At 39.8% G+C, this 288,358-nt stretch overlaps 2 protein-coding genes across 14 annotated transcripts; one reads left to right on the top strand and one right to left on the bottom strand.

Moving 5' to 3' along the window:
* Window positions 1-60,795: 60,795 nt before the first annotated feature.
* CLVS1 (clavesin 1) lies at window positions 60,796-170,445 on the top strand. The gene is made up of 6 exons (XM_075744018.1): window positions 60,796-60,952; window positions 71,539-72,163; window positions 100,456-100,630; window positions 151,465-151,575; window positions 152,691-152,926; window positions 170,085-170,445. Exons 2-6 carry the CDS (start codon window positions 71,775-71,777, stop codon window positions 170,170-170,172), a joined length of 999 nt encoding a protein of 332 aa, XP_075600133.1. The 5' UTR covers window positions 60,796-60,952; window positions 71,539-71,774; the 3' UTR covers window positions 170,173-170,445.
* A 4,828-nt stretch (window positions 170,446-175,273) lies between these two features.
* On the bottom strand, window positions 175,274-287,678 carry ASPH (aspartate beta-hydroxylase). 13 transcript variants are annotated; one of them, XM_075744013.1, is made up of 28 exons: window positions 287,292-287,675; window positions 269,331-269,477; window positions 267,218-267,286; window positions 253,315-253,359; window positions 245,259-245,348; window positions 243,658-243,732; window positions 243,010-243,171; window positions 241,414-241,473; window positions 239,769-239,825; window positions 239,210-239,254; window positions 238,387-238,422; window positions 234,676-234,714; window positions 232,862-232,906; window positions 232,687-232,728; window positions 231,254-231,298; window positions 230,236-230,280; window positions 221,089-221,130; window positions 211,904-211,992; window positions 209,754-209,840; window positions 206,484-206,634; window positions 205,299-205,435; window positions 200,417-200,515; window positions 199,649-199,738; window positions 194,402-194,539; window positions 188,912-189,047; window positions 187,965-188,056; window positions 181,281-181,414; window positions 175,274-175,612 (listed from the first exon to the last, which is right to left on the bottom strand). In XM_075744013.1, the coding sequence occupies exons 1-28, from the start codon at window positions 287,350-287,352 to the stop codon at window positions 175,462-175,464; spliced, it is 2,409 nt and encodes an 802-aa protein (XP_075600128.1). In that variant the 5' UTR covers window positions 287,353-287,675; the 3' UTR covers window positions 175,274-175,461. The 13 variants fall into 13 exon arrangements, with proteins under 13 accessions (XP_075600128.1, XP_075600119.1, XP_075600118.1 ...); XM_075744004.1 differs by lacking the exon at window positions 287,292-287,675 and adding an exon at window positions 272,475-272,650; XM_075744003.1 differs by lacking the exon at window positions 253,315-253,359 and having other exon boundaries at window positions 287,292-287,678.
* Window positions 287,679-288,358: the final 680 nt, after the last annotated feature.

The following is a 288,358-nucleotide window of genomic DNA, read 5'->3' as shown; positions in this document are numbered from 1 at the left end:
TCCATCTCAGTTGATGTTAACCAGCCCTCAGCAGTGTTATTTAAGTATGTGATATCTACATTACTAAATCACTTGCTGTTCCAGAACTAGCTTGTATGGCACTAGTTTAGATAACTTTGCCAATGACTGTATTGCACAGCATGGGCATCTCCCTCTGGAGAACAGAAGTTACCAGCATCCCAAGAAATATAATTTCTTATAAGGCTGAGGTAACTGCAAAATGGATATGGCCATCTACTTTGTGGACAATTTTTGAACTCAGAGGATTCTTGTGGACTAATATGAAATGGAAGACTGTCTACTATTATTTAAAATATTGGTCAACCTGAAACATCCAGTGGAAAGAGATCTAACAGCAGAAATTTAAAGATGTGGGTGAAATCTGTAGTCAGTATTAATTGTATAGAGATGTCCTATGGGAGCAGAGCTTCCACAGCTACATGGTCAAAAGGCTGAGACATGGTACAAAGATGTTACCATCTGTGTTGGTTTTGCGTGGCAAGGTTTTGGTAGTGGGGGGGAGGGGAGCTACAGGGGTGGCTTCTGTGAGAAGCTGCTAGAAGCTTCCCCTGTGTCTGATAGAGCCAATGCCAGCCGGCTCCAAGACGGACCCGCCGCTGGCCAAGGCCAAGCCCATCAGCGCCTCTGTGATAACATATTTAGGAAAGAGAAAAAAAACAGTTAGAGAGCGCTTTTGCAGCCAGAGAGAGGAGTGAGAAGATGTAAGAACATCTGCAGACACCCAGGTCAGTGCAGAAGGAGGGGCAGGAGGTGCTCCAGGTGCCGGAGCAAGATTCCCCTGCAGCCTGTGGTGAAGACCATGGTGAAGCAGGCTGTCCCCCTGCAGCCCATGGAGGGAGAATGAGGGGGTGTAGCGATTCCACCTGCAGCCCATGGAGGACCCCACGCCGGAGCAGGTGGAGCCATCCGAAGGAGGCTGTGGCCCCGTGGGAAGCCTGCGCTGGAGCAAGCTCCTGGCAGGACCTGTGGATCCGTGGAGAGAGGAGCCCACGCCAGAGCAGGTTTGCTGACAGGACTTGTGACCCCGTGGGGGACCCACGCTGGAGCAGTTTGCTCCTGAAGGTCTGCACCCCATGGAAGAGACCGATGCTGGAGCAGTTTGTGAAGGACTGTAGCCCGTGGGAAGGACTCACTTTGGAGGAGTTCGTGTCTCCCATGAGAGGGACCCCACGCTGGAGCAGGGGAACGATGAGTCCTCCCCCTGAGGATGAAGAAGCGGCAGAAACACCACGTGATGAACTGACCGTAACCCCCACTCCCCGTCCCCCTGTGCCGCTGGGGGGGGCGGAGGTTGAAGCCGGGAGTGAAGTTGAGCCCGGGAAGATGGGAGGGGTGGGGGGAGGTGTTTTTAAGATTTGGCTTTATTTCTCATTCCTCTACTCTGTTTTGCTTAGTAATAAATAAGATGAATTCCCTCTCTAAGTTCGGTCTGTTTTGCTCGTGATGATAATTAGAGAATGATCTCTCCCTGTCCTTATCTCGACCCGTAAGTTTTCTTTCATTGTACCTTTTCTCCCCTGTCTAATGAAAGAGGGGAGTGATAGAGCGGCTCTGGTGGGCACCTGGCCCTCAGCCAGGGTCAACCCACCACACCATCAGATGGTGGTGAGTCCTAGGCCTTGAGGGGCAGAGGGAGGTGTCAGTTGGACTTGTAACCACCAAAATTTATTCAAAAGCTTTTACTGTAGTCTAAATCCATGATGAACCCTAGCAACAGTAAGATCCTGGATATTACGCAGACACAGAAATAGTTTTGGACTACTTAACTTTCACTCACTTTTCCTCAGTTTTTCCTATAAAAATTCCATTATTCAAGGTAACTGTTGGCAGACCTGGTGAGTGGAGGTCACAACGGCTGAAAGTGAGTGACAATGCCCTTGTCTGTATAAAATGTGTCACTTATCCCTGTATATGAAAAGAAATACATGGAGCTGGATTTCTCTGATGCCCAATGGTGTTTGAGGCCTTGGTTCTCTGATAGGAATCGAACAAAGAAAACTACATTTTGTAGAAGTGATTTATGTCTGAGACAGAAAAAAATAATGCAGCTTATTGCCATTAGTTTTCTTTTTGCCTGAAATCAGTAGTGCACAATGCTTTTTTTTTTTTTTTTCTGTGATATAAACAGAATCAGTATTTGTCTGATAATGTAAAACATCCTAAAAAAAGAAATTTATCAGTAGCAGGTGACGAGTAAGACTGAGGGCTGCAGAGAATAATGGCTATTATAACCTAAGAAGAAACATATGACATTATTTCTGGATATCCAAGAAAACTGCTAATGTGCAGTAAAACAATTAATAAAATTACTTTTCCATCTGTTATTTAGACCTGCATGAGACTGACCTGCTCGACAAAAGATGTTGCCTGTGAGCTGGTGTTACTAATATAAATGATGGGGCAACCTCATTTTTTGCTGCTAGCTATTTATGCATGTAGTTAGGTTTTACTGTAGTACAAAAGATCTGCAACTCCTTAATATATAGTGATGCATGAGAATTAATTTCTCTGAACACAGAGAAATACAGCATCACTTGTGACTGCACAACTAAAAAAGGTCTCTCTGTATTCTCTTTATGTCCAAAAAAGGTAGAATCCAGCCTCATATATCAGAGTCAAGGATTGACTCCTTGACACGGATTAGTTTATATTAAAGAAATGTAGCACCATGCATCAGAGAACATTAATGAAACCTGACCTCATCAATCACTGGCTCTCAGGGAAGTGTAGCCATATCCATTAGTTACATGAAAATTTAGACCTGAGCATCAGTTTATATAGGGTAATCCTTGCATTGCATCATGTTACATTAGAGAGAAACTCAGTGTGATAAGTTAGCATAATTTGCTCCTGCTAAAATCAACACAACTGTCACTTACCGCTCAGGCAATCCTGTTATACAAACTAATGCCAACAAAAAACTCCAAACCTCAAAACCACAAATAGCTGTCAGTCAGGACGTATTTATGAGTTGCAGCCTTAGATCTCACCAGTATTTCTCATCAGGGAATATCACATAGGCTGACTATGTTTCTGATGGTGCCAATGCAGTGACATGACATGACAATGCCAAAGAATTGAACTTTCTGCATTCAACACCACCCCAGCTCAAATCCATCACTATCATTATGAGAAATGGACTCCGTTGCATTCAGACAGGCATGTCTCATGCCATTTTAAATCCTCAGTCAGCAGGGATGGCACTGGACCCATGGGTCTGCAACCTGCTAGGGCTGCAACTGGAGGATATATAGGATAGCTTAGTGTCTCTAAAACAATATTGCATTTAGTCATTGAAGTCCCACCATTGATGTCTTGCCTGATTTCAGAGGACTTTGACCTGATCATCAGTCCCTTTCTGAAGCAAAGGGTTAACAGAAAAACAATGCGATCTGGTTGTCTTGGGTATAAAAAGTAGTGATGCTGTATATAAAATGTTTCATACAAAAACATATATCAGTCTTGGAAAAGTTCAGGGTTACACATCAAGGAGAAGACTTGGAAAGTTTTATTCCATAGTTTCTCAAGTGGATTATATTTCTGGATAATGGCACTCCCTTTCCAATGCCAGCTGTTTCACAAAACCCCCATTCTCACCAGGAGGGGCAGGGAGGCGGAGGGCCAGGGTGGCAGTCTGCCTTGGGCTCCTTTTGTGAAAGGACCTTGGTTTTTCAGCATAAAGCACATCCTGCCATGTAAATCATGAGCCTCAAGTTTTGCCTTTGGGCCTTCTGGAACATCTTTGTGTCCCTAAGTCAAGTAACTCAGCTTCAATCATCAAGGTACCTCAGAGAAAATGATAATAGGGCATCATTTTATAATTAAGAATGGAAATTCAGTCTCCCAAATGGTCATGAAATTAATCCCTTTTCATCTACCGTCTTCAGAATGAGAAACCTCTTCTAATGCATCTCTTGACAGTAGCAACAAAATCATCATCCATCACTTTGCACCAGGGAAGTCCTTTCATTTGCTTCATCTTCAGTCTGGGAATACTACCTTCCCACGAATGAATGAACACCAGAAAAACGGCCCTTCAGATGCATTGCCTCCTGGGGATATATATCTTTAGATACTGCATTACATTCATATATTAGTATTATATGTATTATCTTTCCCATAAGATGAATAAAGTCTCCACACAGCAGAAATCACCCTGTGTATATTCACTTTATGATCAGAATAAACCTGCTACATTACCTTTAGTGTGGGAATTCTGATTGGCGACCAGGAAACCGCTGGAGGACAGGAAAATCAACTTTATTACACTGCAAAGTAAATGTAATGGAATAAGAAACTGACAGCCCTATGTAGACAAAAAGCTATTGTAACAATCCTGCACAAACAGTAAACATACAATCTATTTTAAATAACCTTGATGTTGTCTCCATATGTTGAGTATGATGATGTAGTGATAAATGATACTGAGACTGGGAATCTTTCAGAGAAACAAAATCAAATATCCTCCAGCAGAAAGATTCTTTGCTTTCATTCAGCAAAAAAAATTTGCCTCATGTTTATATTTGAGGAGGAAAAAGAGCCAACCTACTACTTTACCTAATGTTTGCTTTTGTAATCTAAGAATAATATTAGTAAGGCTTTTGAAAATAAAATATATTACTATTCCCCCAAACAATAGTAGGCAACAGATTACTGTAATTGTAATTGGGTGTCAGATAGTCTTGGAAATATTTTTAAGGCAAAAATAAGGATGAGGCTTAAGGCAATTATGTAAATAAAGGCTGGAAGCATTGCCTAATACAGTACTGTCCATGAAAGGAGCTTAGGCTTAGTTGTATCAAATCATTTCAGTAAAAAGACACCAAGCTGAATCACTTAATTTAGAGGAATTCAGATACAGACATTAGTTCAGATCAAAGAAAATTCCATAGTCGGCCCTCAGTGTTAGCTAAGGGATTTGGCAAGGGATTCTCCTCCCCTCTTGTAAGAGTTAAAAAATTCCTTAGGGCTAGAAAGGAGACACTTGTCTTCATATTGCACCTAGAAACAAGATGCTTCACCATGTGCATTGCACAACGCCACAAGATTTGTTTTACTGGGCACAAAACGTCTGAGAATAAATTTATCTAACTACATCTTTCTTGTTTTGAGCAGAGGCAGGAAAACTCATTCTTACTTAGTACCTGCCATCAAAGAGTTTCAGTTTCATCAATAATTTCAATTTTATGTTGGAGACATTCAACTTCACTCATCATAGAGAAAAGCATGAGCATGTAGGATCACAGAATCACAGAATGGTAGCGGTTGGAACAGGCAGGTGATGGAACAGCTCATTCTGGGGGTCATCGCTAAGAAGCTGGAGGAAAAGAAGGTTATCGGGAGTGGTCAGCATGGATTTACCAAGGGGAAATCATGCCTGACCAGTCTGATAGCCTTCTATGATGTCATGACTGGCTGGGTGGATGAGGGGAGAGCAGTAGATGTTGTCTACCTTGACTTCAGTAAGGCTTTTGACATCATCTCCCATAACATCCTCATAGGTAAGCTTTGGAAGTGTGGGTTAGATGAGTAGGCAGTGAGGTGGATTGAGAACTGGCTGAATGGCAAAACTCAGAGGGTTGTGATAAACAGTGCAGTCTCTAGTTGGAGGCCTGTAGCAAGAGGTGTGCCCCAGGGGTCAGCACTGGGTCCAGTCTTATTCAACATATTCATCAGTGACCTGGACGAGGGGACAGAGCGTACCCTTAGCAAGTTTGCTGATGATACAAATCTGGGAGGAGTGGCTGACACACCAGGAGGCTGCGCTGCCATTCAGCGAGATCTTGACAGGCTAGAGAGTTGAGTGGAGAGGAACCATATGAAATTCAAGAAGGGCAAGTGTAGGGTCCTGCACCCAGGGAGGAGTAACCTCAGGCACCAGTACAGGTTAGGGGTTGACCTGCTGGGAAACAGCTCCGCAGAGAAGGGCCTGGGAGTCCCAATGGACAATGAGTTAGAAGCTGATCACACATCTGGCAGACCTTGCTCATGTCAGCAATAGGGCTTCAGAGCTCAAATGATTGCCTGTAATAGATGGATGAACATGGTCCTGGAGAACACCCGATGACGAAAGATATTGTAATTGGGAGGAATGTTATTGTCATGGTGTAGACCCAGCCGGCTGCTAAGCAACATGCGGCCACTCGCTCACCCCTTCACCCTCCAAGTTGGATGGTGTGATGGGTTGACCCTGGCTGGGGGCCAGGTGCCCACCAGAGCCGCTCTATCATTCGCCTCCTCAGCAAGGCAGGGAGGGGAGAAAGGAAGGTGGAGAAAAACAACCCCAAACTCATGGGTCGAGATAAAGGCAGTTTAATGTAGCTAAAGCAAAAAGCTGCGCACGGAAGCAAAGCAAAAAGCAAAGATTATTCTTTACTTCCCATTAGCAGGCGATGTCCGGCCACTTCCTGGGAAGTAGGGCTTCAGTATGTGCCCCCCTTACTCTGGAAGACAAACGTTGTAAAAGAAACCCAACAAATGCCCCCACCCTGTTCCTCCCCCTATTCTCAGTTTCTTATTGCTGAGCATGACGCCATATGGTATGGAATATCCCTTTGGTCAGTTTGGGTCAGCTGTCCTAGCTGTGTCCCCTCCCAAGATCTTGCCCACCCCCAGCTTGCTGCTGGGGAAAAAGAAATGTTGGAAAGATAGCCTTGATGTGTGCTGCCACTGCTCAGTAGTAGCCAAAACACTGGTGTGTTACCAACAGTTTGCTAGCTACCAATACACAGCACAGCACCATGAGGGCTGCTGTGGGGAGAATTAACCCCATCTCAGCCAGACCCAATACAGATGGGGAGGAGAATCAGAAGAAAAAGGTGTCCTGGTTTCAGCTGAGAGAGTTAATTTTCTTCATAGTAGCTAGTATGGGGCTGTTTTGGATTTGTGCTGGAAACTGTTGATAATAAAGAGATGTTCTTGTTATACAGACCTGTTGTTGTTCAGCAGTGCTCACACAGAGCCAAGGCCTTTTCTGCTTCTCACACCACCCTGCCAGTGGGATGGCTGGGGGTGCACAAGGAGTTGGGAGGGGACACAGACAGGACAGGTGACCCCAACTGACCAAAGGGATATTCCATACCATATGACGTCACGGTCACTTTATAAGGAGCTTGAGGAAGAGGAAGAAGGGGAGTGGCGGCATTCGGAGTGATGGCGTTTGTCTTCCCAAGTAACCGTTACGCATGACAGAGCCCTGCTTTCCTGGAGATGGCTGAACACCTGCCTGCCCATGGGAAGTGGTGAATGAATTCCTTGCTTTGCTTTGCGTGTGTGTGCGGATTTTGCTTTACCTGTTAAACTGTCTTTATATCAACCCACGAGTTTTCTCACTTTAACTTTTCCAGTTCTCTCCCCCATCCTGATTGGGGGGAGTGAGCGAGCAGCTGTGTGATGCTCAGCTACCGGCTGGGGTAAAACCACGACAAAAGGTAAAACTTGTGGGTTAGAATAAGGACAGTTTACTGGGACAGCAAAGGGAGAGGAAAATAACAACAACAGTACTTATAACAGAATATACAAAGCAGGTGATACACAATGCAATTTGCTCACCCAATCAGACACCCAGCCTGTCCCTGAGCTGCCACTCCTTCCCCGCCAGCCCCCTTTATATACTGAGCATGATGGCATATGGTATGGAATACCCCTTTGGCTATTTTAGGTCAGCTGTCCCAGCTGTGTTGCCTCCCTTCTTGTGAAAATTAACTATCCTAGCCAAAAATCAGGACAATTATATTAGGGTGAAAAAGGTGCTTTTATCTCATTCTTCATTGTCTTTCATTAAATATATATTTAATAAGCACATATGCTGAGTGTAATAAAAGAGACTCCAGTGGAGGGATTTCCCACACTTGGAAGAGAAAACCAGCATACGGTCAAATAATATGTCTCTCTAAAATGGGACAAACTTCTTACCGCTCTATGGGAGTTCTGATGCTGGGTCCTTGAGTCTCACTGCTTTGTTAGATAGTTGTAATGAGGTCTGTTGGTCTAAGGGGTGCGATATTCAACTCTTACACCCTCGCAGCTAACCAGAAAGCAAACTGGACATTTGTTTCATCTGTGGCTTACATAGGTAGATAACAGGTTACATTTCACTTTATAGAATCATAGAATGATATAATGGTTTGAATTGGAAGGGACCTCAAAATCTAGTTTCAACCCGCCTGCCATGGGCAGGGACACCCTCCACTAGACCAGGTTGCCCAAAGCCCCCATCCAACCTGACTTTCAGCACTCCTTTACATTAAGGGAAGCTGGTTTCATACATTAGTGGGCAGTTCAGCAGGGATGGATATATCACAGTATGAAGTTGGTGGACTAGGTCCATGGCACCCACAGGTGAAGTGCAGGAATGGGATGGGCTCTCCAAAATCCAGTCTCTCCATCAGCCAGTAATTTTGCACTGGAGTTCAGTATAGATTTGATAGATTGCATTCTTTTTAAAATCAGAAATATAGGCATGAATACCTCCACTCCTGCACAGAAAACTGTCCTCTTGTGTTGAGAAAAGTATTGCCTTTTCAAGGCCTTTAAGCAAGGCATTGCAAGTACCAGCAATAAAACTCAGCTGCATCAGACAGTTCGTGTTGTGGCAATGATCTTTGGTCTCTCTTGCCTAAACATATATTATTAAGTGATTACATGATTGGTAATCTGATATCAAGGAAATTTGTCTTTAAGCTTCTCATTCTGTATGTGAGAAATGGATATTAAGTATCAATGGACCTCTGAAAACCACTAAATCTTAGTTCAATTTACATAAGGAAAATGTAACTCCATGCTTCACTGAGTGTTGGAGAAATTAATGCATCACTGTAGATAGGGAGAGGTCAGCAGTAGCTTTTTATATTCTTTATTCTAGGGAAACATTTCTTCAGACATCACTTTTCATTAAAGATACCTGGCCACATGCATCATTTTGCGAAATGTAGAGTGGGTATAATAAATCACATCACCAGCGGGAGATGCCACCACACATTACACTAAAGAAATGTTACCTCATGATTTTGTTTAATATTAAGGAAAGGTAAATCTTTCACATCACTTAACATCACAGGAACACAGCCTGGCAGTGAGCATCCTGGACTGGGGGAAATATGAATATTTCAAACCCTTAGCTAGCATAACATAAGAATAAAAAGCATGTCATTTTTTAGTTACAAATATGAGTTAAGTAATTTATTATTGTTACCCTCCCTCAATCTAAACAGTTATCTGAGTTACACTCTTAGTTATTCCTACCAGAGGTGTAGCTGATGATGGCATTTCCTAATTCTACCATGTAGTCTTGTCATGCTGATAGGCCACAGGATGAAGCCTTGTTGCCCAGAACACAGGGACAGGGTTTTTTTCAGCTTTCTGTTCCTAACTTCCTTCCTTCTATTCAACAGTTTTAGATTTCTTTCTTTAGAAAGCCTTTATGACCACATGGCCTTCCATGGGCCAGACTGCATGTGGTTGAGATCTTCAGCTCTGGTTTGCAGAATGAGAACACTTGAGTCCACTATGTCGGTTCCTTTGAGAGATACGTGTCTCCAGAGGTCACCAAGGCTTTGTTTGTAATATTAGGAATTTATGGTCTATCAGAAAGATTGAAAGGACTGGGGTTGTTTACCCTAAGGGAAGAAAAAAATCATAGGGGCTAATGATAACAATCTTACAATACGTTAAAGACTCTAGTGAAGATGTGAATAATCTGATGTACATGTCTGCGGTGAACAGGGTATGTAATACATTGACCCTGCAGCAAGAGAAAGTCGATGTTACACTAGGGAAAACTTTCGAGATGTAAAGAGAGTGGCACACAGAAAGAGTCTGTTCATGAGAAAATGTCTCAATAAGTCTTTTAAGAAAAAGCTCATGCTGCCCTGGGGCAGAAGGTTTGAACTACATGACCTCTCAAGTTTTATTTTCTAGTTTTATTTTTCTCTATCTCTAAAGCAAACATCACATAATCTTCAGTAAGTTCAAATTCTTCTTGCACTATACATTTTTAGGCCATTTTTAAATTTTGAAAACTTTTGAAACTGTTGAATGACCAGCAGATTTAAAGTTATCCCATAAACTCTAAACATCTTTTGCCAGTGCACTCAGTACAACTCATGTCTGCACTCGTCATCCACCTTTTTTTTTTTTACAGCTCATACATGAGATGTTGTTTTAAATGTGAAGCTTCCCCATGATAGCAAGGGGATTACAAAGCGATTTCAAATGCCATCCCAGTCGTGGGCTATTCTGAAAGGAAGATTTTATCTCTGGAAAGTTTCATTCTCATTGTTGCACCAGGCAAGCTAGAATTATTTCCTGATATCTCTTCCAGACTTAATATAGTCAAGTGAACAACCAGATCCTAGTCATTTGCAGCTAACCTGCCAGCTAGCCCATGAGAAGGAGACATCAGTGTTACTGTGCTGTGCTCAGCTGTGAAATTGTGGTACTGTGGGTTTTGCAGTTGTTTTTGAGCAAGTTGCCCTTCAGAATTCCTCAATCCACAGAACCCTTGTAGGGACACAGGGTCTGGTGTGACCATAACAATCTTCCCATCCACATAGCGACATTGGCTGTTGGGGTCGACTCGTCCACTATGACCACTAATAGCTCCTTTCAGATAGCGTGCAAGAATGTACCCTTCAAGTGGTTTAGACTTCCGTTGCAATTAGCCATCATCCTCTGGAGTCCACTAAGTTCTTGTGTCAATAAAGTCCTGGGCTCTGTGTAGTGCCCATCTCCATGGCATGAGGCTTGTGAAGATACACCAAGACAGGAGTGGTCACTTACAAGAACACTTGCCAGCACTGAAGATACTGAAACATCTGCAGGCCGTGGAAGTGGCTTTCCTTTCTGTCCACTAATGCAATGGTTTTGCAGTGATAGCAAACCCACAAATACAGCTCTCAAGCAGAAGAATTTAAAAACATTGTTAGTCTGAGTTTTGACCACATCTGTAAAAATCAGCCCTGAAATATACCATTAATGCTGCAGTTTCTTTTAACTTCAAAAGTTTGTAGTACAGATATTCTGTTTGACTGCTTTTAAAATACCTCCAGGCTTTCACTTTAAATAACTACAGGAAACCTCTTGCTCATCTGCTATTTTTATAAGAAGTAAAAGCCATAATATTGGTGTATTAACGCTTGCACCACAGCAAACTACTGTCTAACAGCTGTCAGACTCAGAGCTGCAACAGATCTTTTGATAATGTTTATAATTTACTTGTCTTCCAAGACATTTCCAATGAATGTGGACAAGAATTTGTAACAACTCATTTTTTAATTTTTTTTTCCGTTGTATGTCTATCTAAATTGTCACTGACTTTGCCATTTACAGACTGATTTTTTTTTTCTTGGCAGCAGCAAAATAACAGCAGAACTTGAACATTACTAGTTTTAATATCAATGCATTTACCTTTAACTGTTGGATTTTAGATCAAGGTTGAATTTTGAGGTCTTACCTATACAATAAATATATACGTATTTTTCAAGATATGCATAATTATGCACAAATATTTTTCCATATTTGAGGGATTTTCTGCATACAATTTTTTCTTTCTGTTTTTCTATCCTGGCACCACAAATTACTATTGTTCCAACATCTTGTTGAACAGAAATAAGGAATACTGCATGTTACTAAGAACCTATGAAGGATTTGTACAAGGGGACCTTAGCATTGTTTCATAAATTTGCTTAGAACATTGACATTACAAGGAAAACCACAAGAGAGAGCAGTGCCAAGAAAAAGGACAATGGTAAGGGAGAGACAATATGTCACAGTACGAGATTAAAGAGCCTTTTTTGATGATCCCAGCTTATGGCTCTTGGTTGGATTTACATTTTACAAAGAGGCTTCAACTCTTTCTCACCTCAGTGTTGCCTCTTGGTAAATGTCAGCTAGTCTTTCTGAAACCTGGGGTTATAAAGCACATTGGAAACTGTAGTCAATCATGATAAGACATGGTGTTAGCCCCTCTTGGAAGGACATGTAGGTCACATATTGATAGCATTGTCTCACAGATTAGAAAGATTCCTAAGAGAAACCAAACTAACCACTGTTATTACTAGGAGTAGCAAGATACTGAATACCCTTTTCTTCCGTTTCAGTCTGTGATCATTCTCATAGCAATGAAGTTGTTGTTAAAGTTATGTGAGCAAAAGGAAATCTTCATAAATATGTTCCAAAGTCGTCTTGGCTGCCCTGCAACAATGTACTTCTCTGATACAAAGCAACACATAGTAGTACTCAGCTTTTCAATGATGCAAGGGCATAGGTTTTCATAATATCAAGTGATCTGTGTGGCAGAGCCTTATTTCTATATTTATGATGCTTGATTTTTCTGTTGTGCAGGAATGCATTCATTTGGTGTCACATAAATACAAAAAGCAATGGAATTGATTGGGAACTTCCGTGGTGTGTGAAATTGGATACCTCTGACACAAACCAGTGAATGGGATCCAGTTTTCCTTCTTCTGTTCAAATATAAGCTATGGAATTGTTTTCCAGTGAGATAGCTTTATGAGCCAGTTTGTAAGTTTTCTGATCAGATGTATTCTTTCAAATTGTAAGACTTCCAGTCATTATTTCAAAATGAAATATAACTTCTTCCTAATGTCAAAATTATGTGTGATATTGGAGTTCTGACTGAAGTTTTTTTTCCTGATTTTGTATTTTTTCTATCTATCTTTCTTTTAATTTTTGTCTTCTGACTCCTGCTGAAGGACACATATTATTACCTATGCCTACATTCTGTTTCTAGGTACATGATTTCAAACTGATTAAGGTGATCCTTGGAAAAAGTCTCAGGATTTCCAAGAAACCTGAGGATTTGTCCAGGTCCAGCAGGTTTGCAAGAAAATAGGAGGCTCATGTCACAAGATGAATAGGCCCTATGAAGTTCTGGTTCTTACCCTCATTAAAATCAGCAGAGTAATCTGGGGTTCGTATTAAGGCAATAGTACTAAAAACCTGTCACTTGGTATCTCTGTCCCAATGAGTTGCATTTGAGAGATTTGTCTCGAACATTTACAGATTTTCCCACTCCCAATCGGAGAGTAAGGACAATCTCCCACTAACTTTCAGAGCTGCTTGGAGATAAGTCATGATGTGATATGGTCCCCTGTGGAACAGCTGGAAGAGATGTGGTGACGTGGTGCATTCACATACTGGCTGAAAGTCTGTGACAAATGACAGAGGAAATTCTTCTGGTTTTATACAGGTTGTAGCTTGGCTTTGACTTTCCAGCAACAAACAAACCCAAAGTTCAATCAATGGGTGCTTTGACTGCCCACAGTCAAGAAAGTGGTCACACAAAATGTACGCTGCAGTGATTGCACCTTATGGCCAGTAATGGACGGTTTGGCCAACACCTAAGCCTTTTCCTAAGAGAGACAGACCACAGATATTTCTCAACTCTATTCTTTTGCTTACACCTACTCCTTTGTATACCTTCAATCTCACTATGAAGCTGCTGAGAAGGAATATTCAGTGAAGAAATGTTTGTTTTCCCTATGGTACACTTCAGATCTCAACAGTTATTCAGAAATACCTGATGGCCCACATTCATGGCCACATGGGAGATGGTCATAGATGTCTGTTAATGAGTTTATGATTTCAGATTTAGTTTCCATCTCTTACCTCTCTATCTGCTGTTCATAATAATGAGCTCTGGGACATGATTCACTGGGAGGAGGGGGAGGCCTTAACATTTTTTTGCTCATTCCCACTAACAGAAGTAGTACTGGGACATAATTCTATGTAATCTCAGAGGTGCTTTTGCTGCATCCTTTCAAACCAGCAAATTTTCAAAGCAGATTTTCAAAGATATGGGGAAGTCTTTGTTTGTTTTCTACTCTGAGAGAGACAGAATGGTCTGAAGTCAAAAAGTTTTTACATCACCTCTTTTGGGGACACTTAAAGTAAATCTGAGACCTCTTTGAAGTTATACAAGTGTCTTTCAAAGGAAGAGGTCAAAACCAGCAGAGAGCACAAACATACCACCAAACTATAAATTATACACAACTTTTGCTAAGGCTATACAGGGGGAAACACAGCTTTTAAAAATGGCTTTAATTACTTCTTACTTCAGCTCAGATCACTTGTATCCCTAGAGGGAAGAATGCTTGATATAAAGAGGAGAGCTTATCGTATTTGTAAAGATTCCCATTGTTTGGAGTGATTCAAAAGATGAAAAGAAGCCCAGTGTGAGAAAAACAAGAGATCATGCAGTCTAACACCACCGAAAAGGCTTAGGGAGGTGAAGATGTGATCTCTGGGCATCATGCAATTTCTGAAATAACATCTGTTCCAATTAACCTCTTGTCCCTGAGAGTCTGAGCTCTCCATGAGGTTGAAACACCAGGTAGTTATCAAACTGTCCCTTGGCTCACAGTCTGTGAGGTGCACAGCACCAGCGGCCAGCTTGCTGGGCCCCAGCAAGGTGAGACCCAAGGCTTGTCATCAGTGAAGAAAGACAAGAAGGGGTATGATAGCAACCCCTAAATCAACAAACCTTTCTGAAACATAAATCATCCCAAAACATGCCTTCTTGAAAAGGGCTCAATATGTGTCAGGAGAGCATATTTGAGACAAAGTAAGACTAGAATTAAAAAAAGAATGAACATTCTCCAATGTAGGAGAAAAAGGAGAAAAACAATTGCTGAAATGAATTTTTGGATCCTGAACAGTTTTTGAAATACCAGTTTCAAAAGTGCAAAATCCAAGGAGGAAGAAATGGCAAGTGAGAGATAGCTCTAGATTATTCAGTATTTGAGACAGAAAAGGCATTTAAAGATCACCAGCAAACATAACAGACTGCAAGCATCTGAGAATTAAAAGAGAAAAAACACTCCAATATGCCTAGAAATTCATGTAACAGGTCCTGATCAGCATCAAGGATAACTGATTTATCAAATAGACATCTTCTTACAAGAAGATAGTGAAGGGACATCTAACCCAACCCTAGTACAGGATATATTCCTCTGAAAATCTTTATAGCTGCTCATGTAGTTATTGGGTTAAGCATTGGCCTTTACAAATACAAACTCTTAGTGTGTGCAAATGCTTAATACAAAATATCAAAAAAAAAGGGAATCAGCAGTATCCAGGTGTATGTGGAAAGTTTCATATGAGTTATGAAGATTAGTGCCAAAGAGGCCTTCCAATCTGGTGTGATAATCCTGGAGTTTATAAAATGCTACAGATATTCATTACTTACCTTGTGTAGCACTTTTCAAAACAGAAAATATTTTATTGCTGTTTGCACTGAAGTTAATAGGAGTTAGGATCATATGTATGGGAATAGGATTACACAACCGTGCAGCATCCAACATCTACAGAAACTAGGGCTGTGTCCAGGACATAGGTGTTCATCATAAGTACCAAACTTGGGAAAGCGTAAGTCACTTCAGGATTCGTAACACTTTCCCATTCACAAACTGAGTGCCCTGCACTGGGTGACCATCCTGTGGATACTTTTCTTATGTTCTCCTGCATAAACTTTATGCTTATGTGATTTCTGGTGTTTTGTGAAGACCCAGGGAGTTTCTTTCAGATGCCCATCTCTAGCCCCTCAAGGAAGTGTTACAGATCTTCTGTTAAAGAACATCTTGCCATTACTGGCTATGTTTTTCACCACATCTTTGCTTCCAAACATTGCTTCCAAACAATGTGGTTTGAAAGCATCACCCCCATGATGTTGGCTCTCTGGGTGTTAGGCAAAGCATCCCTCATGTGAGTCTATCAGCTGTATCGCAGTAACTGCAGTAGGAAACCAGGCCTGCTTCTTGCTGAACAACCGTTTTCAGTCATGAGGCTCCTGCCCCAATGTGGTGATCTACTCTGTTTGACAAGGACTCTGTTCAGTGCCCTTGTCGAGTCAGAGAGGAGTTGCCATCCCACTCCATTGACATGTTAGGTGCAGGATTTCACCTCTGCTCTTACCCTGTGGAGATGACTAATGACTTCCAACAGCTCTAAATAACACCTAAGGTGGTAAATCTCCTGTCTCCTTCCGCTTTGCTGCCTGGGATATACAGCTGAGCTGCTGGCTGGGCAAACTTCTCAGTCAGGACATATTAGAATGAGATCTGTGAAACCACAGTTATACAAAGAGAATAATAACATTCTGTTGTGCTGCTGCAGGTACTACTCTTGCTTTAACTGAAATGATAACATCTGCCCTGGGCATGTTCTGAGGCTGAGGATGGCTGCTCATTCAGCCTCTTCCTCCAATTCATGCATCAAGAAAAGAACTTTTCCCCAGACTATGGGGTTACATCTTTCCACAAAGAGCGCTTAAAAAGCTACCTTCACTCAACATTCCTTTATTGCCTTCAGTTCAGTACACACACAACCTTTTTCTGTTGTTTTTTCCAGGAAGAACAGGGGTGATCTTTCTACCTTGTTTGCTACAGGAATCCCAGGAAGAAGAGGATGCACATTTTAAGAACAATAGTAGTTTACCATAAGGACACCTTGCCAAATGATTAAAACAGTCATTGCAAATTCTTCCTTTTCCTGTTTTTAATCACTTTAATTTGATCAGGTCTCAGTATCCATTCTGCTGGTTTAGATGTACTGAATGTTTTGCACCTCATGAGTAGAAGTGCTTGAAATTTCCATTGCAGCAATATATGCTGCTAATGAGTCACAATGAATTGTTCTTGGTGTGTTAATTTACAAATCTTTCTAAAATTTACTACATCCACTTGTAAAGATTTGGTATTGATTGTGTGACTCATTGCTCTGGATGAAAAATTGAATGGACTACGTTAAATTGCTATTATTGCTAATGCTGTTATTTTTACAAGTGCTAGAACCATTGACTCACAATAGGTGATAGCTTATGCACCACACAAAGGTTTCTGGGAACTGATTAGATTCCTCAGGAAACAGTATTTGGAGCCCGACAGAATCTAAGTGGAAAAGGTTTCTGCGCAATGCTGAACTGTGGAAAAAGCCTAAGGCAGATTTTGGCACCCTGACTGACCTTAGATAGCTGCAGAATAAGTAACCAATGCATAAAAGCAGTAAAAGCCAGTGCTCTCAGCAGTTGGTAAGTGTCTTGTGCTTAGCCTGAAGACGTTAGAGTGCCTGAAGCTCAAATCCTACCTACATCTGAGGAGACTTGAACTTGATCATCTCAAATCACTCCCTCCCCCTATTCTTCTTGGTACTCAGTCAAATTGGCAGGGCGTAGTCTGCCCAGAAAGTGATGTTTTCTCCGTTCTTCTCAGCAACAGTGCTGTATTTTGTGTACAATATGTAAATATTCATTGGAGCAGCGCTGCACATCTAGGACTTCTCTTTCCCAGCTAAAAACTCTAACCTCTAGACTGTGGAGTATTTCCAACGGCTCCAGTTCCAGCACAAAGGCTATTTATTTATGTTGTTCAGACTGGAAGGACTTCAACTCAAAGACAGAGAGTCACATTCATGAATGTGTTATACAGTCTGGTGATGAGACCATTTGCTTAGGAGAAAAGAGGTATCAGATATCTGCAGGCAAAAGAGGGAGTTGAAAATAAGTGTCTTTTGCCTTATGATGTCCCAGTGTCTAGTTAACCCACTATCTACTAAACTACTTGGGTAAAAAGGACTTACATGAGCTCTGGCTCTTTCTTCATCATCTCTAAGACCAGATCTGAGAATTCCTATCAATCTTGGTCTGCAAGCATTACTATTACCTTGTGACTGCTGTGGCTTGGGTATGAGTTAGGTGAGTTAGCACTGAATCTTCCCACACGCATTTTTCAGGATTTCTGGGTACGTAAGTACCTCAGCTCTGTACGTTCTGCACCTGAGATGAGTACCTAATCGTTTGGCACTGCAGCACTAGTCACCACAGTACTCAGGCCTTTTGTGGGATCTGTTTGTCACCGCCAAAATTAGGTAGTTCTCTATGTCTAGCAGTGGGAAATATCTTTGGCAGAACCATAGGTGCTAGGCAACTGAGAGGTTTTTTTCAGACTTCAGATCTTAAAGAGGCAGTTACATGCCTATGTCCCTTAGTGGCATTAGCGTATGCTCTTCAAACACAACCAAGGACTGCACAGGATGAGGAAAGTGTCATGATCTAGGTCCCTGTGAAATATATTTTTGAATAGATGTCTGATGCACCCACCTAAGGTCAGAAAGTGTGAATAAAATCACAGCATCTTTTGCTGGGTGGAGAAAAGTCAATCATCTGGAGTGTGAGCAGTCTACAACACAACTATATTAGAGTCTCTCGGTGTGAAAACATAAGGATGATTCAATGGTGTAAGCAAGAATCAGCCCTTAAAAGAAAGTACAAAAAGCAGTCAAAAGTCACAGGAGGGGACAAAGTTCCCAAATGCACCTTAAGAAAGGTATCGTTTTAAGTCTGTTGTATTTCTGCATTTGAGTCACATACTAGGATCTGGATGCCCTTGAGCTATGACGCTGATGATTATTCTTCCTGCTGCTATCAGCACATCCAAGGTCACTTGCTCTGTTTCATCTCAGCTAGGTCAGGAAGGCATTGCTGACTCACCATGCTTCAAGAAAAGATGGGGGGACGTATTGGGGGCAAGTGAAGTCATAGCATCCATTACAGCAGCTCAAACAAGGCCCTTCAGTGAATGGCCAGTGAGTCCTCATGTCATTACCTAAAGCTTTGCCAGATGCCCTGGCAAATTTCTCCAGTCACTCAATGCAGACAACCACCCAGGACAGAGATGGGTGGGTATGCTCAACCCTGCTGTGCCAGTGCAGCAGGACAGTGGTTAGGGCCATGACGGGCAGCTTAATGTGCTGTTGTTTTCTCCTGGGGCCAAACTATGTGTGATGGGTCTATCTTTAGGACTATAGCATTGAGTATGCACTGAGGACAGATCCTACTGCTGAAGGTAATGGCTGTCCAATATGCTGGAAAGAGGATGGCCATTATGGCGCCTCTTGGATGTGATGGGGAGCTTTGTAGCTGGGGTAGCCCAGGAGGTCTGTGAGGGAGATCTGGAGCCCTGTTTTGCAGTGGTCTCAGGCAACACCAGTGCTGTGGTGGGGAGCGCCTTCTTCCCTTCCTTCCTTCCTTTCTCAGCCTCTGGTTGGACACAGAGCACCGAAGACCCCTTCCTGCTTCGGGTCAGATGGGTTACCCAGGTTATTCTATTTTTCCCCATAAAATATCAGTGTAGAACCTTGCACCAGGACCGGTCATGAGCAGCCAGAATATTTTTCACAATTACCTTCAAGTTATTTTAGTTGATGCTAAACTAAGCCTGTGAAAACAAGGGGCTTATGCAATTAAATTATCTCCTGTATGGTAGGATGTTAACTCTCACTGAAGCTTTCCCCATTCATAAGGCTCTTTTTTGAATCTGCTCTTAGTAGCTCTTATTGCATATTTGCACTGCAACTTTTCCTTCACTGATGGCACTAATTTGTCTGTCTTGCCTTTACTCAGCTGCTGACTTTCACAAAGCTTGTGAGAACATCAATATATTTGAGACTTCTACACTTTTCAAAATTGGATTGAAGCTAGTCAGGAGTTGCAAGAGTCTTTAGAAGGGCAAAGGACAGACAGATAGCAGGGACTCATCAGTTTCACTGCCCTAGGAAGAGACAGGCTAAAGGAGAGATATATTTTATTTTTTTTTCCTAGCAGTCCTTAAAGGACTTTGTGATGAAAGGACAGGCCTGGAAGGCTAAGTAGTAAGGAAGGCATCATAAAAAGCAATGGCATTTTTTAGAAAATAGAAGGTGAAAAAATTCCTTCTTTCAATTATCTTCCAACTGATTGGCGATGTGTCATATTTATGCAGGGAAATAGGTCCCTGAAAAAGGTGTTAGCCATGCATGTGAGTGATTTTTATAAATGGCTTCTTCCCTACAGCCTAGGTGATTAACTACATGCCATAAACAGAAGGACATCTTGGATCTCCCAGGGAATGTCTCAAAGAAAGGATGGACCTGGAGACAAGTGGAGCCTGTCTGTGTAAATGGTCCCCATGCTTTAAATATTGACTATTCACTCCTGACTGAGAGCATATGAACACAGAAGATAGATAAATGGTTAAAACTTGGATGTATCAGGTATTTTTTGAAGATTTTTGACCAAATGTTCTGTTTTCAGGTAATTAAGTTACATATTACATGTTTCCCTCTAGTTGTGAAGGGAACAACCAGACTCTTTGGTTTCATTTCCTGCCTGGTAGAGTTCTGGTTGGAGCGCCTTGCTTTAAAGGATGCATTCACATCCCACCACAAGTCTCTGGTTTGGAGCTCTGCAAACAGACCAGCCCTGACGTTCGTTTTTGTTGTGCAGGGAATTTAATCTTAAACCCAGCAGTTTTTCAGATATAGCTTGGTGTCTGTGTGCAGAAGTGAGGATTTTTGCTTGCCCATGCATTCATGTATCCATGCCCAGTGACAGATCAATATAGTCAGAGAAGAATGAAGAAAATAGACATGAATGAAAATGCAATGTTCTCTCATAGTAATTCAATTTGACCTATCCCCAGCTTTCTCCTCTGGGATTTCCAACCCCTTTCAGTGGCCCCAGGACCACAGCTTTGGCTGCCACCTGCCTTTGAACCAATGTTTTGTGAGTGACTGGATTCTGTAGGCATACTCTGATAGCGTCCATAGACGGGAAGGGAAGGGAAGGGAAGGGAAGGGAAGGGAAGGGAAGGGAAGGGAAGGGAAGGGAAGGGAAGGGAAGGGAAGGGAAGGGAAGGGAAGGGAAGGGAAGGGAAGGGAAGGGAAGGGAAGGGAAGGGAAGGGAAGGGAAGGGAAGGGAAGGGAAGGGAAGGGAAGGGAAGGGAAGGGAAGGGAAGGGAAGGGAAGGGAAGGAGAGAGGAGGGGAGAGCTCCTGGGGCTACTCAATTTTTTCTAAACCAGGGGTGACACAAAAAATTCCAAGCTCCTGAATCGGGATGTAACTTGACACTGGGAGGAGACAAAAATAAATACTAGGGTCCTTCCTTCTTTTGTTTCCTGAGGGAGAAAAATGGGCTGGGTAAGCTTAGTAGAGTCCATGATGTCTTCTGACCAGACCCACTGGATCCCAGGGACCAACAGGCCACTGTAGCTGCAGACAAAGGGTTGTCAGCTGTGGCAGCAGTGAACGCTAGTGATTTCACCCAATGGTGGGTCTGGAGTTTAGCCAGGCAGCTGCAATCACACCTCTGTCGGAAATCCTGCCGCCTGCTGCAACTTGCATTACGTATGACCGGTCTCCAGGATTCCTGTCTCCTCCTGAAGCACTCAGACCAACTTCCCTGATTTTTCTGAAATACCTTGCTGAAAGCAGTTAGAAAATGCAATGGAGTTACCTATACTGTATTACCTATGGCTGTTACAGAGCATGGGGTTACCCATACCCCAAAGGGTCAGGTTTCGCTCTGCACCCCATGTCAGGATATCAGTGTCAGACCTGGTAGCGACAGAAAGTGACTGAAGCAGGGTTAGGGTGACCTGCCCTTCATACCAGGCCTCATATTGGTCCCTGATACAAGCAGCTTGCATAACTTCTTATTCTCAGCACAGATCTTTCCAATGAATTAAACAAAAGAGGAATTAGGCCAGTGCTGAGGGCTTCCAAAAATCCCACCTACATACAGCGTTGTCAGGAGCTGACCATCCAGTATGAATTAGAGAAAAAACAGATGACTCGAAATCTTATAGCCTAAATCTTATTAAGATATAACAGTTCACTTTTCCTGTGCAGCTTGAGAAGATAAGGACGGAAGACTGTAGACAGCAAAATATGTCTTTAAGTGTTTCGTACTTCCCTTTGTCAATGCCATTTTAAGAGCTGTAGAGAGAAAGACCCAGGAAAAGCCTAAGGGGACAATCTTGACAGAACTCCAGCTAGTAATTCTTTTAGGCTTTATACTTCAGTCCTGCTCTCCAGTGTTTGTCATAGCTGCACAGAGGCTGGGGAATTATTCCTCTTTGTTCACATTTTCCTTTCCCTGTTTAGACGTATTGATTTTCTCTTCTGCTGTTCTGTGTGGTTGAAACTGCCATTGCACTCTTACCCCAAAATCCCAGCACCTTTGACTTCCACACTTGCCAGACGAGGATTTACGGGCCCACACTGCTGAATCCTGCCAGAGGTTACAGAAACCCTGGAACAGCAGTCGCTGATCTGTAAGGAGCCAGGAAGGTCAAGGGGGAGGGAAGAAAATATTGCAAGCCCTATCTTGTGGGGCTGTAGTTAGGGCTCGGCTGTAGGAGACACGGAGTCTGACCTGCAGGGAGCTGGTGGCTCCTTCTGGGGGGGCTCGCTGTCACACCGACTGCTCCACAATAAACACTCAATAATGCTGCGGCGGCTACTGAGCTGCAACCGCTGCTTGTGACACCACTCATTAGCATCTCCCTCTTACCATCTGCTGATTTTATGGATAGCTTGCCTTTTGCTTTCCACTTAGGTTAGGAGTTTGGGGGCTCTAATTCTTCTTTGGAGCCATTCTCTCTAACACCAGCAGAGACAACAAATATTGATAGCACTTTTGTGGAAGGGCACTCTCTGACTTCCACGGGATCTTTGCCAAAGGACAAACATTACCATTTGACTGTTCATCTTCAGATCTGACCGGGGATCTGAAAGTTAGGAAGAGTTTCGTGCAAAGTCTGACACTAACGCAAAACTCCAGGGTGACTGGTCTGGGACAGACTGCCCTGCCAGGATGGCTCCTTTTCCCTGACAGCTGGAAAGCTGCAGGCAGTAGCAGTGTTGTGTAGTAGCACAGTATTATATATAGCAGGCATAATACAAAATGAATGTTTCTCTTAGAGCAAACGAATGAATCGTAATCCCAGATCCAGAAAATTTGGAGCTGGGGAGCACGCTGTGAAACTGTTAATAAAGAAATATATTGCAAATGCAAACGGCACCATAGCCTTTCTTTAGAATAAAATGTTTGATGAATTTGGGGCTTCATCTGATTTCAGATGCAGAATATATATCACAGTTTATCCTGTAAAAGCAGCTGCTAAGCCTGGCCACATGTATACACAGATGCTGATTTTACAACACATGCAGTGACAGGCACCTGAGAAACTGAGATCAGTGAAAAACTGATAATGTGTTCTTGACACCACAGAGTGTGAAGGGAATTTACAGTGAATAGAGATAGTTAAAGTAAAAATGTAAGTGGATGCAGGGCTCTGAGCTAAAAGCCACAGAATCTGCAGCCCTTTATTCCTCCCCAAGTAGGTAGGTAAGGGAGCAACAATGCAATGCTTGCTGGAGACCTCATTAGGACTAATGGTATTATGATATCAAGCAGAGCTGAAGGATGAACTTCAAAAAAGTCACCAGTGAAGGTGACTAGGAGGCACTTTTGCCTGGAAGTAGAATGAAACCTGAAAATTCAAACCTGTTCTCAGACTAGAAATCCCTAGGTATTTCCTTCTGGAAAGACAGGAAACTGTGGTTTCCAAAATAAAATGTGTTCCCTAGGATCTCAGCAGTTTATCTCTGAGTGAAATAGAGCCAGGCACTCCAGAAACTGGTGACTACAGTCCATGTGACACCTGCCACTTCAGTGTCCACCAGCAGCACCACGGGTGGACAAAAGGCATCCTCGCCTACCCCATCCTTCTGTCAACCCAGCAGGAGACAGGTGGGTTTCAATATGGAGCTGCCAGGCCTCTGTGCCTCCCAGGTCTAGGACTGGGATAGAGGATGGCTATGGGAGCAGGCACCCAAATTAAAGTGTGACTGTGTTTTTTGTGAGGTGGCTACCTAGACTGAATTATTAAGGGAATTGGACTCCTGTGAAGAATGAAAATTACTTTGGACTAAAGGTGATCTAAATGCAGCGCTTTAATTTTAAAGCCTTTGAACTGCAGGAGTAGATTAAGGTCATGTTTGAAAGATTAGATTCTGCTGCCTCAGTTTTGGCTTTGTTTCAAAAGACAGACTCAAGCGCAAATAACTTTCAGCTCTGTGGTCTTGTAAGAAAGACAAGTGTGAGTTCAGACCCATGGTGACCAATTGTGGCACCTGCCGCAGAAGGGATGGACCGGCCGGCTCACCTCCGACCCTGGCAAACAGATAGTCCCTGCCGCCAGTCAGTCCCTAATGTGGGGATGAACTCAGGTTTTTTAATCAGGACGTTGTTCATAAAATGTTAAATACCTCTTCAGGCACAACAAATGCTATCAGCTACAGCATAAGCTGAAATCAACTAAAAGAAGCCAAACCTGCACATGCTCAGTTTACTGAAGAGAGAACAGACAATAGTCCATGTTGTCCCCCTCCAGCCTTTCTCAAGGAGACGACAGAAGGAAATTCGGCTTTCCATACTTGCCTATGGCTCCAGGAAGTCAAACATCATACCTTATGCTTTTGTCATCTTCCATAAATTCAGCAGATTTTTGAGATGGCTGTGTTTGTATGCATTCACTGGTATTTCCTGATGTTGGGACTTTTATATCAATTTTTGTGCTACAGCTAGTGCCATGAACTCATTTTTATTTTTTTAATGATTGAAGATGTTGATTTTTATTCTGTTAAGGAATGAGCTGGCCATTTTTAGCTCGTGCTTTTAATACTTCTGATATGCTCTCCAGGGACAAAGTATCTTGAAGGAAGTTTTTTTGGGGTTACTTAGTCCCTCATTGTGAAGCAAATGTTTTTAGATATGAGTTGCTGTTTTGGTTCAAATCCACTTTAATTTGTTTCAATTTATTTTGGTTTTATTTTACACCTTGATTAACTAGGTTAATTGACTTTGCTCTAACATGTGATAACGCTTATAGATAAACAGCTTTCTCTTAACTATGAAAAAAATCTGGGTGTCTTTCAACCTTCTGGAATATGTGAACTAATGCATTTGATAGCAGGATTGGATTTCAGGTGCTGAGAATTTGCACAGTATACTGCATTTAAAGGGAAGCCATATAGAAACTATTCTTGTTGGGAGCACAGGAGGAGACCTTTCTTGCAGACTCCTGGAAAGCCTGTGGAAGAGAGCAGCTATCTGAAAAAGACAGGAAAATCTCTTTCAAGGCTTTTTAGAGTTTTAAGGCAATTTAAGAAAATATGGCAACCCTTAAGCACACACTAACAAGCTCCAAATGCCACTAGGGAGCATGTTCAAGGGTTAAATGTGTCTTCCCTTACCCTTTGTGGTTGTTTGGCAGAACAGGGTAAGGAAGGAGCTGTGCAAAGGGAAAAAGGTTTTCTCCGCTACAGCAGTGCTTCATGGGAGCGCTCTGCAGGCATCACCTTCTGGACTGAAATGAAAGAGGCCCCCAGCTTGGAAGGAGGTGACAAGGGGGCAATTTCCTTCTCAACACATAGCAGTCTGTGGGGAAGTATGTATTGGAGTTGAATTTCCTTTTACAATGAGAAAAGGATGACTTGGAAGTCACATTGTCAAGATGATATGAGCAGGGTGTGGGAGTACTGCCTGCTTTTTATTTCTGGACTCTTCAGCTGAAATCCTCTGTGTCTTATTGGCCTGAATTTAACAGGGTCTTGAATCTGAGGCAACTATTTCTTTTCAAGAAACAAGAGAGAAATAGAGCAAGATTATGTGGGAAAGAAAAGGAAATTCCCAAGCACCCTACACTCATGCTTTTTTGATCTCTAGCATGGCGCTGCAGCCCATTCCAGTGCAGCGACACTTGTGCTTGATTGATCCACAAAGTAACTCTGTGTCCTTCCCACAGTCTCCTCCTTCACACTTCGTTTGCTGGACATGCTGATACAACACAGCAGGCATCAGCACGGGTACCTCTGTGCCCAGCTCTGGATTTAGGAGGTGGTAATAAGGATATACAGGTCCCCTAGCATCCTTAATCAAGCAAAGATTTAGCCAAAAGCCAAGCAAATTGTGGTGCGCTTTAGTCACACATGAGGGTACACCTGCGCAGCCAAGTGCAGGCAGACTCCTCAGCAGCGTGCTGAGCTAGCTAGGTCAGTGCTGTGTCTGAACAATGTGCTCATTTTCTTGGTTTCCCAATGAGAAATGCCTCTTACTTGGGCTTGTCAGAGAAGGGCAGAGCAAGCTTTGTTGTATCAACCTTGAACTGCTCACTATTTGGGCTCCTTCTGCTGCAGGTCCTGGAGCTCCTGTTCTAGCAGATGTTGTTTTTGTGGGGCCAGACATTCAGCCCAGGGAATTCTGTACAACCTTGAAATTCATGCATAGACAGAATTCTTATATCATAATTTCTGAAGATTAAATGCCATATGCCGTATTCAAAACTATCAATATTTCAATAGGCTGTATACATAGCTGTTAATCTCATGGGCTCCTTTTTTTTGTGGTATGTAATGTGCAACTCCTTTTAGCTTCAGAAACTAAGGTGATATTCTTAAGGCACCGTCTCTCAGGACATAGGAGAGACTGTAACATCATTCAGCCAGTTCAATAAATATCAACTGGTGAAATACGATTGAAATAAATATTGAACCTAGTTCCTAAATAGTCCATGGGCCTCTGCCCTAAAAGAAATCAATAATAAAGCAGATATGCTGGACTTCAGGCAAGTGAATTGATTTTTGTCTTAAAAATAACAAGTAGTTTGACTTGTGTCTTCTTAATATAGTTGGAAAGCAAAATGATATTCCTTGATCAATATCATATACATAAATTATTTTTTTGCATCTGAATGTGTTGAGTAAACATTATATCTATATATAATATAGATTTATTTTTGGTGTTAATAATTGTCTCCAGGTAAGAGTCTCTACAAATATAATAAAGACAGAAGACCTGTGCACAAATTTAAGAGTGCTTGAAACCTTGTTTATATGTAACTATTCATGTTCACCTGGTGAGTTAATTCTGGCAATTACTATTAGCTGTAGGACATAGCTAAATTCTGATATATGAAAGCCAGATATAATTATCAGAGTGTCAACACCATTTTTCTAGTAGAGAAGATATGAGAAGGAAGAGCATACAGTATGTAATGTGGTTTTCTATCATCCTTCATAACCTGTATCCTCAGGCAGTTTTGGAAACAAAGATAAATATACTCCTTTTTCCCTACAAAATAAACAGTATTGAAAAGAATTAGTAAAAAAGCAGGATATATGTACGTTAACAGGCTGAGTTTTAAGGCAGAATCCAACTTAAATGCATGGAGCATCCCTGCTAAGAGAGCACCAGCAGCAGCCTGAACCCAGCAGCTTTGCTCAGTCTGGGCTGAGGAGGCTGAAGCCTGTCTGGCAGCGCCTGCTAAGTCCAACCTTGATAAATTTTGGCCACTTTCTACAGCCCAAGAGGAAAGCAATTTCAGCAGTAGCAGCTCTAAACTCTTGTGTTCTTGACACTGGTAGTCTACTTTATTTTTTTACTTTTTTTTTTTTCCTACTTCTACTGTAATTGGAGGGAAGAAAAAGCAGACTTATTCTTCACAGGACTGGAAGATCAGACAGCCCAGTGGGGACATCGGTAGAGTATGCTGACAGGTAACACATGCTTGATGGCCTCCAGAACCAGCTTTGAATTTTTTCTCGGCTTTTCCATATGTTTATGGTTCTAAGAAATATTTAAATTAACATCATAAAAAGAATGAGGGACTGAAGGCTCTTGCATCAGAGTTTAAGACAACCTTGTGCTTCAGGATGAGAATGAGGACACATTCAGCTCGTCAAAATGCTCCCTGCAGGTTCCTCTGAAGACAAAGTCCTCACAGACACTTCCTTGGAAGCAGCCGGGCTTTTCCCTGTTGGAAACAGGATGCTGTGCTAGATGGACCATGTGTCTTATCCACCATGGCAGTTTCTGTGTTCTTGTCTGCCGCAGGGATGCTTCTGTAAACAGCGTCAGAAATCTGGGGCCAAAATGTGACAATGAATCCTAAAAAAGAATGTTCTGCATAGATATGCTACAGAATTCGCCTGTGGCCAGCAACACTGACCATGTTTCCTAACATGAAAAAGACGAATACATAAATGCTCTCCTGGCAGCGTATCAGAGCAAGAGGCTGATAGGGCTTGCAGAAGAAACATCCTGAATAGAAGCTGCATGTATGATATCTAAAGAGAAGAAAAAAGGAGAACGAGTCTGAGTAGAATTAAATTAGTAATGGCAGAAGTTATAATCTCTGTTTTTAAAAAGATGTTAAAATGTCTGAGTGCTTTCATGCATTTCAGATCTCTTTGATCTGTTTCATTAGTTGGATTTGAATATGTTTTAGATAAGTTATGTTGCCTGAGTTAGTAGAGAGATGGTGAAGTCTTATGTTCAAATAAAATTTTAAATGATTTTTTAAATGGTTGCTGACTCCAAATATAGATTTTGCTTTCACATGTTTTAATCTTAGGCTAGCATTCATAACAACTAATAGTATTTACCCCCTGCAAACAGCCTAGCCTGATGCTATTTCTGCAACCTGGTCTTTCTCAAACTTTAGAAAATGGAATCTTTCTTCAGGAAAATGAACCCAAATCATACTTCTCACTTCTAAATTTCCTGTGTTGTATTCAAAGCCTGCCCTTTCACTTCTTAGATATAGCATGCTGCAAGCAGTGGGAATCTCTGCTGTTACCTCTCCAGAACTGTTCTGCAATCGGAATATGTATATCCAGGTTCCCTATACAGTAGCCTGTATGTTGTTGTCTCACCGTTTTTTACAAATGTCACACTACCTGGGGTTATAGGAAAAGCCCCAACTCCTGAATCCACATGGTTGTACTTTAGCTACCATGTAGGCCATACAGAAAATATTGTCTCTCTCCTAGTCAGACAGCAAAGCTTCAAATTACAAATAGATATGATCGGAAATCAGAAGGATTCAATAAACATAATAGGCATAAAGTGTAGACCTCGTGGCATTTGAAACAATCTCATGCTTATACATAATAGACACTGGATGTTTTTGGTGTTCTAGATAGATTGGCAATAATGTATATCCAAAGATCATAGACAGTTTGTTTCCTTTTTTTCTGCACAATATGACATCCCAGAATACGTTACATACATGATTTTGGTGTCACTTCCCTGGGCTGTGTACCCTGATTGATCGTACACGGAATGGTGACTGGATTACCCCTAACATCTTCTCATATGTGAGTATCGTGTGGAAAAAAAAGTCAATAATATTTAATCTGTCAATAATGGGGGTCAATGAGAGACAATTCTGGGAAACTGGATATAGCCATAGCTGTCTTCAGTGGTGCTGCTGCCATGCAGTAGGCAGCAGCTTCTTTGCAGAATAAGCCACGTGGCAGAATTAGCATGGTCACAATTTTACCTAGAAACAGAGTACCATGGCAAACACATACCTCAATTACATTTATTTTTAGTGAACCCAGTCATAGAACTACAGAGTGGTAGTGTAGAATGTACAGTATTTTGAACATTATTAGAGGGGAAAACCTCCTTTTTTCACCCTTTACTTTACCATTTCCATGATCTTTTGGTATCCCATCTCAGTCATCTGAGATTCAATCCTCGCATGTGATGAGGTGGCACCATGCCCAGAGAGGCAATAACTCTTGTTTAGTCTTTTCCTTGCATGTTTTGGAATGAGGCCACTAATGAAGCTTGCTAATTTGCATTTTGATGTTTTCCTTCACCCAGCACTTTTTTCCCCCTCCTTTCCCCTTCTACTTTTCTTCCTTGGTCCTAGAATTTTAAGATAGCTTTTCAGGGGGGGATTGTTTTCCATGCTTTCATCTCTACCTCCCTCAGCTGCGCTATTGTAAATGGCTTTGTTTTTCTTTAATGGATTTTCTTGTAGTGGTGAATAATTGTTTGGTTCACTGCTTCGTTTTTCATGCTTCATTTGCCTCATGTTCAAACTTTTGCTTTCCCTTGAGCAATTCACTTTTGTTGCTTCTGCTTTGCTCTGCAGCCTGTGGCTAAGATGAGTGCTCAGCCTGGAGTTCAGGCTGGGGCTTCTCAAGGCAGCAGCTGTGCTTTGCTTTACTTCTGGTTTGCTGGTTTCTGTACCATGAAAGCATCATTTTCCCAGTGGTGTTTTGTACATCTAGCTGGTGAGAAGGAACATGGAGCAGGTGGATTAGCCTGCAGCAGCTTGGGGCATTGGCAGCTGGTAGCACTAGAACAGGCAGAAATTTCCTACCTTTGTGATAAAAGCCAGAGCATGAAATCAGAAGACAGGTAAGACCTATCTGCTGATCAGATCTCTCTTCAGCTTGTCTCTAGAACCTACTTCTTTCAAGTGTTACTCAATACTTGGAAGTTGTTTCTCACATAAATGAGCATAAGTAATATGTCACCATAGGTATGACCATACGTGTGACCATTTCTACTTTAAAATATGCTGGAACGGGAAAAAATCTAAAATCACACAGTAATGGAGATCCTGACTTTCTAGATGAACTGAAAAGTTGCATCTAGATAGAGTGGTGGGAATGCATGGTGATTCTGGTCTCTTCGAAGTGACTACATCACAGTGCTGGATAGAGTTTGCACCTCCAATCCCTTCCAGACCATGTGCTGGGCACCCCTTCACATGAAAGCCAGGGCACAGGAGAGGGGAAGGGTCCATGCGCTTTGGTCTGATTCAGAGGCAGGACTGGACCCCTGATGTTCACAGACATCTGGGCCTCGAAATGTGGAAACATTTCTCTGCCCCAAAATCAAATAGAGCCAAAGACTCCATATTGAAATGGATTTAATGGTATTAGAAAGAGAGTGTTTGCTTACTATAAAATCAGGACTGGTATATGCAGTAAGCTCCAGACCGTTACAAGTTTCTCCCATTAACAAGAAGCAAAGGAGTATCAGTGCACATTTACACCGAAGGCATTCCCAGACAGAAACATGCTGAGAAGCGCAATGAAAACGTCTGTAGCCCAAGTATTTGTAGTGGTACAGGACTGAAAGCTCTGTTGAGTATCATGGATTTCTCGTTATTTTTAACATATGCATCCCTTCATTTTGGGAAAATACTGTAAAAATCACTCTGTTCCATACTAAATTATATCAGGGAAGAAACAGGAGCAAAGCACATCAGGAGCAGTACTCAGGCAGCTTATTTGATGTTCTCTGTAAGCCATGTCTGCAAATATACGTGCATTTGGTGATTGCTCATCTTGTACAAAGAAGTAAATTATTCCATCATCTGAAGTAGAATTAAACCTATTTATGTCCATCTTACCAGCAGGAGAATGGTGAGGAGTTGGAACCAGGCCAGTCCATTCTTGAAAGTTATGCATTTTAGGCGAAAAATGTTTCATTTCACTAAGGGTAAGCAGAGTTGACCAAACATAATATGTAATGCCTTCTCTGAAATACAGTATTTTTCCATAAGGTCACTGGCTACTTCAAGAATTTGGTCAGGTACTACAAAAATGGTTGCAGAATAATGACATTTCACCACCTACTACTGCCCTTTTCTCCACAGTGTTTCTTGTAACAGATGCCAGCTCCAGGGAAGGTACATGGATGTCAAAATTACACGCACATTGTGTATTTGTTTCTTTTCCAGATACCAGAGCCTAAATCACGCAGTCTAATCATTCTGAAGGGAAATGAAGTAAGAACAATAAGATTCCAGATAGATTTAGGCAAAAAGAACCAGTTACACGATTATGATAAAGCACACCATGTGCCTACTATTGGCCCCTGCTTCATTATCATAAGTGTGACTCCATCAGTGTTCATTGTGCAACACAGAGATACATATTTTCATTTTGTGAGGTATACCTTTATTCGAACATTTGAATTAAATAGTAATATATATACAACTGAAAAGTCCAATATAATAACATTTGAAAAAAAATCAGCTTTCTAATAAACTGAACAGTTGTGATTTAGACTTTCTTGTGATAATGTCTACATTTCAAATTGATGCTTTCATTGGTTTTATTTCAGATAAAATGTCAAATGAACTCCCTATGGTAAATTTGCCCCCAGCAAAACACTGTGTTTTAAATCTTCCTGAAACAAATGAAGACAGCCTAGAGTTGGCCACAGCCTGGGTCCCACTGAGCTGCTAGAGCCAGCAGAGAAGTGCAGATGGTGGTGGGATCGCTGGGTGTGTTACAAGACTGTAAACTGCAGGTAACTTCAGGGTGCTAGAAGGTCGATGGAAAGAGGAAGGACTAAATAACTCTTCAGTCCCCCTTGTGAAATACATAGTTGACTAGAGAGTGGTATGTTCACTGTATTTCCCATTCCTATCCCCTGACAAGGTCCATATTGAACTGAACAGGTCCGAGAGCCTTTTTCTGACCCTGAGAGCAAGTGCACAGGTCACATCTCTCTAGCTCGCCCTCCTTCTTCCACCCCAAAACTAAACCAAGGAAACTACAGGGAATCTTGTTCTGTGTATAAATATGAGCATCCCATGGTCAGTGTCACCTTGCAAAGCATTTCAGCGTTGTACGGAGACTGCAGTTCTCACGGGCCAGAGCCGTACGTGGTAGGGAGCACGCTATTAAACATTACAGGTTATCATGGACGTAGCTTGGGCTTGTGCCCTGGCTCTTTTTCTTTTCCTGGTGTAGGCAAACCTATATGTTCCTGGCATATTTAGGAGAGTGCTTCCAGACAGGATGAAGGAAACCCCACAAGAGCCAGCTCTGCCAGGGTGCTGTGCCTGCTAGGGGCTTGGTGAGAGGCATAACCTTCAGGACAGTCCTCAGCTGGCAGCGAGACAGTGGCTCTTCAGGAGGCTTTGTGTGGAGCTGGAGGAAGTCTGACTGAAGAAAGGTTGACTTTGTTTTGAGGTCACTACATATTTATGCCAGAAAGATAAGTATATGATACAAAAACTGTGAAGAGCGAAAAAATGAGCTAGTTAAACATAATGACTACATGCTCTGAAATGCTCAGGATGCTTTATTATTCATATGAAGGTGGCTATTTATTTCTAACATAGCGCGTTTTGGGGAAAAGGATGTAGATTAGTAGGGTATTTCATGTTATGGGAAGTTACCAGTTTACAGAGGAGCCAGCTGTAACATTATTACCTTTTTTGTAATAATACTTTCTTCTGGTTTGTTACAAAATTTGTTTGTACTTTTTAACAACGGGTAACCTTTTATCAAAGAGAAATAGGACTGCTGACAGAAAAGCTTATTTTCTTAAATAAAATTGAGAGAGAAGGAGACTGAGGGAACATATAAGGAATAAGGCAAGAATAAACAAATATCTTTTTAAAAAAAAAATCAGGTAAATGCATTATATATGTATTATTCTGGAGAATCTCTAGGTAATAATGGCAATATTATATTAACTGGAAAAAGGAAATGATGTGGTGCTCTCCATAGCTGCACATTGACAGAATGATCCTGTGTTTCCAGGGGGGGAACAGACATACTGTCTCAGATCTTATCTCTTTCGGCAAACCGACTGATTTAATTTCAGGCCAGACTGTACATCAGTTTAGTTAAACCAGAGCTAAAGTTTGCATAAGCACCCTCTGGTCTGTTTATCATGAGCTTTTGTAGACATAGTCTAAGTTGATATACAAGCCATTTAAGCTATTTTTTTTTTTTTTTTTTTTTTTTTTAAGAAAAGCTAAGCTGAGATTGAAACAAATACCCTAACAAGATTTAAACATTGCATTAAATTAGGACTGAGAAACATGATTGACTTACAATTCCATACCAACTTACAGCCTGTTGCTACAGCAGCCCACCCCAACAGCTCTGCCAATACAGTCTCCTGCAGTAACTCAGTTATATATGTGCCTGGACTCTGAAACTGAGTTGGCAGAAACAGACACCCATATATAAGACCACCTACCTTCAGGGCTGCAGCTCTTTGGGATGAGCTTTATTTCTCCCAGGCCATAATGCATAACAGTTAAGGCCATTGAAAGGTTTCCTTTCCAACTTTCCTTTCCTGTTATTCTGTTTAGGTTGTGGGGTTTTTTGTTTCCTGTCTTGCTGTTGAAAGTGGAAGATGAAGGGGAAAGGAAGAACAGAAGCAGGAAGAGGGAAGGAAGCCACTCTTGTGTTTCCCAGAGTGAAGCAGCTGCAAGTCTTCTTGACCTTCATGTGGATTGTACAAAAGAAAGACAAATTGCCACCCCCGCCCTTTCCATATTGTCAAGGTGGCAGTCCAATTAGTGCTATGTGCTAGGTATACAGAATGGCAGGGTTTTATTTAGTCACAAACATCTTTGCTTCATCTCTACTGAATGAACAGCAACTAATTCAGGCTTCCTCAGACTGCACAACCAGCTCCTATTAACAGTAATTAGAGTGAAGTATGTGCATTGAGGGAAAACAGCTGTAAATGATGAAGAGATGCCAAGCCTGGTCTCAACCCCTCCCAAATAGTTATCCTCACCTTACAGCTTGAAGTATCTGCCTGCAAAATGTCTTGAAAAGTGTTTGGAACTTGCCTTTCAGGGGTAAAAACTTGAAAGAAGTGACACATCTGCTGTTTGAACTTACTGGCTGTATCAGATCCAACCGAGTCTTCAGACTATGCCATCATAAATAAACAAAAAAAATTAAAAGCCCCTGAGTAGCAGAAAAATCCATTTTTGAAACCCACAAAGTAGGATCACAAAATTGATTTCAGTACTGAGATTGCATGACTTCAAAACTAGTTAAAAACAGGATGGGGACTTAATTGTTTAGGGAAATTCTAGAAGTCACACTACGAAGCTGTTTTTCAGCTTCTTGATCACCTCTGTAAATGCAGGGTGCATATTTAGGGGTTAAATTTCTCTGAAACATGGTAGGGATTTCTTTCCTCAGAAATATTTGAAAGTGGGGCACGTTTGAAATTTTTGCATAGGAAATTTGATTATGACTAGGTAATAGTCATGTTTATTAATTGTCCGTGCAAAATGATGTCCTCTGGAAGAAATACTCTTCTTGTTTCTCACTTGGAATCAGCCCAAGCCCACAAAATTTGACAAGAAGGAAATATGAGTAAATCCCAAAATATGTTTAATTTTTGACCATTGCAGTTGCAGTTCTGAGAAAGCTCTCAATTAATTAACCTTTTTTAAAGGCAACTCCAGTAAAACACCACTAACTTTTCTATTGTTGTCATTAGAACTAGTCAATGTTAACCAACTAATAAAAGGATTGAGTAGTCTTTACTAACTTTATGACAATTATGACCCATGGTATGACAGAAAACATAATATTTTCTCTTTTCTCTTTTCAGGGCACTAAAAAAAAGCCTTATTCCATTACTCCAAACCCAAGGAAAAATTTCTACTGCTCTGAGTAAAAATTTCTATTTGAGGTCAACATGTGGTGTGGAAGATATCTAGGAAAAGGAAAGAAGCTGGAGACTCCATGGAAGGATCCTCAACATGCTTTCTTGTCCTCTCCACACTCCCATTCTCTTCTTAATCCCCAGTTCTTCTCAACAATAAAATGGTTAGAAAAGAGATGACACCTACCTGATGGAGACTACTTAGCACATTGATAGCAAAGTTCTCTCTTTTTCAACCTTTTTATTACATGTTTGCTATTGGTCTTATTTATGACAATGTTGTTTTACATTAAAGACAGATTCCCCTTAAAGTAGGGGAAAAGTATTTTTCATACAAAACATCCATGATACCTACGAAAATACAAATTTTAAAGAAGATATCAGTAAATATTTTAATTGGATTTTTTTTCCCCAAATCACTACTTCTGTTAACAAAATGATGATATAAAAAATAGTAGTGTAAGCAAAACTTCCTACGTTCCACAGCAGAATTATATTATTTCACAAGGTCTCTCTAAAAAGCTGAAGAAACTTAATTCAAAAGTCAGCTGGACCAGCTGAACTAGCTAAAAAAAAAGTCACAGATGTGGTTTCACTTCAACGTAAGTTATGATGAGGATGAGGACAAGGGTGAGGATAAGGATAATCCCACCATCTAAGGTAAGGATGGAAGGATAAATGACCCCCTGGACATAGTAACTCAAAATTCATACTTAGTTTTTAGTTGCTACCATTCCTTCAGACAAATCTCAGCCTAAATTTTTGGAAGCTGGTATCAAAGGAGGCACAGAGGTTTGATTTTACCCTTGAAGTGCATTTCACTTGAATCTTGGTTAGCCTTTCTGCATGGTCTTTGGAGGAAGGGGACTCCATGTGCTCACTCACCTTGGAGTCCACAAAGAAGGCAATTTGACTTAAATAGTAGCACTATATTACCAGTGAGATTCTGGTCCTGTTGAAGTAAATGATCACGTCTGTTAACATCAACAGGGCCAAAATTTCATCCTAAACCTGTACAATGCTGCACCTTTTCAGGGTTAGCTCCTTGTTGAAACAAAGGACCCATCTGGTTCAGAGCACATTTCTTGAGTGTCTCAAATAGAAGGGAACAAACAGCTGTGCTGGACAACTGCAGCAAAAGCACGTGAACAGGTTTTAAAGACACCTTCTTACCTTCGGTAATCATGTAAAGTACTAGGATGTCCTGGAGTAAGCTAACAATAAAGTGTTTTATTGACATCCATTTTTACCCCATTAATGGAGGAGGTAATTTATAGACAAAATTCATGTTCACCATACACCTGAATAAGAGCACAAATTTATATGACAAAATAAGACCCAGGCCTGATTTTTGAAAAAAAGATTGGGCTTGTTCTTTGCTATTGCTCTCTTCTCCCAAGTACCATAATTGAACAATCTTTATTTTTACAAAAGTGCTGTTTCACACAAGCTCTTAGTGCTCGAGGATCAATGAGAGATGCTGGAAGGTGAAATTTAGACTGACAGAGTAAAAAAAAGGGCTTTTGCGGCACATTCCATTATTTTTAAATAAATGACCTTAATGCATGCGTTAAGCAGGAGCTGGCCTTGAAGAATGGCGATGGTAAAAGCACTGCCAGCTGGACTGGAACATGAGTCCTTTGTTCCAAATATTACGTATTTATTCTGGATCTAAATGAATATAGGATTTTTTTTCCACGCGTCTAATAATGAAATGAATGCCTGCCCTCCCCCAGGGAACTGACACTGACCAAGAGACAAGCGGTTGTCAGACAGTGCCTGCAGCAAAGCTTACAGCTGCTCCAGATCAAGCCGCACTGAAGAAAAGACTATTAGGTCTCTGGGGATGCAGATAATAGACAAAAATGATAATGTATGTGGACAAAAGTAGAGGACAGTAGTGCTTTCTGGGATTAAGAAGCAGGAAAAAAATGGTTTTGTTATACCCTGCAAAATGATTGCTGACTCTCGTTTTAGGATGACCCCTGACCCGAAGGAAAATAATGGATGGCCCATCTGCTTGATACGCAGGAATCCTCAGGCACCATTTTGTCCTATTATGTCAAAACTGGTGCTAGAATTATGAATGTGTTACCATTTGTCTTTCTTTTGTTACATGAAACAAAAGTACCAGATACTTAACAAAACTCTCCCGCCCCCCACCCCCTTCCAAGTATCATTCCCCCTGCATAGGGGGGATGAAATAGAAACAGGTCGTCCTCCTGCCGTCTTACTTCTCACTCTGTTTTCATTACAGAGGAAGCCATCCATCTCAGCTCAGAGCAGGCATTTCTTCAATGAACTATGGATGGCCTGAGAACTGCTAATAGGATGTGGAGACTTTCATTACTGTGCTGGTCATCTGAACCTGGGCCAGCTGGGGAGAGACTGAAGGGCATTATTGTTTGTCAGCTGTGTGAAATAGATGAGGGAATCTATTCTGCCGTCCACTTTATAACACCAACAACATTGCCAGCTCTCTCAGCAGCTGAGCGAATGATTTACGAGAATCTGAACTATTTCCCCCCAGTGACAGTACTGTTCAGGCTGAAGTTGAACCATGTTGAACAGGGAGGTTTTACTGGGGTTCCTATGTTATGACTCCCTTGTGCTAGAAGGAAAATACGCAATTCCATGCCCATCAACCCCAGAGCTTGCGTGAGAATTGCAGAATCATTGAATCATAGAATACCAGGTTGGAAGGGACATCAAGGATCACCTGGTCCAATCTTTCTTGGCAAAAGCTCTGTCTAGGCAAAAGCACCGTCTAGACAAGATGGCCCAGCATCCTGTCCAGCTGAATGCTAAAAGTGTCCAATGTTGGGGAATCCACCACTTCCCTGGGGAGATTATTCCAATGGCTGATTGTTCTCATTGTGAATAATTATTCTCTTGTGTCTGGAACCAAAATTGCGGAACTAAAACTTACATCTTGCATTTCTTTCACAGATTGGAGTAGGGTACCTACAATTGCCAGTGACTTCATTGATGCTCAAGAGAGTTGTTTAGTTTATCTTTACAGACATGAAAAGAGGAACCTAGAAATAAGATAACACTACTCCTTGGATCATATCACTCACCACAAGGAGGAAGTGGTTCTTGTATCTGGGTGGTTTTCAGTGTGTTTTGTTATTTCTTTCATCTATTGTGTGAAAGATCTTTCTCCTGGGCCTGATCCAGGACACAAGGAGGTGGCATTGCTCACAGAGAATAGCACAGTGATCTGCAGTTGCAAACACAAAGTCACCATGCACATTGCCTGAAGTGTCCCTGTGTTTGTACTTTCTACACAATCTGTTCCTGTTGGTGCTATTGCTGGGACCATTTATTCTAATGATCTCTTGCATGCAACCTTCAGCCTGTCCTTTACCCTGCAGCAAGCCTGGGCAGATACAAGTAATTTGGCTCCCAGCTGTAATCCCAAGCCTCGTGAGTCTCCTCCTGGTTGCCCAAATGCACCCTCCAGCATCATCCAGCACCTGTGAGGCAGCAGTCAAAGATTTCTCCCTAAGGAGAAAAAGAAACAACATGGATTCAAAAAGCACTGCAGCAAGGCATAATCAAATCTGCCGAGTAACACAAGGGATTATTATTTCAATTCCCTTTTTTGTAATTGGGAGCAAACATGTTGCAGAACACCTTTGCATGATGCACACTGCTAAAATCATCAGCACTGACAGAATATCCTTCACTATGAAGGAACTGTGTTGGCTGTTGATGGGAAAGGGAAGACAGGGTAGGAATGTAGCTCCTGGTCTGAGCTCAGCCAGCATCCATGGTGCTGCTTCATGCAACATGAAAACAGCACCTCGTAAATGGCCCAGTGATCCTTGAGAACTGTTTGCAGATGACCTGAGAGATTGAGAGAGAGAGAGAGAGAGAGAAACCCCAAACAAATGGAGAATTTAATGAAACAGTCCACCATAATTCCCACCATAAACCTGGGTAAGTATGCCAGGCTGTATGTGGGATACCAGGTGACAACTCTCTATGAGAATGTCATTCAGACAAATGTCCTTAGCTATGATGTCTCTATTTAATTACTTTTATTTGATGAGGGGTGACAGAGAAATCTGACTCATTTGTAGGAGCTTCAGAACAAAGCTCAGTAATAACACCTTGCATTTACATAATGTTTTTTCATGTCTGGAACACAGAATTCACTTAATGATTTGTCAGCATCTTCATTACGTAGATCCGTTGTGCAGGTGTGGGGAAGTTTAGATGCACAGAAGTTAAATAAGTTGTCTGAATTCACACAGGAGTTCTGACTCAGAGCTGAGAATATAACTTAGAATAACCAAGGCCTCATTTTCTTTTTAACCACTAACCTACAATCTGTTTTAAAATATTTTTTGCTTTTGGATTAAAAGATACAAACTCAATTTAACTTATGATACATAGCTAACTTGATTTCAATGCAAAATCCTCAGTGCCTTTCAGTTTTTCAACTGCCTGAGACAAATAAAAAGCTAAAAATATTCCTGTCTTTCTAGTGATTTATAGGAATATGAATCACAAGCACTAAGAAGGCGTGACATGCATGCTGACATTTTAATACAACATTTCCCAGTAAATACCAAATCCCATCCTCCAGATTTGTAAAACCAGAGACAAAAGCTACGATGCCGTTACAAAGCAGCAGTTCTTCTGTTGTAACATCTGCCCTTCGACCGTAGCGCTTCTGTTCCCTTCTCTGTTGGGCCACAAAAGGAGAGCTTTTGCCTGAGACCCAGCTGGGCCTGGCTTGATACCTCAAAGCACGAAGACTAGTAGTTGTTATCATGTTCTCATCTCAGGCTGAGCTGCAGATGATGATCTTTTCTGGAATTTACTAAGCTACTTCCTTCAGTAGTGTCCTGTGGCAATGAACCACCCAATTGTAAATGGTAGAAAATGAAGTACTATTTTATTTCTGGTGCCTTTCAGTATGGATATTTCTTGTCTTTGTGGTTATTTAAAGGACAAACCAGGATCAAGCATCTGTTTTTCATTATATCTTTTGCTATTTTATATACTCATGACATTGCCTCTTTCAGTTGTAACTTTTCCTTTTAAAATGTGCCTAGTATGTCCTCATAGCTTTAACCTTTGCATTATCCCACCATAGACCTTTGCTAGGTCCTTTCGTAGACAAAGTGATCAACAGGGATTATGATATTTACCATAAAGCTCTATTCATGCAATACTGTCCTGGAGACTGCCGTTGACTGCAACAGGCCTTTGACACAAGTAACTGTGTATTCATTGAAAGTGAATTTCTCTGCTTTCATTTTATCTGGTTATTTAATCTATATTTCCTTTTCTAGGGGTTGCATAATCCTCGGTAACTGCCTTTGCTAATTTAAATAATGACTGATATTTGTTAAATTTCTCTTTCTGCATTTATTGATCCCTATTCTCCAGGTGTTTAGCAATGAACTCACAGAACTAATCTACAGAGTATCACGAATGATTTCTGGATCAAACCCAGTTATTGATTCTTACTCAAATGCTTTGCAACCTTTAAGCAAACATATTTTACCTTTCCAAAATGGTGAAAAACTTTGAACTTAGCATGTAGGTGCCTTAAACACCAGCTAGTATTCAGCCAGCTCTATCCAACAGTACATAAATGTAAAAACAAGAAAAATTGTCAGTGTCTCTGACAGCACATTTCTATTCTTCAATGTGTTCAAGATGCAAGATTCACTTACCTAAAAGTGAAAACCATTGTCATGTCTTTTAAAATATGATAATTACATTAACAATCTTGGCACAAGGTACTTTCTGGGGATTAGTGACTGACTGGGATAAGTGGCCTTTGCCTTGAGTATCAACTCTTCCCACTTCCCCATCAATTCACTGAACCTGTCCAACACCTCCTCTGTTATTGCTAAGTAGTAATGATTATTTTAAATGTTAATACATATAACTACTCATTTACAATGTACTAAATTTATGGCATGAAGCATGCTCCAATTAATGTTTCTAATCACCTCACTGTAAAAGTGATCTTTCCATAATAATTAATGACTGAATAATTTCTATAATGAGAGATAAATGTTGGTGTGGTAACATAAAGTAATATGCCTCCTTTCTCTTTTAACATGTAGACTCTCAAATAATCAGTGTGAGAAAATGGAACAGATGTCCTCATCTTTGAGGTACAATTCACTCCAGATTTGTGATCAAATCAGACAACCACAAGTGTAAAACTGGAACAATGCAGAAAGAGATCAGCCTGAAGTATTCAGGTTCCTCTTTTCTTGTTTGTTTGTGTTTGTTTTGTTGTTAAATTATTTACATTATCTCAAAGAGCTTGCATAATGAAATCAAATTGATTTAATGCTCTCAAGAAATCATGATCTAGTAAGCAGTCTTATCATAGCTAAGAAGAAAATTGATCTTTCTCAACGTAATCAGATTAACGAAAGCAAAGTTGTCTGTTAAACTCCACTTCTATATCCAGTTCTTCTTACAAGGTACTGTGACCTTAGGGTTTGTGTCCTCTCCTGCGAAAATCAGTGTTCATAGCAGACACACTGAAACCCAGGGAGCAGAGGGTGTAACGAGCAATTAGGCAGTTCTTTGGAGCAGCCTGTGATAAGTCATCTCTTTTCCCACCTGCCTCTGGCCGTCAGGCCACCAGTAATAACACACTGTGTTCAGAACAGCCCGCACAATGATATTTTAGCACAACATACCAGAACGTCTCTTACTGTAGCTTTTGGAAGAATGATAGTACTGTCTCTTTGGTTATCGTTCACGGTGACTGAGGACTGATAAGCAGCATTCAGAGGATTGTAATTTCTCTCAGCTTAAAAGTGTATGTAGTTTTCAGTGTCTCAGCTGATGCACGGTTTTGCGTGCACTGCTATGCACATCCCTGCTCAGTGCTCTTCTGGAGGTTGTGCTTGTTGGCACCATGATGAACGAGCAGTAGCTCTGCACAATACATGCCATACTGGCTGGCTATTTGACTATTATGAAATAGTTATAACTGTATAATGATACAGTTTTGACTATTTCTTATAGTCACTTGGGTGTTAACCCGAAGTGGCAGCAAGCTGCTCATACTGGAATTTACTGACAACATTTAACATGGAAGAAAAGTGAGAAGAATAGGCCCGGAGCAGTTAGTAGGGCCTATTCATGCTTATATGTTTAATATAAGGTAGAAATTTCTAGTCTGCTTCCTGTCAGATCTAACTTGTGAAAGCTGTCAGAACTCATTAAGTTCGATTTTCCTGTTTTTAAGACAGAGGTAGAGGCATTCAACATTACATAAATATGTTTCATCTATTCATTCAAGCTGTTTATTTCTGTAGCTAGTGTGCACACCTTACCTTCATGGCTTCTGCTAAGGTGTATATGCTTGAATATTCTGAGTTACGCATCACTTATGACCTCACGCTGACAGCTAGGTTTAGTCAACCCAGTATTTGCCAACACAGTCATGTGAAATCCTTTCAACAAAGATACACTGCAGATACAGGCAGATGCAGCTGCTCTTTAGCTGCTGCGAATAAGGATATTGGGCAGGCATGAGGTGGGGAGCGGCACATCAACATGCGGTGTTTTCTGTCTTTAACAAAGCAATGCCTTTTGTGGCAGACAGGAAGGGAACAAAGTATTTCTTCTTTGTCCAATCCATTTACGCATTGTGCCATGACAATGTCAGGAAAGTAGCGGGATGAAGCACACATTTTTGTAGCAGAAGGAAGCAGTCCCAAGCAGGCTTGTTATCTGATCCATTTTTTTGCTATGTTCATGTCCTACAGTTCATTTGACCAGATGACACCTCCCTAACTGGTGCTGTAGCAGTTTTTAATGGTACTGCACAGGAGTTTTTTGATTTTCTGAGCTGAAAGCTTATCACTTAGTTTCATTTTAGAATCTCCTGTTCCCTTAGTGAATACACTGTCAAATTCCCCTCACATATTTTTCCATGGTCTTAAGAAAAATGTATATGGAGTTATGTTCTTCCAGGAATAGACCTAGAGGCCATATCAGCCCATCCCTGCTTGTCCTTCTCTACATTGGATCTTAAGATGCCTTAAAGGGTATGTCTTAATCAAATGATTCCCCAGATGTTTGAGAAATGCAGGGTTTGGCCACTGTTTTTAAAGTGAGTTGTGGTTTTGAATGCCTACGTTTGCGGGTGCATTGCTGAGCAGTCCCCATCTGAATTTGCACACTACCTCCATTCAGACTTCTGAAGAAAGACAGTGCCTCCAGAGTCACGACCCATCTTTCAAAAGCATTACCAGCTCTTAAGGCCCTGTAAAATCTACAGATGACTTCTGGTCTCCACTCTGGAAATCTTTTTCCTAAATAAGCTGCATTGTTTGCATGGATTTGTCATTTATAAGAATCTTGCATTTCTGCCATTTCTAAGTGTGTTGTCAACCTTAAAACATTGCCTGCCATTAATCTCGTTTGAAGATTTCTCAGTTCTACCAAAAATTGTCCTGGTGTCCAGCAGTCGGGCTGGTAGGAAAAGCTGTCCAACAAGAGCAGCTGAATCAGACCTAATTATGAGTTATGTTTAGCTGCCGTACCAGGTGCTATAGCAATAAACTAAAATAATCCTGAGGCAAGATTCCAGCTCTGTTGACACATAAACAAAAGGCTTGTTTAATAAATACAGGTAGGAGCTTCAAATACATGTAAGTGCAAGCAGTGTTGTCAGTGCAGAGACACTACTGAGCTGAGCTGAGCTGAGCAGCAGCCTTCTGTGCTAACCTGCATAGCTGTTCCCTAATATTTCATCTCCTTCCCTGTGTAGAATAGTAAGGAGTATGTTACTGTTAAAGGTGTTTTTATTCTTCACTGTACTTTCCTCAAGGCCACACAGAAAGCACAGATCCATTCAAAGAGATGTCTCCTAGAGACATGGACAGGTAGCAAAGCATCACATCATAAGAGGGAGACTCATTCTCAGGGTGCGGAGTTTTAGTCAAGATGTAATACGGCATTAAATCAGTGCCCTGAGATACTCAAAACAACTCATCAACCAATGAACCTTTTTTTTTTTTTTAAATTCAGAAAAGAAAAGAAAACAAAAAAGAAACTTTTTTTTTTACTGTGGTCTTTTAAAAGTTTTTATTAAATATTGCTGTGCATTGCTTCCAATGAATGAACTCCATAGTTTTGCAGAGTGGTTATGTTAGGTTTACCCGATTATAGATGCTGAAGTCATATGAGGATTTGACTAATAAACCTTCCATCTTTATACTTCTGCATTCTTCAAGTTGTTTAACCATTAGTGTGCTCAGGAAGATCCTTGCCCACTTCCTCTTTCATTTACATTATCTGGGCTTCTTTAGCAGATTTCTCATCCTTCTTTCTCACAGACATGTCCTTTATCCAGGAAATCATATGGGATGGAAACATGCTCCTGCTTTATTCCAAATGCAGAAGAGAAACAGCTATCAAGCATTTCCCATCTCTCTGAGTCAGTATTTATGATTCATTGAGTGCAAGAAATAAGGTAGAAACTGAATGTGCTTGCCTGAAAGGAACACAGCGTACATTTGGGAAAGCCAGTGATAATATTAGTTGTAAATGCCTATTATATAAGATTTTTAGCAGATTCTCACTCCTAGCAACAGTCTGACTGTCATAATCTGAAGTGCCCAATGACACTGTGTTTATGCAGTAGCACTTTTTCTCTTCCCCTTCCACAGCTGCATCATTTGCTGTTTGGTATTCAGTGCTGCTTTGGCATTCAGTGCTGCCAGAACCCAGAGTTTGAGAAGGATTGCCACTAACCCCTCAGAGCGGTTTGCCTGGTATTCTCCAAAGCAATGCTGTCTTCCCCTGAAAGACCTATCAAGAATAAGCTTGATTGCTGACTTGAGAGTCCTTGTCAGGCTCTTCAGCTATGTTGGTGAGGTCCTACAGCTTCAGCAAAAGCCATCTCTGTATTATTAAAATCTGTCACAAAGTTTTCAGAAAGAGTGTCATGGAGGGTTCTACCCAGAGCTTTTACATGAGAAACACTCTATGGGAACACTTCAAGGTTTTTTTCTCTGTTTTTCCTATGCTCCACAACTCAGCCATGCCAGACTGCAGTAACCCATCATCACAAGTAAACTCTGCAGCCCCATTTAACCCCAAAAGAACAAGCAGCTTTATGTTATTTCTCTTACTTAGTACTTAATGGAGCATTTGAGCAAAATGCAGCAACGACAAATTGGCAAAGTATGCCTTAAGTGTCCTGTGACAGAAATACAAGTGACACTTGGCCAATGCAGTCTTTTCACTCACCAAGAGATGTCAATCAAGATGTCTTGTTCCCTGACAGAACTTCCATCTACTGGAAATACTTAAGAAGATTTGGATCACTCTTTTCCCTGTGTTAACAGCATCAACAATGAGCTCTTTATCTAAGGGTCAACAGGTCACTAGCCTGTCAGCTTGGATTTCTCATTGTTTCACTCCAGGGTCCCATTTCCCTGACCAGCATCACAGCATGCAGGCTAGATTTGTCCTGGGATCTGTTCTGGAGGGGAACAACTGGATACCTCTCAAACAAAATCCACAAGTGGTTTGATGCTTAGATCAATCAAAGGCAGTTCCAGTAGGTGTTATGGCCAAGGCTATGCCTGTCTCTCCACCCAGCTCAAGCCTCTAGCAGGTACCCAGTATGATGGACCTTTTCATGTGTTGTAATATTGTAGTCTGCTATATGCAGCCCAAACTCTCAGCAATCTGCTGGAAAGGTACAAATGTACAGTGTGCAGGTGTCTCATTTTCCAAGAATATTTAAAAAGAAATTATAAATCTTTTTTAAAAGGTTTTAAAAAAACCCAAACCAGCAGTGAAGTGTCCAGGACAAAAGAGAGGCTTGACATGGCCTGGAGGAGAACTCAGACTTTTGTAGCAGAAAGACTTAAGCAATTCCAGAAATAAGGGACTGGAAGAATTTCCCTGTTTACCCATGGGGAGCAGCAGTGTGGCTTTATGGTAAGAGGTTTCAGGCTCCAACCAGGCTCCGTAGCTCAAAATTAGAAAGCCTAAAACTGAAAGATAAAAACCAAGTCAAAGCAGACAAGTCGTGCCTGTGTGTTTGTGGGTGACTAGACATAAATGTGTGGGCACAATGCCTATGGGACACTAATCGAGCCAGGGCACTGTGGAGAAGGGACTAACCATAGATAGCCATATAAGTGAGCAACTGTGGGACAGTTGATCAGGAGAATAAAATTGCTCTCTGTAGCTTATCACTTGGCATCCTCTTACTAGATAGATGAGTGGAAAACAATTTATTAAGACTTTTGGCACCATCTCCCACAGCATGCTTCTTTGGAAGATGAAGCAGTATGGGCTCAAAGGAAGGGATTTTTGGTTGGACTGTTAGATGGGTTAAAAATTGGCTGGATTACCAGGCTCAAAAAGTAGTGCTCAAAAGCTCAATGTCAAGGTGAAGACCAAAACACAACCTGGGTAACCTAGGGGCTGATACTGAGGCCCATATGATCAGCAGCATCAAAGACCTGGATGATGATATAAAGTGTACTCTCAGCCAATCAATGGATGACATTAGATTAGGTACAGTGGCTGACATAAATAGCAGTGTTCATTCCAGGGGGACCTGAGAAATTTGAGTATTCTGCCAACCACAACCACAAATGACCTCAAATTGCAACTTGGGAGGTTGAGGTTAAGAGAGGAAAGTCACTAGGGGAGAGCAGTGCATTGCTGAAACAGTTTGTACAGAGACTCTCCCTTCTTGGAGGGTTTAAAAACTGAGATAGATAGACAAAGCCACAGCTGACTTGACTGGATCTTAGCAACAGTCTCTCTTTGAACAGGAGACTGGACCAGACATCTCCAGAAATCCTTCCCAAACAATGCTTTTGTGAGTCTATCATACTCTGCTGCATTGCTGTTCTCATGAATCAGCCACAGAGCCTTAGTTAGTGACATCTGGAATGCTTTGGGGTATGTTTAGACTCATGAAGTGTCTTTTAGCCACATATTCACTGTAAAGAGGAACGTGAGTTTACACTTTCCAGATGTCAGGGAGCAGCAAGGGCAAGCTGCTGTGCAAGGGAAGGGGAGGTGGAGCAGAGGGTGACGGCAAAGCAGGCAGAGTCTGTGACCTCCCCAACAAGAAGTCAGGAAGTTTAGACAGCCGGGTCAGGATCAGGTCCAGGGACAGTGATCAGGGTCAGCCTTAGTCCAGTGACAGCCCATCGGGATCAGGCTGGTCCAGGGTCAAGCCAGGAAGTCAAGTCAGACGGTCAGGATCAGGGTCAGGACTGAAGAGATATTTAGACCGGACACACAGCTCCCAAGGGAAGGCTTGGAGGGCAGGACATTGCTTCTAGCTTTCTTCACAACAGTTCGTATTAGTGAGGGAGCTGACTTTGGACTCAGACAATTAGACTCGTTAACTCAAATAGACTCCTACAAGTAGGGGTGGGGGAGTGTGCTCAGGACCCTGACATCGGGGGATTCCTACTCAGAGACCAACAGCCCAGAGCCTAAAGCTGGAAGGAGAGCTTCTCTGGCCCATAGGTCCCTAACCACGTCTTGGTTACAAGGCAAACACCGATTCAAGTTAACAGGTGTATGCCTTTTCAGTACATGTTTTAGCAGATTTAATACCTAAGATCCCTCAGACATATCCCACGCTAGAAAAGTGGCAGATCTACCCCACCCGGCCAGACTCTGTCATCTGTGGCTGTTTCATCTTTCTGACAGATCAGCTGACTTGACTACCTCCTTGTTTCACAATAAATGTAGCAGTAGTCAAGGCTTAGCTAAAGGATAGTTATCTCTGATGTTGAAACCATTTCTTGAACTTAAGCTTTCTCTTCTTCTCACCTTTGCAGGAAGCAGGTTTTTGGCGTTGTGTCTAGCTAAACTCCTTTTGCACAGGTGGGAAGCCTTTCTTCTGGCTTTACAATACATCATCTATTATTTAAAATGTGTATTATTATTTAGTACATACATGACTTTCTATATGTGCTTAACATAAATAACACAATAAAGAAATGGATATCAGGCTGCTTTAATGAAACAACCTCTCCCCACCTTTTTAAAGTTTTTTTTAGGGTGTCCTGTCCTGGGAGCATCACTGTATCCAGCAGCTGGCATTCATGGGGCGGGGTGTGTGTGTATGTGCAATCCTGCAGGTCTCCAAGCAGAGTGGGTAAAAACAACAAGAGGGAGCTGAAACACAGTGACACACAGCCATTGCACTGCCCTTTACTGAAAGAGGCCGATGAGATCTAGAGGAAAGACTGTCTTGTGGCACATGGAATACGAGCCATGCCTCAAAACTGAAAGTAGGGAATAAACCCCTGCATCCTAGCTGCATCCACCACAAAAAGGCATTCACAACAAGAAGGCAGTCCAAAAGCAGTGATTATCTAAGGAACTGGTGCTGTTGGTTGTTTTAGAGCATACAGACTTCCAATTAACACATGTTCAATTGGCCAGTGATTGCTGGCTTTGTGTATTTGTGGTCATGGATAATTACACCATGTGATGAACTAAAATATTCCCACAGAGTACAACTGTATTGATCCACAACCTACTTCTGAGCATCATGAAAATAACTTTCAAGGGGCATCAATGAGCAGTCTTGTTCTGGAGGAAATTGGGTTTGATTTGGCAGCATTAAACGTGTTTAAAAATCACTCACTGAGCAATTACAGTGTCGACTGTGCTCATCATTTTGAGGCTGAAATTTGTTCACCTAAGGAATGATACACTGAGCCTGCATGCCTAACTCAAGATTAGTCACGGGGCATAGAGGTATATACCTCAAAGGCTGATTGATTGTTTTCTTGCAGAATTATTATTATTTTCTCAGGACCATATTCCTCCTACTAGAGGTACTGCCTGCCAGAGCCTGTAATTCAAGGAAACAAACTCCTTATGGGTATGTGGGCTTGTGGGGAAAAGCTGATTTAGGAAAGATCACTGTTTTGTCAAGAAACAACCTCGTCTTGACTATGTAAAGAACTAGACTGTATGCAATGGAGCCTTTCATTTTAGTTTATAATTCTTGCTGCTTCATACATCTGGCCTTTATCCACTGCCCACCCAATACAAGCTCAATAGACTTCAACTAGCATTCATCACTGTCCTCTCAGTGGAGCTTTAGCTTGACAGCATTAGTATGAGACACCTTCTTCTGTGCTGCCAGGTGAGCCAGGATGATGTAAGGCAGCAGAAACTTGTCAGATCCCATAGCTAAGTACAACTCAGATTTCAAAGCCAGCGAAATAAACTCCTGAATGGCTGTCATGCTTCAAGGCTGAGAAACTCTCATTCCAGTTAAAAGCATTAGAAAAGATCTTGGCGCTGCCTCAAACCCTTGTTTTGTGGTGTCACTTCTGACTATGATAAGACACAACAGCATTTGCTTTAGAAAAATGGTTGTTGGATGATTAAAACACTGGCTTTCAAAAAAGTTATATATAATTGAATCCTCAAAGATTTTTAGCTTATTTGCTATAATAATATTCTGGTCTTCTTTTACACCTTCTTTTCATGATTCAAAAATCACATTGCACATATTACAGAATTAGGACCTATAACACCTCCACGCTCTAGGCTAGTATTACTGTCCTCAGTCTATGGAGCAGGAAATTTATGGCAGAGTAATGATTTTGTTTACTGTCATTTAGCAGATATGTGAGATAAATGGGAATAAGATACAGCTCTCCTCAGTCCCAGGGCTGAGGTGTCATTACTGCAGGATTCTCCTTTTACTATTAGAAGTAGTAACAACAGGCACTGAATTAACAGAAACTACACTGAGGACTGACGCACTTCATCAGGCTACGGGAAGGTATCACCAGTCCTTTTTGCTTTCTCAGAGTGCTTCATCTGTGAAGTGTTGCTCTTCCATTGAGCTTTAAAGTCAGAGGAAATGAGCTAAATTAGTAGTGAGTATATTCATATCGCGTATGTTAGGGTTTCTCTGCTGAGAGGTGGCAACTTTATATGTTCGTGGCATATGTTCAGCCATCCCTCTGAGCCCTGAATATCAACCAGGGATTTAATTTCATTGCTTCCAATGTGTCACACCAGTGGGTTCCCCGAGCAGTTTCCAAATGCGTGTGTAGTAGTCGTCGTACGTAACATGTTCTCATGCCCTGTGGTGATATGCTTGCACTAAGTATCTTAATACCAAGAACAGCAGGCAAAATGTTGATTCTGGGATAGACTTTGCAAACCTCAGATGTGCCAGTGAGCGTCTGGAAAGGTTTTGACCGATTTTACTGAAACCACACTTTATGTCAGCCCATCCTTACCCAGAAATGCTTGCTCGCTCTGCCCCCCTCTGGAAGCCACAGGATGACACACGGGGAACAGGAATCTGCGGCTCCCTCCTCTCTGCTGTGCCAAGGCAGCTACAACTCTTTCAGGAGACTGGGCAGATTTTCGTACGCCTTCGTAGTTCTACCCGCATGAACAAGGCGCCGCAGACCATTGATCTCACTGACGATTATTTAAAAAAGTGACGGAGAAAGTGCACTAGAACTAACAGCGGAGGGAAGCACAGTATACCGTTTGGAGCTTGCAAAGGAAGGTAATCCATGCTTTTTTGTAAAAAAAAATAAAACACAAGATGTATGAGCTGATAAAAACCAAAGTTAGACTTTGTAAACAGAATTAAAACAAACAGTGAAAACCTCTTGTCATACAAATAAATGAGAAAGTCAGTCCACTCTGTAGTGAGGATGGGCTAAACATGAAACATAATAATGATATGGCTCGAGATCCAAACTAATACTTTGCCTCATTTTCCAGTAAGAAAGATGATGTTGATGAGTTGAAAGCAAAGGCTAAATGGCTAATGGAAGTGAATGCACAGAGACAGAAATGACCACATCTGGGGTGTAAGAATACTCAAAATGGTCTTTTGAGGAACAAGGTGATTTACACACTGCAATCTGAAAAACATTCTGAATTTTTAATGAGGCATCGAGGAGTACCATTTGACCAGAAAACAGCAAGCACGCTACCCATGTATAAGAAAGGGAGAGGAAAATAATCCAGAATCAAGAATTTAATTTTAATTAGATGTAGGATTAACACAGATTTTGAAGTGGTGAATATTTAAAAGCAGGAAATTAAATACAAACCAGGATAAAATGTAATATGGATTTAGTAGTGTTTAGATTGGTCAAATGATTACTATACTTTTTAATACCAAAGGATGACTAAACCTTGTAAAATACAAAAAAACCCCCACCAAACCCAAAGTTAAATCTCATCTATCTGTATTGTACCTAACTACTGACACTTTATAGGAAAGTATTATTTATAGAGATTATATGAAGAAAATCGGAAGAAACATGAGTTCAGAATTGGTGAAAGAAGAGAAACAATAATTGGTCTGGAAATAACTGCCATCAGTGGAAATTCTTAAACATTTGGGATTGATTTTTTAACATCTTCATTAAGGACTCTGGGATAAGAAGTTGGAGTGTAGTAATGAAGTTTGGTGATGACACAAAGCTCAACAGAGAGGCAGACTGTAATATTGTACAGGAAAAACTAAATGACCTTGAGTATAGAGTATTAGAAATGGGATGAAATTTAATTGCATAATGTGCAAAGTCATGCACTTAACGAGCTTATAACATGAACTTCTGCAAATTGGGAGTTTCAGATGAAAATGACAGAGAAGGAGGGAGACCCGGGGGCACGTGCTGATTACAGGAGGATTGTGAGCCGCCAGTATAGTGTGGTCATGAAAAAAGCAAGTGTCACAACTGGAAAATACCTTTCCTGGTAATGCCAGGTATGTATTTGTGTCACTGTGGGAGACACTAATCAGAAATCATGTGAAATATCACCTATTTCCCTTATTTGAAAAGAATGCTTTCAGATGGGAGTAGATGTCAAACCAGCTACTGGGGTTTTCATATAGCTGGAGACAGGAATTTCCTTCTGCGTGAATGCAAAGGCAATACAGCCATGCAAACGTCCCTATCCTGCCCGTGGGCCTGGGCCGGTTCCCTGCACAGTGCTGTGCCCTGCCTGATGGATTCATCACCCCCAGACAGCAGGAGCCCATCGTCCAACAGGGACACGTCCTCCCAGAGTTAGTTATTTTGGCCTAAAAAAAGTAACATTCTCTAGAAACTTGATCGGTGTCTATAAATAAACACTGGGATTTGTAGCTGTCCTGTCCCCCAGAAGGGCAATGTTAAGGAGAAAACCAAAAACAAACAGAAAATTCAAATAAACTTTGGCTGAAAATAAAGAGAGCTTTGTAACCAACAGAAAAGAGAGATTTAGCTGTGAAAACATGGAGGAAAATAAACTTGCTTTAAAATGGAGCTCAAATTCTTTAACATCCTCTATTCACATTCTTTCCCAAAATGGACCCAGAAAAAGTCCTCCGTCTCTTAATTTGTTCTGTAAAAGCAAAGCACCAACTTCATTTAAATCTACTACTTGTTAGGGAATGTGCTAAATTTAAACAAGTTATCTCATAAATTCTTTATGGAAAAATACATATTCAATTCAAAATTTGGGTGTCAGTGATTTTTTTAAAGAAAACCTGGCACAGAACTTTCATTGTAGAAAATAAAATTGAATTACTGGAGTTGTTTTGTAGTTTCTGCATCCTTTACAGTGAGCTGCCATTGTATTGGGTGACCAGTTGCTTGATCACAGACAGGGGTGCAGTAGGAAAAAAAGTCAGCAGTGTAAACTGGGCATTCATAAATAAGCTGCTAATTTCTGGCGTGTAGGAATACTTTCTCCAAAAACGGATGTCTTTTCACACGAAAGATGGTGCAAAAAAGGCAATATAATTTTTTTCCACTAACTGCTCTCAACTATTGATGCTTTCATCACTAGGACACCAATTATACTGGCGAATGTTCTTCATGAGGTCTCTTTTGGGTATATATATTTCACCAGTTGTCTCTCTCTCTGTAGCTTAGAGTGGCATCACTTCTTTGGAGATCTAAACTATTTGTCTTCCTCCTGATCCTGCCAGAGACAAGTTACTGGCTGGCAATTTTGTAACTCTTTCCTAGCGAAGTCCATCTATCTAAAGTCCCTGAGAATTTCTTTTTGAAGACATTTAATTTCTTCTTCTTCTTTTTTTTTTTTTTAAATGTTTTCGAGCTCTCACAGTCATAGGTGATTATGGAGATTAGTTTGGAATTCAAGGAGGGATTTTTTTTTTTTAAATATATTTTGCATCCTACATGCCCTGCTGTTTTTCCCATAATTTTGCATTTGTCTACAGCTTTTCAGAGATGCTGAGAAGCACACAATTTTCAGCAACGTCTAGAACAAGTAGGCACTTGCCATCTCTTCACATTATACTGCAGTTCCATAGGAAAAAAAATATAGGTGAGAGGAGAGAGACTGCAACTCTGTTGCACACAAGTGCCCATGTTGAGCTACTCCACCACCTGGTTATTCACCCCTGCAGAGTACTTGACAACTCCTGAAGGGTGCTGCAGGTCCGTGGCACTTGATGCTCAGCAGCAGGACTCGGCCAGCCTCTGTTCTGCAACGAGATATTCAATATACAGAGAGAGTCAATTCAATCTGATGACAGTTTCTAGACTTTTGTCCAATGCAGACATAGTGTGCACTACGTCATAGGAAGGGTGACAGACCGATACTCTAACTTTAGCTCTAGTGTGGAGCAAACTGCACGCTTTCGTGATACTGATTGTAACTCCTGTATGAGGAAGGGCCAGACGCAGTCCTGTCTAGGAAATGACAGCCCAACGTTATATCTTGACCTCTTACTAAAGGGGAAGCAAGGCTAATAGTGCCCAGCTAGTTAGGCAATAACTGAGCTTCAACACCTGGTTAAAGAGCTTCTGGGACTTTGTGCCTCTCCAGAGATGATCTGGCAGCTGTGATAGACTCCAACAATAACTGACAGAGAGGGCTGGCTGCCAGAATCAGTTCTCCTATCTAGCACTTTGGCAGTTACTGAAAACACCTTTCGTGTGTACACGTAGGAAAAAGTAGTATATGTGAGACATGGAAGAGTGAGAAGGGAATACATTTTCTCTCTCTGTCACACACACACACACACACACACACATGCACACACACATGTCCCAAAGCCATTAAATTCTCAGCCGAAGGGGGGTGGGATTTCTCAGGACGTGTGAAGTGACAGTCCTTGGCACTTCTCCAGCCAGCCCTCCTGCAGGTTCCTGCTGCATGAGAACAAGCTGATTAACAGTTTTCTGTGCCCTGAAGCTAGGGCCACTTAGGGGAAGGGGTTGTTCCTTTTATCCTGCAGCTGCAGAGAGGGTATCGGCACAGACAAGGTAATGAGAATTTTCCAATAGTCTCACCTTCCCTTTCCCAACTGTTTTTCTCACTCTTCCTCTGCCCCTCCTCCCTCCATCCTCAATGTACTCGCTCATTAATGATTGCAAAAAAACCCTAGCTGGTACACAGGGAAGTGCAAAGCTGCTGCTGAACAGACTCCGTTTGCCTCGGGATCGGTTGCTGCATCTGCTTGTGAGGCTGCCAGTCAGGACTGCAGATGATTTAAGAGGCTTTCTTATTGGCAATTTAGTTAAACCTGCTGTGCACAGCTAGGTCTTGGGAGAAGGAAGATGAATGCACATTTTAATGACTGAATCAGCATATATTGGGAATCAGGATGGCAGCAGCCTCACCTCCCTGGGGACTCACCAGCTATGACAAGCGAAAAGCCTCCCACCTGTTAAAAAGTACATGATTGCTGTATGTCCCTCTGCTTGATATATATTCTAGATGGATTGTGCCGGGGCTCCCCGATGACATTAAAGCATACCCAGTGTTTGCAAGATGATGTTGATGCTGTTTAGACCCCGATTCCAGTGCTGCATCCCAGGAGGGATAAAATCGTACTGCAGAGTGGCTTCAGCAGGCTGCTGCATCCTTTATGTTCCTGTATGAAGTGGTAATGTAAAACGTCAGACAGCTGACAGGTGTAATAGTTGTTTTATATACACACACTTACCCCCGTGCTGGCTAGTGTAAATTAGCACACCTCCACCACAGTCAGTGGAGTTACGTTGATTTATATCTGCTGAGGATTGCAGCCACAGTGCTTGCTTCTATTTCTGTACATATATGTATATACATTCGTATACTTCAGTTTGCAACAAACAGACTTCAGCTATCCAGACTAAGATTGTGTCCTCCATCTGTTTTTGTTTTCAACAAAAATCTCTGTGGTTATTCAGTCACAAATGTGAAATCATTCTATATCCTCGGTGACATTGAGATAATTGAATTTATATTGCACATATGCTTGTTTACACATACAAGAGCTCACAGTCATTATTACCGTTGCTGATTTATGTTATTCTCATCCAAAGCTGCATGCAGTTATGTGCATCATTCATTTAAAAATATTTCAGAAATAAATCATCACATAACAAACTAAGCAATCAGATGAGTATCCTGTTATTCCCCTCATCTCTAACTATTCCAGTCAAGCTACCAACCTTCAAATCCTTTTTTATGACTTCAGATGTTATATTCTTGCATTTTGAGCTCAACAGTTAAAGCTATTTTGAACAGATGCATAAAAACAGGTTGCAATTGGAAAATATACAACAGACTTTGGGAAGATAAGGAACCCTGAGTTTAACACACTGGAGAATTAACAGTAAACAGCATACATATTTCAAGCTTTTAACAAATCGTATCTGAGATCAGTATGTTAGAATTCAGACTGAAGTGTTGCTTATGTGCAAACTGATCCCAATGTAGTAAGGCACCAGAAAGGAGTCAGGTTTTTCCCCAAGAGGATTTTTCTGAATTAATTCTGTAACAGCCATCCTAAACCTTTCTGTGGACTCATCTACTTCCTGGACCAATTGCCTCCCTCTGAGCTTTTTTTGTCATGCCTGCCTACCTTAGATTGTCTTACTCGCGGATCAGGAAGAACATTAGCCCTGATCTTCACTTCCTTAGGCAGTAAGGGTAAATTTTACTACACTATTCTTTAAAGGTTATATAATTTAGGTACCAGCTATGCAAAATATGACATCTCATAACTTATTTCCCTCTGCAAAAGGATACTTAGCGGTTTAGCAAGACAGTGCTGTTATTGTTTAGACAGAGTAAGCACTGACTTTGTGAGTAACTGAACTCAGTAGGAGCTGGTCCCCAGGTGATTTAAATCACAGGCATCTCACTAAAGTCAGCACAATCAATGCTGCCATGTTAAACCGACTGAAGACACGAGGCCAAACCTGCACACAATTTATGCAACGCATCTGGGCCTAAAGTCAATGTTTTTAACACCCAAATGATTAGGCCATCAGAGAGACACTTAAAGCTTTTTGAGTGCTGATTGATCTTTGGTACCAAGCTGCTCAGCCTGGGTCTACACCAGGAACTTCACAAGCCCAAAATAAGCCAGCTATGGGATTTAGGCCGGTTCAGATTTAGGCAAGAGCTGAGGGGGGAAATTCTGGATCGCAGTTCCAAGAGCTCGACTTTACCTGACTTCTGCTGCTGACCTCCAGCTCTGTGCTGGATCTCCCCACCAGCTCCAGGATTTCCCATGAAGTCAGGAATGTTTCAGCTTCACCCCTCTACATGCTCGAGGCCAAAACTTTGCTCGTGTCCCAGTTACACGCTATTCTGAGAATGGCAGAAGAGGCAATTGCGTGTGAAGTCAGCAAAAGAGTGAATTCTCTTCATCAGGAGTAAAAATGGCAAAAACTGGACCCTTATCATTAAATAAATCATATGAACAATCCATTTGCATATGTTCTGCATTTTTGGGTATAAATTTTTAAATATTTTAAAGGTTCAGGAAACCTGGGAGGATTTATAGCATGAATCCCTCTGAACTGTGATCTAAGAGTTACTTCTCCCTTAAGAATAATGATTTATTGGGTCTAAGCAGTTTTAGCATTATTATTTTTTAATCTACTGGGGCTTTCAATGCAGTTACTTTCAAAGGAAATAAAGCCAGATGGTAATTGTAGATTAGGGAAAAAGAATGAGCTCCCAATTAATTATTAAAATCGACTGTTAATTTTAGAAACTTGCAGCAAATTGTTCATAAAAGAAAATTTAAAGATACAGAGACATCCTATACAATATTATTTCTCAATTTCCCTATTTACAAGCTGTAAAGAACTTTTTAAATATCGGAGAAATCATACTGAAAAAGTAAAGGACACTAGATATATACTGAATTATGTCAAAGATCTGTTCGCCTCCTGCACACCATTCACAAACACTAACCCTATAAGATGCTGAATATCAATATGTTTTTGTGTGATATAGATATATATCCGTGTTTCAGTTTGAAAGCAAAGTGAGAAAAATTTTATAGTTTTTTGGAATTTTTTGAGGATTGAAAAAAAAAAATCCAGTCCTTACTCTGATGAATTAAAATATTTCAATGGTTTGGGCTTTGTATAAATGAGAATGCAATATCAGCTGCAAAAATGTGCAAACTAGCTCCTAGCTTCATGGCACTATTTGGGAGTCAAAAATGCAGCAAGAGGCTATGTTTTTAATGTCACTGATTGAAGATAAAATGTTTCAGTGCAAACAGAGTCAATTCAGTAGAAACTATTTATCACACCCAGACCATGGAGCCACTCTGCCCTTCCATGGCTTCCTTCTTAGTTCATGTACGTGGATCCTTTCCATTAGTGCTGAAAATACACATTCTCTTTTCAAGTTTGTTGTTTCATTGCTCTCCATTAAAACAGAAAATCAATATGTGTGATGACAGGGATGGGCAGGTTAGAATAAATTTAATATCAAAGTTCTGTTTTACTTTCCGAAAAGGCTGTATAAAATATCCTCCCCCTTCCAAATTGATTTGTTCCCTCCATGTGTTCAGTGACAAACTGTGATCACTGGCACATTTTTCTCCCCTTAGCTCTGCATATTCAACACTACAAATGAGAAAAAGTTGCAGATCCAGCCTGTGCACATCAGCAAGGGAGTTCCTTATGTCCCAGACATACCTTTACGAAACTAAAGGTTTTATACCTTCAGCACTGCTGTTTCTGAGGTCATAAGTTCAGCTGAAGTGTAATGACTGGGCCAATGGAAAGAATGAGAAGACCTGAAGCATGCTCTCAGAGTGCAGAGTAGACTTTGCAGAAAGAAAGTGATGAGGAGGTGATGAAGTGTTGATGAGAAAGAAACCTGAAAATATTTGCAGTGGGATCAAGATAAGGCCCTGCTATAATATGTTTAGAGACTTGCTTCTACCATAGCATTGTGCTACATGTCAATCATGCACTGGATCAGCAGGCACTGGTCACCTAACAACAACACTAAGGGGAAAAAAACAATCTCAATTAACAAAACAAATAAAAATATTAAATCCCTAAATGTTAAACATACATCAAATTTGGCAACTCATTTGTCTGCCTAAGGCAGTTGGTTTATAGAGTCCTGTTCATTCCACTTAATGTTATTAACAATTCCCAGGGTAGTACTGCACAGTTACAGTAGCTAGTACATTAATCTTTATCATACATGCAAGAGTGGAAGCTTGCAATAGGATCATGAAAACAGAGTGCTTATTGTTTTATTTCCAAACTGATCTCTATGTAGAAAATTATGATCTAATGAGACTACTTACTAACTGACTACTAACTTCCCTGGGGCTAGAAGCTGCTGGGACAAATGCTCTTGTGAGAGTTTTGAGCTCTCTGCCTTTGAGCTGCTGCTTCATCTCTTCCAGTCAATGCAATTGGGTCACAGGATGCAAATACCTTGTATTCCAATTTTAAAGATGTTGTGGGTTAAATTAATTGTTGTGCATGGAAACCATTCTAAAAGCACAAGGCATCTTTCCCACAGATTCCTTTTGCCTTTTCTCATAAATATTGTGGGGTTTCCTCTAAAAAGCAAGTGACTCTGTCTGGATGTATGCTCTTTCAAATAGAACAAAACCACTGGTTCTTCCCCTTTCAAGGGAAAGCAAAGCTGAAAGTGCTCCTGTTGTGTTCACATTCTCAAAGTCTACTTTGTATGTAAGAACAGCCAGTACTGGGTCAGATCAAAGGTCCATCTAGCCCAGTGCCTATCTCCAGCAGTGATCAGCAGTGGATGGTTAAGACAAAGAAGAAAAGCAGGGCAAGGATATCATCATTCTTTCTCAAATATTACCCCAGCCCACAGCAATTTGTGGAACAGGGACTTCCTGAGCCAGAGATCATCACTTCATGTTTAAAAGCCTTTAATTTTTTTTTCTTCCATGGATATGTCCAACAATTTTCTGAAGCCTGAATTCCTGTGGAAGTGAGTTCTACAGCTTCACTAAATATTTTGTGAAGAAACATGTCCTTTGGTTTCATTCAAAGTTAGCTCCTAGTGGGTTTAATGTCTCATAGTCCTTGAACTGGAAGTGATATTTAGATGTTGTTCCAATTTATCTTCCTCACGCTGCTCATTATTACAAAATATTCTAAATTATGAAAACAACACACCACTATTTTATCTACCCTTATTCATCTCTTTTTTTCCATGCTGAAGAATCCTACTCTTTTTAGCCGTTTCTTATGCAGAAGTTGTTCCCTATCTTTATCATCAATCAACAAGTTCTTTGGCGTACAAGATCACTTCAGTAACTGACACAAGAGAGATGTCCAAAGCAAAGAGACCAAGACAGTGCTATGACTTTAATCCACCACTTCCCAGGAATTATACTCCCCAATGTAAAGGGGTAGCAGCAGAAGAAATGCACTTGGCTGGTACATTTAGTTGGGCTTACTGTGTTGATAAGAGTAGTTGAGTGTGAATTTGGTTGCCAAGGCCATCAGGTCACTCAAAGTCTTTCAAGTAAGGTCTTATAACACAGGTCTTATGAGGTTCATACAGAAAGTGATTTTCAGGACCAATTTAATAAGAGAAGTTCCCCTCTCCTGTCCTTTCTATGATGTTAGCTAAAGTTTACAGTTGCCTATAAGGAAAGAGAGGTGATAGTTTGTGACGTAGGCAGATGGCCTGTGGAGCTCCTTGTCAAAAGACATTATGGAAGGATGTTCCAGACATTTACATTTGTTCTAGGAGACACTGGAAAAATTCAAAGAGGACAAATTCATCCTAAAAACACAGACAGCACATTGTTGGGGAAATTCTTGAACTTAAAATGCTTGGGAGAAGGGCTGGGAAAGGGCAGGGCTGAAGCTTGTCCTGTTTTTATATTCTTCACTAGATATTTTCTGTGGCTGCTGGTGGTGACAGCACCCTAAGCTAGATGTACCTGTAGTCTGACCCAAACGAACTTCTCTTATAGACCCAGGCTGCCATGTTCATTACGGCAGCCCATCTGTAATACAAGATTATCCTTTCTGTGGCTGCTGCAAATGCCGCAGGAGGCTGCGCTCTCCCCCAGTTTTGCTGGGAAAGGGGTGATGTGAGAAAAAAGGCGGTGAAGACCGTGCCACCAGGTGAAAGCCCGCACTGCTAAGCTCGCAGTGACCGGCTGCGCTGTTGCTTTCGCGGCTGTCAGCAGCCCGCAGCTCCTTTGTCACCACTCCCTCGGCGGTCGCGGTGCGCCGAGCCCGCAGCCTGGGAGCGCCGGGATCGCCGGGAGGCAGCCGGGCGGGCGGCAGGAGGGCTTAGGACCCAGGGGGACGGCAGCCGCCGAGTGGAAGGACCCAGGCTTTGGTGCACACGCCTCCTACTAAAAAAAAAAAAAAAAAAAAAAAAAAAAAAAAAAAAAATTCTAGCCCCGTGGAGCTGGCGCTCGCTCATTCACAGTTTTCTAGAGAGATCTGAGCCTGAACCTGGGAGCCGGGAGATCTTTCTCACCCACCCAGCTCAACAGCAAGGACACCTACAGGGGGGGAAAAAAAATCATCCCACGCAGCCCCCCGCCGCCCCACGGCAGGCTGCCTGGCGCTGTGCAGGTATTTGGATTTGTCTTTTCTCGGTTTGCAGCAGGGAGGCTCTCCGCGCTCCCCGTCCCCCGTCCCCCCCCGCGCCGCCGGGCCCGGGCTGCGGCGTTTCAGCACCGGCGGGCGGACAGCTCCGGCCGCAGCCCCGCCGCGCTGCGGGCAGGGGCCGCTCCCTGCCCGGCCTCCTGCCTGCTGCCCGCCCTGCCTGCCCTGCTCCCTGCCTGCTGCCTCCTGCCTGCCCTGCTCCCTGCCTGCTGCCCGCCCTGCCTGCCCTGCTCCCTGCCTGCTGCCTCCTGCCTGCCCTGCTCCCTGCCTGCTGCCCGCCCTGCCTGCCCTGCTCCCTGCCTGCTGCCCGCCCTGCCTGCCTTGCCTCCCGCTCCCTGCCTCTCCTGCCTGTCCTGCCTCTGTTTCCCTGCCTCTTACCTGTCTCGCTTGCTCTGCCTGCCTCCTTCCCCTGCCCACTGCCTCGCCTGTCTCCATGTCCCCTGCTTCCGCTGCTTGCCTCCCCTGCCTGCCCTGCTCCTTGCCTCCTCTACCTCTTACCCGGCCTGCTTCCTCCGTGCCCCCCTGGCTGCCTCTCCTACCTGTCCTACCTCAGTGCTCTCTGCCTCCTTCCACCACTCCCTGTGTGCTCTGCCTCTCTTCCTTGCCCTGATCCCTGCCTTCCCTGTCTGTCCTACTTCCCTTCGTGCCCTGCTTTTCCTCCCTGCCCTGCCTGCCCTACTTCCCTTATGTCCCGTTCCTCCTCTGCTTCCCCCTGCCTCCCCTGCCCTGCTTCCTGCTTCCTGCCTCCTATCTACTCTTCTGCCTCCAGTCCTCCTTGCCCTGCTTCTCTGCTTCCTGCCTTCCTGTTTTCTGCCTTCCCTGTCTACTCTTCTCTCTGCCCTCCTCCCCGGCCTCTTTTCCTCCCTGCCCCTGTTTCTCCCCATTCCTCACTTTCCGGCCCCTTCTTCCCCTCCTGACTTCCTTCTCCATCACCAGCCTCAATCCTTACTGAAAGAGGGCACGGGGGCTGGAAAAATCAGCTCAGCAGCCAAGGAGCTAGGCAAGAATGGGAAAGAGCAGAAGTTGGAAGGGAAAGTCTAGATCCAGTTTGAGAGCAGGGAAGAGGTGAAAGGGACGGAGGTAAAGGGTTAAAACTGGGAGTTAAGGGACCAAGTAAGGACTCCAGCCAAGTGCCGAGAGATAGGAGCTTGCCAAGCAACAGCAGATATCTGTCCGCTCCTCAGCAAATTGATGCCTGTTTTGACCAGGTATATTCAACCCAAAGAGGGATGAGGGATTAAATTGGGGAGGGAAAGTGCCAGGTCAGTCAAATGTTCTGTTTTCCTAATGGCAAACAGTGATGAATGCAGGGAAGAAGTGGGGTGAATCACTCCTACCCTGTGGAGCCTTTGATGCAGGAAGTTAAGAATTAAGTTGTGGTCTCTGCAAGCAGTGAGTATGTTCAGGGAGGGCTTCATACATAAAATAAACACAGACCAAATAATGTCTGGAGAAACCCCATGTGTGCCGCTGGCCTGACTTTAATTCTGTTTGCAATGGTTTAATCCTGGGAGGATGGGGAAGGTCATAGGAGAAAGGGAGCTTTGCCTTTTCAAAATGCTGATTCCTCAATCTAAACAAGCTCCAGGAATAATGAAGTTAAGGACCAGATGGCTACTCGTCGTCCATCACTAAACAGTCACTGGATCATATTTGGAAGGAAAAATTAAATTACAGAAAGGCTGCTTTCATGTGCTTTCTGAGTAATCAGATGATAACACAGATTTTCTCCAGTACTAAAAGTTAATGCAATGCCAACATCTAAATGACATATTATGCAACAGTGTTATGCCATGAACTGCATAGCAAAGGTAAGGGTTATCTTTTTCATATAATGATAAGTCAGATAACCTTATAGAGCTTTCCCTGGTTTGTAGTCTGTATCCCAGCATGAAGTTTACAGGGGCAGCTTGTGTTGTCAGCATAATCAGGTCTGATATGTATCTGTTATAAAATAATCCTGATTATCTTAAGAATTCTGTTGACTCATCCAGCTTTGAAAGCCATTATTTTCTAAAAATTAGACTCTTGTAAGGCATATGCAAAACAGTGAAAGATATTATTACTTTTTCCAAAACCCCTGTCATTCTTACTTTATTATTTCATAATTTAGAACTTAAAATCTGCTGCCGAGACAAGATACTCTTACACTGAGTAGCACAGAGTGCTGCTGAATAGTAGCGTAAGCAGTGTGACTGAGTTTGGCAATGGAGAAACTGCAGAATCCACCCCATAGCACTGGGTGATAATTCCTTACACTCTATGTGCTTTGAACACAGAGGATGCTTCATTGAAACATGTAGCAGCAGCCTCCTCATCTTCCAAAAGAGAGCCATGTTAGTTAAAATACAAATGATCAGCCTCATAAAAGGATGGAGAATATTTTCTTCAAACTAAGACTGTAAACTAATGCGATGATTGTTAATTTAAGGGTGCAGTTACTAAAGCAATTGTGCTATTGTTCAGCAAGTGAGCATTATTTTCTCTCACAGCCCGTTGCTCTGGTGTCTGGCACACACACAAACAAGATATGACAATCAGGTCCTACTAGTAAAATAAAAGAATCAATGTCAATGTTTTATGGAGTGGGAAGTTCAGTGAGCAGAAGTTCATGTAGTTTTTGGCAGATGAGTTATAAGTTGTTTCCCTCTTGATACTAATGCTGCTCTGAGGATTTAGTCTGAGAATTTCCAAACAGTTTGGGGTTTTTTTGTGGTTTTTTTTTTTTTTCCTTCAATTGGATTTATAGAAACAAACTCCTTATATCTTATATGTTTCTCCACTGAGAAAATAAACCGACAAGGTAATATAATAAACTTAATTTCTACAATTTTGGGAGAAGCGTCTGTGTGCAGATTTGTGTTTGTGCTCAGACTTCAATAGGGGTGAAAGAAAAAAACAGGAGAACTGCATGAATTCCTGAGAGCAGAAATCCTTCCCTCTTTCCTTTATCCCCTTCCTCCCTTCTTCCCTCCGTCCTTTCCTTCTTCCCTTGCCTCCCTCCTTCCCTTCTGCCTTCCTGCCTTTCTTCCCTCCTTCCTTCTTTTCTGCCCCTGCCTTTCCCTCCTTCCCTTCCTCCCCCCACTGCCACCCCACAGGATGATGGATGCCTTTCTCTGGCATAATGGATAAAGCAGAACTAAGCCACTAACAGAGTAATAATACATCACCATTGCATTTCATATTTTTTAAAGGAACTTTTTAAAATGTGGAGCAAAAGAACTGTAAAATTAGCTAAACTTCATGTTATTAGAGATATAGGTCTGAACATCTTGATAATATATTTTGCTCCTTTTTCTGTATATCTTTGTGCAGATGTTGTAACACAATGTCTACAGTGCATTTAGGGATTTTCAGACACCAATATTATGATCCCGTGCTATTAGATTTCTACACATAGCTTAATTATCAGGCTTGGGGGTCAGAATTTATGTTTTGTGTACTGCTGATTATTTCTGCTGCAAGAAATTTCTATATTATTGGAGAAAGTGACCTATTTGTCCAATGCTTTTGCCAAGGTGCTTTTTGCATGGTGACACTTGGAGTAGCTCATGATTGACATGGAAGTCCCTCACAGCCTGCTGCTACTTTGACATGCCACAGGCCAGGCCTCACGTTCCCATGGGGATTTGCAGTTTGTCTGTGGTTGGTGAACACTTAAAACTTTAAAACTATGATTTGGAGAAAAATTGAAGCAATCTCATTAAGTTCACAGGTGTTTTGTTCAACTTTTTTATTTAATAGTTAAATTCCCCTCTGCTACATATGGTCCTATTCATAGAATTAGAATCAGAATGATAGAACCATAGAACCATAGAATGGTTTGGGTTGGAAGGGACCTCAAAGATCATCTCGTTCCAACCCCCCCCCCCGCCATGGGCAGGGACACTGTCCACTAGACCAGGTTGCCCAAAGCCCCATCCAACCTGGCCTTGAACACTTCCAGGGATGGGGCCTCCACAACCTCTCTGGGCAACCTGTTCCGGTGCCTCACCACCCTCACAGTAAAGAATTTCTTCCTAATATCTAATCTAAATGTGCCCTCCCTCATCTTAAGGCCATTAACCCTTCTTCTATCACTATATGCCGTTGTAATTATTGTAATATTCCTTAATATTCAGGTAGGCAATAAGTTTTGCACATTTCAGGTCAAAAGATAATGAGGTATTTTTTTTAATTTTATGTCTGTTAGATAACCTTCTCATACCCGTCAACTTGTAGGAACAGCAGGACAACTGCAGGTCAGTGTTGCAGACATGTCTGCCCTATGTACTGTGCAGAGAGCTGCATAGATCAGTCGAGTTGCTGCCATGTTTTATGCTGTGCCATGGCTAAATTACCACTGCTGGACAGCTAAATGTGGCCCGAGGGTAACCTGTAACTGACTCAAGCTGACAGGAAGACTGTAATATGAGGGGAAGAGGAATCTGTGATGTATTGTTTTAACTGAACTGAAAGAAATATTAGGTTTTGTACCTGAGCGAGGAGGATGCATCCTGGAAAAGTGTGAGAAACCATCAAATTCCCCACACAGCTGTTACAGTCACAAACGCAACTCTTCATATTGAAGAGAAGCAACAGTTCCCTAGTGGAGGTTTACAGGAGCACCAGGACTTGAAGAAGAAAGGACTGCAATATTTAACTCGTTTAAGTTCACTGGGAGGGTCTAGTCCCTTAGGGAAGGGCTGCAGGGAAGCAGGAGATGTTCATAATAGTCAGGACTGGTGAGGCCACACCTGGAGTATTGTATCCAGTTCTGGGCTCTTTGGTACAAGAAAGACATAGACATACTAGAGAAAGTCCAATGAAGGGCCACAAGGATGATTAAGGGATTGGAGCCTCTCTCCTGTGAGGACAGGCTGAGCGAGCTGGGTCTGTTCAGCCTGGAGAAGAGAAGGCTCAGGGGGATCTTATCAATGTATATAAATAACTGAAGGGAGGGTGTAAAGAGGGTGGAGCCAGGCTCTTTTCAGTGGTGCCCAGTGACAGGACCAGACAATGGGCACAAACTGAAATACAGAAGATTCCCCTGAACATCAGGAAACACTTTTTCCCTGTGAGGGTGACCGAGCGCTGGCACAAGTTGCCCAGGGAGATTGTGGAGTCTGCCTTCCTGAAGATATTCAAAAGCCATCTGGACACGGTCCTGGGCAACCTGCTTGAGCAGGAGATTTGGACCAGATGTCCTCCAGAGGTCCTTTCCAACCTCAGCCATTCTGTGATTCTGTGATAAGCAGTCAGGCTATTAGACTTGAGATGTGAGATAGACCTGTCGGGATCCTCCAAAGCTGAATTGTTCTTGGCAAAAACATAAAGAAATTGTACACTTTCGGCGTCCTGATTGTGCCATTGAAGCTTAGGGGGATTACACTGGGGACACTGGGAACATTGCAGTCTACCTCTCCATTTCCTTGTGTGCAATATGGCTTCACATTTTTCTCATGATGCAGAGAATTATGCTTAGGGGGGAAAGATTGCCCAGATGTTAACTTGTAAGCTTGCGGCTCAAGAGACATATGGTCTCTTCCCAGCTCTGTGAAATGTCTCCTCTGTGACCTCAGACAAATCACTCAGGGCTGTACTTCTCCCCACTGTCTGTGGAGGATGCCAGGTTCCTGCAGCCAAGGACAAGAGAGTCAATTTTTCTCATCACTCTTCTGAAATTAGCTCACGGAGCCAGGGTGTGTCCCTTTCTATGTCTGAGTGCTCCACTTCCAGTGCGGGTTCCTACTAAGGTACCACAAGGCCACAAAGTGCCATAGGAGCCAGTCCTACAAGTACAGCTATGTATTCTACCTCCCGTGCCCTTATGGAGCAATCCCTGCTAAGCAGAACATAGCCCTGAGATGTTTTCCACAGTTACCATCAAAATATTTTTTAAAAAGCAATTTAATGAGATGACACCCACACTCTGAGATGAAATCATTCTAGATTACCATTTTCCCTCCCTCCCTGCCCACTCCCTTCTTTTCTGGCGTGATTTTAACAGCTAATATCTGTATGAATGCTAGGAGTTAGGAATTACATAATGAGACAAATCATAACAGTGATGACTGTGAGTACCAGGTGAGGATCAGACCCTAGTGTCTTCCCTATTTGAAAGCTGTGGTAATGAAATTTCACGTGGCATAGCTTTCAACTGAATGGAAAACAGTTAGTAGACAGAGGCAACTAAAATCTTTCTGGATCTGAAGTGGTGGAGGAAGGGCCAAATGGACATGAGGATGGTGCTTCAAGGGGCAAATGGTGTTGCAGGGACAGCTAAGTGGACAGGAACAAAATGAACAGCCAAACGTCATTATCACTGAGAGCAGGTTTTGGCTGGTTTTCCAGGGGACATAGAGCAAACAGGGATTGAATGCTGATCCAGAATCTGTCATTGACAAGAGAGCAGTAAAGCATATTAAGATCTTTGGATGGAAAGTGTTATATATACTTCTTTGAGATATTATTTTCATTTTAGCTAATTATTAAGTATTACTATACATTTTATTATTAACTAAATTTTATTTTTGAGGATCAGGCAAATATGTAAGGTGTTTACCTGAACACTGTATCCCACTTTCAGTATTTTACCCATCCTAAAGCCACTCTCTGTCCCTTGTCATTTTCTTCTTGGAAATGAAAATGGTATGTGACACCACATTTTGGTGGAAATTTCCCTTTTTTTCCTGTATTAATATGTTGTGTTTCAAACATCTGTTAATTATTTTTCCTTGTTTAAAGCTGGGTTTTGTTCCCTTGGAAGGATGATTTATTGTAAGTGGCTGTGAAAAGACGTTAGGAGAGCAAATAGTCCTTTGGGAACAAAGAGTCGCAACATAGATAAACAGCTGTGGAGACCATAACAAAGAGTCTAGTGTGCCAATATGCAGCAACAATATTCAAGATAGGGGAAAAAAGACCAACATCTTCATTTGGGAGAAAAAAAAAAAAACAAACCCACAAAAAACCAAAAAACAGAGCAAAGATGTAAACATCTGAGAAATTGGCATATGGATCAGAGCTGTATACAACACCAGAAGAGAACAGAAATCGCCATATGTGGGAGGGGGTTAGAATGGAGAAGGTGCTTCTGTTACACCTTTGGGAATCAGAATAAATCAGTACAATTTGAGAAAGCACAATGACAATTAAACTGGATAGCTATGGAGCATTAAATTTGTTGTCAAGGTAAGCAGTGGGAGAACCAAATCATCCACTGACATAAATCAGACCCCTTCAAGTCAATGGTGGTAGAGTGGATTACTAACCCCATGATTTGTGTTATGATTCAGATAGCGACAACATTATTCATACCTATTTTGGATTATTTTACAATATATAATGTAATGCCAATAAAGTATTTTAGTGCAAAGTTTGTTCCGGCAGATAATCAGGATAACCTATAAAGGCTCTCCTGTAAGCTGTAACCCATGGCTATAGCTCAGCTCACTATCAGAAAACTCTGAAATGCATTAAGAGATGTATCTCTTGTTAGACTGAGTATTTGTAAGTTGTTTTTTGGCAACAATGTCTGACAGGAGAGGAATGCATCTTCCTCACCTTGGGATCATCCTAGGCATGAAGAGTGCTAACCCATTTAAGTAAGGTAATAACAGTAGGAGACTTTAATGATCATAAGTAGCATAATTTTTGACACTAAATTCTTGGGGATCCTATAAGAAAATCTTAAGGGCCAGACTTTCTCTCCTTAGTATATCTCCATTTTCTTCTGGAATACACTGTCACTGACCTTTCAAGAATTTGCCTTATTTCCAAAGAAGCATCTTGGTGGAGGTGGGAGTCAGAAAAGGAGCAGGGACAGTTCTACTCTCATAAACTCTCAGAAAATGGATGAACCCAGTGGGGTCACAGTTAACTGCTACAAGTCCTTGGACCTGTTAGAGCTGGTCCAGAGCAGGGCTATGAAGATGATCTGAGGGCTGGAGCACCTCTCCTATGAGGACAGGCTGAGAGAGTTGGGGTTGTTGGAGAGAAGGTTGTTGGCCTTGGAGAGAAGGCTCCGGGGAGACCTTATAGCAGCTTTCCAGTACCTGAAAGGGTCTACAGGAAAGCTGGAGAGGGACTGTTTACAAGGTCATGTAGTGATAGGACAAGGGGTAATGGCTTCAAACTGAAAGATGATAGATTTAGATTGGATATAAAGAAGAAATTCTTTACTGTGAGGGTGGTGAGGCACTGGAACAGGTTGCCCAGAGAGGTTGTGGATGCCCCCTCCCTGGAAGTGTTCAAGGCCAGGCTGGATAACCTGATCCAGTGAAAGATGTCCCAGCCCATGACAGGGGGGTTGGACTAGATGATCTTTAACGGTCCCTTCCAACCCAAACCATTCTGTCATTCTATGCTTCTGTAATTCTAAGTCATAGGAGCTCCAAATGTGTTCCAATTCATACTGAGTCCTGACACAGAAACCAAACAAGCTCCTTGCTTCCACCCCTCCGCCGACCACCCTTGAGCACAATCAGCCTCCTTAGGTTACCGCTTGCTGTTAAACCTAGGGAAAGAACAAATCCTTACACTACACTCCCCAATGACAGTGTCACACTTAAACACACCAAGCTCCCCTAACTAGCTCATGGAGGCAATTGTAACTAAATCCATGATTTATGCAAGAAAATGCTAATGAGACTATTAATTTGAGATCTTAAGCACAAAATATTTGCCTGATTTTCCCATGGCCTCGATCAATTTTACATCAGTGGAATTCAGTTGATACCATCAGAGTTGTCCTAATTTGATCTAATAAAGGCGAGAGCAAAACAAATAACTGTTACTTTATTTTTATGTGTGCCATCCACCTTTAATACAACTCATATTTCTTTAAGAATTGAATAACCTGCACCCATAGATTACCCCCTCAGAACTTCAAGGCTTGTTTTTCTGGAGTCGTTTGCACTCCGTAGTGACTTGTCAAAGGCAGCCAGCCTTCTTTCCTCCCCTGCCATGCCTTTTCCCAAGTTTTCCCAGGCTGATGAATCACCAGTTACGCTGCCCTGCAGGTAGCTCTTCTTAACTCCAGCTCCACGGTGAATACAGAAAGAGGCTGCTTAACAAACTCTCCTTTGTATCACCCACAGACAAGTCTAAAGCACTTTGCTGTTGAATGAAAAGTTTATCTTCCACCGCAAACATCCTTTAAGCAAATACGCAGAAACTCTCTATTCAAATTTCAGGATCTCATCCTGGGGTTGCAGCTGTGGCATCTAAAATGTAGGTTTTAGCAATGACGTGCAAGCTCACAAAACAGGGAACTCGGGCATGCCTTGTGCTGATTGACTTCCAGGTCCTGCAATGTAACTTTGAGCAGCCCCTGGACAAAGAAATGCTCTGGTTGCTGCTGTCCCCTTTGTTTGATATGAGAACGCTGAACCCAGGGGAGTAGCTGAGTGAAATGGTTGTTTTTGCTATAAATAATTCATAACTTTCCAAACAGCTTTCTTCAAATACAATAAAGTATGTTCTTCATTGAGGGATTCCCTTTAAATTTTTAAAACCAATTATTTCTTTTTCAGAAACTCGAAAGAGAGAGAGATCAGTTAAGCGGTGGGGAGTTTTGTTTGCTTGTCTGTTTTTGTGATGGCTGAAAATTGGATGGATCTTGATCTTTCTTCACACATATTTCACATTGGAACAGACCTTGATCTTATTTCACACAAGTGTAACTACACAGACTTCAATGACAGCCTCTTGCTAATTATGTCACTGAAATGTAAGAGATTCACTGTACCATTTAGCTCATACATAACAGCTTAAGCAGCTTTTCTTCTAACACTTGTAAAAAAAATTCTAGGTAAAGTACAGCAATGAAAATGAAATTCAGAACTATGTATTCAGGAAAGCTACAAGATACTAAAAAAAAAAATAGAATTTGGAATAAAGTGCATCTCTTCAACTGAAACACCAACCTTGTCGGATTAGATTCATCAAAGACTTTATTCATGGGAAGTTTCCCATGAAGATGTGTTAAGTCTCAATGGGAAATATTTTCAGTGAGGTTTTAGCAAGTAGAAGATACTCCTGATGTTGGTGGAGTTCTGGGGTTTTTTTTAATCAGTTTTACAATGAGCTCAGGGTTTAATTCAAGGAAAGCTACAAGCTGATAGTATGGGTGATAAAACCAAATCAAACAGTTGCTATACTTATTATGATAAGTGTAAATCTGCATACTTAGGAAGCTGAAATGTAGCTCCTGTTAGGGGTGGAAAAAAATGACTATTATTTTTAATTTTGTCATCCTGGGCTTGAAGTTACTTGATGCTGAAACTCCCACACTTCTATAAGACATCTTTGCAAAATGTATTCTAATAGTAATTTGATACAGCTTAGTATTAATTGTCAATTAATCAGATTGCCTTACTGAAAGCTTGAATATACACATTCAAGACGTCAGTGACTGCCTTATCTTAAATGCACCCATTCTGAAATTATTTGACTGCTATCCTCTTACACACAGAACAATTTTATTGCTATATAAATTTCAGAAATGCATTTGTGTAAGCTTTATATACATATTTAATATTTTTTTTATATATATTTGCTTTTTCTTTTAGTAAGTGATGGAATAAACACCACTTTCCTGTGGATGGATTATAGTACATGTGAACTGCCTGATACTCTTTCTGCAAGACTAGGAAAAGCCCTTTGCTCTCATTTGTTAAATGTCAGCTTGATAGCAAAAAGCTTCTGAATGGCTCACGCTCACAGCAGACCATCAATTGAATGGGATCAGCACTTCTCCTACTAAAATATCTGAAGTTAAGGATTTGGAAAAGAGGTTTTTGCAGAGATGACCCATTTGCAAGCTGGACTTAGTCCAGAGACTATAGAGAAAGCCCGCCTGGAACTGAATGAAAACCCAGACATTTTGCATCAGGATATCCAGCAAGTCAGGGACATGATCATCACGAGACCTGACATTGGGTTTTTACGTACAGATGATGCCTTCATCTTGAGATTTCTCCGAGCCAGAAAGTTTCACCAAACTGAGGCCTTCAGACTGCTGGCTCAGTACTTCCAGTACCGCCAATTAAACCTGGATATGTTCAAAAACTTCAAGGCTGATGATCCAGGAATCAAACGGGCTCTGACAGATGGGTTCCCAGGAGTACTGGAAAATCGTGACCACTGTGGCAGGAAGATTCTTCTGCTTTTTGCAGCCAACTGGGATCAGAGTAGGTAAATGTAGATAGAATTATCTTTTTACATACACTCACACTCCACTTGTAGCAGAATGTTTGTCACCATACTTGAAGCAGCAAGGCCATTTTCAGTAAAATATTTTGTAACCATGAGTCCATTTCAGTAAAACTTTCATCTGATCTCATCACCTCTCATTCTTCAGACATAACACCATTGAGATATAAGGGTATATTGGTGTGTCAGATAAGTAGCTCATGTTGTTTTTCCATAAATATTTCTAGTTTTTAGTCAGACAGTGTCTGTTTGCTATAAATACATTAATGCTTATTATATAATTGCTTCAGTAATATCAAAGACTAGCTGAACAGGTTGACAGAAAGCAAATGTCTCAAAAACACATATGGGGGGTTCTTGTAGCTCTTCTGGTGCAGAAGGAACTGACCGTATTTATTCTGTCTCCAGACTTCTTAACAGACATTTTTTTTTTTTTTTTTTAACCATTTGAGGAATTACAGCCTGTGTTACGAGAATTCCACAAACTGCACTGTAATTTCTACACACTTTGGTTAGTCTATGCTTGTTAGTCAGGTAAATGGGAGATTCACGTAAAGTGTATTTTCTGTTCAGGTCACTAGTTTATGGAATAGTATGAACAAAGATATCTTCCAGCCTTTATTATAAAATGATGCCCTTAAATGTTAATGTGATTAGTCAGCTTTCACTACCTATTTGAAATGATAGAGAGAAAAGGGGCTAGTCCAGGAATATAATGTGCACGTTGTCCTCTTCATCAGAAGTCATTCCAATTTCCCTGCCTTCATAGTGAGATGAAGAGATGTAATCACTTGTAGGATTTCCCTGCGTTCTGCTGGTTTTTGGTAAAAAGCAGGCCAAAGAACAAAATTCAGATTCAGGTTTTGAGTATCATAAATTCTGACGATTTCCAGGTAGGATTTTGTCTTGACACAGCCTAAAGTTGTCCATGAAAGTGTCTCATTCTTAGGAGTCAATAGATTGGAGCTTTGAATTTATGTTATAGAAATTATTAGTGAACAATACATATATGCCTGCCATTTTTCATGTTTGTTGTTTTCTGGGAAAACTTTTCATCACTGTGTGAAAACAGAGTTCAGAAGTGTTTCTGATTTTATTTCCATGTACAGATCTGGTAAACAAATGTACAGAAAAAGTTACACAAATATAACTTTGCATATACAAAAACATTTGGAGAAATCCAGAATTGAAGCCAGTGATAAAAGTCCTATTGACTACAAAGGGGCCAGCAGTTTTTCTCCTATCTTTCTGAAGTGTGAGCTTGCCTTTCTTCCAACCACAAAACCCTTCCTTTAGCAATTGACCTGGAAAGAAAGATGAATGAACAGGTATCTTGAATTAATAGAAAGCATTAGCTTTAGAGGACAGGAGCGCTGTGGCTCTGCTGGTTGCATTAAAGGATTTAAGTATTATATAGAGCCAGCTTTGGGTTTCTGATCCCTCAATGAAATAAATCCTTACAATTAACCTCGTAGATCAGGTCCTGCTCTGGGAAAGCTGAGAGTGCTGCTGTCTAAGGCTCCTGCACTGAGATTCTGACAGAACATCATTGATTCCTGTCAGATTTTGGCTCAAATTTTCTGCAAGTCCTTTAATATGCATCCATGTATATATGTGTATAAGTGTGTCTGTGCAAAACCCCTCATGCAAGATACCTTGTTTCTGAAAATGTAATTTTAACCTTCAAAGAAGAAAGTCTGGGGCAAATGGAATATACTTTCATAAGGTTCCTCAGTGAAATTAACAATCACATGCAAATTTTACCTCTCTTCAACCACTGAAGCTGAACTCTTCTATGGATGCAAATGACAAGAAGTGTCATTTCTGTGAGCTTTTGTAGCACTGCAAGTGCTACCAGGATTTGGGACAAGATTTGGGCTGTAAGTAAATAGAGGGATGATCTCCTTTTTTTTTGCTGTTTAAAGGCATCAACAAGAGCAAAAGCAGTTCAGGAACAGGAAATGATGAATGCAATGTCCTGTTAAGCAGAGTGGAAGCAGTTTATTGACCAGAACAAATATATATTAATACATATTTCACAAAAAAACCCAAGCAAACAGGCATTGTGTATATCTTACAAACATATACCTTGAGAAGCCTTTCTATAGACATGTCTTCAGTGATGGCAAGATGTTTACATGCTTACATTTCAGTAGAATGCTAATGCTGTGATGCTGTGATGCTGATATGCAAGAGTAAGAGCTCAGCCTTCAGCATGCCTTTCCTAACTTTAATCTCATTTGCAGCTGGCTGTGTCTTCTCTCTCTTTATCATTAAATTATAATGATAAGGGTTCATTTATAAAGAAATCATAATTTATAAAAGATCATTTAAAGTCATCAGGACTATAATCCATAAACCAATTTTCAGTCCAGAAATTCTTACTATTTATACTCCTGGCAGTATGGTGGCTGTGTGCATCACATGTCAAGATGGGAGAACAAGCCTCATACTTTTTTGACCTTACAGTTACGTTGATTTTTTTAAAGGAAAAGGTAAGGTGGCTGCTTGGACAAATCAGATCCAAGATATTCTTCTGGGATTCCATGTATCGAAGATAAAACTTCTACGTGATCTTATAGAAACCTTTGTAATGTAATAGAATTAACATCTCTAGAAAACTAGGTTTTCATTTCAAGTCTCAATGTTTCCAGCTTCACCTTCAAGCCACTGGATTATAGAATCATAGAATCATAGAATGGTTTGGCTTGGAAGCGACCTCAAAGATCATCTAGTTCCAACCCCCCTGCTGCAGATAGGGACACCCTCCACTAGACCAGGTTGCCCAAAGCCCCATCCAACCTGGCCTTGAACACTTCCAGGGATGGGGCCTCCACAACCTCTCTGGGCAACCTGTTCCAGTGCCTCACCACCCTCACAGTAAAGAATTTCTTTCTGACATCTGATCTAAATCGACCCTCCTTCAGCTTGAACCCATTACCCCTTGTTCTGTCACTACACTCCCTGATAAACAGTCCCTCACCATCTTTCCTGTAGGCCCCTTCAGGTACTAGAAAGCCACAATTAGATCTCCCTGGAGCCTTCTTTTCTCCAGGCTGAACAACCCCAACTCTCTCAGCCTGTCCTCATAGGAGAGGTGCTCCAGCCCTCTGATCAGCTTCGTGGCCCTCCTCTGGACTCGCTCCAACAGCTCCATGTCTCTCCTGTACTGGGGCCCCCAGAGCTGGATGCAGTACTCCAGGTGGCGTCTCACAAGAGATTGTGTTAATTTAAATGAACCACAAGAATATGACAGCTTCCCACATTTGTACTCTTGTGTCCTGACCACGTCACCTTTTAACCTACTTTTGAATTCACTGAAGGTGCGGCACTGTTGGGTAAGTTACTGTTAAGCAACAAGAAGATAGTGCACTAGCCACTTTACAGCAGTGGTTCTTGTGTTCCCTTTCAACCACGGTGAAGGTAAAACAGCTACCCTGCTTTTCACTGAGGGCAAAACAGCCTTGTGCTGTCCACAAGGTAAAGAACATACTGGTGGGCAGCCAGCACAGCAAAGATAATCTTCTGCAAAGTGTTCCACTAGCTTAATGTCTTGCAGTTTGTTTATGCTGCCAAAGCTTCTTTACTCTCAGAATTAGGAAGATTTTCCAGGTTCCTAATACTTTTCATCATTCTTTTCTGGATGTTTCCTATCACTTTAGCATTGTTGCTAACATGCAGGCAGATGAACTGAATAAAAACTTTTGCTAATAAACCATCATGAGGTAACACCATCTCACACTCTCCTGCTCAGTATTTCCCTCTTAGATATAAGATTGTCACTGTTTTCTTAGCTACTCTATCACATTTTGAGCTCATGTTCATCTCAAATCTGCTTCAAAGTCACTGTTTCCTAAAATACAAACACCACTGGTAAATGTGTCATACAGTCTCATCCTAATGTGGGCACAGTCTAGCATGTGATTCAAGCTCTTCTGCAGAGCTGAACCTGTCCTCCTCATCAATTATCACGGCATCGTCTTTATGACATCTGCAAAGTTCACCGGCAAGAATTTTATTTTTGCTTCCACATTGTTGAAAAAGATAATGATTGTTGTTTTGACCAAAACCTCCTTGATGACTAGGAAAAAACTCACAATAAATGATAATTCTTATCTCCAAATCACTATGTGAGATCTATCATGGTGCCAGGTTTTAATTCATTTAGCTTGTGCTGCATTGGTTCAATTTTGCCCTATTTTTTAGACTGGTTTCTTAAAGGTGATGTCATCACTTTCTCTTTAGGTCCTGCATAGTATATTTTGTATATATATAAAAATATATATATAGTATATAGTTAATCACATATGATACAGAACAGAAAACTTCAGATGTATTGAATAAGTGAAAATGAGCAGATGGATAGAAAAGAAAGAGATCAGAGTAGTTCCACACTGAGGGAGAAGAATCTTGAGCTATATTACTGTACACTAGAGATCCACTCAGGGAGGGTTGTCGTTCACTTTGATCAGAGCTCACTCCTCAGAGGTGCAGAATAATCCAACTATAAGGTATTCACCCAAAACCCACAAAGGCTTTGCATATGCCACTGGTTACAGATCACCTTATTTTTAAATGGAAAACATGGAGTAACAAAGACAGGTGAAGATGTCAAACTGATCTTGTCAGGAACTTCTTTGATGAAATAATTTGTATCATAAAAAAAATCCCAGTTTGAAAAACAAATACATGTGTACATACAAACATACAATTTTTATGAGACCTGAACCAAGATTTCACATAAACACAAATGTGCCATGTGCTGGATTACAAATGCTCTTTCTCATTTCATCAGTCTCACCAAATCTAGGCCCTCTCTCTGATGCACCTCTAGTGAAACTGAAGCTTTTAAAGAAGGCAGATAAGAGTACCTTTTCAGCTGTTGGGTTGAGGGAAGCCTTCACTAACTACCACAGCTGTTCCTAGCTCTGCCACTGCCTTCTAATACATCCTGCTCGTACACCTGGGAGATGGGGGGCGGTTTGGGTGAGCAAGTACTTCAGCGGAAGGTGTTCATTAATCTTCCAGGTAAAGATAATTCCTTTGAGGTTGTTCAGCCAGAGTAAAATTTATTTCTGTGTAGAGAGCCAGCACGAGGGCTACCTCCAATCATGACACATGGGTTGCGTACTGATCTTCTGTGAACAGGGCCTTGAGATGGGGGGCCCTTGCAGTTTGTTTATGCTCCCAAAGCTTAAATAGATTAAACTTCTTTACTCTCAGAATTAGGAAGATTTTCCAGGTTCCTAATACTTTTCATCATTCTTTTCTGGATGTTTCCTATCACTTTAGCATTGGGAGGTTGCCCATTGTCTTTTGCAGAAAAATAATAGTTAATTTCTGTCTTTGCGTTTGGACTGTTATGTCTTAGAAGCTGTCAAAGAACTCCAAAAATTATGTAAGTCAGATAGAAAAAACTGCCACTTTACTTACCACATACATTCCCATGTCAGCTGCTAGCCATAAATTCTCTTTTAGTAACCAAAGAATCTCAAATGCCAGATACTTACCATTCTGTAGGAAAGTGTACTGAGATAGGCTAAAGGGCAAGGAAATACTCTGACATAATGGTAAATCAACAGCTATAAATATTTTAAAGGATCGTGATAGAAAAAATTATGTCCTTGCTGAGAATGCTTGTAGTGGTGTAATTACAAGGACATTATTATCAGCAGATCCTCTTGGAGTAAATGAATATGTCTCAAATTCTGATTATTCCAATATATTTCAAGGATAATCTCAGATGCTTAATAGAATATGAAGGAATAAACATCTGTTGAGTCTGATTTACAGTCACAGGTAAACTATGTCAATAACTCAGCCTCACAGCTGTTTATTATGAGAGTTTAAAACTGAAATATAGTCAGCCCTAACACTGGAATGATTTTTACACAGCAAGTCTTTGGGTTTGGTTAAGAGATAGTGCTTCTGTGTTGGGAAATGTTTACAGGAATGCAGATTGGGGTTGTGGTTCAAGTGTTGCATTGACCAATAAATAGCCTAGAAGCACACTGTAATAAAAAATAATTCATATTACGTTATTACATTACTGAGGTAGTCTGAAATGGTAGCAGAATTCAGGGTAATACAGGAAGGAAGCATAGCATAAGCAGAATACTCATTTCAGGGAGTAACAGATGTGCAAATTAAATGTTGGACAAAGAAGACAAAAAGGACCTCTGTCTTGAAATGTTTTAATTTGCTTGGAGGTGGCAACTTAATTCAGTTAGTACCATTTATTATGGAAGCCGAGTTTGGGAAGGCAGTTGTAGTCCATATGAATGACAGAAGGATGACATACACAAATGACAGTCCTGGATAGGGCTGAGAAGGGAATCAAAGAGAGAGAAAATGTCTGAAAAAGAGAAAGAAAAACAACAGCTGGGAAAGTTATGAAGCATATGTTGAAGAATGAGAGAAGCCTGACTGAAAGGAAAAAACAAAATCAATGGAGAGGGGGTAGGGCAATCAAACACATATTGAGAGGGAAGAGAAGGCGAATGGATGGTGTCGGCTGAGGGCTGACGGGAGCGCTGGAAGGACAGTGCCAGTGGGTGAGACAGACAATTGCTGGAGCTGGCCTGCGGGGTAACAAAGGGCAGTGAAGGGCAGGCTGGAAAGTGGCTCTGTGCCACCTCCCTCCCATGAAGAAAACAAACCAAATCCAATCCCCAAGCCTTAAAATCGTAGAGAAGGACAGTTAATTAAGAAAAATACACACACGCAAACACAAGTACATAACAAACATGTATGCACCTGCACACCCTTCCTTCCCAGACTGTCTCAAAAGACCCACATTTTGTGTAAAGAGTTCATGTCTGGGTGGCAGGAAAGAGAAGCTGCATACAGTTGTGATAGCACTTGTCCCTTGTCCCTGGAAAATGACCCATACTCCTACATGGGCTGTATATGTTGTCCTCACAGCTGGGTTCTGCGAAAGAACATTATAACAGAGCTATAGCAACAGAATAGCACGAAGCCAAACAATACGACATCCCACTTGGCTCTTTGTCCCTTTGACCCTTGGGAACAGCCGGTCACCATGAATGAATGCTCTTATAAATATGAGTTTTCTGAGGTGAGACTTTGTAGGAAGAGATTAGAATATTTGTTTTGTCAGAGCTTTTCCTAAATCAAGTTTTCTAAATATCTGATATTCTGATCAGTTTCTAACTTGCCAACCTAATTACAAGGAGCTAAGGCAAATTCATGCATTGCAGCAGGAACGGACTGCAAAATCAGGGGAGGAAAAAACCTCAATTTTCTGACTAGCTATTTAATAGGCTACATGGAGTAGAAGTGTCAGAAAAAAAGTTGAGATATTGAGCTGGAATTCTTAAATACTTCTGAAATGTTTAAATTCTAATAATTTCCTGATATATTATTTCCGCAGGCCATGATTTATTTTAGACTCTTTCCTCTGAACTCTAAGCCTCTGTATGAACTGCATTTTACATAAAAATAGTCACTTTTTTCACCACCCCCTGGTAGATGCAAAGCACCCTCCATTTCCCATACCCTCAAAGCAGCATGAGGGATGCTTGGGAACTGCTGCTCTTAGCAGACTGGATGATCCCAGAGGAATTACAGCAGACAGCATGAATTCGGTCAAGATTTGCATGGTGGGGGGGGTGTGGGGGTGTGTGTGCTGAGCTCCATGAAATGGCTGTACAGCATGCTGGGGTAAATTCTACCCTGCTACCATGGTCACCCCGCTTTAGGGTATTTGTCTGCCTTGGTGAGGCTGGAGGATGAGGGAGACATCAGCTCCTGTGGTCGCACTGATGAGCCTGGACCATGTATCTCTGGGATAGTCTTGATAATATAAGGAAGTGCTAGAAACACCCATCTGCCACAAACACCAAAAACTTAACAGACCAGGCAGATGTAGAGGCCAGGGGAAAGGATGAAGGAGTAAAGACATTCCAATAAGCCAGCCTAAAAATTAAATTGTTAAAGCTCTTCTGTGCAAGATATTTTGCCTCTTTTTACGTGGGTAAGCCAATAGAACAGGTGGAGCATCATAATTAATATGCCATGACTGGAGACTTGATTTATAAATGAAGAAAATGGAATCACTCCTTGAGGAAGAGGAAATTTTTGTTTTAAATTCTGATTGTACTCTCGCAGTTTTTAATTTCAATAAGTGCAGCAACCACAGGGGCAGTAAAAAGCATCTATCCCTTGGTCCCAGACCATGATAATCTTAGCTCTGAAAACTTCCTGGAGGGTCCATTTGTAGCAGACGACAGAGGGCAAATCCAGCCAGTTAGCCTCCTGCTGCAACTATTTCCTATGTAACTGCCTATTTTCTGCTCATGCTGAGCAAACTTGCATCAGTAAAGATTAATTTTTAAGGGAAAGGTAATATGCAAATATCTTCTTTGGTGCTTTTTCTTTATAGAAATGTGTCACTTTTCCACTTTTCCATTGCGGGCACACAGTGGATGGTGCATGTCTGTGCATGCATTAATACATATGGTGCCAGTTATCTTTCATATGTGCAGTATAAATCACAGCACCAAGTAATGTTTTGATGCTATCAATAAAAATCTATTTGAAAAATACATATGGATTATTTATATAATATCCCTTAATACATCTTTAGAGGACTGAAATTCAGGATTTGATTGAAACTGTAAGATTCTAAACTATTGCTTTATATAGACAAAATTAATACTAAATCATCCTTTTTATTTTAAATCTTGTTCTTTGAATTTAACATAAATTAGATTTTATAAAATAGGAATCCAAGATGCAACGAAAAATAACTCCTTGATGCCCATCAATGGTGACAAATGAAATTAAATAGTGACAAGTGAAAGGACTGCCATATTTTTGAAGTTAAGGCATCAATAGACAAAAGAAGAAATATTTGCTTTTCAGAGGCAAATTAATGTTTTCCATTTTAACCTTGCCAACCTGCTGTATATCAAAGCCCTTGTTAAGGACCTGCTGCTGGTCACTGTGACAACAAGGATTTGGGGCCAGAGGAATGTTTGGTCTGATCCAGTAGAACCACTCTCATGTGTACTTTATAATACATGTACTCTCACATACTTTACAAGACATGCAGCTGATGATCTGGATGAACAAAGCAGGACCTCAAGACTTTCTTTTACCTTTTTAGACCAATATCGTTGAGTTGCATCTATGAGCCATCCCCTCTCCTTCCTTGTTGTTTCCCATAGACAGTCCTGTGCTCCCTTCCACAAAGCCATAATTTCAGCTCCTCTGGTTTTATACTGTGTCAATAGAGGAACTGAATTCCATACATTTGGATATGAACGAAGTAGTAAAGGTGAAAAAAAAAAAAGAATACACAAGCACAAGGTCACTGCTACGATGTGACCAGGAACACATGCTTCCCTTGCCAGTGCTAAATGTTTCCTTTTTTCCTCCCTTCTGGCTTCCTTTCACAGCAAATCCAAGAGATGACAGTCACGTATATTAAATATGCACAGATCAATCTACAGAGTAAGTCTGGTGCCTATACCCCTTCAGAGTGCTAGGATATGTGTTAGCACACAGAATTAATTTTGTATAGGTATTTCTGACCAGGAGAATCAACACCAGAGTGTGATAACCTTATCTAAGGCATCTCCACCCTCTCCTATTATCTTGGACCTGTGATCCTCTAAGCTCTGCTCACTTTGTGAGGTTTCTCAACAAGAATGCATTGCTTTGTTTTCCCAGGGATAATCCTACCCATCTGTTGTGTAAGTAGAAAAGGAGAAAAGTGATTTACATTGAAAGAGAAAGAGACTGCTGAAAAATCTTCCTTCCAAATGCATTGCAATATTCATTTGCAAACTGAGATTAAAAAGGAGGAGGAATAAACTTTGACCTAGGGAGAGACGGTAGGAAATTTGTCCATTTCTTGGGTTCTCATTTACATGTAAGCCACTTTTAGCTGGCCACTGCAATTTAAATTGTTTCACTCTCATAAAGCCTGCAATTCTGTTTGAATAAAAGAGCTGTGCAAGTCTGAGGAAAATGGCAATTTGTGTATGCTGTAGCTGCCAATGAATGCCTTTCCTTTTTTCAGCATCTTATTGTTATTCTCTGCTAAAATGTATACACAGGTACATGTGCATTCACTTTCTTTCAGAGAACATTTTCTATGATTCATTTAGATGTAATTCATGATCATTTGGGGGTTTACTTCAAAAAGAGGCATATCAGTTGTAGACTTCATGTGAAAAGCCAACGAGCCTTGTGAGACACCAGACATACCTGCCATTACTGCTTTAGTCCTGGCAGACACGTTTGGGATTTTCTCATCCCTTAGTTTGTTAAATAAAGTATCCATAGTTGATTAATGGAGAAAATACTGACTGGGCACAAAAGGATTTAGGGGTAAAGGGTGGGCTACAAATGGAATGATACAGTAAGGTGATACCATTGACAACGCAATGTCTCTGAGCCGTATGATAGGAATGTTGTCTGCAGGACATCAGCAGTTATTCACCTTTACTCACCTCAACTGACCTGAAACCTACGTACTAGCCTGAGAGGCAAATCTGAGCTAAGTCTAGAAAAGAATAGTAAAACAAGAAGTCTGGAAAATATAACAATGAAATAAAAGTTGAGGACAATAAGAGATGGGATAGGAATCTTCCTATGTATAAGAGTTTACCTTAATAAAAGGTGGCAGTGAAAATTTCCCAATTTCCTTGGGGATGGGAATATAGAATAAAAGCAAATTAAGTAATCTTAAGCAGAATTAGATTTCTGAAAATTAAAAAACATTTTGCAATGATTAAGCTGGTTCAGGGCCTGAGCAGGTAATGGAGGCACTCTGTGGACTCCTCATCACTGGATTTTTTGCTGAAGAAGTCAGAGACAAACTAGGAGTACTTATGATGATGCAGTGCAGGAGATGTAAGAGATGCTGTCAGGTCACTTCCTATCCCCTATTGCTAGGATTAATTTAGTCAAAAGCCTCTGAAGAGGATAAACTCTGAAGGTGCTTTAAGCTATCTTGCAATTTCATAACATAAACATTTTGTCAGTAAGCTCTAGTATCTAAAAGTCCAATAGACTATCTTGTATATAAGAAATACTCTGTAAAAGCATTTTTCCCATCTGGGATTCTGCATACATGCTGGATGTTTTATGCCTCAATTATATTTGAAAATGGATAGTTCTGATATTTTATGGTGTTCCAATGTCATTGTTACCTATGCTGGAGCTGTGTCTTCCACTCACTGTGTGCTAAGGGGGATAATGGTCAAAACCTCATTGTCTCCCTGGTCTATTGCAGCTTTCTTGCTGGTTGAGAACCTGTTTGAAACCACTAATTAATGCAGGTATCCTAATGTTGTGAAAAGGTGGTTATGCCTATTTGTGATATGGAAAAATGCAGAATCTTTAGGTAGGCAGCCAATCTGGAAATAGTCCTCCAACAGGGGCGTTCTGACATGACCTCAGTAAAAGAAGTTCTAAGAATTAAGGAAAGTATCAGGGAGCAAGTACTCTGTCAGGAGTATGCAGATGAGGTGGGAGAGAACAGGGCTTTCTTGTGTCTGTCTTATTTCCAGAGATATTGGGTTTTTCCATGGGAGGGCATTTCTGAAGTACTGAGTCAATGCAGGGGACACGTGGCCTGTCCTGTTGGCTGCTGTGAAGGAGAACAGCACAAGGAGGGATTTCAGAGCTCTTGTTGGTCCTGCTAATCAGCAGCCACATCTCTACATCCAAGGAAATTTAATTAGTGTAGAGTCACCTTCATCCTAAGTCTGAACTACACTAGGATATAGTTCTAGCACAACTGAGTGTCTAGAATTCTCCAGGATGTTAAATATTGTTCTTGAATACTACCAGACCTACCAAGCCACAAATAGTGACTGGTTTAGAGTGGGTTTGAACTTTAAAAGAATTTATTGTGCTATCTCATCCAACTGCACTAGATCCAGGGAAAGACAGTGAATAGCAAAGGTTATATTAACATATAATGCAGGGAGGTAACCTACAGGCAATTGTCAAACATAATAAAATGCAAGCAGTTACATCCACAGCCTTTAAATGCAGCTGCATCAAAACTCTTGCCCAGTCAATCCAGACCATGGCTGTTGAGCTGAGAGACTCCTTATTGCCTGACGTATCTAGAAGGACATTGCACTAATACTGGCTAGTTTGTGCTCACCAGCAACCAAACCAATTTTGCATGTGAATTTGTTCCTTTTTTTCTATCATCAGCCCTAAACTGGGTCCTAACATACTAGGATGAAAAAATAAAGCAAGGCTTAACCCCCACCCCAAAAAGTCTGCAATCTAAATGGTCAAGAGAAAAGAAGCACTGAATACTTTTCCTAAATGAAGAAGAGTGTGTCAGGGGGTCAGGGGCTCTCTGGGGGTTGGAAGTGCTGGTGACTCCCTGGGGCAGCAGAGCAGGGCCAAGCAGCTGGCTGCATCCTGGGGTGGGAGAGCACCCCGGGCCTGATGGGGGGCTCACAGGGATTGAACACAGTCAGACAGTGAATCAGTGACACAGGGAAGAAATAACTCAATGTTTCCTACTTGTCACACCACTGCCTTGAAGACAAGGTCTTTAATCCTGCTTCCTGAAAGATACAGAAGGAAACCTGAACTGGCCCCCACCTGATCCATGCAGACACTTCAGTCCCGCTCCGGCTTTCACACCAGGGTGGGCAGGACAAACCCCTTTGCCTACTTTTTTCTTCCCTGAAGAAGCTCTACATGTCTCCAAAGCATGGTGGAAAATAAACCTCTTGGCTGCCACCTAAGCCTCACCTAGGCTATGGCTCACTATAAATGTCTACGAATGCATCTTCAATAATAGAATGGTTATTTTGTTATCCTGAAGTACCCAGAAAGATAAGATGTGTTACTATGCTAATGGTATGTTGAGAAAAAAAAATTAACAGGCTGGTGGTGCTGAGCATGTAATTAAGGCAGGCAGGCAAGCTGTGGACAAGGCTCGTTTCTGCATGTGGCAAATTGCTCCAGTGTGAGCATGGCAGGATAGTAGAAAACAAAACAAAGGAAAAAAATTGAAATAGCTATGCTGGAAGAAGTGCCCAGTGTCACAAAGCAGGTGTGATTTATAGCTCAGCACCTCGATTAGCTGTGTCCTCTGAAGAGAGGCTCTGGCTGCAACCGTGGTAGTGGCCAAGTGCAGGGGTGAGGTGCTGCGACCAGGCAGAGGGGAGGACGGTGTTCATCAACGTCCTGCTCACTCAGGGGCCCACTGTGCCTTTGTCTTCCAGCACAGTGCTATGTCACACAGTTTCCTATTTCTGGAATGAAAAATGGGCTAAATCATGCCTTTAGTCATGTTATGGGGCCCTTAATAAAAGTAGTGCACATGACTAGGTCAGAATAGGTGAACTAAAAGCTGGTTTCTGACTTTTATGAAACTATGAGTTAGAAGCCAGGGAAGGTCCTTATCTAATTATTTCAAAACATATACATTACAGTGTTCAGAAAAGTTTTTTTTCATAATGTGATTCAGCAATGCATAAGCTCACATGCATGTGAGCAACCCCAACAAATCGAGCTATGAAGACAAAATGCAGCAATGAGATTGTTCATACACTTCACATTAGACATTTGCTTAAGTACCTTATGGCTTAATATACTTCTTGTGCAGAAATAAAACCAGTGCATTTACTTGACTGTTAAGCACTGTTGATTAATACTAAAATTGCAAAATATTTTCTAAAGATAAGTCAACTGAATGCAGGGGAATGGAGACATGAAGAGTTCTGGCAGATCAGGGAAAAAACCAACGCGGAGAGGCTGGAAGCACTCTGCTTTCTGTGTGTTTTTGTGGACTGAAACTAACTGCACCGTATTGGGATTCATTTTGCAAAGACTTGATCACTTGTAGTTTTTCTCTGATGTTGCCATAAGGCCTTTTTAGTAACATTTTTGTGAAGTCAAAGCATTGGCTAGAGTAAAGAGAACTATGTACTACAGTTGCTTTTAAGCTGTTGTAACAATTGTGTTGTAAGGCTGTGCTTAGATCTATAGGCATGAGCTCTCCCTGCCTAATTTTCCCCTTTCAATACAGTGTAAATTGTGAGGCAGTAACAAACAAAAAAGGACACCCAATGCAGTATTAACAAACCCTGCACTTTTAACAAGCCATCCCGTGATACCAAATTACAACTTTTATATACTAAATCTTCCGAAGGCCATATCTTCCCTGTTGTGGTGCAAACATCTCCAATACCGTCTCCTGAAAAGTAGGCTTTGCTATTTTCAAAAAAGACTTCAAAGTGCAGCTATTCCAATAAACCATGATATGTTCGTGGTAACACACAATCTCTCACTTTCTTAACATCAAACCAGTTAGATCTCAAGGAAAATAAATTGTGACTTTCTGTTTTTATGAAGGGTTTTTTTTTTTACAGGAAAGAATAGATGAAAAAATTAGGTGCTACTTTGTAAACAAGCTTGTACCAATGACTGCATGCATCTGTTTTCCAGAAAACAAGAGGAAGTAAACAACAAAGGGTGATTTTTTTTGTGCAAGATTTCAAAGTTTACCTCTAATACTGAAGTTTTCCTTCTGGCATTTTTCTTAAGGCCATGTAACTAGACTTGCTGTGGCAATGTTTGCTGATCCTTTTTCTGCTTCTTTTTTGCTAACTTTTGACAAAAAGTCAGGGCGTCCCTGCTGTCTGCATCTTCATTGAAGTGATCACTTCTGCTCGTGTTTGGAGTAAAGAACCTGGTTGCTCCAGCTAACTGGTTCTGGAGCTGCCTCCTACACATACCAATGTGAGGTCCGGGAGGACATCATTGTGCATTGACTTCAAAAGCACATAAATTTTGTCTGTCTATTATTTTCTGTACTTAATTGTTGCATATGTTGCTCTTGATAAAACATTTATAATTGAATGAGTAGTGTAGAATAGTGACTTCAGTTAACCACATTTCTTCAGTAAATCTCTGTATTGACTACGTGAGAATTCTTATTAGAAGTGTGGAAAAAAAATCGGAATTAATTATAGTAGCTTCATATAAAAATAAAAAATAAAAAGTAATACAAACAGAAATGGAAGAGTGTAAAACATTACATGATCAATGTACAGTTTCCAATTGCTTAGGAAACCTAAAATGCAGCCCTTTCCCCCAGAAACAGCAAACCCTGAAACAGTGGTCACCAGAAAGCAGAGACTAAACATCCACACGTATAAGTATACCCTATTGTATAGAGGTTAGAGTGATTTAGGAGGTGGCTGATAACTTGTGTAGTAAGAAATTAATGAAACTTTTTTTTCAGAATTCCTAACATTGCAATTCACATGAAATTCTGTTCTCAATTCAACTGAGTTTTAATAGTTTATAAACCACTTAAATTGTTTTTCACTGTCAATTCCTGAGAAAATTTCATATTCTGTCAGAATACTAATGTAACATTACTATTCCAAGGCAAGGACCACACTGCACCTGCAACACTAATCTATACTCTACTGGGAACTGACATGTACCAAAAAATTGCACTGGCTTCAGGCAAGTAGAGGATAGCAGGCTGGGCTTGCTTTCACCATTACCAGGTATCCAACACAAGGCTTCACAATCCTATTTCTGCCACCTTTGGGACCTCCACTTAAACAGTTACTACACATTACTGCTGTCAACATGTGACACAAAGATCCATCCCATCCCATCCAGGAAAAAGCCTTCATGCTGCTAGCTCATGGAGTTAGTAATCTTGGTTAAAAGGCAAAGTTTATTACAGAAATTTAAGTTTTCACATGCTGATAATGAAATACAAGTAAAGCATTGATTAAATGTTGCAAGTAGATTGCTTTTATTTTTTTTCTTTTTAAATTAAGTAGGGAAATTATATACCAAGCCACACCTTTCACAGAAAATGAAGTACTCAAAGATTATGAAGTACTGGTCAAAGAGTTTTAAAATATGGAGTTTTTTTTCCCTTTGTGATTATAGTATATGAAATCATACTTAAAAATGGATTATAGAGTATTTTGTCAACTGATCCTGCACAGGGGAAATTTTGAGAACAATTAACCCTGGCAGTTTCTAATTTTCAATTTGCAAATTATGCAAATATTTTGTTCCATAATTATTTCATCTACTTTGAGAAAGCCAGTCTAAACATTGTATTTCTAAATGAGCTGGGCCAGTCCCATTAATTTGTTCAGGTTGCTGCTTTGGAAAAATTTCCACTTGGCTTTTTCTGTTGCAGGGAGTCTTTCTAGGCTCACTTTTTTTCCCCCTTTGTCTTGTAATTCTCTCAGCAAACTGTATTTTGCAACTTCAAGGAAAAAAAAAAAAAAAAAAGCTCACGTCCTCATTTGCAAAGCATCAGGTGGTTATAGCTGTCTCTGGATCTGAACATTTTTTGTTCTCTTACCCAAATTACTCTGCATAAGTGTTAGTAAAATCCAGAGAGAAAGATCTTTATCTTCCTTTAGGCAGACCTCTTTTGCTCTGTTACTGTCACCCATACAAATATACATTTAGTAAAAGGCTAGCAACGATACATAGTATAGAGCTGATGATACTTGATTTCTGTATTCACTAAGTCTCCTTCAAAAGGAGCAATCGCCTCACGCACTGGAGTCATTACAGAAGCAGTTGTCATTCATACTGCCTGTAGAATTAAACTCAGTACTATTTCCTAAGGTTTCTCCTACGATGTGGTATCAATCAGACTGATGATGTCTTCCATAACTTTTGTTTTCTACTTAGTAGTTATAAAATTCATTCGGTTATCAGTCTTTTCTTGATTGACATACTGGGGAGTCATGTGTCCATGGAGTCCAGATCTCCCAAAGAAACTTCTTGTCAGCTGCTTTCCACATGAAAGCTCCAGTATCCAATGAAGTCTGAGACAAACCTAGAAAGCGTGAGTAAGAAGACATACCTTTTTCTAATCCCACTGGTAACATTTGATCAGACTGCTCATTGTTGGTGGGATTGCATCACATTTTTTTCTCATTAAGGGTTCTGTGAAGTCTGGAGTCTTCTACAGATATCTCTCATTTACACTTTCAGTGGATTTCTCGAAAAAAATAAAAATCTGCTATCTTAGGGGGACTGGTTGTTGCTATTCATTCCTTCACTTTCTTCAGTGACACTGCATGGAATAAGATCTGCTCAAAAGTGGCTAGGGTGATAACTGCTCATTTTTCTAGAGCTTCATGGCACTGCATATCCTTTTCAGCATAACTGTGCAAAGCAGTTTCTTTGTAGCTGGCAACATCATGATCCCATACACATTTAACAATCTTCTCTATTTCATAAATCCACACAGTCTCATTTTTTTCTGGTCCTTCTCCCCTGTTCAGCTGAATCATTATAGCAGATATTCTTCGTCATTGTTTCTGAGGAGATCTGCAGTTAATTTTTTCTAGACTGCTGTCTTATGAATCTTTACAGCATCTGTTTTGAGTTCCCCAATGATCATTTCTACATCAATAATATCAAGTTCCATCTTGTCAGCTATCTCAAAGTTGCCTATTGTTCCGGTGGGAAACCTCTTCGATATATAATGCTTGACACATCTTTTCATTTGTTTATAAGAAATGATTAGAATACTTTTATGTCTGTCTTTTATTGGCCCTGAAGGGCTCTATCTAAAATAATTTATAACCCTTTTTGTAATTGACATCATTTTTGTACATCTTTTTAAGGTCACTTTCACTGCCCAGATTTAAATACAGGCATAAGCATAGGTATATGTTTATTTGCCCGATTCAATAGGCATTTTAGGTGTTTACGAACACCTAATTGCGTTTCCGTTTTTTGCCACTTCTTCTTCTCATGTCTTGATAGCCTGTTACCCAATATATCTGAAGAGATTCAGCTTTGATTATTTGCCTTGGATGATGACATCCCACATGGCTTCATCAATCTGTTCTTGCTGCTCTAGAAAAACCTTAATATGCTCTCCACCAGACAGGCATAGGGACCACTGAGCTTCTCCAAGCTTTTTAATTGCATCATCATTTTTGTATCACCCCCTATATTAAGACAGTTAACATGCCATTTTTACTGGAAAGAGGTTGTAAGATTATGACATTTCTGATTTCTTTCTTTGCAAATTATTTCTTTGTTTTCATTGGTGGCATTGCTGCTCACTGCCCATACCTGCTCTGCTTTTCTCTTTCTTTCCTCCTGAAAGGAGGAATAAAGCATGGTCTCTCTGGTTCTCCATTATACCATCTGGTGATACCAAAACTATTTTATAAATCTTTAAGTTCAGATATACAATACTACCACAGGATGATCAGGCCATTTTCCACCATCTTCGTGTGAACCATTGCTAGACGTGCCACTGCTGCGGGGTCTGCAACAGTCCACTTATGTGAGTGCATTCATTTCCCACAGGCCAAGGAGGATGTCGCACCAACTTAATATTAGTCCACTTGGATGTTGTATTTTCCTTTTTCTTCTTTGTGTTATACTTTTGTTAGGGACATAGTACTGCATGACTGTCACCTTCACGCAGTGTCTGGAATTTCAAGCACAGGGCGTTACCCATAACTCAATCTCAGTTTACTGTGGCTTTTCACCATGATCAGCTCAGCTCTGTGCTTCCTGCTGGGTAGATCATAATTTCTTGAGCCTGATGCAATCTGGTCCTGACCATCTGGCCTCACTTATTTTTCCAGTTTTCCTCTGATTTTTTTCTGACTTTATTCAGCCTGTAGAATCAAATGTACCTTCCACAACTCCATACACAAGAAAAAGAGACCCTTCGGAAGAATATTTTTCAAAATATAGGCTGCTTTCACAGGCAAGTTTTGACTCTCATCTGTTAAGCATACCAAATTTACACTATCTGTGGCTCTAAAAATCTGAGATTCAGATGGACCAGATTTCTCCTCTGACCTGAGAGCTTCATAGAGATTTCAGACTAGGTACTAGAAGGAAAGAGGTGACTTCATGCATACCTTTTGGGTTCATTTTCAGCTTACAATTACCAGCTGAAAGTTCATCACTGTAATTTCAAGCACACAGAAGGGGTCTGCTTCTTAGCTGAACAGTTAAACTTTCCAACAGAGATAGGGAAAAGTGAGTTTCTGAATGAACTTCCAGGCACTCTGCTACATTTTTCAAAGCTTTCTGGATTGATGAGTGCTGTGTGAGTAACCACGTGCTATTTGAATGTGCACAAGCAGTAATATGACTTTTGTAGTTCTGAACTCAGCACTCTCAGAATTTATGCATTGGTGAGCACATATTTGCTTTAAGTGAGGTAAGTGGTGATGTGACAAAAAGTAAATAGAAAGTTGTGTAGGTTAGTGAAGATTAGCAAAAATTGTGGAAAAATCTAGAATGTCCTAGAAAAGTAGAATTTATTATGCAAAGAAGTCTAAGTGTGGTGCAAGAACATGTTGGATTTAAATATGTGGCCACATATTGTATGTAGATCTTTTATCCTCTCTTAACTCTATGCAGTTTATTCTGGTTTTCAATTACTTTTAACCTTTAAAGAAAAACAGGTTATCGCGGACAGGACAATTAGGAAGGGTATTTATTGTGCAGTGGTGGTCAGAAAAGTTAATTAGATGTTAGGCTGCATTAAGAATGAGACCAAGAATAAATAGGAAAAGATAATATATTCTTTTATGTATGTTGATACTCCAAACTCACCTTGAATACTGAATTCACTTTTCATTGTTGTATCTCAAAAAGAAGGGGATGTAAAAAACGTAACTGTCCAAAAAAAAAAAAAAAAAAAAAAAAGAGAGAGCAATGAAAGGAATTCATTAGCATTATGAAAAAGTGAGGTAATTGTATCAGAAGGGAGAAAAAAGTCCAGGGCTGCTTCAAATGGAAAGGTGTTGAAGATGCAGTAAAGATATAGCTAGAGGTACAGTGGAAATGTATAGAAAAAACATGATAGCAGGGAGACTGAATCAGTGATGCCATTTGTATCTTCTTCTAATAACAGAACAAAAGAGCTGTATAATTGGTTTCTGTGATTAAACAGTAGCTTCAAAATGTTCAAATGAAAAGCCTTTCCCTTTCTGTAATGAAAAATTAACTTGTGGAACGCAATGATGCAAGAAATTGAGCAAATAGCTTAGTGTGATGCAAGGATGGATTGCAGTGCCAAGAGGGAATAAGAAAAGGCTGTGCAATCACATGGAATAAAATAAAACAACAGAGGTCATCTATCCTAATGTTGCTAACCATAAGCCATTCATGTACCGGCATTCATTTTATTCATTATTACTACAGCTGTGCTTTGAGGGAACATTATCACAATATTGGTACGATCATGATAGGAGATTAAAAACTACCTCTCAAAGAGTATCCTGAGCTGCGACCATCAGTCTATTCCCACGTGTCATCTCCTAAATTTCTAACAGCGCAGACCACCATGGTCTCCCTGACTGTGCTCATGCTGGAATGTATTCTATGCCCATGCTTCTTGCAGGGGACATTGCATTTGGGACTATCGAGGCAAATTACTGCAGTGGCTCTGTAGAATTGATTTATTGATTGCATTTAGGGGTTGAATCATAACACACTGCCTGTGATTGTCACTTATTCCTTCTCAACAGAGAAATTTGCACCGTGTGCAAGCATGACATTGCTCTGGGTAATAAAAAGGCAAGAAAATCACCAGTGAGTAACTCAGAAGTACTGAATTCCCAAAGAAATAAAACAAATCCACAGCCAGAGGAACAGTCATATTGCACCTGAGATTCAATTCTGGCCTTTCCTTTCAGCAGCAGGCTGCAAAGCAGAGCTGCCCATTGCTCCTGAGAGGCCTCACCCTGCATGGCACTGAGTGCTCTGCCTGGAGCCCAGCCAAGCCATCAGCCCCATGGCGGGGATGCCCTGCTGCACCCAAGTGCACTCCTTATGTGTGATCACTAAGCTTGTGCTGTGCTGGGTTGCAATCCGTTGCCTGCTCCATTTGGGACCAAGTTTCTGGAGAGCTCAGGGAGGGATTTTCTGAGCTCTCAGGAATATAACAATCTTACGCTTTATCTTGGACTGATTCCCTGCTAGATGGTGTGACACGTCCCTAGGCTGAGGCAAAGGGAAGAGTAGGTGTCACCTCCCCATCCCCCTGTGTAAGTCTCTGGTGGAAACTGGTCCCACCAGGGGTCCAAAGAGCCCCACGACCTGCGGTCTCCCTCCCTGAGCACGGGGGCTGTGGAGGTCCCTGTTTTTCAGCCAAATTGCTCATAATAAACAGTCCTCGCACAGTCATATTAACATCGGGGACAAAGTATTCTTTTGGTAAGGGTGCCCACAATATGAATGAGTGTATGTAGGAGGAGATTCGTAACACTGACTTGAATGCGGAGCATGTAATTCAGGGGCTATTGGTTGCTATGGAGTTCAACTGAACTGGAAAGTGACAGCAAAAACCCTCACAATACTTGTTGTGGTGGGTTGATGCTGGCTGGAGGTCTGGTGCCCACCAAAGCTGCTCTGTCACTCCCCTCCTCAGCTGGGCAGGGGACAGAAAATATAATGAAAGGCTCATGGGTGGAGATAAGGACAGGGACATCACTCACCGGTTACCGTCACAGGCAAAACACACTCAACTCAGGAAAGTTAACTTAATTCTTTACCAATAAAATCAGAGCTGAGTAATGAGAAATAAACCTAAATCTTAAAAACATCTTCCTCTCACCCCGTCTTTCTTCATGGGCTTAACTTTACACTCAATTTTCTCTCCCTCCTCCTCCCCAGCAGCACAGGGGGACGGGGAATGGGAGTTGTGGTCAGCTCATCACACGTTGTCTCTGCTGCTCCTTCCGCCTCAGGGGGAGGACTCCTCACACCCTGCCCCTGCTCCAGTGTGGGGTCCCTCCCACAGGAGACAGTCCTCCACCAACTTCTCCAACGTGAGTCCTTCCCATGGGCTGCAGCTCTTCACAAACTGCTCCAGCATGGGTCCCCCACGGGGTCACAAGTCCTGCCAGCAAACCTGCTCTGGCGTGGGCTCCTCTCTCCACGGATCCACAGGTCCTGCCAGGAGCTTGCTCCAGCGCGGGCTTCCCATGGGGCCACAGCCTCCTTCAGGTGTCTCCACCTGCTCCGGTGTGGGGTCCTCCACGGGCTGCAGGTGGAATCTCTACACCCCCTCATCCTCCCTCCATGGGCTGCAGGGGGACAGCCTGCTTCACCATGGTCTTCACCACGGGCTGCAGGGGAATCTTTGCTCTGGCGCCTGGAGCACCTCCTCCCCCTCCTTCTGCACTGACCTGGGTGTCTGCAGAGTTGTTCCTCTCACATATTCTCACTCCACTCTCTGGCTGCAACTGCTCTTGGTTTCTTTTTCCCCTTCTTAACAATGTTACCTCAGAGACACTACCACCATGGCTGATGGACTCGGCCTTGGCCAGCAGTGGATTGGCTCTGTCAGACATGGGGGAAGCTTTGGGAAGCTTCTCACAGAAGCCGCCTCTGTAGCCCCCCCGCTACCAAAACCTTGCCATGCGAACCCAATACACTTGTATATAAAAGAACCTCAAGCAGAAACATAACATGAGGAATATTTTAATATCTTTAAGAAAGCCACTGAGAGGCAATTTTTGCATGATAAAAGACTAAACTGATGTAGTTTCTTTCTGCAGGCTGGTGCATTTCCCTTCACTGGCAATGGCAGAGGCTTCCAGCTTACTCCAAGCAGGAATTCAAAGCCAGCCAGATATCTGTGGGTGACTGGCCTCCATTCTGTTATAAACTAAGCAGTGGATTCCTAATATCGTTAAATACAGTTCAGGTCTCAGCTTAGTCTACGCTGGTTTTTTGTATTCAGTGCATTGTTGGATTATGCACTTCTGAAGAAAAAAAAAATCACTACACTTATCTATCCATTCTGTTATCCTGGATGTAAAGTTGCTTGGGAATTTTATTTATAGACTCACACAGATGCTAAGGGGAAGAACTTGCTATCTTTTCATTACAAAACAGGAGAGATGCCTGTCTGAAGTTGACATACTGGAACAGCCTAAGATAGCTACACTGGATGTGACAGAAGAATAATTTGGAGTTATGACATTAACTTAATGCAACCTGTGTTTTACTCAGAAAGAGTTTTATGTGCATATATTCTGGTTTTACAAAGAAATCAAAAAATATGTAACTTAGCTTGAGTATGACAAAGATACCCTCCAAAACAAGAAAAAAATCTCATGTTGTCTAAGAATTTCTCCAGTTTGTGCGCTAGTGAATTATTCATATTTTTGCAGCTAACGAGTTTAAATGGCTTTGAATTGGTCTATGAAGAAAGTTACTCATGGCTGGTCAAAATATTTGTTGTGAACATTTGCTGTGAATGCAACCCATTTTCTCTGTGAATCGCAGACAAGCCTTGCTAATTTCTGCGCACATATGTGCTATTCAGACCTTAGACAGATGAGACAAACAAGCCCTTTTCAGTGCATGAGTCAGCTGTGAGCTCCTCTGTTCGACTGTTCATCTTCTCTGGTCCAGGATTAGTCAAGTGAGTCACCATGTTTATTCACGATTCTTCATTTTACAGTTATTCTTCTTGGTTATTCTTCAGGCGAGGGCTGTCCCATATGAGGGGCCTTTCCTCACCAAAAGATCTTAAAGGTTTTGCAGTGGTTGGACTGACTGCCATTTCCCTTTGATGCCAGAGGGGCAGGGTAGCTACTCATGATCACAAGTTAGAATCAAGACATGAATCCCCAAGGACTGTATGTCAGTAATTTCCAGTGCTTTTTCAGTAGAGGTGACTTTTAAGTTTCTAAAATAAATAAGTGCAGTAAAAAACCCACATGTTTTCTAAGAATACATTAACGGAAGTTGGGGATTTCTTATCAATATTGCATGAGCAGAAAGGAGAAATCTTTCTTTAATCTGCAGAAATAAGTGACTTCATATGATTTACGAACACCAGTTCAAAATCCAATGCTGACTGGATTCCAAGGGCTTTTCCATGAACAGTGTACCTTGGCTGTGTGTGGGAGCAGTTAAAAATGCTCCTTCCTGGGTTCTCCCTCCTCCACCAGCATTCATCTGCTATGTTGTTCACATCTCCCTTTCTAAGCTTTTCTTTACAGCTTCTTCAGCTTCTATTAGCTCAAATAATTTGGGACAACCTGAGCATGTTTTTCTGGTCCTTCTTTCCAATTCCTCTTCTGCACTTTACTCCCAGTGGGAATCCTCCTTGCAGGGCAGTGCCAGCTCTACCCCCGCTAGAAGCTGAGCGTGCATTTCTGCTCTGCGTTGGTGATTTACTGTGTGGGGAGGGAACAAAGCGAGATGTGGTCTCCTACCTGATTTGTATCGATGCCATCTTTGCAGCTTGCTAAATGTCATTCAGCTTTGGCTGTAGCTTTTTTGTGAGGTGTACTACACCATCTTTTCTTCTTATGTTTTCAGACAGACTCAGTGAAAACAGTTTTATATTGCTTAGTCTTTTGTTAGCTTATGTTAAATGTGCTGATGTAGCTTCATTTCTTTTTGTTACATTAAAAAGATGGTAAATTCATTGATTTGGGATCCTGAGACTTTTTTTTAAAAAAAAAAACAAACCAACAACAAACAAGTAAAGAAACCTCTTTTACCTGCATTTGCATTTAACTAAGCCACCTTTTAAGTATTACAGGAGAGAGGCTCTTACTGCATACTGAGGGATGTTAAGCTGAGTTGTGTGAAACTGCCAAGATAACGACATTGGTCCAAACTTTGTTAGCCTGCTGTCTTGTGGGACAATCAGTATTTTTAGTGACAGTTTGTTTTTGCTTACTACCAGACAATCTTAATGGCTTCAGCTGCCAGGACTTCTGTATGTTCATACTTTTAACCATATGAATAATCCAATTAATTTCACTAGCATGCCTAAAACAGAGCCAGTGCTTAACTGTTCGGAGGAAGTCATGTCAAAAGCTTTTACTGATGCTATCTTCTCCAAAATGTATCACTTTCTTGCAGCATGTCTTATTTGACCCCTTATTTTCCAATGGTCCCTCAGCTTTATTACCCATATATCTCTTCAATATGACTAGTGGCAGAGACATGCAAATAGATCATTTAATTTCCCTGCAATGTCTTTATCCCCTTTAATTGTTCCCATTGCACCCCGGTACTCCACTGAGCCTTTTGATTGTCTCACAGCCTGCTTATGCCTCTTATAATTAAGTAATTTCTTCTTATTTATTTTCCTGTTATGCCTTTGGCTAATCTCCCCACTAAATCCCTCAGCTAAACCATCTTAATTTTTGTTTTACATTATTGTTCCTTACCACTAGCTTCTATTGGGCTAACTTCTCATTTTCCAAAGGATATTTGAAGAGCCTCTTTTGTGGTACCTTTCCAATCAGCCAAGGCAGATACAGCCTCTCCCTCCCCCTTTTTGTCTTTCTGGGGCTTGTGCAAATCTTTTGTAACTCATTAGTGGCTCACTTCAGTAGGATCCATGCTGAACCCTTACAGCACCTTACACATTTCCCTTTGTGTAATAGTAATCTATTTCACTTTTTTTTTCCCTGTGGTATGAGAGGGTTAACCTGGTGGGGAGGGGGGGTTAGAGGAGGGAAGGGAACATTAAGCAAAGGAACAAAAGAGATGGACTAGTAGAAAATGATTCTGTGTTCATGCATAGAAAATGATTTGGATGCAAATCAGTCACACAGCTGAATGATTTGTCTCAAAGCCTCAAGATTAGGGAGCAGAGGGCTTCAGCCTGAAGTGGCACTCTGTCTGATTTCCATCCAGACCCTGCATTCACAGAACAGTGTGCCTGCGAACAATCCACCTGGACGACTTGTGTGCTGCTTTCATGTCTCCTTGTACTCATCTGAAGAACGTCTTTATGTTCACTTTATTTCCTACACCATGTCTTAAAAATGCAAATACATAGACGGGGAAGGGGACAGCCAGATTAGTTACACACTAAGAAAACTGGGTGCCATATCTCCCAGGCAAATAATTCCTACTGAAAATACAGGGAAGTACAGGTGAGTAATTGCTTGATAACCTGGTAGTTTATGTAGACACACAAACAAAGTTTGGAATTCCTCAGCATAGAGTCTTAGAGGAAGATTTTGTGCTCAGTCAAATGAAATATTTAATTGTGATTTAGAGTTTAACTGGATTACATAAAATGCCTTGTATGCACCATTTCCATACGGCCATACTAAAATCGTCACCCAGCCTTTAAAAGCATCAGAGGTAACAGGACCATGAATATGAGTTTGAATGTTCTATTAAGAAAACTTCCCACAAATGAAGGATGAAACCTTTTCTTATCACAGTGTGGCCCTGTTTTCACACCTTCAGTAATAACAAGTATTCAGTTCATTTTAAGGTTTGCAACTGTGGAGTTAAAACAAGCTCTGGATTAGTCCATCTCTCTCAATTTAGCCTGTCCATGAATGATGATATCATTCTGTGTTGATGCGAACAAGAGAGTGGAGAAAGCTGGCATGTGTGTGAGGACACTTCTGGAGCTATTGCACACATCTGGGAGTTTCCACAGGGCAGTTCTGGAAGGCTGACCCCCTTGAATAGGGATGCTGGGGTAGAATAGTGTAGGATGTATTAAGTAGATATGGTCTAGGGGTGTGATTGCTCTTTTCATCACCAAAAGTCTAATAATTTGATGCTGCTGTTTGAAAGTCATCACTCATTTCAGCTGGGCGGTGGGTAGTATATTCGTATCACAGTTTTTGGAAATAAATTTAGACTAAAAATAAATCAGTTGCCAATCCAATTGGTATACCTTCACCTTACATTGCTAAGGAAAGTACTCCTTCAATTTGTCTGTTTAACACAGCTTCCCCACACGATTTGGAAAGGTCAAGGTTGTCCTGTTACTGCAAATGAAGGAGGGGTGGTCTGGTACTCAGAAGCAACAAAGTTAAATATCTTTAAGCTTTATGTATTTCAAGTTGCCTCAGCAATTATACTTCAGAGAAGCTTCTGACTTAGGCAGAAGTTCAGAAACAGCTTTTTCAAGGGACCGTGTCTTTAGAGAAGGAATGTGCATTTCCACTTGAAACACGCTGAGAGAAAAGAAAAAGAATAACAAAACACTTCACCATTTACTTCTAACAGAAATTTTTCATGTGTTGCTGCCATTCAGGGGTAGAGGTCTTGATGGCAGAGAAGTTTGTTTTGACTGCACATGGTCTTTTTCTCTCAGGATAGAATTTGAAACAACACCTTAGGCTTAGATGACTTGTTCTAAATTAAAGAAAACAGCAGAAAAGGATTAAATTAAAATCTCTGTGGGAGAACATGGTGGGAGCCTTCCCTATAGTACACCTCAGGCCTCATCAAAATTTGAGACTTAGGCAGAGGTAAAGCAGGCCACAATAGCAGTATGTTACAATTTCATTTTACAGAAGGTTAAGCTGTACTTTCTGAAGCTTTCCTTGCTTGTTGCTCTCTAAAAGTATCTGTTGTTTGTAAATCATCTTAACGGGAAGGACAGATGATGAGAGGGCCTTATTCAACTTAGTCAGGTGTAAATATGGAATAAGTCATTGAAGTGTCCAACTAGCTTTTGCGAAATGCATGAGATGGAAGTAGAGAGCAGCCCAGGCTTCTCAGTACAGATTTTCACATTAAAGAAAACATTTCAACATTTCCTTCTCTGTCACTTGCTATCTCCTTCAGGGCCTCCAAGGCTTCTAATTATTCTCCCAGAGCTGAGGGAAACCTTGCAGCCAGCCTATTGGTAGCTGCTAATTAATAAAGAGTTCCCATTTTGAGTGCATGCAGCTATTTTCCATGTTGCGTTTGGTTTGCAGAAATAAGGCAGCAGTCAAACTTTACTGTGCAAAGTCTTGGATCATTCCCTCCACTCAAGCAGGAAGACAGGGAGCCTAGTTGTAACCATACCATTTATATTAATACCATACAGATTTATTTCCTTTTCTGATTTTCCTCTTTATAATAGAAAGAAAAGAAATGAAGGGGAAAAAAACCCCAAACAAACAAAAAAAACCTGGTAAAGCTCCCAAAGGAGCAGGGATTTAAACTGATAGTCTGCATCTGTTTCATTTCACCACAGAGAAATATTTTCCCAAAGTAACCTAGCTAAAACCTATTGTAAGGAGTGCCAGAAGAATCTAAAAGATTTAATTCAGCGTTTATTTTATCCACCAGTGAGCAGGACTTATCACATCAAGCAGAGGAATGTGAGTTTCAGAGCAGAAGTGCTTTAGTGACACCTCTGAAACAACTCTCTTTTCAGAAGAATTCTACCAGAAAAAATTTGTGTCCCTTGCTCATGCCCCAATGACAGCAAAGCTGAGCATCTTCAGGTTTGAAGATAACTGCAAACATTGATTTTTATTTTTTTTCTGCTTTGGCTTTAGGAACTCCTTCATAGATATCCTTCGGGCTATCCTACTGTCGTTGGAAGTGCTCATCGAAGATCAGGAGCTTCAAATAAATGGCTTCATTCTAATTATAGATTGGAGCAACTTCTCCTTCAAGCAAGCTTCCAAGCTTACACCGTCTATCCTCAAACTGGCCATTGAAGGGCTGCAGGTAGGTGGAGGGTAATACATGTACCTGCAACTTTTATTGCTGCAGCCAGTGATTTTTGCCTCATCAGGCACTGGGCAGGGTGAACGGTGGTGGGAGAAAATAATCCAGAATGCTTTAGTGTCCCATCCACTCACAGCATAGATGGATTTTCAGACGTTTCATTTTGACTGTCTTTCGCTTTTATTTCAGCTGTAAATCAGTGTAACCAATGTCCGTGTTACTGCAGCATTAAGAGGGACAGTTAGAGATTTGAGGTTTAATCCATCCGAGAATTCAGAGGGATTAAAATCCAGCAGCATCTGCCTTCTGGAGTGTGCAGTCCACATTCAAGAACATCTGTATGCAGAGGGAAGGTGGCAGGAGAAGAGAGCAGCTCCCTCAGCAGATGGAAGTGTGCTGTCATGTTCATGCGCATGTATTTGAGTTGGAAGGAAATGAGGAAGAGAGAGGACAGGCTCCCTGTTGTGCCCTCATTCTGACTGCCTTAATTTGTCACACAGGGTCCTGTTACATTATGGTTCAAACTGTTCACGGGCTGCACATCCACTTGGTGCTTGCAAATAAATAGGAGCAAGCTAAAACCATGTGCTGTTACAGGGTTAGGTGGAAAGTGAGGACAAGGCAGCTGGGCCCTGATGGGGCAACCTGAAGATGAGGATAAGATGTGGTGCTCAGAGAGGACTTAGCCCTTTCCACTAGAGTCTGAGTCTATCTCTGCTGTTAGACTTGAGATGGATTTTTAGGTTTAAAATAGTCTGATATAACCTCATTGATTGTGGGCATTTGATAGAATCCAAGGACTATTTAGGTTGGAAGGACCTCTGAACATCACCATGTCCAACCCCTGCTCAAAGGAGGGCTGACTTCAGTCTTAGACCAAGTTGCTTAAGGACCATGTTTCATGTAGCTACACATTTAAAAGGAGAGATTTTATAAGTCATTGTTTTTCCATTTTATTTTTAGTACTTTTCAGGTATCCTGCAGTCATAAATACCTCAGGAATAATCTTCCCTGGTGTGTGTGTGTATTTTAACTTTTATACTAGAAAGAACAATTTGTTCAACTAATTTTTTGACTAACAAATTGTCTACAATTAGATCATTATTATCTCTACTTTATGTTATCACGCAAATACAAGGTAGAAAAATCTGCCAGCAGTTTTAAGCCTCTGTTCCCCTTTCTGGGGAATTTTCATCTATTCTAACAAATTAGGAAGTCACGCTGTGCAATTAGTCCCTAGGACAATACCTTATCTTCTCCTGCTGCTACTATCACTTCATCTGCCTTCCTTCACAGCATAACATTCTGTAGTTCAAAAAAAACTTCCAGTCAGAAGGAAGAGAAAGCCAAGTGACATTCTTAAGGAAATCAAATTCCAGCAAGGTGTCCTTGTGCCTGTCCAAATTTTGCACTTCCAACTTCTCTTCTTTGACATCCCCATTACCTGGAGGGACCCCCTAGTTTATTTGCAGTTGTTGGCAACAATAAGTTTCTGGAAGTACCTAAGTTGGTTTTATGATGGTGTCATTAGCCTGACATCCTGTGCTGGGCAATTTTAAGGAGGCTGCCTTTCTTGTTGGTCGGTGGGCATTTGATTTCTCATTTAAAGTCATGTTACTGTCATCTGCTCCATGATAAGTAGAAATATAACTGTCTCTCTAAAAAGTACAAATTGCTATAATGTGTCCTAGACATTTAGTTGTAGGAGTAGTGAATGCTGCACTCTGATTTACTGGGTTTAGAAGCAAGTCATTCATGCTTATAAAGCACATATTTAGCAAGCAATGTTGGTGGGGTTTTTTTAGGAGGTGGTTTTGGGTTTTTTTTGCTCTAATCACTGCTGTTGAAGTACCTTCATTAAGACTTTGTTCTATTATTATTTTAAAAGAACTACTGCTATCCTAACGTAAAATTTCTGTAAAATGCAATTGAAATGCAGGTAATACCTACATACAGAAAGAGTCTCAAAATGAGTTGCATATTGTGCAGGGAGGTCACTGAAATTGAAAAAGTCAGGTTCTACTCTCATGAGATGATGATGTCTGAAAAAAAAAGAGATTCTTTTAGTTCCTTGTTATTTCTCACAGCTAAGGCACTGTGCATGTACAGATCCTCAGACAGGCAGATTACATGGCTATCCCAGTCCTCCTTTCTGAGAAGAGATTTTGGGTCATATTAAGTCCTGTGTAAATCTAGTAAAGTGGATGGAAGGAAAATAATTCTCTCTTACAATTTCTGGTGGGATTGAACCATATGTGTGTTGGTATCTGGGCCAGAAACTTCTAGCATCTTTGTAATAATAATTTTAATGCCACAGCTGAACCATTTTCCCATAGCTTTGTTAAACTCTCATTTGATTCAGTATCTCAGACCATTGCCTTCTGAAATACAGAGCTCTCAAAAATAAATAGTAGTGTATTTAATAATTTAAATTTATGCATTTGTGGTTTTTTTTTTCCCTTACTTCCAGATTGCTTTAAGCCAATTAATATATTGGCAGTTCATTTTTTTTGCATTTGTATTCAGTTTACTTCTTCCCTCAAATAGCTGCTGCAATGCATTACGACTAAATGAAGAGAACAAACATGGAAGTGCACGTGTTAATTCATCCTGTGTTGCAAGACCAAGACTAGTCAAATCTGATAGACTTAGCTGCAGAGATTAATATGTTGCTATTATATAGGATGCTCAGTTCCAAATACTGTAAAGTGTGTAAATGCTCAGGAAGATGAAGTATGAATTACATCACTACGTGGCTGAAAGCATATTTTGCTCAATACTACTTTTTTCTCTTTGGATTTCTGTATATATTACAACTTACAAAATAGTTCATTATAACTCAACAGGGCATTTGCTCTGTTTCTCAGTTATGGTATTTAATGACCTAAAAGTAGCCTAATACCTGCACTCTAAACAACAGTTGTTCAGAGGCTAAACAAGTATTTGTACAGTATGGCAATTCTCATTATGCCACAGCAGCGCAGGGACAAATGTGTTCTTAGTGCCTAAACCATCTCTGATTAATGAGCTCTGCTCTTTTATCACAAGGCAATTGCTACTGTATGTTTTGAGCTCATACCGTACTCCTTCCTAGACCTTGCCGATCTTTTGAGTTTTAACACATTAAAGAGAAGATTGTCATATGGATGGAAAGGTTAGGAAAGAGATGTATATAAAACCAATCTATTTTGCCAATAACTTGATGAGTTTTGACTTCTGATCCTTATTCTTTTAATGTGAACAGCTTTTCCCTTTCACATCATATTTCTCCCCTCTGTTCTGTTCATCTGTGAAGTTATACTTCTCTGTATGTCACGCTGATCTTATAATTATCCTATGATGGTAGACAAAATGTGTTTGTGGTTTAAGTTAACCAGAGACTGATCTTTTGGCATTTTGGATAACAGTTTAGAAGCATCAGAGTCTAATGGCAAAGGCAAGAAACCCATGTCGCAATCATGAAGCAGGTAAAGCATGTAAAACATGGTCACAACAATCTTTCTTAGTATGCAGGATGTTTGCTACTGACCGCTGTGTTTGAAGACCTATAATAAACATGGGAATTGGGGCTCTAGCGTGTTACAGTAAACATAGCCTGGGTGTCCAATGAAGCCCAGATTTTTATTTTTTAATGTTGGTTGGGTTTTGCTCAGACGATGTAGTTGCTTTGTCTCCAGACAGGACTTTTGATTTTAGGATGCTTCTATCAATGATTATAGAGAAATATTGTATGCTTCTGCCTTATCCAACACCAGGGCTATGTACTACAGTTTGTAGTACGTGTATGCATGTACCCATATAGAACTCCCCTCCAGCTAGTCCTCTGAGTTGAAATGCAGAACTTCTCCAACACCATCCAGAAATATTCCAAAACTTTCAGACCAGCACAAGGTCTGATCTCATGCCATTGCTTTGGTGAAAACAAAGCCAGAAGACCACCAAGACCCAGCTGAATGGCTTATGGCACAAATCAGCAAGCTGGATTCAAAATGACCTGAAGATCAGGTTTGCACTCCAGTGTACCTAGTTCTGCCTTACATAAAGGCTAACTTGCCCCAAGGCTGCCTCAAGGTACTGAAACAAGTAAGGTGAATGGTTATATCCTGGCCATACTCTTTTTCTCTGATAATTCTGTAACATGCAATTATATTCACATATGTGAGGGCAGTGACTCTTAAAAAAAAGCCCTATGCCTACTTTGTGACAATGATGAATCACTGCAGGAGCGATCTTTAGGGTTCAACAGGGCTTTGATTCAAATTTCACAATCATTGCAGCAAATAGCAGTAACAGGGAACAACTGAGATCACCAAAGAGGAGTTTGTCCCCAGATTTTCATTGGTAATAACCTGACAGAAGTTATGACCAACAATGTCCATTAGGAGATTCATTAAAGTTCTTTTTTTGTTTTCTTTTTTTTTTTTTTTTTTTTTTTTAATTATCTGCAGTTTATCATCATCAAGTGAAAATTTGAAACTGGTATTTCTGGGAGGAGGGCAAAATGAAAGGAAATCAATGATGCTTCACATAAGAACACCTTAATCAGATAATGGTACTGATAACATTTTTCTGTAAAAAAATCTTCAAATAAGAGAAACTTGTATAAGGTTCTCTTAGAAAACTCTTCAAGGTACAATTGTCCAGAATAGCTCCGATTCTGAGATCAAGTCAGATAATCAAGCTAACAGGTTTGTTTGGACATTATTGAATGTTATACCACTTCAAAATCTGGAATGAGATACCAGATTAGGGAAAACTTATCCTGCTTAGAATTATATGAAGCTTTTTGATCTTTAACATGAGCAATAGATTTAAAAAGGTTTTTGTGTTGTTTTTTTTTTTTAAAAAAAAAATTTCCTCCTACTGTAATTATGTGGGATCGAGAAACTTAATGTCAGTTAAATTATAGCAGTAGATTACTTGTCTCTTGACACTATCTTATACAATCAAATATTTTTCGTGTTGTGCTTCTGAAGAAGAGCTAAATATAAAATATGCTCAAATTACAGACTAGAAAATAGAGCTTGAAGGAAAAAAGTCTAGTTCAATACTATGGAAAAGATGTAATTTGTTTGTTTGTTTTTCCAAAGCTTAGTGAAAAATGTGAACTTTTTGAACTGATAAAAGTTTTTCAGTGAAAAATATTTTTCCTGGAACAATGCCATGTTTTCAGAATAGAAGCATTATGGTGGAATATGTTTCCAAAATTATCTGGAAAACATCTGGAAATATGTTTGTTTCAAAATTTTTCATCTGGAAATCAAAATACTTAATATTCCATTTCATTATGTGTGATAAGAAGCACTTGATTTCTGTCTTAATTGTTAGAATTTCTTGCTTTTTCAAAGTTAAAATGAAGCTGAGATAATGGAACAGTATTTCAGATAAGCATGACCTGGGTCAATGGGTAAGTTTGAATCTTTGTTATGGTCAAACTTGGGATCTGAACAGAGCCCAGAGTCCTCATCCATCTGGAGACTTTGCCAAGCCCTCTGCCCTGCAAACTTGGTCTTTCCTTCACCAGCCCGGACCCTGGAGCCAGGAACTGACTCTTTTCCCCTTGCTTTCACACATTTATACTCTGATACCTGAAGTAGATGTGATCTCTTTGACTTAGTACTTCCAGTTGAACTCATTTTGATTCATGTGAAGGATGCAGGCTACAAGATGCCTTACATAGTAAGTATTAGATACAACTAGTCTTTCCGTAGAGTTTCTGTTACTTGAAAATTTAAAGTGAGTGATAATCCACATAATAACAAAGTGAAGAACACTCTAAAAAGACTTATTCTATCTCAGCCTTTCTGTAGAAATCCGTAGTGTAGGGAGAAGTCTGTCTATGCTATAAATATTCTATGATGCTGTTATGTCTCATCAGGTATTTATAACAGGTCTTATTAACAAAAAAACAGAGAGCTCTCTGTCACTGCCTACTGAAGGCAAAACAGATCAAATCAAAAGTAATAGCAGCTAGGCAAGTAAAACCATATATAGGCACACATATACACTGGCTTGGACAAGGACAAGTAAAAAAACCTTAGCACCTAATGTAAAAAGCCCCTCAAAGTAGACTCTAAAGCCATTTATCTCTGGCAGACTAAATGCAGACTCAAAGGTCACTCATCCATTTATTTGGCTGCTCCTCAGTCTTTCAGGTTGAAAATCTGAAAGACAAAACTCAGCAGGCAGCTGAGGCCAGTTGCTGGGGTGGGGCACAACTACTGGCTGGGGCTCTGGGCACATCTACAGGGTAAAGCTGATTTATGGCAGCTAAGAATCATTCCCTCTTTCCCTTCCCCTGTTAGAAACAAATCCACTTGAAGGCAGACTGTTTTCTCTTTTTTTTTTAAGTTCAGAATTTAAAGACTTGTAAAAAATTAAGGAAATATTTAGATTTTGGGTTTTGTGCAAAACCCTTGTCATTATCTTTTCCAGGATAGGGAAACTGAAGAAAAGGGGATATTCTAGGCTGGGTCCTTGAGGGTCAATAGCCATTTCTTTAGTAGTGGCTGACCAGAGGACAGGCAATTTCCTCAGAATATAAAAATAGGATGTTCCTGTGTCATAATCATAGTGTGTTGATATGTCCAAAAGGCATGTTGTAGTTTCCCGAACTAGAGTCCTGGCTAATAGCTCTAGAAGACCTGCTAATAATTGAAGCTTATGTTCACAGAGGCAAGATTAGCTATAGAAATGTGAGTTTACCTACAGAGGGAGACAAATCTGGTCTGTGAAGAAAAAAGAGATCTCCTCCCAGTTAGAATGATTTTACTGTTTCTGAAAAGAGACAGCTTCAAGATCTAATGATGTTCAGAATCTGGAAAATGGCTACAGATCAGAATTTAGCAGAAGCTATAAGATGCAATGGGATACTCTGCTTCCTGAACGCCTGCAGCAAAAAAGCTTTTTTGATTTCAAATCCACCACTTGTACGAGATGTAAGTGTGCATATTTACACAGATATTTGGATGAAACCATTTGCAATATATACACATAAGAAACATAACATTTTTTTCCATTAAAGGCTGTCTCAAAAGTTCCCAAATCTGTTCTCTAGTTATTTTTTTCCTCAATATTAGAATGTGCTTCATGTTAGAGACCTGTGTTGAACTGCTGAACCAGTCACAGCTAATGATGAGCCTTTAGTGGCCACTGAAAGAAGGTCAGTTTGAATCATTCCCGAAACGCTCATGCTATCTGTCTCCAACAGCTGTTGTGATATGTAGAGTGAGTACTCTCCGAGCTGCCAGTGAGGGTGCTTTGAAATTATAGGAGACGAGAAAAGGGATTGACTCATTATATATAAAATAAAGGTAGATAAACAGACTTTGCTCTCTGCAAGAGAAGGCCTATGCTCATTGTGTGCCTATCATCTCTAGGGAGTTGAATGGAATAAGGAAAAAGAAAAGCGTAGTAGGCTGTAGACTCACATTTGTCACTTGAAAATTGGAATTAACTGCTTAGTAGAATTGATCAGTCCTGCCATGTTTGCCAGTTGGAGGCTTTGGGGCTTTTGGCTGCGAGTAAAGGATAAGCTGCAGTGTGGACAGCCAGAGAGGCTGGATATGTTAAGTGGAAAGTCTTTTTTTCATGCCAGTTATTACATTTTAGGAAACATCTCATCCAGTTGCTGATAAGAGTCAGACAGGAAGCAAATACTCTTTCAGGCCCAGCAAGGAAACGAGAAAGTTTATTACAGTAAATCTGCTTAGAACAGAAAGCAGCTATTTCTTACAGGTAGCCAGTAAAAGGCAGCTAGAGCTAACACCAGTCGTGCTCAAACTTTCCCACCAACATATGCAGAAGTAGCTCGTGTTGTATGTTGAACCTTTCTTCCTTTCATAAAATGTGGACATGGACAAATGTACTTGCATTAATTTACATTATCCCTGTCCTCATTAATTTCATAGAACTTCGGGAGTGATGCATCTGTAATAACTGTTTAACTCTTTTACAACCCCACAAGCCTTTTCCTTTATAGCCTGGAAACTGAGTGAAAGCTTCCTGAAGAAAGCATTTACTACAGATACCTTCTTGTTATGAGAAATATATAAAGCAATTATGCAAAAATATAAAAGGGATTGCATGTACAAGATTAGACCAGAAAGATACAAGAGTAATGACATTTCAGTGAGAACTACATGTCAACAGAGGTGTAATGGATACTTTTTTGTTTGAGATGTGGGGTGGTGATGGAGGTACATGTGGGTAGGGAGATGGAGGAAGTCAGACCAAGAGGAGGAGTGACAATATGACTGTACACTGTGATATGTGACAAGGATTATCTCCCAAGCACAGGCAGATAAGGACTTGGATCTCTCTAGGAGAGGGCTCACGGTGGAGCCTGACTAACAGCCGCAGGACTGAGATCCATGTCTCCTGGGAAAACAGCTGTGGCAGTGTAAGATCAGTTGTACCCTTACACCTCTGGCTCACAGTCCCCTTTCCAGCACATGCCTCCAAGGATGTGCTGCATCAGTGGAACTGGCCATGGGTCCCTGACCGATGCCGTGCAAGAGCCAGCAGCTCAGCTCACGTGGCTGCAGGGAGGGACTGCGTCAGGACTCTGTGTCAACATTGTCCACTCTGCTGCTCTAGGCAAGGTAATAATTTCTGGTGCAAGTTTTTAATAAAGAGCTGCAGACATTTTAAAATTCTGCAGAAGGGCAGTGATTTTGAGAAACGTTTGCTTGCTTGTTGTTTGACTCCTATTACGTGCAGAAAAATAGGACTTTTCTACCACACACAACAATTCTCTTTAAAGCCTCATCTATTATTATTATCTCCTCCTAAATAAAGCAACTTATAAATTCATCAATACTTTGTATGGTCATACATATTTGTATGGTCAATATGCATATAGTCAATATGGTCAAAAGAGACTACAATGTTTTTAGTAAGTTTGAGGTAAAGTCCCAACTGATGCGAATGAGACTTTTGCTATTGCCTTGATGGCGACAGTAATTCCATCCCTGTTACACTGTGGCAGGAAGTGATTTTCCACTTCATAAGAGTTTTCCAGGCTTGTGGAAAATGTCCTTCAACATCTAAGCACTTTTTGGAAATTTTTGCACATCAATTAGAACTTTTTGTTTAGTGATCTTGAAGCACTCTGGTTTGTTCTCAAACATTTTTATGTCTCTTCTTAACTGTATAGAGCTTAACACTTGAAACAAGCATTCCTGAATAGCAGGGGTTCCTTGATGCAAAACTGTCAACCTGAAACATCTCAAACATCACAATCTTCCAAGGAAAGATGAAAACATCAAGTGAAAAATTCATCCTACTTCCTTCTCCCCTGCTCTCTATCCCTTGATCCCCGCTAAGCTTTGAATTCAACAAATGAACATTTTCTGAGGAAAAAAGCATTTCAGTGGAAATTCCTCCAGTAGCTCTACTGCCCTGTAATTCAAACCTCCCTATGATTCTTACAGGATGTGTTTTGCATCCCTTTCTGGTAGTCACATATGAGACCATTTGAATGTGTATTCTGCTTTTCACTCTGAGTGCACTCCCACTGTTTCAAATTGTTTGCAGCAGAACCAGTTTAAAGCATGGCTGGAGTGTAATAAAAACAATTTCCATTTCAGAGTACGCTTTCTGATCAGCTCTAATCTACATGCAATGAAAATGCAGCTAAGAAAAAGCAGAGCTAACACAAATACAATTACAATGCAAAAATTCTTCAAATAGCACATACATTTCACAGACCCATAGAACCAAACCATAGAATGGTTTGGGTTGGAAGGGACCTCAAAGATCATCTAGTTCCAACACCCCCCTGCCATGGACAAGGACACCCTCCTCTAGACCAGGTTACCCAAAGCCCCATCCAACCTGGCCTTGAATGCTTCCAGGGATGGGGCATCCACAGCTTCTCTGAGCAACCTGTTCCAGTGCCTCACCACCTTCAGAGTGAAGAATTTCTTTCTTATATCTAAACTAAATCTACCTTCCTTCAGTTTAAGGCCATTACCCCTTGTCCTATCAGTACTTTCCCTCATAAACAGTCCCTCTCCATCTTTACTGTAGGCCCCCTTTAGGTCCTTTAAGAATTATGTATGGTAACAGTGGAACTTTCAATAAACTTAAAACAGAATTGAAGCTTGCCTAGGCTTATAGGGTAATATAAATCTTATTCTTCTATTTTCCAAGAGAATTTAGAAGCAGCTTTGAATTAAAAGTGTGCTCAGTCACACGTGTGTTGAATGTCTGGAAGAGATGGTTTCTGGTGAGTTGGTGGGAAAGCCCATGTAAATGGAAATCTGCAGTACTTACAAAGTGTCCTACTCTAACTTCTGTGTGAAGTTTCATGAAGAGTCCCACTGGCAATCCTAACTTTATTAGGCTTCATTAACAAATACAGAGGACCTGAATTTAAAAGTTTCTGCAGAAATAACATCCTCTCAGTATAACAGAGGCAGCATTTACCTCCTTGTGATGGTCCTTTCCTTTATCATATCATTTGATATCGTTTATCAAACTTATTGCTAAGTGTGAGGAAAGCTGCGAGGGCACAGTCCTAAAGAGATAAGGATTCTTGGATCTGTACTCTAACTGAAATTAATGAATTGCTACAGATAAAGCTTTGGACTTAATTAATCAATGTGAGTGGGCTTTTTGCTAAGAGACAATATCTTCTACTGTCTCTCTCTGAAAAAAAAATTAATCATTTTCCTATGCAAAAAAAATTAACCCTCCATATTTCGAGACAAATCACAAACATTTTTTAATCAAAAAGAGAACAGGAGCACTCAGAACCAACCAGGCAAACCTCAGTTTCTGTTGCCGGCCACTGCCTTTCCTTAAGCTGAGTCAACCATCACTGCAGCATGGAGACTGTCTGTAGTCATTTGGCATCATGTGTAGAAGAGCCACTTGGACAATCGGACTGATGAAGGACTAAGGAAGCAGAAAACAGCCAAGCTGCTGTCCTGGTCAGATACTGCATCAGAATTTCTGCAATGAAACTTTTCTACAAAAGTCAACATCTTCTAAAAGAAGCCCACAATTTTTCACATGAAATAAATAACTAGTTTGGTCAGAAGAGCTACCTCTTTTTGAAACTGAGAGAAACTCCGTTTCTCTGCAAGACTCTAGCTTAAGCTCATAGTGTATCACCCCACACATTCCTACCCAGTCACTGGGTGGTGATATGTGGGTTCAAAGGGTCTTCTGGTCATCTAATAACAATTTGCACAAAGCAGAGCTACTGCAAATACTAGATCAGTTCTGCCATGGCCATCGAATCAGCTAGCCATTATCTAGCTTTTTCCACTACCTGCTTTTTCTCTAGCTTTGATATTGCTTTCTCCTCTAAATACTACAAGATAAATAAAGCTGTGAGGCAAACCAGGTGTGCAAGGTGTGCATTTTGTGGTGCTGAGCCCACATGGCTAACAGCATTAGGTATTCAAACACACCAAATATAATTAACTATTCAAGAAATTTCCCCCATCCAATTTGTTATACATGCCTGAGTGAATGTTAATGGGGTCACATAGCTCTTTGAACTGCTGCTGACAGGACAATAAAGAGTTCCTGTGGTTTTCAAGAAACAGCACAGTATAATTTTGCTTGCTTTGCAAGGGCATTTCTTAATGATATCATTATACCCTCTAAACTCCTAGTCCACTCTCAGAAACTCACAACACTTCAAATGACAAGTTACCTTCTCTTCTCCCTGGGAGAATTGAATCTCAATTATAATTTATAATGTGTTACTTACTCAGTGAATATTCTTTTCCTGTGCCTCTGAGAGGTGCCAGCTATGGTATTTTAATGAAGCACCCCCGTTTTATAGCCTCCCCCCTTTAAAACTGGAACAACAGCATTTAAAGGGCTAGACCTCTTATCCGGTTTGCTGGGTAAGGAAGGCAAATAAATTCCATTTGAACTATCTTAAAAGACAATGAAAATAAATTAGATTTGTCTCTGTTCCAGAGATAACTTATGCCTGAACAGTATTGCCTGAGAATGTATAAATAACCATACTAGCAAATTCCTGCCATCTGTGATAAAATTCATTCAAATGTTTGAAGCATTTTCCTTTGACTGCTTACACCATTTTGTGGTTGTTTGTTTTGCAAAGATATTCTAGGCAAATTAACTCAGGAATGTTTGTTAAACTAACAAAATAAGTGATTGTTGCTATTAGCTTGAGTAATCTAACTCTAAGGATTGCCCAGCTTTGTTTGTATATAGGAAAAAAAGAAAAAAGGAAACCCTTTGTAGTAGTGCATTCCTTTTCTTTGAAGCCAATGCAGAAAATACATCTGTAGGATTCCATGTTTAGACCAAAAGAAAAAAAAAAAATTAGGAAATAATCTTGCACGCTTGTAGGAGATTTTGCAAATTAGTCCTCTCTGATGACTATTTTTTTCAAATTAGAAATTTTACATAGTACAAATTCTGTAATAATATCTGAATATGATTCTCAGAAATTTGCTTTTAATAGCAGACTGCTTTGTTGGGCATACACATTGTTGAAAATAAATATCTGACTTAAATGTACTTCCATGCAGTTAGTTGTCAGGCTGCAGTGTTCCCTCAGCAGCAGTATCTCAGATACTGGCTCTCTGCAAATTGCCCTGGACCAGTCAGTAAGTATCCATGCCGCTGGCATGAACAGGGGCAGGTGATCAAGGATTTCAGCACACTGAATCCCCAAATATGTCACCAGCACTACTAACATGACTGTGTTAACCACAGGCAAAAATCAATGTCTCCCTCATTTTGTATTTCTGGGAGATTGTGTCCAAGCCCAGGGAGCAATTTCATGCCACCTCTCCCCAGACCCTAGAGGCTGTGTTTTCAAGGCAGACCTCTTTGAATCTGGGCTGGTTGGCACATTAAAAGAAGATGTGGAATAACTCTTGGCAGGAACATTTCAGTAAAGATGAAACATCTGTTGATTTTCGTGTACACCGCATCTTTTTGAGAAACCTGCCACCAGTAGGGACAGCCTTGGAAGATGTGACACAGGTGAAGACTTTGAACCCTGCTTATTTCTTTGGCATTCAACTGTTGTCACATGTGAAGCAGATCTCGCATCCTTTAAACATTTCAAAATACTGTTATACATGCTAACTGCAGCAAACCACCAACTGTAAAATGATTTTTCTTTTTCTCTACCTTTCTGCCTCTTCAGTTATGAGCTCACTTTTCCCCCTGCATTTCTCCAATCATTTATGCACAACAGAGCTTTAGAAGCTGAAGTATTGTTACACTGCCATGATGGGAGCTTTTATGAAGCAGAACAGCTAGTGCCATATCTTTTTTGTTTTGGTTTGGGTTTTTTTGTTTAGCATCAGAATTATGTAAATGAGCTCAGCAGCAACATACCAAACATTGATAAGCTTCCTGTCAGGAGGTAGTACAGGAAGGATATTTGCAGTAGTTTGCTTTGCTAAATACATCAGAAAACATGCCGTTTCATTTTTTCTTTTGTTGCCACATCTCCCACGTTCTTGGTGTTTTGCCCTTTCTCAGATAATTTCTGTCTGAACTTAAGGCATAGTCTCTTCGGAGACTTTCTATCTACAGTAAGCAAAGCTCAGATGGCACTTAATACTTTTACTATCTTTAAAAGCTTTAACAGAGTTGTAACATGTGGAGGGGTAGAATGAGTGGTCATTTTTTCATACTATACACTTTCCCAGGACTTCTGTACTATCAGCACATGCTGAGATGCTATAGGAATGCAATAAAACTGGTGTTCCAAAAACCCCATTCATTTTCACCCTGCAGCAAAAGATAAAATAAAAATGGGGATAAATTAAATAAAACTGGAGTCAGCCTTTAAAATACAACTGTCTGTATATTTTTATATCCTGAGGTTGCAGGCAGGAGAGCAATAAATAAATTTGGGCTTGTGAAACCATAGCAACTCCAAGTAGGGTGTGACCCCCACAGAAGTATAGTTGGTGGTGGTGTGTTTAAAATCTAGATCCAGCAGAAGCAAAGCTTTGAACTCGCATTCACAGCAAAACCCTCATCACCTGTGGGCGTGATGGGGCTGTAATAGCTGAAGTCTGGGAGCTGTTGCTCTGAAAAACTAAAGGAGCACAGGGCTGGTGATACTTTGCCACTGTCACTTGTGGCACCTCTTACTTACTACTCACTACTACAAGGGTAGCAAATGAAGCTACTAGGAACCAGGTTCGGAACAAACAAAAGGAGGCAGCTCTTCCCGCAGTGCACTGTAGACCTGAAAGTCCTTGTTTCAAAGGATGTGTGGATGCCACGTGATGTCAAGAGACACTGGACAAGTCGATGTGAAAGAAATCCAGTGAGGGCGACTAAGTGAATAAGGAGACAGGAATCACATCTGACTCTAAAAGCTGAGAATAACTGAAGGCTGAGAGCATCTTGGGTGAAGACATGCTTACCTGTTCCTCCCCCTCCCTTGGCAGCTGAATAGGGCAGCTGGTCTAGAGAGAGGATATAGGGCCAGACGGGCCTTTGGTCTGGCTTGCACAGCCGCCTTCTGCTCCAGAAGCGGCAAAATTTGCATCAGTCCTCAGTGATTCCTTCAAGTGCTGCCTAGTCATGGTAATGGTTATAAAGCATTTGTTTCCAAGAGTCCAAAGACACTAAGCAGAAATGGTCCTAAAAGGGAGATGAACTGCAGTGATGGGTCAGGAGCCACCCTTGGCACTGCAGGACTCACTTCTCCTCTTGTCAGTGCAACTCAGTGGCGTCAGGACATGCTTTTCTGGTTTATACTGAAATACATGAAAGCAGATTAGTATTAGCTCCTATGAATATTGATCAAGCCCATCCTATAGAAATTATATTTTACTCAGTCAGTGACCCTGTTAGTGATGTTACTGGCACTGCAGTGTATACCTTTTTCCTTCAAACATCAGTTTATTTCCAATTTCTAGCATGAGGGGGGTATTTAAAAATATAATCTTCTGGGTTTACTAAGTAAGTAAAAATCTGATTCTGTTCGATATGGTTAAAATAAGCAAACATCCAACCACCATTTCCCCAGATCTCCCCCAAAAGAGGGAAAAAACCCATCCCAGAATGAAATAAAAATGTCTGAGCCAATGCTGTGTAAGCTAACAGGAAATCATTAGATATATACTGCCCACCCCCTCCAAGCTACATGTTTCATTTTGAAACAAATCTGTACTTGAAGGCATCAGTAATTATTTCCATTTATTTTCCGCTTCAGTGATATGTAAAGCTGCAGTTTTGATATGGTTTGCCAAATGCCTCCGTTGATTTACATAAAAGGTTCACAGGAGGCAGAAATATTTGCCTGAAGGATAAAAATAAACATATTCAAGCAAACAAGATGCTACTAAATGTAGTAAATTCTGAAATTTAGTGGAAAGCTGATTGTATTTCTCCCTGTGCTTATCTAAGCATGATAACAACAGATTTTGGTGGATCAAATTCACGGAGCGCTCAGTCATCCCCACTGATGCATCACCTGCTCCTAAACAGCACAGTTGCCATCCTGGTGGCCTCTTTTGAAGAGGACAACGTGAAGGCCTGGTGGGTTGCTGGTCCAACCAAGGCGGGCGGGTGCAGGAGCTGCTGAGCTAAAGGTCGTATTTCTCCTCTTGTAATGCTGGAGTGAGCACTACTGATGGGAACGACAGAAAGGGAGACACTGCAGAGCCTTTTCCTCTACCCTCTCCAGCAAACCCCCACACACCCTGTCCTGGGGCCAAACGAAGCAGTGACTGTGATCACAAGATGAAAGCTGGACTGTGGCACTATTACTCCAGTGTCCCATGGAGTGCCTGAAGCACAGGAAGAGCAAAAGACCCCTGAATTCTCCAGCTGTGCTCTGGCAGAAAACCACGCAGAAAACTTCCCAGAGCTTTTCAGCTTCTTTGCAGGAGTTCTGTACAAACCACAGGACTCAAAAGGGAGAGAGTTACATTCAAAACCCTGCTGCTGCTGCTGCTGCACTCCACCTGGCTCCCTTTGAGGAGCTGTGGAAACCTCACAGCAGGTCCATTCCTCCAAGTGGTCAAGAGACTATCGGTCAGGGCAGCTGCTCCATAATACTGTTACAGCCTCCCTCTGAAATCATCGAAAAAACCCAAACTCCTCATCTTTTTTATCTCCTTAGTGTCATGATTTATTTTTTTTAAATAGAGATGTAAATACAAACAGAAAATTTAAGACTGCATTTTCAGTCTAGGTTTTGAGTGTCTGAGGTGGATTCAGTTAATGTCTTCAAGATTTTGTCTGCTGCAATGAAGGCTGGAACCATTGTCTTCCCATTTTAATGAAATACAAGCTTTAATGCAGTATCACAGGAACAGCAGATGAGGCTTTAAGGGAAACTTTGAAAATCACAAGATTGATTGCCAGTGCTGCTTCTGTAGCTCCACAGAATAGGAGGTTTACACATGCCCTCACTCCCTTGCAAGACTCATTTGTGACCTGGCTGCTGTTGCTGGCCTTACAGAAGAGACAGCTGCCTTGGATATGGTTGTGATGGCAGTGGATTGGTTTGGTTGGATGGTGAAGGAGAGATGGATGGAGAGGTTCAACATCCCTCAGCCAAATGACATATAGCATCTGTTGCTCTAAGCAAGGTTTTGTGAGCAGCTCCAACACTTCCCTCCTCACCAAGTCCACATCTAAGGGTTTTCCATGGAAATGCTGTTTATTTTCAGCTAAAATGGTTCATTTACTAAAGACAACCTCGCTCCTTCCTTGGATGCAGTCAAAAGAATTCTTTGTACAGAGACCCTCATTGCTTACTTTTGCACAGGGACAATGTGGGGTGGTTTTTTGCTGGGTGAAGGGTTAACATTTAAGAAATCATATTCTTCCTCTTCAAATCAGAGAAACAAGGCTTGAGGATGAGGTGCTGTGTTGCTACCTGTTCCCACTAGCACTGCAGAATCGAGCAAGAAAGGACACGGCAAGCTTGATTTTACTGCCACTTGCACACTCCCTGAACTCCCATGAAGTGGGGATGAGTGAGAAGGGAAGAGCCTGCTGTTATTTCTGAATCCAGGCTGGACAGGCCCCCCACCCCCATCTTGTCCCTTGCAAATGGGAACAGTTTGATTGGGAGGCCTTAAATTCAGAAAATTGCTCCAGTGATATTAGAGACACCTAAATCTAGCTATTCAAAGACCTGTTCAGACTAGAAAACAGATGTCTACTTAATGATGTGTGCTATCAACCACTACAGCATCTTATCTAGAAGTTCAGCAGATCCTCTACCATCTGAGCTTGAAGGCTTTCTGGAAGATGTGTGCTACCCCTAGCTGCATTTACTGGGCAGTTTGCAACAAACACTTGGGGAAAATTTAGTGGCTTTTGCAAAACAATAGCCTAGATCAGATTTCCATCTTGCTTCATTCTGTCCTTTAAAGCTCTACATGGCTGAAAAACAAGGACTTCTACTTGACCAGTTCTATTCAGTAGTTCTTCAAATTCACAATGTACCTTTACTGCTATAAGTTCCCTAGTACCCTATTTTTAACACTGGCAGCAGTGTGAAGCTGGGAGGCAAATTAACGAGTACAACTTACAAGGAAACACAGGTGTTCCTGTACTGGAAAAATGAGTTCTTGAATATGTAAAGGTCCAAATGAGGCACCTAACAGGGCTTTGCTATTCAGGTTGTCCTTGTGCCTCCTCACCCAGCTATTTTATCACAAAAAAATGGATTAATAAAGAGTATTGATCCATTGCTGTATCTTCACAGTGCCTTGTAGGAACTAGTGTAAGATGAAGTGGGTTTTTTCAAAGGTGAAAACAGGGCTAATAAAGTGATTAATGAAATAACCTCCTGCATTTTGATTGCAATGAGAAATCTCAATGGGAAAAAAATGATTCAGTGAGAATGAATCAAATAACACTCAAGCATCCCTGAGAAAGGAAGAACTGAGAAGCACCATAGGGATAACATCCCTGGTGCAAGTGGAAAGGAAAAAAATAATTGTTCAAATTTGGTGGAAAGCAATTATGTGTCATCAAGGATTGGTAAGTGAGTTTGTTTTGTACTCTGCCTTGTATTCAACCCATGATGATTTTAAAGACATCTACAAAACAAGATAAATTTTTGCTGATGCAGCAGTCTGTCAGCAGGCAGCTGGGCTTCAGGGCACTCAGTCAATGGTACCGCAATTATTTACAAAGAAGATCAAGTAACCTCTAATTCTTTGGATCTTAGTCCCCTTTCACCTCCCCCACCTTCCTTTCAAATACAGAGCTAAAAAGAAGAGAGAGATAAAGGTAAAAATACTCTCTTTGGGGTTAATCCCTTTGCCAAATAGAGGTAAGTGAAAACAAAAAAGAGACAAAAAAATTTACATGTGCATTTTCTCCAGTTTTATTTTTCAAATCCTATAAAAAGGGAAGTTCCAGGTCTAATTGCAGAGTAAAAGTAAGGAAATAAAGGGTCTAAATACATCTGCTTTTCCTGAAATATACATTTTGTAGTTGTTGTTCTTTGCATCCTTTTAAAGTACATTTCTAGGAACCACAGCTATATCTAGGTTTTAGAAACCCCTGTGAGATGCAGGAGCTGGGTTTTTCCCTCTGAGGCTGGGCAGTGAGGGAGGAGATGCTGCGGTGGAGGAAGACGGGCTCAGACAGCCATGGCGGCTCATTACAGTGAGTGCAGATGTTTGCAGATGGTTCAAGCAAAGGTGATGGATCTAGAGATGTGGACCTGAGCAGTCATCACTGCTGGAAGATCCAAGTTTGTGAGTCCTGACCATGGAGCAGGGGTGGCAGAGGAGAGCCTCAGACAGAAGAGGAAGGAAGTTGGAGAGTTTGAGAAGAAGGAGGTTTGGGGCAGGAGGTTGGAAGGACTGAGGGCATTCAGAGTTGGGTGGTTGTGTTGGTTTTGCGTGGCAAGGTTTTGGTAGCGGGGGGGCTACAGGGGTGGCTTCTGTGAGAAGCTGCTAGAAGCTTCCCCTGTGTCTGATAGAGCCAATGCCAGCCGGCTCCAAGACGGACCCGCCGCTGGCCAAGGCCAAGCCAATCAGTGCCTCTGTGATAACATATTTAAGAAAGAGAAAAAAAAAAACCCAGTTAGGGAGAGCTTTTGCAGCCAGAGAGAGGAGTGAGAAGATGTAAGAACATCTGCAGACACCAAGGTCAGTGCAGAAGGAGGGGGAGGAGGTGCTCCAGGCGCCGGAGCAAGATTCCCCTGCAGCCCGTGGTGAAGACCATGGTGAAGCAGGCTGTCCCCCTGCAGCCCATGGAGGGAGGATGAGGGGGTGTAGAGATTCCACCTGCAGCCCGTGGAGGACCCCATGCCGGAGCAGGTGGAGACACCTGAAGGAGGCTGTGACCCCGTGGGAAGCCCACACTGGAGCAAGCTCCTGGCAGGACCTGTGGATCCGTGGAGAGAGGAGCCCACGCCAGAGCAGGTTTGCTGGCAGGACTTGTGACCCCGTGGGGGACCCACGCTGGAGCAGTTTGCTCCTGAAGGTCTGCACCCCATGGAAGGGACCCACGCTGGAGCAGTTCATGAAGGACTGTCTCCCGTGAGAGGGACCCCACGCTGGAGCAGGGGAACAATGAGTCCTCGCCCTGAGGATGAAGAAGCGGCAGAAACACCGCGTGATGAACTGACCGTAACCCCCACTCCCTGTCCCCCTGTGCCGCTGAGGGGGGCGGAGGTTGAAGCCGGGAGTGAAGTTGAGCCCGGGAAGATGGGAGGGGTGGGGGGAGGTGTTTTTAAGATTTGGTTTTATTTCTCATTCCTCTACTCTGTTTTGCTTAGTAATAAATAAGATGAATTCCCTCTCTAAGTTCGGTCTGTTTTGCTCGTGATGATAATTAGAGAATGATCTCTCCCTGTCCTTATCTTGACCCGTAAGTTTTCTTTCATTGTACCTTTTCTCCCCTGTCTAATGAAAGAGGGGAGTGATAGAGCGGCTCTGGTGGGCACCTGGCCCTCAGCCAGGGTCAACCCACCACAGTGGTGCTCTGGATGGCTTTTTGGGGCAAAGAGGGTGGGTGGTCTGCTATGCACTGTGAAGTTTTGGGAAGCTCTGATCTGAGACAGATATGTAGAATTAGAAATAACCATGAATGGGATTTTTGGAGTGATAAAAGCTGTGGGCTGTGGTGCAGTTGGAGAAAGGACAAAAGATCTCCAAGGTTCTTAGACCAAAAAGGACAGAGAAAGCTTAAGAGGGTTTGTGGGGATAGCTATGGGGCACTTGGGCATTCTTGCGATGATCCTGGATGGGGAGCACACACAAAGGTCTACTATACCACCCTATATCTTTCAGCAAAGGAACCTGCCTTTTTCCATACCACCAGGGCCACCAGGTCCTCTCAGGTGGCCTGCAAGAAGCCAGCAAGTGCAATTAGCATTTAGTCAGCTTTAGTAATTCCTAATACTACTCAAGGCCTATATCTACACCTAAATATGGAAAATAGCATTTTTTAAAACAGGTGGGAGTTATCCTCCCTTTATCTGAATTAGCATATGAAGCCAAAAGGATCTTATCACTACATCCAAAGGAAAACATCAGCAGTATTTTAAATAGGTAGCATCCATATGAAAAGCCAGGTCTTGTCTTCTCACTCCCCAGAGCTTGTTCTGGCAAGAGTGCTTAGCACCAGCTGGCCTCGGTCACTCCTGGGAGTGTCTTTCTAGTACCAAAAGCTTGCAGGACTTTATTTTACTGAATCATCTTTTTTTTTTTTTTTTTTTTTTTAATAGCACAGTTTGTGTGTATTCATACATGACAATTCTTTTTAAAAAAAAAAGTCAGGGCTATGATTTTCAGTTAGCTAATTGGAGTTGAAAGCAGTGTCAGCTCCAGAGCAATTTCTGGGGATAACTGTGTGCATGCCTCTCCGCTGCAGTACCCTGCTCTGCTGCAGTACCCTGCCCTCCAGCAGTCAGGTCTTACAGTTAGAAAGCCCACGACTTTGTAAGCCATTTAACATAATGTAGACACTAAGGAACTGGTACTTCTTTATATTTTCCCTTTTGCTTACTGACATTGAAAGGATTCCCCCTTTGAAATCTCAAACCCCACAATGATTGGTAATATATGCTTCTCTGTTCCTATATTATTAGTTTTCCTCACCTCCTGGTCTGGAGCCTTCTCCAGGTGGTGGTAACAAACAGGTTAAAACTTGAATCTGACATATGTTTATTGTAACTGCAGCTATAAAAAGTAGGAATGGTATACTGGTTCCTAGTTTAATCAATAACCTTAGCTCTTTATCTACCTTCAGATTTTATAAATTGAATTGTCAATACTCTGGTGCAGGTACATTTCTTAAAGTTCATCAGAAGATTTGAAGCAATGAGTGGCTATTTTAATCTAGACCTATATAATACTCATAGTGTTACAAACAAGTACTGCATTTATTTTGCTCCTCATATCCTCCAACTCAAACCTCTAAAGTCCCCCTCCCTCTCAGCAGTACTCACTGCAGGGGTCTTGCACAGGGAGCTAAAAAATGGCTTTACAACCTACACACATACCTCAGACTGCAGAAAAGATGGTCACCACACAGGCTTGTGAAGCTTTTGACATGCTTTACAACACTGGAGAGCAATCACATTTTCCACCTTGTGGATTAATAGTGTGAGGGGTAAAAAGCAAGACCCCTTTTGCAATCATGGTCCTGCTGCAGGAGCCCTACACTGCAAATCTACTGTTAATCTCCTGTGCATTTCTAAACCTTCCCACATGACTTATGAAATGACACTATAGCAGTAGCCACCTTCCTGACAGCAGTAATTGAGCTACAAACACCAGTCTGTTTAGATATTTTTATAAATATAGGCATGTATACATATATATGCATATACATAAGGTGGTGCTGGCTCGATGGAGGTCTCCTCCACCATCGATGTCCTGCTGCAGCTCCAGTGAGCTCTTCAAGACCTCTGTGTTACTGGGATTGCTGCATGACTGCCAGGAGGTGCGGATCAGCCCCCTCAGTTCATGCTCACTGGGACCCCAAGGCCCTGGGGGGTCTGCTATAGTTTGAAAGTGGCACATCCTCACAAATACACTGATGCATTTTTGTCATAGTAATATTTGCATAGATGTTATGGGAAAAATTATGCAATGAGATTTTTCCCGTGCAGGCAAGGTTTTACCCATGGCCCTGCGGAGCTTTTGTTTGTCATCAACCGTATAAGGTGGGGTTTTTTTCCCCAGCTGAATAAGGTTCTAATTTTGAGTCAAAACCTGCAGACCATTTCTATGTATGTATGTATGTTTTGTTTATTTTACTTTAATAAGAACTGCAAGATTTTGCCTTCTGAAGCAGCAGCACAGTGGAAATTTTACAATAGACTTTACATTAAACTTACTCAAATCTGTCTCATATATTTTTGGCATAGCTACCATTATTTTCATTGAATCACAGCTTTACAGTTTTACATATATTGAAACTATGAATAATACGCACCCAACTTTCTTCAGGCCATTTCCTACCTGTTTTCATTTCAAAAGTTAGATATACTTCATAACACTTGATATTTTAAGCAGCCCTTTTTTCCTTCTTTGAATATAGATAAGATGCCCCATAGGGAAGGAGGTAAGGTACTTTAATTCATGAGCTATATTTTGCAATAGATGCAGAAATATGAAATAGAAACTTCCTATTTTTTAGTTCAGAATATTAAGGGTCATTTTCTCCTGGGCCATTTTCTCTTCCATCCACTAGCTTAAAGATTTTGTATCCATTTGAATTTTGCCAACAGCAAGATCTGACGAGTAAATGTACCGCTTAAACGAATTCCCAGAACTGACAACAAGCTCAAATCTTTTGCTGACTTCAGAAACAAGAATTTCAGCCTACTGAGTAATTTTAAACTATAATTTTAAACTATTTGCTCTTCTTAGAGTTTGTAATCACAGGCAATTGGATACAAAAGTGGGAATCCAGAATACTTCTGCAGCTACTCATTTAAAATTCCATTGGGTAAAGCATGTAGTACAGGAAAGAGGAGTATTTCGCATCACTGAAGTTCACGCATTTTTCCTTTGTTGGTTAATATCTGTCTGTCTTTCTGGCTGTTAATGACAGTTACTTGCAAATGGCCAAATACTTCTGAAACAATATTATCACTATTTTAGCTGCATTTACAGCTATTCAGAAAGGTGCAGAAAATCTTCCCAAACCTAAGTAATGCCATACTCAAACTTTTTAATGAATTAGAAATGCGTAGCTCTAACTAAATAAATGCCCTTTTTGCTGCAATGATGTGTTGCTTCTCATCTTTTTATCTGTTGATGTTTTGACCAGGGCGAGGTAGTACAGCAAGTGTGGATATGTGCGTGAGAGACCAAAATGACCAAAGTACCGCTGTATATAATTGTTTCAGATGTCATGGGATTTTTCCCTTATCCCTATCCTGTTGAGTCATCCCATGGGAACATGTACCTGTGTGCATTTATGCAACAGGGCCATGTCTTATTGGAGAGCTATCTTCCAGGGGACGCAGTCAGTGTGTTGCTTACATTCAGCACCACAAATTTTTGGCAGCTCTCTGCACCTAGGACAGCGTATGAAGTCCAGGAAAGACTGACAGCACATTGCTGGGAGCAGAGGTGCCATCGGTGCTGGGGTGGGCAACAGAAGAACCCCCTCAGGGACACCCTCAGCGAAAGGTCTAGGGGCCTTCTTGAGAGACACCTGCCATGCTCACTGTCTCACTGAGCCATTTTCGCCTTCGCCAGTGCACTTGTTGGAATATCTACCTCTTCTCAGAGATCTGGAGGACATGATTAAAAACTGTAACTCCTGAGAACACAGATGTTCTGCTTTCAGCATCCAGTCACTGATATTTCTACCAAATGCTCTGTCATTTTCTGGGCATATCTCAGGAGGGCTGAGTTCTGCTCATGTAGCCATGTTTGTGTTCAGTGCCCCTCTTCAGTTGGACAAAATCCCTCATTTTTGCCTGAGGCTCATTAACCTGGGTTAATAAACTCTCGTTATCCAAGGTTTCCTCAATTGACTGTTGAATTGATGATGAGCCTTCCAATACATGACTGTATCAGAATGAGAGATTTAACATTGTGTAATTAAAATCCCCATTATTCTAGCATGAAGGTGACTGAACTGACACAGACCAAACTACGCCTACTAATTCAGAAAATAATGATGCAGACTGAAAGTGCTCAGTGCTTCTCTCATCCAGAGGTCTTCCCATGCCTGTGCAGGACACAGCTAAAGGAACTTGGATACTGGGAGGGACAAACAAGTAATTTAAAATCAGAGAGGGAGTCAGAGGAGATGCACAGTATAGCTTATCTATACTGCAAGAGAAGGTGCAGAAGATGTCTAAGATAATCAACTTAGGCACTAGAAGGAAGCTAAATGAGGGAGATGTGAAGGAAGTAATTCTGCTTCAGATGTGATGTGGCACATCCATACTGCATCAAGTGGCTTTACTAATTTAGGTCATGCGTAGTTAAGTATACCTCTGTGGCAAGGTATAGGCATGACTTTGGTACCCCCAGACTTGTCTTGTTGACTCATTTCCTTCCCTTTTACAAGTCAGATTATTTTTCTAAATATCAGGTATATGGTACTGTCCTGGGGCATGTGTCATCATTTTCCTAGTGAGGTTTGAGGAAAAACTTCCTTGTTGAACTGCTGAGTTTTGTAAAATACGCATGCTCAAATAATTCATTTGACCAGTACCTCTGTTAGATTTTTCTCAGAGTTTTTAGATCTTTATGTCTTAAGTAAAATACAGACTGAAAAATTATTATGAATGTATTAATTCTGCAAGCCAAAATAGTTTTTAAAGCAAAACTGCCATGACAAGAAGGAAAAGGAAGATGTTTAGATATGTGTTCATTATACCAGAAATTGAACTCAACAGGGGATGGTACAATTTTCAAGTGATAATAACCAGCTCAATTAATTCAAAGTCTTATGATAATCTTGTTACAAAAGCAAAATTTATCCCTGCACATGTCTGCACATGTCTGGGCAGGTGATTCTGGTATCAACAGAGAATGATGGATTCTTAAAAGAAGGTTTGCATTTATGTCCAATCAATGTTATCTGCCAATGGGATTGTGAGATTGTTCAAGTGAATTCAACCAAGCAACTCTAAAATAACATTTTAGAAATGTAGACCAATTTAAGAATGTCAGTTCATTTCACAGTTAGTTTATCCAGGTAAGACAACAAAGCTTTGCTGCTTCTACTCACAGGACTACTGCACATTAAATGAGTTTCCAGTAGTGATTTACAAATGGGCCTGAAGGACCTCAGCCTTGTCATGTGAGGGGGTGGGAAATAATTTGGAAAGATTGTTTATTTCAACCCTCAGCTAAAAGATTTGGGTCAGCCACTGACATCTGATCCTGGCTCTGCCCTCTCAGTCACACCCAGGCTACATTTTCACCTGTTTCCAGAATGGTTTTCAAATGAGAAAAGCGTTTTCTATTCAATTTCTGTTCACGCTCACTTTGCATGGGGCAGCTCTTCTTTAATGCTTTATTTTACTACACTGAAAACAAAAGGAGGAATAGGATTTCTTTTCAATTTCAGAGGTGTTCGGGTAGGCATGTCTGCTTAGCACCCGGAATTCACAGCCCGCAGCTCCTCCATGTTAAATGGCAGGAACAGCTTTGACATGCGTTCAAGTCATGTGCCTGAACTGTGCTAAGGGTTTCTGGTTTCTGGCCAGACTGTGAATATATACCTGCTACGCAGGTGTCAATAATAGCCGTATTTTTTATATCACTACTAAAATCAGTAGTTGAGAGAGCTTATCACAGAATACCAGACTAGAAGGATCACAGGTCCTAATCTAAGTCCCTCTGTCCTATTGTGGAGAAGGTGATCTAGAAATTGAATGATAATTTTATGCAGTACATAGCAACTTTTTCATGTAAAATATATGCTCATAAGTTTAATTATTAACATACTCTCCTATACTGTGTCTAATTAAAATTCATACTTAAGGTGACAATAAAATGCCTGCAACATTTTAATATGGGAGGCATCTACATAATGTAGCAAAATCACACAAGTGACAGAGTGATGCACGCACCCTACTGGTATACCTGCTTTTTCCCTATTACTTTAATGGGAAAAATTCCCATAAAATTCACCAAATGCTCCACTGACCAAAAAGACATGTAGATCATCAGACCACTTTGTTCAGACTATTTTGATAAGATTTTGCCATAAAGAAATATTTAAAATGCTCAATAAAAATAAAAGATTGTATTGAATTGTGACACTGATTTGTGAAACATTGAAGACGTCTCACCTGAGCTGCACAGTGAGGAGTGTTATTGAGTATTCATGAGTTCATAGCCTGAAAATGTTAATGACATTGAATAAGCTGCTTATTCAATGTGACCATGAACCACACTGAATGGCTCATTACCCACTTAATGACTAGGGATGAACAAATTGATTTTCTAAGTTGTTGTCCCAGTTTTAAAGTTGGAAAAGCAATTGTTGTGGGTCAAACCGAAACAGAAAACATCCATTTCATTCTTTGACTTACAAAAAGGCTTCGTGTCATTTTGGAATATTTCTTTCACCCTTTTCATATCATATTGAAGCTACATATCAAAATGAAATCAGAGTTCAATATAAAAGTTGGAAATACTTCGGTTTGATATTTTTTCATCATTTTTCTTTGGCAAGATGCTTTATCAGATAAATACAAGTAATTTCAGTCAATCTCCTGTTTCTTCAGTGAATAAATTACTTTCTTAACAAAATTTGGGCACAAAGGTGCCAAATGTCAACCTAATAAAAAACAAGCGAGTGTTTTGGAAAATCCCGAGTTAATACTTGTAAGTGTTCAACACCAGAGTGCTGAACAGCTGAGGTTCTCAGGTAGTCCAAGGAGATCTGCTGCCATATGAGTCTCTACAGTTGAGGCAGACAGATGTTGTGTCACCCTCACTTGCTAGTGCTAGCCTGAAAATTGGGTGGCCACTCTGGTGACAAGCACATGAGTCAAGAAGCCCCTTGAGATGTGAGCATATACATTACTGTTGACATGGCATCATGTCAGCGCAGCTGTGCACCTTTCCTGAACAACTTCTGATTCAGACAGCAACTGCTTGATGTTGCCAGAAACTGTTCTCAAACAGAAATACTTCTTTTGTTGTGGTCAAGCTGTTACTACCTGAAACAAATTCATATTTAATTGTATCACCTTGCAGTGTTTAAAAACTAGACAGCATTGGATGGAAGAGTGGACATCCTTCACTGAGAGATGTAGGGTTTCAGTTTGGTCATATTGAGAGCAAGATCATTTCTTGTCTACCTATCTAAACAATTAAATGGTCATGTAGGAATGGTTAAGTGTTTATAAAGGGCTTCCTGTGGTTTCCCAGTCTGGAGCTTGTTTACTTTGCAGAACAGATGGTGCTCCCAGGGCCAGGGGAGAGGAGCATTCGAGTGCTTCCATTGGGTCAGGTAACACAGAGAGAGAAATCGTGGGGCAGTGGGTTGGCCTATGGTGAGGGTATTCACATCTTGATTCTAAGGGAAAGCTGTGCATAGGTCCATATACCCTAGCCAAGCAGAGGAGACTATACCTCTTTGCTGCTTTTAATCATTTTTGTTCACCAGGGACTTTCATAAGCACTGCAACCCTCCAGCATTCTGGATAGCTGCAGTGAATTGCTTCCATAAGAGGCTGAATTAGACTTTATGGATTTTGTGGGTTGTTGGTTTTTTCCTAAAACCAAAGGGATTTATGGATGAGACATTCTGTTTTACAAGAACAGATTTTTTTTTTTTTTTTAATGACTGCCTGTTTCTATCTTCACCTGTTTTGGTACTGCACAGAAAATATGGTGAGTAGCTATAAACGCACAGTGTTTGTTAGAGTCTGACACTGTGGAGTTTTTAGAAAACACACTTTTTTTGCACTCCCAGGAGTACAGACAGCTACAAAACCAAAGAGCACTGGAATAATGGGTGTTATACCTTCTATGAGATACTGTAGTCCTCGTGACCTCTTCAGAGTCAGCATTTCATCCCTAGCAGCCAGGCAGTTAAGTATAACAAATCGTAAGGGATTCTTAAATATGTCATATTTTGGTGAACTGAAATAGCTTTAATACCCTTTTCATCCCTTTTAGTCTACATTGACTCCTACTAAGTACCTGGCGATATCAGGAGATGCAGAAGTACTGCTGCAGAATGTCACAGAATGGCAAGTGCTGAACTCTCAAATGGCAAGTGCTTCTGGATGAAGTGCTGCTGTTTTCGCTTTCCTTGCAAATTCTTTTCTTGCGATCAATCACCACCTTTTATTCAATCCTTTTTCACCTCAGAAAGCCCACATGCCTCAGGCTTGGAGGTGAAGCTAAAAAGGAAATGTCAACCTAATAAAAAACAAGCGAGTGTTTTGGAAAATCCCGAGTTAATACTTGTAAGTGTTCAACCAGAGTGCTGAACAGCTGAGGTTCTCAGGTAGTCCAAGGAGATCTGCTGCCGTATGAGTCTCAAAGTCGTCGTCACACTGCGAAATATGCTCAGCTGTTCTCAGCTCCAAAGATGACTTGCAAAGTTCTCTCTTATATAAAGTGATGTAATCAACGTGATCACAAAGATTCAGCTTTTTTTTTTTACAAGTTTTTAAGCCTTATTATTTAAGCACTGCATGGGAGAGCAGAGCTCTCACAGGATTCACTAGTACCTGAGGAGGGCATGTAAAACTTTTCTGGCTAGCACTGAAATGTTCCTGGAGCACACAGGACAGCACCTGATAGGAGACATGGAGGGGCAGCAGCTGGAAGGACATTGTACTGCAACATTTGGGATTCATGGTCTCCGGATAATAATAGGTGTGACCCATCCCACAGAAATGCTTTTTGTTATTTTTTCCAGTGGAAAATTCTCCTATAAGGCCCAGAGAGTCCCCAAAGAGTCTTTCAGTGAAGCAAGTAATGAGCTATTGACTGCAGCAATACTGAAATATGCAGAAAGGCAAAAGCAGAGAAATAGAAATCATGATGGCAATCCCTTCCCCTTCTCATGACAAATCCTGACTTCCGGGGCAGTGTTGCATGCAGCAGGGTCCATTCTGTTTTAGTAAGGAATTTTTTGATAGGAGAAAGCTAACCTTGCAATCTATTCCCAGCAGGCAAGCTGGACTCCTGAGGTATCAATAGTCTTCAAAATTCCTGTCACTTTAGTTCATTCTTTTTTTCATCTATAGATTGCTAGGATGGAGAATCGTGACTGAATTGTCATTAGAGAAGAGATGTCTTTGGAGACAGAAAAATCTTTCAGGAAAAGAGTAAATACAGGAAGCTGTTAACTGGAGACTGAGAGTACTCTGGGAACATACCAAATTTTATCCTGTTTTTATACTCCTTCCTGGCTGTCCATCTTTGACCACTGCCAAAGACAGAATAATTGGGCTAGCTGGATCTGGCTCAGTAAGGTCATCCTATGCTTTTATGAAAGGATTTTTCAAAAATGGAATTTGAGAAAGGAAGTGTTGAGTTCCTGAATATTTGTCCTATTGTTAATAACTCAGAGGCAAAGAAAAGGCAATCAGAGATCACACTGGTGTCAGCAGCCAGTAATTAACATATGTGAATAAGATCAAAGGATGGAAGAGAAGGAAGCAATGTTCAGATTCAGTTGCAGGACTTGGGGAATTTCCTGATCTCGCATTTCCTGCTTTCCCTGATAAGAAAAATACGAGCTAACATTGATGTGCCAAAACTGAGAGCACCTAGGTCACTGATCCGATGTGGAGGCCCACCTTAAATTGTTGCCAGAGCAGTATGTCCTTTGGGGAATATCTTTCTTCTTTAAAGAACAAAGGAGGGAGTATGAGGGCAGAAGAAGCTGGTAGGGGATCTTAGAGAGGAAGACACCCTGAAAAGTCTTCCAAAACACGGCCTCACACGAGACCACTGAATACAATGGAGAGGGTATGAGATTGTGAAGATGGCAAGGCAGAGTTTTCAATGTACAATGTTATTCAATGAAAAGTAAAGTGAAGTGAAGTGTGAGCCAATTCTCATGCAAATGTCCAAGCTGTCAAGCCACCATGAGACTCACCTGTCAGGCATGTTTGATGCCCTTTCTTATTGTCTGATGACTATTCCTCCCTGTGGTCTCACATTAAGGCAAACTGCCGACTCTCCTTTGTGGACCTCTACCAATAAACGCAGTCCTTCAAGATAACACGCAATCAGCATTCAGTATTGCTTCCACTTATATGTCAGATTATTTCACCATAGCAAACCCATGACAGTGAAGGTAGCTTTTAAAATATACTGCCATGATATTGCAGTTGTTTCCTCAAAGTGCGATACCAGGAAGTATGAAAAGAATCATCGGGTTCTTTAGGGATATGTGTGTGCGTGAAGCTCTTGCAGACGCAGCCACTGCAATATGTTTAAAATACGAAGTAATACCTGCCATCTCTCCACCCACCTGGCTCACCATTGCAAACCCATCTACTTGCTTGCTGCATACATCAGCGTGTCTGGAGTCAAGGCGTACAATGCTGCATGGCACAGCAAAAGTGCATGGCTGAAACATTCCCTCTTGTTATGCTGCCAGTTCCACCGAAAACATACCTGGGCTGTATTATGTATTACAAAATAAGAGTATGCAATACAAGATTGAGCCAAAGCTTAGTGTGGAAAATCAGATGGAAATTAGAATTAGATGGAAAAGTTCATAATTCTCCTCAGTGGAGTCAGACCCTTGAGGCCAGAGTCATTCAGAAGTTTGTCATTTTGACAAACAATTCTGTAATGTGAAGCCATTGGAGCTGGGACTGTACTTTGGAGCTACAGTCTCTTCTGACATTAAAATCTTCCATAAAACTGAGACACACATCAGGCAGAAAAAAACCAGTACGCAGCAAATTTCACTGCTTCAGGCACTGACAAGTGTTATATTCAGATCCTCTTCTAAATAGAGAAAGCATTATCCATGCCTTCCGTATGTAAAATGCACAAGTGCTAGATATTAACCTTTTCTTCAGTTCTCTGGCTTCTAAAATCTTAAACCCATGAAAATATTTCTAAACCCATGAAAATGTTTCTAAACAGCTTAGAGAATAAACATACGATTTAATGGATATAAATTAATAAGACTTTACATGTTACTGTATTTTATTTGGGAGAGGTGAAAAAGAGAGCGTAGCTGTTGTTAACCCACCACAATTCTGAGGAGATCAGTTTAAGAAACTCAAACCTCACGAGTGTACACTTGGAGGAGTACCAGAGATGGGCACATAGTAGTATCCACCCCTCATCTTGTAGTTTTCCACAGCTGTGGACCAGAAATACTCTTTAATGTCTCAGGGTAAATATGTCAGGTTCACCTAAGCCATCCTGGGAATTTTTATTTGTAATGCTATAGGGAGCCTCACAAGGCCAGGTACCATGAGCGATGGTAACCAGCAGTTTCAGGGAGATTATTAGCAGTGATGGGACAATAACCTCTCTACTTTTTCAGAATTGCACCCCGGTATTCATGTGTTGAGTTTCACTTCACAGGAAATTTCCCTGTGTCTCAGCAGAGGCAAGGCTTTACATTTTGTCTCTATATCTTTAGAATTATACAGAATTGCTGCACACAGGCAGGTGCTGTTTTCCTCAGCTTCCAACTGGTGCTGCAGGATTCATATTTTGCTAGGACGATCAGATATTTCTGTGGTATGTACTATTTATTTAGAAGAATACTTTATAAAGCAGCAAGGAGCAATGCAGTTTTTGACCTGTGACTTTAAAAACACATGGGAAGTCAATCAAAATGAAAGACAAAATGCACACTGAAACATATTCTCCAGGGTTTTACTTCAACAAACCTAGCTGAGCCAGGAGAGGAGTATGGATGATGGGAAAGGTGAAAGGAATGGCAAGGGTGAAAAATCCAAAAAGGCACAAAAAAGGTACTTCAAGAACACTAGCATCAGGTCATGGTTTGCAGTCTGAATATGAAAATTGTGACAAAACTTGGAGCATAGCAGAAACAAGTATTTCTTATCTGCTAGACAGGGACTTTCTTGGAGGAGTAGGAAAAGGCAGCAGAAGGCAGAGCAATGAAACAGTAGTGTCCCACTAACCTGCACCTCTGCCCCCAGCTCATCCACATCACACCGGCAGCTCAGAGAGAAGAGGCCAGAACAGGCCAAAGGGAAGGTCAGAGAGAAACTGTAGGACTGTGTAACATGCACGTGTATGCATCCATGAGCATAAGACAGGTACAGTCACACAGGGTGGAGCTGGCCCTATGAACCTAGCCCATATGGGTCCGTACCTTGGGATGCATCCTGGAGACATGTTGGACCTGCCACAGGGAGCTGAGTCCTGCACCCCTGCCATAAACACCAGGGTTGTGTGTATCCTTGGCTGTCACTGGTATTAAACATTGGCTGATAATTTTATAGCAAAGACTCCAGGAGTGCTTTAAACCCTCTTGTAGTGTAACCTGTAGGCTACAAGAAACCCTGTAGAGCCGTGATGTGACTGGATGACTAAGCCAGCTATCCTTTCTTGAAGTGCTCTCTTTCTATGAGCAGATGGTTTGCTGTTATGACCAAGGGATCTGAAGCCAGAGAAATTACCCAGTTGTGAGAATGCTATGGGGGAGAACACATTCCCTACCGTTGTCTTCCTCCTTCTTGTCTTCTCTTCCTTAACTGCTTCTTCCTAGCAATCTGGTCTCTGTAAGCAGTGTGGGAGACATCCTATTCCCTGCAAGGGAAAAGAGGCTATTTTAAAAGAGATACAGAGAAAGTGCTGTTTTACATTTCCACTCCAAGTTGTGAGCACAGCAACAGTGGGGGTAATAAACTGATCATGGCTAGATTGAGGGGAGGGGATCAATAATCATTTATTACCAAGTGGCTATTTTAAGGTCCTCCTGCAAGTTCTTTATTTTTGCACAACTTGCCTTCCTCGGCACAGCATCACTGATTTTTAATGCAATTCAGAATCTCAAAGACCATCAGTTGCCAGTGCTCAGTTAACTCCTGAGGTGTGCCGTACTGTCACATGGACTACTTGGCTGTAGTATCCATCCTGCCAGTTCTGTCACCGCCGGGTCCTTCAGTTTCTGCTGTCGCACATCCTGGGGCTCAGCTGCCTCAGCTGAGAACACCTACTCCACCTACTCCACTTCTGCTTGTGTCCATCTGGTGCAGCAGTGTCGCCTGCAACCAGGATGAGTCCACTGCACATTGGCATGACTGCTTCCCAACTTGATCACTGCTAGCATCATTTCACAAACCATACTGGACTTGCTGCTTTGCTCTATCTGTCTCAAGACACCTGTGAGGCCAAAGTGACTCTGACAGCTCTGACTCTGACAAGCACAGGCATCTTGTCTTCAGAGTTGATGTGACCTCCAATGCATCACTGGTGCCACAGGAATTTCACAATGTTACATACAGATCTGGTTGTGACCTACCCCTCCTGCATGTATCTTCTCCGTAGCCCTCTCAAGCTGCTGATGCAGGCAGCTTGATTAGGTGCAAATTTCCTTACAGCTCCTCTGAGAGGTCTGCTGGGGGAGGCATTCCCGTGGGGTTCTCTGGAATATATCTGTACACTTTACATTTTGATTTGCTTAGTTTATGTCAGAATTTGTTGTGCTTTCTGAGTTGCTTGAAGCCTCCAGACAGGATTTTTTACACTTTCCCCCCATATCTAACATAATTTATGCTTAACTTAGTACTGTTTACACTGACAAATGTGTTGTATTTCCAAGCAAAAAACTTCTGGCTCCGAGTGCAACCCAATGGCATTCTGAGAAAATGGTTTCCTAAAGAGATAATGACCATGTATAAATGGATGTCCCAGTTTCATAAGGTCACCTCCCAGAGTGTTACTGCCCTTTCAGTTTCTCATTAGAGACATTGCAACAGATGACCATTTTAGGTCATTCGTATGCAAATGAAATGTTTCGATGTTTTTGCTTGCTTTTCACATGATCAGTAAGAGCACTACTTTCACTGGTTCTTCTTAGTTATATTTTTCTCCCTAGAGCAATAGGCTTCTCTTATTGTAACCTGAATTATCAAGAGAAACTTTCCTGGATAGATGAGTCGTGGACCATCTTGACACTTTGATCTCTATTCTATACTCTGTTGAGAGTTCTTGTATTTCCTGAAAGCATCCTTAGTTTCCTCTTCAGTTGCTGTCAACATTTGTCCATCCATTGAATTCACTCTCTGACATCCAGAAGTTGGTGTCTTTTTAACTCAGTAACAAGCATCTTTTTTCCTTCTGGTCCTATTATAAATTTTAACTTTTCCATATTTTTCAATATTTTTCTTTATCCAAACACTTACTGACATAATTCTATAATGGAAAAAAAGTTTACCTCTGTAAGACAAGAGTTTCATTGACTCCTACTATCTGTGACTTGTCTTTGCTGATATTGGTGCCCCTGGTGCACGTAAACATCATGGAAAATCAGTTTGTACCCCACAGTCCTTCAGTTGGACAGTCCATTCACCTTCTACTCTGCTGCTGTCCATGACTGCCACAAATAAGGCTGCTTCCTTCCTCTACGGATCTCTACTGATGCTTGTAAATGCCTATGTAGTGTTGTGATCCTCTTGCATGAATGATGTGTCCACTCTGATTTTCTCAGAGTCTTGGTCTCTGTGGACCATGTTATGCTTTCCTGCCTCAAGCTCATTTGCAGAAAATTTGTGGGTTTCTTTTCACATCCACAGAGGCGAAGCAACATCTAACCTCCTCAAACTTCAGGCAACTCCTTCAATGCTTTAGAAATGCTAATTGCTTCGCTGAAAGTTGATTCTGGATATTTCAGAAGATGCTTCCTTGAATGGTTTTCCCCTGAATCTGTGATCTTATCACAAACTGAATTTGATTCCCCAAACTGGAAACTTTTTTTAGCTTTCTGTCAATCACAAACAAAATTTTATTTTTACCTTCTTTGCAATGTCTCTTTAAAAACATACACCTGACATGTTTCACTTTACCTTGAGAGTAGTACTTAAATTGAAAGACTCAGGTTTTTCATAATTAGCCCCCTCTGCCTAAGTTAATGGGAAAATATTTTTAAGTCAAGGTGCTTCAGAAGTTTTCTGTCAGAAATTAAACTACCTTTCCAGTGGCACTTCTGGCTTATGGATAGAGACTGAAGTGCTAGGCAAACAACTTCAATTATGTTCTGCAGTCTGAAAGAATTTTGGTGCTGGCAAGGCATTTAACTCATCTGTTTTTCTGTTTAGGATATTTCCTTGCTGTTTATTCTTGAGAAAATTAGTTGTTCAATAATCACCTTGAGTGAAGAATTTGCTGCATTCAGTGATGGATTTCACACTGAGCAAGCTTTCATAACCCTAGACCCTTTACAACTCAGTTCACATAGCAGAGCCTGTTTAACAGAGTCGTGTCTCCCAAATTGTACAATACAGTGTGCCTAAAGTTTGTTTTAAACTCAAACCTGAAACAATACAGTGCCTGGAGCAGAGAATGGAGGCAGGGGAGAAAGAAGTTTGCTAATGGTTTGGTCTTAAAATTTTGGAGAGGATAATACCAATAAGCAGTGAACTAACTTTCCCACACAGATCCATAATAGAAGTGGGGAAGCAAGATATTAACGTAATCTCTGCCTTGTGTGTTGTCAGTGGCCCTTATCTGGAATTTTTGTGCAAAGATGTACTGTACGTGCACACTACTACATATATATGATAAAAGTGTATCATTGCCAAAGGAAAAGGAAAAAACCAAGAATCCCAGGTCAAACATCTGTAATGCATGCAGCACTACTATTAACTTGTCACTAATGCTTGCAGACAAATATTGGCTTTGGTTGCAGTCTCCAAATGTTTTCCAAATTGCTGGATTTCCAGCAGAAGTTGTTTATTTCCTATCAGAAATAACCTAGCACTACTGGAAAGATGTCCAGTGAACAGCATAAATTAACAGTCTTTCCTAAACTCTGATACTTTTGTGTGCCAGTTATAGATTTCAATAATAGGGAGGTTTTAATTAAGTTGATGGACATAAGTGGGATTAATATGCATTGGGGCATGTGTGAAATATTGTAGCAGTTAATAGGGAATGAAGTTTTTCTGATGACTTCTGTACACCCAGCACATTCCTAATGACAAGGAAAACTTTATTCTTGGAACAACAGTTCAATGCAAGGAGTTAGTGATACAGATTTTCTTCTGGTCTGAATAGATTATTTTCTGTTGTTTATTGCTGTCATTTATGGGGTTTGTGGCACAGCATATCGTAAATAAGCCTTACCTTCCTGCCCATTAGTTTATAATAAACTATGTGGCATATTTTAAAGATGATAAAAGCTTCAGCTTTAAATAGAAACTGCAGCCTGAAGCCCTGAGTAACAAGAGATCAGTCAGTGACAAGTGTGGAACATGACTAAGTAAATTACAAGGCAGGAACAGTCTGACAACTTCAGATGCCTGCATACCCCCCCCCCCCCCCCAAAATACCACAGAATCATGGGATAATTAAGGTTGGAAAGGATCTCCAAAAGTCATCTGATCCCATTTATGGCTTAAAGCAGGGCAACCTTTGAAGTGAGATCCAGCTTTGAGTTTAGATCAGGTCGCTCAAGGTCTTGTTCAGCTGAGATATGAATATCTCCATGGATGGTGTTTCTACTGCCTCTTCAGGAAATGCATTGACTGCCCACAATGAAACTTTTTCCTAATATGTGGTTTGGCTTTCCACCACAACCGTCAATTACCTTGTCCTTTCTCCCCAAGAAAATTTGGCTGTCATCTCCGAGGTGCCCATTAATTAGTTGTGTGGAGCAGCTTCCCTCTTAACCTTCTCTCCTGTGGGCTGAACAGACCCTGTTCTCTGAGCCCCTCCTCATGTGCCATGTGCTCCAGCCCCTGGCCATCTCTGCAGCCTCCAATGGACTCACTCCAGTATGTCAGCCTCTCCTGCAGCGAGGAGCCCAGAAACAGACACAGCACTCCAGATGTGGTCTCACAGATGCTGAATAGATGGGAAGGATCACCTCTCTCACTTGCTGGTTATGCACTTGCTAGTGCAGCCCAGGACACACTTGGCCACCTTTGCCACAGGAATACACCGCTGACTCTCATTCAGCTTGCCCACCAGGATGCCCAGGTCCTCTTCTGCAAAGCTGCTTTCTAGTTGCTCAGTGCCTGACCAGTCCTGCTGTACAGGGTTATTCTAAGATAAAACAACTTGCATTTATCGATGTGGTTCCCAGCAACTCATTTCTGCAGCCTATCAGGATCCCTCTGAATGGGGACTCCCTGCCTTAACCTCCAGCATATCAGCTGTGCTCCACAGCTTGGTACCGTCAGCAAAGCTTCTGAGGGTAGTTACTGCTTACTATCACCCAGGTCATTTATAAAGACATTAAGCTGGCTCCAGTATCAACCCCAGAGAAAAAACATTAGTAAATGACTACGAGGCAGACTTTGTATTTCTGATGTCAACACTTGTATCTCAGGAATCTGATCAGTTTTTCACTCACATTGTATTACACCTTCCCAGACAAATTTACTAGAGGGACGATATGGGCCACCGTGCCTAAAGCCTTGCTAAAATCAAGGTAAAGGATTTGCAAATGCTATGATACTCAAGCAGGGAGCACTAATAAAATGCTTGGAGTTTAACAAGGAGGATACACTGCTGCATGCCTTCAGGTGGAAAGAGTTCTCGATGGGAGTCCTTCAAAGGAGAAGGTATAGACTGACTGGTGGAAAAAGTTTCATTCATTTAATACTTCATGTAGCAGTGTTTAATGTGTGTCTTTAATCCAATATAAGAAGCAAGAGGAAGAGGAAAATTTATATGGCTTTTTCATCTGAGGTAGGTTAGAAATGGGGTCACACATTCCTGCTAGCTGTAGTTTTAGCAAATTCAGAGAAGTCTTGATTTTTTTCTGCTTTTGGCCTTAGAAAAAATCATCAGAACAAATTTTTGTAAGTAGAACAGGAGAATGGAGGAATCATTAGTTTGCAGACAGACGCTGTGCTGCCTCAAACACAATTAAGGATAACATTTTGGGGTAGACAGTGCAAGCACTACTTGGGCAGTAAACTCAACTGGTTACCCTCAGACTCCTCTTGTTCAGGCACCGTAGTGGGAGCAGGTGATCATATAGAAGAGGTCACAGGACTGAAAAAGTGTCCTGGAATCATCCCTGCAGTCTGATATCCATGCTTGGTTGATGATAATGAAGAGGCTGAGAAGCTGCACTGATTAGTGCCCTGCTTTCCTCACACCTGCACAGACAGCAGATATAATTTTCCTACTGCTATCTTTTAAAGTTTTGAAGTCAGAGTTAAGGTTGCAGTAAAGCAAGGTAGTGAGAAATAAGAAATGTGAACTGAAGGGAAGTTGTCTTGTGGAAATGAGAGCTGTTGCAGAGACTATAAGCATGTATTTTGTGTAGCAGAGAGTACAAATTTTAGGCAGCAGACTGATTGGGAGTGATTACGTGTGCAGCACTGGCTGTCGCCTAGCATTGCTTTAGGTGGTGAACACGGCACAAAAGCCATTAAAATGCCAAAGTCACTCCCTTAGAAAATAAGAAATCCCAGTATCAAAGTACAGCTTCATGGGTCCCTGACTCCGCCTGTGTTTTACGATACCTCTAGGAGCAACCACTGCAGGGAGAACTCTGCCTTCCACCCGTGGACCAGGGCTGCAGCCACTCTGTTGGGAGAACGTAGCTGATGAACTCTAAGGATTTTGACTGATTATAGCTTTTAAAGCAAGAGGGTACCACTATGACTAGTCCAGCTTATGAAACATCTCAATCTCCAAACTTCCTTGAATGAGTTCTGTCATAGGCACACACGGAGCTGCAAACTCTCACTGTGGCAATAAACCCACGTGCACTAGGAAAACTTCATGTCAAAGTTTGGGTCCATGCTCCAAAGGCTTTGAGCTTTAAATCTCCACCCTCCAGTAGTCATAGAAATACTTCTGAAGTGCAGAAAACAATATTTCCCCCCACCCAAGCCCACCGAGAAACTTTCAAATCACTTCCTCACCCCCACCCTCCAGCCCTCAAAACTGTCCCCATAAAAATATGTCTGGCTCCCTGTTGAAACTTTTGGGCCCAAAATGTAAAACTCTGGCAACATTATAACAAATTTCGAAAGGAGCATCAGACAATCTTAGCTACTGGGGGTGCTATTAGCAATGCCTACTTTTACAACCACAGGTGAAAAATATCAGTGTGCTCTCTGCACTGCACAGTACAAGGCTCTTCACTGCAAAATGCTCTTTATAACTTGTTTCTTAGATGCAGGGTGTAGAAAATGTCATGAAACTTAAAATGCTGTCACTGTAAAAACAGCTTTCCTAAAAATACGTTATTCATAATGTATCTTTACATGTATCTTTACATGTATCTTTACATCTTTCCACATGTATCTTTAGTATTACTCATATTTTTTTGGTTCTCAAAACTTATTTCAAGGACTTTCAATTATGGTTAGATTTCTCATTACCAAGGCACTGCTCCATTATTAAAAAAAAAAAAATAGAGAAAGAGATCACAAAAGGGCAGACACAAAGAGATTATATTTTATTGCAGAGCCAACATATTGGTCTGCTCCTGTCAATTCAGCCCTGCGACTATGTGGGACTTTGTGATACACAAATACATGAAATGAGTTTCCCTTCAACATGGAGGGATAAGAGAGCTAAGCAATCTCACTGACATACTAGAACAAGGACAGAGACTGAATCGTGCAAATGATAAAAGATACATATTTTTTTCCCTAGACTTCTATTGTTTTGAAGAATAAGAGGTTGTACATGAAGCAAAGGTGCTCCTGCCATCAGGTGTTTATCTAACACAGTGTGAGTTGCCCTTTATTGAATCCCTCCAGAGCTGGGTTTCCGCCATTGCACAGGCATTTAGCATTTTGATTCCCTTTAAAATAAAGTAGGTCACAGGGTTTTCTCACTCACCCACCCTCACACCCACACCCATATACACATACACACACTCTCCTGTTGAAAGAGAAAAAAAAAAATAGAAAAAATATCTTCACCATGAGGACACTCTTCAAGGTACATTCGTCAAACAGCAATTGTTTAAAAAGGGTTTGTGCGAGAGCTAGATGAAAGGGAAATCTTCAATTTTAAAATGGGGTTCCAATCTCAAACAAATTAATGTAAAAAATTAAATTCTTAGTGAAATAAGATGGGAATCTAGCTTCTGTTTAGCAGATAGCCTTAAGAAAATAGGTGCTAGAAGCCTGTCCTGGTTTCAGCTGAGATAGAGTTAATTTTCTTTCTAGTGGCTGGTATAGTGCTGTGTTTCGGATTTAGTATGAGAATAATGTTGATAACACATTGATGTTTTTGTTGTTGCTAGGTAGTTGTAGTCCCTACACTAAGTCAAGGACTTTTCAGCTTCCCACGCCCTGCCAGGTGCACAAGAAGCTGGGAGAGCACAGCCAGGACAACTGGCCCAGACTGGCCAAAGGGATATTCCCTGCCGTATAACATCATGCTCCGTATGGAACTAGGGAAGCGAGCCGGGAGGCAGATTTACTGCTTGGAAACAGACTGGGCATCAGGTTGTTTTATTTACTTAATGCCTTCTTTGCCTCAGTCTTTAATAGCCAGACCAGCTGCCCCCAGGACATTCAGCCCTCTGAGCTGGAAGACAGGGATGGAGAGCAGAATAAACCCCCCATGATCCAGGAGGAAGCAGTTCACAATCTACTATGCCTCCTGGACACGCACAAGTCTATGGGGCTGGATGGGATCCACCCAAGAGTACCGAGAGAGCTGGTGGAGCAGCTTTCCAAGCCACTCTCCATCATTTATCAACAGGCCTGGCTAAACAGGGGAGGTCCCAGATGACTGGAGGCTTGCCAATGTGACGCCCATCTACAGGAAGGGCTGGAAGGAGGATCCAGGAAACTACAGGCCTGTCAGCCTGACCTTGGTGCCAGGGAAGGTTATGGAAAAGTTCATCTTGGGTGCGCTTACCAAGTGTGTGCAAGACAACCAGGGGATCAGGCCCAGCCAGCACAGGTTCATGAAAGGCAGGTCCTGCCTGACCAACCTGATCTCCTTCTATGACCAGGTGACCTGCCTAGTGGATAAGGGAAAGGCTGTGGATGTTATCTACCTGGACTTCAGTAAAGCCTTCGATACTGTCTCCCATAGCATTCTCCTAGAGAAGCTGGTGGCTCCTGGCTTAGACAGGTGCAGTCTTCACTGGGTAAAAATCCAGCTGGAAGGCTGAGGCCAGAGAGTTGTGGTGAACGGAGTTAAATCCAGTTGGTGGCTGATCACAAGCAGTGTTCCCCAGGGCTCAGTACTGGGGCCGGTCTTGTTTAATATCTTTATCAATGATCTGGATGAGGGGATCGAGTGCTCCCTCAGCAAGTTTGCGGATGACACTAAGTAGGGAGGGAGTGTCAATCTGCTTGAGGGTAGGAAGGCTCTGCAGAGGGATCTGCACAGGCTGGATCGATGGGCCAAGGCCAACTGTATGAGGTTTAACAAGGCCAACTGCTGGGTCCTGCACTTCAGTCACAACAACCCCAGGCAACGCTACAGGCTTGGGGCAGAGTGGCTGGAAAGCTGCCTGGAGGAAAAGGACCTGGGTGTGCTGGTTGATAGCTGGCTGAATATGAGACAGCAGTGTGCCTGGGTGGCCAAGAAGGCCAACAGCATCCTGGCTTGTATCAGGAATAGTGTGGCCAGCAGGACTAGGGAAGTGATCGTCCTCCTGAATTCGGCTCTGGTGAGGCCGCACCTTAAGCGCTGTGTTCAGTTTTGGGCCCCTCACTACAAGAAGGACATTGAGGGGCTGGAGCATGTCCAGAGAAGGGCAACGAAGCTGGTGAAGGGTCTGGAGCACAAGTCTTATGAGGAGTGGCTGAGGGAACTGGGGTTGTTTAGCCTGGAGACGAGGAGGCTGAGGGGAGACTTGATCACTCTCTACAACTACCTGAAAGGAGGTTGTGGTGAGGTGGGTGTTGGTCTCTTCTCCCAAGTAACAAGCGATAGGATGAGAGGAAATGGCCTCAAGTTGTGCCAGGGGAGGTTTAGATTGGATATTAGGAAAAATTTCTTCACTGAAAGGGTGGTCAGACATTGGAACAGGCTGCCCAGAGAGGTGGTGGAGTCACCGTCCCTGGAGGTCTTCAAAAAGCATGTAGACATGGTACTTCGGGACATGGTCTAGTAGACATGGTGGTGTTGGGTTGATGGTTGGACTTGATGATCCTAGAGGTCTTTTCCAACCTTAAAGATTCTATGATTCTATGATTTTCTTTTCACATGTGGTGAGAAATTGCATTTGTGCATCACTTGTATTATTGTTATTATTGTTGTTGTTATTATTATTATTCTCTTCCTTTTTTGTCCTATTAAATTGTCTTTATCTCAACCCACAAGTTTTACCTTTTTTTTTTTTTTTTCCCTTTTTGATTCTCTCCCCCTTCCCACTGGGCGGATGAGTGAGCAAAAGTCTGGGTGGTTGTTTTAGCTGCCGGCCAGGTTAAACCACACGAAAGCCTATGATACCTTTAAGGAGCTGTATGGAGAAGTCAACACAAAAGTTTTTCTTAAGTTCTTGCTAGATACAGAGAAACTTACTGGAAAGGGAATAAGCTCTGTCAAATAGTTTGTTTCAGTCACTCAACATATGCCAATAATTGATTATTTTTCTGACTTGTGCTAGGTTATAATCTCCTTTACATGCTAGCTGTATATGTGAATGCACATGCAAAAGCTTTAAGACGATTTCAAGCCAAGCTATAGGAGACTTCTGTTCAGCACCAAATAGGTTGCTTAACGCTATAAATAACAAAATCTCCTTTTCTCCATCATCAGCTTTCAATCACTACACAAGTGTAATATGACCGTATGATTTCTGTATAACACCCTGGCGCTTTCATAGGTAAGATGGAAAGCTTTTTTGCAAAGTCAATAGGTCTCCTGAGAAGAAAGGCAAGTGCCACAAGACCTTTTTTAATTGCTTTTCTTTGGCTGACTTTAACTAATGCTGTGGGCATTTGTCCTCACTGTGACAATTTGGCCTTCGTTGCCCCTTTGCTCAGACACAGGGCTATTTTGGGAGAGAGCAGATACATAGACACAGCAAGTGGCGATGTGCAGAAAATGTAGAATAAATGTTTTATACACATGTTGTAGACTCTCAGCATAACAATGCATATCTAAAGAGGCAGTCTTTGTACAGGATTTTTTTGTTTAAAATCCCAATATTGGACAAGAAATAAGGTGCTATGCTTTGTCCTTTTCAGGACTGGATTTTTGCATTCCCTTGACTGTCTCCTTTCAACGGCCTTTACATCCTAGTGTATTTCCTTCAGTGTCATCTTCTTCTCTGCCCTAACTCCTTCAGTCCCTGTGCTTTCAACCACAGTGTCCCACAGATCTATTGTCCTTCAGGACAGGTGCAAGGCCTGTCCATGGAAACAGAAATAGCTAGAGAGAGAGAGGTTTAAATCAGGTCAGCTAAGGAAAATTGCAGATTTTGGCTGCAGTGGTTAATAGCACTAATTAATTTTGTTCAGAGCTTAACTTTAAAAAATTACTTTAAAAAAAATCTTTAAGTTATTCTTTTTCAAAAAGTGTATATTAGAAATAGAACATTTTTCAGGTCAAGTTTTCCATGCCAAAATTTTTGACCCCAGCAGTCCCTGGGTGGATTCTTTGCCAGGTGCAAGGAAATTAGGGTGGTCTTTCCTTAAAGATGTCTTAATGCTGACTTTTTCTTTCATTGCTGGATGTGCTCATCCTGCATGTGGTCATTTTGCTTCAGAAGGTCCTGCATTAAAATATGGCTACAGGAAAAAAAAAGTTCTTTATCAGACATCCAAAACTGAGAGCAACCCACCAATGGCTCAAGGAGAGACAAACAGCATTTCTTTAAGTCCTGGTGTCAGGGAAAAGATTGGAGGGACATCACTTCTCTTGGAAACCTTACATTTGCATGGAGACTCTTCTGATGATGATTTCGAGTGATCAACCAAAGCTCACAGGTCACAGCCAGCCAAGGGCTTGGTAACCCAGGCAGAGCCAAGCATCACAGCCAGCCTGTGATCATACACTTCAGCCAGCAACACCTGCGTTCCTCCAGGCCAGCCTTGCACTGTGCCCAGCACATTTTACGGTTTCTAATTAAGCCCTAAAATACCTTCAGCTTTGATGATCTTCCTGCTGCTTTTCCCTTCCCCCACAACTAATTTCAGACGTGCATGTTCAGTGAGATACAGGAATAGAAGCAACTCGGCTTGCAGTCACCCTCACTTAAGAAAGCTGGATACGAAAGTGTTTCTGAGCTACAGTTTACACCAAAAATCAGGACACTGGAGACAATTTAGCCTGGTTTGCTAGAGCTGGCTGCAAAGATCATAGCAAGTTCCTAAACTAACTCTGAAAAATAGCCTCTGGCTAATTCGTGTCCCTTCACATGCCTCCGCCTGTTCCTGTGACCCAATCTACTCTTCCTCAGCTTCGAGTGTGACTTTCACTCTTTCTTGTCCACCAGAAGCTCCTTGATCTGGCCTCACCTAATCTGACCTAATCTAGAGCAAACTGTTGCACCCCAGTCACACACGTGCGTGGGCTACTTCCAAATCAGTGTGTCAGTGCTATTTCTATTATTATTTTTGAATCACCTTTTGAATTCCTCTCTTTTCTGTGTATTTCCTCAACCAAATCCCTGAATGAATCTGCTGTTTCTCTATCAATAACATTTATTCATTTTTATTTTTTTTTTCTCTGGATGGAGCCTCAGTTTGTACCTTAAGTGTGTGAAACACTTTGAAATCAACAGAGCACATGCCAAACTAAAAAGCAGCACTGGGGTATGGTGTCAATCCAGTGGAGTCACTCTTTCTGGGAAATTTTCTGTTCCTAAATTATTCTGAGCTGGTTCAGCAAAGGGTTTCTTGTAAAAAGGTAGTGACGAAATCCCCCTTTTGCCCCAAGGTTACAAGTTATTTTGTTAGACCAGATGATATGACAGCATGATTCTATCAGGACAAATCAAAGTTTACTGAGCAAATCTGTGTTCTATAACCTGATTTATTGGTGCCATCTGCCAACACCCATGAACAGATGCTCTGTAGGACCTCACTAATGTGCAATAATGACTGGGAGAAACCCACTGCAAATGACTGAATTTTAAAAGTTATCAAGTGTAGCGGGAGAGATAACAAACATAATGAAAAAAGTCTAGGAGAATGCATCCCAATGTTCATTTTTCAGTTCCATTTCCCTGACAGCAGTACTTCAGAGTGTACTCATCTACATATGTGGGTATGCGGTGTAAAAATAAACTAAGCACTCATATTTTCCTGTGATTTTCCTCCAGTCCTTTGCTACTGCAGGCTTCAAAGAAAAGAGAGTTCTGTGGTGTGAGCAGTTACAGTCACAGCTTACCCAAAATCAATGAGTTCTTCCCAATTTTCATAGTTGTATTTGAGCAGGTCAACACTGCCATATTGCTAGCACTAACGTGTTTTTTTTTTTTAATGGTTTTCCCCTACTCTGCAGCTATTTCCAAGCCCTGTGTACTCTGAGGGCATGCCAAGGTAGAAGCAAACGAGTTTGCAATTATTGCCACTGGCAACATTAATTTTGCATTCCCGTCTCTTCAAAAACACAGGGGACCAAAAAGAGATAACGGAAAGACGAGCAACTTGTCGGAGATTTGAAATGTGCCTGGGCTCAGAGCAGTCATCGCAGCAGGCGAGCTGCTCCCGCTCCAGGGAGCCCCAGAGACCGTTTGGAGAGGTGCAGGAGCAGCCCAGTCCCATGGTCCTCATGGCCCCCGGCCCTGCCGCTGCCTCCCATCACCTCCTGCCCGTGGGATTTCCCAAACTAAGCATTCACCTCTTAGGAACTGCATTAAAATTAGAAGCTGAAGCTGTAGTGATGGGGGGGACACTTCACCTTCTCTCCTAGCACGTACTATAAGTCAACCTACTCTGTCTGCACCAAGGGCTTTATTTGGCATTCATTCAAACACGCTCAGGAATGTGTTTTTGACAGACACAACTGATCCAGTATCTGACAAAGTTGTAAAATCAGAGGACGACAACTTTCAACTACTGCCACTGTTTCAGAGGCTGAATTTGGATCCAGAGCTGGAGAGCAGAGAGCCTCCTTCCCTTATCGTGCCAATCCATTAAAATCACATATTCACAGAATCTCTCTGTGGAGAAACTATCACCGAACTATTAATAAAATCTTCCTGACTATTAATACGGTCTGTGGGAGCTTTAATCCACTGTGGAGACTGATTATGTAAGTGCACAGGCATGAAGATGCAGCTTTTACCCTCAATTTAAATGACCTTTTGGTTTAAACAGTTTTGTTTATGATCAAAATCTTCCTGAATCTACAGGAAATTATTTCCTTTCAAAGGGGATTAAATTTTGATTTCCAGTAAACTGGCAAGTATGGTCAAGATTAAAGTGCTTTTGGATGGCAAGATGTGTTTTTGCTTTTCTGCTTGCAAAGGGTAGAAGTTATGAAAGCATTTTAAAAACGTTTGTGTCAAAATTCAGATGTCCCGTAACACAGAAATATGCTGTAACTTGGTTTTTGGGCTCAGGTCATTGGTCTATGTAGGCAATTCATGCAGTTCGAAAAGATTCCTCAGGCTGGACTTCTACCTAATTTTGGTATTCCACAGATATTGTTTTGCTTTTCTGCCACACTTTGGTGTGAGGAGGTGCTGGGAGATCATCTTGATTTTCAGCTTTCAGGCAGTTCAGAACACCACGACAGTAAAAGGTTTCTGATGCATACTCATGCCAAAAGAAATAGATGTCGTGAAGGCAAGAACAGGCAGAAATAGTGAAAAATTGTCTCCCATTCACCTCGTAGCTATTGCTCCTGAGCTATTTAGCGGAACACTATGTACCGAGAGTTTTCAGTCCCAGACTCATTTCAGTTCAGAAATTTCCCTGCACAGGAGATCTGAGCAGAGAAGAGAAACAATGTCCTCCATAACATTTTCCTCTGATCTGCATGTTTGGAGACACTTCTCCAATCTGAAATGAAAGATATACTGAAGCTTATGTGGATTTTGAGGCGCCTGTGGGAGCTCCAGTGTCCATTTCTTCCTCTTCTTTGGGGATGATTCTGAGGGGATAACTGAAAACAGTAAAGAAATATATATAAATTTAAAAAAAAGACAAATCAGGCAAAAGACAAGTCCCATCTTTGACACCAGTTTCATTCAATCAACAGAAACAACTAAAAACCTGTATTTGGACAATTTTGTCTCTCTAGGTTTACCTTTACAGTTTGGGAAAGGTGCCACTGCAGCAAGGTTAGATGTATTCCTTGATTTAGTTCACTTCAGGTCACAATGAAGAAGACCTGGTCTGATTCTGGAGTGAGCTAGCTGCCCAAGCAGATGTCTGGAGTTCTTTCACTGTTTCTTCCCTGCTGTTGCTGAGTAGCAAGGTAGCTAGATCAGCACTGGGTTGGATGTGTTTATTCACACTGCAATTTCATCTCTGAGCACCATGCTAATATGTCCAGCCTGGTTATCAGATAAAATGAGACTAGTGCCCACAAATAATTAGACCATTCCCGTGTGCTATGGTTTATTTATGCCATTGGAATAAAATGTAAATATATCCTCAGGATTGGGTATTTTTAACAAGGAATCAGGTTAAGAAAAGGCTCCATGATCCCAGGTTCCTTTTCACAGTAGGCTCCAAAAAAAATGTACCTCATTATAAAATACACCTTCCCAAGGAATCACAAGACATGAGAAATCAAAAGAGAATTCCTAAAAGCAAAAGCTCTCCAGCAGAAAATCAATTTCAGCTACTTTCACCTTGCCCCAGGGAAAGCAGCAGAGACACTAAGTGGGGTGTGGGAAAGGTCTCATACATCTTCCTGGAACTGCGCGAGGCAGACCTCCAGACGGGAGCTTTTCTTTCCAAGACAGCTCTGCTCTAATTAGGGACTTCTGCAAAATTGGTATGTTGCAGTTCCAAACAGTGTCTGGATGATTCCCATATCAAATTTCTTTGGTTTTTTTAAAAAAAAAATCTTATGTCTTTGTCCTTGTTCTAACTGACAGCCTTACAAATGCAGGTGGACTGAGAGATGAAGGTCAAATTGAGCTTATTGTGCTTAATAAGGTAAAGAACAAAAATTAGCAGAAAGTTGCACACACAAAAATGTTCTTTGGTTGTTGGTTTTTTTCCTGGCCATCATGCCAGGAAAACGGTCTTTGTGCATTTTCAAGGGTCTTTGTTCATTTTCAGGGGTACCTTCAGAATGAAAATAAAACAATTGCCTTTAAATAAAACTGTTATATGAGGGGCTTTCCTGTAACACTTAATCTACCAATGTACCAGACAAAATCTAGTTTATGGACTCAACAATCTATGTTGTGTGGACATAAAAGTCATCTCCTATATAGGAGAGTTCATCCGTCTCTTTAGTCAACCTTTTCTAGGGGCAGTCTGCCAGTTTAAATCTTTGGTCGCTTCCTATAATTCTCAGCATTCAGACCTTTCTGGATAATGTGGTGTCATTAAGGCTGGTCAACATGTTCTAAAAAAACCCCATGTTCCCCCACAGAAATGAAGTCTGACTGACATTTCTCACTGAAGATTGTTATTAGTTTCATCGTTGCATTCTAGCGAGCAGGCAAAACAAGTTTTCTTTTTTGGGTCAGTATAAATCTCTGTATTTTAAAGTTATTCCCCTGTCTTCCATCTCTCATTTCTTTACTGTCCTTTGCTTCAAACTCAGACTGTACCTGCTACACTGACCTGTGCTGCTATGGTACAATCTGGGATGTCTGAGGCAGTTAGCACCAAAGAGCAAAGGAGTCCAGAACTTCTGCCTTAGAGATACAGCTCCTAGAATGGCAGCTGCCTTGACAGATATAGAATTAAAAAAAAAAAAAAAAAAAAAAGCACAAATATGGAACATTCCAATATTTCTTAATTTTTTTTTATAGAATATTCTGTGAAAAGTTTTAAATCTTCCAATTTTCATTCCCATGTAGGAGGAAAGCAACTGAATATGAGAATTTTGCATGAGATGATGGGCATTTTTGGCTGTGGTCTGCTCTAACACCCAATTTTAGGTAAAGAAATCACTTTGGGCTTCACTTCACAATTCTGTTGGTCAATGTTTTTTTCTAGGTGGGCTCAGATTCTCTGCAGCTGTTTCTCAGCGCAGCCCATTTGAAGTCACTGCAACCTGCAGCACTGCAGTAGTTTATTCGTCAGATCTGTGTCCCTAAACTCTAATGAATATTTCAGCAGCAATGGAAATGCAGTTGTCTTTTTAGTAAATGAACACCTCAACAGATCATATGCCATCCTTATAAAAGCTCAGCTCATAGTTTTCCGGGATTTAAAATGGGATGACCCATTATGTGACACTGCTTGGCCTCCTGTGTGCTGGCCTGACTGCCCTCTAGGCTTGCACAGAGCATCCACTACTGAGATTTGTAATGATTTCAGGTAAACTGATGTGTCTGAGGTGTAAGTGGCTACTGTATAGCAAAAGAAAAAGGTATCACTTAATGCCTGTGGCCGCTCACAAACATTACCCACATATGGTTTAAGATGACTGCCAAGGCTATCCATGGTCAACGTTAAAGAGCAAATTTCTGCCAATCTGCCCTGGGTGGTAGGAGGTGGGTGGTGGGACGCCTACATAGTGCTCAATCTGGGAAACAATTAGACCTTGAAGCGGCACAGAAGCTATACTGAGCAGGTGTATAAGGGGATTTTCCATATCATCTCACAAATCTACCCCATATCCTCCCCAGCTGTGCTCAATCTCTGATGCTCTGGAGGAAGGTGAGAGAAAGCCTCAGGATACCCCATGCTAATTGGGGGGGGAGGGGGGGGAATGAACCTGCCTGAATCCGGAAGCCAAAGCCCTGAAGGAAGAGACCTGATTATGCTCTGTCTTTATGTGCTGAGCTGTGGGGGTTAGGAGCACAGGCAGGTTGAGAACTGCTTCACCAGGATCTCCCTTCGCAGGGGAGAGACAGGCACCTCTTCTCTCGCTGGAAGCATATTTGCACGCAGGAGCAACCGTCGTCCCACTATTTATGCAATGTGAAAAAACCCTAGGCTCTTCCCTGACTGACTGACATTTGTTAGATGGGAGTGTAGGTACAAAATACTCATCACAATATACAATAACCTTTAGAGGCACGCCAGCAACCTCCTCTTTTATTAAGCGTGCCACACCGGCATGTCCCCGGCGGGACGCTACCTGCATGTTAATGCTGAGGGTGTTTGCGCACAGCCTGGCAGCGAGCACTTGGCTCCGGCAGTTTCCATGGTGCCGTCATGGTGCGCTCTCCCTACACCTTCACTTATCAGCATTTCCCACCCATCCTCCTCCCCATAATATGCTGCTCGCTCACCCCGAAAGGTCAGCCATTGTAATGATGATTTTAGCAGGGGGGAGGCAGGGAGGCCGAAGGGTGAAAAGGTGAGCTGTGTGCAGCGATGTGCGTGGGAACCGGGGGCTTGCCTTACGCCGCACAATGAGAAATTAGAAAGCTTCCCCTTGAGGGAGCGGCGCTCATCGCCCCCCTCTCACTTCCCATCCCGGCCAAGTCAGATGCCCTGATGGAGTTAAAAATGTTCAGGCAAAGTGTCTGGAGAGCCTACTTTAAATCATTAGCAATTGATGCGTTAGTGTGTGGAGGGAAGAAGGCACTGCGTCTGCTAACAGAAGAAACTGATGCAAATGTTTCCAGGCATCTTTCTTTTTCCATTTCCCTCCTGCCCCCCTCCCAGCAAGCCCAGCACTTGTTTGCAGATGGAAAGAGGCAGACTTTTTCCTCTGACTTTCATCCTATTGACTGCCAAACTAAAGCACTGCATCTATTAACTGCCTTCCTTTTCTTTCTTTCTGTAGGACAGCTTTCCTGCTCGTTTTGGAGGAGTCCATTTTGTCAACCAGCCCTGGTACATCCATGCCCTGTACACGCTAATCAAACCGTTCCTCAAAGACAAGACAAGGAAAAGGGTAATTGGAAGGGGCCGGGGGGGGATAGGAAGCTGTGAAACCAGAGTAGCTGAGTAGCTGCCTGCTTTCTTTTCTTCTTTCTTTTTCTCTCTGCATTTTTCATATGAGCTCAGAGAATTGGTGCTTTTATTAAAACTTACAGTTTGCAATGATCTGGATTGAATCAATAACTCAGCCAGGGACCAGAAAGCTGTTATCACTAACAAAGTGTAGATACATTTTAATGGGACATGCTCATGGATAGAGAGAATTGGCAATGTGGAGGGATTATCAGGCCTGGCTGAAATCACCTGCAGTGAGGGAAACTTCAGCTCAACTCTTTTTGTGGGAGTAAAATTTCCTATTTCGTTCCTTCAGCAGGTTGACTGTTTTCACATGATGATAACTCGTTTCCACTAAAAATGCCCATACCTGAAGGCTGTTTGCTCACACTGCAGAAGAGGCAGGTCTTCCCCACTGAAACCCATGTGAAAGCCATTTGTTCTCTGCAGTCTATCAAATCACCACTGCATCATCCCTCAGGAGGCCCCAGAGCTCACCCTGGGGTGTATCTGACCAGGCAGGACAGGGGTAGTACCAGCCTGAAAGCAAAGAGGGATTAGAGAGACAAACGTTGCTGAAATAGTACAAAGTGGCGACACAGACCTGCGCTCCTGAGAAACGTCAGTCCCGGCGTGCAGGGCTGGGTTGTCCTCTCAGACATTGAGGACCTACTCTTCATATCTTCTTTCAGTAAGCTCCACTACCTCCCTTTTCTTCTCACCGCTCTTCCTACTAGCCTCTATCCTCTTACAGTAGCAATAATCAGTCATTATTTCTGACTTGAACTTTCCCTGATCTGGTACATAAGGAAGTGAAAGTGTCATGTGCCAAAAAATAAGCAAATCAGGATTTTCAGAAGTGTTTATGGTGTCATCCTAATTCTTCAGCTGCACACCCCAAAGCTAATCCCCCTCCTCCTGCCCACCTGCACCAGCACTGAGCACTTCAGAAATTCCCACCTGAAACTGCAGTGTCAACGAATGACGCTCCACGCTTCATTAATGCTGCTATCATTGTACTTTATTAAGTAAGGAATCGACGATGACTTTGAACTTTCTTTTTTCTTGTTAAAGATCTTTCTTCATGGTAACAACCTGAACAGCCTTCACCAGCTAATACATCCTGAATGTCTGCCCTCTGAATTTGGGGGGACTCTTCCTCCGTACGACATGGGGACATGGGCTCGAACGTTACTCGGTCCCGACTACAGTGATGAAAATGAGTACACCCACACCTCCTACAACGCCATGCACGTGAAGCATGCGTCCTCCAACCTGGAGCGGGAGGCCTCACCGAAACCCATGAAAAGGTTAGTACCGCCTTCAGAATCGCTTCTCACTTGGCTCTCCGAACAGGTTTGGCATAAATCTAGCAGGAAGGGCTCGTCTGGCTCGGAGAGAGGCTGTAATTTGGCAAATGTTGACGGTAAGGAGCACTTCACCCTGGACTGTGCTCACGGTGTGGTGGGAGAAAGGAAGCCTCTCAGTGGAACCATAATTACTTGTCTGATTACTGTGCAAGAAAACAAGGGGAAATTAATGAGCCCCTGCACAGACCATTACCGAAAGTGTATCAGAGGGAGATACTCTTCTGTACGGCGTAGTGCAGCCAGCAGCACCGCTTCAGTACTGGTCCTTATTACCCTGCAGTGGTGCTGCTGACCCCAGTTGTTAATGGTAAGGGTTTTGCCTCCTTGGAAATGCAGCTTTTGTACCGTGAACACCACTGCCCTCTAAAGGGAAAATGGGTTAGTGTCCTCCCGCTGCTTCTGCTCCCACTTTCTCCATCCAGCCCTGCTAAGGCAGCAGAGCTGCTCTTTTAAGATCTCTGATTTTAGATCTACTGGTTGTGTATTCTGCTCTGAATGCTTCAATTACACCTCTCGAGAGCATCACTGTCAGCAATTTGCACGGTTGTGGGGATGAGATGAGGCGGTTTGGATACCTGGCACAGGTTTGTGGGTGGTACAGCAAAGCCAACATCATCAGCAGCAGTGACGGCCCGGTTGTCCCCCCTGCAGGAGTGTAACATCTGCACTTGCCTCACCCTCCATGCCCCACTCCATGAAACTGCTTTCCATGCAGATCACAGCGATGCTTTAACTCACTGCTGCCACTTGATGAGTGCGGTGCTCACAGACACGGCGTCACTCTGTATGACAGGGAGCAGCCATCATTTTGTCACAGCAAAATCAAAGCTGACAACACAGACGAGCCATAATGTCATGCAATTAATTTTAAAAGACTTTCATCTTCAGAGCAAAAAAGAAATGCATTCTTGATTCACAGCTCCCTCCCAGGTCAGAGGGATGCCACATTGCTGCAGCTGCAAAGAGAAGCTTCGTGCTGGAAACACTCACACTTATAAGTGGCATTAAGTGCTGTGAGTCCCATGACTCGCAGGGCCACGAGACTGCAGGGCTACGACCCTTTGCAGGTTGCAGCCACGACGCGAAGAGAGGCGGCCGTCTGCACAGTCAGCAGTTCTCACCACTGACTGCCAGCAAGGCTGGGAGCCAGGACGAGTTTACAGAGCTTGTCCCAGAGAATTGATTTTGAAACAACTTTTTTTTAAAAAAAAAATTTTAGCAGTGGAACACACTGACTGCTTTTGGAAACATGCTAACTAAATATTCCATAATGATTTTTATACATATATATATATATAGAGAGAGAGAGTGTACAATCTACGTAGCTTTATAGAAAGAAATCTACAGTGGTTAAAGCGCCAGAGTGTTAAGAGCTGTTCTCAGGTAAATCTTTGCTGAGGATCAGATCCTCTGCTGCAAAGAAGGGAGGGTCTTATCGTGCTCTCAGGGGAAAACCTCAGCTTGAAAATGAGTTCAGTGCCGGAAAATCCTGCCTCAAGGCAAAGCCTTCACTAATCTGTTCACTAATACAAAAGTGCATTAATACAAATATGGCGAGTGGATGAATCTAATTTGTCATGTTGCCTCTGGGCAGACTAGATCTAACTTTTAGCCTAATTTTGTTACTTGGTGGTTAAGTGAACCATCTGATCTTGTACCCCGTGGTCATTACTAGCTGTTGGAGGTGAAAAGTTCACTGCTTCGACAGATTTTCTCCTGAGTATTTGCTTTGATTCTTCTTCCCCTGAAATTACGTTTTGACCTGACTTGAGGTAAAACCCTACGCTTGGGAAGCATAATTGTGTGCTTTATTAGATTTATTGGACCAGTTTTATATCTAAGGCCTATTAAAAGGTCTGCAGACTGCTACCAGCATTAGCTGTCTTTATACATCCCCCCTCTTCGCCTCTTTAGGTTCATACATCTGTAACACAACAAGATTCTGGCTGAGATTCCTGGATACTTCCGGGAGGTTTACAGTAAGCATAGGTGATCTCCTAGCATTAGTTTTCATCTTAAATATAATTCCCTCACAATTGCCCTATCATTTTTTTCCCCTTATTAAAGCAATTTTGCACTTCCATTAAAAATCTCTCCTCCTCCACTCACAGAGTAAAAATCTTTAAACTCTTGAGTAAATGTGGTCATTTTGTAAGCATTTCTATGCCAAAATGTTGGGTTTAACAAAAAAAACCCAGGATGAATGACCTTTTCTTTAGCACTTATGTTCCTCTGAAAGAAGTAAATAGATGAAAATTGAGCATTCTTGGGTATCTGTAATTTAAGGATGAAAAACCTTGCTGAACAATTACAGGTCTTTTCCTCCCTGACTTCCCCGATATCACTGCAGGTTTATATGCCCAGTAAGTAGCTTTATGTTTATGAGAGGTGGATTTACCCTGAAGGCCGGGGGGACAGCAGTTGCTCCCCCCCCCCTCGGATAACCATCCTGCTGCGTGACAAGGGGCAGGGTTGCTGGTTGCCCCTCCTGGCTCTGCGGCCACTTGCTGTAAAGCCATACAAGCAAGTCCTTGCTAGAGCTGCCACTAGGCCAGTGTTGTGTTAAAGCTTTCTTAATCTTGGAGCTCAATGCTGCTAGAATAGCTTGGAGTCTGCGCTGTGACCACAGGAAAATGTTCCTGTGAAATGTAGTACAAATAATAACGATTCTGAGTCAGAAAATTGTGGATCTGGCAAAGTTGGGAAGAGAGGCCTCTCTCAGAGCTCACCATCCTACACCTAGAGAGAAGCTCACACCTTTGTACAACCTACTCCAAAGATAGTGTCTAGCAATTTTAGTAGCAAAGATGCTGAGAAATCGAGATAGGAATTACAGATCTGGAAGAAAAATACCAGGAGATGGAATCAGAGAATAACTGATCAAAATACTTTTGTAGCCACTTAATCTATGTTAGAAAATGAATGCAAAGGGGAAGAAAGAGGGCATTTTCAGGATGTGATTGAAATCAGATTGGAGTCATCACCTGAAAATTAAAACAAGTCTCAAAATGCAGACCAGGAGAAAACACGGCACCAAGCAGCAGTGCGAGGGAGTGAAACTGGAGCAGGTACGTTTCTGTAGGTTGGCTTCAGGACTGACAGCAGTGCTTTAGCTCCCGTCACCAGGGCAGATGAATATAAATTGAAACAAGTTCACCTGGGAGTTGCAAGGAGGGTGAGGAGAGCAGAGAGCATATTTTTCCGGCAAGAAGCTACAGAAGAGAGAGGTTTGTTCAGCCTCGCAGAGCAAAGGTTGAAATGGATGTGATCATTCTCTACAAATACAGAAGGGAATAAAAACTGGGGAGAGAGAACAGGTATTTGAGAAAAAGGACAACTTAGACATGAGATCAAATGGGTATAACCTGACCAAAGTATACCTTGGCTGCAAATAAGGGGAGAAGGTTTGCGAGACATCAAGGGAGTGAATTAGTGAAAGAGCTTGTCAGTATGACAACCTAACTGATACACAAGTGAAAGGTCTGATATGAGGTGTCTACCAATGGTCAGAGGAGACTGGACTTGCCCCTCAAAGTCTCATTAGGTTCCAATTTCTGTTCCCCTTAACAGCAACAGGACTAGAACATTATCTTCTCCCCAGTCACAGGCAGGGGTGGTTTTTCCCTGTGACTTGAAATTGCACAAGATTTGTTCTCAAAAAAAGAGTCCTTGTTTACTTCAGAGAATGGAGGCGTTGTAGATGGGGAGAGGATTGAAAATCCTCTTAGAAAAAAAAACCTGCCACTGACTCTAGTTCACAACATGATCTTGAAAATTTTGAGATTTGAGGAGTTTCTATAATATGGAAAATCTTTAATCAAAACCAGTGCAATCGTCATTTTTCCACCAGTGGCCACACGAAGCCCCACTGGGGCAAAATCAAAACAGTGGAAATTGCACTCCCATCTGCAGCATTATCTCACACCCTGGGAAAAATCCCAGAACTCAAGTACTGTATGAACAGATGGGAAACAAAGCAAACCAGCTGATGACTCCACATAATGAGTCTTAATGGCCAGGGGGGAGGGACAAAAAAAAAAAAAAGCACAACAATAACAAAATCCATTCAGAATATATCTGTTTATTAAGATTCAGCTCAGTGAAGTTTGAAATGCGCAAGGTAATAAACATGCAAACCAGCATTAATACAGTAATAGCAAAGTCGGTTTCAATCCGAGAGCTTGGCTGTGTCCGTTTGATAATCCTGGAAGCAGCAATGGCAACGCACGCACTTCCCCTGTCTTGGGCCATTTCTTCCGAACGGTCTGCATCCACGCAGGGAGCCTGTCACTTACAAGCTGTGGGATTTGAGAGCAATGTAAATGGTGTGAAAATTCAGAGCACGGGGAAGAAAATCACCTCCCTTTCAGCTGTGGCCAAACCTTCTGTGAGCCCTGATGGTCAGAAAGGGGCCTTGGGTTGCTTTAGTCAACAGGGAGCTAACACAAAAGCAAAGCATTTGCCCGAGGCACTCATCCTGGCTTTTGTTGATGAGCTGTTGTTTTTGGGAACAGCTGGAGGTTTTATCTGGGTGTGCAGTGTAATGAATGGTGGATGGTTAAGCCTAGCAGTTAAAGAGTCAGAGGCTGCTCTCAACATATCACTGTGCCAACAGGGCACAGTCTTTTGGCCAGCCGGAGTGGGAGAAGCGTGCCTGTAGCTATTTGGGTACCTAACCGCAGTCAGCGAGCATCCCCAGTTGGAGAGATGGATTCAGTGACTGGGGAAGATGTGAAGGAGCTCAGTTCTTTGAAGAGTTTCCTTTTTCTCCAGTGTCAACCTGCTCTTACACTTGGTCCAGCAGCAGCAAGTAACCTGCAGTAGCACATTGCCTCCCTGTGACTTGCTTTTCTTTACAAGATCTGCCTTTATGCAGCTGCATCTGGGTCACTTCTTGCTGTCTGAACTTGATCTTCAGCCCAAGTGACAAAGACTGTTCTCTGCCTTTGCTTGTTCCCCATGCAGTCGCCAGCACAGCCTGGGAGCTGACTGTTCCTTCTCTGCCCTCCCAGGCATCAAAAGAGCGCTCGCTTTTAACCTGGTGCCAGTGCAAACAGGTCTGAAAACCAATTTAAAATTGCCCTGCAGAGAAAGGAAATTTTACCTAATAGCTACATATATATTCTGGCCAAACAACCTCTGCTGTTTAATCAAATTTATTTTATCAAAGTTTAATTAAGGATAACTTTAAGCAAATTTGGTGTTAAAAATTATTCTTAGGATAACATGGATTGCAAGAACATTCCCGTCACCAAGTCAAGCTCATTAAGAGTTAGGGTAAAACTTTTAAAGTAAAACCTTTAAAGTAGAGCCAAGCATGCTAATTGTGAAAATGTATGATTCATGCATCAAGACACCATTAACTTTTCCTTCTGTGAAGTAGAAACTTGAGCACCCAAAGATGTGATGACCTACCTAGTGGTTCATCAAAAGCTTCCATATCAGGCATTTTGAAAATGCAGTGAAAAAAACCTGTTGTTGAGTCAGAGCATGTGGATTTTATGTCCTAGATTAGAGCGAAAGGATTTTAAAGTACAGATTAGGGCTTGCCATTATTGCCTCCTGATGTGTGCGTTTTCAAAAGGACTGATCTTCAAATGAACTTGTTGCTGAAACTAATTGTTGGTTCTCAGAAATGGGATCCTACTCCCAGAGAGAAGGGTATCACAACTGGTATACACTAATGCCAACTGGAGCAGTTTTAGATCCGAAAGGGGCCATTCATGGGGGTGACATATGTAAGGTTTTTATTTATTCAGACTGGTTCCTCCATATGCCCAGCTGGGCTGTACAAGGCAGACTTTTCTAGTTGTTATCCTTGGAGTGACCTTAATGTTCCTTTGCCATATGTTTCTGCTTTTATGGGTCATGTTTAATGCCGGTTCACAGTCAGCACCAATTTACTGCAGAAGTAGTAAAATACCAGCAAATAAAAATCAGTATGAAAATGTGTGAAAACTTCTCACTGCCCATGGATGGCACCTGGGTTGCTCTGCTTGTAGCTGGGGTGCATTTCCACATGTGCAGGGGAAAAAGGGAAAGAGTCCATGTTAGCTTTCAGTTAAAGTAGCTCTATGATATGAGACACCTACGGTGCAAGACTTACATTCACATTTTATTAGGAATTATTTCAAACAATGGAGAATTTCTGAATGCTTCTGTGGAAATGCTTCCCCCATATGCATATTATGAATGAGTCATGTCTTGATAGTAAAGCAGGTGTCCCAGGAACATGCATACCATGTAATGTACGCATTATCTAGCAACGTAGATTATTAGGTGTTGAACAGTTTTATAGCTTTTGACTGGAATTCTGCTAATATAAAAGAGAGAGAAATGGAAAGGAAATGGTGGATCTGTCACGTTAGCAGGTCCTGGGGAGGCTGCAGGGGAGACGGTACAGAATATCATCAGGAGGCAGGAGTGAGAGAAGCCGAGGAGGAGATCAGAGTCGCCATGGCTGAACCAGGACAGGAGGGATGTGTAGCTTGGTCCTGGGGTTTCCCTGGGACAAGACAGGAAATTGGTTGCTCTCTGAGGGCAATGACAGCGTGGTTTTCATCTGTTTACAGCACTCAATTACCAGTGATGAGTGCACGGGTGCACAAACACAGGCTGGAGGTGGGAATGGCAGAACCAGTGCTGTTCAGGCTGCCTAAAATATTGCATTGTAAATCATGCCTTCAGCTGGCTATAAATTTGCCAAAAGTTTAGTAGTTTAGATTAGAGACATGACACTTAATAAAACAAATGGCTTTATACTGCTTATGTCTTTTGCTGCCCTGTGAAAAATCCACCTACATCTGGCTGAGTTACAAGCCTTTGAAAAGGCAATTCACACATGCTCTGTAGAAACATATTTAATTTTAGCATTTAATGACCCTAAGGATTGCCTCATGCTTTAGCTTGGTCTCCCAGAATAAATAAACTTGTGCAGCTTGGGTTGCTGGTTCAACACCCACAATGTGCATCTCCTGTCTAGGCCATGGGGTGCAGAGGGCTTTTGTAATTACAACTTTCACTTGTGATCGCAGCAACTTTCCTTGCACTAGGCCAGGCTGTAGCAAGACACAGAGCTGGGATTTGGCAGACTGATACTCTTATGGCTGCCTCCTCCCCGTTGTTGGCAGGAGAGTTGGAGAGATGAGAATTCAGTAGTGAACCCAGATGAGATACTGGGAACTGGGGTCACTGGGATGGGAGCCCCAAGGACTGGAAGCAGCTGGGCTAGGAAGCACACTTAGTGGGCAAGCAAATGGGGATGCTTAGGGGGATGGCTGATGGAAACCAGGAATGACTCTTTGGTTAAGCTTGTTGGGTGCAGCCCCAGAGAAGCGGCTCCTGCTCTTCCTCTCTCCCTGAGCCCCTGTGTTGGCCTGGCAAGTCGCTTAAACCAAACTTCACACAGGTGGTGAGATTGCACGTTGCCTATTTTCAGCCTGCCAAGCTGTAGACTCTGGGCTCTAATTTTCAGAAATACTCAGCGCTCACGTGAAACAGAAATCAATGGGACATGTTCTTTGAACACACAGGCTGCCAGGTAATGCTGAGCAGTCTGCAAAATTGGACCCTCAGCACTGGGAAATGTGCACCCTACATTAGGGGAATACTTGGACCCTAATCTTACTGTGCTTCAGCTCTCCACATGCAAAATGGAAATAAAAAAACCCCCTCACAGTCGTGCTATGGCAGCAAATGAATTAACATTTAAGAGGCACACAAGTACTGCGCTGATGAACTCCACAGAAAAGCTCAGGAGGGAATTAACAAAGGCTATCTTCAGAGCAGGCTTGGAACAATATGCAGCAAATGTGTCACAGAGCCACATGCTGAACCACTAGAAGAAAGCAAAATAAATAGCCACTTACTAGCTCAGCACTATCTACCCTGAGCACTGAGGGAGGAAAGAGCCCTCCAAGAAAGAACAGTGCATGCTCCTGGGGATGGAACGCAATGCGGGGGTCACAACTCCCACATGCACCCAGCCAAGTGTCTGCTGCTCCCACAACCTACATTTTAGCTTTTCCCACTGTGGTGGCATTTGACTTTCTAGCCTAAACAGTATATCTGCAGGGTTGCTTTCGTGCTGCAGTGCTGTTGTTGCTAAGGACAGGAAACTTCTGATGTAGGACAGGGGAGTAGGAAGATCGACACCCTTTGCTCTGGGGGGTCCATCTTCCCTGTTTTTGCCACACAGAATTGAAAAGACTATCATTTGGTGGCAAACTTTGTTGGGATACTGCAATGGGACCAAAAAAGGCATACTGAAGGATGCGGCAAGTGTAAAGGACTGGAGTGTCTCAGCAAAGGCATTGAAAGCTGTTGGGCTAGAGGTAGCGCTTGGTGGGCAAGGAACAGGGAATGAGCAGGAAAAGGGTGAATGGTGATGACAGGAGTGTGTGTGTGTGCTCATGTGCAGTATTCATAAAGTGTGAGAAACAAATTTTTTTGGCCAATTACTTGGCCATTACTTGCACTATCTTTTCTTTGGATATCATATCCTACACACTTTTTAGCAGCTCCTGCCGAATCTGCTGTAAATTGCTGCTGACTGCTGCTGCAGTGTCATCTTTATTTGGCCTCGTGACTAGGCTTACCTTTTGATGGGTGACATATTGCATCCCAGGGGATTAAGGATCTTCCAGGAAATCCTGTCTTAAGCAGGTGCTCCTATTCCTTCTATTGGAAAAAAAGGTGTGTAGAGGGGTCAGTCTATATCAGGGAGAGGAAATGAAGTGGACAACTCCCACCCACGCCTTTCCCCTGCCTTGGACTTTGGATGTGACCGAGGCAAGATCTTCACACAGAAAGTCAGAAGCACTTAGGAGGAGGAGATATCAGGCACATCCATGCTGATAAATGAAAAAAAGACCAAGGTGTGCACCCTAATTCCAAGGTTGGTGACACAGCCTGTCTGTATTGCTCAGGGATAGCCTCTGTTAGAGGAGTCTGGCTGCATTTGACACTGTCCTGCACGACATCCTTGTCTCTAAATTGGAGAGACATGGATTCAATGGATGGACCACGCGGTGGACAAGGAATTGGCTGGATGATCGCACTCAAAGAGTAGTGGTCAACAGCTCAATGTCCAAGTGGAGAAAAGTGACGAGTGGTGTTCCTCAGGGGTCGGTACTGGGACCAGCACTGTTTAACATCTTTGTTGGTGACATGGACAGTGGGAGCGAGTGCACCCTCAGCAAGTTTGCCGACAACACCAAGCTGTGTGGTGTGGTCGACATGCTGGAGGGAAGGGATGCCATCCAGAGGGACCTTGACAGGCTGGAGAGGTGGACCCGTGCGAACCACATGAAGTTCAACAAGGCCAAGTGCAAGATCCTGGACGTGGGTCAGGGCAATCCCAAGCACAACTACAGGCTGGGCAGAGAACCGATTGAAAGCAGCCCCGAGGAGAAGGACTTGGGGGTACTGATTGATGAGAAGCTCAACATGAGCCGGCAGTGTGCACTTGCAGCCCAGAAAGGCAACCGTATCCTGGGCTGCATCAAAAGAGGTGTGACCAGCAGGTCAAGGGAGGTGATCCTGCCCCTCTGCTCCACTCTTGTGAGACATGGAGTTGTTGGAGTGAGTCCAGAGGAAGGCCATGAAGCTGATCAGAGGCCTGGAGCACCTCTCCTATGAGGACAGGCTGAGAGAGTTGGGGTTGTTCAGCCTGGAGAAGAGAAGGCTCTGGGGAGATCTAATTGTGGCTTACCAGTACCTGAAGGGGCCTACAGGAAAGATGGTGAGGGACTGTTTATCAGGGAGTGTAGTGACAGGACAAGGGGTAATGGGTTCAAGCTGAAGGAGGGTCAATTTAGATTAGATGTTAGAAAGACGTTCTTCACTGTTAGAGTGGTGAGGCACTGGAACAGGTTGCCCAGAGAGGTTGTGGATATGGAACCAAGAGAGGTTCCACTCCCTGGAATTGTTTAAGACCAGGTTGGATGAGGCTTTGGGCAATGTGGTCTAGTGGAGGGTGTCCCTGTCTGCAGCAGGGGGGTTGGAACTAGATGATCTTTGAGGTCCCTTCCAACCCTAACCATTCTATGATTCTATGATGTGCCCTGCGCAGTGCCTGGTTCTTGCTCTCCTCTAGGTCTCAGTGGCCTTAAGGCATAAGACTGCATGTGCCATGCCAAATACTAAAGCATTTCCATATGTTTTCATAGTTCAGTGTCTGCAGTAGGCTGAGAGCTGTGTGACAGCCCACCAGAGAGCTGTTTTTACAGGAAGTGCCAAAGGGTATGCGCTGCATCCCCTGGGGTGTGAGCTAAGGGACGGGTTGTGACAGGGTGCACAGCCAGCCGGGCTGTGGTCAGAGCCAAATGCAGTGCAGTGTCATCCCTACTGCAGTGTCATCCCTACCGCTCTTTGCTGCAGACCCTGCAGTGAGCTGTGCCCAGCGTTTCCGGAGGGCAGAAGTAGCTGGGGGCAGCTGTTGGGAGAAGAGGGGCATGGAGATTGCTGGTGGGCTCAAGGAGGACGAGGGGTCTTGTGCTGGGGCTCACTCTGTGGCAGTCGCCTATTATTTGGAGCTGTAGATGCATTTGCAGAGACTTCTTCACACAAGCAGTTAAGCACAGATCTGGGGCATGGTTGCCCCTGGCTTAGATGTGCCAAGGCACTACTCAGAGATCACTCTCTAGGATGCGCTAACCACAAGTGAGAAAGGTGGTGACTGCTGCCACGGTGCCCACAAACCAGCTCCTGTTTGGGAAGCGCAGAAGCTTGTCACCGGTGCCCTGTGGGCTAAGCACTGGGCTGGCAGTAAGGTTAACCCAGAGTTTTCATGCTCCTTTGCCCCCTGACTCACCACATTGGTGGACCATTTAACCAGTTCAGCTGTGTCCCTAAACACGGATGCTAGTTCATCTCTTTGAAATGCTGCAGTTGGTGTATCAAAGCTGTTCCTCCGGGCAGGTCTCTGCAGCATGGCACTGCCCTGTCTTAATGCAGAGCTGTGCGCCAGCACAAGTGCAGAAGCTGCAGAGCTGCATTAGCAAGAGATTTCAGCAGGGCTTATTAGCCTGGGCAGAGCACCACATTTCATGGCTTCTGCGCTGGAGCTGTGCACTGCTGAGCAGAGCTTGCCTGCATCTGCCTGCACCACCTGCATCTTCCAAGGCGCCTTCCCCATGCATTTCATTTTCAAGTGCTTTAAATACTAAAAGAGTACCTTTTACCACAGTTACTTCACACCTGCACATCTGCATTGTTTCTGTAATACTGGCTGAAAAAAATCGTTGTTTTTCCCACCTGAAGAAGACATACTCTTGAGGTGTGTTGCAGAGCACACTCTTGGGGTGCTGTACCCTCTTCTGCAATCTGACGGGGAGAGAGGAAGGCAGAAAAAGAAATGCCCCTCAGACCTTGTCAATACAAAAATTCATGGGTATGATTTTAAAAAAATGCTTATTGTGTTCTCTAAAGGGAATGAATAATTGGGAGATGAACAGCCCTGACGTGCTGGTGAAATGGGAAGGGAAGTAGAGGTAAATGAGCAGATGTGAAGTGAGAGGTAGATGAATAGAGTCACACAATATGATCTGATTGATTTGCTGCAGTGTGTCACTCAGAGCTTGAAGCCTCCTGCACTTGGGGAAAAAACATGCCACCCTCCTCCTTGCTCCACAAAACCCTCCAAAGGAAGCCCAGCACAAAAGTAATATGTCTTTGCTACTGTGGGCTGCAGCACATCAGCATCACTGGGATAAAAAGCATAAAATGAGGGATCAGAGAATTGGAAGATGTCTTTTAACGCGAGCATGCCGTGATACTCTGGCAGTTCCTGTTAGCTCAGTGCAGGATTTTAGTATTTTATTTTTTTTATGGGAAACAAAAGTGATACCCAACAGATGTCAGTTCTTGTGAGCTGATTCACTCCAGCTGTACTCTGACAAGAACCTTCTGAAATCAGTACAGCTAGAAGACCTTCATCCAGTTTTCTTACATGGTTTTTGACTGAATTTGAGGTAGTTGCATTAAAATGACCACACACACATAAAGCCATCTGCTCTCTTAGATATTGATTTACATACCTATGCCATGCTGTCATTTGAAATATACGGCTGACCTGCTGGAGAAACAGCTGGATAGTGTTGATTTTCCAGACTTCCAAATATTCTTGCTGAACTAAAACAACCATGGGGGGTTTGATTGACGCCTTAAATGGAGCACACTCAAATGGTACCTTCACTTCAGAAGTGAGACTGAGAATTCATTTCTCTTTCCATTTTCATTTTACTCTCTTAAGCAAGGTTAAATAGCCTGAGAAACTACCTTAGAAAAGTCTACGGGCATTGACTTGTCTGTTTCATTACTTCAGACTTAGCTCCCAGCCCACAGTGATCACATCATTGTACTTTTACAGGAGCTAAGTCTCCTGCATGTATCACGTTAAAGAAAGATAAACATGGGATCTGCCAGCTCCAGGCCTTACACAGTAACCTATCTGTGTGATACAAACAGTTGTCTACGTGTGTTAAATTTTAACTCAACCAGATCCTCCATAACCAAGCATCTTCCAAACTGGTTACTGAGGGTTTTTATCTGAGAAAGGAGGAAAGCCAGAAGGCTTTGATTTCAAGTATACTCATTTATAATTCAAAGTTGCACACACACAGAACACATGCCACATTTCAGGTGAGTATTGAAGGTAATACAGTGTGAGGCAGCTGTGGCTATGATATGTAGGAAACATTGCCTCATAAATCATGGAACCTGTCCCCCCGGTGTTAACAGATGACAACTCAGAATAGGGACCTGAATGTAGGTAATCCATGAATCATATGATATGACAATATGTTTAGAACAGGTCAGATGAATTGCACCCTGAGAATGTCTATTCTCAGGTCTGTCTCAGAATGTCTCTGCCATTTATAGCACAGAGTGACCATAGATATCTGATGGTGAGACGAATCACAACACAAGTGACTAAAATGTAGTGATATGAGGAGAAGGCCAAGGCAATTAACTGTTTCCTGCTCAGATGATTGCTTCATATCTGGCCCCGGTCAAAATGACTTGGGCATGTTTTGAACATTACAAACTAGTTGCATTCATCCTGCAGAAACAACAGCACGGATTAGGCTCTGCTGCCTAAATATAGGCATCATGTATGATTTTAGGCACTGTGATGTCCTTTTGGCCTCCATTACGCCAGGAGAACATAAGTCCTCTGTAAGTCTTCTATAAATCCTGGGTCATAACAGGGAGCCATGGAAGGTTGTCACTGATACCCTAAGGTGCCTTAAATGGCAGTAGGTGTCTACATTTAGCAGCTGAATGTCATCCGCACTATCAAAGTTGACACCCCAAAGACATAATGAACTTTGAAAGGAAACCATTGCCCTGTCAGGATAGAGCAACATGAATTGGGATGGTTCTGTGAGCACAGAAGCACAAAAAGGTTAAGAAAGGGACCTCTGGAGATCACGGAATCATTTAGGTTGGCAAAGGCCTTTAAGATCATGAAGTCCAACTGTTAACCTAGCACTGCCAAGTCCACCACTAAACCATGTCCCTAAGTACCATCCCCTGCTCTGGGTCAGCTAGAACGGGTTGCCCAGGATTGCGTGCAGCTGGATTTTGAATAGCTCTCAGGATGAAGACTCCACAACCCCTCTGGACAGCTTGTTCCAGTGTTTGTCCGCTCCCACAGTAAAAGCATTTGTTCTGACGTTAAAATGGAAGTTCCTGTATTTCAATTTGTGCCTGTTGCCTCTTCTCCTGTCACTGGGTATCACCGAGATGAGTCTGGCTTCATGTTCTCTGGTCCACCTCATCAGGTATTTATACACGTTGATATGGAAAGGCAGCAAAATAAAAATGCTGTTGTCTGGTGCCATGAACTTCTGCTTGCCATAGGGTACCAACAGAACAGCATCCACAGGACCAAAGCTTAAACAAGCTTGCCAAAGAAGGAAAGTTCTGTAGTGCTCATTTATGATTTTACATCAAAATAGCTTAAAGTGTTGTGCAAGAAGGTTTTTTGATGATTTTAATGCAAAGATGATTACAAATTACAAGGACTAGTCAGGACAAAGGTACTTGGGTGCCTGACTGCAATTTAGTTTTCAATAAGATAGATTAAAGTGGAGCTAGATACCCAAACACCTTTCAAGAACCACAATCAGATTCTTCTTAAAAATTTGAAATGTGATTGTAAAGTCCTGTGAAGAAAATGTTAATGTAGTTAAAACAGGCAGCAGTACTTTTAAAACAATAACTAGTCTTAGCCCTAGGTTCAATACTACAGTCAGCATACAAAAAGCCCTAAATAGTGTGCAAGCTTGCACATACCTAGGATATGACTGCTTTCCTGAATATGTTAGGCACACAAAAGCAAGATGAAACCAACCTGTAGAGTGCATTTTTTTCAAATAGAATTTGTCTTATATCAATTTCTACAACCATAAAAAGTAGTTGCTGGTCAGCTGAAAATGTTTTCTGCAATGGTGGCCTATTGCAAATCGTCTTTTCTCTGTCATTAAGTAAAGTATAGCTACGAAAGAAATATTCCAGGGTGTTCTGGGACAGGAAAACATAGCTCTCACGCTGAGTTGTTACATTAGATTGTGATCTCCATTGATATATATTGCCAAAATGCTTTTCTGAGCTTTTATGTTTTAATATTTACCATAAATGAAGAATATGAAACAAGTATTTTAGAATCTTTTTGAGAATTGAGTAATTTTCTTTTTTTTCTACATAAAATTTATTTAAAATTTAAATTTACATTTTGTTTAATTTAAAAACAAAACTGGAAACATTTTTCAGCAAATGAAAAATGGATGCATTTGGAAAATGGAAATCCAAACACAACAGCAAGTCCTTTGTTGTGGTGTTTTAGAAAATAGAGATGATTGTTCAAATCATTACCGTGCCCTTCAGATAGGTAACCAAACTGCTTATTTTAGGATAGGGGGCTAAACAGCTTCTAGCAGAAAAAGAAAAGAGAAAGAGATTACTGTTGCTGCAGAGCTTGCAGATACTAAAATCTCAGATACTTCATGTTTTTCAGAATGGCTGGACATAGCATTTGAATCATTTGGCATCTTGAAATTGGAGGTCAGGTGGGCTGCAATGCATTTGCTTAATGCTCTGGCTATTTTGGCTCTGTGTAAAGAGCAGCAGCATGGAACCTGCATACAGAATGTGGGATTACGTTGCTCCCAGCCTGGTGTGCATTTGAGTACCAGTATGGGGTATCTTGCTGTTAGAGATGCAAGAATAATTTTTCTTTTTTTTTCCTGTGATGAGGGCAAAGATAATCAGCAGCAATCACAAAAGGCAAAATTGTGAGATTTTTCACATTAGACTTAGAGCAGAAACTTTCTGCTGTATGCTGGCAAATGCTGCAATGGATCTGCGACTTTTTTGTATTCATCTTAGGGCAGTGGGTCAGACAGAAAACAAAACATTGCTGACAAGTATTAGTTAGGTATTATTTAATAATAATTTAATCTGGTAGTCCAGAAAAGAAAATAAAAAACTGGTGATATGATTTCAATCCATTCTGTATCAGTTTGGAAGCCACATGATTGGTTTTTGCTGCCATATGCTGGAAATATGTCAGTTGACATTTTGCATAATATCCTGAATCAGCTGCTTTTCTATATTAAAATGTAGTCATAAACATTATGCATGTGACATTATTGTAAAAAATATACAGTGAAAATGTTTGAGCAAACATATTTTCTTTGAAAATTTTGGCATAAACCTCAAGGTTTTTATCTCTCTTTAGAAATTATGTTTTTTTAAATGAAAATTTTTTATTATGCTTTAATGAAAGCTCCAGGTATAAGAATAAGAAAAATAATCACACAAGTTATTCACAGTTAAGGTATTCAGCCCTGATTAAGTGCTGCAGTACTAAAGAATGCAATTTATTAATGATTCGTATCAAAAGAGAAGTGATAGCTAATCTCATGAAATAGCTAAGGCTTAAACTGAGGTTACCAGAATGAACAATGGGGAACTACAAACACGTCCTGTAGGGAATGAGAGCTACCCCCCAATTCTAAAACTATCCATGAGAAAGCTGGCTCTTTAAAATGCTGCTATGCAGTATGGAAATGCTGGGGCTGGATGATTCTAATCCTACTTTTGAACAAGTTCCCTTTTTAAAAGTTCCCAATGCACAGAGTGATTTTGCTCTGAAGCTCATTGCCCGTTCCAAACTGGGAGGCAAATCCTAGACCAAACCAGAGAAAACGGAGGATAACAAATCTCTGTAACAATAAACTCATCAGTTCCTCCTTTCATAGCTCAGTGAGCAAATGCTGGAGCACACAGACCTCAGAAAATGAAAGTGTCTTGAAGCTTCCCACCAGTTTAAGCCCATTCAGCTTTTGTCACTGTAAAAAATCATGATGCTCCACTTTCTCTAGTGTTTATGCATTTTTTACATGGGTTTTATTTTGTCTATTAGCAGCAAAGAATAAACTATCCTTCCCACCTTGAAGACAGAAATGAATTTAAAAATGGACTAGCCTTGTATAGATCTCCTTCAAGGGTGTAGACAAGGAGATAAAGATAAATTGCAGGACTGGGCACACCAGAAGGTCCCTTGTGGTCATATTAGTTCTGGCTTCTTCATTGATCTTGGGTAACTAACTCATGGAACTTCTGCCCCTTAAGCTCCTAAGTCAGTAAAATGTGTTATATCTACTTGTCTTTCTCAAGATTTGTAACAAGCAAGACTCACTTGTGCAAGCACTTGTACAAATGACTTTGCTTGTGCAAAGCATTCCAGCAAGCAGTGGCACAAGCAGTTTTGCCTAGGAAGATGTTAAGGACCAACATATCTCATGGCATCTCAGGATCAGGCCTTTAAGATGGTGAGTGCGTTCAGCATTATGGATAGTAGCTAGGCACTAAATATTTTGAAAGCATTTGAGTCATGCAATGAGTCACATCCCTGTTCATATTCAAAGGAATGCTTCTCAAATTCCTTATGCATTCCACAGAAAAGAAATAAAAAGCCATAAAAGTGAAAACGGACAAAAGAAAAATCATGAAATGAAGCAGAGGGACTCCAGGAAGGTGAGTGCTCCTGCAGCAGCCTTCATTAGCATGCGTGTCTTCTTGCTTTCAGGTCCCAGTCTGTGGTGGAAGCTGGCACGCTGAAACATGAAGACCAGGGGGAAAGCGAGAACACCCAACCGCTGCTGGCCCTGGACTGAGCTCCCGCGTGCCCAACACACACAGATCCATTAACAGACTTCCACCCTACCAGAAACCCACAGAGCACACCACACACACACGCGCACGCGTTTTGCTTGAGAACAAGTCCTTCATGTTTCCTGAGCAAGTAACAAGTCTCACCAGCCATCTGTCCGTGCGGCCAACGCTGAACAAAAACTGAGAAATTTCTATTGGCTGTCCATATACAAAGAAATTTTTTTTTTTTTTTTTTTTACTTATGACATTAAAATACTGGAAATTATGGGACTGCATTCTCTGTTCAAAGAAACTAGGGTGTGTCAGTAGAAGTTTTCTTGAAGCCTCCGGCAGGGATGCTCGATTTCATAGAAGCAAAGGTTAAATGTGTGTTAAAGAAAAACATCTCAAATTTAAACTTTGCACTGTAATGAGCAGTTTAATCTGGCTCAGAGGGCAGAAACAGTAGCATCTACAGGGTGCTCAGTTTTACAGAAGGATTTTTGCATTAAAAAAAGAAAAGAAAAAACATCGGTGCCAGCATAATGCCACTCAACATGATACTTTGTGACTGCCTCATCCATGCTGCTTATAGGGGGGTTCCCTTATTTCAGTATCAAGCAAAAATTACTCTTAACTTTTGAAGCCCTTATAAAACTGTCAGCTAAGTGAAATGTGCTGTGTGGGCAACAGACGCACACAATTTGAAATGCAATTATTTAATTTTAACGATGTGTTTTTCCACAGGCAACTCGGGAGCCTATTAGATATGTGTGTGTGCACGTGTGTGTGCGCATGTGTGAAGGCGGGGGTGTGGTAGGGAGACCCATTGGACACATTCACCAGTGATTAATGGTTGAATCCATTTCATTTAGGTCACAACAGCAAACGAAAGCTCTGAAGAGCCATTTACCCCCTTCCCTCCTGCAGTCAGTGAAAGGTGTAGCCAGAAGGGTACACTGATTGCAGATGCAGGCCATGGATAAAATAAAAAAGGAAAACCTAGAATTAATTATTCAGTACAAGCTTCTGCTAGAAGGAAATGTGAAAGAATAGAAGAACTGAAATGCCAAAGATCAGTTTGTTATTTCTCTGTTTGCTCTAACTGCAAAGAGAGTCCCATCCCTTCATTGAAACAGCAACCGGATTAAAGAAATAAAAGAATGAACGTTACCAAATTGTATGTGCAGTGACTTTATTTCCTAAAATGGTTACAACCACTGTACACACCTTTAGTCTTTAATTAAACTGCCATACATTGACAATTTACTAGAACAAGCGGCTGGCAACAACATATCAAAGGTAGCAATGTAAACCATATATATAAAATGAGATGATAATGGACACAAGAGTTTTTAATGTGCCTCTGGAACATCCACTGAATTCATAAGTGATACGCTGAAGTGATGATCTAGTTCAGCTGGACATGGTCAGCCCTAACAGACGGAGTAACAAAATACTGCCTTTATCTACAACAACATTTCATGCCCGCACAGGGCAGAAAGGACATCCTGCCAGATCCTATCAACACACCTGGGATTTACCTCCTACTGTTTGTACAGAATAGCCTCATTCAGACTAACCTTCTTCTGCAGCAGCGTGTCATTGATACAAAGCCTGGCCTCCGTGATAGAGAGCGAGTCTTTAAGGCAGTGGATAGTCCCAGCAAGGCAATACAGGAGTCACAAAAAGAAGCTTGCAGGAACATTAAACAAATAAGACAACTGAGCCCGTTTATCTTTGGGATTTCTTCCATCCCCTCCTCCGGCATTACCACCTATTACAGAAAACTAGGATGCCAACTCGTGGTAACAGGACACAGCTCCCTTCCCTTCCCTGGGCTCATAAAGACTCACAGGCATTTGGATTTGTCACAGAGAACTTTCTTAAAGCAGAAAGTAAAAAACCAAACAGACAAAAAAAGACAGACATTGGCTATTATACTGCAGCATTAATGAAAAAATACTTTGGTTTACAATTTTTCTCTGTTAATACACTTACCTCCACTGTCATTGAATCTTTGTGATGACCTGTTACAATCACTGTTCATTCAAGTAGGACTTGTTCTGCCCAAGAAGTGCAAATATCACCGAAATCTAGTCCTTGAGGATTAAACCTTGCAGAAGATTAGAATTATTTATTTTCTTTAGCTGTGACATGAATAAATACATATAATGTCTTGTATATAACTGTACGATGCCTGTATTTAACTGCAGGATCTTATACAGACACTGTGTTTGCAAGCAAAGTAACTACAGGCAGGAAGGAATTGACCTCCTAACAGCGTGACAAGTACGTACTGCCTTATAAACAAGAGACTATATCGCCTTTCTCTGTCATTTCCCTCTGTAAATAAATCTAAAGAAAAAAAAATATTTAAATTGCAATGGTTGTCCCTTTAAAAACCATTTCCATTCACTTCTTCCAACATTCCAACATTAAAAAAACTTTTTCAAGAAGAAATACCAGTTGGCAAACAGGAATACCTAAAATAATATACCACTTATTCACTGCATAATTTCTGTAGTTTGCTGTGTATATATTCCCCCCCCCCATGTATATAGCTAATCCAGTTGCGCCTAACAAAAAAATATGCTCTCAGCTCTTTGACAGGTAGGCACAGAGTAGCTTGACTTCAGTGTTGCAGGAGCTATTTGTAATACACCTTGTCATATTCAAGGCACTTAAGATTTTAAATGGCCAATACGTCACTACACAATTTAATAAACAGTGCTACTCCGGCACTCGCACACCTTAGATAGATTACTTTTATCTATTTGCCAATAGATAAAATCATTTGTAATCAAAAGTATGAGACTTTAAAGGAACAATGAAACAATCTGAAGGACGGCATGGATTTTTACAAATAAAGCTCCAAAGGTTTACCAGTCCTTTAGTATTTACTCTGAGGTATAGAAACTAAAATGCAACATTAATAACAATATTCCTAAACCACAAATTTGGGTTTAAACAGTTCTTGATTTCTTCCTGACAAACTATGTCTTTATTTTACAGAATTACAAAATAGTTTATAATTTGTACTGTTTGATCACTTTACAGAGATACAAAATACAGCCTCTGATTAAACAACTACCAGGAGATTTTTAAATCCTTTTTTACTATGACCCCCCACAATAACGAGTACCTTATTTCCAGTTTTGCACATGATTCTCCTAAAGCTCTCCAAAAATGTTTTTATATTTTCTTAAGCATAAAACTTATAAATCTTTTCAGTTTTCACGATGATTAACTGCAAATTGTTACTTTCTTGTATATTGTATATAGTCTCAATGTTAGTTTTGATACAGACAACACATTAAATCCTAATTATCATCGCCGTCTAAAACTGACACTTGATCAAAGAGGGTTTATCAGTTTAATAGTCAGAAAGGAAATTAAAGTGCACACCTCCAGAAACTGGTTATACTAATTTATGGTGCAATCACCATGTGTTACATGGCATTACAAGATTCAATTACCTAGTAAAATACAAAATCAGAAAAGTATTCAGTTTATGGGAATGCAAAGCTCTTATCTGTATTTTACTTCCAACAAATGTGGCGTTCTGGTCACGATGCTTAGGTACCATGATGCGGTCTCTGCAGTACAAAACCACTGAGCATTGCACAAACAGATGACTGTTCAGTGTCTTTTGGACAACAAAGCCAAAGCCGTGGAGACTTAGTAATCTCAATGTCTCCTTGCTTAGTGTTTTTGTCTCGCAACCCTCGGTAATGACGCCACTGCTCTTGACGAGCCCTGAGCATCCTAGCGCACCTATCCACACCCAGCTGGTTTTGCAGGCCAGCCAGCCATAATCACCATCAGTATAACCTCAGGTCTCTCTTTCCTGTTAGTGTTCTCAGAAGTTAATAGCGGAAGGTCCTGCACTCTCCATCTCCCATCAAACAGTACAGAACTCAAAGATCAGCCAACTGATTAAACATCCAATCAGTTTTCTCTCTTGAAAAGAAGGCCTTTTTACCATACAGTAAATTCTATATGGCGAATACAGAGTATACTGTAAACAGTACTAGGATAAGACTACTTCAGCATTGTGTCATGCATTTCAAGACAAGGAAAACACCATTAGTTCAATTAAAGGATCATTCTAGCACTCTGTAGGACGCTGGCAGCAGAAGTTAATGCAAGTTAATAACCTGAAGCTCTTTGTCTACTCTACATTCTGGCAGGAAACCAAGTCAGACCTTGTCCTTCTGCCCAAAGCACAAGAAATTATTCATATTTTTTTTCTGCTGAATGACCACCCAAGGGCAGCCTAGAAGGAGCCCCTGGAAGGAGGTGCCCCAGACGCTTGCTGGGTAGAAAATGGATATTGCAACACAAGCCTTTGTAACGATAGGAGAAACAGCAGTTCACCACATAATCCTAAGAACTGTCAAGCACTTGACGATCTGAGCCTATAGATGTCACATTTGCTCAACATCTTCCCAAATCACATTATCAAACTGAAGGCTTCCTGCTAACTATTTTGTTTTAGAAGAACAAAGCTTCACTAAGTAGCTGATTATGCAAGGTTCTGTTTGCATTTCCAGGAAGGCAAGAGAAGGCCACACTTGGCAAAAATGAATTCTGTTCATATATAGTGTTTTCCTTTTGCTGATAGCTAAAAATGCATTTATATATATATCTCATTTTTTTAAAAAATAGTGGTTGATTAAAGAAGATTTGTTCATAATTATGCTAGAAAAATACAGTTACTCAGGTAGAAAAAAATACAAAAAACACATAACCCATTCACATTATCTACAGTTGATTACATAAGGACACGATCTATGCCTAAAGCAGCTAACATTACAACTGCATACTGATTTTCAAAGTTGGTTGTGTGCACATGTTTGTAAATATCTTACATGTTGTTTCCCAGATAAAAGCCTGGGCAGTATTTCCTGGATACAGAATCACAATCTTGTGCCTGAACGTGGTCAAGCAGGTGACTGACCGGTTTTGTACACATGATACAGGCATGGCAAAAACATCTGCACATTCCTCAGTTTGAAAATCCAGACCTATTGACTTTGGCTGACAAGATTTGTATATTCAAACCTGCAGCCTGAAAAACAATATCTATCAGTGCTGTATCAGTATGAAACGAAAACATGGCTTTTTTTTTTCCTTTTCTTCTTTTTTTTTCCTTTTTTTAAATCAAGTCCTCTGTGATTGTAGAATGTCATCTTTATCTCTTCTAACCCTTACAATACTTGTAGTCTTCGTACGTTGGATAAATTAGTCCCAATGGCATACTCCAAAGGGGTTACAGCTCCTATGCTCTTAACATCAGAAGGAACCCCTTAAATAGCAGGAAGGGTGCGTCTCTGTTGTGCTGTTAACTCAGGGTGCCACACATCCACAATGAATATCAGGCGATAATTTTCAGCATCCTGCCATACTTCATGTTCAAAAGAGTCATCAAATATAAGAACTTTCCCTTCTTCCCAGGTTCTGCAACACAAAAAATAACATAATTTAGTGTAGTATTTGAAGTGCTGTGGAGCAGGCAAGCTATATATCAGCTCTGAAGATGCTCTTTGACATACGAGAATGATTTAAACAGTATATATTGCACAGTCAGGATTTCACTACCCAATATAAAGAGATTGGAGTATCAGAGTTTTAACTGAAATAAACTACAGAAAGGTCAGTCTAATGGATGTTCATATCACTGAGGGAATTTTCCCCTCACTCTGCATAGTTATGCCCACATACACATTCAGACACTTACAATATTTATTTATATATTTTTAATGAGTTGAGTCCAATAAGCAGGGAGCAGGTATAATACTGGTGTAGTAATCAATTCTTCTTTTTTAATCAGATACATACATAATGGGTGATGGAAACTGAGGGAATGACCAGTAATATGGTCATATGCTTTGAAAACAAATGACATTAAATCAATCGGCTTTTTCTAAAAATCAGAACAACAGAATTAGGCCCTGATCATGCTTAAAATTTCAGAGATATTAACAGTTTTTTCCCATAAATCCATTCAAAGCACAGAGCCTGAAGATTTTTCTTCAGAGGAAGGTTGCAATGCCGTTGCATACACTGGGTTAATATACTGTTAAAGCTGTACTGAAAGGATGAGACCATATAACTTAAAGCCCCTCTGCCTGCCAAGTAGTGCTTAGGCAGAGCACATGACAGAAGGGAGGTAAGTACCCTGGGTGAGTGTTCATTACGGCATGGAAGAGCCAAGTTTTAACAGTGATACGTTTCCAAGAGCTGTATCTTTGTTAGGTAGAAAAAGGGATTTGCACAATTTATTCAAAGTGGCTTGGTTTTGAGCACCACCGTCATTTGAAAAATTACCAGATTTAAAAGCAATGGCAAGAGGCAATGTAGAAGGGAGATATTAATTGTCAGAAGAATTGGTGTTCCTGTCAATTTTATGAAAGATACAATCACAGAATAATTTAGGTTGCAAGAAACCTTGAAGGGCATCTGGTCTAAGCCTCTGCTCAGAGCAAGGCTTACTGCAAAGTTAGATCCAACTTTGAGGTTAGATGAAGTATCTCAGGTTGTCAACCAGTGGATTTTTGAGTGCCTACAACCAGGTATATTCCACCATCTCCTCCAGTGTTTCACCAACCTCATTATGCAAATTTCCTTCTATCTAGATAAAATTTCCTTCCCTGTCACTTGTGTCCTCTCATTACCTCTCATTCTATAACTGCTCACCTCCAAAAAGAGTCTGGCACTGTCTTCTGCACAGTCACCCATTAGTAGTTGAAGATAGTAACTAGGCTCCCCTTTAGCCTTCTTTCTTTCAGACTCCAAACCAGCCCTCTGATCTTCTCCTCATGTGCTGCATGCTACTGTCTCCTAATCATCTTTTTAATCATCCACTGGAGTCCCACTAGTTTATCAATGACTTTTTCTGTACTGAAGAGCCCCAAAACTGGAGACAGTACTCCAGAGGTGGTGTCTTTAGTGCAGAAGAGAGGGAAAAAATTGCTTCCCTCAAACTGCTTCCTACACACTTACTAACACAGTCCACTACATAGCTAGCCATCATCAAGATGTGAGCACATTATGACTCATGTTCAACTCATCTCCTAGGACCCTTAAGTCCTTTTCTTCAAAGCGGCTTTCTATCCAGTCATCACCCAGTCTGTATTGTTGCAAAGTGTCAATCTGTTATCAGTTGCAGGGTTTTGCATTTGCTTTGTTGAACTTCAAGAAGTTTCAGCTGACTTCTTCAGCCTGCTGAGATCTGGATTCAGAATTTTGAATAGAGGTTTAATGCCTGGTTAAATGCAGTCCTGAAACCGCAAAAAAATCAGCAACTGATCAGAGACCACTACTGCTAATGTCACATGTCAAAAAGTCACTGTGCTAGTCATCTGTCACTGCCCCTCAGATCTCAATCTTACCCACTGCATTTAGACACAGTAGCTGATTATGTATTACATGGTTTGTCTATTGTAAAGTCAGGCACTGGTATGAGCAAAGCAAATTTATTTTGCATTGTAGCAGCACAAAAGCATGCACCTGATTATATCCCTTCAGGTGAGACTGGATGAATAAGTCAGTGGAGTCAATAATGGTCAAAGAAGTGTTACCTCCTAAAGCCACTCTACAATGACCACATAATCAATTTTTTTTTGACAGGATCCCTTAGGAGCTGAAGCAGTCCAAGTGGATGGATGTCCTTAAAGGGAATTAAGAACTATGAACGGTAGCGATGGTAAAGAAACAAAGATCTTGCCAACAAAGATGGAAATATATTGCTTAGCTTATTCAACTGTGTTCATTCACAGAGAAAACAACTCCTTTTTTTCAAAAACAGAGTAAAAATGAAATTTAGACTCCCAAGTCATCTCAGTATTTTTAATTTAACAAAAGCAAAAATTAACCATCAAAATGTATGGGGTTGTGCTGTAATGTTCTGAAGAGAAATGGAAATTGAGATTGGATCATTTCAACTAAAATGATCATCAAAACATATTTTAAGCAAGAGTAGATAAACCAGAAAGCATAACATAGTAAAAAATTCACACTGGCTTGCACACAGACATCAGCCTTGAAGGCCCAGATAATTAGCCTTTTGCAGGTTTCAGCTATGATCATGAGTTTTTTCTGCTACCACATCAGTTATCTTATAACAAAAATGTTTTATGTCATATAGATGACCCTGCTACCGCACTAAAGTTACATTGCTATTAATCAAGTCAATTGGAGTCAATCACTTGCAATGATACAATGTGGTAAAAAAAAAAATCAAGCCGACTTTGTGGGGGTTTTTTGGAAGCGTGGGGTGGGGCTTTTTGTGATTTGGTGGGGGTGGGGGATTTGATTTTAGGATTTTTTTGGGGGGGGTATTTTGTTTTGGCTTTTTTCCTTGAGGGTGAAGGGGGTTGTTGGGTTGGGTTGGTTTTGGTTTTAAAAATTAAACCAAGCCTGAAAAATCCTGCCTTAAATAGCCTGCAAGTGCAGCTCAGTTAAGGACAATAAAAAACTCCAAGCACCCAGATGAAGTAGCTTCAGAGGTTAAAACCCAGGATCTGTCATTTGCATCATAATGAGCTGGGCTGTTTTGCACAACAAAGAAAAAGTCATAAAGTTGACAGAACTATTAGCCCATTTTAAATAGACTACAAACCCCACCATTAGCATGCAAATAAACATTTTCTAGAAGCCTTCACGGTGTGAGAAACACTTCACAGTGCGACACAGGGACACAGTGTTATTCTGGTCTGGTGCTGAGCCACTTTGGAATAGTTTCGCCATCACCTGCACAGCTCTAGTGTCACCTGTTACAGGTGAGATCTTGGACTGGCTTCTGCATAAGACTGTAATTCTGTACCTTCATTTCAAAACACGATTACCTTGTGTGACAGAGATGTTTGATTTTGATAACTAGATATTATTTACCTAACATTTTTGTGCATTGTACCCTACACTTTACAGAGCTTGGACTTCAAAATGGCAATGACATAAAATTACTATAGCTGTACTGAATACCAATGAGGTGTAGTAGCTCCTAACAGCTACAGAAAGACTCTTCTGCAAGTGCTAGACAGAGCTGAGTTGTCTGTCCATCAAAGAATAAGTTGCATACTAACATTGCCCCTCTAAACACCCACATTGGGTGGCACAAAGGTAACTGGGCACAAAATTGTTGTTGTTTCTGTTCTCTCGTACACAGAGCAGGGGGACAGGAGGCCAGAAAAGACCTGACCCTGGTATGCTAACCTTCATATTTGACCCAGGTCTCCTATTTGAAACCACTGGTTTACCACTGCTCTGAACCACCAGGAGGGAGAAACTGAAAATGCCCAAGGTAGGATTTCCTCCTGGCACTGTCCACTTTCACAGTGGTTCACCCACCTCCTCTTCCATGTGGGAGGGGAAGTAAAAAAAAAACCCTTTCATTGCCATCAGTAGACACACTCTCAATGCTTTCAGGGAAAATCCTGCCTTTGATTTTGAATGTAGAGCTCTTGCCAAAAGCAATGAAGGTTAACACATTCCAGCACGGGCTGTAGTCAGCTCTTGAATATTTCACATTTCAAATGAGCAAGTCCGATGCGTAAGACTGAGCCACGTTCAGGAGCTTGGACACCGAAGTGCTCAGTCTGCAGCATACCAGCAACAGCAACCAGGCATTTCTCCACTCTTGACTTTGAGGGACTGTTTCTACCAAGTAGGAGGTCATTAAGTTCATTTTCCACACCACTATCCCTTCTGTTCAGGTTAAGACAAAGAAGAGTGCATGCTGTAAGTGAGCTGTGGACACCTGCTCTCTTGGCAGCAGATCAAAACCACCAGTTTGTTCACAGCGACCACTAAAGAGCTAATGCCATTCAGTCACCACCAATCTGAATTCACGATACTGTCCTAAAGTAAAGAGACTCCACATCTCTGTATTAGTCCTCTAAGCCCATTGTCTACCTCTCCCTCCCATCCAAATGTCTATCTTAAGCTTATTTTGGATATTGGATTGGCATGCTGGAAGCAAACATCCGTCACTACCTAGACGTAGGTAGTGTAGATTGTAACACTGACTGTGATAGATTATTAAATAAGCTGTATGTTGGCAGGAGCCTATAGTGACAACATTTTCTGTTATTAACAGTTGGATACTTCTATCCTCAAAAATGCTAAGCATTTCTTGTTGTAGTTGTTTTCAAATGTTCTGAAAAATATCTTTGGTACACATTGCAGTCATGCAGACAGCAGTGGCAATATCAAATATATCTGTATATTACTACCATGAAAAGATTTCAAAATTAATGCTTGTTGCAGATAAGAAACAGAATCTTCCAAAATATACATATAGATATCAAACATCATTACAATTTCACATAAGTCTCAAAAAATTAAGTCTGTAAGCAAAAAGCAATATAGTTAATACTGTATTTTTCAGTCGGTGTTTAATAGTATGTAAAAACCTATCACACTTGCTCATATTTCCCAGGGCAGTATACGCCCTGATTGTAAATGTATAACTGTTACACTTTATTTTGTTTTTTTACACAGCGTAGAGGCAAAACTGGTCCTCAAGTCAGCGTAATTTTTCCCTAAGGGGTAAGAATTCTTACTTATAATGCACTTTAAAGAAATTTGCTACCTGTGTAACTCATTGGGCCAAACACTTCATAGATATGTTCATCTTCAAATTAACTTTGATTGGAGTATTTTAAACTGAATTATAACAAATAACAGTAGCTAGGAAGGAAGCTTCTACAGAAATACAGGAGTATTCTGTTATGGTGGTGAAAAGGAGGTATAGCTTAGTCTCAGCTTTGGCTGAATAAGCAAAGAATTCTAAGGAAAAAAAATCAAAACAAATAAACATACTCTGTTGGCAAGTATATTGGACTGGCATTATAAAAGTAAACACAGAGAGACTTCATGGACTAAACTCATCGTTATTTCCATGCTATAGCAGAGAAGAACAGCTTTGTCTCCCAAGATTCTTCTGGCATTGTCTGACAAATGATGTTTATATGTTTGTACCAAGAGTTAGGGTGCAAAATTGCCTGTTTAATGAAATATATTACACCTCCTGATCAGTAAAACACCCTTTTTTTTGTCGTCTTTTTTTTTTTTAAATTACATGCAGTCCCACCCCCTTTTCAGCCTTTTCACCCCCAAACCATACCTGTTCTCTTGGGCACACCGAATTCTGCAGCCTTCCTTAGGTATAACCAAGCCCAAATGCATCCTTAGCCGACAATTGGTGGGCCCTGTGTGTGGCCAGACATGTGTCCCCGGATGCATGATAGAATATTTGATCTGCAAGAAGAGAGAGAGGCCTTTAACACGTTCAGCTTCACAACCATACTGCTATAGGAGCTCAGGATTTCATTACATCTCATCCTTGATAATGGGCTAAAAGCGCAGTCACCTTTTCTTAGAGTCTCAGCAACAATTGCACTTTCTCATATCCTAAAGGCATTCAATACTGCAAAAAACATGTCTTGGGGGGTGCATCCAGGTGTGTGCATGTTAAAAATGCATATTTTTCATTTTGTTTAAAATAGTATTCCTATTGCAACCTGAAAATAATTATCTCCTATCTACAGTCATAAAAATACTTTCCTTCCTATGGAAGGGCTTACAGACACTCTTATCATTTAAAAGGATGGACCACAGGAGACACAAGGCCCGTGTTAGTCAGACTGACTAGCCGCTCTCAGATGACAACTGGGTTGTGAAGGTCACTGTCAGCCTTGGCTGGAACAACCATGGGATGGTGAAGTTCAGGATCACGAGAGGAGGGACAAAGGCAAAAAGCAGGATTATCACCTACAGCTTCAGGAGAGCAGACTTTGGCTTATTCAGGTATCTGCTAGGAAAAAATCCCATGAGATACAGTGCTGGAGAGAAGAGGGCTGGTTGATTTTCAAGGATCACCTCGTCCAAGCTCAAGAATGGTTCATCTCCATGTGCAGCAAGCATGGAGACCCAGAAAAAATTGAAACAAAAAGGAAGCATAAAAGAGGTGGAAGTAGGGTCAGGTCACCCAGGAAGACTGTAGAGACACTCTCTGAGCACGCAGGGATCACGTTAGGAAAGTCAAAGCTCTCCTGGTGTTGAATCTGGAGATGGAAGTGAAGGGCAACAAGAAAGGTTTCTACAAATACATCAGCAGTAAAAGGAAGTCTAGGGAAAACATGGGCCTGCTGCTAAATATGGCAGGAGATCTGATGACAAAGGCTGAGGCACTACATGTCACCTTTGCCTCGATCTTTACTGGTATGACTGACCTTCAGGAATCCCAGGCACCTAAGACCAGTGGAAAAGACTGGAGCAAAGATGACTTACCCTCAGTGGAGAAGGATCAGGTTAGGGAACATTTAAACAAACTCAACTAACTGGTCCATGGGTCCTGATGGGAGACACTCATGAGTGCTGAGGGAGTTGGATGGTGTGTTGTGAATCCACTCTCAATAATCTTTGAAAGGTCATGGTAAACAGCAGAAGTCCCTGAGGACTCATAGAAAGCAAATGATGTTCCTATCTTCAAGAAGGGCAAGGAGGAGGATCTGAGAATGAAATATATATATATATATAGGCTATAAGCTAGTCAGTGTCACCTCATTCCCTGGGAAAGTGATGGACCAAATAATCCTGGAAACCATTTTCAAACGGTGATGGATGTACTCAAGCCCTTAACCAAACTAGCAGTAGTTTGGTACGGCTCCAAAGAAGGTAAAGGCCTGAGTTGTAGCCGGGCCAAGAACTCCTCTAGTTTCAATCCATTCTCTGAAAACCCACAAAGGAGTAGAGTGACAGAGTGAGGATTAATGCTTATGAGCTTGGAACACCGATCATGTGATTAGCACATGAATAGCATGTGGCTTTTCCAAGACTCATTTATCACGGAACAAAGAAAGTTGTGGGTACAAGGAGTCTCATGCATACCTTCCCCATCACATGTAATTTGACTACGAGCCAATCACTTTATTCCACAAATATGGCAGCCTAAGTGATCCTTTTTTGAGCTCTCCCTGCTAGGCAGTGTGGTTGCATGGTGGTGATCTCCCCTTGAGCTGGGACGCATCTCAAGGTTGCTCCTTGAGGCAGAGACCTTTTATCAATGGCAGATCTTTGGTAAGTGACTGGTTGCATGCTGAATTAATACTAATGAAACATTACTAATCCATGTAGCTATTAAATATTAATTATTATAAACTTTGTATAGATAACTCCATTAGACATAAACCATTGACCATGTCTGAGACTAAGATTGGACCTGGCCATACCTAAGCTCCATCAGCAGTTTAGAAGGCAAAGGAGTCCACTCTGAACCTCGTGACTCATTGAGAGGGTCTTCCTTACCCTTTGTGTCTTTAGGCTCTGTGTGAATCATTCTAACTTGATTCGAACTCAATTTTCCTTTGTATGTTTCTTCCATGCAGTAATTAATAAGGTGAACCTTGCCAAACTTATTGAACTTTGGCAAACCACTGTTAAAATTTGTTAAATTCCATCAAATTTATTGAACTGTGTTGAATTACTATTTTACCTCAATAAAACATATTGCTCTTTCTCTCTTTTGAGTGACATGCATTCCACTCTTTTGTGACACAAACACATGAAGGAAAAGGTGACTGGGAGCAGTCAGCATGGATTTATGAAGGAGAAATTGTACTTAACCAGCTTTCTCTGGTGAGATGTCTAGATTGGTGGATGAGGGGAGATTAGTGGATATCATTTATCTCAACTTTAGTAAGACTTCAACACTGTCTTCCATAAACATCCGCACTGACAAACTGATGAAATAGAAACTACGTAAGCTGACAGTGAGGTGGATTGAAAACTAGCAGTTCAGCCAGGCTCAAAGAGTTGCGATCCAAGGCACAAAGTCCAGCTGGAGGCCACTCATCAGAGGTATACCCCAGGGCTTGATACTGGGTCCAACATTGTTTAATAGCTTCACAAATGACACAGGTGATGGGACAGACTGCATCCCCCTCAGCAAGTTTGCAGGAGATAGAAAATCGGAGAGTAATGGTTGATACACTACATTTTTTTTTGCTACCATTCATAGGGACCTTGGCAGGCTGGAGAAAGGAGCAAACGGGAATCTTATGATGTTCAACAGAGAAGTGCAAAGTTCTGCACTGGGGAGGAATAACCCCATGCACCAATACAAGCTGGTGGACGACTGTCTGGAAAGCAGCTTCCCAGAAAAAGACCATGGGGTCCTCAGACAACAATTTGCACATGAGTCAGCAATGTGGGCTTGCAGCAAAGACCATCAACAGCCTCTAAGGCTGCATTAGGGAGAGCTTTGGCAGCAGGTTGAGGGAGGCTACCCTTCCCCTCTACTCAGAGTTGGTGAGATGCCTTGAGTGCTGGGTCCAGTTCTGTGCTACATACTATGAGAGAGACATGGACATACCGGAGCAATTCTAGTGAAGGGCTATAAAGGTGATTAAGGGATTGGAGCATCTGACATACAAGGGGAAGCTCAGCCTGGAGAAGAGAAGGCTCAGGGGGATCTTATCAATGTATATAAATACCTGATGGGAGGATTGAAGAAGACAGAGGTAGGTTCTTCTCAACGGTATCCAGCGAAAGGCAAAGAGGCAACGGACACAGATTGAAATACAGGAAATTCCATTTAAACATAAGAAAAAACTTTTTTACTGTACACTGGAACAGGTTGCCTGGAGAGGCGGTAGAGTCTCTATCCTCAGAGGGATTCAAAACATGACTGGACATAGTCCTGAGCAACCTGCTCTAGTTCACCATGTTTTGAGCAAGGGGTTGGACTAGGCAGTCTCCAGAGGTCCCTCCCACCTCAACCCTTCTGTGATTCTACAGCAATGCAATGAACAGGAAGTGTGACTAATGCATGGCAGTGGTGAGAAGTGTATTTTCAACTGAGAAATAAGCATATCAGTCTGGCATAGGGTTACTTTGATAAATCTTAGGGTTTAAGGTTTGCTCTCCAACCATAACAAAATCAGCAGAAGACAGTGTGTCTAACGTCTTAGCCATTGCCACCATCTGAGGTTTCAGCTTACTGGGAGTTTCTTATGACAACAAGTGATAAGCTCCAGTGGCTGTGGTCAACACAGATGCTACAACCCACCACCTCTGCTACACTGAGATGCGTTAACTTGATTGCGCTGTGAAAGCCTAATGCAATGCAAATAACTGGCTATGCAGGATAGTTAGTAATATCCCAGAGAAACAGGTTTTTTAATGCTAATATACCAGCACTGTGGAATGATTACCGTTGCGTGTGTTATCTGTCCACACAGATCAGTCTAGATATATCTGTGAACTATACGAATGTGCTGTGCTCAAGTACTATATATGAATAGTCCTGAACTACCAGTGAGTTATACTATGGTTGTAATGTAAAACTCCAGAGAGTTAAGAAATGCCCAGAACTAAAAATACATGTGCTACTTTTATTTTACTGCTATTTTAAAGAGTGATATATTTTTTTAATAACATGATCACTTGCTATTGTTCTACACAGTCTTTCAGCAGCAGTTGATTTATTTTACATTTCTTTCATTTTTGTCAATGCACAAGGTGCTCAAAACATCCAAAAAGTCTATCTACCACAGAATTCCTTATTTCCTGATGTTTGTTCCCATTGCTTCCAAGTGCTTCAGTACATGAATCGAGATTAGGTGATATTTTAAATTTAATTTACCTCTAAGAAGCTGAGACATGGCTAGCATAAGACCAAAATTGTCCTAGGCATCCCTTAATATTGGACATAAAACTTAAGACATCTAGAGCACTGTTTTTCAGATTACAGTTTATAGAATCGTAGAATAGAATCATAGAATGGTTTGGGTTGGAAGGGACCTCAAAGATCATCTAGTTCCAACCCCACTGCTGGGGGCAGGGACACCCTCCACTAGACCACATTGCCCAAAGCCTCATCCAACCTGGTCTTAAACACTTCCAGGGATGGGGCCTCCACAACCTCTCTGGGCAACCTGTTCCAGTGCCTCACCACTCTAACAGTAAAGAATTTCTAACACCTGATCTAAATCGACCCTCCTTCAGCTTGAACCCATTACCCCTTGTCCTGCCACTACACTCCCTGATAAACAGTCCCTCACCATCTTTCCTGTAGGCCCCTTCAGGTACTGGCAAGCCACAATTAGATCTCCCCGGAGCCTTCTCTCCTCCAGGCTGAACAATCCCAACTCTCTCAGCCTGTCCTCATATGAGAGGTGCTACAGCCCTCTGATCATCTTCATGGCCTTCCTCTGGAATCGCTCCAACAGCTCCATGTCTCTCCTGTACTGGGGCCCCCAGAGCTGGATGCAGTACTCCAGGTGGGGTCTCACAAGAGCAGAGCAGAGGGGCAGGATCACCTCCCTCGACCTGCTGGTCACACTTCTTTTGATGCAGCCCAGGACACGGTTGCCTTTCTGGGCTGCAAGCGCACACTGCCGGCTCATGTTGAGCTTCTCATCAACCAACACCCCCAAGTTCTTTGCCTCAGGGCTGCTTTCAATTGGTTCTCTGCCCAGCCTATAGTCATGCTTGGGATTGCGCCGACCCACGTGCAGGACCTTGCACTTGGCCTTGTTGAACTTCACTTATATGTTCAAAACACATGACTATGTGATGACTATGATTCTATGACTACAACTACAGCTGCGAACATACAATGTTTCTGCAAACTTACCCTGGTGATAACATGTGGGGTGCCAAAAAGCTATGAACAAAATAGTAGCTCTCAAAGAGAATTTGCTCTCTGGGATAGATCCATTTTGGCTATGGATGTCACAGAAAGCAGTTTTCTTGCTGTTAGCCACACTGAGCGTGATGATCTTTATCCTCAGCTATATTCATGACAAGCAACCTTTGCAACAAATCAGTGAAAGAACAGCCTTGCTCATTCCCACAACGGTAGCTATCTAGTGTGCTTCTGCACATCAAAAGCAAGAGTCTGGTGTAAAAGCTGAATGCCTACTCTCAAGGCTCTGAATTAGGATTATGATAACACTGAGTTTTCCAACTTCTGCATCCTTAATTTTACACCATGAAAGTTATTCTCATGTAATCATTACAGATAAATTAGAATAACTTAAAAAAAGAATAATGAAACATTCTGTCCTACAGAATCACATGATATCTGTGTTGGGCCATTTATTCAGCTCTGTATATACTGATCCATACCATATAGGTCTACTGCATGATTTAATGAGGTTAATTTGTAGCTGAGTAGTCAGTGTGGATCAGGCACTTGAAACAAACCTTGTTGGCACCCAAGGCCACAGCTCGTGGATATAAAATTTCCTTCCTTTACCTTTAGGAAAGAACCATGTGACAGCAGTATTGTTGTTTGGCTTCCATGATGTAATTCTTCTCCTTTCTAATGTAGCCAGGCTTGAGTCGATGGGTGAAGTTTATCACAGTGAGCATCTGGCTCACTGCATTAGTCTTGTAAAGTTAGGTTCAGACCAGAAAAAAAAAAATCAGGTTAGAAAGGACCTAATCCAGCCTCCTGCTCAAAGCAGGGTTAGCTATGAGTCAGACCAGGTCACTTAGGGCTGAGGTTTAGTAAGTCATTACTTAATGGTTGACACATGGCAAATAACTGCTTATGTACCACGAGCTCCCATGAAACACAAGGTAAATGGCTCAAGTAAAGAGTCCATAGAAACGCTTCAGCTATCATATTTCACCTTGTATTTGCTGAGGGCTAAATTGAGCATATTTTTACTGTTAACTTCATTGTGTGCTTGAAGCATCATTAAATATACCAAGGTCATGAATCCTTCTATACACATTCCTCAAAATCACGTACTCCCAGCATTAGGAATTTGCAAAAATGAAGAAATTTGCCAGGTACCTGCCCTCTTCTGCAGCCAGTAGCTTCTGGGAATCTTTCCAATAAAGCACATGTTTTCGGAACACTTTTACAAGCATTCTCATTTTTTCTTCCTAGTGAAAATAACGGATAGAGCATTGGTAAGAGCAATGAACAATCATTTCCTTGTTTTCTGCTTTGCAGAAAAGCAACAAAGCTGTCAAAGAACTGACTCTGAAAGACAGGTAAATATTATTATTTCCATGTTACAGATTATGAAACAGAAGGATTAACACGTCGTAATATCAGAGCAGCCTGCAACGTCTTTGCTTTGAAATTATTTGTGAAGAGCAGGCTTTCTACCATTTTTTAAACATGATTCTAAAACTATAATCATTAATGAGGTTGCATAGAAAAAAAAGATTAAAAATGCCACCAACATTGTATCAAAATATAACCTGGCGTTGAAATGGTATAAATTGCTTTTAACATTCTATTTTACAGTACTCTTTCATATGCAGAGTCTTATAAGAATTTAAGGTCATTCCAATAGTTCAGCCTCCCACTGCACAGCTCAGGGACAGGGCAGAAGGCTTATTAAAGCTCATATTCTTTTGCTCATACCATTTTGGAATGACAGATCTCACCAAGCTGACAACACAATATTGAGGATGCGCCTTCTCCTACATTCCTTTCTTCCCTCAGGCTGATCCGTACCACGCATTACCATGCAAAATGTTGGCAACCTTGCCAGAAAAGGAGTATTACCCTCAAGGGATTCTTAGAAGTGCTTGGAGACAACATGGTTTAGAATAAAGAACTCTTGTTCACTGTCGCAGGGGTCCCAGACACTATTTTATTAGCTCCCTTCTGCAGATTCAGCAATTGCAACAACGGTTCTGGAAAAAACTGTGTTGCTAGTCCTTATTACACTATATTAATTTCAGAAAGTGAAATCGGGGAAAGAGGAGAAGTACAAAATGTTTTACCTTGCTGCCATAAGGTAAACTGGCTCCAGTCTCCTTTTTCTCGTAGATTCTCATCCTCAGGCAGGAAGAGGCTTCTTTTTTTATCCATCACAGCAAGCCCCTCATCCCGAATGAGCTTCCAGTTTTTCTCTAAGGACTGTTTAGAGAGCCATGTTACTGCACTGAGAACTTACTGCGTTTAGCTTTAGTACTGCTTTTATTTTCCCCTGCCATTAGTAACTTTTTTTTTTTAAATTTAAAAGCACTAAAAAAAGTGTTCATCATCATTATCAAGTTTCTTTATATTCGATTCCCTTCTGACATGTTAAGGCAAGAAAAACAACTTTCACAGCATTCCTCAGATTCAATTACAATGGGATCATAAAATTTCAATAATCCCCAGCCTCCTTGCAGACTAGGCCTCACTTTGACTTGCTTTTTGATTAGCCTAAGGGGTCTTTAACAAATAATTTTGTATTTCAAGCTAGGAAGAGAATTGATGTTCTTAAAGACAGCACATGTTACCTGGAAGCACTCCTGCCACTAGAAAACCACTCGCATAACCTGGAACTCCAGGCCTTGGCAGAACATCACGGTTCAAAGAGTACAAATGTAAACAGGCCACTTAAGTCGACAGTTATGATTTAAACCTTCAAAAAGGTTTGCAAAGATTCACTTGCACATGCTGATGCTATTGAAAAAGATCAAATACGACTTAAAATACAGGTGATGATTTATGGACACAACCATTAAATAGGTGTAAGCTGCTTGTACTTCACACATACCAAAACCACAAGATTGTAGAATTAAAAAATTCTATTCTCTGCTGCCTTAGGACATTATATTTGTAAAAATCTGATAGATCAGAAAACCTTTTATTCTAGCAATAAGTAATTTTAATGTTATAGCAATATAAATGAAAAACCCACAGCGTAACAATGGACCTGGATAAAAGTGACTTCTATTTCCCAGCTGCTTACTTTACTCGCTAAACCTTATTTTGGGTGAATAGTTTCCATTTTTCCTTTGTGCTCTTGAACAAAGCATTTCTGTAAGACATTTTCAATCAATTTCATACTGAAAATGGGCTAAAGTGTGTTCCCACTCTACTACTTTATATGATGTGTAAAGCCAAGTAAAACTCAAAAGTCTGTAGGACTAGGTGATATATCTGCCCCTTTTTAGCCTTAAAACTCTATGTGGTTATTAGTCTTCCCCATTTAAATTAAACAGTTGCATTTTCCACTTGAGTTTTTTCAATTAAAAGACAAGCTGATCACACAAAATAGGTTGTACGTTGATATATCATAAAAGGCTCAGCAAGTCATGGCTAGAACATGCTGTCTATAATACAGCGACTTTCTCCCACCATAACATTTTTAGATAGGCCCCAACCTATGAAAATTAGGTTTGCACTTCTGTTAGTACAGTACTCTCTTCTTCTTCCTAGCAAATTGTTTTCTCTCTCATCCATCAGTAAAGGGGAAGAGCACTTATCATCTTTCCTGGTGCATTCACCTTATTCTCTCCCACTGATGGGTTTCCATAACACTCGTTTAACTGTTAACATTAAGTAGAAATGTTTTTTAGAATATCTTTAGAAAACTGACTTTTCCAAAATGCAGGGTACAAAACAAGACTGAAAATCAGAGATAAATATGGGAACAGTGCTGTTACTGATTCAGTGGTACCAAATCTACAAAAGGAAACACCAGCCTGAGTACATGATTTTACACTGGCTGGAGAAGAGAAAGAAAAGAATAAATTACACTTACACAGGCCACAAAGTGATACAGATCAACAAAACTGGAAAACTTTAAAAGATATTATGAATGCTTCTGTGTTTCCTCAAACTCTCCCTACTCCCTCGTCTGCAAAAAGGTAAGAGGGAGCATTCACCCATGCAGACAAGATGATGCATGAAGAGCAATGATGTCCAAGGAGTTGCAGGCAACAGCTACTTTGTCACCTCTAACCCTTCACAAGTGCCACAGGATGAAAGTTAATCTCCAAAGGTGTGTGCTTGTCCTTGCCTTTTAAGACTCCTTCGCTAACATGTCGGATATGAAGTGATTGGAATAGATATCATTGATTTTGAACTAGCTCCTCAATGGTTTTAGACATAACTTGCACTGAAATCCATAGTGTCTCTATACTCCTAAAAATCTGGATCCCATCTAGAAAAGACACTGACAATGCTTTACTATGACTAACAGGCAACTCCTAGGTAGAAAGGAAGTGGAGAGTTACAGTAGTTCAAACACAGCTCAGCCTTGATCTCCCTTATTTTACAGACTCTTAGGCATAGCTTGAATGGTAAGAACACATAACATTAAAAACATGATGACTAAGTCCAGGACTTGGACTTAAGGCTCTTGATCCAAGAGCTGGTATCTACAGAAAAAAGTTAAATATGCTTATGCTCCATAAAATGTAGGATTCAAGCCTCAGATTAAAGCAACAAAATCATACTGTATTAGGTGCAATATCCTGATTCCAAGTGAAGCATCAGGTGGCAAACAGCATTGGGAGCATATGTACTTGTTTCCTAGCAGCTGATTCCCATAAACCTCCATATGGCTTTTTAAATACAGTTCCTAACAATAATGGAAGTTTACAGCTGCTTTACATCTGGTAATAGTGTAGATTTTATTGGCAAAGACGTTACTATATTTAAATAGGCATTTCTTAATATCCGTTTATTTTTACATGTGACTATTACATTAAAAGAATACTTACTCTGTGCTGTCAAACCCTTTCAAATGCATGGTCATAAATGACACAGGCAGAGATTAAGAGGTTACTACCCCTCACGTGAGGCATAACTACTGACCACACATCCATTTTAATCCATTGGACTATAAAATAAAATCATGGTGAAGACTTCAATCTATTTCACTTTGTTACTGAAAGAGAGTAGGAAAGCATTCACAGTTACCGTGTCTCTGCTGGGGAATGCTGATGACCTCCAAGTAAGGCGCAATATTTTAAACCTTTCAACATAGATTCCTTGCACCCATTAGGTCACACAGAGTGCTTGTGTATGCACCATCTCTGCTCTTTTCAACACAAGGCTGCCTATACAGCATTTAGCCACACTTAAACATATTTCAACTTAATTTATCCATTAAATGTGAACGTTTAGCTATTATTAGCTAAACCATAAAGCCCTAGCTGTCACTCTACAGAACACGTTATGGATATGTGCTGTTGCCAGTACTTTCATTCTCTTTCTGCACTTTTCTTGCTGCACTTTAAACTTTTAATTAATAAAATCTAAGCCATCAGAGAAAACTGACAATACAAGATCTACTTTAGTCAATCAGCTATTCATTGTAATACATTATTGGCAAAGCATCCTCTGAGTCCTTTCCAAAAGCCAATGGACACAACATGAGGAAAGGACAAAGTTACCTAGGCCATTACCTACATCTTAGTTTAAGACTGGTGAAAAGTCTGTAGGATCCAATAGCTTTGTACCTCTTCTATTATTTTTTTAAACAAGCACCAGAACAGAAGAATAATGCTATACTGAGGTTCTGTAAAAGGTACCAGAGAATGACGCGATGACTCAGTAAGACCATCCATGGAAAGTTAATTGCCCCAAAGGAGGGTGACAGGTTTTCAAAGATAAAAGTAAGGTTTCTTTTCAGTTGAGCTCAAGCAAGAAAGAGTTTCTTGAAACTCCAGATCCAACGGCCTGAAATACTGCAGATCAGAAACAGTAACAGAACATTTCTACATAAATCACTTGACATACTCTTCCTAATTTAAAGGCTTAAATTTTCTTCTCCCTGAGAAATCACGTACCCCTTCCTATTCTTTCAAGGAAACTAGAAAAAACTTAAGCATTAATGGGCAGCAGCTAAAGAGATCGAAAGATCCACTTCCCATTGGCACAGCAGCACTAACCAGGATTTACCACCATAATAGATGTCCTGTTAAGTGTTATTGAGATATTCTCAGTCTTTTTTAAAAAAAAAAAACAACAAAACCAAACCCAACAACCTAAAAAACCCCTCTTCCTTAAGACATCCAGGCAAGTAGGTAATAATGAAGTAACTAAACTATGACATTGTCTTTAATCTTAGCCATCAGGCAGTTAAACATCAGGCCTAAATTAATTGTCTAGGCTTCTTTTTTCAGTAAAGCAGTAGGAAAGTTAACACCAGAAAGCAGAGACAGACCATCCTTAGATAGTTATTTAACATAGTAAAAATTCATCACCCTCTGGAAATACCTTTCTTGACCTGTAGACTAGACCACTACCATGGACAATATGCCTTGCGTCTGCATGGCTACAGTCAGGTGAGCTGAAAGCCCCTCAGAAGGAATTTATTAAACTGGGAGTACTGAAAAAGAGACATCTTTTTTTTTTCTTCAGGTTTTCTGTGGAAAAAGCAAGGCACTGTCAAAATTCACATCTCTTGTCTCAAGAAACCATGTGACCCTTTATAACAAAACCAAGCCAGATCCGTGCTATGAGATGCTACGGACCACAGCTGTGCTGGGTTAGTAGAATGAACCGAAAAGAGCTGCCAGTCTGGCTGTAGCACTCTCAGGTAGCCACAAATAAATCCTCAGCTGGCATTGTTAAGCTACCAAGATATTGAAAATTGCTTGTTCACCTTTAAAAAACAAGTGGTGAAACACAGGGAGAGAGGGTCAGAGACTCCAGTGCTTTACCCTTCATACTGCAGTTTTCCATGTCATATACTATCACTGGGATTTGGTAGCATTTCCCACATATCCTGAACAGATGTAAGAGGAACCTAACAAGATGAAGCAGCAAGAAATAACTGCTGTTTGGTTTTTGCTCTGTGGAATGGGGAAATAATGTTTTTTACATCCAGGGAAAAAAGGGTTCTCCCCCTCATTTTGGTTGCTGTTATTTTTTTGGTGCTGGGGGTTTTTGTGTGGGTTTTTTTGTTTTGTTTAGGAATTAAGATTAAAAAAAATTAAAAAAATTATGCTATGTTGGAAACACAAGCTATTACTATAAATAGTAACCAGACTACTTGTCTGGTTACATTAAATAAAAAAGAATTTTAAAGAAGTTAAATTCTATGTGGTTATCTTTTGATAAATCTATCACTGGGAGTCTACGCTCGTTTTTCTTACGCAATTAAAAGCTTCTAAAGCAGCCACAAAATATTACACAAGGGAAGAAGGACACAGCCTTTCCTGGCTAATTAAATATTCACAGTGGGTGTCCCAGACATTACCAAAGTTTGCTGTCATTTTGCACTTGAGACATTATGGCTGTCTACCATGCGAATTTTGTATTTATTAATCATTCCAGCCATCCTGTCCCCATTCTCAATTTTGAAAATGTCTGAGCTCATTTTATAGTATTGTAGTTAAATCTTGTGCTTAGTCTGAGATTGGTGCCTGGTACTCACAGGCAGTTATTCAGACTTCATAGATTAGAATTTTCTCTGCTTAATACCTTAGTTTATAGTTGTTATTAAGAAAAATAAAATCAAAGCATACAGAAGCAAGCTGCCTTACCTTCACCAGTTCGGTATAACCAGTTTCCCTTGCTGTCCACCAAGGCTGAGCTTTCAGTCCCTTGACATTGTAGAGGGAGCGCTGCCAAACTGATGCAAAGTGACCTCTTTGGTATCCCAGTTCATACCACTTGTAGGCCTAAAAGATTGCAGTTGTTAACAACCAAATTCATATGAGCCAAGCTCCCATGGAAAAAAGTAACTTATGCTTTTTTGGTAAGGTAACAGACTGTCTCTTTGGATGCCGGGGTTATTCTTCTAATGTAATGTAATAATGAACACTTTAAAGAAAACAAACAAACAAACAAACAACAAACCAACCCCCAAAAACTCAACTAACAATCTCAAAATAGATCAGTGGGCCAAGGCTGTCCAATCCAACATTAGCAAACCAGGATAATCTTCTACAACCATTCACACCAAATATGGGTCAGTAACCTAGGCACTGTCCTTGGACTTGGGAGATCCAATTGTTTGTCATCTTGGTCAACCTTACTTTCTCTATGTTTCAATTTTCTACCTATGAATTAAAGATGACTGCCTTCTGCTGCCAATGGAGATATTGTGATGATGAAAACAGTGCTGACTTTGTGGCTTTAAATCGTTACAGAATTATCTAATACATAAATGCACTTGAGGTTCTTCAAATATTTGTTGCCACATCAGAACTGAGCTGATGCTACTAATTTTTCTTACTCCTTCCCTTTATTTCACATGGTAGAAACCTTCTGAGCCTAACACCAGACCTTTGTTTGACTTACTCTCCTTTTCCATAGCTTGCTTTACCACTGTACAGCAGCAAAACAAGGTGGTGCAGAAGAAGAAAATTATATGCTTGGAAAGAAAAGATCCAGCATGAGTAGCACTGTGATGAACCATATATAGAGAAGGCTACATATAGCTGCCTCCTTCCTGTCCAGCATTGCTGCTACAGCTGTGATACTTTAGACAACACAAAAAAAAAAAAAAAAAAGAAAAAAAAGAAAAAGAAAAAGAAAGGATACAACAGGACAGCTAAGTGGGGAGATATGAGGTAAGAAGTCCAGAGCAAAGGGACTGAAGCAGGCAGCAATCCCTGCCTTGAACACAAACTGTCCAAAAATCTCTTTACTTGGAGTCATGTACAGAGTCCTCTACAAGCTACACTGCTTGAAATTTGCTCCCTCCCAAGCCTGCAACCTATACAATTCACATCTAAGTGTCACTCATCCAAACCTGGACCATGTTCTCACACTCCTTCACCTAACCTGATATTTATTCTTATCTCACTCTACATAAAACAGCCTATAATTTCACCCTTGTGCTTCCAGTTAATAATATCCCCCCTACACCTCACAATTAGCCACCTTTCCTGGCTGTACCCACCTCCTTGCCAAGTTCTCCTCAAAAAACCAAACCCTTCACTTTTCTTTCCAGCAGGGGTACGGAAAACCTGATGTGCTGGTTTTGACTGGGATAGAGTTAATTTTCTTCATAGTAGCAAGTATGGGGCTGTGTTTTGGATTTGTGCCAAAAACAGTGTTGATAACACACACAGGGATGTTTTCGTTACTGCTGAGCAGTGCTCGCACAGAGCCAAGGCCTCTTCTGCTTCTCACCCCACCTCATCAGCGAGCAGGCTGGGGGTGCACAAGGCGTTGGGAGGGGACACAGCTGGGACAGCTGACCCCAGCTGACCAAAGGGATATTCCATACCATATGATGTCATGATCAGCATATCAAGCTGGGGGAAGAAGGAGGAAGAGGGGGGATGTTCAGAGTGATGGCGGTTGTCTTCCCAAGTCACCGTTATGTGTGATGGACCCTGCTTTCCTGGAGATGGCTGAACACCTGCCTGCCCATGGGAAGTGCGGAATGAATTCCTTGTCTTTCTTTGCTTGTGCATGCCGCTTTTGCTTTGCCTATTAAACTGCCTTTATCTCAACCCACGAGTTTTCTCACTTTTACCCTTCCAACTTGCTCCCCCATCCTGATGGGGGGAGTGAGCAAGCAGCTGCGTGCTGCTCAGCTGCCGCCTGGGGTTAAACCACGACATCTGGACAAGAAGAACACTGTCCCCACTAGCATTCTGGTATGGTAGTTTCCCTGCATCACTAACTATTTTAATTGTTATTTGCTTTTCAAAGAGAGTCGTTTATCCTATTCTAACTCATGAGCATATGACAGTTGTCCATTAATCTGTCCACATTTGACATGAAGGCTAAAACAAGACTTACTGAGATAAAACCCACAGTACTAACTCTTAAGCTAAAGAAGAATCATTTTACGTATGGGGTCTAATGGAAAGCAAAATATACAATCAAACACACACATCCCTAGGAGAGCAATTCATGTCAGCTTATTATTCACGATTACCTTGAAGTCAGTAAACTAGAAGAAAAAACAAAACTTTTTTGGATACATATCAGCCATGAGAACAGTGTGTGGCTTAGACTTAGTCTTAGCAGTCAGTCAGTCAAGAAAACAAAAAGCTACTGGATATTCTTCATGTTATGGATTATTTCCAAAAATTTCCAGGTGCCATCTTAGAGATCTTTTATTTCAGATCTGAGGTCTCATATGACTTGGGGTGGTGTTGTCTTCAAATTTTTACATATGTCTCTACATTGTAACCATAGGTTATTTTTGTATGTAAATTTTCTTCAAGGTTTAAAAAAATGTGGTACTCTGATCTTTGTAACTCTCTTAAAGTATGGAGGAAAGGCTACAATAGAATGTTGCCGTACAGTATTTATCTGAAGTACAGAAAAACAATGTGGATGAAAGGAATAACAGCAGATCATATGTAAGTTTTAATCTCTTTTCCCTAAAGAAGCTTTTTAAAATTGCATATGGGTCCAAAAAAAATTTTAAAATTATGTATTGCCTTTGGGTAATACACAGTTTATCTTTAAATTTTGATGTTATCTTGGTTAAGTCTCTGAAACAGAAGCATTATGATTTATAACGTATGTTCCACAAGATGTAAGTTTTAATAGCAGTGGGATATCAATAGATTGTTCACGCTGCCTGCCTGCATTCATTTGCAATGTCTGGAGTCAGCCCAAATGATAAGGGGGATGAATTCCTTGTTTCAGCCGCTGACAGATGAGTATGAATGTTGCTGCTTTTTAAGATCCATCAGCTATAATCACGATGTGTAATACTGTTAATCCTTATCTATTAGAAGAATTGTGCTACGAGGTTGCCTTTGACAGCATTAAGTAGGGTCAGGTTGCCTCACTTACCCTTTCCAGTCCTGGGTTTCCATGAGAAATCTTTCTTTTCTCCTGCATATTTTGGCAGTGGAAAGACTAAATAATGACTACTGCACTATTCAGGACAGCCACAACAGTATAGCTTCTTTTCCGGAAAAGTAATTGTTTGAGATGCGCTCAGTTTATACATTCTGTGTGAACAGCACTTTGTTTTGTAATACCTTACACAGTTCTAATTTATCTTTTTTTAAGTCAATTTGGCATTTTATCAAATTATAGTTGGAAAAGGCATACTCAACACTATTTCCCTAACACATACCAAGATCACATTCATGATTCCTAATTTAGTTCTAACAGATGAACATCTACCTTCAACAAACCTTCAGTGATAGCACTTTCACATGTTCCTTAAATATTGATCTGTTTCCTTGACTAAATCATGAAGTTCAGCAAGTCTAGCAAGGTAAGTCAGAAAAATTTAGCTTAACAGTGGACTTTCCACTGATAAATTTAAAAGTCTCCTCTATGCCAAGAGGTTCATTTGCCATTGATTAAAACCTTTTCTACAGCAGATTTGACCACTAATTCCACAGACATTTAACACATAATTATCCCGGGGATTGGGATGATAAACATTAATTACATCTGTGTAGTATCTTTAGTAAAACATTGTAATGGGATGCTCTAGGCTCAATCATTCAATCTAGAATATCCCACAGAAGCATACAGGGATTTCGTTTTTGGTTTTCTCTTGAGAGAAGGACAGAGTCAGACAGAGAGAAAGTGAACGTGCAAGCAGATGATGTGTGTGTGTTTACCTATACAATGAAGCCAACTAATTCTCACTTGTAAATGAACTTTTAAATTTAAAAAAATTTCACTGGAAGAATATTTTACTGTACTTTCAGAGAAAGCAATCTATCTTAAAAGATAAAGATATTATTACATTTCAATGTAGGTATAAGATATTGTAATAAAAGTTCCACAATTTAAAAAAAAAAAAAAATCTGATGAAATAGGCTTAAGAAAAATGAATAACATATAGGCTTCATTATAGTCTACCTGTCTATAGTTCATATGGGAAAGCTACCTACCAACTGGGCCAAGATACTCAGGTCATCAGCATTCTTTACAGTATTTTAGGTATCAATATTTCAGACTTATTACTAGATAATTGATTAAAAAGCAGTTCCACTATGCTTTTTTATTCTTATTCTTTTCACAATTCCCATCCTGGAACCTGAGGAGAGTTTTTTAGTTTGGTTTTTTTGGGTTTGTTTTTAACTTCATGCCCATAGTAAAGTTCATTACTAATACCAGTCTTCAACAAAAGCCCTTTGCTCCCCTACCATGTCAATAGTGCTAACTCACACATTTAAATTTGGCTTTTATATTAAATATTGTTTTAAATTAACAAATCAGAAACCCTTATGGTTGTCAGTCACACAGGTTTCCTTTTGTTAGACATGCAACAGATTTGTTGTGCAAATCTCTGTTTTTCTGATGTATGCTACTTTAATTATTGAACAAATATCATAACTCAGCCCACATTCAGCCCGCTCATGGTTGTCTTTTATCGCATATTCATTGGTGCCCAAGGTCATTTTGGGAAAGAAGTGAGGTTTACAAAATACTGCTATATCAGAGCTATGAGAGAACTTCTATGCAGTGATATACAGGTAATTTTTTTTTTTTTTTTTTTTTTACAACAAAGATTTTAACCAGAGTTAAGTGGTAGGAGCAGGAAACAGACTCTAAAAACACCTTCACTGAATATTTGAAAAATGTTTGGTCCCTCAGTTCAAACTGCCCCATGCAAGCTTCAGAAGTTTAGGTTAGTTCTAAAGCAAGGGATGCTAGGAGATTGCATTGTCACATCAATGGCAGATTTTTTGCTGTTGCTTATCTTGACCTCTACACACATATGCTGGATTGTTATTGCAATAGGACTACTCATGTTTTCAACATTGAGCCCGTGCTTAGAAGTTTTTCGGGATTCTGCAGTTCATCAGAGCTTTAGACTTTAAAGCAAGAACACGTTAAATGCGTACCTCTTTGTCTCCCATTCTCTGCAAGGCATCACCTAGATGAAAATAAAAGCGTCCATCATTTGTGCCAGGGTCACCAGACTCTAATCCTTCCTAAAAAAAAAAAAAAAAGTATAAGAGAAACTTCAGTAGAACTTCTAAAGGAATTCATTTGATTGCTGTAAATAGGCTGTCAATTCTATGCAAGAGACAGGCTATGAGATTGGCTATAAAATATAACCATCATGGTAACCCGGAACCTAAGCTGAATGAATACAACACTTCAATAAAAAGACATTGAGAAATGTTATCAGTTTTCCAAATGCCATGGCCTCTCCCCTCAGACCCTCCAAGACAGAGGTGTCTTCAGAAATGGACACTTGCCCCTGACCCTATATACATATATGCATACACAAGCATTTTAGAAAGCTGGATTAAAGTTTAATTTTGTAGTATTTCTTCCCAAACACTCAGAAGTATACGCAAGCCCTCTCTGGATTTTTCAAGTTTGCAGCATACTGCGAAACTCAAAACAATTGGACACTCACAGCTGTGTACTTAGGGTTAACCACTAATAAAACAAATACTTGGTGTTTAAGAATTGATGAGTCTCAATATTGGTACAAGCTTGTTCTAGTTCATAGGTAGTGATATAGCAATATAACTCCAACACGTAGCTTAAATTGTGATTTGTGATTAGGATACTTCCACCTTGACATGTTTTATACATTCAGATTTTTTTTTTTTTTTTTACAGGTAAAATTTTTACTGTAAGTGAGAAAAGAAAAATACCTTTAGATAGGGTATGCTCTCTGCTATCTTGTTTTCTGCCTTCAGGATGAAGCCATAATGTACTTTCGCAAAGCCATCGTTTGGAGCCAGGCTTAGAACCTGTTTGAGAGCAAATAAATTAAATAGTCATATATGGATCTATGCAAATTAACAAACCTGTGCACATGTTACTATTTAGTGATGCAATGACATTTTCTTCCATTGCTGATTCTCAGATAAATTCTTGGCTTGGCTGTACTTTCTTTTCCCCATTCACTTTTGTGCTTCTCCAGAAAAATCTATTACAAGCCAAACTTTAAAGTCTCAGAAGTAAAATTATTCCAACTAAAATCGCTGAATTACATTACTTTTTTGTTGTCCATCTTTCTCCACCTTCTCTCTTGAGTTACAGCATGCTACATTACGGAATTAACACCATTCCTTAACACTTAAGTTACATATCCCAGGTTTGACTAATATGAAAGAAAGCAGCTGCTTCTGAACACGTCTACAACACAGTCACGGGAAGTGTAGTCTAGAAATATACCTGAAATAGTTTAAAGTTAAATAGGTTTATACTGGTAGTAAACTAGTCTTGACAAGAGAAAACATACTATGCTGCGAAGCACAGCAAGTACAATTGAGAAAGACGCTGTAAGATAATGCCTGCATCACATAATGGGACTGCGTAGACCCTGGGAACTCAAAGGGCATTCTCAGCACTATGGTGAACTGGAGCACCCTCTGCAAGAGCTTACACTTGCTTGGCCAAAAGAAAGCTAGCAGATGGTAACGCAGGTCTAATGCAATAGTGATTCGATGTGCTTTCACACTAGAAGGTGGTGGATAAATTATTCTTGTATAGTTGTGTGCTGCACTTTTTGACTAAGACTAAGACGCAGCATGCTGAATTAAGTAAAGCAATTTTGTATCCTGAAAAAGATTCAGATAATGTCTGACTTACATCCTGATTTAATTTTGCAGGAAAGGAAAAATCTATAGGCAAATATCTGGAGATGGGTATTTCACGGGGACTGTGCAAGAGAAAGATTTGTGAGTACAGGGACAGGTGCAGGAAAGGATCAGCGTACAGTGCAACGTTTCAGGGAAAGGAGGTGTGAAGCTGGGTGGTCTGACTTCTGATACATATACCCCCAACATTACTGAGACAATTTAAGTGCATTTGGTCTGCCTCAGCCAACGGGAATATTAGAGAATGTCTTGATCTGCTTTCCAACTTCATGTTTCTATGATGTATATATTCAATATCATTTGTAACTCTATGTGATGTCAATTACACAGTCAAGTTAATCTGTTGTTGCACCTCTTCTCTCCTTAAAATAAGGGTGGACGGTCTTATCAGGACAGATCCTCAGTCTGTGAGGATCATCACAAGAGCCTGGCAGTCAGTGGAATTAGAGAGACTGATACCTGCTGAATGTCTAGCACAGCTGCTAAATACAAAACAATGGACAGATGAGCAATTTCTCTTGCCTAAATCCATTTTTGAAGCTACTAAATTTATGCCATGGATAAAATGTCTGCATACATTATAGTTATTTCCCTCTGTCTTTTCCAGTCACTGTCTAACCTAATTTTTCAATTGAAATAATTACAAGCAAAACCACAACAAGTCCTCTGGGCAAATTCCTCTGCTTTCTCAAATCTTATTACATACAAACTACATCCAAGCACAACCAAAATCAGCACAAAGTGGGTATAAAATGTTATGAGTTAAAACCAGCAGCATTTCACTTATTTTTGCAGAAAAGAGGTACTATGAAGGAACAGTCAATTTGAAAATCAATCTGAAGTCCATAATATGACACATTATTAGCAAAAATTGAACCTGCCAATTCATAGTAAGGATGACCTTGATCCCTAGTATAAGAATACACTACCATCTTATGCATCCTATACTTTTTGACTACAGCATTCTGCATATAACCATTTTGAAAGAATGGGAAGAGTGGCTGGAAAGCTGCCCAGCAGAAAAGGACCTGGGGGTGTTGGTCTGCAGCTGGCTGAATATGAGCCAGCAGTGTGCCCAGGTGGCCAAGAAGGCCAACAGCATCCTGGGTTGTATCAGAAACAGCATGGCCAGCAGGACTAGGGAAGTGATTGTCCCCCTGTACTTGGCCCTGGTGAGGCCGCAGTTCGAGTGCAGTGTTCAGTTTTGGGCCCCTCACTACCAGAAGGACATTGAGGGGCTGGAGCGTGTCCAGAGAAGCATAACGAAGCTGGTGAAGGGTCTGGAGCACAAGTCTTATGAGGAGCGGCTGAGGGAACCAGGGTTGTTTAGCCTGGATACGAGGAGGCTAAGGGGAGACCTTATCGCTCTCTACAACTACTTGAAAGGAGGTTGTGGTTAGGTGGGTGCTGGTCTCTTCTCCCAAGTAACAAGTGATAGGATGAGAGGAAATGTCCTCAAGTTGTGCCGGGGGGGCACAGATTATTAGATTGGATATTAGGAAAAATTTCTTCACTGCAAGGGTTGTCAAGCATTGGAACAGGCTGCCCAGGGAAGTGGTTGAGTCACCATCCCTGGAAGTATTGAAAAGACATGTAGATGTGGTGCTTAGGGACATGGTTTAGTGGTGGACTTGTCAGTGTTAAGTTTACAGTTGGACCCATTGATCTTAAGGGTCTTTTCCAACCAAACCGACTCTGATTCTATGATCCAAGAATCTGTACCTGCAGGGTAAAATAAAATGACTGACAGAAATATTTCTTAGCCATATAATTTTGTTACAGTTTAACTATAGGATAAAGCTATCTGATTAATTAAGACAAAATAGAATTTTCTGTATTACAGTTGATTTAAACTATGCCGAGTTGCACAAAGGCATGATCTACATTCAGAGCCCCTAAAGAGAAGCGAAGAGATACAATCAGCAGAAATTACACTGGAAGTATTTAATGTAAATTGTATTACTCTGTTGCTGTTGCTGCATGCAATATTAATTATGTTTAGAAATAAGTTTTACTAAACTGCTCATAGCCCATTAAATATTAATCATGAATATAGAAATTAACCTCTGGGGCTATCAATGGTTAATTAGCCAGGGCAGAGTACTGTGTTAATGTGGATACTCTGCTTTTGGTACCTGAGATAGCTCAATCAGAGCTGGCTTGTGCGTGCCTGTATAATGCTGCACTGAGCCATGCAGACATGCCTCAGCATGGCAGGCAGAAAAAGTGCTATTCGCAGAGTAACTGGTCTTATAAAGGTCTCTTCCACTGTATTTAATCATAATCTGTAGATCTTTGAAAACAAAAATAGCTCTAAATTCTACTAGGACTACATATAACATTATGTTTTCTTTGAAAATAAAAATAGCTCTGAATTCTACTAGGACTACTTTTAATGTTAAGATTCTATGTCCCTAAGTGTAATATTCAAAAGAAAATACTAATTTTAGGCAAAACTGAAATCCTCTCCAATTGGACATCATTTTCCATTTGTGGCTCAGCACAAAGTCTGGTAAATGCATAACAGAAAAGTGTATTTTGTATCAGTTAAACTACACTACAGCTGTACGTACAAAACTCTCTTAATCAGAGCAGTATACTCTTCTTTTAAAGTCTATCAAACTCAGTATCAAAGTAATTATATAGCAAACTCATTATCTTCATCCATTTATAAAAAGTCCTGTGATTATTGATATTAAGAAATTCTAACATCTAAATTGTTTGCAGCAAAATACCGAGATTCCAAAGGAAAATCTTCCCCGAAAGGAGAATGTTTTTGTTTCTTCAAGTTCCTTACAGCTTGAGAAGCCCATTCAGTCAATATATTCTGTCTTTAAAAGCTGATGTTTCCAATCCTCTGAGAAATTTTGACAGCAGGCCAAAAATTATTGAACGGAAATGTTTTATGGAGGGACCTACAAAGCAGCCAAAGTAGCAAAGCAAACATTATTCTGGCAACATCTGAGACTACCAGAGGAGCTTGAGAAAAGAATGGTATTATCAGGGTTCAGTTCCTGCTTCCAATCATGCGGTTGAACATCCTCCTTATCTTTGAGGAACCACCTGAGATGAAAATCCCTTCAGAATTCCAGATGTGGAGGATGGAAAACTGGACCTTTATTCTCAGGAGGTGGTACTGATCACGGAGACTTGTCCTCAGTCTACGTAACCAATTACTATACTACGCCTGTATTAAACAAGGACTGCAACAAGCATGCCAACATCAACAAGACCATCTCTGATTGGGTGCTGACAGCTTATGCTCTACCAGTGACATCAAGCTCTACCTCTGTCAGAATTTCCAGATGTTAACGGAGTTTCTAGATCACAGGAGCAGAGTGGACCTTCCTGGCAGTGAACTTCACCTAGCTTGATAACCATATATAAGATAGCAATGTAAATCCAATGAACTGTGCGCACTACAAGCGTCATGAAAGAAAAACAGAATTTAGGCTGCCTACAAAAATAATGAAAAAACAAAGGTTAAATAGCTATGTAAGTTGAGTAACTGAATTCTTCATCACATGGTTAGAGATGGCGTACCTGTAAAGAAACAGGCTTACTTCTGCTTTCCATGTCTGGCAGATAAGATATCTTTTTTTTATACTATGCATTACATCTATGTGTTGTCAATATATTCCAAACCTGGCTACCAGAAGGCATAAGAAACAAAATATTATTAAGCATTCGAAAAACACCTGCATTTCTCTGTCTGTGAGGAAGAACATTTAGCATGACAGTACCAGGAAATCTGAATTAAAATGAGAAGATAATTAAGAACTGCACTAGAAAAAAAAATCATATCTATATTAACCCTTCAAAACCAGACATGCAAAACGTTTAACGACTAAAAAAGTTAAAAGCAGGCAATCTTTAGAATGAACATATGAATGCAAATAATCTTTTTTCCGTGGCCAGAATGGAAGCTCACCTCTTCATATACTTTCTTGGCATTGCTGTTATCTCCTATCAAGAGGTAACCAACACCAAGGTCATTCTTGAATGAAGTATCACTGGGAAAAAGCTGAACTAATTTCTGTAGAGTAATCAGGGAACCTCTCATGCGACCTAATTTGATGGAACAACAGTTAATTACAATTACAGATCTAAGTAACAGTAGCAAGATCCTTACACAATGTCTAAGAAAACACAAATCAGAGCCAGATGTTCCACTTTCACTAAAGATCAAGAAGCAGAACCTGAAAAAAGCCTTATGCAGATAGAAGCATATTCAGTTGCTTGGTTGTCACGGGGGGTGTAGCCGTACAAGGAATATTTCAGGAAATCACTGCAAATGATGTGCAGTGTTATGGTAGCCTCTAGTGGAGAGCCGTTCACAGTGTAGCACTAACGTTATTTAAGCTTTGGTTGCTCTTTCATACGTGGATGTCAAAGCATTCAACAAAACTAGGTAAACGCATGAAAATAAACTTAGTCTTAATTGATTAAGTAATTAAATGCGTTTCTAGAGTTAACCAATAGTTCCACTATATTTCCATTAGGAAATTAATCATGCTTTATGTGCTTAAAATTATGTACATTTCTTGGCTTCCTAGATGAGGTCTGGCTGAGAAACAGCAAGATCAAAACAAGCTGATATTAAAATCCAACCCATGGGAATAGAACTCTCTTCTCCACCAAAGCTGACATATTCTAATCAGCACTTCTCATACACCACAGAATCGAAATCTAAGCTTTCAGATGTTATCCCTGAGTTCAATTCCTTTCTTCTCTATGTTTACTGAAAGTTTATTCTGGGTATGTTTACTCTGTGTATGCCATTAATTTCCTCATGATTTCCCTCAGCTTCAGTAGAAAAAGAACAACATTTTCTTCTTTCTCTGTCAATAAAAATTTTTTGACCATCTCTCATCATAGCTTTTCATAGCACCTAGTGCACTGTTGTCTACAGGCACTACTATCATACAAATATATACACTAGTTACCTCAAAAAATTTGAAAGAATTTAAAAATATTTTTCATAAGCATATAAGAGATTAGGAACACAACTCCTATTGAAAATTCAATGGAATTGGCGCTAAGATCATCCTTAGTGATCTTTTGAAAGTCTTGCTCACACAACTTTCATAATTTTTGCACCATTCTCAAATCTTACCAAGAAACTGCTGCCGGTCTGCTTCTCGTTTCAAGCTCAGTTTTATTAGATCTGAAGGGACATTTGGCAGACTAACCACCTCATCATAGGTGTTGATGGCTTTTTGCAGCATCTCATTACTTCGCATTTTCTCAGCTAAGTCATCTTCAGACTAGAAAGAATCATAAAACCATTGTTAGAACACAATAATCCATTAGTCTTAAAAATAACTTTGTTTTCTTAAAAGGCAAACTATGCAATTGTTAAAAAACAGGAATAATTTTAGAATTATCTTTCATCTATATAATTTTGGCATAACAACAGAAAACTTATTTGGGTTTGCTTTACAGTAAGACAGACTAGAATTACTGTTAATTCCTGTTTCCTGCAAACTGTTTGGAAGCATAAATATGAGAAAATTTGCACCTAAACATACATTAACACAGATTTTTTTTGTTAACATTTGTAGCAGTCATAATTTCTGCTTTTGAAAATACATGAAGCAAACTGTTTTAATAGTACTGAAGAAATGTAAAATGTTGCCTATGGACTATTTATATACCAATCCTCACACAAATCAAAACACACTACCAAACATTTCTTTCATATATTCTGACACAAATTTATTTACATTCTTTCTTAGAAAACAAATTAGGAATTGGCTTTACTCTTGTATATATTGATAGAATATCTACCCTACAACTCTTTCAGAACTGAAATTTGTTCATTAAATTCAGGAGTAGACCAAAGGATATATGAATCTCTACTGTGAAATTACAGCTTCAGTGAAGTGAATGGAAGCTAATACTGATTTCACCTGTGGTATGGCATTTCCATAATTTGTTTCCACAGATGAAAAAAATAAAGACACTATCTCAAATGCTGAATTTTTAAAGCATTACTTTGAATGGTTTATACAAATGCACATGTTTTCATGTGTTTAGTGCAGTCTTCCCAAATACATCTCTCTTTATTGGCTTACGTTCTTTCCTAAGTCAATTAGCAGAGCAAGGTGTAGGTGCATCGCAAGCTCTGCGGGTGCAAAAGCCCTTATTGGCCGATCTGAATTCACTGTTGTATCAAACACACACATTAATTGAAACAGCTTCAACTGTGCTAACTGCATATGCTGTAGTAAACAGTTAATAGCTGGAATCTTTTTGCACTTCTGTCCTTCACTTTTTTCCCTCCGGCTACTTTGAAACTAAATATGGGAAATACCAAACAACATGGTTACTCAGTCAAACAGTTGATTTCAGACATAACTTCAAAACTCAGTTTGAAGAGATTGATTATTTTTCTGATGTACATTCACTAGGAAATTTGCTTTTCCTTTTTTTGAGGGAATTTCAGGGCAAATAATAGTAAAAGATACAATCAAGAGGCAAAAATTGTCAGCATAAAATCAGCATAAATTCACCAGTATAGATGTTATAAATCATATAAGGAGGTTTAAGATCCATCTATTATTCTTTTCAGCCTTAAAGGTACCAACAATTTCTGTCAAAGATTTTTTCATCTGGCCTAACTGTAGCTCAAGAAATCAAATTGGGAATTGCTCAAGTTTCTGAAAACTACTTCCAATTATGAAAGCTTTTGCAGAATTTTGTGGAAAACAGTTTCCTTTTAAAGCTATTAAAAGATCCAGAAAAATGAATCTTCATGTCTTACTAGAAATAGAATCTACAAAATTAGCATGTAATGTTGGTTCATGGTTCATAGAAATGGAGAAGTACACTCTTGTGGTGAATTCCTGGCCTTTGCCCTCACCCTTCTCTGCAGTTTCACCTTTACTTAGTGATGAGAGAGAGCAAATTTGAATGCTTTGTGTTGGTATTAACACCCATTTAAAAGCAATATGATGTCACAATGTGAATCCTAAGAATAATCCACCTGTCAGTGAAGACCGTGATTTTCCCATTCCTTCAAACAGCTTCAACTTATACATACTGGTTTCAATAATTGTGATTGGTCATGTTACCATGAGTGTTCAGTAAAAAGACTTATATGAGCCTACAAAGGCTACTGGAAATGGAAAAGAATTTATGTTTTATACATTCCCAGAAAGTGTATGCTAATCATGGCTTCAGATCTTGCTCTGTAGGACCTTCTAAGCAGAATGAAAGCAGTAGGTTGTGGCTACAAATTGTTGTAAAGGGACGAATGAAGTTGTGACACTGGGGGGGAATTCTGAATGAGAATAAGCTTCACAGCTGGCTCCAGTGATCTGCCCTCCTCCCTAAAAGCAGCGAGCTAACGAGGAGACAGAAAGCGTATTCTCTTAGATATAATGAGTAGATTCATAAAAAGAGCAAATATTAAAAGCCTAAGTTAACAGACTTAAGTCCATCACCATACATGAATCAAAGCAGTCTCCTACCACAAGAAAGCAAATAGTTCAGCAGACTATCCCTCACAGACAGCACTGAAGTATTTGGTCTGCTGTGTATCAAGTGATAGTTTTTTGGATAATCATGGCTTTGGTTTTAGCATGCCTATTATTAAGCAAGTGAAAACCGGTTGTAACTCCATTTCAAGTGCCTCATTAATTGTATAACAACACAATTCCCTTCTACAGTGAGGGTTTCACTTTGCTCATCTTGATTAACAGGAGTTCAAGCAGTTTTTTATTACACCTAGTGCAGTGGGATTATCCTACTATTTATGAAAATGCAAGGATTATTATCTTCTGAGACATCCCAACACGGCTCAAAAGTATTATGAATGCAGAGCTTATTTTCCAATGCCTTTTTTTTTTTTTTTTTAGGTGAACATCTGAAACAGAACTCGCTCCACAAGAAAAAGCTAATTAAGCCTCCTTGCCTAAGAATTTGTGCTCTTTATCCTTTAACACTCTCTCTGTAAAAACTCCACATCCCCTTCCCTGTTCCCACTAAGCAAAAAGCAGCATTTAGCCCAGAGCTGACTGATGTGTTGATTTACCAGCTGCAGCAAACAGTATGTAACAGCTAAGTTCTGCCTGCTGTTCCTGCACTGGAATGTTAGTTGGGATTTATCTCTTACCACTCATCTGACAGGTTTCATGAGGTCTATAGGATGTATCTTATTTTTGTGTTATTTACAATACAAGACTAAAGTTAGACAAAAGCTCCCGAAGTAATTGGAGAAGGATATAGGGCTGCAGCAGATACAATATGACAGATCACATAATTCTTTTTTTCCCTAGGAAACATCCATAAAATTATAAATGAAGTCTGACTGAGGTTTAGAACTCTATTGTTAAAAAAGGTTTATTTTATCTTTTATACATTTATGGCTTTTTTTTAGTACCTGTGCTTTCCCATATCTTGCTCGAGGACTCTGTGGATATTGATTCACTAATGCTTCAAAGGCCCTTAGAGCTTCTTCAACTTTTCCCTGGAAAGTACAGATGCCTATCAGCAATTCTATCTAATAAAAACATTGAAGGATGCTTGATCTAATAACGCATTAGTTTCCCGAATTAAAAAACAAAACCAAAAGACAAAAAAAATGCAGACTGAATCAACAGTTTTCACTCATATTTTTGCTGGGATTGCCTGTTTAAAGAGAAATTAGTTGTCATTATTTATGAAACAATATTATCTACTTTCCATGGTTAAAATTAATACCTTCGGTTCTCTTTTACTCACTTTCCCTTTGTTGACTGGAAAAAATGCTGAGGTGACAATAACCTGCCTATATAAAAACGTAAAGATTCTATTGCTAATAACAAAATCCAAACTGAATGTAAGAGAGAACAGAAAGGAAGTTCCAGACACATGTGGAAATTTCCTCTCTGCATACCTCACACGATGAACAGTATCACTACTACAGTTCTGTTAGAGGAAATACTGTAGACTCATCCACAGTGTATGGCTGTGACCTCCAAATGTTTTGCATAATGATGTCCCTCAGGACACCTCACATGTGCTCTGTGTCTCTTCCCTGTCACATACAAAGTCAGAATGTAACTGCGGTATTCTGATGATTGATTCTGACTAGCAAGTAAGGATGGATGAGAAGAACCAGCTGCCCTGTTAAATAGGAGCTAAGCACTGCTCGGCAAAATTTGGCATCAGATCTTGCTGCCACTTCCAACTCTTACAGCTTCATAAACATGAGTGCATTATTATACACAACTGTCTTACTATCTGCAAATATTACATACGTCTGATATGTTACTAAATTTATCCTGCTTCCTACAAGACAAGCAGTATTGCAACTCATGCACAGACACGCAGGCAGGAAAAGAGTTAGCCAACAGCTACAGGCTCACCAAAAGTTTCTGTTATGCCTTTCTCCGATCAAACAATTGTTTAAGTAACAAGAAGCATGAAAATGCTTTTTATTTTTGTATTCTAACACGTAAACAAGGCTCCTAGTGAAAAGCAGCAGCGGCAGCCCGAGGTTAGTGCTCTCTATGTAGTAGCCCTTCAGTCCCATCGCGGACCTACAGGAACTCTGGGGCTGCACAGATGGCAACGTAAAGCACAGTCACAGTCTTCTGAAAATCAAGACTAATCCTGCAGTGACCAAAATGTTTTTTATTGTACTGTACTGGAAATAGTGTATCATTGCTCAGCCACCTCAAATCCAGGGTACAAAAAAGACCTGCAGTTGTTCTCCATGTGCTAGGACTGTCTGAGAGGCATATCAAAGTTGTTACAAGTTTTACATCCAAAAGACATAAGATCTCTCATTTCTACCAGTCACATAGTCTTGCTTCGCTATTTAATCTCATATCTGCAAATGGGACATCTCTGCAAAGGTCTTTTTTTCTGAAACACTCAAATAAAAGCAAAAAATTAGAAGTTATCAGAGAAGATGACCAAAGAGTTTTTGTTGTTGGGTTTGTTTGTTTTTCATAGTCAAGTCATTAAATTCAGAACTACCAAAACTGACTGATCTTGCTGCCACTGGTGAGAAGCAGGAACATCTGCTTCGTGCGCTAAGCAGCCGAACGGGAGCAGAGACTCACAAGATGCACGCAGAATTCCAACAAAAACAACAACTACTAACAAGATTTGCACCTAATGCTCATGAAGCATATGAACACTTACTGAGAGATCTGTATTAACATGCTTAAATAACATAAGTTCTCTGATAATAGTTGACTTCAGCACTCAAAGGGACAATAGTGGTAGGAGAGAACTAACTCTGTTCCATGTGATTAATTTAAGCAAGTTTTTTGATGACAGGAATTGAACAGTTAAGCTAAATACTTTCAAGGTTAAAGGTGAGAAAACGTACATGAACAGACATACACTTATGACTTTAAAAAATTTAAGATACACTATCCAGCAGAAACAAAACTTGAAGGCAAAACATGCACTGAAGATTTAATTTTAAAAAGTTAATTTCACAGCAAGTCATCTAAAAGTAATTCTCCCTAAGTTAATTTTTATAGTATTCATTTTTGTTCACTGACTACAGTCCTGAGTGAAACATTCAAAACTTACTTTTTTACGTAGTTTTTCTGCAGCATCTAGTTCAGCTTTAATAGTTTTATCAAACTTGTTTAAGAGCTTTGGCTTCTTCTTCTTTTTAGCTAGAAGAGATTTAAAAAAACACGCAGTCCATTACTACTTTTGTATTTCACAGCAATTGTCTGGAGTAACCTTTAACTAGTGACTAGTAAAATGCACGATTTTCAAATAAGGCAGTTTCAAAATACACTGAAAAGAAATCGATTTCCTACTTACTACAATCACAAACTCCAGTATGAAAAAAGCAATCTTCAGTCATTCAAACCAAATAACTTTGCAGTCAAGTTTTTGATAAAGCATTTTCCATCTCTTATAGTCACGGATTTTTTTTTTTTTTTCCAAATGGTTCAATTGACATGGTAGAACAAAGAGAATTGTTATTTTTCTACATTTATATAGTGTTATGAAAAACATCATTACCAGGACATGTTAGCAATTCTAAAGTCGTGCCTATATATGCCTACTTCTTCGCCTAAAGCAATTAAAAGAATTGATAGAAATCATAGTTACTCAGGGTAGGAGAGACTAACAATTTTACGTAGTCCAACTTCCTGCTGAAAACAAGTTCAACACTGAACTGTCTGATCAGGACCTTTTTAAGTGATCAGCTTTCCACAGCTTAGCAAGTTATCGCAGAGTAGCAGAGCAGCAGCAGCACGTAGCAAACCATGTCTTGAAGTAAATTGTGTAAAGTAAATTGCGTTTGAAGCAAATTGAAGTAAATTGCCTCAATTTAAACAGCTATTTACTTCATAGCAGTTCACTCTTAAACAATGTCTATTTGGTTGCATTAAGTATACTGTTAAAAAATGCAGATACACTACTGAAGGACATGACAGCAGATAACTGCTTTTCTCCATATTTGCTATAGCTAAACTTTGCTTCTGCATATCATTAGAAAAAACAACCAAACTTTCTGACACAAGTAAGGGAAATATATATTGGCTGATACAAGTAACTACTAGTTGTGTGTAACTGTAATTAGAAGAACATATTTTTGCTTAAATTATGCATTACTGGTTCCTCCCCCCCACGGACAGCAAGTCATTAATAGCATGAAAAGAAGTAAAATTTTTTTTTTTTTGTGGAAGTTTAAACAGGGAATGCTGTAACTGGTATGTGTAAAGCTAAACCTAAACACCCTACAGCATAACACCACAAGACTGCTGTAATGCCGTAGCAAGTATTTTGAATAACAAGGTATTGTAACCAGCCATGTTTTATTCTGCTTCCCAAGTCCTCGGGCTCACTGTTCAGGAATGACAAGAGCCACCATGTGCTACTGGAAGCTGTGCTCATGATTCATTAAATGATACTTTCTCTCCGAGACTCTGATCCTACACAGAGCTCCAGGCAGACAAATCACTTTGTCTACATTAAACCTCAGAGAAAGAGCAATGCCTTAGTTTAATGCTAAACCACTACTAACCCCCATCCAAGCTTGGGAGGGTCGCATGAGTCTGAGCTGCTTCTGTATGAGATAAAAAAAAACAAAACCCTTGACTACCTTTGGTTCTTTCTGTGTCAGACTTTCACCATCATGTTCAACACTCTCTGCATGGAGAGAGTATTTCTTGCATTACGTTTATAAACTATTCTGCAGCATTGGTATGACAGTAAAATAGATGCTATTGCTTTTCAGGGGCAGGGGGGTGGGAATAGAATTTAAGCAGGATTGAAGCTATCCTACTAAATTCCATTTACTTATTCACAAAGGTTGTATGAAGCTTTAAATATAAAAATGTATTACGCTCTATAAAGGAAAGGTACTAAAGAAGCAGTGCATTAAGATTATTATATCTCTGTTGATCCTTCTTATAATAGAAGTGACTGTAATTTTCCAAGGCATTACCTACCAAGGAGTTAAGAAGAAAAAAACCTGTCTGACATATGGGAGTTCACTCCTTCTTCAGGATAAACCACCAAATAGCATATTTTAATATATTGGTTTTGCTCCCCTAAACACTTCAGGTTTTCATTGCACCCTGTGCTTTGAAATCAAGCATTTCTACTCAAGCACATAATAATGCACTTAAGGAATATAGTTATCATGGAAATGAACTGACCAAAGAGAAGCTTTTCTTTTTTTTTTTTTTTAAATTAATATAATAATATAGATAGTTTCCATGTCTTTTGTTCATTCCCATAGATAATATAGTAGAAATGCCTTTCAATCTGTGGCTGATTCCAGTCTTGCTAACTCCTTAACATTATCCATTACATAGGAAAGCGATGTCTTTGCTGCATTTTCATGCACATGATGACAAAGAAGAAGAGCAAGGATCCCTCCACCCCAGACCTTGAGTCTACAGTGACTAACAGGTATGGTCACAAGTTTCTGACATAATGTCACGGGGCCTAAAACGAACAATCCATAACATGCAAAAGGTTTGTTGGGTTTTGTGTTTGTGTGTGTTGGGTTTTTTTGTGGTTCCCCGCCACCCCCCGCCCCCCCCCCCAAAACTACGCAAGCTCTGTTTTTCAAGAAACCATTGCTATTTCTAAGGCCTGGCTTGCACAACAGTAGGTGTGGATGAACCCAGAAGCATCAGCCCAAGGAGCCAATAAAGCAAGTGTCCCTGAGGACTTTTTAGGCTGGTTGACCTCACAGCTGCTACGTGAAACTGTCACTTGTTAGCAGGAAAACTGAGGTATATTAGTTCCTTTGGGTATAAGATCTAGGGGGCTTCCAGCTAGACATCACCACCAAACACTCAGTTTGTTGCTCTTCTTTAAGTAGGAGGTTGTACATACAAGGAATGATGTAAACCATAACTAAAATGTCAACTCTCAGTGCTTACGGAATGAATGAAAATATTTATTTAAGATTGGCCAGTCTTTTAACTTTCAGAATTCATGGAAAGACAGAGTCATTTGGTCCTTCTCAAACTCGCTAAGCATGGCAACAGCGAGGTTCCTTCGAGGCAAAGGAAAGAAGCTTTCCCATCCACCAAGAAACTCTTACTGCCTGTGGGACACTTTTTCCACAATTCCTTTGAGTTTACAAGGAGGAGAGACAGAGACAGCTCAGAAGAAAAAGTGAATGAAAATCTTACAAGTCTGTGGCACAAAGACATGACATCTTTCGCCTCGTATCTGACTTTGGTGATGTGTTGGAAGAACCTTTTTGCCACCATCCATTACAAAAAAGTATTATCTTCTCATTTTCAGTACAATTATATATCAGCTCTAGACCAGCAGGAGATCAATATGAAAAGCTGGAAAGGAACTGTTAACATAAATATTATTCAGCTGCTAGGCACCAATATAACACAGTAAACATTATATAACGAGCAATCATTTTCATCTCCCATTCTACTCTGATGTTAAAGGATTCACCAGGGAGCTTTCAGTGTAACCATCAAGCATTCCTCTATATTAACCAGATAGCCTGCTATCTCCCTGCAGGGTTATTTTAATAAATTATCCATTGCCTCCTTCTAGTGTAATAATCTTTTAGCAGATGTGACCCAATATATTAAATTCAATGTTACAAAGAAGTTAACTTATCTGTTTTCAGAGGAAAAAAACATGTAATTTTTCTTCAATGACTTAGATTTCATCATGTAGCTGAAGTAATGCATGATCACACAACTGCTAGGGTGATTTGTAGTCCAAATCTGGTTGAGCATTAAAACGGTAATAATTCTTTTATATATCATATTATTGTCTTGCAAGAATGGTACTGAGAATTTTCAATAATGGCCTTGGATATAAGGATAGGCTTTCTATCTAGGATTGCTGAAAACTCCCTCAGAGAAAACAATTTCCACTGTCAAAGCGACAAGCTAGGAAGAAGTCTTATAAGAAGCTCCATGCTAGTTCATTCTGTTGGAGAATAAGCAATGGTTGGTGATGACAAGCAATCTCCTATTTCCCTTCTGTATTAAGAAACAGAAGAGAAGAAGAAACAAACAAAACAAAACCCCCAAAATGAGAAGGAAAAATATTTTGAAAGTGGTAATGTATTAAATGTACAATAAACTTCATAGCCTGCAATGTCATCCAATGAAAGATGATTAAATAGTTATTTTATATACCTATTTTGGCATATGAATACTAAAATAGCAAGCACATTTTATGTTTTTATGTTGAAAGGCACCTTATCATCACCAAAAGCAGTAACAGTCTTTTTCTACAAAGGATAGAGAAATACCTTTTGAACTATAATGAACGCACTGCTAGATGCTCTTCAGACCACAAGAACATCATGTGAAAAATAAGGAAAAGTAACCAAATAATTAAAGGTGATTGGATCACTTTTGAAGAACATTTTGTCTTCAATTGTCAGGGGTGTGGAGGGGCAACATTTACATCTGAATAAGCAAGAACAAAGGGGGAAAAGGTAGTAGTACAGAGTTTGCCACTGGAAGAGGGGTACATACCACTCTGTAAAAAGTGGCTACAGAAATGAAAATAGTAATTTATTTTCAATATCACCATAGTCAGGACAAGGAATAAAAGGCTTAAAATTGCTACAGCAGAAAATTTGGTTTGAACATCTGGAACTAGTATCTCTGAGCAAGCACAGTAGAACAGATTGCCGAGGATAGTTGTGGAGTTCTAATTACTGGAAATTTGTAAGAACAAGTTGTATAAGCACCTGCCAGGAAGGATGCACACAGTTGATATGGCCTTTGGTCAACAGAATAGACAAAGTAAGCATCAGGGTCCCATCTAGTCTTATTTTCTACAATTTCTGTAATATACTGCTATATGTCAATGTGCTTTAGTGCCAAGACTATAATTACACAGGGAACTTCCATTCTCTCGTTTGTTAATTAAAGAAGTTCTCCCAGAAGCTCACTGTGCCAGTTATCACTGTGACCGAGATTCCTCCTAGCCCTATGCCAGCAACAGAATATTGAAGTTCAAAAATAAATAGATCAGTTGCAGATTATCCGATTTGTCTGACAATCATGCTTTTATGTTCTGCAGCTTCTACTCAACCATTACGCTTCTCTCCTTTCCTTCTCCGGTCATCCTCTTCTCCAGCCTCTCCCCTTCTCAACCTTGATGCCCTACCACATTTCTTCCCTTTCATTTCTAGACTTGTTCACAATCTGTTCCTTGGTCCAGCTCGTCCTATTTATCCCCAACTTGTTTGCAGATACCTATTTTCTTCCACACAGTTGTTGCTCATGCCCTTCTTCAAGGGTCTTTTCCCCTACACTGTTACCCAAAATCCCTGTTACTGACCATCTACTCTACTGCTACTCTCCGTCTCTGCTGCGTACTTCAGAACATGATTAGGGCTATAAGCAGCCATAAGAGTGACCCAAGGAAAGACAAATGCAAGTGCCAAACCTCTCTTTTGTCACATAATTACATATGCCCTGTACCAAATGGTGCTAACAGAACCATCCCTTTGCAAGAAACACTTCTGCTTCTACACATGATGCACCACTATTACCTGCAAATTATCACAGCCTGAGCATGAAGCAATACAACTGCTTGGCTCAGCAGCAGTACCTGATGGCACAGCTCTTTGCTCTCTAGCTAAAAGTTCATTCAGTCATCATTTGTGAATGTCACCAGTGCAGTGACAGCTTAAAATTAAGGCAACTAAATTTAGGTTTCTCTATGTAGACACCTAAACCCTGCTATATAATCTTTAGAAATCTAGTCATTACAGTCAACAAAGCCTAAAAAGTGAGTTCAGCACGAAGTAAACACCTATTAGGTGGTTAGCAGAAGGCTCCACTGACTGTATAGCTGACCATTGTATACAACGCAGTTTGGACACCACGCTAGCACATGCGGTCACATGCAAGTGTCTGGAACAGAGTCCCATCCAGGCTGTTCTCCTCACTCATTGACATTACCCTTAGATGACAACTCTCACTCCCACAGGTTGTTTGGAAGCTGGTAGTGTGAACATCGAAAGACTCAGGAAACTGTTCATTCCTTTCTTTCAGGACCTGATCTCGCAGAAAGTTTCAGAACTATGAAGGAATAGCATCAGAGGAAATACTGCTCAGAAAAAATAGTGGCCATCTCTAAAAACCAGTATGAACTTTCACACACTTATCACAAATCACCTCTCACTCCTGTGCATTTTAAAAAGTTGGGAGCAAATATTCTACAATTCTGTATTTTATTCTGACACGATAGACGTGCCAGAAAGAAGGACACCACAAACGGTGAGCTTGTTAGCTGATGTGCAACTGTGGCCAGGAAGAAATCCCAACTGGGAATAGCTCAGGCAGTTTTCCACCCATTCTTGCTGCCCTTTTCTCCTCTTCCTCCATCACCTTCCATACTCTGTCAGTATGAACTATTCTCTAAGCCCTCTGCTCCCTTTCTTATGTTCATAGCCTAGGAAAAGAGGTGGAGCAGGAGGGCAGGTTTATCTCCTGCACTGGAGGTGGCACCTTGGACCTGTCCTGTGCCTTGATGGGAATGACTTAGACCCTGGTCGGTCTAACTTGGAGGAAGGGTGCCTTCCACATAAGCTAAACTGTCTTGCTTTAATGTTTGGAAACTAACGCCGCAGGATTCGTAGTGAATGGAGAGGGGCAGTAGCCTCCCCTGTGATTATAAGAGTCCATATTACACTATTAGCATGAGTATTTCTAATTAAACATGCCTTCTAATGAAATTTCTAGTTCCTCAGAAACGACAAGATGGTAACGTCACAATCTCTCTGAGGGTGTGGAGAGAAAATGTGAGGATAGAAAGACTCTGCTTCCTATCTAATAAACCACCTCATAAGTAGATTTTAGTTCTTGCCATTGGATTATTTTTATTTTTCTCCTATCGTCATTATAATGCCAAGGGGGCATTCCTGGTGGCATCCTCTATCTTGCATCTGCTACTACTGGCATGTGAAACAGAAAGCAGCAAGGACTCTGGCTTTTAGTTAGTTACCTTCATAAGGTGTAAGGATTCAAGATAAACCATGGTCTTCACAGCCACCTTGAGGACACATGGTCCCCAGTTTTTGAATTGAAAACGACGCTGGAACAATCCTGCTGCACTGGCTGTATGTTCTGCTTACCACCAGTGGAAAAGTTTTATTTAAATGTTTTAAATAAAGTTTTAAATAAAAGTTATAACCTCTAGAGTCCTAACTATATAATGATGCCTTCTTATTTCTCTCCCACACTGACAACACCAGACACGTGGGTGGTGGCAACTTTAAACCAAATCTGAAAGAGAAACCTCTCCATGTGACGCAGTCTCATAGCCATTGGCAGTGAAAGCTCCTCCTGCTAGTTCTCCATCTTAAGCTGTCAAAATTCTAGGAAGCAATTTCCAGGGGCCATAGGCTTTCTTTTCTAAACACTCTCCTATCCTTGCTGTGGTACAAATACAGTAATAATGTTCTTGGCAAATTGCGGATGGGCACCTTAAAAGACAATGCTAAGCAGATACCAACGATCATTCCCTGTAGAAGTTTTCCAATTAATTTCATGACCTTCTCTCTTACTAATTCCCCCCACCCCCTCCCTCAAATACTCTGACCTTCCCCGTCCAAGTTTCCAAGTTTCAATTATGGGCCGCAAAACATACGTATATATTAGCATACCAACTACTTTTACCTGGAATTCAAAATTTGCTCAAGTAATTGTCTTCCCTCCTCATACTAGACCCATATCATTACCTAAATTAGTTTTTGAAATTGTGCTGTCTCTCAGTGGGCGCTTGAATGAGAATTTGATGATGATGAAAAACTCCTGTCATTGTCCTGTTGTTTGGGAAGCTCATTAGGTGAGATACAGATCGCACAAGTGATCCACTTGTTTTATGGGCTTCTATAAATGATAACTCAGGAGGTATAAAACCAAAGTCACTGCATCTAGACAATTTAAAGCCAGTAGCACTACAATAATTAAAAGATCTTTCTAAACTGGTACTGGTAGAACAGACAAAACCTGCATAATCAACTTATCTGGGGAAGCAATCAGACAATAAAAACTGAGGCATTTTAGGGACTAATAAAGCTGTGGAATCTAATGACTATAATAAATCTTCAGCTGCAGTTATTCCAGAACAATTTCCCTTGCAGTAAAGAGTATTCTACAGGGTCTTCTGTCTGAAATTACTGTTGGTTGGTTAGATGTTGATTGTAAGAAACAATTGCAGAATGATAATTTTATTTTTGGCATGTATTTCCGTCATTCACCTCTCCCTTTCACCATGAAATCTTTTGGCTTCATTCAAAGGCTAGAATGAAGCAATTCTTTGACAAGGTCAGAAATACACTTCTTCATTGACTTTCTGTACAAAAGTATGCACTAAATGTCTAGTGTCTGAACACTTAGTTCAGCGTGGTGTTATACAGCAGTTTTGGACTCAGAGAACTACACTTCCGTGAAGTGTAATTACATAATATGAAGTGTTAGGGCTTTTGTGCATTGCTGGCTGTAATGATGCAGCTAAGGACAGATAGAAAACTTGATCCTGATGGCAGAGGTTGTGCAAGCTTCATGCAGTGACAGGGAACGCGTGGGGCCAGCACCAATGTCAGCATAGGAGAACAGATTCACAGTGCTCTCAGCACCACTCGCTGCTTTTCCACCAAACCTGCTTCTGCATGTTCTTACCTAACCTAAACCAGGTGGAAACCCTTACTGGGTGAAAATGGAGTTGATGAGGACCAATCTTAGTGCCACCTGGTGTCTTTCTAAAGTAGCTACCAGTGCTCCCAGACAGCATCTGCAGATAGATATAATCACCACACCATAGCTGCATCTGTTTAGACCAGATAAAATTGAATTGCTGTATTACTGGTTGACCAGGTCAGACTATGCACAGCACAGATCCAGGCATCTGCCCAGGCCAGGGGAGGCAGGCAGTGTTCAGGCAGTGCTGAACCCAGCTTTCGGCCCAGGCAGCCCAGGCGCTTGCCCACAGACACCCGGCGAAGCTGTGGACCTCCGGATGCTGAAGTAGGAGTACAGCACAGAAGCTTTTTACTCCTGCAACAGCAAAAGTTTTTAAGCACGTAAGAGGGGAATGTATTGATGTCAGCTTTGGAAGCGACTGTGCTTTTACTTACAGAAGCAAATGCACTCTGAATGTTTATTCGACTCCAATTTATCTACATGAGATGTACAGGAGCTAAGCTTCACCAGTGTTTCATCTGATTTAAATCGGTCCTCCCAAAAAGCAGGCTTTTGAACTTCAGAATAGAATGTTACTTTCAGACTTACCTTTTTCTGCTTTGTCTTGTTCAGTTTCTTTGTCACTTTTTCCTGGAATATTAAAAATATAATTTCATTGAAATAAATTTATGCTAACAGTTTATGATAAGAAAGAGTTACAATAAAATTACAGTTTACGCTCAACATATGATTAGGCCAACAGGAATTTTTGATTTGTTTGGGGGTTTGTTTGTTTGTTTTTCTTTTACAGTAACCACAGATTACCTAGTTGGAACTATGGTAACACAAAAGGCCTTTCTCTGCAGATACTTATTACATAATTGCTTCCATCACAGATATTTCATACACTTTCCCCTTTAGATATTTGGTAGATTTTAGTGATACACGCTTACAAGGCAAACTATTTTGTAAGGAAAAAATAAATTAAAATATTTAAAAACTAACTGAAATGTAAAAAACATTTAAATAAATTGGGAACCTAGGTCTCATTTTCAGAAGTGACTTGGGCATTTGGAAGCTTCTGTCTTACTTCAATTTTTAAAATCATTTAACCCAGGTATTTGTAAACACCTGAATGCACAGGTAAATGTTAAATAAGCACAAGAGAGTCCGTAGCAAAAGAGAGATTACATACTGTGCCAAAATCATGTATGTGTATATTGTGAAGGTGGCATGTACAGACAGGCTTGCCCTCTCCTCTTTTTCTCCTCTCTAAACGCTTTTTGATCTTGCCCTACTCTGTAGCATTTAAAGCATCTTGCCTCATAATTGTAGCATTATTATTCTATTTTCAATTTCATCCCTATAAGCTTCCAATATTTCCTCCCAATAAACTTAATAGGCAATACTAAAAAGAGAAGTCAGTTGGCTTTTTATAATCTTTTTCCTAACATACTCTTTAATTTTTATGTATTCTTATATACAGAAAAAATGTTTTCTTTAATTTCTAAGTTCATTAGAGACATCTTGTCAGAATACTCAATTTTCAGTTTTTTAAACTGACTGCTCAGAAGCATTATATTGTGAATAAAATACACCATGTAAAAACATTTCTTTTTCATGGAGAAATTGGGTTATGCACACACATGAAATCAAACTATTTCACATTCTAATTTCACCCTTTACTACAAGCTGACAACTGCTACTACTGAATGTGCAGACAGTATGACTCCGATTTTTATATTCAGCACAAGGCAGAATGAGTATTAACTTGATTATGATATGGTAAATGAAATAAATATGGTCATATTGAAAGTCATTAACCTCTTCAATTACATCATAAAATCCAGACTGTCAATTAAACTGAAAGAAATTACAAAAAGATCTGTAGAGAGTCAGTTACGTACTATGGGATAACTTGGAAAAGGAATATTATTACTATAACAGTATATTAATGAAAGCATTATTCAGTACTTGCTAAAATACTAGCTTTTTTTTCTCCCCTGCCTACCACACAATAAATAAAGTGGTTATGTCACCTGTATCTCATCAGGAATACTGCATTTTAAAAAAAGCAATAACACAGCTCCAGATGAGACACAGAACAGTTTATATCCTTTTTTTTTTTTTTTTTTTTTTTTTTTACTTTTACCAACTCAAAGCACATGAACAATTGATTACAGGACAGTAAACCATGGCACAGCATGCTACCAAGCCACCCATTTTCCCTGTATCTTTTCCCTTATCAGCAACACTGGTATTCTCACCTGACGACTTCTCTCTAATTCCCTCTAGGTCACTCAGCAACCCTCTTCCACCCATCTTGGACATTCATGTTATTTCTACAACTTCTTTTCCATCACAGAAGAACAAGGTACGAGCTCATCACTCTAAAGCCTGCTCCCACCTCCCATTTCTTGTCCAGCTACACATTTCTTTATTACAGAGGTTCATGCAACATGTAACCTACAGTTCTCTATACCCATTTATGTATGGATAGGATCAATTCTCCAAATTGTGTCTCAGACTTTTTTCAACCTGTATTCTGCTAAATTAGCTGCCATTTGTTTCACCAAAGCCTCTCCAATAGTCTTTAGATATTCCAGCTTCTCCTCCTTGGTTGCTGTTTTTGAAATTCATCACAACCTGACGTTCTTAGCAACCTTGAAGATCTTGTTTCTCTCAGCTCTCACTGCACTTAACTAAGAATTCACTTCAGCATTGTATTCAGCACATATTGCTTTGTTCTCTCCACATTGATTCCTAGATTACTTCAATGGTGCAAATGGTTTTAATTATGCTATTTCTGACAAAGGTTTAAAAACATGCTGTCTCAAAGACAGGGATATGACAATAAATCTTGAGACTATTTTATCATCAACTTAAACCAATCATAGCTCAAACAAAAGAAATTTCTTTGCTCTTCAAACCAGTCTCATCCTTTACTTAATTTCTGTTTCCAGCAAAATAAATCTAGACCAAAATCACAGGCAAAACTGGTTTAACCAATCTCTATAGGCTAGAACTGCTATCACTGTGTAATGTGTGCACCAGGTATTCCTAAGAAGGCTTCTACTATAAAGAATATATTTATTTTTCATATTACAATACCTCTAAATATTTGTGAGTGCATGTGGCACTGACCTGAGTCACAACTAAAATGTATTTCATACTTTGTAGATTTTATGTGAATCTCAATCAACATAAATGTACAACACAATTTGTTAGAATATTTCTCTATGAAAGGTAGATATCATGCTTTCTCCACACATTTGCCTTTATTAAAGAGTGATATCTCATCCATTTGAAGTTACAAATAGAAATTACGTATCACGGGCAAAATCCAGGCCAAGCTGGTTGTAGAATAGCTAATACTCTGAAAGAAGAAACACAACACATTTATAGAAGATATAGACCTTAGAGTAATGCCCATTTCCTTCACATAATACCACCCAGAAATAAAAATTACTTCTACTTGCTGTATGTCTTCCTCCTTGCAAATAACACTTTCAAATATATTTTTAATGATTCAAAATTATTACTTCAAAAATAATATTAATGAGTGGCTGAGGCCAATATTTAATATCTACCCTATTTTGGACAAAATAATGACACTAGAAAGACAAAGATATTATTCTGTGTTTTATTGCAGCCAAACATTAAAACAGATTAAATATACATTTTTTTAATAGTCCTCTTGACCTTGCTCAGCTTGGCATATTTTTGTAAACATGAAGCACGTAAAATCACATACCCAGTTACAAAAACTTAAAATTTGATCACAGCATAGTATACTCTCACAGTCCCATAATTCTACAAATAGGCTGCCACTGTTATATAAAAGTCCTCCATTCACCATTCTAAAATTATTCCCACACTTCCTCACAAAATATGGCTTTGTAAAAATTATTGCTCTGCAATTCACAATCACGAGTAATTTTACTAGAATATCCCATCCCAAACCACATCACAGTCTAAGAGTATTATTGCTTTCCTGAAAAGTCTAAAGAAATCACTTTGGGACATCTGTTTGTTGATCAGATGTAACACTCACTTATGTGGAGTCTTACTGAAATCCCAAACAAAATAGGCAAGCATATATGATGCCCCTTCCACTAAATGTAAGCAACTAAAAACCTGACTTCAAAACAATGTTACAGAAATTTAAAATCTCCCTGTCAATCAAAAGGCAACCACTGTTAGGGTTACCAAATTGATTTTTCTTCTTAAAAATTTATCTTGTTTTATTTCTTCTAAGCTCCCATATCAGCCTTGGCAATTTCCTAAAATCACAGCAATTATTCCTGAGCCAGAAAGAAACACATGCAAAATGCCAAAGAATAAAATATGTCTTCATAATTGTGGAACAGCAGCACAGAACTGGTAAAAAGTACACCTGTTGTATTAAAATTCTAAATCACTCGAAATCTAAATTTCAGACATACCATTGACAAGAGCATTTACGATCGCAGATCTTAAATTTTGACACCCTATTTTTCTTAAGGTTGAATTTCCAAAGCTTTTTTTTAAAAAAAAAATAAATTTACAAGTCAAGTATTTAGGCAGATTTGACTTTTTTAATAATTCACTGAATATAAAGCTTATTAAAATCCAGTTTTGAAATCACTATATTGGTAGGCAAACTAGAAGAATTTTAGTGAACTCAACCTGATTCCAACAACTTAGTTTTGTTGCAATCTACACTGACTTCCTGCTTGGCTATATATAATGTAGTTTCTAGACATTTTTACTTTAAAAAAAAAAATCAAATGTGCATAAATAAAGAGTTCTAATTCACACAGAAAAGGTTTCTGAAAAAAAGTAATTTAGTAATCTGCCCTTTTAATAGCATGAATTAAACATACACATTTTCTGTCTTGTTAGACTATTTTTAAAATCACCTGAAATTCATGTAGTGTAACTGTTGACATAACATCAGTGCAAAGAGATACAAGTCAAACTTCACAGCATAGTGTGTGCCTGGTTAGTGTATTCAATAAAATGCAGTTAGGCTGTATGCTATATCAGCAGTTATAAAACATTAAAAAATTCATAATATTATATGTTTCATTTGACCAAACTGCTCTGTACATACTGTATGCATCCACAACAAAAGATATATATTAAAATTTGAAAAAATGTACTTGCTGCTACATTATAAATAGAATATTAACAATTGCTTGAACAGCACATATGAAATGCAGCTCAAAGTTGCAACTCTGTCACTAACACGGAAGAAAAAAAAATAATGAATTCACTAAACGTGACCAAAAAAAAGTCAGACAGGAATGTAAATTAAACATCCGAGTGTTAAAAAAGCTTACTAAAATGACAGTTGGCTATAACCCATTTACAATATCTTAGTGTTTGTTCCCCAAACCCTGAACTGCTTGGTAATTACATCGTAAGATCTATTACAACCATCTGCTCCCCTTTTGTAGCGTATGGTTAGGGCTGGTCCTCCTGATGTAGGGACTTTTCTTTTGAAGCTTTAAGTATCTGAAAAAATAAGGGGAAATCTATATTAAAGGACCAACCAAAACACAACTTACTCTAAAACAAACAAAAAAAATATTAAATGCTAAAAAATGCAACTTTGTATCAGACCAGTTAATTTAAGAAAGCTATCACTTCTAGGCGCTATCATAACAAATATACACAAAGTTGCTGTATAAGGTGGGAAATGTAAACTTTCAAATATTTAATCTAAGCAGTAACTTTTTTCTCAGCATATGGCACTTCATTTACCTTGTAAAGGAAATCTAGGCCTTGTCACAAATACATTAAGACAATTTTTTTTTCTTTAAAGTCAAGGCCATGTACAACTGGAAAAGAGGAGCCAGGGAATGAGGAAGGGTCAAAGTTATAAAGTGGAAACTTCTCTACACAAAAGGGATTTCAGCAGTTGGTAAAATAAACGTAAGGTTATAAAAATGTCAAGGATACTAGATGAAAGCAAGGGGAGGGGGAAATAACTCTTAGATATTTTAAATCTGAACATATGCAAGAGGGATTTTTTTTGGATCAAAATCCAAAGACAGAGAGTAAAGGTATCCCAAAAAATCGTAATATGTCTCCCTTAAAATATGTCTCCAACAAGTACCGCTCAATCACAACCACTGCAGTTTATGTGCCAGTGTAAAACAGGATTAGCCAAAAATCCCAAATCAGTGATGTTTCAAGCTGGCCTATCATACCACTCAAGTGCATCAGTTTACAAAACCACAGACTATAACTGTAGTTAAAATAGCTTACTGCTGTAAAGTAATATTGGTAATAATTTAGAAGTAAACTTAGGGAATTAGAAAACAGTACATACAGATACCTAAAGATGCAGCTGCCTAGTCTGGGGTTTGTTTTTGTGAAATGCCCTGAAGTCAGCAAAAAACTTTTGACTTGCTCTCCAGCATATTCAAATCCCACACCTGATCTCTTCACTGGCAACATGAGAATGTTCTTCACAGCTAAATTCATTTTCTGAACTGTCTCCTGTTTTCTTTCCAAAACAAACAAGTTCCTGTGTTTCAGATAAAAATTAAAGAAGAACTCCTAACCTGATACGAACTGGTGCCACCACGCTTCAAATGAAGTTGCATGAATTTATACTACCCGAGAATAAGGACTCTGTAGTGACATTGCTGAATATCTTTTACACTAGCTGAAGTTGTGTTTACTACATAGTTGCACCTTTCATGTATGTAAAGAGTACACATGCGTATATAGGTGTTCCTGACTGTCTCTAGTACAATGAACTTTAATGAAATAACAGGAAATACTAGATTTGAATACCTGATGAAATGAAATCACACGAACATAGGAAAAAAAACTTCTGACAACAAAACCACCCCATACTGAAGCCTCCATCACAAATTAAAAAAAAAATCCCCAGCAAATATGAATTTCATATTCTAAAAGGAAAATGTGAGAATAATGTTGCCTTTAAACTGAAATTTTCACATCCAAAAAAGGCAGGTAAAAATACATAAGGGGGGGAGGGGAGGAAGTATTTTAATAGCAATAACATTCCCAGTCAATAGTTTACTTATGTCTTATTTCTTTTCCCAATTTTCAGAGATCCTATTTGAAATCTACTTTATGTGCTGACACAATAAACTTTTTACAAAAAATGATAAACAATGATTCTGCTGCCTTCAAATTGGTTCCCGCATAACTACACAAATTACTGAAGATTCTTGAGTGTGTTGGTACACTGTTGCAGATTTTGTACTGATCAAATTATTTTCATTTTCTACTTCCTAGAAGAAGACTCATGTATATGGAATTACTTCTAATAGTTACTTGTGTGTTTAATAACTGAATAAATAGGGTTTGATTAATACTCTCACTTTTTTCCGTGATGGGAAAAAGAAAATATTCACTCCTTTCAGTGCTGCTACTATTACCTATGTCAACAAAATATACCAGGATAGAGCTAACATACTCTTGAAGGCTAATCTCGTGGTATAAAAAGTATGTTGCATTAGTTCTGAAAACAACTGAAGGTAAAAACAATAAATCTAAAAAAAAAAATCTTTTGAAAGGATCAGAAATACATAATATTTCGGAATAAAACAAGTTTTTTTTTATCATAATGGTGTTTGAAAACAGTAAGGACTCTCTTTGTATCACAATACAAAAAAAGGAGAGTGGACAACTAGGTTCAATTCCACCATCTTATTTGAAAATTCACTTGCAATTAAAGGAGTGATTGTGCCCCTGTACTCATCACTGGTGAGGCCGCACCTCGAGTGCTGTGCTCAGTTTTGGGCCCCTCACTACAAGAAAGACATTGAGGGGCTGGAGCATGTCCAGAGAAGGGCAACAAAGCTGGTCGAGGGTCTGGAGCACAAGTCTTATGAGGAGTGGCTGAGGGAACTGGGGTGGTTTAGCCTGGAGAAAAGGAGGCTTTCTTCACTGCAAGGGTTGTCAAGCACTGGAACAGGCTGCCCAGGGAAGTGGTTGAGTCACCATCCCTGGAGGTATTTAAAATACATGTAGATGTGGTGCTTAGGAACATGAGTTTAGTGGTGGGTTTGGTAGTGCTAGGTTAATGGTTGGACCCATTGATCTTAAGGGTCTTTTCCAACCAAAATGATTCTATGATTCTAAACGGAATATTTGGAAACCCATCCACTACTGTACAATAGATATAAGATTATTTTTTTTTTGTGATGATAGGAAATTCATTTACTGCTTCAAGACTGAGCCATAAATTACAGCACAAAAAGTGATAGAAATATGGTCCACAAAAACACAAATTAAACATTTCAAGTTGTTTCTTGGATTCTGAATTTAGTTTTGAAATAGTATAGGTAAGTCAAGAGATCATCTCAATATTCTCACATCAATACAACTGAGACCGTGCAATGTAATTATCTACTATTGAAATTTTGCAATAGTCCTGTAAGGTCCTTTTTGTTATTTTAACTTTTAGGAGCAACATTTTCTGAGAAAAAACATCTCTTCTTGTTCTACAGTTCCAACTTAAAGCACAACAAACCAACTGAACACTACCTTTGCTGAACTTCTTGCCTATGCTCTCAAAGGCAACTACTTGTTCCTACACTGATTATAAGATTTGTTTAAAAATATTTCATATTCACTATGAAATAAAACACTTTTAGATAAGGCATCTATTAATGAACACTTATGGCTTCAAACATTTCAACATACCATGTGCCTGTTACAATAAACAGGTTAGAAAGATGTCACAGAAAACGCAGTTACGTGTTGATATGAGCATTTCAAATCACCTCAGTTAAGGTTCAGCATGTAAATTAAAACATGAACTAAACCATGCCTCCAATCTGTACTGCGCAACTACAAAGGCGCCCTATGTTTTTTCACTTCTCTGGCTACTTTTGGCATGCTCAAGAATGAAACACAAGTTTCCTTTCCCACGAGGAAAACCAAAACCCCATAGAACTACCCAGACACCACACCGCTTAAGAGCTTCTGCATATTGCAAAGATGCAAGAACTAACCCAGAAATGTGCTCAGCCTAATGAGAATAAAGCAAAAATACAGCTCTCAGGGCTCCTGGATGGCAGTTTCTGCGATTTACTGTCCAGAGATACAGCTCAGTGTTTCACTCCACATAACTACTTTGTTACAAAGAACAAACTAGCAACTTGTAATCATGATGTCCAAAAAGCAGATGAAATGTAACAACATGCAGTCTTCAAATTTAGAAGTCATTCAGCTACTCTAAAAATGTTTTGGGTAAACTCTATGTTTACTACTGTCAGGCAACAGATGGAAGAGCTGAAGTGCTCTTGTTCTTAAAATCAGTTATGTCAAGAAAAATGTGATGGAGTGACAAAACAGTCCTGTTTCCAGATCAGTGGCCAAAGGACATGTCACAGTCAGACTCCAATAAATCTGACTGATACAGAGAAGTGACAGTATCACCACCCATGATCGGTTACTCTGGAAAGGAAGTATGCACATATTTTGAGATCTGAAATTTTTATATTCCCCTTTACAGCAAAAGTATGCAGCTCTGTCTGAAATCATTAAAAACAGAATTGTAAATTCAAACTGCTCAGTTTTATTTGGAATGCTTCCATATAAGCTTCCATATAAGCTAGTAGTAGTAACTACTACTAGCATTTATCCAATACAAGATAAAAATTACTGCTTCAAAATTAGGAAGCAACTTTAAATGACAATAATGATATCCCTTCACTCCTCTCCACAAAGTAATTGGTTTGCAAAATTCCAATGTAGCTATAGCAACAATGAAGATTAACTTACCTATTAGATCATCATTTGAATAATCCTCAGCTTGAACAGGTATTTCTGTAAGTCAAAAGTGTACAAACAATTCAAACTGGACAGTTCTATAAATATTTACAAAAAGCTGCATTTTCCCCCTTATGCTCAAAACGGTGACCGCTCTGTAATACTACTTTTGCAGAAGTGGGATGCAAATTTTACTCAGCTGAATTTTTCCAGGGGAAAGATTAATACTTAAGTAGACCAATGAGTAAATTGCAGGATTGTGTAGGTTCAGAAATGATACTTCAAAATTCTGAAACTCACTATCCAAAGCACAAGTCTCCCACAATTTCACAAGCTACTACAGTACAGGCTTAGAAAACGTTTATATACTTATGTTCCCAGCTGTAATTATGAAATACTTGACTTCAAAATTCAGTTCTTTTTAATTCCATATGTATGTTTAAATTGGACATGTCACATGTCACCAAGTGCTATTACTGCTAATAGACTGAAGGTTGCACATAGCTTCATAGCTCCCTATTCATGCATGGTGGCAGTCAGGCTCACCAGAAAAGAACTCATAATAGCTGGGATGCTGGCTGTAGACAGTAAGAAGAATCGAAAAGAGGGAAATATATCCTCTGACTTGGGAAGCCCATAAATAAAGTGCTCAAAGCTGGGGAGACATTCCACTTAATTTCTTACATATAATCCTCTTTCCTGAGTACACACTACTGACTGGCTCATGGGAAACAGCACACCAAATAAATCTGCAGCTTCATCTGACCTAATCTGGCCATTTTTATTGCTTTAAGTTTTTCTGAAGTGGGAGCACTCTCAGCTTCTGAAACTGAAGAGTGCTCTGTAAGCCATTAAAAACCCCAAGATGCTAGATTCCAACAACACAGTTATGTCTGTCCTTGAAAGAAAAAAGCTGTAGAAAAAGTTATGAATGTATTTTTATTGCAGCACAGAATTCTATTCCATGATATTTATCATTTTCTCTCTTTTAATTTAAGTAGCAAACTCATGCAAAAGATAATACACAAACCTAATTCCTCTGGTTCAGTGGCCACATCTTCTGTATGCTGAATTTCTATTGTGACAAAGAAAATAAGAGTTCAAAGTTACATGCAGTATGTTCACAATTTTGCTTTTATTCCCCCACCAGCCACCCAGACAAATTAGTATCAAAAAAAGGAAGACTTAAACTGCAGAACAACCAACTAGGTTAACTTTAAATACATTTGGTACCTTTTTTCTGCTTTTATGTCCAAAAGTTTAGCTCCTCTGTTATTGACTTCCATTGCTATTATGCACCCCAAAGCTATTTTGGTTACAACTGTTATTCATGTGAAACAATGTTTGTTTCCCCATATAATTATATTAGAACACCTTTTTCAAATGAAAAACCTAAGCATCAAATCCCACACACTGTGCTCAGACTAAATTGCTTACATCACTTTGCTCTAGCTGACTGAATTAACATCATGTTTGAAAAAAAATTCTTGCTTAATGATATTTTTAACTTCTTAGAGCAAATCTTCTCATTACATTTGACCCAGTACTCATTTAAAATTCCCTGACACTAGCACAATAAAAATTTACAACATAATCTTTTTAAGTAGTAATGTGAGAAATTATTATTGATTAATTAAATTCCATTCCTCAAATTGAAGCTCTAAGTACTTCATAAGAACATCATGAAGTCCAACAAAGCCAAGTGCAAGGTCCTCCACATGGATCAGGGCAATCCCCAATATCAATAAAGACTGGAGAACGAATGGATTGAGAGCAGCCCTGAGAAGGAGGACTTGGGGGTGTTGGTGGACAAGAAGCTCAACATGAGCCGGCAGTGTGCACTTGCAGCCCAGAAAGCCAACCGTATCCTGGGCTGCATCAAAAGAAGTGTGACCAGCAGGTCGAGGGAGGTGTTCCTGCCCCTCTGCTCTGCTCTTGTGAGACCCCTCCTGGAGTACTGCATCCAGCTCTGGGGGCCCCAGTACAGGAGAGACAGGGAGCTGTTGGAGCGAGTCCAGAGGAGGGTCACAAAGCTGATCGGAGGGCTGGAGCACCTCTCCTGTGAGGACAGGCTGAGAGAGTTGGGATTGTTCAGCCTGGAGGAGAGAAGCCCCCAGGAAGACCTTATAGCAGCCTTCCAGTACCTGAAGGGAGCCTACAAGAATGCTGGAGAGGGACTGTTCACACAGGCATGTAGTGACAGGACAAGGGGTAATGACTTTAAACTGAAGGAGGGTGGATTTAAAGTAGATATTAGGAAGAAATTCTTCACTATGAGCATGGTAAGACACTTGAACAGGGGCGTTGGGACAGATTATCTTTAAAGGTCCCTTCCAATTCAAACCATTCTATGATTCTAAATAGCACATTTCTCTGCTTCGTTTTATGTTTGGTTTTTAATTACATTAACAAATACAAATGAAAGAAAAAATGCTTTATTTCACAAACTACAAAAAAACATACCTAATGGCTCTTTATCAATATCAAAATCTTCAATAATTTCATCTATAAGAGAAAGTATAAGAAAAAAGTATATAATGAGGTTTTTTTGTTTTTTTTTCATGAGATTTCAAAATGCAAGTATTTCATCAAAACACTTTAAGATCACTATTAGAAAATATATATAGAAAATATATACCTGGTTCCGTGGCTTCATTCACCTCCTCTGGAAGGTCCTCAACAGCTAATGAAAGATTCAATTCAGAACAATAATGAAGTCAAATCCTCAACAGATGAAACTTGCATACAACACAGAAGAACATAGCTAGCACACAGATATGTTTAACTGTGAACTGTACATTGCTATAAACCAAGAGGAACTTTGAGGAATTATTGAATTTTCTTCCCTGTTTCACTAAAGAACTGCTGTATTTATTAGGTAAATATTTCAAAATTGTACCTTCTGGTGTTTGGATTGAGACACAGTAACTTTAAAAAATGAAATTTTAAAAACAGTCCTTAATTTTTCTAAGCATAATCAGTACTCCCACTTTCATCTTTTGCACCAATAACTCCGTTCTCTAAACATATTAAAAAAATCAAACAAAAACCTACAAACTTCTACTTTTTAAAGTCTTTTTATTTGGATAAGCATGCACTTCCTTCATGGATCCTACTTTCCTTCCTGAAGACAACAAGCAAGTTCAACTGAAATTATGGATTCTACAGAAAAATAAATTATTCATATTTGAATATGGGACCTTTTAACTCATTTGACCGTCCTCTTAAGCTTATGATCACAATGGTGACTAAACAGATACTTGCAATTCATTTACACTACAGAATTACTTGACTTCATTCTAAACTAAACAATTGTGTCTTTTCCAATCAGCTGTCTGAGATGACTCTCAAAAGAGCTGGTATTTCATGACAACAAAGTATATGGGACCCAGAGAGAGAACTGCAGACAAATAATTTTTTAATTGCTTCTGCTAATTAGAAAAAGGCACTAGCACACAGTATGCACCAAAGCAGAGCTAGTATTGACAGCCTGTAAATTTTGAATGATGTTAAGCACCGGTTACAAGGTTATGAGCAAGGCTCAAGGCAGGCAGCAAGTTGAGTGTCTATGCTGAACTACTGTTCCGAATGTCCACATGTCCAAAAAAGCCTCACATGCTCCACTTTGTGTCACTTGAGACCCCAGGTGACTTGAGACTTTAAAGATGAATCCTCAATGGTGGTTATGTTAAAAGAAAGTGTCTCAGTTCATAGTCAAAAGCCTAACTTTATAGGTATACAGACTATAACATACATTCTTCTTCAGCCTAGAGAAGAGAAGGCTCCAGGGAGATCTAATTGCAGCTTTCCAGTACCCGAAGGGGCCTACAGGAAAGATGGTGAGGGACTGTTTATCAGGGAGTGTAGTGACAGAACAAGGGGTAATGGGTTCAAGCTGAAGGAGGGTCGATTTAGATTAGATATTAGGAAGAAATTCTTTACTGTGAGGGTGGTGAGGCACTGGAACAGGTTGCCCAGAGAGGTTGTGGAAGCCCCATCCCTGGAAGTGTTCAAGGCCAGGTTGGACGAGGCTTTGGGCAACGTGGTATAGTGGAGGGTGTCCCTGCCTGCAGCAGGGGAGTTGGAACCAGATGATCTTTGAGGTCCCTTCCAACTCAAACCATTCCGTGATTCTATGATTTGCCATAATTGGCAATATATCGTGATTGAAGATCACACAGATCACATATTTCTATATATATAAATAGCAAGATTAAGTTAGTAATTTTTATGCCAAATTTATTAAAATATTTTTCTGGTTTTGCATATCATTTATATTCCAATAATATTTATTTTAGATGTATTTCTACTGTAATTACATATGAAAGAAAGATTTTCTAATATGCTCTGTATATATCAATATATATATACATTGGGGAAACTGCATGAGAGTGTACACATACCCCACTCATGTGCATGCACACACACACATATATATACATATGTATATACCTGTATCTTGAATCTCAGCCTGCTTTTCATGTTTTGGTTCTGAAAGGAAAGAAAAATAAAGTTCCTGGGTGGTTGATATGCACGGAGTATCCAAAAATTTGGTTGTTAGGCATCCAGATCATTTCTTTACTGATAAATGGAAAGCTCTCAAAGATTTTCTCTAGTTTTGGGCCCTGGCCTGTAGTAGAAATTCTACACATAAACCAAATACCAGATGTGAACCTAATGCTGAAATTTCAAGCATTTCTGTCTACACAGATGAAATACTGAAAACAATGACAGTAAAGCTATCATTCTGTAAATTGTTACAATTCACCTACACTCCTAATCTTTGAGTAAAGAGGCACTCTAATTTTTGTAACTCTGAAGAAACAGGTTAAGAATATTCATTATTTTACTTTAGATCATGTCTGAAAATACACAAATGCTATCCATTAATTGTCTGAACTGTCAATATACATTTATTGTGAATTTTAGAACTAAAGAAGTTCAATGTTCATCCAGTGTTTTGGATAATTTCATTATCTTAACAAGTACTAACTCTCATCTGAAAAAGGTGATTTCCTTAACATTTTTTAGAAAGAAAATCTTTTTATTATTAAGTGTTTTATCTTAAAAGGCACTAATAGTCACTTGGCTCCCCCTCCATCCCTTTAAAAAAAATGTTCTTACAGTATATTCATAAAAAAAAACGGAACTCTTCATTTCTAATGAAAAATCTCAAACTTGCCTTTTTTCTCTAGTTGCATTGCTATTAAGTGCATAAAACTCTTCACAGAACTACCAAAAGCTGTGTACAATAACCGAGTTCCTGTATTCTGAGTTACACAATCGATCCACTTACACACTTCACTGTGGGCACATACACTCATTTCAACTAAAGAATTTTTAGCATTAGCAATTAATGGCAGAAGGTATGAAGAAACGGTTCCTTTCAGTATGCTAGACACACAAAGCAGGTGCATCCTACCATAGGCCTTCAGTTTCTCCCAATCCCATGCAAGTTAGAAGGGATTACAGGAACTGCAATCCTATCCAAGTTGGTCGCTGATCTTAATTAAGAATTAAGTCATACAAAGCAAGAGTCAAAAAAGAAATTGAACTGCTCTGGCCAACAATCATCTTGGCACTGCCCTCTCAGCTTTCTGAGAATTCTAGAAAGCACCAGGATTGAAGAAAATATTACATCAGAGGGTCTGCCAGAAGAGGGGAAACACATCTAACAGAGATGGAGAAGATACACTGACTCTAGAATAGAGAAACTTATACTTCTGCTGATTTCTCAGACATCAGCATCTGAAGCTTTAAGGTGAATCTTCTTCTGGATGTGAACTGCAGTTTTAAAGTTAACGTCAAAACCACAAGCTTTACATTTGAGAGAAATGTATCTCCATGATGGCCTCCTTCCCTTCTTTGACTTCAGAAAACGTGCTAAAAGCTCTTCTCCAGAAAAAGAGCAAATTTGTTTTATTTTCAATCCAACCAAAAGCATGTCGAAAGATACAAGAAAGATGAACCAGGTGACAGCAGGGATGAAACCAGGTACCACAACTGCTAAGATGATGTCTAGCACACATTCACAAACAATTACAACTCCCATGCCCTGAAACTGGATAGACTGAAGTCAGAGGGAAAAAATGGTGTGTCACAGAAAGACAGCCTCACATCTATCTTCAGAGGCATCCATGGTTGGCTGGTTAGCTCGAACCTTAAAGGGCTGACAACATAAGATGAGCTTATAGGACTGAGTGCGATTAGACTGTCTTCCCTAGTGGTGTGTCTCGTCTTTTCTAGGGATCCAGAGAGCAATTTCTGATTATTTTTCTCTGGTTATTTCTGAGACACTGACGAGTGCCTGGAAATAAGGATGCCTGTACACAGGTCTGCCCTTGGAACAAACTGAAATTCCAAATAACTTTGTAACTTCGTGTAACTTTCAAGATGGGAAGGTAGGGATAAAAAAAATAAAAAAAATCAATCAAGTCTTGCAAATGCCAAGAACACTCAATGCTCACCTGATTGGTCTTTTTCTTCTACATTGCTCCAGGCTGGAGCTCTCAAATGAAATTCTTCTAAAAAGTACAACGGAAGCACTGTGCTTTCTCTCATAACCAGAATGTCTTGAAGAGAGAACTTCGAAGCAAAGCAAAATTGTGCCATGAAAAGGTGAACTTTTCAAGCAAAAAGCAGTTTGTCATGGATTATGTTGAACTACAGGCATAATTTGCTGCATAAAAAAGCCTGGCAATTTAGTAGCTAGTAGCCAATAATAATAATGTTCTGACAATCACCTCCTACCTTGGAATTTCCTTTCGAGAAAAAGAATGGAACTTCCAACTCTCTTTATCAACCTAATCAGAGGATTTGGAATAGTAAAGAAAGAGTAAAAAAACCCCTCAAACTGATTTATCTGATACTATTTAAAACTTCATTGCAGCACACAGTAGCAATTGCACATGAAACCACTGCTTGCTGAAGCACATGAACTGCTCACAAAATGGAGTGATTCACTGTTAGTGTGCTGGGGCCAGAAGAGATCGCAGAATATGAAATGGTTTTGGAACTGATTCTATGGAAAACTGATGCAAATTAGTTTGGGAACATCCACAATCATCTTACTCCAAAAGCAGGTATAGATGACTCTTCCTGAGGGCAGGGACCATGGAAGCATTCTCAGTTCATGTCACCGCTACATATGAAGGAACACGGAAAGTAAAGAATAAAAGTTGTACTTCTCCTTCATATCTAGATGTGAGAAGCAAGAGAAGTGATTCTTGATTAGGAACTGATTGTAAAATAAGTATCTCCTGGAAAGGAGAGTAAACAATAAGCCCAGGGAAAAAGCTATGTCTCTCTTCCTCTTCCATCCTATTGATGCTGACATGTTTTGTCAAGGGCATCATAGCTGAGGCAAAAAATCTTCTGCAGACTGAGGAAGACATGGACTAAGGGCTGAATACACCTTTGGGCCACTGAAAGCTCTTCAATGGTATTTTGACTTCTATCCCAAAGGTGGATGTCAGAATTTCCCTCCTGATGACAAAGAATGAACCTCAAGGTAGTCTGTCTCAAATATTTTGCAGTTAGGAACTTCTGTCCTTTGCTCAAGTTACATAAACACAGACAATAAACAAGAGTGCTTCAAAGTTATGCTTAACTTTTCTGAAGTATGGTAGTCCCCAGTAGGATCTCACAGAAGGAATCACAACCACATACCCTTGTTTCAAGACTGACCACTAGTCGACTTCTCATTTACTTTTTGATTTGGTCTTAGCGTTCATTAGCAAATCATTAACAAAATCAAACTAAAACTGAGGACTCTCCAAAGAACTGGTAGTTATGGATGAGATGAAAAGGTAACACTGAACTATATAGACGCAATGAACTACAGTTGACGTGGCCAGGGTTTCATAAGAAAAAGGGCATACAAAGTCTTCAACATTCTTACTCCACATATGCACAAAGTGTGACAAAGACTACCAAGATGGAAATATAACCTATATACATAGTCTACACTTGCTCCAGTGTTAAAGATCTGTTGATTGCTTACATATACAGGGGGTTTGAAGATTAAAAAAAAATCCAAACCCTTAACTGAGAACTTGCAAAGCAATGTGACAGCACAGAAAACTTTAAGACAAAGAAATTTCACTTTCATATTAATCAAAGACTTCGATACTGTCATTTCACTAAATATTGCAGTTGTCATACCATGTTCTTCATTATAATCACCATGCACTCTATCCTCTGTTAAAAAAAAAATCAATATGAAAATTAATGTAATTTTAAGACAATAAATACACACAATTAATACAGTGTCAAGTTTATTCAGAACAAAAAAGATATTAAAAACTATAGTATTTTCTACTGTATTAAAGTTAATAAGAGTTCAACCAAGGTTAAGATTTCTAAAAGATCCTGTTAGAAGAACTGAATCATTTTCTGGCATCACAAGATAGACTTAAAGATAAAGCACTATCAGTAGTCTTTTCTTATACAGTACAGGAAGTCATCTACAAATTACCTAAAATTCAGAACAGAAATACTCATAAATCATTTCTATATACAGCAAACTTCTACAGTTAAATTTTGGAATCCGCTTGTTATAGCTTCCCTACTTTTTAAAAAAAAACTTTTTTAAAAGCTACTACTTTTTTCCTGACACTTAGCACACAAACTTCAACATCTTTGGCAAATTCAAATTATTTTTTATCCACAGAAACACTTCTATGCAATTTAAAATACAAATATCCATTCTCCTGGAAATTTAGCCCTCAAAATGTTATTCTACTTATTTTCCTGACATTACAGAAAAGTAGTATTCATTTAGGTCTTCATATTTTTTTCAGAATATAAATAAAAAAAATATAGATGTAATAACTTACTACGGAACTGATGCTATCCATGAGTTCCAATATTTTGAGGGTTTTTTTGAGGGGGTGGGGTTTTGTTGTTGGTTTGGGGGGGGTTTTTTGGCTTGGTTTGGGGCCAAAATTCAATGAAACTTGAATAAAAAGAAGACTTTGGACTGTACCTGCGTAATGTTCCACAGCATCTTCTAGCATTAGCTCAGAGTCATCTTAAATAAAGAATATTTATTATTTTATATTCTAATCAAATTTTCATGCAACAGCTAAATAGCACAAGAGAAGTTAAAAACATCTTATATTTAGTTCAAGAATAACAGAATTCAACATACTGAGTTAATACTACAATGTTTTATTTCAAACTGACAGCTGGATTGTAAAACACAACCAGGAGCTACACCGTAAGTCACACAATATAGTAAGTTCATGCATATTTGTATTTAGGCTTAAAATTAGGACTACAAATAGGTCTTTGAAAATCCATTGATTAGATTGGAAGACTCCTGATGGAACAAGATGTTTATACAAGTTTTGGATTCATGGACCATTGTGTTCATGAATGTAATGGTAACACAGCTGTAAAAATCTGGCTTACTTGAAACTACCCAAAAAACTACTTGAAAATAAAACTGTGATGAAACAGTCAATATGACAAATTACTTTGAAGCATGTTGAAAAAAGTATAAGTGATTATATTATAATCTGAAGTCATGAAAATTTACAAACCTGGAGCTTCTGGATCACTTACTGTCTTTTCCACATCCATATCATAGTCATATGAAACTGCAAATTAAACATGAAAAATAAACATTTTTGAAAATAAATTATTTTATATTTTTAATATTCAATTATTTTAACTTGCATCCATCTTGTCAATAGCTAAATGCAGCTCCTTAGTTGAAAACTGACAAATTAAAACCTTACAGACACTCGCAACTTGACACATGGCAATCTAATGGAAGGTGTTGGGCCACTCACTCTTCTAGTCCTGTTATATTCTCTGTATGAAAACTAGATCTACGAGATCCATTAGTCTTTATCAGAATTTTTAATAGTTCTTCTAATATGAATAAAAAGTGTAATCTTCCCCTATCCTCAAACTTTTAAAGTAGCTTCTTTAGTAAAGTGCAGGAGGACCACTGGTGATGATCTACAGAAGACAAGAGCCAGAAATGAGACCTTTGGAAATATGTACATCACAGATTTAGAGCAATTTACTTTTTTTCATTGCCTAGCTAAATATGTGGATTATTTTCCTCTGTGACTACAATTCCTTGTGATGTTATTAATATATTCAGTATGACATATCAGACAACACATGGTACTGAAGGTAAAGCAACTATCCTTTTACTTTGGAAGCATCACAGTTTGGATTCTAAGTCAGTAACTGGAAAACAGTAATCTCCCAGAAAGACAGGAATAAGCAGATTTAGCTGTATTAAACACAAAAAAATATTTTTCTGTCATATTTGGCATCAAACAGGACTGTAAAGTCCAGAACTAACATTGAGCCAAAGATAAGAAGTCTCATCCAAACAGAAATTGATGTCTAAAGTAAGTGGAAGAAGCTGCCTGTACTATAAACAAGCATTATTATCATCCAGAAGAAAATACTTATCAGATAGCAAGGATATCGTAATATCTACCTAATGTTTCTTCATAATGGGAAAGATGAGCTAATGCCACTGTACGTGATATCAAGCACCATATGAAGATGACTACAAGGTAATTAGATTAGTCCAGGTAAAATTTCAAAAAGCTTTAAAGATGAATTAGGGTGTGCAGAAAGACAGTGCAAGGATAGTTGAGAATGAAGTACTTGGTGCTGACTCACTCTCCAATAGTATAATCGGCCATAAAGAAACAAAGACTCCTGAAGGAAAAGTTACAAACTGGATGTTTCTGAAAGGTGGCAGGTTCCATGTAAGTTTCCGACTAATGCCAAGCATAATAGCCTAGAAGAATCTTAGCATTGTAGACTGTAAGAAGATAGTAATATAAGCAATAAATATCATTCTCACTTTCTTAGACTGTACAACCACAGATCTCTTGCCTATCCAGATGCCAATCATACACAACAGTCAGAAACACACAGAAAAGTAAAAATGAACTTTATGCACCAATGAAAGCAAAGGTTCCATACCTATCTTCTGTTCTTTTTAAGAACCATTTGCAATAGCAGATATGATAGAGTCATCTCAGTCGAAGTAAAAACATCCAAGACAATCAAGAACAGTTGTTTGGAGGAAAAGAAGATTCAAAATTATATATTCCTAAACCAGTCTAACCTTTTCTGTTTTACTTTCTCATGTAGTTTGGCACACTTAGGCAGAAAACCAATATTACTGAGTTTGAAAAAACAAAGTTATACCTGGAGCTTCATATGGTTCAGGCTCTATTGCTTCAAGATCATCTGCCAAAAGATCAGCATCTGAGAAACAAACATGTATTTACAAATTTTAAATATTTAGATCAATAAACCATACTGCAAACCCTAGAACAGAATATTATGTAAGAACAGAGTGAAATTTCTAAGCATAAATTCTAAGCAAGTTTCTTCTAATGCTAGCGAGATCGAAAGAAAAAAATTTATAGTTTTATTCTTATATACAATGAGAATGTGTATACACACATAAACTCTATGCACATTTGCTCAAAAAAGATGACTCTCCACAGAAATTTCTGTGTAAATGTGAAGAAAGAAGAATATATGCACTTTGCCTTATTAATAGTAATTTTAAAAATTTAAAAGTAACTGGAATTTTAATTTCTCCTCTATTGCCCTACTTTAACTCACACTGTGGATGAATAAAAAAGATCCAAAACCAAGGAAGTATAATAGACTCAGACTGAAAAGAATTACTTCAGTTGTGAAGAAAGTCTTCCAGCAACCTAAACTTTTAGATGGCATCCATTACATGAGTTTTTCAAAAAGAGGTATTAAGATATATGTAACATTTTCAGTAGTGCAGACAAAAAAGCATTCAGAAATATTTTTACCTAAGTTGAATTTAGATCATACGATTCTGTTTTAATATTTTGATTACAAACAATTTTTATCATCCTGTCAATGTCCCAAGGCAGCAGGATATGAGTATTTTCTTTAGATGTTATGTTCTCAGCAGGACTTGCAATATAGTTCATGCATAACATTCTCAGAGAGCCACATTAGAAGGAGAGTGAGAATAAGTCTGCCTACAAAAGGCTGTGCTAATAAACTCTTAAAATTTAGTTTAATAAACTAGAAAGTCCAGAAGCAGACTCCATACAGATATTATAGAAGTTGCCGGGGGAGATATGCATACCTGGAGCACAGATTAACTTGTTTGGTTGAAAGCCAATATAGCAATAACTAAACAATAATATATAGTTACCTGGATTCCAAAACACATGGTATTAAAATACGGCATTTTGATTTAAAAAAAAAATAATATTTATTTGCTAAATAATACTTGCTGTGGTTGACATTTGCTAAGTGTCTACAGCAAGTAAAAATCACAAGTCAAGTTTTTCAGCCTGGAGAAGAGAAGGCTCCAGGGAGACCTTATAGCAGCCTTCCGCTACCTAAAGGGGCCTACAGGAAAGCTGGAGAGGGACTGTTTACAAGGGCATGTAGTGATAGGACAAGGGGGAATGGGTTTAAACTAAAGAGGGTAGATTTAGATTTGATATAAGGAATAAATTCTTCACTGTGAGGGTGGTTAGACACTGGAACAGGTTGCCCAGAGAAGCTGGGGATGACCCCTCCCTGGAAGTGTTCAAGGCCAGGTTGGATGGGAGTTTGGGCAACCTGGTCTAGTGGAGGGTGTCCCTGCCCAAGGCAGGGGGATGGAACCAGATGATCTTTAAGGTCCCTTCTAACCCAAACCATGCTATGTTTCTGTGATTGTAATGAGACATATTCCCATTATGTGTGTTCTTATTTTTGGCAAAATTTAATTTTAAATATATTTAGTCATTTAGATACCTTTCTGAACTGAGGCTGGTGTCTCATATGCTTCTGGCATTTCATTCTCTAATTCTCTCAGCAAGTCATCAGTTGTAGGAACTTCCAATGTTTCTCCATGTATTTCTTCCTTAACTTGCCACTGGTCATTGAGACTTTCAACTATATCTTCATGTCTTTCTCCTAATCAATAATACAGATTGTTAGAGAATACATACTCTGGTAAATTCTATTACCAGCAGTATTCTGCCTCCAGCACACCCTTCATTTTTTTCAACTAGTCCCCCAAAGTCAGTGAGGACAAATGACATGTCTGCACCTTCCAGCAGTATAAACCCAAACAAAGTATCTGCACTGACTTGCCAAGTGCTGTCCTTGCCCACAGTGAAAGCCATCTGTTTACCCATTCTTGCACTCTACACATTATTTTGAGGATGCTTTTGTCAACTGACTGATATGAGCTACTGTTGCCAAACACGTCTGGTTAAGAGGCCACAGTTTCAGGATTTGGTGACTGAACTTTCTGAATTTTCTTGAAAATTACAAAATAGCTGATTAGAATGTTTTGTGCAGTACTTTAAGTGCACACCAAAACCAGACTCTGAGATTCGTCTAGCCTATGCAAGTATTTATAAATTCTTCAGTGATTTCTAAGTGTTAATGCATTACCAGGCTGGGAATGGAGAGCTTCATGAAGAACAGACTGAATTTCCTCTTCCAATTCTACGTCAGTGTACTTGTGCTCTAAAAGGATTATAAATTGCAGCGAAGGTAAGTGCAAAAGGCAAATTCTAAACATTAGCTCAAGGCTCACAGCTTTTAGTAGCCTTCATAAAGTTCCACAGAGATTGACTTAGTTCACCTCTGCAACTCACACAATTACAAAAACAATTTGTTTCTTCTTACTCTCCAGTATGGAAAGTATTGGATCAATCACATCAGTTTCATTCTCAAGATGAATTGGAAGAATATATCTACAGTGCATTTTCTGCATGTATATTTTTCTCAGTGGCTGTAACATTAATAACTTGAGATAACTATTCAAACCAAGAATTCTTTCCTAAGTAATTATGTCACTAACACCTTCATCCATTACTTTCCTACAATACAGGCAGCAGCACTAACATGTCATATTTGACAACAAAATGTCACTTGCAGAAGTAGGGTTTTGTTTGGCTTAATAAACAGGGAAAATAGATATTAACATTATAGGAGATATTAACACTATCCTGGCAGTTCATAGAAGAATAAATCACAAACTGATTTCAGGGACAAGTGATTGTCATCTAACACACGAGCCCAGGACACAATAGGAATTCGTATGTAGTGTGGCCTTCATATAAATGTCCTGAAATTAACATTGAGAAACCCAACAGTGCAAAATCAAATCACAGCTGCATTTTTCAAATAAAGATCCACAATGGTACCAGTTATGGGAAAAAAACCCAACAAAAACCAAAAACACAACACAAACCAAAAAAACCCCGACATCTTATCTTGATATATTTTATAAATGATAACTTAAGACAAGTAATACAAGTCTTTTAAAACAAATTCTATACTCCATTTTACTGATCATATGCTCCACATTTGTGGGTTATTGTGTTAGGTTCACATAAACATCAAGTAGGATAAGCCTCTTCAAGGAACAGGAAAAAGATACGTACTCTCTGAACAACACTACAATGCAAATCACAGACCTGAAATCTGACGTGTAAAAATATTTTTTTCTTTAATTTCTCTTAAACCCAATAAATTTTACTAATACTATGGGGAATTTAAAATGTTTAAATTACTTTTTTCAACAATAGAAGCTGTATTTATTGTATTTACGATACACTAGGTTTTACTGAAGAAGTATTCGATTAATCTTATGAAATTGGTTGTTGGGTTTGGGTTTTTTTGTTTGGTTGGTTTTGTTTAAGGTGGAGAATCTGCTATTATTCTGACTGGGTATACTGTTGCATACATATGAAAACCAGAAAGTTATTCTGATGTGATATGGTTCCAATGGTAACCATGAGAGCTGACAAGAGTGCCTTCCATATATTTACATGATAAACTTTTCATGGCCAGTGAGTTATCTAAAGTTATCAACAGTGTTTCCCATTAAATAATGTTTAGTGGATAAGCAACACAAAAATCCATGAAAGATTTATTTTTCTACCCAAAGAAATAACACAATGAGTTTGCATCCTAAGGAAACAGAACTAGAATTCAAACGAAGCACCATGACTTTTGTTTCAGCTACAGTTTACCAAAGGCCTTACCTGATTCAACATACGACTTCTCAGCAGGCTGGATGGTCTCCTCAGATTCTGGTGATGTTGGCTGTGCTGGGACAGATCTTTCTTTAAGGCCTGCATTTTTCAGTTATAAAGTTAACTTTTTGCTCTTTTTGCTCTGATTCAATTATACATTAATAAAGTTGTTTTAATTAAAATTAACTGATGTTAAACTCTCCAAAATGTATTCAAACAATCACAATTACAGGGCTGTCCTGATATACAGTGATATATACAAAAGCTAAAGTGTATTTGGATAGTAAACAACTATATTTTGAAGACAAACATACAATGAGGGGGAAAAAAAAGACACAGAAATTTAAGCAGTTGCCTTTATTTAAAAGTATCTGAACAAATGACTATGCTTATTCTATACATCTATTCAGCATCCAGAAGAAAAAACAGACAGCAGGTTTTTCCCTCACTCTTTGTGTCTTTGGGCAAAAAGTGCTTAATATGATCTATTTTACAGGTTTTATGAAGAACTACTTTGAAACTTATAAGATGATGCTCAGAATGAGAAGAGGTACTTTGAATTCATATGTTAAATATTAGAAGATCTGATGAAGAGAACTGTAGTTTCTTCAAAATGAGGTAATCTCAATCTCCAGTGTCTTTTGACAACTAAATTACTACGGAAAAAGTATGACTGACAGAATTTCACCATGAAGATGCTTACTATCTACACCACAGAGTCTTTCTAGATCAAAACACAAAGCAAAGAAAGCAACCAATAACAGCAATGATCAACACCATAGTAAGAGACAAAGATAATTCATAGCCTTGAAAGATTATGCCACATCTTAAGACACCACATCCTCAAGAAAGAATGTATCGGTATTAGCCTAATCCTCCTCTCAACTATCCTTTAGGAAGGATTCAAGCAAGACTTAAACAAGAGAGGTTCAGACTGGGTAGAAGAAAAAGAATTCTACACACACCCCCCCACACACCCAGGAGGATAAACAAACCAATGGAAAAGGCTACACAGAGTGGTTGTGCATTCCCATCTTTGGAGGTTTTAAAGACCACACTGGATAACGGTCAGTGTAACCCGGTCATAGCTCTAAGATAACCCTATTTTGAGCAGGATGTCAGAATAAGGATCTACTGAAGTCCCTTGCAAACAGAATTCTCCTACAATCCTATGTCATTTTTCCTGGGTTCGTATTTGAGTTCCAAGGCCAGTTAAGATAAAACTACATTCTTAAATAAACACACATGCACGCTGTCCAAAACAAACTAGTTTCTCAAGAGCTGTATACACAGAAATCAATAGAAAAAATAATATTTAAGAAAGCAGAGGCTACACTGTGAGGAACACGTCTGTACTGCTAGCAATCTTGTAAAAGTAACTTCAAGTGGAACAATGTAAGTATCATATTTCAAGGCAATAAAGTTGTAAAAATAGCAATTATTAGGTTTCTACTGGAGTCAAACATATCTCAATACCAATAGGACTAGTAAGCCTCAAAACAACTTTGCGTGAGTTAGACTGATTTTATTATTTTATGCATCGTGAGAAAAACATATATTAATGCCATTACCCTATATAAATAATGAGAATGGGAAAAACAGAATTAATCCTACTTACACATTTTTATATTATTTAAATTACATGAAGATAAGTAGCTTGGCTATCTCTAAATTACTCTAACTAGAGTTCACTACTAAGGACTCAAGATCAGAAGGTAGAGCAAAAAAGTCAAACTTACACTTCATTTTTTGCCAATTTTCTTCTGCATCACAAAAACCCCCACTGAAATATTAAGAATTAAGACTTACATTCATCTTTTGCTGCAGTAATATTAATGGCTACAAGAATAAGAAGTTACTTCCTTCTACAGTCATCTTTAACTACATATGGAGATAAAACCAGCTACTTATATTAGCCACTGTCTCACACTTCAGATTCTGGAAGACAACCACTTGCTCTGCTTCGTGAAGAATAAGCGGATTCAAAGTATTTAAAACAATATTCAATATTTCACAGCCAACAAATATTTGGGACATGTAAAAGGAAAGAAAAGACTAGCAGTATTTCTTTGTTTTGCTCGCACATTTCTTAGTTTTGCTTTTAAGCGTTTTATACACATCTATCATGGTTATCACAGATTCCGGTTCAATCCTGTTGAGTATGTAATAGTTTAAGTCATTTACTTGTTGCAAGATAATATTTTCTCTCATCTTTTTATAAAAATAAAGCTACACTCCATTTTTACTTGTGTGGTGCACTTTTTTGAGCTTATGTGGTAACTTGCCATGTTAAGTTGAATGACAATAATATTTCATAGAGATACACAACAGCATAAAAGATCTCTGGGGCAAAAATCTCATTTTATTGTTTGGCTATCTGTATAACTTGGAGTGATGCTCAAATAAAACATTCTTTGGAAAAAAATAAAACCAAAACTTTTTTAGAACCAGATAAACTTTGGGTCATAGACACAATATGTTAATCAAAAAGGCAACTGATTCCAAATTTCACTCCCAGACAGTTACAACTTCTGTTACATTAGAGGAGAAAATAAAAAGTGATACGCACCATACCACTCTGCCACCATTCTTGAGAAGTGATTTGAGGACTCCCCTATCAAATATACATCTTAATGCCTATCACAGTAAAAATGAATAAACATATCTATCATCACCCAAACCTGAAAGAGAACGCTCATTATGTAAATGCATTTTAGATCTTCATTCTGTCAAGTTTTTTGCTAAGCACTATAATGTTCATAACAGACACATCTTTTCCCTCCTTCTTCAAGCATATATAAATATTTACAAAATAGCTTGGTATATTATCTCTGTTAATTATCACAGCTAGAATCTTAAGCTACTACACTACTTTCTATGGCTTTCATTTGAAGTATTTTTCTTAAGCTTCCTCTAAAAAAAAAAATTCTGGTTATATCTTATCCTATTACCACGTCTTCTACCTCTAGGGATCAAAGTATCTTACAGAAATGCGTATGTGCTGTACTGAAAGTCCAAGATAAGTGTATTGCCAATTGTTATACAAAAAAAAAATTAAGTAAACAGATTCAACCTTCAGGACTTTAATCTTACACCACTACTCACGTGCATATACTCATACTCAATTTCACTCCCTAGTTTTGTTTTCTTTAAAACAACACTGCAGTATTACAATACTAAATATTCAATTTTCATTAAAAATTTTGTTCTGAATCTTCTGTAATTTTATTGTGCAATTAATATTTCAACATACAAAGTGATACTATTTGTCTAGTAAAATTAGAAAATATTCCTTTTCCACATAAACTTGAACGCAAGTATAGATTCAATAACATACTGAAATATCTCTGAAGAAGTGTTCTATAACTTTGTTTATTGTAATGAGATCGCTGGATAAATGGTAATATATGTTTGCTGACAACACCAAGCTGCATGGCGCAGTCGACATGCTGGAGGGAAGGGATGACATCCAGAGGGACCTTGACAGGTTTCAGAGGTGGGCCTGTGCAAACCTCATGAAGTTCAACAAGGCCAAGTGCAAGGTCCTCCACATGGATCAGGGCAATCCCAAGCACAACTACAGGCTGGATGGAGAATGGATTGAAAGCAGCCCTGAGGAGGAGGACTTGGGGGTTTTGGTTGATGAAAAGCTCAGCATGACCTGGCAATGCATACCTGCAGCCCAGGAAGCCAACCATATCCTGGACTGCATCAAAAGAAGCGTGACCAGCAAGTCAAAGGAGAGGATTCTGCCCATCTACCCTGCTCTCGTGAGACCCCACCTGGAGTACTGAATCCAGCCCTGGGGTCCCCAGTACAAGACAGACATGTGCAGAGAAGACAATCAGAGGGCTGGCGCACCTCTCCTATGAGGACAGGCTGAGAGAGTTGGGGTTGTTCAGCCTGAAGAAGAGAAGGCTCCAGGGAGACCTTAGAGCAGCCTTCCACTACCTGAAGGGGGCCTACAAGAAAGCTGGAGAGGGACTGTTTACAAGGGCATCTAGTGACAGGACAAGGGGTAATGGGTTTAAGCTGAAGGAAGGTAGTTTTAGATTAGATATTAGGAAGCAATGCTTTACTGTGAGGGTGGCAAGACACTGGAGCAGGCTACCCGGAAAGGTTCTGGAGGCCCCATCCCTGGAAGTGTTCAAGGCCAGGCTGGATGGGGCTTTGAGCAACCTGGTCTGGTGGAGGGTATCCCTGCCTGTGGCAGGGGGGTTGGAACTAGATGATCTTTAAGGTTGCTTCCAACCCAGGCTATTCTACAATATGATTTTATGATAAATCATTCCTTGGTGCTAAAAATACAGAAGATGTAACAGCAAACTAACACAGGAGCTTGCTTACATACTATCACATACTTGAAAAGTGTTGCTTGAAGAAAATAATAGTTGCAAAAATACATAAGCTGTTCTCTAAAAGTTCAACCAGAATATAGTAGTAGTAGCAGCATACCACTTCTTAAAATGTGATTGGAATCCAACAACACCCATCAATGGTGAAATAGGTGGCCTAATTTTCAGAAGTATTCATTGCCAGAAGCTTGGAAAACTTGGATAAAAATCAGGACACAGTAAACTGAAAAGTGAACAACTAATCACGTTTTCAGAAGGTAGCACAGAAAGACAGACAGACAAGCAGAACACTGTCACAGGATCAATAAACAAAAGTATTGTAACGCTTTGGTTGAGTATACACTGAAGTCTCATAAATAAACGCAACACATCAGTTCGCGTATTTGTGTATAAAATAGTTTCCTCTGTCTACTTAGGGAAAAAAGTTTAGCAGAGAATAATTTACATTTATTTCCTAAGTTCCTATGACAATATGTTCCATTAATGCTCCTCTTCGTTGTTTTTGTTTTGAAACTCACAGAAATATTTTCTTGTGAGTTTCCACTACGTGTCCAGATAATAGTCTTAATATTGCTTGCAAACTTGTATTTGATATACAACATTACACTTTCATTCCAACGTCAAGAAAATAGCTTTTTAGTACAAGGAAACAAAGAGAGGGAAAAAAAATCCCACCAGATTCAGAGTATACTTGAAGTAATTGGCATCAATTTGACATTTCTGTTTTCAATGCACATTGTTAGCCAGGCATATTAACATATGTATATAGTTGACTTTCACAGCAGACATTTTTGCTTTATGTTCACAATCCCAGTACACACTTAACAGTTTTCAAAAACTTTGATCACACTTATTTCCAGAAAACATTGTCATCTTATTGCCATATGTAACATATTTATATGAATATGCTGATTTTCTCATTCTTGAGGTCTGTTCCTCATTCGCACAACGGGAACTCTGTTTATTTCTTTTCTTTCTTGTCGTCCTTGGATGGGTTTTTAACTATCTTTTTTATTTCTTTGTCTTTTCCCCCCTGAATAGTACCATCCTTTTCACTGGCTGATTTTTTGGTAGTCTCCTTGGATTTTACATTTTTGTCTAGGCCTTTTTCCTTTTCCTTTCCTCTGTCTCTTTTAGCCTTGTCAGAATCTTTCTTTAATTTATTCATATCAACAGCTTTCTTGTCCTTTCGATCAGTAGTATCTTTTCCTTTCCTGGCTTTCTTTTTTTCTTCCTCATCTTTGATTTCCTCCTTCTTGGATTCCTGCTTCTCCTTTGATTTCTTGAGCGGTTCTTTAATCACTTCTTTTACTTTTTGGTTTTTCATTTAAAAAAGAGGAAATGTTCAATAAGAGAACCATTCTTAGATCAGAAAATATCTTATGAGCAACGATCTAAAAGCTTTGATCAAATTCTTACATAATGTTTGTTAGATAATTTAAACTTGTATAATTAACTATTTAAGCTTTAAGCCATTTAAACAAATTAGTTTTGACTTTTAGCAATATCTCACACCATGCAGCCAGCCAATAACCTCAGCTTACTGCAACTGCATCCGAATGAAGCATTGATCTAGTGAAAACCATGCCTCTATTATCTGTTAGCTAGGTGCTGCAGAATACTAAAGTTTCGTGTGTGTGCACGAAAATCAGAGTAAATTTTGAATCTTTGACAACAGTATGATCATTGTAGGATCTAGAAATATCAAGAGCATCACCTAACAAATTCTTTTTTCACAATTTTCTCAACTTTCTAAAACTACAAATGACAGTGTTATAACAATGCAAATGTATACTACAACATTTTAATGACATTGTCACCTCAGATTAGGCCAAGACTTAAAAATGTATCTTAAGTATGTATTTTACAAAAATAATAAATAAATATATGATAATTAAGAAGAAACAGCAACATGCTAGTGTATTAAGTCAACTCCAAAAAAGTTAACTTTGACCATTCATTTGACTTGATTCAGTAAAATCAAAGTAACAATTGTCAATTAATTCTTACATCTTTGCTTTTCCATATGTAGTGTTATTAGCAATACTTTTTGGTTTGTTTTACTTTTGGAGTGGTACTTCTTGTGCTTATTTTCTCTATTTCAATTCACATTTGGCTGTGACATAGCATCTAGATAATATATCAGAAGAACTATCAGAACAACATCCTTGAAATTTAAATATTCAGTATTTACTTCCACTTTGCCCACAGTTTCAAAAAACGTTATGAATACCAGCAGCATTCTCCAGATCAAGGAATTTTCAACTCCATGAAATTTAGAATTTTTTCCATTAAATCTCTGTATGCAGTATTTTTATTTAAATTTAAAATTAGTGTTCCCACATTATTAACAAAGCAATAAAGATTTTATATATAAAATACAACAGCTCTATTTTTATTCAGACTTTTGAGAGAAACTGCAGTCTGTTGAGGTAAAAAGCAGGCAAGTGACAACATTTCTCTAGTGACATCTGCCTCTAACTGCTGTATAACATTTTTGCAAGTGAACGATCACACAGCTCACTCCAAAAGGAATAACATCATGGTTCCTTCCAACTGTTTTTTTGCATAAAACGTTTGAAATATATCATACCATTTCTTCATTTTCATATCAAACATTGAAAAATAATCCAAAACTTGGGAATGAATTGTTAAATGACATTTATTACATTCTTGGAAACACACAATCTGCAACCAAGTCATACCAAGCACAAGGTGGAACAAATGCTAAAAATTTCAACTTGCATGCGAGATGCTAAGACGAGTCACATTCATATGAGCATGAAAGCTTCCCTCAGCAAATGCACTTTTTTCCTAATGAGACTTTGTATTACAAACAGCGTGCATTTTTCACATACTGCTAGAAAAAACAGTTTAAATTCTAAGTGTCTTTAATGCAACAGAGACTGTTCTTTATACAGCACCATGCTGTGTGGAGATAACTGAGCACATCTAAAAAGTTAAGCACCTGAAGTACATCTGGTAGTTTGGTGTTTTGCTTAGGCTAATTAGCTTTTTCAGTCTCTCTGTTGCACTGAATACGTTTAGACTCTTACGTCCTGTTCATACAGCAACGTAACTACAAATAAATGTACGGTATAAATTGGTTGCAAGCTATCCCACTTCAAGCTTTTGGAAAATTTATGAATATCATCACTGCAATCAGTCCTGCAAATAATTTTATAGAGGAAGTTTTGAACTTTACCTGAATTTCTCCTCCCATAAGACAGAAATAGATGAAACTGTTTAAATACAGACTTACGCAGAAATTAAGGTGCTCAAGTCCAATGACAATCTAGTAATAGTATCAAGAATTCATCTAAGATAACTAAAGGAGGATTTCATACAGAGCAAAAGCTGCATATACATCAGAACTGATTTTTAAACATGCAGAATATGAAGTTACCATAAAATACTTATCATCCAAACAAGACATTTTTTGTAAAAAAAATTTGCACAAACAAAATATAATCTCTAGTTAGGAAAGCACTCACATTGCCATCCATTAAATTACAATCAGTAGTAAAAAAACCCCCACAACTTACTGAAAAATGGGGAAGACAATTTACTGCACCATTAGACAACACTTAGTCAACATAGCTAGTATTAGTGAACATTATTATAACCTGCAATCTGTATTTGCAATGCGCATGCATTTCAGACATCATTATCTGCATTAAGTTCCACAAGAAAAAGAACGTTGAAAATACCTTTGACTTTAGTTTTTTTCTTGGCTACCCCTCCTGGCTCCTCACCTGATTTGTTGCAAAATGGAAATAGGTTATGAACATATCTGTGATGTCCAACAAACATGACATAAAATTTGCCACTCTGCCGTGCCACGTAAAAAGTTACCTTTACATAGCACACTGTAATGCAATGGAGAGATACCAAACATTAACTCATTAAGAATAAAGCATCTTCAGCAACAAGACCGCCACAAGTATCGAGATGGAAGACTAATTAATCCAAGAGAAGTACTACATTACCAGACACTTGCTACTCGAGATGCTTCTTAACTTCTTAGAGCTAGCTCAGTTCTCTCCAGACAGTGTGATGCCACTTAATTATGACCAATATCCCAGCTGATTTCTCTGCTAGGTATTGTGCCAGTTCCCTCTCAAACCCACTAACTTGTATTTCTATGCCATTTTATAAATATTTGATAAACGTATTAACTCAAAAGATCTTCAAGCACCTATGTATTGTACATTATATAAATTGAACATTTTCTTGCAATGAATTACGATCTGTTTCTTTATCTAATGGAAAATATGTGGTTTAGCAAAGGTATTGTTCATATTGCAAAAAAGCAGTTGCCATTTCATTTCAGTTAAATTACTTACTGCTTTACTTAAGACTATTAAGACTTTTATTAAAAAAACCCCAAACCCTTACACTCCAAAGCCAGGCACTGCCCTCTTTCCCCATTGTAGCTAACAGAAATTGAGGTCATTCAGCATCTTGATCGTGCTTTATACCTAGTTCTATAAGAGGCAGGAAGGCAAAAACCTTCCCCAAAATCCAAATAATAATTAGCCCCATCTTTCTAATATCATAAAAAGAGATTGGATTATCACCATTATGCTGCTGTGGATTAAGACCTAAACTTCATCAACACAACTACCTTAACCACAAAAATCATGTGCATTGCTACCCAAACACCAACCAGAAGGTTAAGAAAAGTTATGGCAAATATATTTTTAAAACTCATATATAATCTTCCTAAACTAGAAGAGATATTCCCACGTCTCAATATTAGGCTTCTCATTCAGACATATAAAGCTTATGCCTACATTGGACATCTGAATATCAAGCTTCAGTTTTGAGAGAAGAATTAATAACTGTCCAAACTGCATCAATATACCTCAACATTCATTCTTTACAAACCAAAATACCCCCCCACACACATTCTAGACAATAAAAAAAATCATAAATTTCAAGAACATAGCCATTAAAGTAATTGTAATCAACTTGCATCTAATTCCTATTTTACATGTTTTAAAAGTATTATTGACATTTTTAAGAATTGTTGGGCATACTGTGTTAGCCAGGTAAAAATACAATTTTTATATCATTTTCCTTACAAACTCATACCTGGGATATGAAAGTCTTTTTAAGCTCCTCCCTCACAGATTACCATCATTGCTGAAGTCTGAAGTTCTACCTTGACTAAAGTAATTATTCAATCTTATTACTTCTAAGCAGTGTGTGGAACAATAAGGAAACAATTTTCTTATATAAAAGGAAGAATAGACTCCAACTTTGTTATAGTACAGCATGAATGAAAATATAAATAATAAAAGGTACTCCGGAAAGCTGCACAAAACCATATTTAAATTTCCAGCTCCTCCCCTCTTTTCATAGTAAAATTAAATGTTACTGGATATTTTAAGATACACTGTTAAAAGCATGTCTTGACAGGTAAACCAGAAAATCTTACAAAGACCTGTATACACAAAATTATCATACAGATATGTGAAATTATTTTAAAGTAAAAGTACATGCACTACATTGAAAGATTAAAAAATACCTTGTTCACTGATTATTGATATTTCACTTGTTAAATATTCAGGCATGCAGTAATTTGTTTCAATCTGCTTTCACACAATGAAGAGTGTTAAGATTCTGAGCAAATTATCAATGCATGACATAATTCCGTAAATCATGCATAGTTTAACTTATTATGAATAGACCCACTTACAGGAAATGTATGTAGAATAATATATTTCAAAATCTTAATATTATGTAATCATCACAACACAGAAATCCTGCTGCATCTTGATTTCCACCTGGACTGGGTCCCTACAATCGCTACGGCATAGGGAAGTCTCATTTGTGAACCCCAAACAAGCTGAAGCAAGGCCTGAGTGCAAAACACTTTGTTTCTCCAAGACAGCAATGTCCTGGGGCATGTGATAAAAATCTAAGTAAACTCACTGGCAAAGACTTAGGCTCTTATAGCCTTAGAGCACAAAAACCAGTATTCAGAATTTTAGGAATCATGTAACTGAACTTGTGGACTCATTCTAAGTTCCAATTCAAGCGTCTTCACATTTTTTTCGAGCTAGTTTTCAAGTTCCTTTTTTTTTTCGACTCAGTGCTACATTATAAATGTCCAAATATAATGTACAAAAAGAAATATAGATTTTATAACCACATGTGGTTATAACAGAACGTCAAAAAAGGCTGCTATTGGAGTCAGTGAATTAAAAAGCAGACTTCAAGGTTAACACAGCTAGATAGGTTTCCAATATTTTCCAAAGAACTGATTTAAACAGTCACACTAAAAATTAAATATTCATGTCAAAAGTGGTTATTTTTATGTAATGCTTAATGGTAGATAACTTAGTATCTTAACTGATTCTTTAAAACTTAGAATGTTACAAAGCATTGCAATTCTGCAACAAAATCCAGCCATTTCCACTATTTTTCCTCACAAAAATCCTCAAGAACAACCTCCATGAAAAGAACTCCCAAGTGAGAGCACAGCTTTAGAATTTCAACATCAAAAGAAAAATATATGAATACTCTTTTTATTCAGAAAGATAAGGATTGCAAAACAAAATTAATAGATAACACAAAGCACTCGGTCTTTTTGAGCAGTTTCACAGGTGTTGACAGATAACATACTCATATTTAACAATATATTGAGAAACCTGAAGTTTATTCTTGCATATGCAAATTTTATATTATTTATTTAATAATACTGAAAACTTTAATAACCTTGCTATAACAAAAGGCTTTGCCACATGAAAAAATTACTATTAATCAATTTACCACAACATCTACCACCATAGAGGTTTTTAACCTGCAGCACCATGCAACAAATATAAGCTAATCAAGGTGGCTTATCCAGTTACATGTGAAAAAGGAAGAGGCTACGTCACATTTACCATAGAAAGCATACTGTCAAGATTAGCTCTAAGCAGCTGACAGACAGAACTTGCTACCCTTCTGCAACTTGTGCAAAGCCTGGGTAACAGAACAGAAAGTGTCAAGCTTTAAACATTAGAGCTTGTGTTGAGTCTTTTGCCTTAACTCATGAGGTCTCATCAAAAACCTCCTTCACCACACAGAAAATTAGCAAAAGACGTGAAAAATGCAGAACTAAAAAAAGAAAATACAAATCTGTAAGCCAAAACAGTTATCAACCTTTTTTTCTCTCCTTTCTGTTTTCCTTCTCCAGAACTGTAAGTTAGAAAAGGCTACTATTGTTTGCATATGCACCTGCACATGATTACTGCTATTGGTTTGCATTTATAATAACCTACATTGAATACACAAGGGCTTCTGCTAAACAAAATAGCTCACTCACAGAAGGCTAGCACCCACTTACCTTAAACTGAACTCATTACCTGTATGCAGATTGCTGGGCATACCAAAGCCTGTAACTCTCCCATATGCAAGAGAGCTTCTTTAATTCATACAACTAACATAAAAAATTTAAATTACCCTCAATACATTCTCAGTAAGGTGCTTTAATATCTCTTGCTTATTTAATCACTTATTTAATTCTAAAATTAGAAGAAAAATTCAAATTAGACACACGGGGCCAAAAGCATTTTCTTTTCTGAGGTCACAGATGTGTATGTTGCATCTTGTATGAGAACATAGAAGAAGCCAACAAGCAAGTCTTGTCTTTATTAGCATCATCTTGAGGAATCCATCCTAACTGACTATAAACCAGATAGCATTTAATGTATTTCATGCTGCTGTGTCATCATTACGATAGCTGCTTAACTGATGGCAACCAAATAGTGAAAATAGGATTCATCTGCCCAAAATGACTGAACTGCACGCAACAGCTTTCCTCGGCTCTCAAACACTAATCAAATCATGTTTACAATATAAGTGGTTCCCTTCCTGAATCTGACCATGAAATGAAACAAAACAAAATCCCTCCTAATGCTTCAATGCATTCTTCTTCTACCCTTCCATCCAACTATACCCTAAATGAGTAACTGTCATAAAAATTCAACTTCTCCTAAAGCCAGTCAATGAAGACTGACTAATAATGCAAAATTACCATACAATGAGAACCATAGGTGGTTAAGTTTTCTTTGCTGACCTTGAAACTAATTTTGAGAGTGAAAGAGTGAACATGGTCTCAAAAAAGCTCATTTTTTGAGGAAAAGAGAGTACTGGCAAAAAGTTGTTACAATAAAAATTTCAACAGATAAGCAAACAATTTTCTGTTTATTCTATTCAAATCTAAGTTATTCTATATATTATGTGCATTGTGATTCCTCCTCCCTCCCCATATAAAACAGTGTCTTACTTTCAAATTAAATGTTGTTGAAGGTGGTCACAGAAATCTGGGGTTCAAACCTTCCATATGTTCTTCTAGATATACAGGTACTAAGTTCTTCCCCCTCCCTACAATTTCTTTACATTAGTATCACAACAAAGCAAGCAAGAGCTTATGTTACAAAGGTTAATGCAGTATTTTGTTTGAAGGTCGTAAACTTCTGCTGAAGACTGGCAGTTAAAATAAACATTTACCAACGTGAGAAAATGCCAAAGCAAAACATCCCACATATTTCTAAAAATGCTGGCCAAACTGTAAGACTACAACTTTAGTCACAGACATCTACTTCTGGAGCTCTGTAAAATTTAATATAAGTGACCTGTAAGGAATATGAAGGTAGCTAAGGAAAGCTCTGTGTCCAATTTCATATAAAATCACTACATTTTCATTCTTTACTAGCTACAAAGTATAGCAAGTTCCTACCACTTAAATAACATATTTTTCCTAATTAAAAACATTGTTTGCTACTAATTTGCTCCTATTTCAAATTCTCAAACCAAAAACTGTAGGTAGAAAGCAGCTTTGCCTTCTAAAATAATTATTCTAAAATAATATTAGAAGGCAAAGCTGCTACAGCTTCCTACCTACAGTTTAAAACTACTGTAAAGGTTGTCTGGACTTCTTTAAAAACATTAATATACTGACTATATTTTATATAACCGATAGTCATCACAAATCAAACTGTAAATGTAGGTTTCAGTCTCCTCAATTAATTTCAAACACTTTGTGGACTCAGAAGCAAGAGATGAGACACAGTTCAGTGTCCCTTGCTAATTTGCATATCATACTCAGCTTAACTTTTTTGCTGTTAAAATGTTTTGGTTTTGTTTGGTGGGGTTTTTTTTGTTGGTTTTTTTTTTTTTTGTTTTGGTGGGGGTTTTTTTGTTTGTGGGTGTTTTTTTGTTGTTGGGTATGTTGTTTTTTTTTTTAAGACTGCCATGCTGATATAACTGAAGATTCATCTAAATCTTCTTACCACCCTTACTAGCCAAGTCCTGCTTGCAATCACAACAATTAATGCAACTCATTAAAATCAAACTCTTCTATCTCAAACTTGAGGAGCGCTTTGACAGCTCTGCTCACCACTAGTGAGAGTTTCAACAGGAACACCACCAGGCAAGAGGGAACACTTCTGAAAAAAAACCCCAAAATTATATTCTGGAAACTATACATTCTATGAAGTTATTTACCGATAATATTTCTCCTAGGTCCTTCCTTCCTCCCTCTTCCCTGCCCTCCCCTCAACCCATCTCTTTTTCTCCTACAAGTTCTTTATTCCCACTATAAATGCTCTTGAGTAGAATTCCACACACTTAAGAAAATCAACAAGGAACTTCCACAATATCAAACCAGAACTTTCTTGGCCTGCATTTCATCTCATTAGCCCAAGTTAAACTAATTTACTTTTACTGATGTAACCATTCCCTATTTCAGTGCCTGCAGCTTTCTCATGGTTAAAGCAATCTATTTATCTCCATTTCACTTGAAACTTCATCAGATTATCAATGTGTATTTTAAATATTTGTTATAAACTTCATGATACAGAATTCTCACAGCAGATGTTTTCCTCCTCTTTTTGGCTATCTAGTTCCATTACTGAAGCATCTACAATAGAATTCAATGTTCCATGACAATTTTCCTAATTCAAATTGAGAGATATTATCCCACAATAATGATGAAACTCTTATTTCTAATTCAAATCTGCTTCTAAAATTAAAAGGGAAAAAAAAACCCAAACAAAACAAACCAACTTTTCCTGCATCTCAGATAGTTTGCAAGTCTCTTCCACCTGCAAAGAAACTTCTCAATAATATTCCACAGATCCACTAGCATTTATTTTCATAATGTACAGGTTTGTCGGGTTTTTGTTGTGGTGGGTTTTTTGTTTTATTTATTTACTTCATTTATCTCATCCTAAAAACCATTAGATTTACATGTTATTGACTTTCTTATATCCTAATCCTCAAATATTTGGAAGAAAATGTGACTAATGTTCTTGTGGCTCTATTTCACTTGTAGATCTTAAGCAGCAGTAGTAACATGTCAACATTTTTTTCTTTTTAACCACTTCACTTGCTTAACATTAACACTTTTTCTTTTTTATTACTTTTTAAAGATTGAGTAGAACCCTGAGTTGGATGATTTAATGAAGGTTTTTTTAAAACAGGCATGTTAAATTGCTTTAAAACTGCCATGCCAAAGCAAGTTAAAACTAATTTAATCTAAAAAACACACTACAATTTCAGCCTGCATCCCCTAGTGTTAAAACTTGAGTATAAACTTTACATGGGAAACTGACACAAACTTAAGCATAGCAGATATCACAATAAACAATGTCATATAATTTTAATAATAATCTGCTTGAGTGCACTATTCATGTATTAAAATGACAGCTCAGTTTCAGCTTTTAGTACCTGATACAAACTGCAGAACACAATCATAAACTCCCCTTTCTATACCAATAACTTTATGATAGCAGACAGAATTCACATACATGAAAAATATTTTGGGAACAACTGTCATAGAAGAGTTTCGCAGGAAAAAGATTAAAATTTGCAAAACTGCATGTAAGTTCTTGAATTTAGTAAGCAATAGAAGACATTAAATTCTAATTTCCAATTAGTCTTTAATATATTCAGTATTACATTAGAAATACATAATCACAGCTTCCCACTTCCATAAAAGGCCCACCTTAAACCACAAACAAATTTAGAACAGCCCTTGTGGTGTGATTGTTATATTAAAAAAATGACTGAAAACTCAGTTTCAAAACAGACAAATCAGTGGGAATAAACCATATAATGACATCGGATGTTCTCAATACAACAGATGTTAGCTAACTTAGAAATAAAGGTTTCGGTAAAAATTTCAAGCACTTTTAAATGAAGTGCTTTTATTTGAACAGGTAAAAAGAATCTATCTGAGCAATCAATGAATCACAAAATAAATTATTTATTAAAATTATATTTCACAAGAGAATTATCATTGTCATGTGTATATTGAGGATTAACATATAAATATGTATTTACATAATGCAGTCATGCTAGAATATGTTACAATCAAAGCTGTTACAAAATGCTTCAGTTAAGGTTTGCTAGAAAGACAAATGTTATAATGTTAACAGTAGAAGTTATTACACTTGGCTTTGTAAGCTTTGTGCACAAAATGCACAAATTGAAGCACATACAGAAACCAACTACACAACCGCAGATACATGCTTTATTCTACATATTTACACAACTGTGTAGTATTTGTCATCCTGGCACAAAAATGGAAAATTCATTGAAAGGCTTTCAACTAGTGAAACTACATTGCATGGCTGACTTTAGTTCAATCTTTATAGCGTCCATTTGGGAGTTTCCCCTCAATGCCATCAATTCCTGTTATATTAACACTGATGATTTCATGGACATTTTCGAAAGCCAATCAAATTAGTCTCTCAGTCACTGGTTCTGCAAATCCAAAATAACACAAGTCTTTTTTCCCTGAACCCCTTCATTCTGTGACGTACCATCAACATCATCTGCAGCTTCACTCTCTTCTTCTTCTAGTATTTCAAAAGGAGTCAATACATCATAGAGAAATGAGAGAAAGCCATAAAACCAATCAGAGCTTTCCTCTGCTAAAATATTAAGGACTTCCTCAAGGGAATCAATATTTTCATTACTGCCATCTTTGGTCAGGCCTACACAAGAATAGAGGAAAGAGAGAGAGAGAGGGAAGGAAAAAAAAAAAAGAGACAGCAGTTAGGTGGAAAAAGGAAACTGTAAAAGGAGGATCTGTGAAAGACATGTCACAGACAGCAGTCTTTACAGGAATGCTAATCAGGAAATAGAAAGATGTTAAGAAAGTTGAATCTTTCCAAGTACAGACTATAATTTGGACAATAAACATGCACGATATTATGCCAACATCTTAAAAAAAGGTGGCAGCTTTGCTTTCCCTTCTTCCTATTCCCAAGCCCAAGTCCACTAATATTCAGTTTTCTTGCCATGGCATTTACCTTTAGACAATTCCTTAAAAGTAATCCTCCGATAGTGAAAATCATCCAATTTGCCTTTTTTTTTTTTTTAAAAAGAATCATCATGTTTAAATTTGAGAGCTTGCAACTGATAGCTGAAAATAACATTTAAAAGCAAACTGTATTTAAACAAACTCGCCACAGACATACTGTTAAGGATAACATTTATTCTACCATGCAGAATTTTGATTTTGCTTAGAAGTGAGGACTAATTGCTGGGGGGCTGCGGGGGTGGGGGGGGGAGGGTTGTTTTGCAGTTTGCTTGCTTGTTTGGGTTTTTTAACATGTTCTCAATCATTTTTTTTCTACGATATGTATTCTAAATGATATAATTGATCCTCAGGAATTAATTCCAAACCTGAGGATATACAGAACACTAGATAAAAACAAATAAGTATCCAATATAAAGGACGTGGGTATTGTTACATAGAAAATCTAAAGCAGGCTAATGACAGCTGAAGTAGAGATGGTCAGAGCAGTGAACAAAGAGCTCGTCACTTCTAAACTCTCTGATACCAGGAGTTGCTACCTTGGGCTACAAGACCCACTGATCTAATTAGTGTTTGCAAAATACAAATAAGGCACGACTAATGCTTTCCCCTCCCCCATTTTTTTTCTAAAATCCACTGTTTTACAGTTATTACTAAATAATATTTCAGCTTTTCCATTCTGGGAAAAGTACAACAGAATGACCAAGCAATGACAAATGTCAATTATTGCCGAGCTTTAAAGCAAGAGAGGGAGGAATTTCCCCCACTTCTAACCAGAACAAACCTTCGTTTGTGTTGGAAAGAGAAGCAGAAAAGTGGGCTAAGGGTGAAGACAGATTGTTGAGACATAAAATTAAGTGAACATGTTGCACATGCAGACTACAAAAGCAATATTAGGTGCAGGTTAATGAAACAGTCAAGGTAGAGGAGTTCATGGCAGAGACATTTAATACATTTCAACATGTTTTTCTTACAGCACATAGTGAAAGTATCAATGATAATTCTGAGGAAACTTCCAAGTCCATGATGTTCCACATCCTTGTACCTGGATGTCCAGAACCTTTACTTGAGTGACCAGCCATTCTCTTTAATTTTTCACTGGATAGCCCCAAGGTTTAAAAATGACAGATTGAATCCAGGACGCAATCAAGGTATTATAAATATCCCTCTCCAACTTCTTCCATGGCTTAGTTCTATAAAAATTAAATTTTATAGACTTAACTTTATGCACGGTAGTCAGTTATTCTAATTTGTTTTCAAAATTTGGACCAAGCAAGATGTAAAGACATAAATCAAAGTAAGTATATTTACTGCAGAATATAATCTCAATTTAAAAATGGAAACTGGAATCTTAAAAAACCCCACCAAAACCACCCCCGACTAAGTTATAAACACAGAATTAGAAATATTTGTACCATTCTTTTCTGTCAGAATCTGGCATTAAAAAAACCCAACAAACCGCAAATCAAAACAAAACACCCCTCACAAAAGACCCCAGGCTTTAGGTACCATTTCTGTTAGCATGTAAAGAACCATCTAGATTCCCCTGTTCTTGCACTAAGTCAAGAATGAGACTCTTGGGCAATTGTCTTTATAAAATATAACAACAAGCACCACAGCATATTTTCTTTGAAAACATTAGGACACCAAAGGGAACCATAGAAACTGGAAAAATACATCATATAGTCTTTACCATAAAAAAACCACCAAAAAACAAGACTCCAAAACCTTTCTTTGCAACTCTTTACAAAAACTATCCAAGATAATGGCCTTTGAATCCAAGAGTAACAAAACCAAAGACACTCCAGCCTGAGTTACAGAAAGAAACGTTATTTCATATATTTATCTTTTTTTATTTCTTAGAAAGAGTTAAAATAAAAAAAATACTCAAACTATTTTTGGTCTTCATTCATCCACATAATCTAGAAGAACTCCTTTTCAAAGTAAACTTCAAGTACTGAAGAACACACATAAGCATGGTCAGAAGTGCCTGAAAATGGTGACAAAAATGGAACTGCCCAATCAGGCAGCCATACCATGCTAAATCAGTGACTCTCAGGAAACAGACTTTTCTTGAAATAAAGTAATTAAACTTTACAATTTAAATCAAACAGTTATCGAAGGAGTCAAAATTGTTATCTATTCAACAGCATTACCACAACCAATGGGGTGGAGGGCTTGCCCACATTCGTTTAACAAGACAAAACCTTTCTTCTCCTGCAAACATTTATGAGTATGAGCATATGCAAGCTTTTAGTATTTGAAAGTGACACAGTAGAATGTGAGAAAAATAGAGAAGAGTATGAATCATACGAAAGCATTCTTTAACTCCTATTATCTCAACACAGATTTTCAGAACGTGCAATCTTTGTACGACTGCTTGCAAACATCTTTTTCTACTATAGGTCAACCAGGGAAAAAAAAAGTTGGTTTACAGAAGCTTGGATTCTACTGTTTTTGTTTGCTGGTACACTAGGCTTCCCCCCTCTCTGTTTTCTGCATAGCCAGACTACTCTGAACTAAATGCACAAGAACAATATATTGATGACTTTCCATAGCTGCTGTTCCAAAACTGTACTAACTACTGTAGCCATTTAAGTAGAATTTCTCAGGATATTGTTGCTTGTTAAAAAGCACTTAAGCATAAAAAAAAAAGGCTCAGCTCCAAAAATTCTATTACAAAAGACATTGGTATTCCCTATAATGCATTTTTTGTAATACTACTAAAGTCACTGTTTCTCTGTACTGAGCTGAAGCAAGTACAGAGGTGTAACACTCCTCCTGAAAAGAATAACTTCGTTCAAAGAACAAAGTGAAGTGGACAAAACGTGGGAAGAGAATTACTGTAACAGCAGCCCTCAAAGGAGCAGATTAAGAAGCCTCCCTTCCTATTACCAAAAGGAATTCAGTAAACAGAACCTCACCAATATCTGTGAAAAAAAATTAAAAATCATCAAACCTCCTCTGATTTCAAAAAATAAAAGGAATAGACCCTATCATACCTTATATATACAAGAAATAGAAGAATTAACATTTAATTTTTATTTTGATGTGTCCAGGTAGTACAGAAAACAACTAAGTTAGCTACTAAACCATTCTTTGAAATATAAAATAAACTCATGCTGTTAAAAGCATTTATCAAAATTAAATTAACTTAAAAATATATTTATTGTTAATATGCAAATTAATTCTTTAAATTTGTAACAAAACCTAAAGATTATGGAAGTGGACCACATTAAACCACTGTACATGTCACAATTTCAATATACAGCAGTTTAATAATAACTAAAGAACAGAAAAGAAAAAAGCATATGGCTTCCTAGCATTAAACATCAAACAGTAGTATCTTCTTTTTAAGTCAATATTAAATTAGCAGAGAAACTACTTGCTGTTATGGTAGTCTGACCCAGCAAAAAATCCTAGAAAGTAACAAGTCTTCAAACACAGCATATTTACTAACAAAATCCTCACAAATAAAATATAAAAGTAGCTATGCATTCAATATTTAGAAAGTTACCCTAATGCAGTTGAATATAGGTTTACTATATGGTTTTGTTTACTACAAAGACTTAATTCTGGAAGAGAAATTCCTCAAGAGGGAAATCTAGTCTTCCAGTTTCTGCAACAATGAAATAATTTTAGTCTGCACAGTGGTGTTCATTTTTGAGCTCATATTAAATATTAAATACAAACAAGCACAATTTACTGGGAACTTTAGTTAACAATATTATTTGCTAGTTATTAGAAAAAATATATTTTTATATTCATAATTTTTATGTGATGTAACTGTTCAAAATTTACCATTTCCTTTATACTGCAGAAAATATTCTTAAACTTAAGTTAGATGAAATCATATTTCTAAGCAAGCATTCAAAAATAATAAAAATAACTTTTGATCTGTGACCTTTTAATGTCACATTTGAAGGCTAAGGTTTAAATGTGTGATAAGACAAGCTTATAATAGAAACACTGTCATGTACTGGCAGAATTCCCAGCTATATCAAGTTGCATAAAACAGAGAAGTAACAACGCAGCAGCACGTTTCCGGCTACCACCTTGGCAATCTGAATCCAACTAATACGACCCACAAAAGATTGATATCCACTTTCTATACACTACATAACAGACAGAGAAAAATTAGGATTATAACTATACAAAGTGTTATCTTATTCACCATTTACAATTAACACCCAATTTGTAGCTCTGAAGTCATTCAGAGCAGTGGAGATTCTTTGGAGTGCCTCTCACGTTCACACCATTGCAAACTGGTTCAGCAATTTTGATTGCATGGGTTTTGTTTAATCCCTTAAAGAAATGAACCCCCCCAAAAGACTTGCTTATTTCTGCAAACATAAGCGGGGGGGAAATGAACTTACGATAAACTGATTTTTATGGAGCATGAGTTTCAAATAGCAAGCATCCTAATATACTATTGATAACTTTGCCTAGTTTGAGGCATTCCACTTTGCCCTTTTGTTTAACTTGCTAGGTTTGTGTGCTCAGAACAGGTTTACATTTGAACAAATCAAAGTAAACTTTCTGACATTGGGTATGTAAGAAGTATCTATCCAGTGCTTGATTGTGAAGCTGAAGATGGTAGTGCTTTAACTGCTATAAGATGTAGTTAGAAGGGCACTATCACAAAGCATGTCTAGTGACTGAAATCTCTCTTTGAAGATACACAGCAAGCAGAAAGACATTCTTTCAAACTACAAGGAACAGAAGCCTAAGACGAGTGTTTCAATGTAAAAGAAGAAAGATCCATGTCATGTAGGATTTTCTGAAGGGCAAAGAAAAAAAACTTGTGGAGAACTCAAGAACAGAGGAAAGGCAGTACAAAAATATGCTAAACAAACAGTCATCTAAGAAGTACAAAGCCCTTTTTTGGAAGTAATTTTAAAATGGACCTGGCTTAACATGTTAACATAAACAATGTTTTAACTCTTGAAGCACCTTAAGACCTGCAACTGATAAATTTATTAAGAATAACAACCATCTTTCAATAGTCAATGCAGCAGCAGCAGTCTGCCACCTAACTTCAAAGTCACACTGTAAATAATTAAATGCTTTCCACTTACATTGCTATATCAGGAGAAAAAGAACACAACTTGCTACAACAAGTTGCACACACAATCCTACAAATTGCATTAGGAAAAAACCACACCACAATTAAATCCATTTAAGTTCTCCAATTAGGCAAAACCAGAAATATTCTTTTGACATTAAACAAAAATCAAACATCAATATGACAACTGAATTATATAGATTATTCCACCTGTGTTTGTACTTGCCTAGCAATACTTTAGCATCTTCCACATCAAAATCTCCGTCTCCATCAGCATCATATATCCCAAGCTTGCCTAGAAATTCAAAGAGGAAGAAGAGAGAATTAGGGTTTCAGCAGTTTGTTTCCAGCACAGTGATTTCAATGTGCAATACTTGACTGTCAATGCTAGGTTGTAACCATATTTTATTATTTTTTTAAATGATTTAACTGCACTCTTAACCACATTTTAAATTTCCTGCAAAATATTACAAATATTTTAAGTTCCTTTCTGCATTTCCTAGACTTTGACTGAACACAAGTTAGTCTTTTTTTTCCCATACATTTGTTTTGGTGCTCACAGATTTAAAACTAATCTGTAATTATGTGATGTGCTTTACGTGAATGCGTTTTTCTCAGAACAAAATTTAAGTTCACAAGGAACATTCAACATGTTTGAGAGAAAAGAAATAATAAACCAAGAATTAATCAAATAATCACCATTTGTTTACTGAATATATGCTTCTTGCCATTCTAAATTCTCAGAAAAAATAAGTATATAATTTTTAGTGCTAAGTCAATAGAAGGTAAGCAACCTACCTTCTGGACAAAGGAAAAACAGTCATAATTTTTATCAACAACTATATAACATTCACTGCAGACAAAAAAGTTGTCCATCCTTTTATAAGTGACTAATACATCAGACTTCTCACCTTTATTTTTGAAACTGCAGCTCTACCAGCACTAAGTATATGCAAAAGGAGAACCCAGTTTCTATTAAAAAAGAATTTTTAGCATAGAATCGTGGTATCCAGGATTAGAAGCATCCTAGGATCACCGAGCTATCTAATTAGTTTTGATAAAATTCAGCCATAACTTTTAATAGGATTGAAACTCTGCACACTGTTTGCATAAGAACTCTAAGTCCTTATAGTTTGACAGTTTATTATTACACTGGTCATTCTCTAAATGGAGGCAGAACTTGATTGTTGTTAAAATAAATGAAATACAGTACTTAGTTCACACTTAGGTCTAGAATAGACAAAAATAAGGCCATCTGCATTGTACAGAAAGAACCAATTAGAAAGTATCTTTATTGGTTTATGGTTAAACATGACAGACTGGTGGAATAAATGTAATTCTCTAGAAATAAAAAGAATTGTATCATCTTCAAAACCATGGAGAATGAAACAGATGAGAAATGACTGAGTTTCATGTCGTAGAATAGTAATTCTCTAAAAAATAAAAAAACCATAAGTAAACCAAAATTCTTAGCCAAGGGACTGTAAAGCAAGCTTATTTCTCTAATATCCTACCTTGCAGAACCTCTGACAAGTTATAACGGAAATCCTTTGCTTTGGCTGCATGCATGGTAAAAATATAGAAACCATTATTTGCATCACTAGACCCAATTAAGTTTCAAACCCGAAGTTCCTCTTAAAATCAGTCCAGATCAAAAAAGCATGGTACCAATAGATTTATAAAGCTTGTAAACCAGCAGTTGCAAAAGTGCTTGTTGGATCCTACAACATTAGGGACAATAGCTCTTCCTATGGACATATACCTTGAAATTTGAGATATTAATTTTCACCCTTAGATATTATATTAACAATACTATTTTAACATTGTTGTATTAAGATACAATTATCACTGTTATAAGCTTAACACTGAGGTCATTCAACACGTCATTCATGAGAGGACAACTGGTTAGTTGTCCTGACTCTATAGGCAACACAGTCCATTAGAGGAGTTGTAACATCAGCTGCCCACCTTCAACCATTGCTGCAAGTTTCTGAAAGCTTAAATTGAAACAATTTAATTGAAACATATTTACCTGACATTTCAAATGAACTACAGTATACGTTACAAAGAAATCCAGATCTATCCTTAGACATTTCTTCAATTCTTTAATAAATGCAGTATGTTAATAACCTTTTTCAGTCTTATGAGAATCCCATTTTAACATCATAATAGAGTTCAGCATTAAAATGTACTTTTTGAACTATGTTGTCTATTCTTACCATGTAGGTCATTTGCAAACACTGCAGTAGTCAAATCGGCTCTCTAGAAATTTAAAGTGGCCTCCCTTTAATGCATATCATAATAATTATTGCAAGCATCTTAAGATTTAAAATTCTTACCTAGAACTTCTTCATAATCTACAAGTTCAAACCAGACAACTGCTACTGATGTCCAAACTCCCAGCAAAGCTATTACCATAAACCAGGTGAAAAATGAGCTTCCAGAGAGGCCTTCTTTCTTTCCGTTCTTGCTTCCATGCTTAGTCTCTGTTAAAATAAGGCAAACAAGTAGGAAAAATGGTTTGTATAAGAGTTAGAAAATTATGTTTGAGGATATAATTATACATCCTGTTTCTTATGACTACACAGAATACAGGACATTTGAGTTAACGCGTTTTTATTTTTTAAGCTTCGCCACTGTTACTTGCTTTTCATATCACTGCGAATTACAGTGAGAAGCTCGATGATTGTCTAAGTAACAGCCCTATAACCAACCAAAGACCAAAACTCCACAAGTAATTTGTCTTAACAACGTAGTTGGAAATCCCCCTCTTCCTCTCCTTTAGTGTGTATTTATACAGAGCTTAACATTTTTGAGATGCTTTGCATTTGTGCCAACAGTTCTCAAACTGCCACCAGAGGGCAATATGATCAGCAGAAACAGTTCAGACGAAAAGTGTTTCCTCTGAAGCAAGTTTCAAAGCCTGTTGAATTAGCTCACAGAATCAACATGAAAATTCAAATAATCTAAAAAGGCTCTAAAATCTAAACCATGTTAAGGGTCAGACTCCAGGTTCAGACACTCTACTAACTAAAAATATCTTCCCTGTTGCTTAGAATGAAGCAGAGATTCACTACATGCTGAATACCTTTAGATTTCCAGTCCCACGAAACATACAACTGAAAGGAAGACACAGAGACTTAATGCAAATCACAGCTTCATTTATAACCGCACATATGGAAAGCAAGTGTATATAATAATACAGTAGTTATAAACAAACCACTGGGAAAAGAAAGACCTCAACCTAGCATACGGGTAGGGGTTTTCAAATGGGCATCACCGCTAGAGAAGACATAAATTGCTTGGTCCATTGCTTTAGGATCATTTTAGGGAAAGAGGGATACAAGTAGTAAAGAAATGTGTATCCAAAAAGATGTCTGTGGCATTTCTCCAAAGCTCAAGGCCTCCTCTTCTGCCTCCAGATACTATTGCTGCAAGGCTGGCACTCGGCCACAGTTTCATGTCTACCAGCTTATTCTACTTCATTCCCTTCTATGTACCAGCCTTTGCCTGTTCAGCCACACTCAGTCCTTGTCATTGAAGTAAAACTATTTCTTAGGTATTATTAAATACCCAAGGAGCTTTGTCATTAATATTGTGATAATATAATGAGGTAGGGAGTTAACTTTATCATATTAATTGCAAGTAATGTTTGATGTATTTATCAACTCTGATCATAGAGACAAAAAAAATACTCTCAACAGCTGAATATCAACATTATTTTTTTTTTTTTTTAGAATAAAATGGAGTAGCTCTGAAAGATGAGTAATGAGATTGGTGAGTGACTGACTTATCTCTGTAACAGATATTACACAGAAGTACTTTCAGACTCTGCTTGCCATCAGGCACACAGCTGTAATAAACTAAACTTTTATTACATTCATTGTGCTATATACTGAGTTAAAACCAACAAAAAAAAAATTGACTCATGTCAGCTCTTACTCAGCTCAGCATTTTATTGAAAAAAAAATTTCTTTTATTTAGACTACTCTGTACAAAGATCAAATACCAACTATTCAGTTTCTTTTCTATATAAAACACTAAGTTGCCTTGGTATAGGCTAGCCTAACATCAGGCATGTATCCCTTTGCTACTGCACAGTACTCTGATTACATACATGCAAGGTCCATATACATATCTCATCATAACATCTCTCTTGCAGGGAAAGATGTACAGGTAGCCTGAAAACAGAGGCAAAGACAAGCAGCGTGTGCCAATACATTCAGAAATAGGATCAACTGTATATGAAAAGTATTTAAAGTACTCTTGAGGTGGAAAAGTTAATGTTCAGAAATAAACAATTACATTATGTAACAGCAGAACTTTGCTACTCCTGCTTCCAGTGCACTCAGTGGAAACTCTGTATGTATTTAGAAGTGAAACCTTAAGGCTAAAAGCATTTTAAATGGTTCCAAGTTACAACTTTATTCTAGAGCAAGCTAGGCATTAGAAGAGGCAAACAGGAAAGAGAATCTTGCTGTATTTCACACTCATTTACCTTACTGTTTTCTACTGTTTACTGCTAGTTGTCTCTGAAGAAAGGGGCTTTACTTATTCGAAGGAAAGAACAAGAAAATGAAAGAAAAGACAACTTAAGTAATCAAACATAGCTGTTCATATTTTTTCCAGTCTAAAAGACTGTTCCATGCAAATCTCTCAAAAACAATTATGCTATAAAAATACCATTCACAACAGTCACAAAGATACATTTTGATGCTGTGGCTTCCTATCTTATAGGCAAATTATTTTCAAAACCCTTGAAAAATTCTGCTAAGAATTCAACCATGGCAGCTTGACCAGGCAACACTTTAATATAAATGGAAGTTATGTAACATAAAATAACCTTACACATCGGGTCAGAACAAAACATTGCAAGGACTGAGGCTGGCTCAGGGCTCATTCCAGACAGTTAATTCTCAATTCAAGCCTTTTCCCTGCAGATGCTGCCAGCTATGTCAGAAGTAGGTCACTTGCCATATCTGGTAAGCCTGTGCTTACACTACCAGATGTCTTCATGCAGACATCAGAAAGTCTTAAAGTGTGCTCTATTCCCCAACAGCAAATCTTTAAAAGTCCTATACCTCACCCACCCTGCATTAAAAGTCACACCTAGATAAAAGTGTATGAAATCCTTTTACTTTAGCTTATGTTCAAGACATCTAGTAATTTCACATACTCTAAAACTAACTTTAAAGTCAGGTATTTGAGGACAAAACAATGTCTCATGTTAATGTGTGTTCTACTCAACAAAAACTAAGTTACAATTAACCACCTGCCATAAACTCATGAAATACCTCTACTCCAGAGAACATTTAATCAAAGAGAACAGAGGCAGCCTGTAACACAGACTAGAACAGCAAACTGGCTAGAAAATACCAACATACCACAGTAAGCCAGTTATTTTGCTATTTACAAAATCAGGCATAGCCGGTATTTGTGACTACGCATTTTCCATTTGTTCACAAAAAAAGTTAGGATTATACCTGTGTCGTCAGCCATAACATGAGCACTTGATTTCCACAGAGTGAGCGACTGCGTCGATATCTCCAAAAAGGCAGAATAAGAAACGATTTATCCTCACTGTAGTCTTGCAACAGGAGCAAACAAGTTCCCTAAAGCCAGCTCAGCTGGAACCCGAAACCAGACCCAAGAGAAACCTCTCCTCCAAATCTATTTTTAGAGCAGTTATCCTCAGGAGCCAAACGCTTTTCAGAACTCATATGGCAATCTAGTTCTGACGACAATCAAATTCACTTACTCCTCCTAACAGAGCATCCTGGGTAGCTGATCCTTTCCCCTCCCCTTAATCCTCCAACATCAAACACAGCAGCGAATGAAACTGAGCACATTGTACTGAAGTATTTTTGCTGCAATGTATGCCTCAGTGCCTGAGCTCTAAGGACATTAAATCCACCAGCATAAGCTGAAACACAAGTCTGGACACAAAGCTTGCCCGCTTGCATTTGTTAAGTTGGCCCTCACCCGAGAAACTTTCTCTGTGTTGGCACCCCTCTACCAGGCTTACCGAGTACCCTGTAGAGACTGCTCATTTGAAACTTCCTAGCTACTTTAAGAATAAAACACAACTAATTTCTAAACAGTGGGTTTGCGTCTTCTAAAAGAGTTACTTCAAATCAACCACACACATTCTCGCCAAAGAATTTTCCGATCAGAACTGTTCCCCTGCTACACCTCATATTTGCTTCTAGCAGACCCAAAGGAGGATTTCTGATAGTTTTGCCAAATCAAAGCCTGTTTCCCTACTGTGCAATACACCACATGCCTGGTAAACCAGGCAAAATTTCTATTGTGTATTTGTTAAAAGTAGCAGAGGTGTTGATTTTGCTTTGTTGCCCTCCCTTTCCAGGAAGGACTAACACTAACTCATCTCAGTCACCCCTCCTTTCAATTCTGACAATACATACGCTACGCATACAATTTAAAGCTAACTCATATGATTAACGATCAACATATTCTCTTCTTCTTAAGGACCAGAAAAGGAGGAAAACACCCCACTAATACACCACTCAAGTTATTTACATCTTCAATTTTAGCAAACAACTTTTCCCACTGCATTTCAAACAAAAGCCAGCTCCTTTTGGGTGGGAGGAAGACAGAAACAAACTCATGTGTCATTAACAGCAACCCTAATAAAAACTTTAGGATCTAGCACTCTGCCCTTCTTCCCCCACACTTCTTTAAATAGCATAGCCATCAGGTAGATGGAGAGAACAGTAGAATGTTACAGCTGCTTTGAAAAACAACACTTACCTCCTGTGGTTTTAACATTCCACAACTAATTCCCAAACGCAATTCCCAATAGCTCAAGGGAGAAAAAAAGTGAGAAACACCCAGCTGGGTTTGTGACTTTTCAAATGGATATGAAGGAACTACAGGTAGTTGATTCTCTAACTAGTGTATCTTTTAGCTATTTTTAAAGGCATTTAGAATACATCAAACAGAACAGATGCTTTAAGAAAGACCTCCTGACTAGTACATTTCAGCAACTTTTGTGATACACAAGCAATTTAGAGCAAGACAGGATAATTTAAATAAAGGGTAAAAGTGACCAAATATACCGAGAAATCAACAGCTTAGTAAGGGAAATAATTGTCCATGCAATTATATGTAGTCTACTGCATTTAAACCCTACATTGTTTTGACAGGCACTAGCTGAGGCAATTTGTTGCAACTTCACTTAGGCTGCACCTGCATTTGCAGATACAGGATCTTACTACACTGAATTCATTGAGCATACAACTGGTGCTGAGAACCTGAATTCCATATTATACATATTTTGGGGGGATGGCTCCAAACTATATCTGCAACTGCTTACGGGCATTCAGCCAGGTAAGCATACCTTTCTATTTCACTCGAACCAAACTAAATATATTCAGGGACAACAGCGCAACAAATAAAAGGAAAATGGAGACAGTCAAGAAATTAATTTCAAATGTACACTCCCAATCTGAACAAACACACTTATTTTGACCTTTAACCAAGTACTCACACCCTAATCTTGTGTCCTTTAAAAATCAGGTGATTGCAAGAACATGTATTCCAAAAAAATGCCACATACCCTCCTGAAAGGGGAGGCTACAGCTAACGGGGAAAAACTTCAGACTCATCAACAGGAAGATCAACCAAAAAGATGATGAACCAAAAGGGCCACAAACCTGATTGTACACCCCATACATAGCATACATCTTGAAAATTACAGCTTGCACATGTATCTCTCTGAATGCTATAGTTCAAAATATCAAACAATATAATTTTGGTTAGCTTTGTGAAAGACATAGGTTAATTTGAATAGATATTTATTTAAAATACAATTCAAGATTGGGATAGCTAAGTCAACAGCACAGACTTCTTGAGAGGTCTCCTACCGTGTTCAAATGCTGTGACTACAAGTTTGTTGGTTCCTTTTTGAAGCAACTCAAATTGCTTCATTAACACGCAAAATTATTATTCTTCACCTCACTTGTATAACTGTTTCAAATTTAAAAACTATTTTCAAGTTAGTTTTTCTACAACTATGCACTGCATGCTATTGCAGTTAATTTTAGAAAAGTATAATTGACAAACAAGACTAGCAGCATTAATTCCACCTGTAGGTCACTACCAAAGTGCAAGCAAAGAAGCTTAGAGGGGAAAAAAAAAAGTGTCAACTATGAACACAAAAATAAAGGCAGGCTTCAAAGCATCAACCTAAGCTTTTGTAATGTGCACAATTATATTTTCCACAAAGGTGCATTAGCAAGTAATACGGAAGCAATTATGGATTATCACGTGAAGAGAAGGGTGCACATCAGCAGGCAGGTTACTAGAAATTAGAAAAACACAGTAAAAGGAAAAACAACAAAACACTAATCTCAGAGAAATATCTAAAAATAGCATTTCAGAAGTAAAAATTATCCATCAGCTAGATCATAGGGAGACTTTGGAATAACTTCATTTTAAAAGCAAAATGCAGAGTGATAAAACACAGATATGGGAAAGAAGTAAACAAATAAAATGAGTTACAACAGAACCATCCTACCACCAAAAGAGATGAACTAGTGGTAGTGCAAAGACAGAAAACAACCCCTCTTATAAGAACATGGCCTACTACTGCCGGACATTTCTGAGAAATTATCTTTTCCAATATGATCACCAATGGCTTGCAACAGTTCTACTCTCAGTAATAAAACTGCAGTTAATTTTTTTTTAAACCATTTTTTACACAAAGATATTTTGGGTGGGCTCAGTAACAAGTATTTTGAATAAAATACCTATTAAAGAGAAGATTACATCATTCCCTGTTGATATTATTGTCCCCCTGCCTATTAAAATACAAACTTCCCCCTGCTGCTACTGTGAGACAGGTCGTATATATGTGTGTGCATATATACACACTTTTTGTGATATGTATTTTAAAATCTGGACTCAATAAGCATCTGTGTTGAACTGTTCCATTCTGAGAAGCCCACGCACCATAACAATTACAAGGGCTATCCTGACATAAAACAGATTTTAATTTTTAATTTTCATTCAGTGTACCAAAGGTGGAATAATACACTTTTAATGGACAAATCTGAGCTTTTGATGTGCTTTTACAAACTCTATTTTATTTTGCAAGGGAAACAGGGCTACTGTTTTCTCTCTGTTTACTTTACAGATAGAACAGAGATTTTGGTATCACTTGTAAAATATTCCAACCTTAAATTTTCACAAATATCCATACTCAAAATTTTTTGTTTGTTTTACAAACAATCACGACAGCAGGTTCTTTAGAGATAAGATCTAAAGTTTAAGGTAAAGGTTTACTTTTAATAAATTCAATATAAATGATTTGATATCTACCTTTTGGTATCTAAGAAATCTTCTTCAGCATTGCAATCTGAATGGAAATTAGGGGGAGGGGGAAGTGGCTTTTTATTATTATTCTTCTCATTAAAAACTAGATCTCTGCTCTGCACTTTATATAATCCAGTCTACATGGTTATAAAGATACTTATGCACACTATCAAAGGACTTTAAAAAACTAAATCAGAAACTTACTAGTTAGGAACAGGGGAATGGATGGAAAAGAAAGAGCTGTAAATCCAAAGGAAATAAAGACCAGAAATTAAAGTTGAAATAATAAATTAACCAAATGAAAGGCAAGTTTGGATCTCCAGATGCCACTTCACAGATTTTCACTCTAGTGTTTGAAGAATTTTCCTTATTCCACATATAATCAATCTTCACATAAATCTTTAAGGTCCTTAATTTCAATCCCTACAAGATTTCTCATAGTAAATCATCCTACTACACAATCAAAGAACAACATAAATTCTGAAAACAAGAGCAAAGTCATAAATTCAGGATTCAACAACTAAGCAGGCTGATCATGGAGATGCTGAAGGTGGTCAATTGGAGAGAGGAATAAAATAATAATAATAAAAAAAGAGATGCATCACAAAATACTTTAAAAAAACTCCAGGCTCATAAGTGTCCTGCTGAACTTCCTTAGTGAAAGGAAGCTCCTCCCTTCAACAGATGAAGCTATTCCATTGAACCATCTCCTGGAATTCAGCATTTAATCAGGATGTAAAAGATCAGATTCAGTTCTCTCCACTGAGGAACAGTGTTTGAATTTCTTTGGAGGTCTAAAACACATTTTTAAGTACACCCATGGGTATGAGAACAGAATCGTTTTAGCCCTTCACAACAAAGTTGTTTATTCAGCTGTTTATTTGCGCATAGTCAAATCTTAAATGAGCACAACAGCAGTTTGTAAGAGAGGAGCTCTGAAGAACAGAGACTAAAGCTCAGTTTTATCCCTCCTTTCTGGGTAAGAAAGGGACTCCAGACATAACTGGCTTATCGTCACACTCACTGTCAGCAGGCTGAATCTGTTTCACATTGGATTGGAACAGTTTCAACAACAAGAATTTAAAATATACACTCACTCCTGTTCAAGTATAACCCATAAACAGCAGCTGCAATGCTGAAAGTCAACCAAACTTCTTCTTCAAGAAGAAAAATGGAATTAAATCTTTGTTCTCCTCTATTCTGGGTGAGAGCTCCAATTACCAAAGTATTGCACAGAAGTAAGAAACCACTCTTCCAGCTTTGTTCTACATAAAATCAGATCTGCAATCCTATTAACTGAAAATACACTTCAAGTAAAATACATACATGTAGGTTTTTTCCTTTTTTCTATTCAGTATACAAAGAGAGATGGTCACTAAAGTCAGCCCATTTCTGAACATAAGCTGTTATAGTACTGCTAAGTATTTTTAAGCCTATAGATACCTTTCTGGTTCACAGGAAGCACCACAATATTTAGAAGAGTTTTTTAGTCACAAGCTAAAGTGATTTGTTACTAAGTGAGAATTAATTATTCTTCAGAAAAAAACCCAACACAATACAAGAATAAGATTATCATCTGGCTAACTGATGGCAAGTATCATTCCCAGAGTTATTTTTTATTATTATTATTATTATTATATAGTTACGTTTATTCTGACTAAAAATAGTAAATAAATTCCAATTGCTTTCCATTTAAATGATTCTTCTGACATACATACACAACAAAAAAAAAATCAGAAAATTTATTCAGAAAAAAATCTATTCATAAAAGAAACATCATAAGAATGACTAGCTTTATTGATTTTTTTTTTAAGTTTTTCTCTGTAAGAGAAAAACAGTCACAGATTAAAGACAAAAAGAAACTTATCAAGAAATTCCATCCTAGGAGGCTACACAGTTCTGTAAGACTTGTCAAAGGCACTTTATCTAAATACAGCACAACAGTGAATTCTACATGCAATGTTAGCTCTGCACTTTTCAGTGAGGTTTGGAGAGACCAGCTGTTTGCCTCCGTAAGAGCTGCTGCTGTTAACAACTTTCCTCCGGAGTTCTGTTTATCTAAGCATAACTAGTGGAGTCAGAGGAGGTAAAAAGGACTACAGAGATATATATGTTAATAAGAGAAAATCCTGAATCTGCATCTGCTTCTTTTCTAAATATGCCAGAAAGATTATCACTTTCAAAAGCTAGTCAAATTTTGTCCAAGCCACGTTTAGGGTTTTTCTTTTTATTATTCAGATGAACAGTTTTTTGAATAGCTCTTCAATTAGGATTTATCACAAGGAAAAAATACACACAGATGTGCACACAGCTAAAGTGACAATAATGACACTGCTTACAACTTTAAATATATTCCTGTTGATAGTCAGTATTCATTATAAAACTCTTTAATGTGTTATTTAATGCATCCATCACATACTATTTGAATCATTTGGGGTTTATTTTTTAAAAAAAAATAAAAGCCACAAAACTTTTTCCTCCACAAACTTAAAGATAGTAGAATAACAGGCTTAGAGAGTTAGTACTTCAGGAAAAAAGTCCTATAAAGACAGAATAAAAGTATTTTGTGTTATCTATTTACCTAATCTAAATAGACTTGTACAGAAAAGTAAACCTTCCTGCACTCTGATATTTTTCACAAACCCTTTAGTCATTTTCAAGTTTTGTTTTTATGTGTATACAAAACCAAAATAGAATTAATGTCCAAAATTGAATATAGAACTTGCACCTTGTAAACTTACTTGACTCAAGCATAGTTTTTGTACCCTTTCTACTCTCTCCCCTCTTTCAAGCCACCACATAAAACTCTAACTTTTTCTTGGATTGATGTTTAAGATGTCATTCAAGGTTAAGACTACAAGCTCATAAAGAAATTGTAGTTTGTCTCCTGCTAGAGAATCAACATATCTACATCAGCTATAACACAGATAAGGAGACAAAATTAATTCCGAGTTTAACTGTGCAGATGACAAAGATCTTCAACAACTGCTATTATGATTAACCAGCTCTGTCCCACAGAGCATTTGGAATAAGAAGTTTTAAAATCATACAATCTACCTATATTGTATTTGAATGACAATGTAGCTGGTAGTCCTACATAATTACTAGGTTAATTAAATATTTGGTTGTATTTAGGCCAGGGCAGAGTTCAGGAAAGGTAAGCGTGGAGAGGAAATACAAGAAATATTTAAGCCCAGAACATGCAAATTCTGCTGGTGGTGACCTTTAAAAAGTTTTATTACATAATGTTGAAAATCCTCATCCCTGTATATAGCCTGCTAGCATTAATTTTAGGGTATTTTTCCCTCGTTCCATTTTCCTATCCTGTAATGTGGGTCACATCAATTTGTTTTAGCAACAAGTCCCAATTAATCCACAAAGGAAAGAAAACAGATGAGGTAGTTTTAGTTCTTTCAATTTTTCCCATGGTTTGAAGGAGTTTCAAATAGAAGCAAATGAAACTTTAGTTGCCACGGAAGTACCTACAACTCTACTATTTGTGTGTTTCTGCTCATAGAAAAAAGAACTTTTTAAAATTCTTTACTCAATGCCTAAAATTTATCAAAGTTTCAAGTCTGATACTAAGTCAATTTAATTAAGTGCTAGCTCAGAGAGATGCTATGCATCTGCAATTCCTACAGAGTTAAAACGAGTTTGTACGTGTCTCATACCTATGGTCATTACATATTCTTGGATATATAAATAGTTTTTTAAAATATATTGTTAGGAGATCTCTCGCAAAAGTATTGCTCTTTTCACAACTTTCTTGCTACACACAATATGGCTGCGTTCTCCAGTTACTATGGAATGAAATAGTTCCACAGTTACAAACTATTTGAGCTATTCTTTAATAATACTAAAAAAATCACCTTACACACTACTGTAAAAAAGCAAGAAAACAAGATATGTTACATTAGTAATTAGTTGTTGATTGTAATTTAAGCAGAACCTTGGGAAATAAAATTGTAAAACAAGAAAACTGCTACTCAGCTATTAAATACATTATTAAAAAAGTCTTCAAACAAACAACTTGGTAGCATTTGTTACACTCGGTAAGTGCATGCATGGTAATTGTGCAACTGTATATGAAGGAGAGACTAAAATTTGTTTCATTTAAAATGTTCTAACAAAGCTGAACCACACACACTACAGTCTGTTCAAACTCAGCATATGCTCATCTGCATACTTCATTTCCAGTGTGTTCACAGATACATAATAGAGTTAAGATTTCCACTTCAAAGCATAGCTCAAAACTCTTCCATGCAAAAAGCTTGTCCGTAGGATGCAGTTAGGAAAAAGATTGCTGCAGGCTATCACACAGATTACCAGTCTGTCATCTTCACCAGGAAAGAATCGCTTGAGGTAAATCAGAGTTTCACTGCTCAAGTTCTCTACAATGAAGAATTCAACATAAGAATTAGCACAGGAACACTTTTTGCATGTTTCAAAGTGACTCAAAAACATCCAGCTGAAAATGAACTTTTTTTCTTTTTGTACAGATGATCAGCAAAGGAGTTTTCAGTTTAAAGAAACAGCAATTTTGAAATCTTACCTCTTTGTGCACTCTTAGAAATAATCTTACCACACATGCCTTTTACTGCTAGTAAATTTTGTTGTCTTTACGAAGCCCTTAAATACCCAGCCATTACATTAGCATATCCAACCATTCACCTTGTATGTTCACACCATGGCTCCATGATGACATGATCAAACATAAAACTCTAAACTTCACCCTCTCCTGATGCCCAAGCCACTCATTGCCATCTCTTCCCTTTTACCCAAATGACTTTCTATTAAGCTGTGCACTGAGCTAGTCTGGGGAAAAAAAGAAGAGAGTATTTTTTTTGGCTTATCAGTTCTCTGGTGTGGTTCACCCAGCACCTGCAAAAGTACTAATTCAGGTACAGGGAAGGGTAATTGAAAAGAGGAAGACTGCAGAGCAACCTCAGACTAGATGAAGCTGACTGCAGACCTATAGCATTGAACTGTAAAAAGATTTAACTCCTTAATCCCCCAATATGATATACATCCCAGGAGTCTAAACCTAGACTAGCTACTAACTCTGATGGGGAATTTTCAGGTCCATTCTTAGAGTAATTGCCCAAAAATAATCTCAGGGAGACAGAAAGTCAGAGTATATTAGTGATCATTTAGGTTATCCACTTAGCATTTTAAACAAGCTCTATTGCCAAAAGGCTACTAAAAAGGTTACCTCTCCTAAAGACCATTTAAACTCTTAAACTGCTCAAAAGTATATGAACATGGACATCCTTACAGATGTCAAATGCAAGGCTCCTCTGTATTTGAAGTGCCATGAATAATATCTTTTGGCCCGCAGTGACTTCCTGCATACAGGTAAGGTATGTTAGGCAACACAGAGTAGGCTCAAGGTTTCAGCTCACACTGGATCAAAAGGAGCAGGAGAACTTTCCTTGATGTCTTTATCATGTGGTAGCATCTCCAGAATCAGGGAGAGGATCAGCGCTCCAGAATTCTTAAGGAGAAAAAGTACTGATAGAGGGGAAGTATCAGGCTCTCTTTGTTTTTATGCTAATCCTGCTACACTTAGGTATCAATCTTAAAACCTGAAATAATGCTTTCTTGAGAAAAAGCAAAGAGAAGAAATCCAAATACCAGGCAATATGGAAAAACAAGTCATAAAAGCATATACTGTGTTCAAATTGATTGTTTTTCATTGCAGGGTGACCTTGGCAGTCAGTTACCATACCTTTCAATAGCTTATGGCATACAGAAAGTTCCATACAGATAGACCCAAGAGATGACAGGGTTGTCTTTTTAGGATTTAGAGCTCATTTAACTCTAGTTCTCAACAAATGAAGAGGTATACCAAGCACTCACTATTCCAATGCAAATCTGCTCTATGCAGAGGAATACCTGTGTTAACAATTTTAAGAATGTTATTTACATCATTTTCATTTAATCAGAGATAAGAGAACTGACTTGAAGAGTTACTGCCTCAAATTTTGTACAGGACATTTAAAAAAAGGAAAAAAAAAAGAAAAAACGTGTGGGACACTACACCAACAAAACCAGTAATTTCACTGATGGCACTGCTGCAACATACCATGTAAGTTACAGATGTTTGGATCATTACTGTTGTTTTCATTATTTAATTTGACAGATTATTTTACAATATGTTAAAATGTTTTCCAGAAAGGCCACCCTGAATAAGACACAAGGCAGACAGATGAATCACAAAGAGGTGGCTGTCTTCATTTTCATGCTTTTGCTATTTGTATTAGCCCATGTTTTAGGGTTTCTTGAACATTTAGAGAAGAAACATACACACACACAGAGCTGTTATTTAGATACTTTGTCACTGACATGAGTAATTCATACTTTAAAAGCTATAGTTAGCTATTAGATACCAGGTACACAAATGCTAGTAAAATTCAGAGATCTAGGATTAGTCTCACAGGTCATAATCAACTTCCCTAGTTAAATCTATCTTGTTCTGAATACAGAGGCATGCTTTTTACCAGTCTGTGCCAAACTGTTTAAAAAATAGTAATATCTGTCACTAGTGGTAAAAATTCAAGATCTTTGACTAGCTGTAAGCAACTAAATTAGGCAATAGGATAAGCTCAGTGAAGAAATCACTGCAACATTTCCAAAACAGTATATAAAGATTCCACCAGTGAGACACAGACAAAGAATTTCTCATTTGTCTGCAACAGTCATATAGCAACTCTAACACAGTAATAACTCTCCATTGTATACTCCTGAATACCAAAGCTGTTACTAGAAAACATTCTAAGGTTTAGTTTAAATAGCCAAATCCAAGCACTGAGCAGCACACTAATTGAATTCAAGAGAATTCAGCAAATACTAGGACTTAGAGCTTGGACAAACCAGTCAAAACATTTGTTAAGCCTCACAGAGCATCCCAAATTTACATTTCGGTTGCGACCTCCAACACCTTAATACCCTTCTTCCTAAGGATTACACTTAAAATGAAGAAGGAAATGATGAACAGATTGTAACACACACAAAAAAAAAATCAGATGATACACTACACAATTGTAAAGTCAAGAGCATAAAGCAAGCACGCTCGACCGTAGTTCAGATCAGAAATCAGAAAGAAAATTTTTAGATAGACAGAAGCATCACGTATACATAGAATCCGTAGTGTAAGTAAAGGAGATGTTATACCACAGCACAGCTGGGTAGCTGAGAGACACCAGAGAAGGCACAGGCAATCCCACTTAAAGCACTGGAAGCAGTGATGTGAAAGTCAACATTCCCAGGAGCCAACAAAAGAGCAGGAAAAAAGTGACCTCTTCAGCTAATGAACTTTCTTTGCTTAGGCAAATTAAAAAGCTAATGAAGAGCCTTACCCAGAGAAAGTCCGCTGTAAAGTAAGTAGTCTTTACAATAGAGGTGAGATGAAATGTAAAGATTCATGCAAATTAACAGGCACAACAATCTTTCTAGAAGTGTTACTGTTAACTAAAAAAGAATTGATACAAGCACAAAATTGCATTTGGGTAAGGACATCAGGTCAACTTGAATACATACCAAATAAAACAAATTTAAGGAAAATTGAAAAGCCAGAAATTAAAGGATTATATTAAGGGACTTCAGAAGGTCCAAAATATGAGTAAAAGGAGTTAAAGCTTGGTAATACATTTGCATTTGGATATATAAGGAAACTAGATGGTTAAAACAGGAAAAAGTGAAATCAAACATCTTCTGCAATCTTGCAGAGAAAAGTAGGGGATGCCAGAAGATAATCTCAAGCATTATTATGGAGATTAAAGAAAATTTATCAAAGCAACAGTAGAGTACTGTGACTTCAATCTGTGTGACAATGACACAGCCTCAGAACTAGCAGAGTTAGGATTTATTTTTCTTTTAATATAAAAATGCAATTTTCCATAGGTACAGATAATACCTTGTGTCAGAAATGTGTCTTTTGTATAGAAATACAAAAACAGACAGCAATTATTGCACAACTATATGATCAGTGAGAATTACATTTAAGTAATTCTTATGCTTAGGTACTGCAAGACTAAAGACACCCACACAGCAACATGATGGTAGATGCCTTATCATCAGCACTCTTACTTCTACAAGTAAGCATAGCTTACAAAGTAATTCATATTTTTCAAGCCATCTGTATTTCAAGAGTAGCTGGGCTGCTGATCCTCACACTTACTGGAAAGCTTCTCCACAACTGCCTGCTAGTGCCCAAGACATTTCCAAATTTGCTGTCTCATGAAGTTTGAGGGAGTTAATTCATGACCAGGTGACATGCATTTTTTCCTGTACCAAAACTGTCTCTCACCTAATGAGGCTTTAAGTAATATTCCAGCAAGTATCTATTACTTTAGCTGTTTAAAAATTATTTTCTTCTTTTTGAGAGGCCAGTTTTTACAGTGGATTCTGTAGGCTAGTGACAAGGAGCCAAACTTTCCAGTAAAGATAATAACAAACACGTTTTCCTCTCTAAGTATCCCCAAACTATCAAATTGTGACCTGGTTTTCGCTTCTGTATTCCAAACAAAGTCATTGGCATATTCATACAATTCTATAAATGTCATTTTCAAAGAAGCATCCATCAGTAGCAGTACAAAGCTTAAATACAAAGCTTTTTGTTTGTTTTGTTTTTTTTTTTAAATCAGGACTGATTTGACAGTCTAGTTTTCTAGTATGTGACTTTTTGAAAGTAAAAGGTACTGTTCTATTTCTAAAAAAAATATTTAGTTCCACTTCTGACATTTCAATGAATCTGAAAACACCTATGTAAACACTACAGCTAGAACTATTTCAGACTTGATCTATTTGTAAGATTATTGTCAAGAATTTCTGATGAGGAAACCTAAAACCAGATTACTACATTCAGATGCAGGCATTGTCTTCAGCACACAGATTTTTAGATGTGCTGTCAACTTCAGTGGTTTCAGAGCTATGAGCAATGCCTTGGCAAGAAATCACGTCCTCTCCCATGAACTGCTGGAAAGTGAATACTACAACATTATCAAGAGCTGCCTCAAACTTGAGGTTTCCATACTTCACAGTCTCAATTACTAGCCATCTCAAAATTATTTCCTCATCTCATTTTCACATCCCTCAACTGTGGAAGGCTTACTGGCTGCTGCAAGGACTCTGTTCCTCTAGCTGTTCCTTTGTTCACACAGGAGTAATCATCTGTTACCTCTTTCTGCAGCTGCAACTATGAAAACAGCATGAGCTTCATGCTGTAATTTCTACATTTGTCCAAGGGATTCTAACTAGGAGTTGCAGAAACTAACAAAACATCTGTCTAAATTTAAGCGGTTACATCTTAGGAGAGTGCCTAACACATTACTCATACTGCTTCATCCCCTCATAGATAACGGTAAATAAGAGTCGTCAGTGCAATTACACAAACCAGATATCTTTTAATACAAAGAGATAAAGTTTTACTCAGTCAGAAGATAAAAAACCTACAGAATACTTTTTTGCTTAGGGAGAGATTTAGTTTCTTGATACATTTATTTTTCAAATGTTGACAAACCTTTAAAGTGAGATTTAAAGTATTAACAGAACCATGTTTAGTATTCAAAAATATACCAGGGATGCATGTTCTTAATGCATTATCATGAAAAATCTGTATTTAGCATGCTTAATACTGGCTGATGATCAGAGCACCTCCAGTCCAAGCAAAAATATAGACTCTACAGCATAAGCCAGCAACCGAAAAATAAAATAAACTCACTTCTACGAACATTGTAATATCATCTCTAAACTCTTTTACGCTTAAGTATCTTTGAAATCTTTTTCTCTTAATCCATCACGTGATAGGTAAACTAATCCTATACGGTTTCTCTTTGAATATAGCAATAATATGAAGAACAACATTAATTAAAGAGGAACAACAGACATTTATTTCAGTGTTGTCACCACATTTCATTACTGGAGCTCTCTGCACGTCAAGCTCAAAACCAAAGAAGTTACAATGAGCAAACATTCAATCCCTGACAAGAGCACTTCCTTTCTTTACTGCAGCGTGCATGATTGCATAGTGACTTCAGAAGTATGCGCTTTTTTCCTCTTTCAAGCATGTTCCGCTATGCTGAAAAATGCTACTGCACATAAAGCTTTCCCTAACTAAACTGTGTGTGGACAATTTATGAAGTCAGATGTACTAAGGCATTCTTTACTGGGGGAGGGGAGAAGATGCTGTCTCAAAAACCCTTCTGCTTGCATTTTTTCGAGACTATTCCTCCTTGCTTCTAAACTTACAGAAGCCATCAGCTCAGATGCTACACTTAAAATAGATCTAATACCTTCAGACCAGCGTTGTTAAACAGGTCAGCCTGAGGACATACTCCAACACCCAAGTTTGAACACAAGAACAACAATGACTTCACCAGCATCGGACTGTGAGCATCCCGGTTCTGCCACCGGCTTCTGGAGGAAAAGGTCCGAGAGCACTTTCCCGGGATACCCACAGATGTCGGGACACACTCCGGGCAGACGACCCGCCCGTCGCTCACCCCAACCCTTTTGGGACGCTTTCGAGGGGCGTCCCCACCGCCTAGGCCCAGCCACGCAAGTTTCCTCCTCCTCCACATGAACTCCCGAGGCAGGGAACGACGGAAACCCGAGGGACAGACCCCGGCCATCTGTCCCTGCCCCCCCCGCTCCCGCGGGGCCAGAGGAGCGCGGCCCCCGCAGGCCCACGCCGCACGGCCGAGGGACGGCAGAAGGGGAGGGCGGGGGAAGCTGCGCCTCAGCCCGCCGGGAGGCACAGGCGGAGAGGAGAGTAAGGCGCAGCACTCCCTCGCTTCACCCGGAGGCTCCCCGCCGCAGCGGCGAGGGACGGCATCGGTCCCTGCCCCTCCCCCAGCTCCAGGGCTCCCGCCGCCGCCCCGCAGCGGTACGCTCCGCTCCGGCGGGCTGCCCCTCGCGTAGCCGCTGGAGCCCCAGCCCCTTGCTTCCGCGGCACTGCCGCTTACCTCTCTTGGAACCGGGGCTAGGGCTGCCGCCGGCGCCTCTGGAGCTCTTGCGTGAGGCCATGGCACCTTCTGTCAGGCGGCGGGGGGGAGGGGGCGGCGGCGCGCGCACGGCGGCGGCTGCGGGGCGGAGCCGGCGGGGCCGCAGCGAGAACGAGTCAGGCACCGCCGCCGCCACCACCTGAGCCCGGCGTGCGGGAGCGCCCTGCGGCCGCAGCAGAGCGGCGACGAGCGCACCGCGGCCCGTCCCGCCGGCCGCCAGCCAATGGCGGAGCGCGTACGGGAACGAGGCGGGGCGCCTCTCGGCTCCGATAGGCAGGGGCGCGGGGGAGTGGGATGGCGGTGTACCGGGTGCGCGTGCCCGCCGCGCTCCCCGCCGCCGGCTCCTTTGAACGTGGCAACGCGGGAGCGAGCGGCGGCTTCTCGCGAGGGTTCGGCCGCGCGGACGGGCCGGCCGGGTAGGCGGGCGCGCGCGCCGGGAGGGGGCGGAGCCACGGCGATCTCTGAGGGGCCGCGTCGTGGCGGCCGGTTTGGGGTCGTTGGGTGTTGTCACCTCCCGACCCGTTCCGTTCCCTGCTCGCTGGGAAAGGGACTCGTGTCTCCTGAGCGGCAGAGAGCAGAGCGGGGGCGGGCGGGGGCGGTTGCCGGCTGTCGGTGGGGGGCGGGGGATTGTGCGGCCCCGGGGTCTTCCAGCTCGGTGAGGAAAACGGGAGGGGGAAGCGGGGAGGGTGCCGGGATGTCCGTGCGCCCGCCCGGGAGCCTGCCTGCCTGTCCCGTCCCGTCGGCAGCGTCCGAGCCGGCGGCCCGGGGAGGGGGGGGAGCCGCCAGCGATGCGGGCGTGCGAGGCCGGGCCCTCGGGGGGGCCCGCGGGTGAGGGGCCGCCCGCCGCCCCCACCGTGCCGGGGGAAGGAAGGTTGGTGAAGTAACGCTGTCTGGGAGGGGTGGGTTCTATCTACGGAGACTCCGCTTAAAGCGTCCCGTCCTGTTCCTCAAACCGTCCTCCGCTGTGTTCAGGCGTTAATATGCAGTTAAATCCAGTTAAATGCCCAAATTCTGGGAAATAGCTCGTT

The sequence above is a fragment of the Balearica regulorum genome, chromosome 2 (assembly GCF_011004875.1).
Source record: "Balearica regulorum gibbericeps isolate bBalReg1 chromosome 2, bBalReg1.pri, whole genome shotgun sequence".
Classification (NCBI taxonomy): Eukaryota; Metazoa; Chordata; class Aves; order Gruiformes; family Gruidae; genus Balearica; species Balearica regulorum.
The sequence above is the reverse complement of the archived record's forward strand: the minus strand, read 5'-3'. Positions and strand labels throughout refer to the sequence as shown.

Excerpts from the sequence above, each read along its gene's own strand:
- CLVS1 (XM_075744018.1), top strand. The coding sequence starts at position 71,775 with ATGACCCATTTGCAAGCTGGACTTAGTCCAGAGACTATAGAGAAAGCC. Across the intron at positions 72,164-100,455 it reads GCCAACTGGGATCAGAGTAG|GAACTCCTTCATAGATATCC; the intron begins GTAAATGTAGAT and ends CTTTGGCTTTAG. Across the intron at positions 152,927-170,084 it reads TCACCGAAACCCATGAAAAG|GTCCCAGTCTGTGGTGGAAG; the intron begins GTTAGTACCGCC and ends TCTTGCTTTCAG.
- ASPH (XM_075744013.1), bottom strand. The coding sequence starts at position 287,352 with ATGGCCTCACGCAAGAGCTCCAGAGGCGCCGGCGGCAGCCCTAGCCCC. Across the intron at positions 232,907-234,675 it reads GGCTGAGATTCAAGATACAG|CTGTTGAGGACCTTCCAGAG; the intron begins GTATATACATAT and ends ATCTTTCATTAG. Across the intron at positions 205,436-206,483 it reads AGACCGGCAGCAGTTTCTTG|GTCGCATGAGAGGTTCCCTG; the intron begins GTAAGATTTGAG and ends CCATCAAATTAG.